Here is a 210,010-nt window from a genome sequence, read left to right on the forward strand (position 1 = left end):
AATCCTTTCTTTGTATTGGTCTTGTATTGATTCCAGGGAACACATGTTAGGAAACTGAATGCAATGTAAGTCGCTTTGGATAAAAGTGTCTGCTAAATGCATAAATGTAAATGTAAATGATCTTAAGTTAAGAATTTGGGATTTTCCTTAGTTAGTTATAATCATCAAAATTAAAAGAAATAAACATTTGAGATATATCAGTCTGTGTGTAATGAATGAATATAATATACAAGTTTCACTTTTTGAATGGAATTAGTGAAATAAATCACATTTTTGATGATATTCTAATTATATGACCAGCACCCGTATAAAAGATTGAAATTGTAAAACTATTTCAAAATATTACTTTACTATATTTTCAACCTAATAAATGCCACTTCGGTGAGCATGAGACTTCAAACACTTTTCATTGTATGTTCTAACTTTTAACACATTTACCTAATTTGACATTCTAAAAAAATATCAACAAAAGAATACATATTGTACAAAAGCATATATCCAAAGATACCAAAACATATGTGCAAACTCCACTATATAATAATATTTGGGTAAAAAGGAAGCATGTATTTCCTTTGATAACTCACTTGTGCAATCCTCGGTTTAGTTGACTCAATATGATCACAGGTGTGTAAAAATATATGTCAGTGATCAACCAATTGTTATTTTAAAGAACATTTACCAATTTCTGATGTCTTAGCCCATGGAAATCAGTTCGTCACACGGATGGAGGAGAGGCCAAAAGCAGCACTCTCAAGTGTTATCTTTGGCTTTTGTGGTTAATGGGGAGAGACGGACCACTGAAAGGAAGTTTCCTTCAGTAAAGGAAGTAAAGGAAGCACATCCAACCACACACAGTATAGTTCTTCTCTCCTCCAGCCTTGTAATTTCCATTCACCTCAATAGACGTTCACCAAACTATGACAACATCTGCTTCTAAGGGCCCCAGACATGTGAAACGGGTTAATGGTTTGAAGACTTTATGGCCCTTTGAGCTTTATAACCACAAATACACAAGAATGCATGCTAAGTACTGTATACATCCATCTATTTGACTAGTGTCTGCCAAGTATCTGTGTCTGCATACTTGTGTCAAGCATGTTTTTATGGCATAAGAGTGTTTGAGGAAAGTGCTACAGGGACTGACAGGATTTATTAGTCTCAAACTGTGACAGAATGCAATATAAAAGATGTCAGTCTCCTGGAATGAATCACTCACTTCCGGGCAACTCAAAGATATTTTCTCCAAATAGCTTCTGTAATGCCCTTAAATTGGTAACAGTAAAGAGTTTAACCCCACCTGTCAGCCATTGACAAAATATTCTGCCATAATCCCTCATTCCTGCTCCCTCTTTCTCTTCAATCTCTTTTTTGGGAAAGTTTGTGTTGGAGAAAAAGACACGTCAATGAATCAAAAAAATAAATAATTAAATAACCACCCTTGACCGCTAATGCACACAGATTCTTTAGACATATGTAAATCTTTAAGTATTATCGCATTCATGAGCACATTAAAAGTTTAGGCTAACAGTACCTTGCTGAACTTTCACTCACCCTTTAACTTTTGTACCTAACATCCGTCAGGCACACTTCTTCAAGCATCCATGACTCATCCATAACACAGAGCTGTTTTCTTTGGCTACGCTGAGGGCCCTCTTCCTCCAGTTTATTGTTCTGAGCTAAGAGTGCTCGGCTCAAATGACCCTGCGATCCTTCTCCCTGAGAGAGAGAATGTATCTACACAAACAAATAAGACGGGTGATATGTCATCAAGGTACTCCTTAAAATGAACCTTACATCTTCTCTTTGAAGATCAGAAATTCTTGAAGCTCCTGATGTTAGGATATTGCCCAAATGTGTGTAGCCTGACTGTTTTAAACACTATACTCTGTGATTAAAAATATAATTATATCTCAATAATAAAGCCAATGGATAAAACCCAATCAGGTGACTGCAAACACTTACATCTGGGATAGTACATCTGTGTTATAAGTGAACTGTAAGTTGCTTTGGATAAATTATTTATTTTATAATCTTTGGTTCAAATAAGCCATACATTAGATGGCATTTTTGATATATCGTCTGTGTCCTGCTGTGACCATCAAGACGTTGTAAGATCCACAGACTGTTGCTTATAGGCTTCTTTCTTAAGAAACAAGAGTATTCTGCATTTACATTTAATCACTTGACAGACTTAATAGAATTATTTATCCAAAGTGACTTACAACTGAGGGAAAACACGAGAAATTGAATGGATGGGAGACAACAAAATACCACCCTGCTGAATTTTGAGAATAAACTATAGTCCAAAAGCTAGAACATATATGTGCAGAAATGTAGAGACAATAGTGTAAAGAGTTACATTTCAGAACTGATGTTGTCCATATTGTCCATTTTTTGGTTTAATTTTGCCAAAGAAGACAAAGCCACAATAGAATGTTGAACTCGCAATTTCAAACGAATTAACTGAATGAATGAATCACTTATTAAAACAGTCATTTGCCACCACCTACTGGCGGTTTAAGTTTCATATTTAAAGAGTACTGTGAATATATATATATATATATATATATATATATATATATATATATATATATATATATATATATATATATATATATATATATATATATATATATATATATATATGTCTGTGTGTGTGTGTGTGCGTGTATATAAATTTTTTAAGAGGGCAAATATCACCCCTTAATGGAAAAGTTTATTTCTGTCACTGCATTCAGTTTTTTTTTTTAAAAAGTAGTTTTGGGTTAAATTATATAACACAATCTCCCATTCACACTCGTGGAACACAAAATGTCTCTCTATCTTTTATTTTTAATTTTGCTTTTGCTTATTTTAAATGTGTCTCTACAGTGTGACCCAGTTGCACTTTTGATTATGACTCATAATAGCTATGAAAGTGCTCCAGATTAAGATATTAAATATTGCTAAATAATTAGCTATGCATTCATACATAACCAGATTTGGAAATGGGAGGGAGGAGGAAAATCTTTTTACAGCCATGTTTTCTACTACTGAAAAGCTACTTTTATTGATTGTACTTCTAATTAATTAACTTAACTGTGCCAAGCACACATTGTAGCCTACGAACAAACTCACACTCTCTCTCTACACACACACATACACACACACACACACACACACACACTAACTCTAACACACATCATCATCATAGCGTGTGAGATTTGGGCCCAAAGACTAATAAGCAGTTCCCGTGATTGTAAATGCAATATGTACTTTTCCCTTTAAGTCTTTAACAAAGGCAGAGTTTAATTTCAAGCGAGCTGAGCTGGTAGACAGCCACATGCCTGCTAATTATACCGACTGTAATTAGTTTGCTTTTAGTTGCTTATGTGCATGATTCCAGATCATGCTCTTTCTCCTCATTCTGCAGAACCTGTCAGTCTGAAGGTTAGTGAATGAAGCACTGGAAAGAGTATAGACAAATACATAGTCTAACACTCAAAGAGAAAGTTTCAATAATTATTTATTTTTCTGGCAAAGTGTGACACAAGCAAGAAGATGAACTGATGTAACCTTATAGATATACACATATACACGTATATAACTTTGTATAGACGTGCTGATGAGAAGATGAATGGACAGACAGGTGTTCTAAAGAACAATTGCTGCCTTTGCTGTAGCAGATACTTTTCAATCCATATTCACTTTAAATTATGGATACACTGTGAGAAATGCATCTTTCCTTTGAACAATCAGCAAGTAATGATTTGCCTGCAGACTTCTATGCTCTCTTCAGCTTTTCAAATTGGCCATGCTGTGATCTCATTGTTAATATTTTTTTTCTTTGAAATCTTGCTCCTTTCCAAAAAAAAAAAAAAAAAAAAAAAAAAAGTTCTCTGGATGACAGTTGGACACAGCCCATTTACATAAATTATATTACATATTTTAGATATAAACTTTGACCATTAGGACACTAATTTGCTTTGCAAGTGATTCAGAAGATGGGTAAAACATCCCCTTTAGTTAAAACTAAAACCATTATTTGAAATAAAATAAACTTAAATTAAAGATAAACTCATAATTTGAAATATTTAAAATAAAATATATTAAAACAACGTAAACTTTGGTTTGAGCTAGCTGTCAAGGAAATAGTTCTTATTTTCAGTAAGTTTGCCTTGATCTATTTTCATTCAAACTAAAACTTAAATAAATGACAAACACAAAATTACTAGATATTTAAGTAAAATTTACATTTACATTTACATTTAATCATTTAGCAGACGCTTTTATCCAAAGCGACTTACAAATGAGAACAATAGAAGCAGTCAGGTCAACTTGTGAACCTTGTGAACCTTTTACTGGACAAAAGTTGTCAGTCATGGTTCATGTTAAATCAAATGCATTTACTGAAGCAATTTTCCATTTTCTGACCATTTTCTTTCTTTAAAAGCAAAAATTTTCTTTTTTAACAGAAATTTACCCATGTATAAAGAAATTCAAAAACAGATCTCACATGCCCTACATATCTTATTCATTCCATTAATTTATTCCAGATTTTTATATTTATGTTCTTAGGCTTTTCCACAGCAGTGCCTATTGAAATCATCTTCAGTTTCCACATGCATTATCAGTCCATAATTATGTAAGTGCAGATTATATCAGGATATATATCATTTTGGATCCACTTGTGGAGTAGCAGCAGGTAAGCCCATGAAGATTGACTTGCACTTTTAAAAACTGATTTTCAGTAAATTAAAGCTAAATAATTGTTATAATGATTTTTTGAATAAAGTTTCCCCATGGTTTCAGATGCATGGACCATGGTCATTTTTGGAAACTTTTAGACAGTGTTTGGAGTTTCCAAAAAAGTTTTGGTCACTTTCACTGTATAGTATGGTGCCCGTAATATGCTATGGTCGGTTCACGGTTTTGTAGTGGCCACGTCATAATAACTTGTGGCAACATTATATTACATCATGGCCATTGGCCACAAGATCCATTTTGTCAAGGTAAAGACATGCTTATGTTATTTTGAGGGAATGACATATATTTATTGTGGCCACAACTTCTTAAATTGAGGGAATAACATATTTTTTTTCTCATGGCCACTAGTTTCATGCGTAAACAAACCCAGGATTAGCAACCCGGGATTATCAGAGATATATTCACTAATATTTTATTTTGAATTAAGGAATTATTATATTATTTATTATAGAAAATATTTCATTATTCAATGATTAGTTATTATTTATTAGAAAACATTTTTATCCATCCTAAAGTCTTGAAAGTCCATTAACTGATTGTCTTTTCCCCGTAATATTTGTATATTATTATTATTATTATTATTATTATTATTAGATTATTATTATTGATTATATTTTATATACGTTTCTATTCATTTTTTGCTTCATATCGATCTCTTAACTTTCTGAATATTTGTTTTATTTTTTATAATAGCCTACTGTAAATGCTCAACATGCAAATCAAGCAATTTAAATGTAACATATTTAATTTTATTTTGGCTAATTAATAGACCATAATTATAAATACTACAGTGTTTCATTGAGGAATTAATCATTCACATACAGTTTCATTTGTAAATGAAAACACAACACACTTCATCTATCATCTATCTGACGATTATGCCAATAATGTTTTGACTCTATGATTGTATGTATGCCCATGTGTGATGATAAATGAGCGTGTTGTGTTTTAATTTACAAATTAAACTATGTGAATTATTAATTCCTCAACAGAACTCTATAGTATTTTTAATTATTGTCTATTAATTAACTGAAATAAAATGAAATATGTTAAATTTAAACTGGATTCGAGCAAAAATGACAGTCAGCATAATGCTGACTATCACACGTAATAAAGTCTGGTAGCCATGGCATATGGTTAATATAATAATTTAATAATTTAATATTTTCTATAATAAATAATATAATAATTTCTTAATTCAAAATAAAATAGTAATGAATAAATCTCTGATAATCATGGGTTGCTATGGTCACACAAGTTTGTTTATGAATTAAACTCGTGGCCACGAAAAAAACATGTTGTTCCCTCAGCATAAGAAGTCGTAGCCACGAGAAATGGATCAACATTGCATCTCGAGGCCACAACATAATATGACATTCCCACAAATTATGTCGTGGCCACAACAAAACTAAGTGAACCGACCATGTCATCTCCCAATAGTATAGTAAAGAATAAAAAGGCCATATTTTTTGTGTTTTCCACAAGAGAAAGAATTCATGTTTGGAAAGACATCAGGGAGAGTAAATGATTTATTTGAGGTGAAGTGAAGGAAAAAAACAAATACTCACAGCCAGTGAAGACCAGGTGCAAAATGATTCAGCATGCACATGCAAGTCCATATCACTAACAAGATCAATATGATCTATCTCCGTTTCTTTCTTTTCTCTAAAGAAAGGGCTCAGAGTCTCAGAGTGCATCTCAACAAAAGTCATGGGTGAAGGACTTTAAAGGTATACCAATCCACTTTAAAGTAATAACTACCATTAATATTCTTCTTGAGATTCTGACCAGGTGAAATGGAGAAGAAGAAAAAAGAGAGCTATTGGCCAGGTAAAATCAGTACAGAGCCAATTACTCCATATCAATCATTCTTCACTTCTCTTTTTTTCTCTATCTCTCCAACTTAATATCCACCTAGGAGAATTCATCACGAAATATATAGATATGCATGTGTGCTTATCAAAAAGCCTATTCTCAGCCTCAGACATGTACACCCACAGTTCATTTGCTGTCTGATGCATCTTGCACAAAAACTCTAAACATTCTTGATTTGGCAAGCTCCAATCTTATTGGCTGACTTTATGCAATTGCACATTTATCAGTCCATCCGGAAGCAAAACAGCAGGCTGACACTACAAATATTTTTGAGGATAGAATATTCACTGGGTTTCCCAATGTTTGCAAGGTTATACAATACAATATGATAATAATTTGATTTCAGACTAAGGGTATGAACTACCAGAAAATCTTTCATTTGAGTTTGACAAAAACTAGCACTTTGAAGCCCATTTTCAAACGCTTGCTTTTTCATGCCCCCAAAATTATGTAGTCGTATAAATGAATGGCCAAAATTCATTTTGCTAAATAAGTTTTCAGTTATACATTACATTTTCATCATATATATATATATATATATATATATATATATATATATATATATATATATATATATATATATATATATATATATATATATATATATATTCAGTTAGAGTTCTTTTGATTGAGTGTCTGATTTAGTGACTAATACTTGAAAGATATAACATTTTGTTTATAGCAAGATATCAACAAGCAAATATTCTGGGCCCGGTTCCCCGATAACGCTCACTCTTAGCGTGCTAAGAAGACCTCGAAAGATATATCTTACCAAAGTTGTTTATGTTCCTAAGTGTGTTCCCCGAAGTGTCCCTTAGGAAGCTTCTTAGCACTCTGCCTCTTACGTCCGAAGTTACAAGAGCGCTGTCCAAAGTGAGGGTGCTGAATTAGTTGGCATCGATTGCTCAGGAATCTATTTTCCACTTCACGCGAAGGTGCAATACAGTGGTAAGAAAGACAACGCATTCTATGCAAATGAAACATTCCTCAAATTATTACAGTAACATTTATTTTAACATACTTTAAGTTATCAGTTGAATATAGACTATACATTAAATTATCAAATGGTCAGTAATAAGTTCACACGTTATGTTGTGACGGTTAGACGAACCAGGTATCCCTCGCTAATCATCCACCCTCTTCTTGACATGGGTTTAACGACTTTAATTATATAATATTATATAATACACTTTTATATTAATGGTAAGGTACTTTACAATCAGAATTGATTGGCAAGCAGCTGCAGTTACTTCTGTTTAATGCGGTATTGATTGCAATTGGTTTATGTTTTCAATAAAAAGCAACCTATCTACAATGAACAGAGAGAGAGAGAGAGTTAGATACAAAATATCCTGGGGAAACAATGTAAAAAAAGGGCACCAAGCTTTTCGTCAGAGGAACTTGAAGTTTTGCTGGACCTTGCCACCAGTTTGGAGATCACACCACTATGTTTTATGTTTATGACCGCGTCTCCCTTTCGCGATAAGTAGCCTACGCCTGATTAATCACTGATGGATTGGCGATAGGGATGAGTGTGCAATCCACCAGGATGTAATCCCCGGCATGGCGCAGAAGGGCGTTGGTGAAAGTGTGGATGCACCTCCACACCGAGGTCTTGATTAAGCCGTAGCCCTCTGCCATGACCTCGATGAATCTCTCTGTAGCAAAAAAAAAAAACGAAAAAAAAAAAAACCTTGCACAGGGCTTAAAGCAAAATTCCGCTGCATTAGCCTGGCAAGTGCAGGTCTGAGAAGGTCCAGCAGCTCCATAATGATCTGTCTTGGGAGGCGATTTTTTTTTATATATAGCCACGTCACGCAAAATGTCAAAAGGGCTTAAGTTTTGCCGAATAAAAAAAATGATATGGACTAAATGGCTCCGCGTCTGGCTCCGGCTTTGATTCAATAGAAGGACACTTTGGATCGCAGCCATAGTTTGTCGCTTACTGGACACCACCATGCTTACCCATTTATAGATCTTAGCCATTTAGAGCCAAATTGTTTGCCAGATATTAATTAGCAAAAGTGATTGCCAATTCGCTTTAATTACATTACGAAAAAGCCTAGGCTAATTACCACCATATTAGTTCTGATACCACATAAAGTCAACTTCATAAATAGGCCTGTATCCATTGTGAACATAATTTATTACGAGTCTTAAAATATCCATAACATAAAATCATTTACAACATTGTCAACATACCATAGTTTGACTTGTACTGCGCTGCGCTGGTTTCTAAAGACTGCTGTACAATAGCGTCTTGAGCTCAAACAATGCTAAGAGAGAACTTACGAATGGTCCAGACCAACCTTACAAAGTATGACTTACAGAAGATATACTTAGTGTACGAACGTGTCGGGAATCATGCCATAAGTTTAAGAGAGAGGTTAAGGAATAGTTTAAGAACTACTTAGCGATATGAACGTTTTGGGGAACTGGGCCCTGGTTACTTAAGTAGCCTCGGTTCCCTGAGATAAGGGAACAAGCATTGAGTTTATCATGCTATGGTGAAACTCCTGTTTACTCTGATACTGAAGCCTGATTTGATCACTATCGTGTAGCTGCATGAACCTATGCGCTTCAACCTGCCAAAAGGGGTGGATCCGGCAGCTAAATAAGTTCTTAGTGACATTTCGTCAGAATCTTTTAACTGAAGCTACAGTCGTCTAATCGCGTGCAGCACAACAGCCTACGCAAAGCTCATTCCCTTTTCTCAGGCAACTGAGGTTACATAAGTAACTGGAGCATTCTGTTTCAAATGATCTCTCCCATTAAATTAATCACGCTCTAGGGAACACTTCCAATTATGCCGTGCTATAAGCAAGTGCAGAACAAAGTCATTCTGCGAACCCAGCCCTAAAGCGCCCATACTGAGGGCTCCTGTTAGCATGAGCTAATAACACCATTTACAAAAGGAGGTTATATAGATTAAGCTGACAAAATTTGTCTCTGCCCTGCAGGCAAGTTATACAACCTGGTGGAGGTAGACAGCGACAACAAGCCAGTGGCCGCACATATATCACCAATAGAAATTCCTCTGGATCAAGCCCAGGAGGAGGCCATCCCTTTGGTGGAGTGGGCCCTCACTCCTATAGGACACTGTAAGCACACTGAAGTCTAAGCCAGGGCTATAGCATCCACTATATAGCCTCTGCTGCCCCTTTAGAGCAGCCTCCGAAGCATACAGCTGCTCTGAATGATGAAACAGACCAGAGTGCTCAACATACACTCTAAGGGCAAAAACTGGGCAGATTGGATTATGACCCTGCTCACCTTCTGAATTGAGGAGCACTAAAATGTTGATGACTTGTGTTCTGAATGGTGTGGAGAGCACTTTTGGCATGTAGCCGTGTCTAGACTTGAGGATGACGCTACAGTCGTTAGGCCCAAACTCAAGACAGGAAGCAGGACAGTGCTTATAGGTCACCCACTCACTTGACTGACAGTTAAGTCAAAAGGTGGGCAGTCTTAAGCGACAGGGGCTGCAAGTTGGCCAACTGGAGTGGCTTGAATGGAGGGCCCAATAGGGCCCTGAGGACTGTAGATAAGTCATGCTGCACATCAGTCAGAAAAGACTGACCATTTAACGGCATAGATACACCTTGTAGACAGAACTCTAGCCTCCAAAATGGTATTAGCTACACTCCTGAGGATCTGCAAAGACTGGCTGTCTGACTGGAGGACTCCAACACATCCAGCACCATCACACTGAACACTGGGGGCCCCCTCTTTACTCTGCTGACCCATGACTGCACACCATCAAACAACTCCAACCTCTTTTTTAAGTTTGTGGATGACATGACTGTGGTGGGTCTCATTAGCAACAGAGATGAGACTAACTACAGTAGTGAGGTGAGCACACTCTGCATGCTCCTCTTGCCATCAGTGGAAGAGCAGCACCAAGATGGGTGTGCACATCACAGAGGACCTCTCCTGGACCGACAACACTTGCAGCACTGGCCAAGAAAGCACATCAGTGTCTCTTCTACCTCCACAAACTGAGAAGAGTCAGAGCCCCAGCCTCCATTATGTGCACCTTCTACAGAGGCACCATCGAGAGCATCCTGACTAACTGCATCACTGTGTGGTATGGCGCCTGCAACGCGTCCTGCCGGATGACTCTTCAACCCATAGTAAGAGCAGCTGAGAAGATCGTTGGTGTTTCTCTCCCTTCCCTGTGAACCTCAGAACCCCCCCCCCCCCCCCCCCAACCCCCTCAGCTCCCACTAACACATTGGGACCTGCACCTGACACTTTGTACAGCATTGGTCTGCTCACTACCTCATTCAGCAGTTAAGTGACCTCATTGAAATATCTCTTCTGTCAGTTTAAATAAAGAACTGCTCTCTGAGATTTTTAACACTTTAATCAGATTGAATAAGCTTTTTTGCACTACAATCATTATATCTGCAACGTTTACTTCACAGTCTCTAGTAAATTTCAGCAGTTCAGTCAAATTATGTTTCATAAAGCAAACTGTTGCATTGCTGTTTAAGTCAAATTAGCATCTATGTTTATGTTGGCTGTGGAGGGCTGACATTCAAAGCACTTTCTGCCTTATTAAGCTTACAGCCACCTCTATATTCGCATTAATACTCATAAGCATGTCTTTCTGTTGAAAGATGCATAGAGATAGACAGAAAGAGTCATGTTTCCGCACAGGACAGATTTCTTCAGTGTTATAATATGTGATGCCAACATGTAACCCAGAATCCAAACACACAGTAATGGTGTAATTTCACCTTCTCCTGTCTCATGGCACAGCAGAGCTTGAAAGGCCATATTCAGAACATATCAATGGGTGGTAATGGAGCATGTGTGTAACACACGGACTCGAAGACAGAAGAGTTGGAAGAGTTCTCAGACTGGTTGCAATCTGGGATGTGTGATATTTAAGTAATTTAACAATGTACAGTTAGGTACAGTCATTATCATAAAATAATAGATCAAATGAAGACATCCACATGGTTACTTCCCAAATAAATAAATAACTACATAAACAAGATTTAAAATTATTGGTAGCATTTTATTTAAAGGACTAGTTGTGTATTAGCTTATTATTAAACTGAACATCCATAGCTTCAGGCAAACAGGGAAGTTCGATTCTTGTCCACAAACTTCTTCTTTTGGAAACTTTGTTTCAATGAACTGGTTCAGATAACCGATAAATGAAAGATAATTAAAACTAATGACAAAAAAATATTGCCATTATGTTATAGTAATATTAACACTAATGTCATCTGAGGTCATTTTCATTATATCTATAACAGTGATGTAAGATGGCACTAGGTTCAGTCACATTTCAACAAGGATTCGTGTGAAGAACAGCAAACATCGGGAACTTTTTCGTTCTCATCGAAAACTTCTGATTGCAGTGAAAGAACATGAAAGTACCATTCATTGTTTGTTGTATTTACTGTTGTGTGAAGGAGAAAAATGTTCCCACTGCAAATTTCACAAAGGGTACATTAAGCATGCAAATCTGCCACGTTAACCAACAGATAACTGACTTGAAAGTGACTTGTGTGTGAGCTGTGCTTCAACATACACTACTGACAAAAGTCAACTCTGAGCTTTCTTTTTGCATATGAAATTTCCCTAATTCACGTTTAACTTTGTATGGTGAAATTCCATGACTGAAATTAAATGCAATTATTTCAACAAGAAATCATATGATTGAATTAGAAACATGTGAAAAGACAAATTTCTCCACAAAAGATTTCACATCATATTAGAGTTTGTTCAATTTTAACACATAAATCACCACATTTATTAATATAAAATTAGGGAATACGAAGTTAAATAAAGAGAAAGCAGTGCTTCATGTATCAGTAGGCCAGTACTGTTGACAGCGGATAATGTATCTGCTTTGCTACAAAATTCTACTTAGAATTTCCGATAATGTAAACATGCTTTTATTATACAGCATTGCTTCAGATTATGGCAGATATAGGGAAATATCAGAGAAATTAATGCCGTGATTGACCCGTAAAAAAACAATTATTCCAGAATGCTGTATAATAAGTGTTTGTACAACTGAGCTCTTACCTCTTTAATATACCTTACCTCGAATTGATGAATGCCACCTACACAGACCTTTCAATAAAGCTGAAAAAGCTCTGTTTAAGCTACTATTTAATTTTAAAGATATAATAAAACAGTGAATTAACTATTTGAAACTCTGACACCAAAAACCAGTAAAGCATATAAAGACATGAACATGACAGAAGAAAATCTGGACGGACAGGATGAAGTGAGTCAAAAAGGTGAAAGGACAAGGACAAGGATGAACAGACGGCCAGTCAGAGAACATGTGCTAGTGTTTGGTTAGCGACAGGCTTGTGATGTGCCCCCATCTGTCACACACACACACACACACACACATGCTCTCCCTCTCTCTCTCTCTCTCTCACACACACAAACACACACTAATTAATGTATTCTGCATCTAGAGATAAAATGCGGTGGGAATAATGCATGTCTCTCAAGAGATAACCAGTCTTTCTCTTGAACAACTAAAACAATAAGTGCTCTTTCCTCCTTTCAACAACACTTTTGAGTTTTAATTACTGACCATTAGGCCCTGTCTGAATGTACCAACATGCCTCTCTGGCTATTTTACATAATCCCTTTATGAATAAACATTTCACTGTGGTCCCCTGGCCACTCAGAACACTACTTGTTCAGGTGGTGATAAATATTCATTTGGCCTCACAGTGTTTGCTTGTTCTTGATGTTCTCTTTGACCTTCTGTGCATGATGAAACTTCAGCAATTAGGAGCTGAACCCACATTTTTTGACAGCAATATATAAGATATACGAACATTACTAGGGTTTAAAAAAAATTATTATTATATTATTATATTTATTATATTTATAACATTTAAATTGTTTATAATTTATATAATATATGTGATAATTACTCATTTATTTTATAACTATATTTATATATTGTAGTGTGTTGGTGTTTTGGTCATTTATATATATATATATATTTATAATTTGTATAATTCTGTATATATATATATATATATATATATATATATATATATATATATATATATATATATATATATATATATATATATATATATGATTTTTATTTAATTTATAAATTATTTATTTTGAGAAATTATTTTTGTATACTGTAGTTTTAGTTTTATTTTAAGCTAAAGGGATAGTTCACCCAAAATGTATATTCTTTTATCATTTTTTTACCCTCATGTTCCAAACCTGTATCAGTTTCTTTCTTACACTGAGCACAAAGGAAAATACGGAAGCCATTGAATCCCATAGTATGAAATGGCTACCGTCAACTGTTTGTTTACCCACATTTTTCATAATATCTTCATTTGTGTTCAACAGAAGAATCCTGAAGGTGAATAAATGATGACAGAGTTTTCATTTTTTGATAATAACACTGGTGTGGATTCTTATAATGCTTCCATGTCAATGCCAGTCCTTATATCACATTTATATCACAGTTTTTAGCTATGTATGTATGAACAGAAAGCATACTTCGTGGGGACACACATAAACAGAGACATCAGGCTTCTGTACAGATGAACTGCGCAGACAGCAGCACACACATACACACACACACACACACACAGTATGAGGAGGATCTCAGCAGGGCAGGTGTACATCCACGCCCCTCGCTGCAAGAGCAGCTGTCTCACATGTCGTACCTCAGACAGCTCAGGAGGAGAACCACAGCGCTGAGACAGGTGTGATGGTTATTATCAGCTTCATGGTGTGTGTGTGTGTGTTGTTTGTGCGATTATAACGTGGCAGCATGGATATCCACTCTTTTCGTTGTTACTGTAATTATACCCACATCAGTCCCAACTCCATCCTCCCTGCGCTCTGATTCTGACAGTTAAACACCCACATTACTGTCTCCACGACTTTCACATGTGAGCAGACACACATTCACTTTCTCCCTTTATTTCTCAACAGTGATCCATCAGCCTAGCACATTAACACTTCTTTGTTCATGCGCTTTTAAATACGTAAACAAACCAGCAGGAGTTCATGCTTGACTAAACTTACTTTGATAATAGTCAAGGTTAATGTATTTTCAAGTTATTTTGTGTGTTTCGGAGCAAGAAGTAAGAGAATTGCAAATATTAAAAAAGTTAAGAGATGTGCATCGTATTTCTTGCTTCATGGAGTAGAAAACAGTTGCAAGTTTTTGCTGTGGGTGATAAATGCTGGGCTGTGTTTTCATAATTAAAAAAAAACAAGCCAAAAAATATTCAATGAATAATGACTAAATTAAATAATACTCTGTCTTAAAACATACAATTCCATATAAATATAATAAGGGAATGATGAAATCTGATTTCTCACTCTTTCTTTTTGTTTATTTGAGTTCCGAACAGTTTTGGAAGATTTGTATTTTATATCATCTTGTTTTCATTAAAATTAGTTTCACTGAGGAAACCTTAACTTGAATTATCTTTGTCAATAGTCTCATTTCATACTATTATGAAACCAGATTAAAATCAATGTTTCAATCTGTAAAAGTCACAGATTTCCATTCTGTGTCAATGTGGATCAATGTACGCTTCCCATCCCATGTGCAATATTTCTACTCTTAAAAACAAACATCAGTCAGGAAAGTCGATTTAAGAGGAAGAATATTGAAGAACATTTCTTCTCTCTTTATTGAGGTTTATAACACTCTATGTGTCCTTGAAGTGCTTGTGATCCAAGAAAACTGTAAAAACTTGTGACGCTTGTATTATAAATGTGATGGTGATGGCTCTAAAGAGCTACAGTTTGACTCAAGCGAATGGTTCTCCTATGGAGATGCAACTGTACTGAAGGAATGATGTATGAAAAGCCATTTCTTCACATCTCTGACAACAGTGACATTAGGACTGAATGAGAAAGGGTAAAACCATTGAAATCCAGATCAGGGTGTTTTAGTATGTAAAATGTGCTATTGTATATTCATTCAGGATCATTTTCATCCATCACATGCGGTAATTTTTCCAGCATGAAATGGCCTGATTGATGTCAGGAAATTAGAGCACAAAGGTCCAACCAAAAGCGAAACTTTTACAACACATTTACGATGTGACACTTGGGAAGAATTTTAGGAAATCTGACACATTGCTCTGAATATATGAGTTTCAGCATTGGGCCATTTTCTGTATGTGCCAAGAAAACAGCAGATGTTTTGAGTATTAGGCTCTCAAAGAGGCTCATTTCTAACAATGGAGTTTATTTGATGACTGCCGTTATAACACAAAGAAAGGTAATTTTCTCTCTTAAGGTCATTGAGACAGATTACAATGAAATCAGGACACCAGAAACACTCTCTTTGATTTGATCATCTGTAATAAGCTTGAATTCAATGATTACAACAAATGTAATGTAGCACAGAGCATTCATTGTTAATGAAATGTCTATGGAATTTCATCGTGGCATCAAAAGCTGTCTGCTTTTATTTCTGCACCAGTGTAACTGGCATTCAAATATGCCAAATTGAGAAAAAAAATTTTAATGAGAAGAGCTTTTGGATCATGTGTCTGGAAGCACTTTTGCTTCCAGCTTTTTCATTTCTTTCTGGGAGCAATTAGATATTTGTACCACAAAGTCTCTCAAAGTGTCACTCTGCATGTGGAGATCATCCGGGTCTTTCAATGCAACAAATGGAGATATTGTTAGAAAGCTGCAAGAATGACACATTTGAGATTCTTTTTGGGAAATATGAACAATATCAGTGACACCTATCCGATACCATCTCGCTGGTGCAGACAGCTTCTTTGTGTGATGGGGATCTGTACATTTCTTCTGCCTTTTTTCTTTTCTTTCTCATCCAGTTACCTTCTGCATCATGTGGATAATTTTTCAAAATTAAGCATGTTTTATTGCACATTTTCTCATTATGAAACATGTATCAGGACATCTGGGCTAAAAGTCTTGATGAAATTTTTCTGCCCACACAATTCATATGAATTCTAAGCCAAATATGAATAAATCAAAAGTGAGTATAGTATATTATAAAGCACCGGGTAATTGCCTTCAAATGACTTTTATTATGTGGCCCATCGAACCCGGAATAGAAATATAATGAAAGTAAGGTACATTTAATCCTGTGCGATATGATGGCCATTCAGCTGCCTGAACTAAATCAGTGGGTCTGTCCTTTAACGCCTGGCCAAAGTACGTGAGAGGAAAAGTTATGAATCTAATGGCCGCTGTGACTTCAACTCTGCTATATGCTGATCTTTGACCAGTCATTTTCCAGCCGTCACAGTTACTTAGAAGCTAAATGATGCAGTGACCCAGTATTGCCTAACTATGCGCAATGTTTGATTTTAAAGCCTTGCACACCTTAAAGAAAACTGAAAACAGATGAAAGAAAAGAAAAGAAAAGAAAAGAAAACCGATGGATGGATGGGAAGGAAAGAAGGAAAGATGGATGGATGGATTGGTGTACATTCACTTCCCCCACCTACAATCCCTGCCGGCCCGAGACTCGAACCTTTGGAAGTTACACAGGAAATAAAGAAAGAAAGAAGAACGGAATAAAGGAAGAGAGAAGGGTGGAAAGAAGGATTAATGGATGAATCACTCCATATATAGTGAAATGACTTTAAGTGAGGTGAAATCAAACACAGTCCTCAGACCCCCTCAGTGGTCATTAGGGATGGTCCGTATCCCTCTTTATCTGCTGCCCTGGGGGATTCACCAACCTAATAAACACTATCTCCACTCACAGTCAGACGAGCAGCTCTGCAGGCCGTGCGATGCAGTCAGGACCCTGAATGTTCTGCTAGCTCATTTGCCGTGGTGAAAGTTGTTATCTCGTCTTTACACTGATTGTGGTGCCCCAAAAGGCATTTTTTTGGACTGGCGATCAATAGTGAGAAAAGTAGAAACGGCTCCTGTGGCCTAGAGAATACGAACACAAACACTTCTAAATTTAACTGCTTGGGACAGAACTGGAAAAGAAGTACCGAGCAATGAATATGTCACCCAAACAGAATGAAGATGATCAATCAGACTGGGATTCTTAGAGAGAGAGTGTTCTTTGCCAAAATCTATTGCTATCTCTTTAAATTAGTGTTAAGGCCTGTTCGCATAAAGAATAAAAAAAATAACTACCACCCACACAACTGAAAATTATGTTTTGTTGCTCCCTTTATATAAAGGAAGTGCATTTAGGCAGAATTAAATCTAAATCAGTCCATATTAAAAAAAAAAAATTATATATATATATATATATATATATATATATATATATATATACTATATATATATATATATATATATATATATATAAAGCAAGATAACCAACCAACCAACTCTTTCACAGAACAGCTTTCAACATTAACACCACTAGAACAATTATTGACAATTTCAATTTGGAGAAGAGATTGTCAAATTTGGGGCAAGTAATCAAGATGCAACACTGGCCATCACATGTAAACCCATGAGAGTAATAAACAAGATTGTTGGATTGACTTCCCCCCACCTAGCAGAACCAGAATTTAATTTCTAAGGGGGGCTTTTTAACCTTTGGTGTCCAAAGAAATCTTTGTCAGATAATGACACAGAAACTGTCTTTTCTAGATATAAATGGACCAAAATGAACTCAAAATGACTTATAAATGAATATCAGTCCATCGCTTCACTCCATATTCGTTTATATGTAACCCACACATTTGACTATCATGTTATAATCACTTATTGTGTATGTCTTTTAATAACTATTGGATAGCTTAAGGATTCATATTCATGTTTAGTATGTGTTTCAATCTGCTTGCTTGAAATGTTTCTGACCATCAGTTATTTGTCAAATGTATTATATCCTTGTTATAGGAATCATGTCCAAAATTAGACCCTGCAAGAGCGGGAAAATTCGGACCACATGCTTGATAAGATAACATATGATTTATGATACTTCCGAGCCAAGACAATATCTGATTGGTCAAGACAACATTTGAGGTGTGGCCAACAGACCAGTTTACATACTCAGGACACCATCAAATTCTGCTTTTAGCTTTGCTTCTGCTATTAGTCATGCGTGCTTTTAGCTTTGCACTTCGCTTTTAGTCATGCTTTTAGTCATCACTGTTAGCGTTCTCTGAGTGCGGTTCCAGCGTGCTTCGGCCTGCACGCCTGCAGCTACTTCGCCACGATGAGAAGAAACACCACCTAGTCTCGTCAAACTTCACTTCTGTTCTTTTACTTTAGTTTATTTTCTTTTCCATTGAAAGTTTCGTGTTCTGAGTTAAGTTTTGTAATGCTGTGTCTCTGAGTCTGACCTCGAGTGCCCGTTCAACTTCAACCAGCCCACAACTCTGCATCATCAGACGACGCCCAACCACGGGCTTCCCAAGACATCACTTCAATGACTACTGAACTTCCAGCCAATCAGCGACATCGGGAAACCCCCTTGTTCTTGCTAATAATCTTGTTACTGTGCTAATTAATAGTGTGCTCACTATACTTTGGATATTAACATCCAGTGGAGATTTGATGTTAAACGGCTCGTTCAGTGAATCGCAGGGCATCTCAGTGATTAGCCATGAAACAGTGATTCTGTTCAAATTCCCTTTAAAATCTTAAATGATTCCCTTTGAGCTAAATTGACCTGTTTCCCTTACATATATATATATATATATATATATATATATATATATATATATATATATATATATATATATATATATATATATGTCAATAATGAGTACAGTGTTGGTATACTGATATTCAGAAAAAATACCTAGATCTATGGAGTTTATGAGTCTCTAATTTGGAGTTCATGTCAAGCTTCAGTTCAATGGCCTAGTTTGCACTGACAAAAGAGAAAGCCAGTGAGAATGACACTTATACCAGTGGATAACTACAGAAAAGAACAGCTCTAAGTGGAAGAAATAAGCAGACAGGTAAGGGCCTCTTCAGGGGCCCTAATTACCAAGATGGATGGAAATGTACGAGAGAAATCATCCAGAAGGGGGTGTTTAACGTTTGAAGCAGTGCTTCTGAAGGAGGCTTTGTCTTACTGCTTCAGTCAATGCTTCACTTTCACTTTTCCACATCAGTGAAGCAATAAGATGAATCAGAAGGGTCTCACTGGGGAGGAAATGTCTCTTTGAATGGCTGTACAGATGACCGTTAAGAAGCAAGACAGGACTCAAAATGAGAAATGAACCTCAAATGGGTGAATGTGGACAAGTTGTGGAATTTGTGACATGCAGAATGTCACCTTCAAGCTTAAAATCAACTTAAACTAAGTTTAATTCGAAATTTTGACCTTCTTCCCCAAGGCTGTGACACTTCTGAACGCCACACACCAATCTAACCTGCACCTGCTCTTTTACTGCACTGGTCACAGTACTTTACGTACATGTATTTGCACTACTCATATTTTGCACAGACTGCACACTATTCTAGCTATTACACTATAAACTGTCTTAAGTTGTTACTGTACAAAGCACAGTAAACTATTTCTATAAAAATATCATTGCACTACTGTTATTTTGCATATAATACATCGTATATCAATACTTTTGCACACATTAATCCAACTGTATTTATTTCCACTGTTCTCACCTTAATGTATATATAATCCTACATTGCTTTGTTCATAATGTACATACAATCCCTACATTTGCATCCCTATTTATATTCTGTATATACTCTGCTCAATACTGTATGAAGCAACTCCACTGTACATTCTGCAAATCATAGCTTCTCTTACTCTGCACTTATATGTTTATAAAACACTATATTTTTGCACTTCTGGTTAGATGCTAACTGCATTTCATTAGCTCTGTACTTGTACTCTGCATAAGGATAAAGTTGATCTTATCTAATCTACATGTGCGTGTGTGTGTGTGTGTGTGCGTGTGTGTGTGTGTGTGTGTGTTTGAACATAAGTTACACTGAGTGAAAGCAGCTTGTCTTTAAAATATTACTAGCTTTATGATATTAAATCAAACTGTTTATTTAATAAAGCTCAAAACTCAAAGTTCAGAACAGATTTAGCAAAAACCAAAACTACATTTGACTGTGGAGTCACATTAAACTTTTTGGTGCATTTATTTCTGATTTGATTAAAGTAATTTTGGTATAATTGAATATTGCATCTCCGTCTGAGTCTTAAAATGCATTCTTACTACCTGAGTCTTAAAATCAGTGATCAAGACAGAGATGTCATGCTGAATTTATTTTCTTAGACTGGGGGGTACAACCATGATTACAGAAGAGGAAAAAAAGAAGCTATGTACCAAATCTAACAGTGTATTTAGTGACACATAAAATGTAAGAAAAATATGTTGAAAAGATATTATGTGACAAAAAAGGCATGTTTTGTATTTGAATTGTAATACTTGTCAGGATCCTGCCCTGACAGTCCTGTCCATCTTGTCTCTGTTCCATGTTTCTTTGTTTGTTTTGTGTCTCTGCCACGTGCTCCTCTTGTCCCACCTCCTTGTTACCCCCGGTCACTCCCACTTGTTTAGACCTTGTCTGCTTGATTGTTTTCACCTGATCCTCATGTGTACTGCTCTATATATTGGGTTCTCTTTCCTTGTGTCTCTGCTGGTTCGTTTTTGGTGTTTACTTTTCTCTTGGACCAGAATTTATCCCTTTGAGTTTGATCATTTTTTTAATCTCTTATCTAGTTATTTATATCCTTTTTTGGTGTCTAGTTTAAAAGAAAGGGGGGGGGGGTATTTTTTGTTTATTCTAATCTAGTTTTGTTTCTCGTTTGATTTAGATTTTCATTTATTCTTAAGTGATTCCAGTTTTGGATTGTCTTTTTGTTCTTACTCTTGGATTATCTTTTTGGATAGCTTTGGTTTTCTTTTGCTTTGTTCTAATTTTTTCAATTGTCTGTCGTTTTGAGTCTTGTTTTTGTGTATTGTCCTGTCTTGGTCCCACTCAGATTTCCTGGCCACTGAACCCCACTGCCTGGAAGCAGCTCATCTCTCACGTGTCTGGTCTCGTGAGTCTCTACCTGGCGACTAGACTGGTGACATTTGAGTTACACTTGAAGCTACGGGTTTCCTGTGTCTACCTGGCCCTTCCTCTGGAGCTGCCTACTCTGTGCTTGGGCCCGTGGTCATCTTGGACTGTCTCAGTGGTCATTCCTCCTGACCGTATTGTTGTCCGCCCTGCCCATCTGTTTGAACTGTTTCACTGCAAATTCCCCCAGCTGTTCCAGTCTACATTTTGTTAATAAAATACCCTTGTCTGCTCATTCTGCATTTAGGCCCCATTTCTTGCAGATCCCTGACAATACTGTTGATGCACTAAAGCAATTTGCCCTTTCCATGTAATTTTGTACCACCTCCCCAAACTTACAGACTCCCAGAACAGGCATTAGGAGACTAAAACTAAAAGTTACATTGTGGTTTTTAATCTGACAGCGTATTTCAAAGTTAAACAGAAACAATTGTATACAGCTAACTTATACTTAACTCCTATGGTTAATTCAATATTGATTTTTAATTAGACAAAACAATCATTCTGTTTCAGACTACTCAAAATCTGCAATAAAAGAATGTAAATGCTTAATTTATTATCATGTTATTTTTTCATTGACAGGGGACCTGCATGGCTTTCAAAGCACAGCGCTGACCTGTAACTCCAGCTCCACTGATCCTCTGTTACTGTTCTTAACCGACTGAGCATTGACCACTATGTTATTCTAACTGGGCTGAAAACTAGGCTAACTCCAAGACGACTTCCTCAACCCCCCTGGAGGCTCACAGCGAGTCCATTTCTGACCTCTTCACAGTGAGTTAAGATAACATGCAGATATGACACATCCTCAAAAAAAAAGAACGAAAATTTTTTTTTTTCATTCTGAGGGTTGACGACTGCTTGCAAAGGGATTCACGTTACTACTACAAGCGTTTACTCTAATTTTAACACATGCAAATGAGATCTGTCCTTTATTGGAGGGCCAAAAGGCGCTGTACTAAAATGATCTGCAGGGACAAACCGGAGTCCTCTTTTTCTCTTACTAAACATTTATCTCTTTTACATCCCCTCGCTAAAACCTTCCCAGCGACCAGACTTCAACATGTGCGCTGAATTATTCAAAGCTCACACTCAATTATTTATCAGTCTGGTATATTTGGATCGTTTGTTAAGAGTCTGCCGGATGGAATAGTGGGACATCCATGAACACTATGCAGAAGATACATGTCCATAGCTCTTCAGACCAGCATTGTCCACGAAACTGTCCATGAAAGCAGGCACAATCTACATATAATCTGCTGACACAGGACTTCCTTGAAAGCTCTGCTATCGTTAACAAAGTAATAGCTTTAGCCCCCAATAAGAGTGTAGTATGCTCCGCTCAATCTATTCTGCAGATTTTTCCCAGATTGCATCTGCTGGCAAACAGAGTGTGTAATACTGTCGATTTTAGCTGCAAGTCAGACAGAACTGTGACAGTGCATATCCATGAGCAATAATGCAAGCTTTTACCTCTTCGTCTTCGATGCAACTGTAATGAATCCATTAATGGAGTCCTCATTAATAAGTAAAGCTTGTTTATAAGACAATGTAAAAGCAGTAAATGCTGGGGTTTCTCTCGTACTGTCCACATATTTACAGAGTTCTCTCTGGCCTCCCAGAAGGACTGAGTATGTCCACAAAAGCGAAGGATTCTTTAGGTCAACAAGGTCTCTCTGCTCTCCACAGCCAATTACCTCCTGTAAATGTCAGTGCAAAGTAGAAGACCACTGAATACTCATAAGGCCACAAGCACTGTTATCAAACTCCATAACACACATATTATTCTTACTCCTTACTTATACTTGTTACAGTATACTCAGTATACTATTAATTAACTATTATTAATAAAATGTAAAGTAAATGAACAAAAACAACTTTTAAAGTTTGGGCTCATAAATATTAGATCACTCGCACCAAAAGCAGTTATTGTAAATGAAATGATCACAGATAATAGTTTTGATGTACTCTGCTTGACTGAAACCTGGCTAAAACCAAATGATTATTTTGGTCTAAATGAGTCTACTCCACCAAACTACTGTTATAAGCATGAGCCCCATCAGACTGGTCGTGGCGGGGGTGTTGCAACAATATAGTGATATTCTCAATGTTACCCAGAAAACAGGATACAGGTTTAACTCTTTTGAAATACTTCTGCTAAATGTTACTCTGTCAGACATGCAAAAGAAATCTAATGTATCTCTTGCTCTGGCTACTGTGTATAGACCACCAGGGCCGTATACAGAATTCCTAAAAGAATTTGCAGATTTCCTCTCAGACCTTCTAGTTACAGTTGATAAGGCGCTAATCATGGGAGATTTTAATATTCACGTTGATAATGCAAATTATGCATTAGGACTTGGGTTTACTGACCTAATAAACTCCTTTGGAGTCAAGCAAAATGTCACCGGGCCCACTCATCGTTTTAATCATACACTAGATTTAATTATATCGCATGGAATCGATCTTACTGCTATTGATATTGTACCTCAAAGTGATGATATTACAGACCATTTCCTTGTATCGTGCATGCTGCGTATAACTGATATTAACTATACGTCTCAGCATTACCGTCTGGGCAGAAGTATTGTTCCAGCCACCAAAGACAGATTCGCAAATAACCTGCCTGATCTATCTCAACTGCTATGTGTACCCAAAAATACACATGAATTAGACGAAATTACTGACAACATGGGCACTATTTTGAGTATTTTCTCTAATACATTAGAAGCTGTTGCCCCGATCAAATTGAAAAAGGTACTGTGCCATTGTATAACAGTAATACTCACTCTCTCGAAATTAACTCGTAGTCTTGAACGCAAATGGAGAAAAACTAACTTGGAAGTTTTTAGAATTGCATGGAAAAACAGTATGTCCAGCTATAGACAGGCTCTAAAAACTGCTAGGGCAGAGCATATACACAAACTCATTGAAAATAACCAAAACAATCCAAGGTTTTTATTTAGCACAGTGGCTAAGTTAAGACTTTATGAATTTCTTCACTGATAAAATGGATAACATTAGAAATACAATAGCGAATGTAGATTCTACAGCGTCTAACACTTCAGTTTCATCCATCGCACCCAAAGATAAACTGCAGTGCTTTACAACCATAGGACAGGAAGAGCTAAATAAACTTATCACTGTAACTAAACCAACAACATGTTTATTAGATCCTGTACCCACTAAATTACTGAAAGAGGTGTTACCTGTAGCCGAAGAACCGCTTCTCAATATCATTAACTCGTCTTTATCTTTAGGTCACGTCCCAAAACCATTCAAGCTGGCAGTTATCAAGCCTCTTATTAAGAAATCAAAACTAGATCGCAAACTAAAAACGCATATCTTTCGCCAAGCATTTGAATAATGTATCTCTTAAATTGTGAGTGTAGTTGCATCTGATCAAATGTGCATTTTTATTCATTAGCTTGGGTTAAACTAATTTTACTTTGTTGGATCAGCAGCTATGCTAATGATGTCTCTATTTTGTTTCTATGTTTTGCCACGGGATGGATTTACACAAGCTCCAGTCTGGATCCAGAACACCTGAGAAGAGATGATGCTGACCCTCAGAGGACCTCAGATGATGCTAACCTTGAATCAACAAACAGAACTAACAATTATTGATACATGTGTGACTGCATCATATAATAACTATTAATTAATAATATTGATAGTTCATCGTCTAGCTGACTACGTCTAGTATTTTTTATTTTTTTTTTCTAAAATCCTGTCAAACGTGCACAAACTACTAGCTACTACTAAATATTGTAGAAACATAATTTTCTGTAAAGTTGCTTTGTAACTATTTGTTTTGTAAAAAGCGCTATACAAATATACTTGAATTAAATTGAAAACTTTATAATGTCCTGACCTTTTCTGCTAAGTTTATGGACCTTTCCTTTAACCCAAAAACACAACGCAATGAAAAGCGTAATTAAATTACATGTAAAACCTATGTGAAAAATCATTACAGAAACATTCCTTCACATTAAAACAGCACATTGTGCTTTATTTTTATAGACATTTCTCAGAGAGTAAAACTTAATTAAGTCAAAAATATTTGGTAAATAAAGCAGAAAAAAATTTTGAGAAAAAAATAGAAAGATTAGTTAAAAAACAATAATAATAATAATGATAATAATAAAACATATTAACTGAAGGTTTGGCCACTAACAGAAATATATATAAATTGAAGGATTAAAATTACTAAAACTGAAAAGAAGAAAAATTAATTTTAATAAATTAATTTAAATTAAGCTAATAAAAATGGGGGGAAAATTACATGACAAAATAATTCATTAGAATTTTAATTAAAACTGAAAAGATAAAAATAAAACCTCCCTCAAAAAAATATAATAGTATATAAATAATACATTCTTAGATTATCTTGTCTGTGAAGGACACGTGATGATGCATTAGTTTCAGTCAAAATCCAGTATGTTAAATTTTAGAAAACCCGTCGCTTCTGGAACTTTGCCCTAAAAATAATGTCTAGACAGCTCAGTAGCTTTTGAAACAGAGCTTATGTACTGTGTTGTAAGCAGTAAGTTAGTATTCCAGTCGATCACTACGACTGTTTTCATGGACTCAACAGGGGTATGATTCATGTCCCTACATTGAAAGGCCGGACAAAAGGCCTGACGATTTAGCTTATTGCACCAAACACAACACCCCAACCCCATGGCCCTTTTGCGAGCATTTCTACTCACTCACCGTAATTATTTCACTTATCATTTCAAAAGACTGCTTCTGGCCTCCATCGCCATTCATACCACAACAGGGAAAGTGCCAACTGCCATTAACTGCTGTGATTCAGCCTCAGATTCATTTAAAACTCCATTTAAAAAGCAGTGAGTGGAATTCTGAAGAACAGATAGTGACCAGAAAAAAGAGAAAGCTTTTCAATGCACAAAACTCTCTCACTAAAACCATTGTGCTGCCCAACCAGCTTGCATTTCTCCAAACATCCTTTGAAGACCACCATTTAAAGACTATTTTTGCGTATTAAAAGCCTTTTAAATGCCTTGCATTGGTAAATAAATGTGAAATGATAAAGAAAAAACATAAGGGTTTAGTGGCTTGTGCAGCTCTGTGAGTAACCTTAGATTTTAATAAACTGCTCTGAGAACTGAAACATTATAAACTGAGAAATTCTGTTTTGTTTTGAAGTTACAGCACCTTGGACTTTGATTTAGGCAAGAAGTCAAAGTCAAGAGATGATCATTAGTATAGACCGTGCTAAAGAGTGCTAAACCAAATTCTCAATAGTCCCAAAATCTCCTTGAGGAAAATACACTAGTGACCTCTGGTGGCTATACTTAGTCAAGCAAAGACCAACACCAGACCCTAAAACCCAGATCAAGAGCAAGGCAGGAGCCCAAAGCTCAGGCCTACTGCTCTCAAAGTCTAAGGACAATTCAAGACCCCAAAATTAAGATCCAAGGACCAGACTGTCAATTTTTAATAAAATCCTTTTAAATATATATATTAAATAAACACCAGAATAAAAACACAAGGAAATGAGCCCTATATCTAGACCAGAATCATACTTAAACAGTCTTGACAGGTTTTAAGACCCATGCTGCCGCATCAGCAAGTGGATCTGCATGAATCTGCCTACAAATATAGTTTAATAGACTATTTTCTTTCTGCATTTGTAATTATTGTGAAGCCATTTAATGAACCTTCTTATAAGTAGTCATTTATTTCAGTGTTTTAAATGGATAGTTCACCAAAAAAAATCTTAATTCTGTCATTAATGACTCACCCTCATGTTGTCCCAAACCCGTAAGACCTTTGTTCATCTTCTGAACACAGTTTAAGATAATTTAGATTTAGTCCGAGAGCTCTCAGTGCCTCCATTGAAGCTGTGTGTACGGTATACTGTCCATGTCCAGAAAGATGAGAAAAACATCATCAAAGTAGTCCATGTGACATCAGAGGGTCAGTTAGAATATTTTGAAGCATCGAAAATATATTGTGCATCTCAAATCTCATCCCCCCCCCCCCCCCCCCCCCCCAATTTGACTGGAAGAGGTGGAGGTACTGGTCTGCTCATCTCTAATGATTGGAAATTGAATCCTTTACCATCTTTACCATCTCAACAGCTCCTTTGAATCTCAACCGAGTGTCAACTACTGCAACTCACAAATCAGGAAACCAACTGGACCTTATGTACACACAACACTGCTTCACTGATCATGTACGGGTTACTCCACTGCACACGTCGGATCACTTCCTCCTCACTCTTAACCTCAACATGGTCCCTGACACATCACTTACCCCTCCACATGTCCTCTTTCGACGTAACCTATTACTCTCACCCTCCCGGCTATCTGCTATGGTTTCATCTTTGCGTTCTTCCCCTAAACTGTTAGCATCTTTTAATGCTAACAGTGCTACTCATACTTTCTGCCTCCACTTTTACATCTTGTTTAGATAAACATACTACTGACCTTAATATGTATCAATCACTCATCTCTTCCTTCTCTGCTCATGTCTCCACTACTAAAATGACATACTACCATAACAAAATTAACAATTCAATTTTCCTCCCTCCTTAGTCCTCCCCCTCCCCCTCCTGCATCAACTCTAATAGCTGATGACTCTAATTGCTGTTTTTCATTGATAAAATTAAACATCAGTGCACATTCTGTCAGTACTTCTTACCAGCAAACATACACTTATTCACATCCTTCTCTTCACTCTCTGAGGCAGAAGTCTCCAAACTCATCATTTCTAATCATCCTACTACTTGTCCTCTTGATCCTATTCCATCTCATCTCCTTCAAGCCATTTCTCCTGCAGTTGTGCCTGCACTCACTCACATCATTAACACATCCCTCCCAGTCCTTGCTATGTGTACTACGTTAAGCTAACTGAGACTTGTTATAGCACTTTATATCATTGGTCTTTTGTTGATTTTGACTGCTTCCATTGTCCTCATTTGTAAGTCGTTCTGGATGAATGCTAAATGACAATGTAAATCTAAATGTAAATGTACTATGTGTGTGGTGTGTGTGTGTGTGTGTGTGTAATCATTTTATTCAGATAGGACATACTGAATTGATAGTAGTGTGACAGTTAAGACTTGTATATAATTACAAAAAAAAAAACATTTAAATAAATGCTGCTCTCAAACTGTTTTCATCATTGATGAGAAATGTTTCTTGAGCAGACAATTATCATATAAATTATTTCTGAAGAATCATGTGGCTGCTTCTAGTTAATATGGCCAATGTTTTTCTTTCTCCCTGCATTACTAGAACCTCAAGTTCATTAAAACACTACACATCGACATAAACCGCCACTTATCTCGGTCCATCCCAGAATTGTGTTTGCATCCTTCATCTGATGATCTGTTTCCACTGTAGTCCACAGTAAATCTCATTCAGAGTCCTTAGCTCATGGCTCTTCAGTGCAGACAGTAACAAGACCTGTCTGTCTCTCCCGTATCTCGCTTATGCATTAAATAAGCATGTGAACTGATAAGAATTTGAAACTAAGGCAAAATTAATGTGTGATTATGTTTTCTTCTCCTCAGAGAAAATAAAAACATTTAATAAAAAAAAAAAAACTTGTGTACTTGGGCAACATTTTATTTATCCATCATAGGTTTCAGCTGCAAGGGTCAGACAAATGCTTTGAATCAATTAGCCTTTCATCAATGCTCAGTTATAAAGTATACAAAACTTTAGCCGTTTATTTCCTCTGGACATCTTAATCATTATTATACTGGTCAAAGTGCAGTTGTCCACTTCAATTTCTTCAACTGCACACACACACATACACACACACACACACACTATTCAGCAATACCAGCTACATTCATTTAATAGATGCCGTGCATATATCAAGACAGACATCCATGCAACATGTGTGCCGATCTTCTATTAAAAGTGAATATACAGCGCAACCAGTCAAAATGTAATAATGTCAGTCTTTCATTATTTCCTTCAGTCCATCAGGCTCCATTCAGTTTGAGCGTATATTTCAAGCACACAGGGGGAACAGCATGCCCAGATGAGGGGCATGTTAGCTGGGACAGGGCCTGAGGTGACAAAGTAACTTGGAAATTCAGATTCATTTGGCAGTTTTTTGAGCTTTCTGGGCAGATTTAGTCACTTTCCCGCTGCCGCCAATCTTCTTCTCCACACTTTTGATGACACCGACTGCAACAGTCTGTCTCATATCTCTGACAGCAAACCGTCCTGGGAAAACACATAAAAACACATTTATTTAAATATGAAAATTGCTCGATGAAAGGACTAGTACCATTTTCTGTTGTGTTTGTGGGAGCTGACTGAAGACTTGAACCCAACCACAGTGATCTATCAGGATTGTGTCTGACAAAAACAAGATTGTCTTGGTAATGTAGTGTTTGGACCAATCAGACACACCATTTTTCATTTGATTTAACTAATCAATTATTCATTAGACCTACAAATAATCACAGACCCCTCAGCCAATAAACATACTAGGTGTCAGGATGTCTGCGAATGACTCCAGACCCCTGGTTATCAGGGCAACCATGACGCCTCAGCAAGACAAGATCCCCACAACCGGCGCAGCGTCATAGAATGTCTATGAACAGAGTCGCGCCCACTTTTAGGGGAAAACAAACCGCCATACAGTATTGGATCGAGGAAGTGGACTAACCTTACTACATGCCAAAGAGTTGTTGTGTGCACCAATAATGTTTGTAAAACCCCAAATTTGAAATTCATGGCTATCAATATCTTGCTGTAATGGAAATATCATGAATGGTATGATGCTAATCGAAAACTAAGACAGGCAAGTTGTATGGCTGGACAGAAAAGTGCACTCAGTACTCTAAATATAAAGATATAATATATACATTTAAAGAGGTTTACTTTCAAATACGAAGTAAAATCATTCACTGGCTTACTTGCTGACTCGATGAGGTACGAGTAAATGTCCCGGTAAGACACTTCTTGTTACACCAGTTTGACACTGGGAGAATGAATGGACTGGACATATGTGTTTTTAAATGTACTTTTCACGCTCTGTGGCAGGCAGGGTGGACGTAATTACTTGACATGTTTAGTCAGGGATTTCTTAAGTTATTCACGCCTGCCAGCTGTTTACGGACGTTGCTTTTTGCCGCTATTTTGTATAGAAGTCTATGGGAAATCTAGTTTCTTTTCCCCTAAAAAGGGGAGGTGACGAAATTGACCGTTACGTTCCCTGATGTGCTGGTTGTGCGTATAACTTTTGCGACATAAAAGTATGTGGAGAGGATCTCTCTGAAACATACCGTTATAATGTGTATGTTGTTACTGTTCTTCTATATTGTCTTTTTGTCTTGTATACTGTTTTATGCATGCTTGTGACAGAACTACTCATTCGTGTAATTTTACCTTTATGTAATCTTACCATGTTTAGTATCTATGAATTCATCTTCTGATGATCTAAACAAGAGTGTATATTATATGTTGATACCTATTCAACATATTAGTGTTCTAAGAATCCTTACTAGTTTGTATATCAACTTCTGATCCAGTCACATATGCAAATTACCAGGCTTTCACACAAAGGGTTGTATAACTCCCCAGTATTTCCAAACTCCCATTTGGAATTTCAGCCTTTCTCATTGGACAAGCCTATCCTAAGAGGCGTGAACCGTTTTAGACTTTAAAAAGGCCCACACACAGTTCTGCCTCCTCTCTTCGAGCTCTTTCCTTTCTTGTGCTAAGAGTTTGTGAGCGAGAACTCTCCTTGTGCCAGGCCTCGTGCCTTGACATTCCTTCACCAAAGATCTAAGGATCTTAGCCTATGTGTCTTTTAGCTCTTGTCACTTTCCACATGGAAGAAACTCCCAAATCACCATTGGGTCAGGGAACCTTTGGAATTCATCACTCTTTAAAACCTGAAGAACGTGATCGTGACTCCTACACCTCCGAACCTCCGAACCATCAAGACTTTGCATCCAGACGCTCATTCCAGGCCAAGGAAATGCAAGTATCGTACATTTAACTAAACAAAACAGAGGTTTAGTATAAGCTGTAGACCCCGTTATAAACGGCACTGATGGTTTTACTCAGGTGGTTAACTGAATCTTTTCATAGCTTCATTCTCTAGTTTTCCTGATGGTATCATGCATCAAATCTCAATTGCCCTTTCCCCTGTATGAGTGTTTGTTTGTTCGTTTGTTAGACTAGTTTGCGTTAGTGTTTAGTTAATAAAACTCTTGTGCACAAACTACATGAGTTACTGATTCTGCCTTACAAATCAATGACCCTTTACAATTCCGATTTTGCTACATGCTCTAATGCATTAATACTGTATGAAAGTATTTTCTGTGGCCACTGAAATATCCTTTCTTAGAGTTTATATGAAATTATGCTAAATGTTCGCTGGAATTTAATTCTGCTACAGTTACTACTGGCAGCTCATATAAATCATTTTAATTAATCATAATTAATTAATCATAATTAATTTATATACATTTCCCCTCGTGAGCTTAATTTATTACAGTGAACACTACTTTTAATGGAGAGTTTAGGGGAAAAAAATAATAAGCACAAGATGCAATAAAAATGACACGTCGCACTGAAAACAGCAGGTCAAAAGTAATGAGAGACTGTTTAAAGAAACAGGCCTAATAATCAGTTTTACTGGAGAAAAACATGAAATCATGAGCTCATGTTTCAAAAGGATGGTGTGGAGGCTCACATTACTGATGAATCAGACCTTTAACCTGACAATGACTGCAGTGAGTCTCATTAATCATGAGACCGAGTGACCAACAGTGAGCCTGAGACGTCAATTCAAATAAGTATGACAAACCTAACCACAGGATGCTGGGTTGCTTGGTTCTTGTAATTTGAGAAGAACATACATGAATAATCATCTTTTTATAAAGCCTCTAAAACCTTTTTCTAAATAGGGATTATTTCACAGGACATGAAGAAGCTATTTAGCAGAGCCTTGCACAAGGTTTTATTATATTTCATCTTGATTATGCATGGATTTGAAATCAACTATGTTCTGTGATAAAAAAAAAAAAATGTAATTATTTATCTTAATCCCTTTTTAATGGCCTTTTTTTTTGGAGCTTTCTTTTATTAGTTTCATTTCTATGAATATTTTCCACCCCATGAATGTTACCATAAATAAACTGCAAAAGGAAAATAAATATTCATATTGATAGAAATGATAAAAGAAAACAATATAATGAACAAATAAATAGATACAGCAGAAAATAAAATTTAAAAAAGCAATGCCAAAGAACAAAAGGAAAACAAATTAAAAGAAAACATTAAATAAAGCACAGGCAAACAAAATAAAAGAAAGCAAAACTTAAAAGAAAAGAAAAACAAAACACAATGCAAAAGAATGCAAAAATAAAAACTAAAATGAAAATGTGTTCCTGTAGCTCAATTGGTAGAGCACTGTGTCATCAAGCGCAAGGTTGGGGGTTTGATTCCCTGGGAACACATGATAGGTAAAAATTGATAGCCTGAATGCACTGTAAGTCGCTTTGGATAAAAGCGGCTGCTAAACCCATAAATGTAATTTTTAATTGAATTTTTAATTTAAAATAAATTGATTCAGAAGCATTTACTGTAAGTGGACACATACAGTACCTAGTGGAGGGTACTGAGAGAAGCTCTCCACACACATTGGTTTTCCTGGGATCATTTCCACAATAGCAGCGTCTCCAGACTTCAGGCTTTTGGGGTTGTCTTCCAGCTTCTTGCCTGAACGGCGATCAATCTTCTCCTTAAGCTCGGCAAACTTACAGGCAATGTGAGCTGTGTGGCAGTCTATGACAGGAGAGTAACCTGCGCAGATCTGTCCTGGGTGATTCAAAATGATGACCTGATGAAAAGAGAGAGAAAGAATAGAAATCCAGAAAAATATCAAGACAAGATATTAAGAAGATTATCCCACCTGTGCTGTAAACCCTGATGCTTCCTGAGGCGGGTCTGACTTACTGTCCCCACAAACGTTACCTCTTCTAATGTCTTTTACAGACACATTCTTCACATTGAAGCCTACGTTATCTCCTGGCAGGGCTTCAGTCAGAGACTCGTGATGCATCTCCACCGACTTCACCTCTGTAGTGATGTTGGCTGGGGCAAAGGTCACCACCATACTGGGCCGCAGGATACCGGTCTCCACCCTGCCCACCGGCACAGTCCCTATACCTGAGAAGAAAGACATGGCATCTCTGAATAACCATGTTCTGTATACATACTGATGTAGTAGCTTTCTGAACTCAAAATATAACTGCAAGCTGATCCTAAAAATACCATCACCCCATAAAATGTTCATGATTTGAGTGGGTTAATCCCACCTCCGATCTTGTAGACGTCTTGTAGGGGCAGACGTAAGGGTTTGTCAGTGGGGCGTGTTGGAGGCATGATGGTATCGAGAGCTTCCAGTAGAGTCACCCCACTGGCATGCTGCTCCTTCCTGTCCAGCTTCCAGCCTTTAAACCAGGGCATCTGCACAGCACAAATGAGATGATTTTATTAATCAAACCACTAGCATTCTGCCAACAGTTTAACAAACGCACACGCCAAGGAAACTCACATTAGAAGAAGGTTCTAGCATGTTGTCACCATGCCAACCTGAAATTGGGACGAAGGGCACCGAGGCGGGGCTATAACCGATCTTTTTGATGTAGGTGCTCACTTCTTTAACGATCTCATCATAGCGTTTCTCGCTGTAGGACGGCTCCGTGGAGTCCATCTTGTTGACAGCTACAATCAGCTGCTTGACGCCCAGCGTGTAGGCCAGCAGGGCGTGTTCCCTTGTTTGCCCATTTTTAGAGATGCCCGCCTCAAATTCACCCACTCCAGCTGCCACAATTAGAACAGCACAATCTGCCTGGGAGAGAAAGAATGAGAGGCGCATTGTTTAAAGATAAAAGTACTAAAATTCATCTATAGGTACTAGGGATCTTCTCACTTATCAAAATCAACTGCGGGCGGCAGATCCTTTTCCTATTTGGCGCCTAAACTCTGGAATAACCTACCTATCATTATTCGGGAGGCAGACAACCTGGCTTACACATAACATACTAATATGCTTATCCAAATCCGTTAAAAGATTTTTAGGCTGCATTAATTATGTAAACCAGAACCGGGAACACTTCCCATACCATCCGATGTACTTGCTACATCATTAGATGAATGGCATCTACGCTAATATTAGTCTGTTTCTCTCATAATCCCGAGGTCACCGTAGCCACCAGATCCAGTCTGTGTCCAGATCAGAGGGTCACTGCAGTCACCCGGATCCAGTACGTATCCAGACCAGATGGTGGATCAGCACCTAGAAAGGACCTCTACGGCCCTGAAAGACAGCGGAGACCAGGACAACTGAAGCCCCAGATACAGATCCCCTGTAAAGACCTTGTCTCAGAGGACCACCAGGACAAGACCACAGGAAACAGATGATTCTTCTGCACAATCTGACTTTGCTGCAGCCTGGAATTGAACTACTGGTTTCGTCTGGTCAGAGGAGAACTGGTCCCCCAACTGAGCCTGGTTTCTCCCAAGGTTTTTTTCTCCATTCTGTCACCGATGGAGTTTCGGTTCCTTGCAGCTGTCGCCTCTGGCTTGCTTAGTTGGGGTCACTTCATCTACAGTGATATCGTTGACTTGATTGTAAATAAATGCACAGACACTATTTAACTGAACAGAGATGACATCACTGAATTCAATGATGAACTGCCTTTAACTGTCAATCTGCATTATTGACACACTGTTTTGCTAATGAATGTTGTTCAGTTGCTTTGACGCAATGTATTTCGTTTAAAGCGCTATATAAATAAAGGTGACTTGACTCAACTTGACCAAGCATTGATATGCCACCAGTTCTCGTAAATAGTTGTAGCTGAGCTAGTACTGTCTTACCTGAGACGTTCCAGTGATCATGTTCTTGATGAAGTCTCTGTGTCCTGGAGCATCTATTATAGTTATGTAGTACTTGGTGGTCTCAAACTTCCAGAGTGAAATGTCTATGGTAATCCCTCTCTCCCTCTCGGCCTTCAGCTTGTCCAGAACCCAGGCATACTTAAAGGAACCTTTTCCCATCTGCCAAAACAAAAGTATTTGAGCATTCAGGAAAAACATGCCTTCACCGAGGAAAAAATTAAGTTGTGTGGACACACAAAAGCAATCATCTTAAAAGATTATGACAGTACATGTGTTATTTTAGGCAGAAACTAACACCTATTTTGCCTGAATTGTATAGTGGATTGTTCCAGAGGTAGAATTCTCTTAATAATTATAAAGCCAGGGTTTACTCTGCATTTGCGTGCCTAATTTTGTATAGTGCCAAATGCAGTGCTTAAAACACTTGTCAAACCCTGACCTCGGAATTTGGGACGTTTTAGGTTCAAATCATCCAAAAGTTCATTACTTATGATCATAGAAGTTTGCCTAGCTGCACATTTGCCCTCAGAGAACTTGGCACTTGCATAACCAAGAAACTTTTCACAGATGAAGGTTTAAATCCTGTAAGGAATACATTATGCCTCAATATTGTGCCATTGAGATTAATAATTTGCCCCAGCTGACTCTCTTTGTTACAGATAATTAGATATCTATGCATTTAGCAGACACTTTTATCCAAAGTGACCTGGTGCATTCAGGCTAACATTTTTTACCTAACGTGTTCCCTGGGAATCAAACCCACAACCTTTTGAGCTGCTAAGGCTGCCTAACGCAATGCTATACCACTGAGCCACAGGAACATCATAATAAAGCTCTTAACAATTTTCACAGATGGAAGGTTGTGAGTTCATATCCGACAAGGTCCATACATTATCCTTCAACATTTTGACATTGAGAAAATCCCTTACCCCCACCGATTGACCATATAAGTCTCATAACAATCACAATTGGTAGGTTGTAGGTACAAATCCAATACCTTGTTGTTTTGTCCTTAACCAAACACACCTGCCATTTTCTAGCAATCCTGAAGACAAAGGTTATATTTTCTGGTTTGTTTAATTAGGATTGGAGTCAAAATCTGCAGGACAGTGGTTGTCCAGGACCAGAGTTGTCCATCCCTGTTGTAGGTAAAAACCCCTAATGTACCTAATCTTTAGTAAACCTGTAACACAAATCCAACAGGCTTATTTGTGCACACACAATGTTTTACCTACATCTTGCTGCTTGAATAACAAGTTACCCTCAAAGACAGAGGTGAGGTGTCAGACCCACTGGGATTGCACCCATTTACTCAAGTCTCATTCTCTCAGTCTAATGTGCATCAAGACTACAGAAGCACAGGGCCTGTATCTTATCTTTTCCTTTAATCTCCAATGACATTTTCCAAAGAGTAAATGTCTCAATGTAATTACACACCAGTTCTCCCTCTGCTCTGCAGTGCATAAGAGGAGAGGAAGGCATGGTGTGATGCATGATGAGATTCTTATATAATTACCCTACAGAGTAAGTGGGTTGGAGTTACCCATCATTCAGCACAGAGACCACAGTTCTCACAGTGCATAAGGGATTTGGCTATTTAAATGGAAGGTGCAACTGTAGTCCTTTATTACAAGTCTGACTTCAAACTCAGCAATCTGATTCCACTTGAACACCAAAGCTAAATTCCTATGATTTTTTTTTTTAAGATCCTGTTCACCTACCTCAGCAGCCTCTTTTTCAAACTTCTCAATGGTTCTTTTATCAATTCCTCCACATTTATAGATGAGATGGCCAGTGGTGGTGGATTTCCCAGAATCAACATGGCCGATGACCACAATGTTGATGTGGATCTTCTCTTTCCCCATGACGGCACAGGACAGGAAGACAGGATGGGAATGGATGGAGCTTTCTTCTGTCTACGGCCATCGCAGACAAAGAACATTTGAACACATAGACACGACATTCATCCTAAATGTTTAATTATGATATTTACTGATCATAGTTCAGTAAACAGTATTCAGAGCACAGCAGAACTAAGCTATTCAAGATCATTTCTGAACAACATAAAATAGGAGATAAATATTTCAGATAAGTTATACTACATAAATAAATAATACAATGATTATATTATATATTATATACAAAATATATGAAATATTATTTGAAATGTCTGAACATTTGTCACGAACAGTACATAAAAAAGATAACCGTTTGAAATCATTAATCATTCATTCAGTTTGGTAAACATTAGCAGCATAACAAAAGGCTTGCACAATTACAATCTCAAAACATTATTATTAATAATATTATTATTATAAATGTAAATCATTTTTTTCAAAACTATGTTTTTACAAGTTTACATTTCGCTTGCAGTATCTGTAAGATACCTATGATTTTCTTTTTTTTAGTACTACCTGACAAAGTTGCGTAACATATTTGAATATATCAGAAAAGACAAAATTATAATTTACACAAGCAATTCTGTAAAAAAAAAAAAAAAAACACCCCTTGACAAAAGCAAAGGCTGACATTGACCTTGGTTTTTAAGATATATATTGCCTCTCTGAGCAGCTCTTATAGTTTTTAACAAGTCAAGTGAGTCCCTCAATTGAGAGTAAAAAAAAAGCTGGATGTTAAAATCATACCTCAACTGTGGGAAAACTCAAATGTGTAGAATATGCAAAGAAGCCTGGAGGCTTTTTGTCAAATACATTGGGTAGCTTTACTGTACGGGACAAACCAGGAACTCATGCACAACTATCACAAGAGCTTACGAACAGTATTTGACGCAGGAGGAAACAAGACATGCTTTTGAACAGGATGTGTAAATTCTGCTATTAATTGATATACTGTATCAAATAACAAGTAATATAGAATAGTTTCATCAGGACAGTACTAAATAAAAACACAATAGGAAAAGAAGCTGTTGACTGGTATGAGTATAGTTAAAGTCTATCAGCATTAGGATGATTGTGGCCTCTTACCTGCAGCGGACAGGCGGACCCTGTTCTCCCCTCAGCAAACACACACTGTGCTCCTGCACGGTCCAAGTCTGTGTGTGTAATATACTCACCCCACTTTGATACAGCAATGCGGCACTCGGAGCGGGGGGAGGCTGGCGGTGAGGGACTGCAGTGAGACAGCTGCAACAGAAACGAGCCGAGAGGAAGAGTACGAGAGATGGAGGAGGAACACACTGCAATAGAGCAGCATCCAGTGACTCAGCATCTTACCCTCCATTAACTCCTGCTGGCTAAGAATCAACCTGGTTTCCTGTCTGGGTCTGAAATATAACACCAGACTCATAATAATAAAAAGAAAAATTATTAAAAAAATATTTTTTTACTAAGTTATTCCAGAGGTAACTATTTCTATGTATTTGGTACATCTAAAATTACATACATATATTATAGTGGTCTGATCAGTTTTCTGGCCTGATCTTTGAAAAAATAATCAATCAATTATATTTTGACCATCATTCTTCTGCTTATTTCATACAGATATTTTTATTTAATGTTTATTTTGTAGAACATACTGCATTTGCTACTTACACAGGCCAAAATACTTCTTTTAGTAATTGTAATATCTACAAAAAAGTGCTAGTAATGCCTTTGTATGAGCAAGAAAACTTATTACCCAACTAAAGAATCTTAAAATGATCTCATTCTGTGTTAACAATACATTACATAAGGACCTCAAATTGACTCTAGACTTCCTTGGGAAAAAACTCTTAATTTGAAGATCTACAGTACACTGTGAGTGTGTGTACAACGTTAGAATTAGCAGAGGGCCTGAAGAAAAAAAATAAAAAATAAAAAAATAAAATTATGCTCACCAAAGCTATTTTCATTATTTAGATTTTTATATATTCCTTTTATTAGTCATTTATTTCTGTTACGGAAAAAATGAATTTTCAGCAGCCATTACTCCAGTCTTCAGTGTCACATGATTTTTCAGAAAAACATTATCAATGTTGAAAACATTTGTGCTGTGTAACACCTTAATCACCAAATTAAAAATTTTAAATCTCTCTCTGGATCATTTATGTTTAGACCAGGGAAAGATCAAAGGGAGGCTAACATATTAAATATTGTTCAATGGCAGATTAGGAATTAAGAAGTCAAATCAGACCAATATAGTTCATTATCATTTTTTTAATCAGGGACATCCTCCTGATGTGTTTAACATGTTCGGTCAGAAATGTAAAACAAGCATGACTCAGAAACCAAATACCATCACTACTCACGATGCATTTGATCAATGACCATCTCATCGGCTAATACAATCAGGTTATTTCAAACAGTTACGTAATAACATGTCTAGCTCAGCTTATTTGCAGTGTAAGCCCTAATAAATCACACAACAAACTAGTTGATACTCTGGTCCGTCTCGAGAACCGACAAAAATAAAATAAAGCTACCACTTAAAATTCCCACAAATCTTAAAAAAAAGAAAAAAGTTTTTCCAAACTCAGCAGAGGAAAGCTTATTAGTTGATCATACTTTCCCCATCAGTCTAGTCATATCCTACACAGCCACCAGACTTTCCTTTCTCTGTATGTCCACCGTCTGTCTGTGAACAGCACAGGAACGCCTCTCGCAGTGAACCTCTGGACTGCAGATCACACACACGAACATCACATCCCCTGCTCTCCATCTAATTTCACTTCCACATTGGCTCTAGCACGACCAATATTAGCTACACCTTTCTCTGTCAGTTCTTTTCAAATGTCTAATGTCCCAAGTCGTCCTGCTGCATGCTGCGTCTACGTCCTGCGGCGCTTGGCTCCTCCGGGGCTGGAGGGGTTGCTGGAGTTCATCACCTTCTCCACGGCTCGACTCCTCTTCCTCTTTTCCCCGGATGATTCTTTCGACCCGCTGCCCGTCTCACCTGAGCCCCCCCTCTCGGCCCGCTCTTTCTCTTTCTCTTTCTCGCGCCCGCTGCCCGACCTCTCCGACATCTTCACCGAGGAATTGCTGCCTGACGAAGGGAAAAGGGAAATGGGGAAATAAGGGTCGGATATGGGAACACAAAGAACAAAACAGATGAAAAACCAATACAAAAGAAATGAAAAAAACATATGCACCAAAATTATTTATTTCTATCATAATTAAAAAGTGGCAGGTAATTTCTGTGCTAAATGAAGCCCGATATTAGCTTGCAAAATGTGCTGCGATTATGACAAAGCTGCTTGTTTTTACACCTTTTTATCAACAGAAATTGGGAGTATATTACATGAATAATATAATAAGCTCCCAAGATACAAATAAATTAAACTATTAATTTTGTGAATGCATAATCCCCACATTTTAGCCAAATATTAAGACAGCATTGTGGAAAAGAAATCCCAGAGTACACTGCAATGAGCAGTGCAAAGTCCTAGATAGGCAAAGCAAGAGAAATGGTTTTAATTTTCCATTCAGTATTTTAACCTATATTTGTGTACTGTTTATTTGTGTGTTCACGTCATGTTGTAATTAGCGTTAATTACTAGATGGCAACCCAATACATTATTTCTAGTTGCGTGTTTTCATTTGATGTTAAGCAGGTTGTACAAATTTGAGCTTTCAGAAAATTACAAGTTTACAAATTGTTGAAGACATGAATGCTTTTTACAAGTCATAATCTCATAATTACGAAAAATTCCAACATGATGCGAACGCACCTTATGCTTATTATCTTATTGTGTTGTTAGCAAAATGCTAATACAACATTCTACATGAAATAAGTGGAGTGTATTTGTGCTAATTGTATGCAGCTGCCTAGGCAGAGGGTTACAAATGAGTCACTTACAAATAGGGCTAATAAAGGGAGAAAAAAAATTCCGTAAAATTCCAGAAACTTTCTGGAACTTTTCTGAAATCTAATTACTTGAAAATATTTTAATTTTCCACTAGTTCCCAAAATTACTGCCCAATTTCCTGAAATTTACCTGCAACTCTACTTACAAAATTGTGTGTTTTAACCAAAGAAATGCAATATTGTTGCTGTTCCACAAGTGCCACCTGCTGTCAGAGAGTGAATTTGCGTCTCATTGAGCCCGTCTGCTGCTGCTCTTTCCTGCTGATGTTTTAAGCGGTATAGTTTCACAAAGCTAAAGTCCGACCGTTCTGTTTTTGCTTCAAATTTCAAAATCATACAATCTAATTTAGATTAAAAACAGTTCAAGCTTCATCAATGAAACATATTTGTTTGTATTCAGATTAAAATGTAGTGGTTTCCTCTCATTTAAAAAGGAAAGAGCACCTGCAAGATCAAAGTTTATTTATATTAAGAGATTTATTTGATCAGGGGTTTGTTTTAAAAAAATTTACATTTGACATTTACATTTCAAAAAGAAATGCGCATCATTTTGTCCAATCAATATAAAAGGACACCTTTGTCAAAAAATGTATAAAGTTGATACGCTATCTATGTAGGAAACAATCATGGGTCAAACACCAGGGATCTCTGATGGTTTTAAAGCCTATAATTATATTTTTTAGATTTTAATTACCAAATTTTCCTGTCTGCTTTAACGACTAACAATTTTCAAAATAGAGGATAAATCAGTGTGTATTATTTCTTCAACCTAGTTACTGTTAATTTGTGAAAAACTGGTGAATGTGCAAGGGATCTTAAAAGCATACAAAGCTGCAGCTGTTCAACAAGCAAACCCCCTTAACATGCCATGCTTCATACACACAGAGAATAATAACATAAGCTAGGGTGCACAGAACACACAAAAAAAGACAAAAGAGAAAGAAGGACAGCGAGAGAAAGACGGAGAGAAAGACGCACATGGTCAGAGGTCTCTGAAGGTTGTCTACAGAGGCCTCTGGTAATGAGCTGGTCTGTACTGAGCTCAAGCTGGAGCTTTGGAACAGAGCGAAACGTTTTCTTCTGTCCATACCTCGCAAAATCCTGGCCAGCCATACTGGGACCCAGACCTTTGAAAATGAGACACAAATGACCAGTGTGAGCCACGCTGAGCTTCACGCCAACGGGAGAACGATCCAGAACAAAAAAAAAGTGATGCAATGACGCAGGATTTAATAGACGGTGTTCGTCAAAAGGAAAGAGAGAGAGAGAGAGAGAGGGAGGGAAAGGAAAAAGAAGGGGTGAGTAGATGAGATAAATAAAGAGTGGAGGAGAAGAGAACCTTCTTCGTGGGTTGCAGGTGGGTCACTCTCTTCTTTGAACTCCTCTTTTACTTCGTCTTCAGATCCTACTTTACCTGTACGAAGACAATAAGAGCTTTTAAGTAAATCAGTCAAATCAAACGGATCAGCAGTAAATCACAAGACTACAAGGTGCTCACCTTCCTTGACTTCCTGTATGATCTCTTCAGGCAGCACAAAGCTCTTCTCCGAGTTTGGAAACGGGAGTATTTCTGATTCATGCTGCAGGAATAAAAAGAAATGTACTGATTAGATTTGAGAGCTATTGTAGAATCAACTTTATTTATCCCTGCTGGAAACTGCAGCAATAAAAGAAAAAAAAATATTCAATGGTGTGATATCTAGGGCTCATGATGGTGTCCTGATCACCCTAACAGTGTTTAATTTGGGATAATAAAAGTGTTAATATAAATTTGTAAATATTCTAAATATATATATAGTTATCAATAAATTGTCCTAACACATATTGGCCCATCCAGTGTTATTTTAGTATAACTGAAATACTATTATGGATTTTTATTCATACGTTTAATTTGTTTATTTTTTATTTGTTTATGTTTTTAGTTTTCATTCAATTTTAGTTCAAGTTTGAATTATTTTCTTGTGTTTTAGTCATACATACATACATACATACATATACATAGATAAATGCATATATATATATATGTGTGTGTGTGTGTGTGTGTGTTTTTTAAGTTAAACTAAATTAAAATGAGAAATGTTACCTTGCAAACTAGCTGGAAATTAAGTGGTTCCATCACAATATTTGGGTCAGAAAGTCTAAGAACATGAGTGAAAATGCTTTTATTTAGCATTTACCTGATTTTAAAAACTTAAATTTGTATTTTAATTATCTCAATAACAATGAGAGGCTGGACTGAAAAAGTAACATACTGTAAATACAGTCTTAGTATTGAACATATTACTGTCATTTGAACATTATCACAAATTAGCTTACTTATTACTGAGTGGAGAATCTTAAATGTATTAATTATACATCATAACGTTCAAATTGTTTGGAAAACACTAAAACTTAAATAATATCCAGGGTTTAAAATGATGCAATATTTTAATTTTAAATACCACATTTTCAATCTGAACCTTTGGATCCCACATATACTAGATAGCATTAAATTGTTGTGATGTCTAATGCATGCGGTGAATGAATCTCAGAAAATAAACCTCCCAATCGCAAGAAAGCACGAGTTGAGTTGTCTCACCAGCGCCTGCATGTCGTACATGGTGCTCAGGTGATCCCAGATGACTTTAGAGGACACCTGCCTGCCGATGTTCTGACTGAACTTATCACGAATACAGATCATGTGGAAATGACGATTCACTCCTGAAAATATGAGACATATACACAGAGACACGCTCCTTACAGCACAGAAAAAAACAGTGTTGCTGTAACTTAGCCTAGCCGTGATGCTATCATGCTAGTTAGCAGCCGCGCTAATGTTTGCTAAAGTCAACACACATTAACTGCTTTAAGTTACTACATCCATAAACACAATATTAGTTATTAAAATAGACAAATTCAACAATAGTCTACAATAGAAAATCACATTTGTATCACTATATTCAAATGTATTTTAACAAATAGCAACTGGACTCGATAACGCTCGCTAAAGTATCACTAAAAACGCTTAAATTAACTTAAAAATCTTTATCAGTATTTAAAAATCTGATTGGTATGATTAAATAACTGTATTATTACTTGATTTCAGATACTTAAAGGGTAAAAAAATGAGCTCATTGTCTTATTCATGATGTTTCATCGTTGCGCATGTAGAGATCAGGGCCTGTTAATCACGATCAAATCCAAATTAATTCATCTTACCGACGGGTTTATGCCCCAGCATTGCGTGAAAAAGACACACTTCTACTTCTTGACTCCATACGATGGACTCCTCGGCGGTGCAGATGCCGGTTTCTGCTTGTTTGTCGTCGGATGGCAGAGTCTCCGCTTCCCCCATGTTCCTCCAGAGACACACTGCTGCAGTCAGAGTCGGATCACCGCAGGACTCAACTACACGACCAGACACTTAACAGATCATTAGAGATTTACCATCTGGTTTCGTCTGTTTTTAGACAGTCTATGGGTTTCATAAAAAAAAAAAAACAACAACAAATATATATACTTTATATTTATCATATTTTCAAAGTTTACTTTTTTATTTATTTATTAGAATGGCACTCTTTTGCTCACATGTGGGTTTGTTATTAATGTAGTTTTCTGTGCAAATTCGTTTAATAGATGGACCATAAGAAATAGATAATAAATCGGACAATTTGCCCATTTTGTTTAGCAAAATTTAGGCTACCAAAACTCTTGTCAATGTATAATGCTTAATTTCACTTTAAAAATAAATAAATAAATTAAAAAAAAAAACAGTATTAATTATTTTTATATGCACAGAGACTTGTAGATATAATTAATAATTAAATAATATGTAGTTTTAAATGCAATAAATTTGTAGCTTTAATATTAAATTAATAAATGAATATTAATAAATTGTTAGTGAAATGTTACGTTATATGTATGGTGGATAAAACTGTTTATTGAGTACTACTTGAGACAATTCACATTTCATGATAAACTACATAATTCACAGTTAGAAGTTAAACAAAACACACACACACACACACAAAAAACACAAAATTATATATAAATTGAATAATGAATAATATTTTAAGATTGCCTCAATTAATTACACTCCATTGCTCTATCTCTTTATTTGCACATGGAAATGATTTAGAAGAGCTGATCATATGTAGTTTAAGGGTCTGTTACTCAGGCCACCGAAAAGCTGAGTTCCTATAAAATATGAAAGCTTTATTGAAAATTCACACGTTTTTGGATGAATTCAGAAGTGGGAAGTTGTTCTGCAATATTTATTATTTAAAAAATACAATTGACATGACCTCAAAAAATAAAAGGTAGAGAAACAAGCAGTTTGTGAATGGTTTCAGACACAGGCATGAATCACGCTGTCAGCAGGACCGTTCCACTGCTCGTCACCCAGCGGCTCATGCATACGTCTGCACTGCACATCTCCAGACGCAGCGTCAGTGAAGGAGCTCTTAGAGAAGTTCACCCAGTCTCCGGTGACGTTTACTCCATGCACCTGACACAGCTCTGCAGCCAGCGTGTCCTTCAGAAAGAGCAGGCGTGCCAGTCTCTGGAGCGGGTAGCGGCAGTTTCGGCTGCTGTGTCCGTGGCTGTAGAGCAGGAGCAGGTCTCTCCTGCAGCTCAGCAGGTGTCTGTGGATGGCACAGACCTGGATGAAGTCCAGTCTCTGGGCTAGACGGAGCAGCCGGACTGGATTGCGCTCCATATGTGCTCTGCTTACGGCCAGAGCCAGCTGAACAGCCGAAGAGCTGCGGATTCTCTCGGGCAGCTCAAGAACATGTTGAATGGCCTCAGCTGAACCTGAAAGCATGAAGAAAATATATCGGTTTATCTCTGATGGTACTTCATTTGTGTTTTTTACACTGAAAACTGTGGAATGTGTGGGGAAGCATTAATGAAACTGAGAGAAAAAAACTGAAAACACAGTGTTATTTTTATGTTATTTAAGCAATATGCCAATAAGTCATGGTTTAGTATTTTTACATCATGCTGTTACAACTAGAAGCTGTTCTAAATTCAATGTTAACCATGCTGCCAATCGTTACAATGCTTAACAAGGAAAATGTATTTGGTAAATACTGATAGCAGAATGTTTGCCAAGTAACAAACAGTCACAGTAGGGGAACAGGTCACAATTTACAGTATTTATTAGATACCATATAAACATTTTATAGAAACAAATGTGCGCCTAAGTATACATGCCACCCCCCACTCTCATACAGGTTCAAATCTGCTAATAAACCTATTAGCTTTTACTGGAAAATCAAACAACATTTTATTAAACTTTGACAACTGCCTTAATCTTTTAAACAACTGAAAAGATAAGATAAAGATAAAAATCCACTGTCAGTTTCAGCGAGTGAAGAACAAATGTATTCTCATGTATGTTCTTCATTAGGTAGTCTCTGACAAACAGCATGTTAATGATATTTAGGAAATGCGTGTAGACCTCTGCAGGCCTCCCAATAATACGGCCCTGTATTGTGCACGTGTTTTAGACAGACAAAGTGTGACATTTTTTGTTGTTTCCATGAAAGGAGTGGTTGTTTTATTGTCTCATAAAACAAAATCTTTTATTTGAATCCAGTAAAATCACTTAAATAAAACCTGTTATTCCATTATAGCAGATTTGGACTAAGCTAATGTATAAGACATTAGTCATATGTTGAAAAATGGAGCAAAAAGTCTAAGTTGAAAGAATCAAGGGGGGGGAAGAACTGTAAAGAATGACAACAGTTGATCAATATCCTGACAGTGAGAGCCCTAGCAGCTGTGGCTCACTCACCCAAGTTATAGAGAAGACTCAGAGCCTGATACTCCTCCTGATGCTGGTGCTTCCCATCTCTGTAGCTCTCCAGCAACCAGCTCAAGCATTCCTGCAGGTGAGTGTCATTGATGCGCGGGTCGAAATACTGAAGCTGCTGCCCGCAGAGTCTGTAGGAGGAGTAGAGAAGGAAACGCACGCTTTTCTCCAGCACGGCCACACAGTCCGGCCCCGACACACGCTGGATAATCATGTCCTGACGGACGCTACGCAGACGGTCAAACACAAAACTATACACCTGAGGATCATTAATAAGACAGGATTGAAATGGCCATCATATTACAGATAAAGGAATAACAAGATGTCATTTCCATACCTCCGTCCATGGCTGAAATGTAGAGGAAGCTGCAATCTCATCGACTAGATAACACACAGTGTTTAAAAGCACAGATGGAGGTCGAAGGTCGCTGGCTCTTGTGGAGTCTTTCCCTGCTGCAGGTCTCGAATACTCTTTGACGGCACGTGAGGCATCAGCACGCGGCAAACGATCCCGCTCTGTGCCGGTCACCATCTCAAACCTGTGCAGTCGATTCTGTGCTTCCCGCTGGCGTAACTCACAGACAGGACACATAGTCATACAGGTGCCACGAGGCACAGAGTCCTCAGCTTTCTGCTCCTCCAGCTGATCTCTGTTCGCTCGACCCGGTTCCTTCTGCCTGTGTCCTCGGCCCCTCCTAGACTGATGCCTCCTGGACATCAAACAAGACCGAAAGCATACTGAGAGCTTAAACTGATCAAAAGTTTGAAATAATTCAATTTTAATGTTTTATGTTTTTGAAATAAGTCACTGATTCTCACAGAGACTCCTGAAGAAACAAAAACGTGTTTTTTACAAAAATATTACGTAGCATAACAGTAGTTTTCAACATTGATAATAAAAAGAACCATATAGGCCTCAATAATTGATCAAATCTGCAGCAAATTATTAAAGTATTAACTGCTGAAAATTCAGTTATGCTACACAGGAATAAATTAGTTTACAATGTACTACGCCTATTTAAAATTGCAATATAGCCTCGGTAAACACAAAAGACTTAAAAAAAAAAAGGTTTTGACAGGTGGTGTGTGTTTAAGTGTGTGTGAAAGAGAGTTAAGTTTTTATTGTTGCAGAGGTCTGTAAGATGCTCACTGCATTCTTCCTCATTGCTGACACTGACTGAAAAATAATTATTTCCAAACTACATTGCCAAAACACATTTTATTCATCAACAATCGGACTTGTGCATGCAGTAACCTGTATGTGCTGCTTCATACTGCAATGACATTTGGCTTTGTCACAACGAACGCAATCTGTTTCTGTCTGCGGAGTGCGCTGACTCCTTGTATCAAATGGCAACAGTTAAGCTTTTTGATCGGTATCTATATATGTGTGTTCATCGAAATAAAAACAAGCTTTAGGGAGGAAGACTCACGCGTTGCTCATGGCTGTTTTGTTCATTGGTCGGGTCGAGAGCGACTGCACAGACGTCACGTGCCATGAAGACAGCTCTGATTGGTCGCCAGTTGTCATACAGTTGTACGTCATATCCGATAAGTGCTACGTAATATTTATTATTCTTTTACTGTCTATGCTTGAAACACACACAAAAAGCACAAAATAAAAGTATTTCAGATTCGCGTTAAAAACGCGTTTTATTTATTTTTATGAGCATGAAATTATGCAATATTACAGATTTTTATTATTATTATTTAAACAAGTTACAAATAGATTTGATTACGGTTTTTGTAGGAAAATTGGACTGTATATCTGACCATTGGAAGCAACCAGAGTACTTATAATTACTTATAATTACTAAGTCAAATCAGATATTATTGTAATCTGTAAAGGACTTTAGGTTATTAATAAAATATAAGTATGGCATCACATATTTCTCTATCTACATACATGAACTGCACTGTTACATACATAAACCTATTGTTTAGGTTGTTGATCTCAGTTTTAAAACCGTTTAAACCATAAAAAGAATTTGAACAGAAAAATATTACTTAAAATTTCTTAACTAAAAAGTGTAATTAAGTTATAATACACATATGCTTAAAAAAAAATCACTCCATCACCAGTCTGATTAAACACATGACAAATTCCCTTAATCATTCTGTAGCAATGTATGAAATGAGCACCTCCAATTAATTATTTTTACATACTTTATTAATTTAATTGTAAACAGATGTGATATTCACACAAGGTATAATGATAACGTGGAGGGACAGAAGAGAGTCTGGGCTGTGCTTGGTCCGATCCGGTCTTCCTCCAGTGATTGCTGGATCACAACTGTCTTTCGGCTTACTAACGAAGACACCTCCAGAAGATCCCAAACAGTCCTAAAATGAAAATAAAACCAAACAAAGACAGAATCAGTAAAAGATTAGATAAAGAATGGCACAGGTGGGAGTCCTTCATATATGGAGACTGACGTGCCTTGTCAACTGCTGGCTGACTTTATCAGCAGTATTTTTCATCTCTCGAAGACACTCCGTCGGTGGGAATGTCCTTAGTATAGTGGAGCAGGACTTGTGCACTCTGATTCAGACATTCAACAGCTTTGTCTGTGTAAGAGAAACATTATTCAATAAATCAGGTCGGAATCATTAGAAAATCTAAAATCCTTATTTTAATTGCAGATAGAAAGTACATCATATTATATAATAGTATCACCACACAATAAAGTTTTTTTTTCTTCAGGTTAAGCAAATCAGAACGAGTCAATGTATTGTTTGTTATCTGGCTCGGCTCTGTGTTTATCTTCAGTTCTCTCTTCACAGCAGATCAGTCAGTGTACTGTTTGAGTAAATGAATTACTCCGGGATATTGGTTTGTTTGAACTCAGAGGGAGTGTCAGACACATTAAACAAGTTAACAGCTTAAGTCATTTTTGGATTAATGCGTATTGGAGATGCGAACCGTTTAAAACGATTCAGTTCGATTTGGTGAACTGTTTCAAAAAGATCCGGTTACATCGAATGATTTGTTTGTGAACCAGATATCACAAACTGCTTTGTTTTGAACTGTCAAACAACAGACACGGAAGAGAAGACATTGCTGAATAAAGCCATAGTTTTTGCTATTTTTGGACCAAAATGTATTTTCGATGCTTCAACAAATTCTAACGGACCCTCTGATGTCACATGGACTACTTTAATGATGTTTTTCTTACCTTTCTGGACATGGACAGTATACCGTTCACACAGCTTCAATGGAGGGACTGAGAGCTCTCGGACTAAATCTGAAATATCTTAAACTGTTTTCCCAAGATAAACTGAGGTCTCACGGGTTTGAAACTACATGAGGGTGAGTCATTAATTACATAATTTTAATATTTGTGAGAACTAACCCTTTAAAGGGTGTGTACATTTTCAGCAAATAGTCATTTTTGGCTGAACTATTCCTTTAAATGGAGAGGTCACCTCAAAATAAACACTACACTTTCTCTAACTCTTTACTGCCATTTTTGGATCTTGACAACCCTGGTCATTTTTTTTTTTTATTGTACAGGCATTTGGCAAAATGTTGTGTTCTGTAGATGAAAGAGTCATATGTGTTTGGAACGACATGCGGGTGAGTAAATGTAACAAAATGTATTTTCGATGCTTCAAAAATATTCTAACTGATCCTCTGATGTCACATGGACTACTTTGATAATGTTTTTCTTACTTTTCTGGACATGGACAATATACTGTACACACATCTTCAATGGAGGGACTGAGAGCTCTCGGACTAAATCTAAAATATCTTAAACTGTGTTTTGAAGATGAACGGAGGTCTTACGGGTTTGAAACAACATGAGGGTGAGTCATTAATGACATCATTTTGATTTTTGGGGTGAACTTTCCCTTTAAGTAACAGATGCAGATATTTCATTACTTTTAGCCGTTAGTAGTCCAAACAATTATTCAGGCGTAATAACGTCAATGTCAAATTCATAAATTACTTTACTTTCCACAGTGTTTCATTTTTAAAGCAAGTTGTGTTGGTTTACTCCGATGTCAATTCCGAACTATGTGTCACGGTGAGGAAATATTTAAACATTTAAATATATATTTTAATTTAAATATTCAGCTTTACAAGACCAGCATTAGCACAAGTGCTTTCACAAGAGGTAATGAATACTTTATAGAAAATTATGTAAAAACAAGTGAGTCATACTGCAGTTTACATTATACAAGCAACAACTTATTTTTATTATGTTATATACAGTGGGGCTCGAAAGTTTGGGCACCCCTTGCAGAATCTGTGAAAATATGAGCAATTTTCAAAAAATAAGAGAGATCATACTAAATGCATGTTATTTTTTATTTAGTACTGTCCCGAGAAAGATATTGTACATAAAAGATATTAACATTTAGTCCACAAGACAAAAAAAATGCTCCAGAAGGAAACAAGATGCATTATGAGCTGCGGGTTGAAAACTTTTGGAATTTGAAGATCAAGGTAAATTGTACTTAATTTGTGTACCGGGAAACATACAAGTATCTTATGATGCTTACGATGGGCAGAACTAAATGGGAGAAAAAAATTATATTTCAACAAAATAAGACAAATTTGGCCATCGTGTTCAAAAGTTTTCACCCCCCTTCTTAAAGCATCTTGTTTCCTTCTGGAGCATCAGTGAATGTTTGAATCTTCTTGAATAGTTGTGTTTGAGTCCCTCAAATGTCCTCAGTGTGATAAGGTGTATCTCAAAATCATACAGTCACTGCTGGAAAGGGTTCAAATATGCAAAGATGCTGGAAAACTGAAGAATCTGCAGCACCTTAAAGATTTTTCTGAAGAACGCTGCTCAGTTTAACTGTTCAGAACAAACAAGGGACTCATGCACAACCATCACAAAACAGAAAGACAGCCGAGGATCATCAGGTAACAGAACACAGTACTAAGAACTAAGGGTTCCCAAACTTTTGAGTGGGGTTATTTTAATTTTTTTTTTTTGTCTTGTGGACTAAATGTCAATATCTTTTATGTACAATATCTTACTCAGGACAGTACTAAATAAAATAAAATATAACATGCATTTAGTATGATCTCTCTCTTTTTTTTTAATTACTCGTATTTTCACAGATTCTGCAAAGGGTGCCCAAACTTTCGAGCCCCACTGTATATATGAGTGTTTATAAACAAATCAACTTAAATTAAGAATTAAACTTTAATTTAAGATGTGAAATCTTACTTTGAGTCACTTGAAAGGGGTTTTCTCTACTTTCCGTGTGTTTAACGGCTTTTTGAATGCCATTACATTGCACAGACCCAAATATGAGGACTGTTACAGTTTTTCTCAATTGCTAAAACACATTTCTTGAAAGCTGCTCTCATTTTCTCTAAACTGTGAACACAAAACCCAATTTTCAAGCTACATTAACAAAACCTCAGACTCTTCTTGCAAAACCAAACTTTCACCTCAAAACAGTTCAATCTGTGCTCAAAACAACTATGTTGTCAAATCGTGCCCAGAGTCAATCAAAAAAAACACTACTGAACAGTCACTAAACACTAAGTAGAAAAATAAAAACAATGCTCAGGACATGAAGCTGGAGAAATAAATGTTTATTGTTAACTGTAGGCTAAATACATGTTGCAATGCAAAAAAAAAAAAAAAAAAAAAAAAACCTGTGCATTTAGCACTTGTACAAAAAGACAAAACAGAAATATTATGTGTTTGCCACTTGTGTACAATAAGCCCAAATAAAGTACAAAAATATACAAATAAGAGCATTACTCAGCCACAGCATCATGTCTCCATACTGGGTCAGGCCACAGGACTTCATCCACATCACAGACCACATTTTGTCTGGCCAGGCAACGGGGGGAAAAACCCCTGGCATGCGTATCCAGGCTTGGTATGCCTCCACACCTATGTCACCACAGGCAAGTCCCATGGCTTGCAGGAGATTTACCCTGGTGTAAGGTTGGCGTACATATACCTTCCACCGCCATGAGGAGAAGAAATCCTCAATGGGGTTTAGGAAAGGGGAGTACGATGGAAGGCAAAGCTTGATAAAAACTTGGTTCATATTGAACCACTCTCTTACCTTGGAGGGCTTTGTGAAAACTCACATTTTCCCAAACAACAACAGATGTGATGCTCATCCTGCTGCCCTAACAGAGCATCTCGCATGTGACGGAGGAAAATGAGGAGCTGGTGAGTGTTGTAGAGCCCCAGGTTGCCATGATGGTGGACAACCCCATGATTAATGATGGCAGCACATAATGTGACATTGACACCATGCTCCCCAGGAACACCAACAATGGCCCAATGGCCAATCACATTACGGCCTCTCCTTCTCCTTTTGGTGAGATTAAACCCAGCTTCATCCATGTAGATGTATTCATGGGGTCTTTCCATTGCATCTAGTTGAAAATAAAAACTCTGTAGAAATAGATATAGTTTTGGAAGTGATACGGAAAAAGTGACTTAGGCCACTAAAGTAAATCACTACTTAGAGTAATCAACATTGAATGTGTCTGGATATATGCCAACCTGTACATACTGGAATCTTTGCTCTTTGAGGGCACTCTGTATAGCTGTTTCATGTACAGTCTGTTGCGCTTGAGGACACGATCAACAGTAGAGATGCTGACACTGTTGATACCCTCAAAATTAACATGGTCCTCAATGATCTTCTAAAGAATTTCACTCAGTTTAATGGCATTGTTCTCACGGACCATATCAACATTTAGGGCCTCTTGGTGTGGGGAGAACATACCTGTCCTCCCAGCCCCATGTGACAGTCTTTCAATTCTACAAAAAGAGAACATGGAGTTACAAAAAATATTCACGGAATACTAGGCCTTCAAACAGTTAGACCGATCCTCCATTACAATACTACAGTATATTGGTACAGTGATGTACTGAAACATATATTTACTTACAGTATACTGTGGTGCAGTATATAGTATGTCATACAGTAATTGCTGTCAACATTTACATACTGTACTATAATGTCAAAAAAAGGTAATTACCTGTTCTCTTCTCTAAATCTTCGGATTATGGTGGACACAGTGAATCTACTGATGTTTGGTTGTGCCCTTTGTCCAGCCTCCCTCATGCTCATACCATGGACAATAACATGGTCAATCACAGTAGCTCTGATTTCATCAGATATTACTGTTTTTTGTCTTCGCTGACCACCTAGACCAACCTCAACCTCCTCTCACACAAACTCTTCCTCTCAGATTTCTATCCATTGTAGGGCCTCAAAACCAGTGATCTCTGAACTGGCTTACTGTAGATGTTCCCGCACATCATTAGCCACAAGTGTGATCAATTTTGAGTTGTTGTGTTCAAGTGGTGACGTCTGTGCTTTAATTGTGTTTGACTTTTGTCTCCTGTGCTCACCATTATGCAGCATGGGTGCATCACAATGAAAATGTGTTGGCAAATTGTGTCATAGACTGAAAAAAAAACAGGTCTAAACAGGTGAAAAGTGCTTATGGTTTTGCCAAAAGAGTGATTGATTCAATCAGTGGGTTCAGACAACTGAGCATTTGGTTCAGACAATAGGGTTTAATGTTTTAGCAAATGAGAAAAAACTTCTGCTGGTGTTCTTCCTCTGTGCTCGTCGCGCTGATACGAGCAGCGTTCTGCGCCATAGTGCGCCACCTGTCGGACCGGCGTCTAACTGAACGAAATAAAGTAATCCAACCTGCGAACAGTTTCACAATTTTCCTCTACATTGCAAAATGTATTTTTTTTATTTTTTCATTGTAATGAATCACTTACGAGTAATTGACTTCCTGTTTTATATGCATTTTAATTAAAAAATGCGTAGTTTTGACCTGCAATGTAGATTATGCACAGAATATGCCATTCTCTTAGTGAAATGTTACGTCATATGTATGACAGATAAATTATTTAAAAGAAAAACAAATACTGGAACAATTTCGTTTTAAAAGATTTCTGTGATAAACTAAATCATTCTTAGTTAAAAGTTAAGAGCGCATTTGAAATGTTTGTCCTGTCGATCAGTTGTCAGGAGTGTCCGCCCACTGATGGTCAGGATTAATCCCTGCGTGTTTACAGCGCGCTGTGTCTTCATTGCTCATGAGGAAGACTCCAGCAGCATGAAGAGCTGATCAAATCTGGTTTAGAGGTCTGTAACTCGGTAAGTGCATCAGATGTCCCGGGGTTCATGTTAGTTCTTCATCCCTTTGGAGTTGAAATGTAAGGATTAGCCATAGTTAGCCAGAAAAGTTGGCCGAGTTAAGATCTAACTCTGCGTTTGCGTCTTTTTAGCGCTTCTTATCAGAGATCTGATGGATTTAAGTGATGGATTTGTTTAATTAATGTCTAATTTCTTCTAATCGTAATCTTTGAAAGCTCTGCTGCTTCAGCTCGACGTTATTATTATTAGCAAGCACATAGCAAAGCTAAAACTCCCAGACGCTCCCATTCTCTCTCAGGGATGTTTTCAAAAGTTTCTAATTTACATGTGGAAATAATGAAAAATGATCAGCATAAATTGGTTATGGGGATTATTAGGAGAACCTAAAATCTGGGCTTGAAATCTGCTGTATGTTAAGTGTCAATGAAACTTTGCTTGACGTGCTCACTAAAAGTCGTTGGTGATAAATATTAGTTACGGCATCTGCTCTTACTCAGACTTCTTCCATGGAAATTGCAGAAATCCTATCCTGTTGCTGGGCTCTTTTCATCAAACCCCATCGATAAATAATAAATATGTCCTTGTCGGATCAGTTTCACAGCTCAGTGAAAGTTCACGAGAGGTCTGAACTCTGAAGCTTCAGTGTTTCCATACTGACTCACTCTATAAGCTCAGGAAGACACATTTGATAGTCAGTAGTTCCCTTTCAATACTTCACTCGTACTGCGTCGAAGACGCATATGGGAAAAACCCCCTTTTTCTCCTGAACTGAAGCCTTATTCAATCACGCAGTGAAACTGCACAGCCATTGGATCGTGCAGTGCTATTAAAACAAACCAATGGCTTGGCAGCGGTGCTGCACGAACCTATGGCAGCGAAGCCCGCCAAAGCCCGCCAATATGGGCGGGGAATCTGGCTATATATTGGCCGCTTCGCCACAGGAATTCAGATTATTTCTCCTTCAGCGACGACGTCACATCGCTTCGCTGATCTCCGCTGAACTGCTCGCCGTTGACACGCCTCGCACTGGAACGCGACTGCCGGTCCCCACCGCAGATTCATCGCTTCCCTGCGGCCATCCGGTGAGATATATTGAAAGAGCAAATTTCTCTAAAAGAGCCTTTTTCTACGGCGTTGTTGCAAATGCCGTCTCGTCATTGCAGCTCGTGCAGAGCCCCTCTGCACGCTGATGACGGGCACAGCGAGTGTGTCGCGTGCTTGGGGAAACCCCACGCTGACACAGCACTCGCGGGGAATTCATGTTCTCATTGCGAGAACATGAATATCGCCTCTCTGCGCTCGCGAATCGCTTTCTTTTCAGAGAGCGATCTCGCTCCTCGCGCCCTCCCTTTTTCTTCCTCCCGCGAGCCGGCAAGGAAGAAAAGGCGGGGCAGAGGATTAAAGCAGCAGGATGAAAGCGAGCTCACGCCGGCTCAGCCCCCGCGTGCCTCGTTTTCTCCGCCCAGAGGGGATTCCCCAGTCCTCTTTGTACAGCCAGACCAGTGTCCCTCTGCTGCCGCGAGTGATCTGGTTTTGTTTGGAGGGACTGAGGAGGAACTGCTAGAGGACAGCATGTCTCTAGCCGCTTCAGATGCTGAGGAGCTGTCGGGCTCGCCGGACCCCGCCCCCTCGATGTCATCTGAACCAAACCGCTCAAAACTCGGGATGGACGCCGAGCTTATCCGCGTTCTCTCCAGGGCAGTGGATGAGCTGGGTCTGGATTGGTCTCCTCCAGAGGAACCAGCCCGTAGCCGTCTGGATGAATGGTTTCTGCCGGGGCGCCAGCAAGCCCCTCGTCAGCGAACTGCTCCGTTCTTCCCGGAGGTCCACGACGAGCTCACTAAATCGTGGCGCGCCCCCTACTCAGCGCGCCTGCGTACTTCATCTTCATCCGCCCTCACCTCAATTGACGGCGCTGATGAAAGAGGATACGAACGGCTGCCGCCGCTGGACGAGTCTGTGGCCGTGCATCTCTGCCCGCCAGCAGCTATTGGATGGAAAGCCAAGGCCAACCATCCGTCCAAACCCTGCCGTACGACGTCGGCGCTCGCCGGGCGTGCCTACTCATCGGCAGGGCAAGCAGCCGCGGCGCTCCACTCTATGGCGGTGCTTCAAGTCTTCCAGGCCAAACTTCTCGCCGCCACCGACGAGTCTGGCCCAGATGTCGCCACACTCAGGGAGCTGAGAAGTGCAACAGACTTGGCGCTGCGTGCTACCAAGAGCACCGCCCAGGCCATTGGGCGCTCGATGGCTAACCTGGTCGTCTTGGAGCGCCACTTATGGCTCAACCTTACGGAGATCAAGGATGCTGACAGAGCCCAGTTCCTAGACGCACCGATCTCCCCCAGCGGCCTCTTTGGCCCGGCAATAGAGGGATTCGCCGAGCGTTTCACAGAGGCGCAGAAGTCGTCCCAGGCAATGCGACACTTCCTGCCAAAGCGCGCTTCATCTGCTGCCAGTCGCCCCAGACAGGTGCCGATTCGTCAGCCTCCTAAGCAAGCGCCAGCTGCTACCACCGCAGCCCAGCCGGTGAAACCCGAGCCTCGACACCGTTCTCGCTCGGCCACCAGACGGTATCAGTATCCCAAGCGCATGGGACCCCGGCCCAAGATAGTGCTGGACCCTGCGCCGCCGCCGTCATCCTGATCGACAGGAAAGAAAGAGGAGGGGGCTAAGTCTCGCCACAGCCGGACCACCCCCCAAACTGCCCCGTGTGTTCTGCCGTCCATCTCCAGATGTCGACGAAGTTGTTCCTGCTGCAAACAATGGGCCCTTGTTAGCGCCCAGACAGCAAAGCGCTGTTATAGTGCAAAAAATAAAAAACACACTCCTTCACAAAAAGAGCAGTTCTCCTCACACAACACTCACGAGTGCTATGTCCCCCCACGGCGGTCAATCACTCGAGTTAATACAACCTCTGTCCATCCGGGCCTCACAATGGCAAGCCATTCCCGGGGTATCAGATTGGGTCATGGGAGTAATAAAACACGGCTATTCCCTTCAGTTCGCACGACGGCCACCACGCTTTCGCGGGGCGGTCACCACTTCAGTGCACAACGAGAACGCTCACGTTCTTCGTGCCGAAGTGAAAAATCTGCTGGTGAAGGGAGCTATAGAAATCGTTCCCCCAGCACACCGCGACTCAGGGTTTTACAGCCGTTACTTCCTGGTTCCCAAGAAGGATGGTGGGCTGCGCCCCATCCTCGATTTAAGACATCTGAACCGTGCCCTCATGAGACGGCGCTTCAGAATGATCACATTGAAACAAATCCTCTCGCAAATACGCTCAGGGGATTGGTTCTTTTCGCTGGATCTGAAAGACGCTTACTTTCACATCCAGATAGCCCCCCGTCACAGGCCGTTCTTGAGATTTGCCTTCGAGGGCGTGGCTTACCAATACAAGGTCCTCCCCTTTGGGCTGTCTCTGGCGCCTCGCACGTTCACAAAGTGCATGGATGCGGCTCTCTCCCCTCTCAGGCAGAAGGGCATCCGCATTCTCAATTACCTCGACGACTGGCTAGTTCTAGCTCAGTCAGAGGGGGAGGCATTGGGTTACAGAACTGTGCTCCTCAGCCATCTGGAATGCCTGGGGCTCAGGGTGAACTTTGTCAAGAGCTCACTGTCCCCCAGCCGGCGGATATCGTTTCTGGGAACAGTGTTAGACTCAGTGACAATGAGGGCAACAATGGTGAAGGAGCGCGCTGCGGCTCTACAGCGACTTGCGGCCTCTTTCAAAATAGGTGCTTCTCGACCCCTAAAGACATTCCAGAAGCTGCTGGGTCTTATGGCGGCGGCATCGCCGGTGCTGGAGCTCGGGCTGCTTCGTATGCCCCCCTCCAATATTGGCTGAAACCACGTGTTCCACCTCATGCATGGCGTCACGGACGCTTGAATATCAAGGTGAGTCAGGACTGTATTTCGGCCCTGACCCCTTGGAGGGACATGCAATGGATGGAACGGGGTGCTCCACTTGGTATGGTTTGCAGAAGGAAAGTGATCTCCACAGACGCGTCCAACAAGGGTTGGGGCGCGCTGTGCGAAGGGAAACCCGCTTTCGGCCAATGGTCGAAAGAGGAGAGCAGGCTTCACATCAACTGCCTCGAGATGATTGCAGTTCAACGAGCCTGCCAGAGCTTCCTGTCAGACCTAAAGAGCCACCACGTGCTGGTCAGATCGGACAGCATGACGGTGGTCTCTTATATAAATCACCAAGGTGGGCTGTCGTCGACGCGTCTCTTCAGACTGACGTCGCGACTGCTGGAATGGACCCAAAGCAATTTGGGGTCCCTGAGAGCAGTGCATCTTCCGGGCAAGCTGAACAAGGGCGCGGATATGCTGTCAAGAAGCGGAGTCTCCTCAGAAGAGTGGAGACTCCACCCGCAGACGGTTCAGAAGATATGGGAGGTCTTTGGCAGAGCGGAAATAGACCTCTTTGCCTCAAAAGACAACTCTCATTGCCCAATATATTTTTCCAAGATCAAGGACGCGTTGTCCCAGGACTGGCCCAACCGTCTTCTTTATGCTTTTCCTCCGGTCCCTCTGATTCCCCAAGTAATCAGGCGGGTCAGGGACCAGAGATGCAGGGTTCTGCTTGTAGCCCCATTCTGGGAAAATCAGCACTGGATAGCCGACCTGTCGCAGATGCTGACTGCAGCCCCATGGCCCGTTCCCCTGAGACGGGACCTCCTTTCTCAGGCGGACGGGACGATTTGGCATCCACACCCAGAGAAGTGGTCTCTGCACATTTGGTCGCTCGACGGGAGCCCGCGGGACTCCCTGAGCGTGTGCTAGACACAATTTCACAGGCTAGAGCTCCGTCTACACGACGCCTCTATGCCTCCAAATGGTCTGTGTTCTCCACATGGTGTTCAGACCATGGTGAGAGCCCGACCTCTTGTGACGTATCAGTGATACTGTCATTTTTGCAAGAGCTCTTGGAGAAGGGACGATCCCCCTCCACGCTCAAGGTCTATGTAGCAACTATAGCGGCATCACACGCCCTTATAGCAGGCCAGTCGGTGGGCAGAAACGACTTAGTCGTCCGATTTATGAGAGGTGCCAGACGGCTTCATCCGCCTTGCCCTCCCACCGTCCCTTCTTGGGACCTGCCCACGGTGCTGAGAGCCCTGAAGGGGGCCCCCTTTGAACCGCTACAGTCCATAGGCCTTAAAGCCCTGTCGCTAAAGACCGCTCTGCTATTGGCACTAGCGTCTGTTAAGCGTGTGGGTGATTTGCAAGCACTTTCGATGAGCCCTAATTGCCTAGAATTCGGGCCTAACGACTCGAGGGTCGTCCTGAAACCGAGGCATGGCTATGTGCCAAAGGTGCTCTCCACACCTTTTAGAGCACAAGTGGTCACCCTCTCTGCGTTACAAAACACAGAGGAGGATCCAGGGCTGAATCTACTTTGCCCAGTGAGGGCTCTAAAAGTCTACATAGAGCGTTCTGCACCAATAAGACGATCAGAACAGCTCTTCATATGCTTTGGAAACCGCACCAGAGGGTTACCGGTCTCTAAGCAAAGACTTTCAAGGTGGATTGTGGATGCAATCCAGCTAGCCTACTCTTCTTTGGGCCTGCAAAGCCCAATTGGAGTAAGAGCCCATTCGACGAGAGCAGTGTCTTCGTCTTGGGCATGGTCTAATGGTGTGACTATCGCAGAAATTTGTGAGGCGGCTGGCTGGAGCTCGCCGTCCACATTTGCTAGATTTTACAATCTAGACGTCCCAGCGCTTCATGCTAGGGTACTTTCTGTGTGAAGGTCACCTTCTTGTTCCTCATTTGCATGCTCTTGGCCATTCTTGCCCAAGGCTCAAACTCTACTCGTATGCACTCGGTCCCTTGGCTACTGAGGCGATACGAACACGGGATGATCAGGCTAGGCCAGACGTAACCTCATTGAGCTTATTCTGCCCCTAGTTGCTATTATCATATCTTGGTTTAACAAATCAAGTTTGATTGCGTTGGTCGTCCTCCCTTCTTAGCATGGCGTGATTGAACTGGGTTCCCATATGCGTCTTCGACGCAGTACGAGTGAAGTATTGAAAGGGAACGTACTCGGTTACTAACGTAACCTCGGTTCCCTGAAATACGGGAACGAGTACTGCGTTCCTTGCCATGCTAAAAAGGCTGCACAACTCAGTCGTCGCTTCAGTCGAAGTAACCTGAATTCCTGTGGCGAAGCGGCCAATATATAGCCAGATTCCCCGCCCATATTGGCGGGCTTTGGCGGGCTTCGCTGCCATAGGTTCGTGCAGCACCGCTGCCAAGCCATTGGTTTGTTTTAATAGCACTGCACGATCCAATGGCTGTGCAGTTTCACTGCGTGATTGAATAAGGCTTCAGTTCAGGAGAAAAAGGGGGTTTTTCCCATATGCGTCTTCGACGCAGTACTCGTTCCCGTATTTCAGGGAACCGAGGTTACGTTAGTAACCGAGTACGTTTTTGCGGATCTGCTATAAGTGATATATCATGATTTTAACACATATTGTTGCATTCAGGAATGTTTCTCAGGGTGGTGTGTTGGGATCATGTGTGGTTTGTGCTCTTCAGGGTTGGAGGAGAGCTGGGATGGCCTCTAAACTGTTCGACAGACTTCGCCGTACGCTGTTTAAAGAAGGGGAGCTTCCTCCGGAGACGGACGGACACGGAGCAGATGACTTCCCAGAGAGCTCTGAGCTGGAGGACGATACAGACTGTGTGTCTGCACGACTCGGAGGAACCCTGTGCTTCGAGGGTGAAGGGGTCCTGGACTCTGAGGACGCAGGAGACGCGTCGGGGCCAGACAGTGACTCTGACTTCTTTGGGGAGTCCATAGATAATGCATGTAGCAGCACAGGTAGTCATCAATAACATGAGTGTTTTATGAAGCTGGAAGACTATATTATATATAGATGAGTAGAAGAAATGAATTTGTATAGGTGAATTGAAGACCGGGATTCACGTTCAGAAGCTGTTACAGGGATAGTTCACCCAAAAATGAAAATGAATTAACTTGCTCCAAAAGTTATATTATTCGTCAAACGTTTAGGGTTTAGTTTAGATTTTGTAATGTTTTTTAAAGAAGATTTCTATGCGTACCAAGACTGCATTTATTTGATTCAAATACAGTAAAAACATAAATATTGTGCAATATTGGTGCAATTTAAAATAGCATTTTTGTGTGCGTTAATATATTTTAAAAAGTAGTTTAAATCCTGTAAATCAAAGCTGAATTTTCAGCATCATTATACTCCAGTCTTCAGTGTCACATGATCCTTCAGATATCATTCTACAATAACATTTACATAATGTTTTATGCAGCTGGGAAGCACTAAACTAAGCACAATGTTTATACAGTCTTACTCCAAACTTTCAGCTTTACAGTATGCAATTATTATTGATCAGAGCTCAGCCCTTAAAGTTCTTGAATCACATTCTCCATTCTGTGTATTCAAATTGATGTGTGGCCAAACAGACTGAAAAGCAGTGGTTTTTGGTTATTGTGAACTTTCCATATTAACTATTTTCCAAACAAATGGCAAAGACTTCTTTTAAAAGCAGCATGTGCTTTGGAGCAAGCTCTTCCTTTAAGCACACGAACATATTTGATATGGTTCTTGTGAATTTACAATCATGTATTTTTAGGCAGATTTCACTTCTTCTTTTTCGTTCTCTTGATTCTTCAGAGTTGCAGTTAATCTTGTCTTTGGTTTATAGAGACCAGCCCAATAGGGCCTTCCCCAAAAACCTCAAACATGATCACCAGACAACTACAAGAAAACTGGAGGAGCTCAAGAACTCGTTGCATTCCTGAAAAACTCATTTTTGAGGTGACTGATGCCAGTGTTGTGCATGAAACTAATTCCAAGTATGTGGTAAGTACACTAACCCCAACTGTGAACCATTTCGGTCAAGTTTCAGTTTTTATACCAACAGTCAAAGAAGCATTTCATATTTGGGAAAAGGACAAATTCAAGTGTTCACACTAAAGAATAGGAAAAGTCTTGTAAAAATCTAAGTTGTAATCTGTAAGAAAATTAAGAATTTGTACTCTTTGTATAAATACTCTAAAACTTTCTCTATATTTAATCTGTAAATATATATGTATATATATATATATATATATATATATATATATATATATATATATATATTTATTTATATATATATATATATATATATATATATATATATATATATATATATATATATATATATATATATTATTTATTTATTTATTTATTTATTTTTTGAATTTAGTACAGTTATCTTACCAGAAAATGACTTTGGTAGAAGTTGAAGTCACCGTTTGGAATATTAGTATGTGATATTTATTGTACTTAAGTACAATTTTTTTTTTTTATCTTAAACGTACTTAAGTATTGAAAGTAAAAGTACAAGTAAATGGAAAAGAAACAAAAATAAAGCTCAGAGGGGATATTGATGCATTTAAACTGCAGATACAGTTGTATAAATAGGCCTAATGTTTTGTTTTTAACATAAAACGTTGAATACTGATATTTGAAATAATTTAAAACATGAAAAACAAAAAATAGTCGAAATGTGAAATTAAAACCACCTGTAGGTGACAGCAAGTGAATGTTACTGAGTGAATCACTGAATCATTTATTCAACCGATTCGTTCAAAAAGCTGATTCGTTCAGTAAATAAACACCGTCCATTGCTCAGAGATGCAAAACAGTCCTGTGATTTTTGTTTGGAACTATTTCCATTGGCAAAATTGAGCCAAAACAAGCAATATTATGCCTATAATAGAAGTCACTTATTGCTTTAATTGATTGCACGTCATTACAACAACACTTACCATATCATTGCAGAGGATGCTGCATATCGACCTTGACTTGAGTGGAAAAGTTAAATAATCTGCGGCTTGTTTTGCACCTGATCAAAGGTGTTTTAGGAGTCTAACTTGCAAACGCCAGACCACTGATTCAAACCTGCTTTCCTGCAGTCTGTGTTCTTCTGACTATTTTGTAGTAAGTAACAAATATACTTAGGGAAATGTATCTGAGTAAAAGTATACATTTTAATTAGGAAATGTAGTAGAGTAATAGTTAGCTGAAATATAAGAACTCAAGTAAAGAGCCACAGATATTACCCAAAAATACTTGAGGACTGTATCGGAAGTATTTTTACTTTACGTTACAATACTGTAAGTACAAGAGTGAGTGATGGTACGTCTCAGATCAGGCTTACACTCCGGTAAACAAACGTCAAATGTGAATGTGAGGCATTTTTTTTAATTATTATTACGATATCAGGACAGTTGTATCACCCTGACAATCTAGGCTTCATGCCCCCCAAAAATATAAAAATTCAATTTAATTCAGAAAATTAAAAACCTGCTCATCGTTTAAAAAAAAAAAAAAAAGTATATTTAGGTCAATAAATGTGTGAAATGTATGTATTTTTGAATAAACTGTTACATCTGGACAAAAAAATCTAATATAAATGTCAGCGTCATATCAAGCACCCATCTAACAGTTGCAGGTTATTTTTTTTTTCTGATTTCACTCCTGTGTTCTTTCTCATCAGCTCTACACGATTCACGTCATCCATTCTGGGACGTTTGACAGAACTCCCGCTGTCATCACGCGGCGCTACACTGACTTCGAACGGCTGCACAGGCGCTTGCGTCGCCGTCACGGAGATGAAATGGATGGCGTGTTCTTCCCTCGCAAGAAGCTGCGCAAAAACTTCGCCGCCGAGACCATTGCCAAGCGCAGCCGGGCGTTCGAGCAGTACCTGACCCACCTCCGCTCCCTTCCTGAACTACGGAGCACACCTACGTTCCTAGAGTTCTTCTACCTGGGGGATCTGCGCGCGGGGCAGATGCTGATGCGAGTGGGCCGCTACCAGGACGCCCTGGGCTCTCTCCTCAATGCTCTGCGACTCCAGGAGAAGTTAGGATGCCATCAGCTCCTGCAGCTCAACCAGCTCCAGCGGGTTCATTGGTTCTTCACGCTCTCCGCCTTGGTCACCTGCTTTCAGGAGCTAGACCAGCTCAGTGAGGCTCAGGAACACTGCGACCGAGCCCTGCAGGACCTAGCGCCTTCCCAGGAGGCTTTGCAGCAGCACCAGTTGCACCCTCTGCTCATCCCGCTCCTCCAATCCAACGTCAGGCTGTCCTGGAAGGTCTCGAAGGACAAGAGGCGCTGGGAGGCTCTTCTGCGGGAGATCCAGGAGCAGGGGATTGATGTCGGGAATCAGCTAAACCTGAAGGAGTTTCTGATCAAAGAGAGCATCGAGGACAGCGAGGGGCTGGTCAGGGCCAAGAGCAAAAGTGAAGATGTCCCGTAAGCATTCAGGAGTAATTTTTTTTGCAGTTTTGAGGGATGTTTCTGAAATATGTGTGATATTACTAAGGAAACCTGTGGAATTAATTCAAACTATTATAATGCACAACACACTTATCACTTTGAAACACGCATGCATTTCATTGGCACATTTCAGTAGCGTATATTATAGCCTTATTTTTATTTTTTTGGTAACACTTTACTATATAATTCAATTTGTTTACATTACTTAAAGGAATAAATACTCAAAAATACTCTACTCGCCCTCAGGCCATCAGAGATGTAGATGAGTTTGTTTCTTCATCAGAACTGATCTGTAGCATCACTTGTTCACCGGTGGATGCTCTGTAGTGAATGGGTGCCGTCAGAATGAGAGTCTAAACAGAAGTTAGGATGCCATCAGCTCCTGCAGCTCAACCAGCTCCAGCGGGTTCATTGGTTCTTCACGCTCTCCGCCTTGGTCACCTGCTTTCAGGAGCTAGACCAGCTCAGTGAGGCTCAGGAACACTGCGACCGAGCCCTCCAGGACCTAGCGCCTTCCCAGGAGGCTTTGCAGCAGCACCAGTTGCACCCTCTGCTCATCCTGCTCCTCCAATCCAACGTCAGGCTGTCCTGGAAGATCTCGAAGGACAAGAGGCGCTGGGAGGCTCTTCTGCGGGAGATCCAGGAGCAGGGGATTGATGTCGGGAATCCGCTAAACCTGAAGGAGTTTCTGATCAAAGAGAGCATCGAGGACAGCGAGGGGCTGGTCAGGGCCAAGAGCAAAAGTGAAGATGTCCCGTAAGCATTCAGTAGTAATTTTTTTTGCAGTTTTGAGGGATGTTTCTGAAATATGTGTGATATTACTAAGGAAACCTGTGGAATTAATTCAAACTATTATAATGCACAACACACCTATCACTTTGAAACACGCATGCATTTCATTGGCACATTTCAGTAGCGTATATTATAGTCTTATTTTTTTTTTTTTTGGTAACACTTTATTATATAATTCAATTTGTTTACATTACTTAAAGGAATAAATACTCAAAAATACTCTACTCGCCCTCAGGCCATCAGAGATGTAGATGAGTTTGTTTCTTCATCAGAACTGATCTGGAGAAATGTAGCATCACTTGCTCGCCAGAGGATCCTCTGCAGTGAATGGGTGCCGTCAGAATGAGAGTCTAAACAGCTGATACAAACATCACAATAATCCACACAATTCCAGTATATCGATTAATGTCTTGTGAAGGTATTTTAACATTACAAACATGCAGCTTTTTGCTTCATAAGACGTTTATTGAAGTCATGTGGATTTGGACTCTCATAGTGACGGACGCATTCACTGCTAAATAATGTTACATTTCTCTCATCTTGAATGGCCCAACAGTAATTCAGTTTTGATATTTGGGTGAACTATTCCTTTAATGCATTACAAATTAATACTTTCAGCCAGCAATAATAGTGTAATATATGAAAATAACATTCAACTAGATTAGTAAATGCTATAAAAAGAATTATGGTTTATTATAAGTTCATGATAGCTCTAGTGAATTAATTAATGTTTAAAGATTGAACTTTATTTTTGTATTCTATAAAATAGTGAACTGGGTTTTGGTGTGACACAGAACTATTTGAACCACTTCATTCCTCATTGTCAGCTGTCCTGAGTTGCAGCCCATGTTTAGATTGAGTAACCTTGAGCTACAGACACCTCTCCACCTTCATTCCCTCTAGTGGACATTGGAAAGAATTAAGCGAGGCAGTCTAAACTCTTAACTGTGCTGTTTACACTCCGCTTTCTTGGATTGATTTTCCATTTCAGTGAAGAATGCAATTTGAATTTTTAAAGTAAAGGGAATTTCCTCTTTTGGTGTAAATTATGAATGAAATTGTCAAAGCCTTCAGATATTAATCTGTTTTTGTGAAGGTGTAAACCACAGTTTTAATTTTTATTTTGTTACAGTGCTTTTTTGGAGTACTTTTAAAACTTATGGTCACAGCAGTTTATTTAGCCAGTTAAAAAAAAACTCTAACCGGCTTTTTAGGCCTTTTTTTTTTTTTTTTGTCTAGCATTTTTATTGAATGATTTTGAATACAGAGATACAGAAAACACTATCATTCCACCAATACTCTATAGTTGTTCATTTTAAAAATTTTAATGTTAAAATCTGAGCCTATATTTTTATACAATCTTCATATATATATATATAATATATTTATATTTACATACACACAGAGAGAGAGATGGACATAGATTTTTTTTTTTAACAAATTGTTGTCCCTTGCATGCAAATTCAGATAATTTTGTATACTGGTTAAACGGATAACTGTTTTCCCCTCTCTGTTACCTACTAAAGTTGAACTTCAATATATTTATTTATGTGTTTATTTATTATGGCTGGGCATAGTTGAATCATCAAAGTAATATACACTTCACAAAGCCAATTTCACAAATATTGTCATTTTATACTGTAGGTGCATTTTGGCAAACTAAAAGGCCTTTTACATTAAATGGTTTTAATTCAGGTTTTGTATTTCAAATGATGTTATGCACTGAAAGTGTTTTCAATAGGTCAATAAACTATTTTACATAACTCTAAGATGGACTGAATTTGTACTGCACTTTGCTAATGCAAGAGGTATTGTGTAATGTTCTCTCTTTTCCAGTTCCTCAGTAAGTTTGGGTCAAAGACAAGAGCCACCTGGCTATGAATTGTATTATTTATTTATTTTAGTAAATTATTATTTAGTCGTTTAGTTTAATGTATATATTTAAAGAACCAGTCTCCGCTTCCAGGGGCTGACTGCATACACTGCTTAGACTAGTTTTATTAGTTACTTATTACTTTTTGTCTGGTCCTAACTTGTATTAGTTTGAATACTAACTTGAATAAACTTGTAAGCTTGTACTAATTTGAATCCCTAAAGTAAGACACATTAATATCTCTTGCCATCTAGTGGTCACATGAAACTACAGGATTTCCTCGAGAAGCACATCTAGATAAAGCATGCATACAGTCCATTTGTATATTCTATACAGAGGGTCCAGTTCTCTGGACTGCAAACATGCATGACTTCTGACAAATATTTCTATGTGCCTCATCCACAGAGGAAATGCCACTTCTTTTTTTCCTGTGCAACTGCTTCCATGGAGAAACGGAGGGGTTTCCATTGAGGTTTCTTCGGGTAAAATGAGTCAGATCAGCCCACACTCTGCCATAAAAGACTTGAAAGTTTAAACCATGTCTGGCATGATCGTACTGTAACTGTACATAATTAAAATCAAACTATCATGTGGCAAATAAAGTATCTTAGTTCATCCAAACTTAAGCAGCATACATTTCAAATGTATTTGGATGGCTTTACCACAGTCACGTGGCTTTTACAGATCAAGAGTTTTAAAAATGCATACACTTCTGGAACTGAGTGGCCATTAAGTAAAAATAGCATGCTCCTGAATGGGGTAACGCATGTGCCAGCTGAGCAACTACCTTTATGATGCTAAAATGTACAGAGCTCTCTGCGGGATTCATACCTGTCAAGTATCCCGTTTTGGCCGGGAAAGTCACGCATTTTACCCTTTGTTCCCGCCATCCTCCCGTATTAGTATTTTCCCGTAAATCTCCCGTATTTTTTTTTTTTTTTTTAACCTGCGTTATTAATAATAATAAAAAAAAAAACATTCCCAATCTGAGTTCTGTCACTAGTCTCGCGATAACTGCCACCTGTAGTAACCTGTCTCGAGGGGTGTGTGAGGTCAGATGACACGAGTTATAACGCGGGAAAAACAACAACAACAAAAGAAAAAACAGAGACGGATGATGGATGCTACGATAGAGAGTGAAGGCACACCTGCCAAAAAAACTAAACCCATGTGTAAATACCGTGATAAATGGGACAGCGAATTTACTTTTTTAAAGAATGCAAAGTCTGCAACAAATTTGTACAACAACTCACTAAAAGAGTAAAAGAAAAGTTATGTTAAATGAAAAGAAAAACTGTAAAAGAAAAGCAATATGAAATGAAAAGAATGTGTGGAATGAAAATAAATGTAAATGTAAAGACAAGCAATGTTAAATTAACAGAAAATATGCAAATAAGCCCTTTAAATAAATGCTCTTCATATACCCTTTTGTGTTTTCATTTGGGCTATACACCTTAACGTCTTAAAATGTAAGGGATACTGGAGCTTTGTTGGGGTGGTGGGACTGCTTGCGGTGGTCGCCGGAAAATGTCCCTTATTTTCAAATCCAAAACTTGACAGGTATGGCGGGATTACATTCACCTCCTTGGATAAAAACTGTTCATTACCCGATGGGACACACAGGCATCGTCAGATTGACAGTACTCTAGCCCAGTTTTGCAGGGAAATCTAATGGGGGCAGACAGTCGTATTTTAGGGTGGCCGTGCCACTCTTTATAACAACTCCTCCTGCTGGTGGCGACCGCTTTGCCTGTGTATATAACGGTCTGTGATGATGATGATGATGATGATGATGAAGTATTCTAAAGGATTAAGCAGAACTGAAGACTATTTTCTGTTGGGGAGTTCAGCAGACGTTTTGATCCAGCAACACTTTTTTTTTGTTTCGTTTGAAGTTTTGTGCCTCGCGCCTCTCTCCGCCCCTTCGGACCGGACTCGACTCGCTCGTTCACGCGCCTCCAGCAGCAGATTCGAGTCTCGAGCTCATCGTCGTGTGGTCGCAGGTCGAGAGGATGTCGGCTCGGTGCTGCTCGGTCAGTGTGCTGTTTCTGTGTCTGTCTGGATGTTTGACCACCACAGACGCGGCTCCAGGACGGGACTGCACAGGTGAGAAGATCCGTGTTCCTGTAGCTTCATTACGCCGCCCAAAGGACAGGCATAAACTTACCTGACAAAACATCTCGGCATATTACAGTTTACAAACCTACAGTATAAAAGACGTCCAGTGTAAGGTGAACCGTGTACATTAGTTCAGATTAAATAGATACATGCTCAGAAAAAAATATATTTATGACTATTGTGTATATATATATATATATATATATATATATATATATATATATATATATATATATATATATATATATATATATATATATATATAAAATACTGTAGAACAAGAATATTAATATTAACATGATAACGATTTTTTTTTTTACTAGGCATGTATGTCATAATTCCTGGAAACAAATCCTTCGAAATGTTTTGTATTTTAACTCCCTTATAATTAACTATAAGGGAGTTAATTGTAACTTGTAACTTTTTCAATAACTACTACAGACCATTTGTTCTTTAATAAAAGTCTGAAGATATATATATATATATATATATATATATATATATATATATATACTGTATATATATATATATATATATATATTATATATATATATATATATATATATATATATATATATATAGGCTATATATACAGTCTTGTTCAAAATAATAGCAGTACAATGTGACTAACCAGAATAATCAAGGTTTTTAGTATATTTTTTATTGCTACGTGGCAAACAAGTTACCAGTAGGTTCAGTAGATTGTCAGAAAACAAACAAGACCCAGCATTCATGATATGCACGCTCTTAAGGCTGTGCAATTGGGCAATTAGTTGAATTAGTTGAAAGGGGTGTGTTCAAAAAAATAGCAGTGTGGCATTCAATCACTGAGGTCATAAATTTTGTGAAGAAGCAGGTGTGAATCAGGTGGCCCCTATTTAAGGATGAAGCCAACACTTGTTGAACATGCATTTGAAAGCTGAGGAAAATGGGTCGTTCAAGACATTGTTCAAAAGAACAGCGTACTTTGATTAAAAAGTTGATTAGAGAGGGGAAAACCTATAAAGAGGTGCAAAAAATGATAGGCTGTTCAGCTAAAATGATCTCCAATGCCTTAAAATGGAGAGCAAAACCAGAGAGACGTGGAAGAAAACGGAAGACAACCATCAAAATGGATAGAAGAATAACCAGAATGGCAAAGGCTCAGCCAATGATCACCTCCAGGATGATCAAAGACAGTCTGGAGTTACCTGTAAGTACTGTGACAGTTAGAAGACGTCTGTGTGAAGCTAATCTATTTTCAAGAATCCCCCGCAAAGTCCCTCTGTTAAAAAAAGGCATGTGCAGAAGAGGTTACAATTTGCCAAAGAACACATCAACTGGCCTAAAGAGAAATGGAGGAACATTTTGTGGACTGATGAGAGTAAAATTGTTCTTTTTGGGTCCAAGGGCCACAGGCAGTTTGTGAGACGACCCCCAAACTCTGAATTCAAGCCACAGTACACAGTGAAGACAGTGAAGCATGGAGGTGCAAGCATCATGATATGGGCATGTTTCTCCTACTATGGTGTTGGGCCTATTTATCGCATACCAGGGATCATGGATCAGTTTGCATATGTTAAAATACTTGAAGAGGTCATGTTGCCCTATGCTGAAGAGGACATGCCCTTGAAATGGTTGTTTCAACAAGACAATGACCCAAAACACACTAGTAAACGGGCAAAGTCTTGGTTCCAAACCAACAAAATTAATGTTATGGAGTGGCCAGCCCAATCTCCAGACCGTAATCCAATTGAGAACTTGTGGGGTGATATCAAAAATGCTGTTTCTGAAGCAAAACCAAGAAATGTGAATGAATTGTGGAATGTTGTTAAAGAATCATGGAGTGGAATAACAGCTGAGAGGTGCCACAAGTTGGTTGACTCCATGCCACACAGATGTCAAGCAGTTTTAAAAAAACTGTGGTCATACAACTAAATATTAGTTTAGTGATTCACAGGATTGCTAAATCCCAGAAAAAAAAAATGTTTGTACAAAATAGTTTTGAGTTTGTACAGTCAAAGGTAGACACTGCTATTTTTTTGAACACACCCCTTTCAACTAATTGTCCAATTGCACAGCCTTAAGAGCGTGCATATCATGAATGCTGGGTCTTGTTTGTTTTCTGACAATCTACTGAACCTACTGGTAACTTGTTTGCCACGTAGCAATAAAAAATATACTAAAAACCTTGATTATTCTGGTTAGTCACATTGTACTGCTATTATTTTGAACAAGACTGTATATATATTAGTTTGTTGATTTGAATCAAAATGCTTAAATAGTTTATAAATCTACTATTTATACCTAAACTGTGTCAGCTAGCTTCAAATACAAGGTGCTTTTACAACATACATGTTTAAAAAAAGTTGTAAATTGAAGAATGATTATTAAAAAAATATTATTTCAGTCTATCTACTTGAAAATTGCATATTTAATCCAACATTACTTGTGTTTTTGTGTCTGTGTGTGTGTTGTAATCGTGAATATTAATAGAAAATGTATGAATTAATATTAATTACTAATAGAAAACCATGGATATCAATTTATATTTTGTTCTTCAATTTACTGTTGTAACCAAATGTATGTGTTCAAAATAACTGTTATGTCATCCTTTCATTCTTAAAACTGAAGCAGATAAATATGTGAAAATGTTAGTAAAGTTTGAGACACGTAATGGAGAACCACTGACTTACAGATGCTGAGTCAAACTCTTGCATCACTCCCTGATCTCTCCTGTAATGCTGCTCTTCTGTAGAGGAGGGTCACTGTCCGGCGAAGCTGACGGTCGTGCCGTCCAGTCGGGGATGTGTTTCTGATAAAGACTGCTCTGGAGGACACAAATGCTGTGTCTTTGACTGCGGGGCTGTGTGTGTGCCGCCTGCTTTCAGTAAGAAACAGCAAATAACACATTGGTTTAAACTTACATTTCACTGAAAGGCTGAAATAGTTTATATTCAAGGCACTCAGCATGCAGTGCTATGGTCTCTCTGTCATGTGTCTGTATTACAGCAAAGCCGGGAGTGTGTCCACGCAGGAAATTTGGAGCAGGAATGTGTGCAGAGTTCTGTGTCAATGACAGTGACTGTCCAAACAGTGAGAAATGCTGCAGCAATGGATGTGGACATGAATGTATGGCTCCATATACAGGTACGAATATTATATTATATTATATTATATTATTTTATATTATATTATTGAGCTTTCTCATGGTTTTTTATAACAATAATTATATAATTATATATATATATATATATATATATATATATGTGTGTGTGTGTGTGTGTGTGTGTGTGTGTGCCCCTGTATTAAATCACTGGGGAATATTTTCAGCAATAGCCTAAAAAACAAATTATAGATTTTTCTTTTATGCCAAAAATCATTAGGATATTGAGAAAAGATCATGTTGCATGAACATATTTTGTAAATTTCCTAGCGTATATATATCAAAACTTAATTTTTGATTAGTAATATGCATTGTTAAGAATTCATTTGGGCAACTTTAAAGGTGTTTTTCTCAGTATTTTGATTTTTTTGCACCCTAAGATTCCAGATTGGAAAATATTGTCTGATCCTAATAAACCATACATCAATGAAAATATTATTTATTCAGCTTTCAGATGATACATAAATCTCAATTTTTAAAAAAAGTACACTTAAGACTGGTTTTGTGGTTCAGGGTAGCACACATATATATATTCTTTCTGCCTCTTTTTGTTTTATATTATAATAATACATATTATTTAATGTTATTACGTTGTTATACAGGTAGGACATTTTATTATTATTATTTTTGTTTTTTTGAGGGTAGCTTTTGCATTGCCTTTCAGTTTGTGTTTTATTTTATTTAATAATTTTTACATATTATATATACTCCAGTACTATTCCAGACAAAGAGTGGCTTTACAAAACGAATAAACACTAAATAAAACTTATAGTAAAATTCCCCCTGTAAGTAAAATGATGTTGCTTTGAGTGTTTGGTGCAGTGTATCTGAGACTGAGCACTGTTTGTGTCCATGCAGTGAAGCCGGGTCGATGTGCTCTCCCGAAGGGGACTCCAATGTGTGCAGAATACTGTTACCATGATGGCCAGTGTCCTGCTGAACAGAAGTGTTGCCCAACCACCTGCGGTCATGCATGCAGTGAACCGTGCTGAATTAACCTAATGAAGGAGTCTTTGGTGGATTGATTTTGCATAATCATGCATACTTGATTTATTTTGCCATTTAGTGCTTTATTCATAGAGGTTGTTTTCCTCATTTATAACCATCAACTAAACCTCATAGTTTCAGTAAACCTTCCAGTGGTTGTGTATTCTTGGCCACAAAATAACAAAGAAAATTGCTTCATTGAAGAGTTGGTATTTTTGGTATGTCAGTGTTCGTTTGGCTGTTCTCTTCTCACATAACAGCTCATTGGCATCAGTGCTTAGGAATGTACAAGTTCCCCTCCCCGAGACCCAAACACAGGCACGTCTTGTAATGAAAGAGACCTCCGTTTCCATCCTCTCCAGGAGCCTGGCAGTAAAAAGGTCAAAGTATTTGTCAGCAAAAACATGACAGTGATGGAAAAGCTTTGAACTTAAGTACTAACCAACCAGAAATTAAATAGTCAGAGGATGCTGGGTAAAGCACTTTTAGCAATTTAGTCATGTAAAGAGAGAAGAAGAAAGTGCAAATATGAAGAGAATTAGTGCTAAACCGAGGTTCATCGTGCATCAGCTTCCAAGAATGTTAAAACTCAAAAGACTTTTATAATAAATGTTGTTCATTTGAACTTTCAGAAATATTTAAGAAATGTTTCTTGAGCATCACATATTAGAAGTATTTTAAAATCTCTTTAAAAAGAGATTTAAGGCTCCAAATTTTGAATGATAAATAAATATATTTTGTCAGTTGCTTGGCTTCCTTTCCTATGGCATGATGTTGTGTAGCACCATCAGCTACAAATCCCATCTACTGCAAAATCCCTTGAGGCACGAACCAAAAAAATGTTGCACTAAAGAGTCAAACTGTTCTTAAAACGTTTCCAGTCGGTTTATTATAGGAAAGTTAACCAGTGTTAAAGGTAACACCCAATCTGGAGGCCATTATGAGGTGAGGCAAATGCAAAAAACAATTAAAGCAGTCCAATCTTTCAAAACAACACATTTAAATATCAGTGCATTACAGAATATGGAAAATATCTGCCACATTCTTAAGACATCCATTTTGAGTATTTGGATTGTAGTGTCTGTGTTTCTGAGGCTTGGTCACGCTCTCAAAAGGGTGGAGTAGACTGAAACAACTTAACATCATGCATGTATATTTCTCCCAGATGCCCGAACCATGTAGATCCTTTGAAAAATGTTCATGTGACAGCGAGCTATCGTTTTTTTTAAACAATACTGCAAAAATGTCTTTGCTTATGTGACAAAAAATAAAACAAAAAAACAAGATAAAAAACAAAACTGACTCAGAAAGCACTCAAAACAAAAATAAAATGGAGGCTAATCTTTTGCTTAAGTGACTAACAAAAAAACAACAACAAGATAAAACAAAACAGTGACTCAGAAAGCACTCAAAACAAAAACAAAAATAAAAACAAAACAGGTGGTTAATCTTTTGCTTATGTGACTCAGAAAACAAAACAAAAAACAAGATAAAAAACAAATCAGTGACTCAGAAAGCACTCAAAAAATAAATAAAAACAAAACGGTGGTTAATCTTTCGCATATGTTACTCACAAAACAAAAAACAAAGTAAAACAACAACAAAAAAAGTGGCTAATCTTTGCATGTGTGACAAAAACAACACCAATGTGACAAATCTTTGCTTGTGTGACTCACAAAAGAAAACCTTAAAAGGAGGATAATCCATTTTGGCAGGTCATTTGTTCAACAGAAGTTCAGAGCATTTACTTGGCATCGAGTCGATCCAGGGCTGACAAGCATCTTAAAACTTCAGCAGCTGCCGTTTAAGCATCACGTCCTAATATGGACATTTATGCTCTCAGTAGTTTAGGCCAGCAGTGGCACTCCCCTCATGCGACGGATGAGGTTGGCCAATCGTTTCGACAGCGGTGGACTCGGTTCATCCACCTGGAAGGTGCGGGTCAGCAAGTTGTAGAAGGAGCCGTAGCCCACCGCGACCACCGTGCAGGTGAGGCAGATGACATTGTAGGGCATGCTGAAGTCAGGCGTGGGTAGATTTACCAGCAGTGGTTCGGTGTACACTCGCACAAAGTAGCTTGATTCTTCTTTGACTGGGACACTGGAAGTCAGAGGTGAAAGGTTATATACAAAGAAAACAAATAAGGTACACTTATTTACTATTTAAGAAATAGTTCACCCAAAAATGCCAAGATGTAGATGAGTTTGTTTCCTCATGTGAACATATTTGGAGAAATGTATGACTACATCACTTGCTCACCAATTGATCCTCTGCAGTGAATGGGTGCCGTCAGAATTTGAGTCCAAACAAATATTAAAAACATCACAATAATCCACACGTAATCCACACTGGGTGAAAGAAACAAATCCATCAAGATGTTTTTAAACTTCATAATCCATAATAAAGCTTCCTCCAGTGATAAAGTCCATCCTGTTCTCCTCTCATTATCAAAATCCACACACATATTTGCTTAGAAATGTTTTGGACTGTTTTCACTTATAAACAGAGCTTGAACGGTGTATATTTCGCTACTTATTCAGACTAAATTATTTTTTTTAACTGGAGAAATACTATGGATTAAAGACTCATATTTTAGCTGGAAGAAATGGTTCAAAGATAAAACACCTGAAAAATGGATTTGTTTCTTACAAAAGCGCAGCTTTCCACTTCACAAGATGTTAACTGGTGGACTGGAGTGATGTGGATTACGTGTGGATTATTGTGATGTTTTTATCAACTGTTTGGACTCTCATTCTGACGGCACCCATTCACTGCAGAGCATCCATTGGTGAGCAAATAACAGTCATATATCTCCAAATCTGTTCTGATGAAGAAACAAACTCATCTACATCTTGGTTTGCCTGAGGGTGAGTACATTTCCAGAAAAAGTTAATTTTTGGATGAACTACTCTTTTAACACCAAGGCCGCTTCATACTTACAAACTGCTGAACAATGGTTGATCTTGTGTGAAGTTGGTGCTCATTGCAACCATACTTGGCACAAGGGCACTGACGACAGAGGACCTGCAAGAACGTATTGATGGTACATCAGTCAGACATAGGGAGTGGCACACGGGATGTGCAACAAATCCTTCAACAACAATTATTTTTCAGTCAAGAATTGCAAGAGAACACAAAATCCTAACATGCAAAAGAACCTGGAGGTGAGCGCTTTCAAAACCCTCAAGTGTCTTACCCAACGTAGAAGCCGTGGTTGGGATCAGGTGTGTACTCAGTCCATTTGAGCAGGGCCCTTTCAAACTGTACAGTGACCTCGGTCATGGAGTGAGGGGGTAACTGGATCAGCATCTCCAGCAGATGAGGACGGTGGCGGTCTTTAGCAGGCTGGTACTGAATGTAACCTACAGGAGAAAGCACAAACTTTATTAAGTCTGTATTCTCTCTGCTCCTAAGCACAGGACTGGTTCTGCCCACTAAGGATGATTTATAAAAAATAAAAAAATTATTGTGCGCATTTTAAAGAGTGTTGAAACATAACTTTTGCCAGCAATTTTCTGTTTTGGGCTTGTTCCTTCCCCAGATGTTTTAACTTCCCCTCTACAACTGATTAATAAAACTGTAAAATCAAGAAAGTCCTGATCGGTATTTCACATTTTGGATTTGTTTAATACATCTGGCATTTCAGTGCATAAAAATGTGTAATTATGTATACATCTAATCCTGAGAGTAACTATATATTATAGCAAATATAGTACTTTTAAAGATGATTCAAGTACTGGTAGTCAAAAATGACTTAAATTGAAGAATTGCCCTAAAACAAGTGATAAATGTATAGAAAGCATACATAAAGTTTGAAGTACACAATATATTTTGCACCAGTGCTAGTGTGAGTCTGTGTCTACTCACTAGGCTTGTTATCACGAGATTTGCTGGTGACTGTCAGGGTGTGAATGTACAGCTGCAGGTACCAGGGCACTGAATCCATCAGCAGCACAGGAAAAGCTCGATATGGGTGATTATTATAGATGACAGTGTGGATTTCCCCTGTCTGCAGCCCAAAACCAGCCACGTAGCGCTCTGCATGCAGCAGAGGACGCAGCATATCGCCTAAAGCACAAAGTGAAAGAACCATAGAAGAAGTTGGTGTGACTGGTCTATTAACACAGAAGGAAGCTCATTAAGATTGTCACTTTGTAACAATAACATATATAGTTGATCAGAATAATGACCATGCATAAAACATAGCAAGCATCAGATAGTCTCCAGCTATGAAATGCATTCATACCACTGTCTCCTTTCCAGCGCAGAAGGAGATTGAGTGAACGTAACTGGCCAAACGTCTCCGCTCGGCTCAGGTCAAACACGGAGTATGTCCTGCGATCCCCCAGCACCACAGCTTGGCTGAGCAGAGGAGTCGCAGGACTCAACTCGAACAGCTCCCCCTGGTGGACAAACAGCACAACACTCACACTGACTGAAGACAACAGCTCACTCGTGTGGAAAATTATTCATGAGGACTTGAGGATTTAAAAAGCTTCTTTTTCCCCAGCAGAAAGTGTTTTATTGTTTCTGTTTCTGTTTCACCTCAGGGTTGTCTGTGATGTCCACATAGACTTTACTAGACGAAGCAAGAGGACAAGCCTCTGTCAGAGTTCGAGAAAACATCTTAAACAGGGACCATTCTGTGAAAAGAGGAATATAATGATTAATATACAGATGGACTGAGCATAGCATCAACTTTCTATATTACTAGAAACACCACACTGCACCAAATCTTTTGCAAAGTCAATGCCATTTTTATGCTTTTTCACTTTTTTATTAATTATCTTTAAAATGGTTTCATCGTCTTTTTCAAAACAGGTGAGCAGTGTTTCGAAAGCAGCACAGTTTTTCCACATCAATGATGTGAACAAAAGGAGGAAGTCTCAAGTCTCATCAAACGTTCATTATTACTCACCCTTTTTGCCTTGGCCTGAAGTGTAGAGATCAAACACAACATTGAGAGTTTGTCTCAGCTCCCACGCTTTACTTGTGCATCGCTCATCCTAAGAGAGAAAATCTGAGGAGTCATCAGGAATGCGAAGACATTTCCAGACAGAGGACAACCTGTGCCAGAATCTCTCTCTGTTATTTTGTTAAAGAAACGTTTGAAGAGAAGCTCACCTGACAGACGGGTCTGATGTGAACAGCCTGGGAGTGGAAACTGCTGTGAAACAGCTTCTCTGACTTCAGGAGAACCGCCAGACCTGCCTGGAGGAAAAAAAAATTGTAAAAAGCAAAACCATAAATTAATTAGTTACTGCCTTTTTTTAAATTTCCTGTTATTAAATTGCAGCTAATGACGTGAACCTTAGAACCACAAGGGAGAAGCTTCTTCCAGGGTGTGAGATTCTCAGTGCAGACGATTTCACGTGGCAATGTGGCGTAGCGTAAAAAACGGTGATCTGTAGCTGTGTGGAGAGAAAGATATCAGTCACATGTCAAAAAGAGATTACATTTTACTTTGTTGCTTTAAAAGTATAGCGTGAACTAATTGGGTGAATTTAAATAAAGAACAGCACTACAACTAATCATCTGCTGATGTGACATTAACTGAACCCTAAAGGTAAGTTCACACTGCCAACGATTAAAGCTGCGATTCAGTTCCTCAGCGTGAATGCATGATATAATTAATGGTTGTGGGTAACGCATTACAAGTAACGGGAGTTATGTTATCAGATTGCTTTTTTAAGTAACTTGGAAAGTAACACATTACTTTTTAATTAACAAGAGAATATCAGAGTTTCTTTTGTAACACCAGTTACTTTGTTTTCCCATTTATTGACTGACAGGTCTCCGGTTCCCATATTGGGAGAAATCAGAGTTCAGATGAGTCGTGTGTGCTGTGTGAACATGACGTAGTGCTAGACTAAATGTGAATGTGCATTAATTCATCCCACTCACAAAAAAGCAACAGATTTTTAATTCATCAAAATGAATTAAAACAGTGAAATGTAAACTCAGAATATGACACAAACCTGCAATAATTAAATATATTAAATAACACGAAATGCATCTAATCCCATTTTATCAACCATTGTCTTTACTGCTGACCTTTGATGATACGTTGAAATAATAAGCAAATAAGCAAAATGCTAATAAGCAAAAATGACTTTAGATAAACTAACAATTGAGCTTCATTGTTTTTTTGTTTGTTTTTTTATTGCTGAAGAGTGTCGAACCTTCGTCTCCTGCGTTCTACTCTACAGACATGGATTTACTTTTCCTTCAGGTTTATTCATTCTACTTTTTGGTGTGAAAGGGCTTTTACATTTGCAATAAATAGAACTTGATATATTAAAAACAATCAAGCCCTGCTCATATTTAAAAAGTAATGCAAAAGTAACGTAATGCATTACTAAAAAAAAAAAAAGTAACTAAGTAACGTAATTAGTTCGCTTTTTAAGGAGTAACGCAATACTGAAATGGATTACTTTTAAAAGTAACTTTCCCCAAAACTGGATACAATGAGCGGAAAGAGCCGTACCATTCCCCAGACCCAGCGGTTTAAAAGAAGCACTGGGCTGCACAGTGTTGGTCAGGTCAATGAAGTTCAGAGATGCACAGAAGATCCCAGAGAGGACGTTGGTAAGTTCCTTCCAGTTTCCATCCACACTGAGAATTGAACAAAATTCAGTGGACAGTTAGTTCATTACGGAGTTGCAATTTATTCAGTCCAAATTTCAGAATCATACAAACGTGCTTATAAATCAAGGTCTCTTGAGTTTTTTCAGTTAATTTAAGGACATGTAGGTGCTCACTCGCTCACGGTGTCGTGGAACCACACCCACAGCTCTGCTCCAGGGGGAGAGGGGATGAAGGGCTGCCCCCACTGCATGGTCCTCCAGAAGCCCTGCGTGAACGAGATGTGCAGCTCTCGCACCGAGAACTTGGACAGCACTTGACCGAGGGATTTAGGGAACAGCCGGTAATGAGAAACTGTGGGCAAAAAGACGAATCATGCAAACAAATGTTAAGACTTGAGGTGATATTTGCAAGGATCAGCTCTTCATGCAAACTTTTACTTCTGTGGCAAGCATAATCACAACAGTGTACAGACTAAAACCTGTTCATTTCATTCATATTTTAAACAGTACCCCAGACTTAATTTTATTAACCAAGTCTATTAATTTCATTCATATTTGAAATCCTGTTCCACATTTAATTATATTCATTAGGCCTATTTGTTTTGTTATTTTAAATACTACACCATATTTAGTTTAATTCACTTATCTATTAATTTGATCCATTATATAAAACACTACATTGAATTTGATTAGTTTCGACTACAAGGAATAACAGTTGATGAGTAAAATGTATACTTTGTTCATAAAATTAAGTTTAAAATTTTGAAAAAAAAAGAGAACTGACTCAGGAAGTAAAAGTCTATTAATAGAATTCATAAACACCACATTCTACTGCTTATTACCATAAACTTTTTGATCTCAAGGCTTATGTTTAAATGCTTGAAACTAGTTTTTGTGAACGAATATAAACAGTCTACGCATGATTTATTTTTCAGTTTCTATTCATTCAGACAGACAGAGAAATAAATGCAGCTAATAGTTGTCCAGTAAACATGTGAACTCCTTCATGCCGTGTAAAAGGCATGCCATGATGCATCTTATGAAGGAGCCCCAGTGCTACACTGACATTTAACAATGAAACTTATTTCCTATTTCTCCATCTCTGTTATTTGATCATTTTGACGTCGTTACAATTGTTATTATTTAATGTGGGAGACAGAGAAGGGAGTAAAGGTGTTAATTTGGATGTTGTTGTACAGAGACTATTTCTGAGTGTGATGATTGACAGCTCACCCTTCTGTCCCTCGCGCAGGAAGTCAGTGTCCCACAGTGTGCGGAACTGAAAGCTGGCATAAATGTCTCCGGAGTGCAGGGGCCGGATGACCAGCTCCTCCTGAAACTGATCTTTCGCTGGTGCTGGTGTTAAAGTCTCGCTGTTTTTGGAGCCGTCGCTTTTATCCACCTCAACATCCGTCGACAGCCATTGCCTTTCATTCAGATCCTCTCCAGCGACACCGCCATTAGTATTAACCTCTGAAATGCTCAGTTTTTCTGCTTTATTATCGTTTGCTTTTTCAAGCGTGTCACAATTACTGGGGTGAGCTAAACTAGAAAAAAATAAAATGCATACTAAAGACAAACCGCTCCTGTGCGCTGCCATTTTTGCCGCAGCTTCCTGTACTGCACACACTTCCTGAATGTCGTTGACAGCTTTGACCAATCAGAGAAGGGCATGTAGAAATATGACCAATGGGAGACGGGAATCTACAATTTTTTGTCAACAAGAGATTTAAATTTTATTGTAAATTCTGCGCTGCAGAACAAATAATAAAGAGTAAATAATAATAATAACAATAATATGAAATTATCAGCATTTATGTTAAACAGCAAATGATTCAGTTTATTGTTCATGTAAACTCATTACATTTGGACTGCAGTATCCAAAGATTCATATTCATTCAGTGTTCCTGTGGCAGCTATTAATAATAATTAATAAGTAATTATGAATTAATTTGAATAAGAAAGCGGCTTGGTTAATTTTACAGTAACTAAACAACTCTGTCTGACTCTTGGCAGCCTATCAGTGTTTCAAATCCTTTTATTTGGCTTTGTTCAGCTTTGTTTGTGGCCCTTTCTGCAGAGTTAATGTTTGTTTATACAAAGTTTTCATAATTTTTTTCCCCCAGCTAATAAACAATAAAAACACTGAGGCTGATCAAAATCCACCCAAATTCAAAGAGGTCAAGCATTCATATAATTTCTGGTGTGAAGAGGTCTTTATACCATTCGCTTGTGTGAGTGCCTTGTGGTGAGTCTCTAGTATCATTCACTTCACAGAGCCCTCTGAAATCAGTTATTTTCATTTATTGTGTATGTTCATCAGTCATTTCATTAGAATTATACGGCACTCTCTTTCTTCAATGAACCAATTACTAAGTTCAATCGGTTTGTATATGATTAAGATGTCCAAATTCATTCAGTTCCCAGAGAGCACACATATGTGCTAGATGTCTGTTAAAGATTGTTTCATCTGGAAAGCATCTGCTGTGTACAAACATCTGATAGACATCTTTAAGATGTCAGTTTTACATACATTCTATTTGACATCTGACAGGAAACGTCCTATAGACGTATTGGAGATGAGCAAACACTCTGTGCCTTCACCCCTCATATCACATGTTCATCACAGAGATGTCTGCACAATCTGACGTGTGTTGCAGCCTGGAATGAAACCATGCCATGCTGGTTTCGTCTCACTTTTGGCTTGCTCAGTTGTGGATGCTGGACTGACTGCACAGACACTATTCGAAGAGTGCTGAACTGGATGATGACTTCACTGAATCATCAATGAACTGACTTTAGCTGGGAAAATTATTTTGTTGTTGTCTTGCATTATTGACAAATAATTTCCCTGTTTGACACTGTAAAGCTAATTTAACACAATCAGCATTGTATAAAGCGTGCACTATACAAATAAAGGTGACTTGACTTGACGTCTGCACTTCAAATGCAAGACCTGCCCAGTAGGCACACAACGTCATTAGACGTTGACAGTTGTCATGAAGGGCAAAATTACCTATATAGAAATACTTTTTTGAACCAGGCGGTAAACATGTTTTATTCTGCTGTAACGTTGGTAATTTTAACATGGGGAGTCTATGCGACTGACTACCTTTTGCAGCCAGTTGATGAATTACAGTCACAGTCACTTCCGTATGGGCTTCACGAGGGAGAGCAGGAGGTTGCCTAAAAATCACATTCTTACTGTAAATAGGCCTACACATTTTCTGGTGGGGTTCCTCGGATAAAAGTTGTATTCCAGTATCTAAATATAATGTTATTTTGGTCGCTTCAAATGAAAACATTCCACTGCAACAGTGTAAAAGTAGCCCAATTATGCGGGAAACCCACAGACTTGGCAACACTGGACTTACATTTACAGGTGCATCTTAATAAATTAGAATGTAGTGGAAAAGTTAATTTATTTCAGTAATTCAACTTAAACTGTGAAACTCATGTATTAAATAAATTCATTGCACAACGACTGAAGTTTAAGTATTTGATTATTTTAATTGTGATGATTTTGGCTCACATTTAACAAAATCTAAACAAATTAGAATATGATGACATGTCAATCAGCTAATCAAATCAAAACACCGGCAAAGGTTTCCTGAGCCTTCAAAATGGTCTCTCAGTTTGGTTCACTAGGCTACACAACCATGAGGAAGACTGCTGATCTGACAGTTGTCCAGAATACAATCATTGACACACTTCACAAGGAGGGGAAGCCACAAACATTCATTACCAAAGAAGACGACTGTGCACAGAGTGCTGTATCCAAGCATGTTAACAGAAAGTTGAGTGGAAGGAAAAAGTGTGGAAGAAAAAGATACACAACCAACCGAGAGAACCGTAGCCTTATGAGGATTGTCAAATGAAATCAATTCAAGAATTTGAGTGAACTTCACAAGGAATGGACTGAGGCTGAGGTCAAGGCATCATGGGCCACCACACACAGACGTGTCGAGGAATTTGCTGAACCACAGACAGCATCAGAGGCGTCTTACCTGGGCTAAGGAGAAGAAGAACTGGACTGTTGCCCAGTGGTCCAAAGTCCTCTTTTCAGATGAGAGCAAGTTTTGTATTTCATTTGGAAACCAAGCTCCTAGAGTCTGGAGGAAGGCTGGAGAAGCTCATAGCCCAAGTTGCTTTAAGTCCAGTGTTAAGTTTCGGCAGTCTGTGATGATTTGGGGTGCAATGTTATCTGCTGGTGTTGGTCCATTGTGTTTTGTGTTTTGTCCATTCTAATTTATTGAGATGCACCTGTATACCTCAGACACTTTTATCCAAAGCGATTTACAAATGAGTACAATGCAAGCAGTCAAAATCAACAAAATAGCAATGATATAAAAGTGCTATAACAAGTCTCAGTTAGCTTAATAGGAAGTTTTTTAAATAATATAATAATTAAAAAGAAAACAGATAGAAAAGAAAAAGATTAGACTGTTTTTTTTATTATTATTAATTAAGACTTATGCTAAATAAGCGAGCGAAATAATTCGTTCACCTCAAATCTCAAATACACTGATTCACCGCAACAAGGTCTGTAAAAAATGTAAAAAATAATTGTATTGTCAGTGGGTCATAGTGAAGCGCGTACACACACAAATACCCCAACCCTCATGACAGACACACTCGGTCTCCTACCCCTTGCACACACACACACACACACACACACACACACACACACACACACACACACAGTCACTGTAGAGGGCTCTAATTCAGCATGCCTGCTGCTGGATGCTCTTAGACCGAGACGCATCCTCCTCACCGTCGGGTTTGACTGCCTCTGAAAGGGATTTCAATATTTTATTCACAGCTCTCCTCATGGCTTCATCGGACGGAATAGACAAATGTCTCCTGCACAGAGGCAGATCTCAAAGTGACCCGAACATCCTCAGCGAGTCTTGCATTGATCTCTCGCACAGCGCAGGTAAGACGATGCATTTATTGTCTGGAGATATCATTAGAGTACGCGCTTTTCATTTCCACACGCGATGGAGGTGAAAGTGGCTCCATAATCTGCATTAACAACCCCCACTTTCATTTCAGTGTTGTGCGCTTCACGAATGAGATCAGTCAAATTACGCCGCATTTGATGCTCCGTCTGTGTCCCGATGAAATGCATCTGGCTACCATAGTAATATTTCCCTATGGATCTGCGTTATGGTAGCTATAACATAAAACCGTATAGCAGACAGTCTAGAGATTATGTGCCAACTGTGGCTTATGCTACCGTTCAAAATTAACAGACAAAAAGATTTAGATCCCAATTTTCACTGAGGGAGGGTCCTCGGTGTCTTTTGTCTCTTGTGCACATCCTTCCTTGTGCACCTCTGTGATCATTTAATGCATGTTTGCTTTTGAGGACCTGATGAAATGAGATGCATTTTTTGCTGCTTTGGCAACATTGGCTGGTGTGTCAGAAACCTTCGTTCCGCACTGAGACTGCGCATTCACTGCTCCTGCCTATATTCAACAGAGCAGGTCAATGGTGTCTCCTGGAGAAACTGATGTAGTGAGGTTTCTCGAAGGCAGCTTTTTTTGATGGTGGACAAAAAGCACATCTCTTTGGAGTCGGATTTGGAGTATTCAGTGTGGTCTGAAATGTATGCTTTGTGTTCAGTCTCATTATAGAACAGGTGAATCTCATCAAACCTGTCAAGAATGTCCGGGTCATATGTGACCCTACCCTACCCTACCCCTACCCCCCTTTTTTAAATTTTTTTTATTTACTGTTTTATACATTAAATCATCCTTCATAAAGATGTAGAACATTCTGTTAAAATATAACCTTTATATTTTTAATGTTGGCCATGTCAAAGATTGAAATCATATAGTGAAATTAATGGTTGAAATCAAACTTTGGTGTTTGTTATCTCATAATTAGATTTTAAGACTTTAACATGGATTTCACAAACAGGGTCACATATTACACCCTAAATTCAGAGGAAAGAAATACAAGACTGTGCTATAATAAGAAACCAGGAAGAGATAATCCCAGTTTTAGAAATCTTATTTTTTTCCATTGTTTATTTTTTCATAGCAATTAAGCACTTTCTGCTCTCAGTTTGTGTGTGTGTGTGTGTGTGTGTGTGTGTGTATATATATAATATTATATATAAGATATAAGAATATATTATAAGAACACACACACACACACACACACGCATAAATACACTATTTATAATATATACAAACACAATGAAATTATTGCAGCATATTTGGACATTTCACTTTATAATTGAGTTGCAATGTTTTTTGGGGGGCAAATTAAGTGCTTAATTGCTGTTAAAATAATGTAAATAATAATTCTAATAGTCCTGAAACTGTATATTCTGAATGTATTGTGAAATATGTTTAACGGGATTTACCTTTGAACATGAGGTCCAGCGTATAAATGGAGTGGAAATAATGCACAATGACCAAGCAATCCTCTTCTGAATTGGGAAAGAATAAGAACAAATACCAGTTGATCTTTTTCCATCTGAACGTGAAATCTATTGCGATAAAGATAACTTCTTTGAATCCCCCGCAGTGTCACCTTTAGCTTTATTGGTTTATTCTGCAGGGACCACTATTTCATCATGGCTGCGCTACCAATCAATGAGGCCAAGAGTCATGTTAACCTTTTCTCTTTTTAGTGATGGAAAAAATCTGATGTAACATGACATCTGCAGGTAGGCTACTTCCATTCCACTCTGACAGTGTGGGAGCAGCACCATGTTACAAAAGACTGTTCACTGTCAAGTGCAGCTATCTTTAGGCCTTTAAATACAGAGGAAATAGATTTCTAGATTAATCCAGATGCTCAACAGTAAGAGCTGCTTTGACGTTTATCTTAAAAAAATAATGCATTAAAAGAATGACTTTTGCATTGAAATGTCGGTATTGAGGAGCAAAGGGAAGACCGATGGAGCTCAGAAAGATATGTGAGCTGTAAGAGAGCGTGTGATTGAGACAGGAGTAGTCGAGAGAGTCTGTGTGCTTTAGTGCTATCTGTTACTCATCGACAGTGCCGGTGGTAGATGTCTTCTCGAGCTCAGTGTTCATTAATTAAATGGCTGAACGATATGTGGCCATTCTCTGTAATGCAGGCCTGGAGAAGACTGCTGCATCACGATTTAACAATGAGGAAGTTCACACTGCTCACAGATGCCTGTTAACACTTCAGTTTGTCATGGTGCCATTTTAGCACTTTCTTCCTTCATAAGAATATCTGTCATTGCATCAGCATCCTACTCCAAACCTTCATGGAAATATCAAATTTAGCCCTCCGATGCATCCGGTGCATGCGTTTGTGTGTGTGTGTTGTGTTGAAAAGTTTGGGGTCGGTAAGATTAAAAACTAAAATCTAAAATATTGCAGAAACAAATACTGTATAATTACAGTATTCAAAGTACAGTATGATTTTAATAAAAATAGCTGTTATGTTAATATCTTTTAAAATGTAAATTATTTCTGTATTTTCAGGAGTCATTAGTTTTCAGTATCGCATGATCCTTCAAAAATCATTCAGATATGCTGATTTTCTGCTTAAGAAATATTTCTCATTATGATCAATGTGGAAAATAGTTAATATTTTTGTAGAAACTGTGATACGTTTTTTCTTTTTCTTTGATGTATAAGAAATTCAAAAGATCAACATTTATTTGACATCATTAAATATGTTATAAATGTCTTTACCGTCACTATTGATCAATTTAAAGCATATTTTTAAGTATTATTATATTATATTACATCAGTCTTTTTTGTGGTATTTTCCATTATCACTTCAATTAAACAAATATTTTCATTTTATGTAGACGAGCAAACACTGATATGCAGTGACACAAAAAAAGTCCTAAATGATGGATAATCTGAATGTTTATGAATGCAGCACTATGATTGGTTAAAGACTGACTGCTTTAGAGGATGTCGTGCATAAAAAGGGCTAAACTGTCTATACTTCTAGCACAGCATTCTCTTGCTCATAGCTCTCAGAGGTGTGTTAACCTTTTAAACTCTGCCCAGTAGTCAAAGAACGAGGTTGAACAGGAAGACAGAGAGACATCATGATTGAGATCTGATTCGTTTCAGTAGATTTGAGGCATCGTCCCATAAGATGATCATCAGGTTGATTAAAAGAGTCTTACTGTACATTTCGATTCTGTGATGGACCACATGCCCTGCTCACTTCACACCTCTTTACACATTAATAGTGTTTTCACAGTTTGGTGAACTTCTTGCCCCTGAACAATGAGATGAAAATTTGTATTTTGTAACTAAGACAAAGTGAACATTTTGGGCTGTTCAAGACACAGATAAATAATTTCTAAAGAAACTAAAAACTGATTTAAAGTATTTTTTGAGTCTCAGTGATCTTTTTCAGTTTTTCTTTATGTCCTGTGGACAAGGCAATATGTACTGAATATTTCAATAGGAAAAATGAGAAATCATCGTTAATATATTAATATTTATGCTCACTTTTAAAAACTCAGTCTCTTCCTCTTACTTGGCTTTGTAACAGTATTTTAAAGTTCCTTGTGAATAACAAATAGCATTACATTGGGGTTTGTGCAAAGGCCAGTGTTCTGAGATGGGCTGTGACTCATCAGCTTCCCTTGTGCTGGCCGGTGCGAGCGCTTGTTCACCAGGGTGTGTGTAGCGTCTGATGAAAACGTCTGGCCCAGAAAGTCCTTGATATTTCTTTCCTTGCATCTTTCACTTCTTCGGTTCTAAAACAATGCATAAAACAGCATTGTTATAGATTGACTGTGATTGCGTCCTTAAAGGGACACTCCACCCCAAAATGAAAGTTTTGTCACCAATCACTTACCCCCATGTCATTCCAAACCCGTAAAAGCTTTGTTCTTCTTCAGAACACAATGTAAGATATTTTGGATGAAAACAGGGAGTCGCATTGACTGCCAAGTAAGTTGCACTGTCAATGTCTAGGAAAGTATGAAAGACACCATCAGAATAGTCCATCTGCCATCAGTGTTTCAACCGTAACATTATGAGGTGACGAGAATACTTTTTGTATGCAAATAAACCGTAGCACCATTTTTGAGAATATCTGTGGGTGCAAGCATCGTATGATTTCTGTGTCAGCCGCACCACAAGGATGTGCTGTTTTCTTTCAAATCAAAGTGTAAATACACGTAGAAAACATATCCTTGTGGCGCGTAACAGAAGAGCGTGAACTGCTTGCATTCAGCTTATAATCTTCAAAATGGCGTTATGCTGATGTGTAGAGACATTGAGATGAATTGTTGAATAAAGTCATTATTTTAGTTTTCTTCGTATACAAACAGTATTTTCATCGCTTCATAGCGTTACGGTTGAATCACTGATGGCAGAATGACTATTCTGACGATGTCTTTCATACTTTTCTGGACCTTGACAGTGTAACTTACTTTGCAGTCTATGGGGCAGTCTCAATCCTCCCGGTTTTCATCCAAAATATCTTAAATTGTGTTCCGAAGATAAAACAAAGCTTTTATGGGTTTGGAACGACATGGGGGTAAGTGATTAATGACAAAATTTTCATTTTTGGGTGGAGTATCCCTTTAAGAAGATGAATTCTCCTATGTTTGATTTTGCAGTGGCTTAAAGGCCGGATCAGTATTTCACTAAAGCTACTTTCATCTGTGCTGCTGTCATTGTTGATTTGAGCAGTTGTATTTTAAGGGTAAGAGCCTTCAGTAGAAGGTACAAGGCAAACACAAGCTCAGAGTTTAGCCTAGCTGACAGATCTTGATCATGACTGCTTGTATGTATCTGTATGATGTATTTTTTGTTGCTCATCCACACAAGACATTGATATCAGTTGTGTGTTATTCTATCTTGAGAGTGCACTAATTCTTCATAGACAGCATCATGCTGTAGATCAGCACAGCAATCATGTGATTATGAATTTTGACAGGACAAGGTTTGTTTTCCTTTCCTCAAGTACTTCTGTACAAATATGCGGACAAACAATCCAACCTGGATTTTATGGGGCAATTTATTTTTTATTTATTTTATTTTTTTGCCTTAAATGAATTAACTCACTGCAGCTTGCAACAATATTTATGGCAATTTTGTGTTGTTGTGCAGTGAAAACCCAGCAATAATCATTATGTTCTTATGCAGTTAATGTTAGTGATGGTACCTGTAAGAGTACAATTACCTGTAGATACTGAGAGTACAGTATTGTGTTAGACACAGTACCCTGGTTCCACAGACAAGACTTAAGACTAAAATGTAGATCTGAGCAGTTTCAACTGAAAGAAAATTGCACTGATTGATCTTAAAATATGTCAGTGCCTTTGTTTTGTCTCAAGATGCACACCACTGATGTTTTTTTTCTAAGGCACGTTCATGAAAATGTCCTAATTGAACTATTGCCTAATCCTGGTTTAACCTAAGCCCTTTCTGTGAAACCAGGCCAGTGTCTAAAACAACTTTATCATTGTCTCATCTTGTGATACGGTTTTTTGTTTTACAGTTTATAGTAGTATTATCAATGATTGCATTCCTTTGAAATATTGAAAAGGTTTTTGGAAGTGAAAAGGAATGTAATATACAGTGAAAAATCTTTAAGGGGGGGTGAAATGCTCGTTTTCACTCAATATCCTGTTAATCTTGAGTACCTATAGTACTGCATCCTTCATAACTCCAAAAAGTCTTTAGTTTTATTATATTCACAAGAGAAAGATAGTCTGTGCCGATTTTTTCCGGAAAAACACGACCGTCTGGAGGCGTGATGTGTGGGCGGAGCTAAAGAATCACAAGTGCGAGTAGGCTTTTGCGTTGAGAGCGTCCAAAACAAACCATGGCTAACAGTCAGATTCAGCGTATATTTATGATCCAGAATCAGATCCAGAGGCTGAAATTTAACAAGAGCAGCATCAGCAATCAGTCTCTATGTGGTATGTACTGAGACTGTATATATTTGCTTAGTGGTTTTGGAAAATGACTAAGTTCCACTTTGTCGTCTTTTTTTTTTTTTTTTAAGCTGTAAATGTGGAAAGTGCAGTTTGATGACAACATCGCATGTTGTTTACTTGATGTGTTTACACGCCGATAGCTAAGTTAACAACACAGAGATATTTGAAGCAGTTTTACTCACCACCTGTGGTTCCAACACACGATCGTGACCCTTTTCCGTTGGGATTGCATCATCCTTAAGAAATAAACGATGTGCAAATCCGACGTCAAACTGGGCCTTGTTTGTAAAACAAGCATCTTCGAAATACAGGGAACAAACACAAACACTTGCACAACTCCGTTGATGCTCTGTAAAAATAAACTCCATCCACTGGTCCCTTAATGCTGTTTATCTTTTGGTAATCTATGCAGGGTTGTCTTGCCCTGGCAACCAAAAACACACTCCTTTTGTGACATTTTGCGACGCTCTTGCTCTGATCAGTGAAGTATGTTGTGCTCTCAGTGCTCTGCTATACGGGAGCGCGCGCTCTTCCGGCAGAAGTGTCCTTAGGACCCATATAAGGAAATTCCGCTCCATCTAACGTCACACAGAGCCATACTCGAAAAAAACTTTCCGAAACTTGTGACAAACCGGAAGGAGTATTTTTGGAACAGAAATACTCCTTCAAACGTACAACTTAATTTTTGAAACTTTGTCCATGTTTAGCATGGGAATCCAACTCTTTAACAGTGTAAAAAACTCAGTATGCATGAAATAGCATTTCACCCCCCCCCCCCCTTAACTGACATTCCCAGAATTCTCTGCTTTACATTTCACATTTGATGTTTTTCACTGAACTTACTATTTTTTAAGTAGCTAAGTTTTCTTATCAGTTATGCTCATTAGGCTTGTGTGTTACATCTGATGTTGTTAAATGAATGTTTATTTGCATTACATTAGTGTCGTGTGTTACCATGATGGAGTTGAGTATTTGTGTGAATGACATTGTGCACCTTCACCTGCTCAGCTTAAATATGAAAAAGCTGCTTATGGTGAGCTTTGGTTCATCATGTGACGTTCTCATCACCGCCTGCTTTTATGGTTATTAGTGTATTGCAAGGGTACTAAATGGATTTCAGAATTTCAGTAGTTTGTTATATTTAAATTATAATCAGTTAATAAAATGTGGTATTTAAATGTAAATTTAAATTAAATCTGTAAAACCAAAAATGTCATTACTGTATTTTTCTTTTTTTAATGGTAAAATTCTGGCAACCGCACCTTCCAGTGTTTGTTTTTAAATTAACTTAACAGATTTTTTTTTTTTTTACAGATAGTATCATTAAACCTCTTGAAACTTTCATATTATGCTACATATAGGCACTGGATAATACACTGTTGGAAAGACAATAAACAACTGTAGATTGTGAATGAATGATTTAGTGAGATCACGTGAAAATAATCAGTGGTGTATAAAGTACCTGAAAGTCAAGTAAAAGCACAGATATCTTACCAGAAAATGACTTTGGTAGAAGTTGAAGGCACCGTCTAGAATATCACTTGAATAATATATATATATAAATTATCATACACAGCTTGAGTAGCAAGTTTCTGTTCAGTTTTAACTATTCCTTCCATTTAGTATTTTAGGGTAAGAATAAGAAGCACTACTTCTGGTATAAAAAAACATTTCTGGATTCTGCATCTGAAATAGCATGTATTTACACAGTTTATGTATCTCAGAGGGGATTTAAAAAGCAGATACAGTTGTATAAATAGGCCTAATGTTTTTTTTTTTTTTTTTTACATAAAACATTGAATACTGATATTTGAAATAATTTAAATGTTCATGTCCATGATTGAGTCATTGAGTCATTTATTCAACCGATTCGTTCAAAAAGCTGATTCATTCAGTAAATAAACACCGTCCATTGCTCAGAGACGCAAAACAGTGCTGTGATTTTGTTTCGAACTATTTTCGTCTGCAAAATTGAGCAGAAACAAGCAATATTATGTCTATAATAGAAGTCACTTATTGCTTTAATGAACTTGTATAAATGTATTATTTAATGTGTTCATGCGTCTGTAGAAAAAACGGTACTCTTTGTGTGATATTGCTTAAGTTAACTAGGCCTACATTCAATTATATCAATATAAAAAGCATACAGAAGCATTTTTTGCAATCTACAATTTAGAATGCCTGGACTTTTGAGTTTTAATAGACTTTAATACACTCTGTGTGTGATTTGGTGTTATAGACTACTTCATAACATCAGATTGCACATCATTACAGCAACACTTAACATATTATCGCAGACGATGCTGAATATCGCACACCCCAGCCTCGACGCAAATCACCCACGGCTGTGCACACATCAGGTTTTGCAGGTTTTGGTTTTGTGTTTTAGGAGTCTAACTTGCAAACGCCAGACCACTGATTCAAACCTGCTTTCCTGCAGTCTGTGTTCTTCTGACTTTTTTTGCAGTAAGTAACGCATATACTTAGGGGAAATGTATCTGATTAAAAGTATACATTTTAATTAGGAAATGTAGTAGATTAAAGGTAAAAGTTTTTTTTTATTTTGTTACATTACACCACTGAAAACAAATATTCCTCTCTTTGTCACCTGAATGGGCCTCATTTCTGAACTTTCCTTTCCTTTAAAGACCCTTGCATATAAACCTGAATGAGCCAAAGTCCCATTGCTTTGAAAGCAAGTCTGGGCTCCCAAATATGGATTCTGATTAGCTAATATGGCCCCCCAGTTTAATTATTATTAAAGAAAATTTAATGTGGAAATAAAATGCAAGCTGTGTAGTTGATTAGAGTTAAATTCTGTGGTTGCAAAATCAGAAATTCCTGTATGAACTGTACAAAGAAAGAGAAATAATTAATATCACACCTTTCCACAACAAACCACATAATGAGGTGTCCGTTGCTGAAATGTGCTGAAGTTCAGGCATTAGAGGGCAATCCATAACCCTAAGTATAAATGTTTGTGTTTAAAAGAAAAAGTAAAAAGATGCTAATAAGCAAAAACAAGACCGTTGCCATATCTCTGTCATGTGTACGTCAGTGGCTTTTGCCTTTAAAAATCCTAAGGTGTTGTTCCAGCTTGGGATTGTCTTTCCTCGATGCAGACTAAGTTATATGCACTGCAAAGTGTACAAGAGGAGACAAGACTTGACCTTGTCAAGCACAGTTCAGCGGCTCACAGCTCTCCTCAGGCGTGAAAACTGAACACAACAACAAGCTCAGCGACCTCCCCAGAGATACAACACAGAGCAGATAAGGCATATGACAGGCTCGTCTTTTCAGCTGTATATATATCTGGAAGCAAAAAGTTGTATATTTTTGAGGTTATGTGTGTAAAAAAAAGTTTTATGGTTTCCACAAAAAAAACTGTACACTGTAAAAAAAAAAAAAATTGATTGTAATCACTGTTCTTCACAGTCAACAGATCTGAGTATTTTGGCTCTCTCGTTTGCTCTTGTCTAGTTAATACTGAATGCAAAGCTGTTGGAAAGAGCAGGTCTCACTCTCAGCACCTGAACCACCTAAAATATTTCATAAGCTCATTTCTCATTCATAAGCTCGAGCGGAGCTGCCTTGGATGGATGGCGCAGTTTATTGTGCTGTTCGTGATTCAATGAATTCCAGAGCTGCCCGGTGAGACAAAGTTCCCAAAGTGTCTGTTTGTGTTGAACGGTAAGTGAAGCCATGACTGTAATGCAGTTTAAAGGCAATTGGATGGAGTCAGGGAAAAGATAGAGAAAGAGAGAGACTGAGTGGGTGTGAGCGAAGGGGAAACGGGCAAAAAAACAATGAAGAGACGCAGAAGGATGAAAATGACTTCAAGTGACTCACCAGAGAGTCAATTAGGACCTTTAATAAGCAAATATGTACATCTGGCAATACACACAGAGAACATTAGGGCATATTTCTATTCTGAACCATCACACGCCCACGTCAGAGTCAGAAGTGCTTTTCGAGATGCGCTTGTCAGTGTGACATTCTGTGATTATCTTGACGTATGCAATCATTTTTAGCATAATATTAGATGACTGTCTTACACCTTTTACATCAGTGCTTCTCTATATTTTCTGTGCCAGCGCCCCCCTACCCATTATTCAGGTCCCTCACCACCCCCATCAAATGAAATGTAGTCAACTTCACTTAATATTTAAGTTGATTATTATCTTCTCAAGTCAAGTCACCTTTATTTATATAGCGCTTTATACAATACAGATTGTGTCAAAGCAGATTTACTAGACAATTATTAGACATAATTTAACAATTTTGTCTTAAGAAGTCAAAAAAAAAAAAAAAAAAAAAAAACACACACAAAAGAAACGATATAAACTAAAATACCAACAATAAAAGCTATAGCAATTATATAGTCTTTCAAACTACTATATGAGAAAAACTCTCAAATTATTTCAGGAGAAACCTTTTTTAAAATGTCCATTATTGTGTGTTCGGAATAAAAACGTCTGTCATTTAAAAATGGACATTTTATTAAAATATGTTTTATACTTTTTTAAATTAGTAAATAAATCACAAATTGGTTTATCTTCCCCTTTCAATAAAAATGAATGAATGAGTCTTGTGTGATCTATTCGACATAACTTCAGCTCTGGTTTCACATATTATTTGTTAAGTATATATATATATATATATGCAATCATTCCATTCTATTTGCAATTTATCATAAATGTATAGATCCAACATAGGTTTGATGCTTTTAATTAGCTTTTAGTGAAAAAATTATACAAAATTTTCCTTACAAATTTAGAGGACAAGGGAATATTGTTGCGCTCAGATGAAGGCTAGTTGTAAGTCCAGGTGCGTGAAAACCAGTAAAATGTAGAAGAGACTGTTGATGGCTCGCACTCTGAAAAACTAGAAAAACCTTACAAATTTAGAAAATACCTTGTTTTAAGAATATATCTTATTATATATTGTTTTCTGAATGAACATGGTTATTTTGGTGGGTTGGGTAAATATTACATTTACACATGTGAATGGAAGAAATGTAAACCCTCCTTTAGTACATTTCTTAGAATTTATGAAAATTATTGAAAGTTTGGTTTCAAACATTTAAAAGAAAAGTAGAAAGATGGGAAACACATGCTCCTCTTTGTAAAAATACTATATGAATGCTGTCCTGATGTGTATCTTTGTTATAGACATGAGTCCATTACATGTTTTGTATGTCAATGTGGCCTGCCTTACAATTACGATGTTGATATGTCCTCCGTCTTGCATTGTACATGGCTACATTTAAAAAGATAAATGTGCAATATGCAATTTTAAATGACAGTATAAAATTAGTTATTTAAATAGTTAAAAGATTTCTATTTAAAATTGTATATATATATATTTATATTTCAATCTTTCTGTTCAACAAATAATGAAAACACCTCCACACAATTTCTGAACAGCATAACCACTTTCAGCTATATAACCGCTATAATAATAGAAATGTTTTTCGAGCAGCGATCAGCATAATTTCTGAAGAATCCTGTGACACTGAGAAATGGAGTAATGGAGCTTTTGCATGACAGGAAAAAAAAAACATTAAAAAATATATTCAAATAGAAAGCAGTTCTTCCAAATGGTAGATTTAATATATAACAGCCCTTATATATATATATATATATATATATATATATATATATATATATATATATATATATATATATATATATATATATATATATATATATATATATATATATATATATATATATATATATATATATATATAAACATGTTATTGAATGCTACATGACATTCATGATATTTCATTTGACTGGATGTCAAAATTCATTATCTTTAGTTTCCCAAAGAACAAAAAAGTGAAAGTAAATTATATGAGTGTTCAGAAATTTTCCATTTAAACCAAGTGCAGCCAGTCAGCGCACAAGAAGCATTTATATTCATTTTTCCAAACAAGAACAAGAGAAAAGTATATGTGTCTGAATGCTGGCTGTTGTTTTGACTTGATATTCGGCAGCTGTGCTACAGAAAGCTGAGTGAACACTAAAGACAAGAGTCATTGCTATGGAAATGATGCACCATCTACAGTAGTTTAGTAGCATTGGTGTATACTGACAGGTAACACTACTACACTGGACATGAAGGGCATCAAAGTCCATTATAATCAGTGTTTCTGTCACTAAATGCACGCTAATTTGCCCACAGTAAACTGATTCTCTGTTATCTTTCTGACGCAGTCCACACGCTAACTGGACAAATAGATATAGGGCAAGCTTGCTTTGATGCATCCAGTGTAGACACAGAGTTAAGACATTGCATACAATTTTCTTTTGCAAGTTTCAGCTCATACATAAACTCACTTAACATTCCCCAAGAACAGAAATATTACATCCAGCGCCCCCCGATGCTCTCCAAATGCCCCTGTTGAGAAACACCATTTTACATTGAAAGCTGTACATGCAGCAGGACTGGATGTCCATTATGGGTAATGTGGGTCGACGAGAAGCTCGTTCTAAATGGCAGGGTAAGCAGCCAGGGCTTCAGCACCATAGAGAGCGACCCGGGCCAGAGGACTGCCACAAATACTGTGCTCACAGAGGCTCAGCAGCTGGGAAAGATAATACACTCTCAACAATGACCATCTAGCACAGAGAGCCTTTGCTTCTCTCTTGTGACTTCTGTGCCCTTAATGCCGTCAGTTGCCATTCTTTTCTGTGTCTGAATCTATTATGTGCTAATAATAAGAGTGAGTGAGTCACCATTTAAGAGTTTTAGTTGTGATACAGGCAAAACATGAATTAAGTAAATCTGATTTTTTTATTTATTTTTATTTCCAGTGCAGTGTCTGGCAGTGCAGTGTCTTCATTCACTATGTTTATATATAGAATTATGTTTGGTATGAGACATAAACTACATTGGCTTCCATAATACTTTATTCCATACTATGGAAGTCAATGGCTACCAGCCACTGTTTGGCTACCAGCATTTTTCTTTTTTATGTTCAACAGAAGACAGAAACTGATACAACATGAGGCTGATTAAATTATGACAGAAGTTTCAGTTTTGGCTGGACTATCTCTTAAATATGCCTTAAAATAGCTTGAATATAGATTTACACCAATACCTCATTGAAAATGTACATGGACCCAGGAATATGCAAATTAGTCCCCGCCTCCACTCAATCACACCAGCTCGGACCTGCTCCACTTGGTTAACTGAAGTGGTACATTTTTAGTGCAGTTTTCAGGAGAATGCTCAACATATATAAACTATGTAGAGCCCCTTTATAAATAATTTCACACAATATATTATCCAGATGTGTAGCCTACCTGTTCATAGCTGAAAATTATTTGAAAAGACAGATTTTTACAGATTAAAGATTTTCTTGATAAATTGGTCATGAGGGTGAGCAGCGACGGTCATTATATGAATATAAATGGATTATGAATATAAATGGAAAATCTCAAAACATTAACCTGTCTGATTTGTCAGGGTTTGCTGCCTAAGGTGCATGAAGCTTATGGTGTTCTGTCTTAAAAAATTAAATGCTATAAGGCATGGTTAGCTGGGTGACCTGAACCTGACCTGTTACTGTCACACATAAATCATGACCAAGAAATTGTTATCAAAATCGATTTCTTTAGAAATTTTGGGAAAAAAATAAAATAAAAGAACATTGATTGGGGACATATTCATTCTCTTGCTTTACTACAAGTGTTAGATACGAACAGATATCCAGAGTTAAAAGCTGGATAGAATAAGTAATGTAATGGAGAATGTAAGTCAGATAAGGAAGTAAATTAAGCTGCATAAATCAATCTTGAGAAACAGTTATAGTTCTTCTGCATAGCAAGAATAGGACTCAGTACAGGGGCAAGATTTGGCTGGTTAGGATAGGCCAGTTAAAGGCATCGTTCGCCAACAAAGATGATTCTGTCATTATTTACATGCTCTTATTTTTTCTCAAACCTACTGGACTTATTATTTCTTCCGTGGATACTTTTTTTTTTTAAATGTCTACAGTGATGTCCAGTGTTGTTTTAGACCCAGATTCACTGAATGGACAAAAACAGTTGAAATGTTCTGGAACGACGTGAGTGAGTGTAAATAATGACCGAATTTTCATTTTTGGGTGAACCTTCCCTTTAACGTTGGAGGCTCTTAAAAGCGTGAAATTGACTTTATGCTCATCTGCTGTCTGAGCATTTGACCATGAGGCCTTGAAATTTTTATATTTCTTAGGATAGTTCTTTGAGTAAATTTAACACCTTCAGCTCTATATTACAGAGAAAAAAGAAAAGTGAAAGTCTACACAACTGACTTATATTCAGAGGACAATGTCCATGGTCTCATACCCAGCATGCATTTTTTTCTTTTTTCTTTCTTTTTTTTCAATTTTGAGTTTTCTTTTCCACTCAGCATTTTTTTTTTACAGAGACTGCATCATCAGCTTGGTCCTGGAAGTCAGTGGAGCTGTCTCGAGTCGAGTCCCTGTAAGCCGCGTCAGAGACTCGTTATTTAGTCCCTTCCACTTTTAGCATCTTGAGGAGGCTACACTGCAGGCCGTTGTCTTCTGACAGATGGCTGCACAGTTGTTGAGCCAGTGGGTAAACTAACATTGTTTATCGTCGTTTCTAACATTGGAGGACCAGAACTGCTCATTTCTCACACTACCTACTCCTATGATTTCTGAAAATTGACTGCTTGTATTTTCATACTGATAAGACTAATATGTACCTGGTTATGTGTCTGGTTTAATAAAAATGTACTGTGACTCTCTGTCCAAATGACTGAACCATTATATAAATCATATTTTTTCTTTCTCTATTATCTGTTTTTCCTCAATAAATCATTTCAAAGTAGTTGAAAAACTTTGATTGTCTGCACCACTCTGATTGTGCTTAAACATTTAGACACTTAAGAATAATAATGAAGCTATTTTTATTTTTATTGCAAATAATTAATAAACGATTAAAAGTACTGTTCAAAAGTTGCTTTTATTCTGCAAGGATGCATTAAATTAACCAAAAGTGAAAGTCAAGTCTTTTACATTGTTACAAAGACCTATATTTTTAAATGCTGTCTTATAATTCATCAATCCTGAAAAAAAAAAATAAATCTTGATTTTCACAAAAATATATTAAGCAACACAACAGTTTTCAACATTGAAAATAATAATAAATGTTTCTTGAGCAGTAAATAAGCATATTAAAATGATTTCTGAACGATCATGTGACACTAAAGAATAAGACTAAAATTTGTCTTTCATTCTGTCAAAAAAAAAAAAAAAATGTGGGTAATGATTCACATCTATATATATATATATATATATATATATATATATATATGATTTTGTAGTGCTGGAGTAATGATAAAAAATTAATAATCAACTTTGAATCACAGGAATAAATTAAAATGTATTGACATAGAAAACAGTTATTTTAAATTCAAATAATATTCTACAACATTACTGTTTTTACTGATCAAATAAATGCAGCCTTAGTGAGCAAAAGAGACTCCTTTCAAAAACATTTCAATAAAATTATAACATTATATAAAAAGCATAAGCCAAAGGTCTCCCTGGACAGATCAAAGACCAAATTCCCTTAATTAAAGAACCATAAAATTCAGATCTGATTCCATATCTTTGTATAGGACATCTTTATTCAACAGAATATTGTGTCTGTTTGTAAAAAACTGGCCTCAGATCAGCAAAACTATCCCCTATGTGGAGGTCCCTCTGCCCCAACCACTTACAATGAGGCCCACGTTCATGTGTCTGCTATGATTACATCTTTAGTCATTGATGAATCGAATAATATTCTTAATCTATCACTTTCATCTCTGGGGTGACATTACAATAACTGCTCGCAGTATCTATCTACTGCAGACAAATGGGTTTATACGGTCAGCATCTCCAAAACCAGCCTCAGAGGACAGACCATAAGCAACTCCATTACATTTACATACATTTACTTAAAGCCTCTCCCAATGCCAAAGAGCTTTATTAAATAAGGCATCCATCACATCTGAGTGGAGAGGTTCAAACTGAATTTCAACTCCAATTTTCAATTGTTTGTTTGGTATAAAAGTTTTATAGTATTTTGCCTGAGCTGGAAATATATGAGTTGAGATGTACAGTATGTATTCAAAACAGTCATATTTGAAGTATTAATGATAATTTAAGGATGTTCTTGGGATAGAGGTACACATGTTTTCTTTGATGCATAATTCCTCTCATATATTTAATACAGAATGGCATTTATATACAGTATGCTGCTCAGAATCTGCAAAGGGATAATTAAATGTACCGAATCATGTAAAAATATACAATCTTTTATTGGAAAATTAAACAGCATTTTTTCAAACTTTGCCTAATTTTTTATAGAAGTTTTATAGAATTATTTGTCAATTTCAGTGAGTGAGGAACAAATTTACACTGATGTGCGTTATGTGTTATGTACGTTACGCTATATCTGCATGTTGAAGCTGCTCAGGCTGCCAGTTTCTCTTTCTTCATGACATAGTCAAAGTCAAAACATCTGCTAGTGTGGATTTTCCAAGTAATAGTTGTGCTAACATGTATTGTGCACATTATTTTTCCACAGACATTGGTGCTGTGATATTCAAATGATGCGGATTTCAAAACAGATGGATCATAATCTAATGTGAAGTACATATTTATATCCGGTGTAAATGTGGCTGAAGACTAAAGGAGTGTAAATTTGCTGACAAAGCCATAAGCAGTATTTGCCAGTTTGTTAATAAAACAGGTATCCACCTCTTTAAAATCATGTTTGAAGTGTTTTGTAATGAGCTGTGACAGAGATAAAAAGGATATGAACTTCTAAAGCAGCCTAAATCAAAGCAGACATGATCTACCTTTTATTTATTTATTTAATTTTATTATCATCATTTATGTATCGGGATGTGTTCTGCAATAGGAATACCTGGAACTACTTTAAGACAACTTGAGTCTCAGTGTTATTTTAGTATTGCTGATGTACTACTTATAATTAATTATATTACATTTTTATATTTTCCCTCTCATTTTAGTTAAAGGTTTAATTTTTTTTTTTCAATTACATTTTTTTTCTTCATATTAATATGTCTATATAGTTTTTGTTTTAATATAATTTTTTATTTATTAGCTTATTTAGTTTTAGTTATTTTGTCCAAACTAAACAAAAATGAGAAATGCTGCCTTGGCCAACAGCTGAAATAAAATACGTTTTGTTTTATTTCAGAAAATAGTATTTTATTTCAATAAATATTCATTTTGATTCAAGTAACAATTTTGTTGTTATGTTTTTTTTTTGTGTTTTAGTTTTTACTCTACGATAATAACCCTGGAATACAGTACTATTTCAGGTTTGCTATTACAATAAAAGAGATAATTTTGTCATGCATTGTATTATAATGATTACAGGATTAATACACCCTGTATGCGTAACATATATGTTTACTGGAGTCTTATATCAGTGGTTTTGGCAGGTGTTTTTGAGATATTTGTAACGTGGGCATCAGTGGCACACAGCCAGCATGCAGGTCTTTGTGCTGACTGGCTCTCTGTTCATAAAACGCTGTGCTTTGCTCTCCTGTCACTTACTTAATGAATAACTGTGCAGATGTTCATTCAGATATTGTCAGATGTACTGGATAATATTTACTACTCCTTTTAAAAATTCATAACCGTGCTTCTTAGTAGCACACATTGTCTAACAGATCAACATCCACTCTTACTGTAGCTACCGATAGGTTAATATTAGCTAATTAGTTAATATTTCCATTCCAACAGATTGTCCAGCGTGCCAACAGCCCCTTGTACCACACCTCCCTGCTTTGAAGAAAGGACTACTGTGCTTGATATTATATGTTATGAAAGGCTGGGCCCTGATTGGCTGCTTGAGGTCTTCTGCAAGTGCTTCCGTATAGCAACAGACCCCAGTTCCCCCCTCCCCTGCCCGTTTCCCCATCTTCCTTTCCGTAAGACAGTGGCAGCCCCTCATACGGTGGCTCGGATTCTGCATCCGAGGGGGCTTTGCTCTGCTGCCGCTGCATCTGGAGGAGCAGTAACCATAGTAACAGCTAGGCTTTGCTGACCCTGGCTTTGTTGACTCGCTGCGCCGCACAGTTTTCAGGCTTGACCTGGATTGCTTATACTACTGGTTACTTGGGCAGAGATGCTCAGTCGATTGACCTGCTTCTTTTCTTGAATGGTCAATGATCAGAGGACTTCTTTGCAGCGCCTCTGGGTTTGTGATGGCACTCTCTCGATGCCCCTGCCCACACTATTTCAGTAACAAAGTGTTTCGCAGAGCACTGACTCATTTGCTCTATGAATGGAGCTTTTCCTGCCGGTGAATATTTAAAAGGATTACCTCTAGTTTGCTGAAGGATTTGATGCTGCTGTTGGTCTTGTAGAGGCTTTTATGTTAAAATATGCGATTGTTCTTTGACGATAAACCATTGCTGACTTATTCACAGCCGCATCGCATGTGTGTGTGTGTGTGTGTGTTTATGTAGGCAGATGTATTTGTGCTAAAGCTCAAAACTGAAAGACTATAATCAGAAATTTCGTATAGACATATAATAGAAAAGTTTTAAGTGGTACATGCTATGTAATTGCCTTCATTTGAGCAGGAAATGGCATAATTTCTGGTTTGTTTTCCATGACAAGAACCACTTCATATTTTAAATCTGTACACAAGCATATAAATAGCCTCATAACTAAAATATATGACTAAAAGACAAAAAAAAAAAACTACTAACATTTGTTTATCCCATCCTTATTCAAATATGAAAGTTTATGAATATATATATATATATATATATATATATATATATATATATATATATATATATATATATATATATATATATAAAACACCAACCTTGCTATGTGTTCTGTACTAGACTAACTGAGACTTGTCATGGCACTTGTATACTGTTGTTGTTGTCTTGCTGATCTGATTGTTTCTATTGTTCTCATTTGTAAGTCGCTTTGAATAAAAGCGTCTGCTAAATGATTAAATGTAAATGTAATGGTATCATGACAATTGTATGTCACTATTTGCAATGATGTTAATAATGATGTCAAGCTTTAGAATTGCATATATAATACATTTTCCCAACGTTGTTAAATGATTTTTTTCCCTGTGATGGACTGACCATCATTCAGGGTGTTTCCCTGTCGTTGACCTGAGAAATTGGGAAAGGCCTTACATCCCCACAATTTAATATAGGACAAGCGGTGACAACACACAACAGTAATGTCTACATTTAATGAATAGCCCATAATTTACCTTGAAATTATAATAAAATAAAAAATATATAAAATGATTCTAAAGTATTAATATGTATTTAATGCTTATAAACATTCTAAAAAACAAAACATTCTCTCCATAGGTTGATTAGTGTGTGACAGTCTGTTTTTAATCTGCTCTGTAGTTTTAAATGAGAAGAATGGACTTTAGACAAATAAATCCACTGAAACATGGCTCCAATCAGATTAGGTGCTTTTTTAAATGAAGCAGCCAGTTTCAGTCTCATGGATCTTCCCTTAACCTCTGTATACATGTTCATGTCACCGATAGATGCTGATGGTTGCTGTCTGTCTTGTGTGTTACAGATGTGATGGAGCAGGAGAAGGTGCTGCGCTCCAGCTGTTTGGTGAGTGGAGTCCACACCCCTCCCATCCGGCGCCACAGCAAGCTGGCAACACTGGGGCGTATTTTCAGGCCGTGGAAATGGAGGAAAAAGAAAAACGAGAAGCTGAAGCAGAGCTCTACAGGTAAGACAAGCTGGGCTTTGTTTCCCCTTTTATTTGAATTTAGTCTATTACTGAAAACATGGCTGAGTTGATAATACAAATGAACTTGCAAAGATGTGTTTGAGGAAATATTTTGAGTGTTGAGTAATGTAAAAGTACCTTTTATAAAATGTTAATAAAAAATATTGTGTTATTGCCAATTCATAACAAAGACACTTAACAGAGATTTATGAATAGGGAAATATTCACTGATGTGGGATATTGTTTTCACAATATCAAAATTATTGTTTCGATACCGATACCTAGTAAAGAATTGCGATATTTTGTAACTTATTCTGTCAGTTGTGCAACCTTTTCTTTCAGAGGAGAAAACTCGGCCAGTGAGCTTTGTTGAGCATCATATTTTTCTACCAGTCGTGGACCGGCGGCCACAATATCACTTGTGCTCGGACATGCAGCCTAGTGATGCGCGGGTCTGGGTTTTGTCCAACCCACGGGTCCCGCTTTTATGAATAAAGTTACATTTCTTTGAAAATGAAATATGAAAATATATATTCCAAATATTTAATATAAGCTATATGAAATTGCACTAATGATGTTTCGTCTGTGAATGATTCTTTTAGGTGAACGAATCATTCTCGTTCTAGTAAACCACTGACTCATATTTCTCATTCCTCCCTCCACAGCAGCGCGCCAGCACGGCACTATTAGCAGCGCATGCGCAGCTCTTAAACAGCTCTGTGAACTGTTTCATCCTGTCAACTGTTTTATGAGTTTCATGAGTTATTTGTTGAATGTAGAGTAGTGGTGGAAATTATGATTCTTTCAAGAGATTCAATCATTTTCAGTTCATTCACCAAAATTATTCGTTCAGAATTGTTCACTGATTCGTTCAGTGATCATTTCTTCGTATTACACAAAATATGCCAGCAGGTGGCAAAAAAGTGTATTATGTGTTACGACTTAAATCAACGAACGCATTTACTTGTTACAAAAACTGATCTGGTTTTATTAAAATGTGTGCATAATCACATTCAATATATAAAGTCTAATTAAGTTGTTCAGATGAACAAAGCACAAGGTTTTCTTGCCTAATTAGCATTTTAATTGTTTGGTCAGACAGTTTGTATTATATTCACATTCATAAATCGGGGATTAAACGTGGAGTTCTGTATGCTAAATATCAAAAGCGTATGTGCACAGTACCTGTACCTGTGCTTTGCATTTTGCGAAATTGACATGCTAAATGGCAGACTAACCCAGTTTACTTTCATTAATTTCGTTCATGAACGAGATAAGCTATGTACCAGTTCAGTCATTTCATCCACGAACAAGATGTACTAAATAATTCAACTCATTCACGAACGACATGTGTACCAGTTCAGTCATTTCGTTCACGAACGATAAGATCCCTAGATGTATTCAGACTCATGAAACTCGTTCACTGAAGGGCGTATTTGTTCACTACATTCAACAAATCACATGCTCTCATACTCAAAGGCTATTGGCTCGAGGTTGAGTAATTCTTTGACAGGATGAAATGGTTCAGTTACCCAGTTCATTGAGCTGTGCATGTGCTGCTAATAGCGCCACGCTGCTGTAGAGGGAGGAACTTCAGTGAACGAGAAATATAAATCAGTGGATTGCGTGAACGAGAACGATTCATTCACCTAAAAGATTCGTTCAAAAAGAACGATACGTTCACGAACAACACATCACTAATGTAGAGAACCCATACGCCCTTCACTGAATGAGACCGAGAGATCTTCTCATTCGTGAACGAGTTGAATTAAAGGTCCCGTTTTACGCACTTTTTTGAAGCTTTGAATGTATTCACAGTGTGCAATATAACATGTGTTCTTGTTTCGCGTGTAAAAAAACACAGTATTTTTTACACAATTCACCTATCTGTATACCGCTGTTTTCACTGTCATAAAAACGGGCTGATGACTTCCTTGTTCTATAAAGTCCCTCCTTCAGAAATACGTAATGAGTTCTGATTGGGCCAGCGGTTCCTGTGTTTTGATTCGACAGCAGTTGAGCGAGTAGTTTTGAGAAGCAAGTGGGCAGGAGCGTGTGCAGGAGATGTATTTATAGTCGCAGGAGATGTATTTATAGTCACAGGAGCGTTTTTACTGACGAGATGCGCATTAAAATCGCATTCGTTTTTTTGCACAGCCCTACTGTAATGGTTTAGTTTAATAATAAGGAAAGTTTGGTTTGTTTATATGTTGACCTTTAAGCGCCCTCTTGTGGCGAGGACTGTGTATGGTAACCTTCATATGACTTGTTGCATTGAGTTCATTGTGAAGTGTCATGGCTGAAGTGCGGCTCGTACGGTGAGGTCGTGGCCCACATAAGGCTGTAAGTCGCTATTATTTATTATATAAATATGATGTTTAGTAGGTTTAAGATGTTTAAAAGTTAATTCATTAATCTAGAGATGCAAATGTTGCTAAAAACGAAATGTGAAGTGACGTGCAAAGCGAGAGTATTAACAGTTAGTCAGTCCTGTATGCTAGCGATCTTTTGTTATGGTTAATAGGCTTATGTGAATTCCGTGATTACAAGAAATTACCTAAAACAAGGAATATAATTAACAAATGCACGAAAATGTAACGTTTAATGTTTTGATTTAATGTTTCATTTGAATGCTTTAGTTAGTCAGTAAATACTGTTCAGTCAACTGCATTTTGAATATGTACAATTCTCCTATGTCTGTTTACAGTTTTACAATATTAAAGTTAAACGAGAAAACATTCATGAAACCTAATGGAGGATTAAAAGCCATAAATCAACATCTCGCCTGTTCGCTGTCTGTCTAGCTGGATGGAGAAGTGACACGTCTAGTGAGGACAGAACAGTAAAAAGCCTTATAAACAGCAGACAACGCCTTTCAAAAGCCCTTAACTTCAGTCATCAAGTCATCATGTGGCAGCCATTGGACCCGCAACCCCAACAACAGCCAGGTGGTCACATGCTGAAAGTACAAGAAGAGGTGCTGGAAACGAGATCCCGGTGCTCTGCTTCTTCAACTCGGTCAACCAGGTCATCTGCAAGCGTAGCAGCTCTCAAAGCGCGAGCTAAAGCTGAGGCTGTTCAAGCGCAGTTGGTCTATGCAGAAGAGGAAGCTGAAGTAATGAAACAACAAGCTCAAATGCAGGCTCAGCTACATATCTTAAAGATAAAGAAAGAAGCAGCAGCTGCTGCAGCAGAAGCAGAGATACTAGAAGCAGCCGCACAGTTTGAAGAACAACAGTCTTACAGTAAAGAACATCTGTGTGACAACCCTGTGGACTCCAAGGAAAAGGTTCAAAATTTCATTGACAGTCAAGCATTCTTGGAAAACAACCAAGTGTTGTCACAGCCTCAAATCTCAATCTCAAACCCCTTCTACCAACATAACACAGGTGCAGAACCATCACCAACCCTCTACAATACTCCTGTAACCAAGCAAGAAACCCCGCAGCACCGACAACAACGGCTTTCCATATACACGTCAACACCACATCCTAACATATTGCATCCAGTTCTCAACCATCAACACCAGTCATTTAGCTCAATGCCCCCAAATCTTCAACAGACATCTACGGTAAATGATATGGCTAAATATCTAATGAGACGTGAACTGGTGTCAGCCACTTTGCAAACTTTTGATGATGATCCACAAAATTATCGTAGCTGAAAATCGTCATTTCTGAATGTCACTAAAGACTTGTCTCTGTCCCCTAAGGAAGAATTAGATCTACTTGTAAAATGGCATGGACCAAAGTCAAACAATCAAGCTAAAAGAATCAGTGCGGCTCAAATCAATGATGCCTCTGAAGCTTTAAAAATGATCTGGCAGCGCTTGGAAGAAACCTACAGAGCACCTAAGGTAATTGAACATGCACTCTTTCTAAAGGTTGAAAACTTTCCTAAGATTACAGCTAGAGACTCAAGTAAACTAAGGGAGCTAGGAGACCTCTTACTTGAACTACAACTAGCTAAAGCAGAGGGTTATTCACCTGGGCTAGCCTTTCTGGATACAGCCCGTGGTGTTAATCCCATAGTGGAAAAACTCCCTTACTCCCTACAAGAAAGATGGATCTCACATGCATCCAAATACAAGGTAGATTTCGATGTCACTTTTCCACCATTTTCTACCTTTTCTAACTTTGTACGGGAGCAAGCATGTATAAGAAATGATCCTAGCTTCGCCTTTATTTCAGCATCTCAGTCCAAGTTTGACAGACCCGTTAAAAACAGTACTCGCACTATGATTTCAGTGAAAAAGACAGAAATAGCACAGAGTAATGAAACAATAGATGTTAGTAAGGATCCAGACAAACAATGTCCTTTGCATAAAAAGCCACATCCTCTCAGAAAATGTCGCAGTTTCCGCAGTAAGTCCCTAGAAGAGAGAAAAACATATCTGAAGGATAAAAACATATGCTTCAAGTGTTGTGCATCAACCAAACACCAAGCCAAAAACTGTCAGATCAAACTCACCTGCAAAGAATGTGGGAGTGAAAGACACAATACAGTGCTACATCCAGGTCCACCCCCCCCTAACAGCATCACACCGCCGACAGAGGTGAAACAGCATGGCGGGGAGCCTGAGACCAGCACACCATCAGTCTCAGCTACTGCAATGTGCACAGAGGTATGTGGCGAACAGCACGGCTCAAGGCCTTGTGCTAAAATATGCCTGGCCAAAGTAATCAGTCTCTTGCCCGCTCAGATTTTTTTGACCTCTTTAGTGTTAAAGGGGGCACAGAGGTGTATACCTTAAAGACATGTTCAGGAATCATACAAGTAAGAGGGAGAAAGGCTAAAGACTTTATTGTTGAGTCTATAGATGGTAACATAAAGGTGCAACTGCCTGCAATGCTTGAATGTGACATGATCCCAGAGGATCGTTCAGAGATTCCCTCGCCTGAAGTCGCCAATTACCACTCACACTTAAAGGAGCTCTCGCACAAGATACATCCCATAGACTCAAATGCAAAAATCCTGTTGCTCTTGGGTAGAGACATCCTGTGTTTGCACAAAGTGAGAGAGCAGCGCAATGGTCCCCATAATGCACCATTCGCCCAGCGCCTTGACCTCGGCTGGGTTATTGTGGGAGATGTCTGTTTGAATGGTGCACACAAATCAAGATCTGTCGCAGCATACAAAACTAACACACTGCTCAACGGACGTCCATCGTACCTCACACCATGTACCAGTGTCCTGCAAATAAAAGACAAATCTGTAAGTCAATTAAAAGAAACTCAAATCTGCACAGATACTTACCAGGCAATACAAACAGACAATCTCGGGGACACTATCTTCATCAGGAGGGTGGATGATGAAGAGTTAGCACCTTCACAACATGATGCACAATTTCTCACAATAATGCAGAACGAAATGTATCAGGATGAGAAAAACAATTGGGTTGCACCCCTTCCTTTTGTTACACCCAGACAACGTCTACCAAATAACCGAGACCAGGCTTTAAAAAGACTCATCACTCTAAAACGAAGTCTCGACAAAAAACCCGAAATGAGAGAGCACTTTGTACAGTTTATGCAAAAAGTCATAGACAACAAGCAAGCAGAAGTCGCACCCCCCTTACAGCTGAATGAAGAGTGTTGGTATCTCCCCATCTTTGGGGTGTACCACCCGAAGAAGCCCCAGCAAATCCGTGTGGTTTTTGATTCAAGTGCCAAACATGAGGGTGTAGCACTCAACGACATTCTTTTAAGTGGCCCAGATCTCAACAACACCTTGCTTGGTGTTCTTATCAGATTTTTGCACAAAATTGCCTCAAACAGCAGCAAGGTCATGGAGGCGTTCCCAGCAAATGTCTTAGCAAAAGACATCAAAAGCCTTGACTTAGGCACTGACCCATTACCTGTGCAAAGAAGTTTAGGCATCAGCTGGAGTCTTGAATCGGATACGTTCACATTTCAAGTCTCTAAAGAAAAAAAAACATTCACCAAAAGAGGTGTGCTATCCACTGTTAATAGTTTGTATGATCCCTTAGGTTTTGTTGCACCTATAACTGTACAGGGAAAAGCACTCATAAGAGAACTAACCTCCGAACCATGCGACTGGGACGACCCCCTATCGCTAGCCAAAGAAAGACTATGGTCTGTATGGAGAGACTCTCTTCTCGAGTTAGAGCACCTACACATTCCCAGACCGTACGTACCTTTGTCTCTTTCCTCAACAAAGCACAGAGAGCTTTGTGTCTTCAGTGACGCCTCATCCATAGCAATAGCAGCTGTCGCCTACTTGTGAGTTGTCAATGAGCAGGGACAGCACCTCACAGGATTTATCATGGGCAAAGCTAAATTAGCACCAAAAACAGCTCACACAATTCCACGGCTGGAGCTATGTGCCGCTGTCCTTGCTACAGAAATGGCAGAGCTTATATGCCAAGAAATTGACCTGGAGCTTCATGCTGTAAAGTACTACACGGATAGTAAGATTGTACTTGGTTACATCTACAACATGTCAAGAAGATTTTACGTCTATGTATCAAACAGAGTCTCTAGAATCAGAAAATCTTCAGTACCAAACCAGTGGCATCATGTCTCATCAGAAAACAACTCAGCAGACATTGCTACTCGCCCAATAGCAGCACTTCTACTGCCACAAACATATGGGTTCACCGTACCCCCATTCTTGTTGAAGGAACTGCCCCCGTGTTCATCTACAGCAGATACAAACGAGTTTGAGCTAATAGAACCAGAGCATGATTCAGAGATTCGACCAGATGTGAATGCCTATGCAACTAAAGCCAACATCGAATCCCTCAGACCTCACCGGTTCGAACGTTTCTCAACATGGAAACATCTCATACGAGGTGTAGCAAAACTCATTACTCTAGCTAGAAACAAGTCCAAAACTTCAGGCGAAAACAGTACAAATCCTCAAACTCAAGCTAAACTTACAGTCATCTCAAGTGTCCAAAATTATGCTTTCAAAGAGGACATTAAGAAACTGCATAAAGGGGAACGAATCCCAAAAACAAGCCCCTTGTGGACTCTAAACCCTTTCATAGACTCAGATGGACTATTAAGGGTGGCAGGTCGGACGTCTCTAGCTGACTTTACGTATGACGAAAAGCACCCACTGATACTTCCTAAAAAACATCATGTGTCAACTCTGCTTGTGAGACATTACCATCAAGGTAATGTCTCACAATGTCTCCTGCAGAGAGGAAATGGCAGAAATCAAAAAACTCTACGGACCTCAGTGTGTATCAATCTCTCCTCTCTTCCTTCTCTGCAAATGTCTTCACAGCTAAAACATCCTACTACCACAACAAAATTAACAGCTGCTGTGACGCTCGGACACTATTCAAGACTTTCTCTTCTCTTCTTAATCCGCCGCCTCCACCTCCTCCATCGACTCTTACAGCGGACGACTTTTCAGCTTTCTTCACAAATAAGACGAAATCCATCAGTGAACAATTCTCCACACCACAGACTGAGGAAAACTTCACAATGACTGATGCACACTCTTTATCCTCCTTCTCCCCACTCTCAGAGATGGACGTCTCCAAAATTCTCCTGTCCAATCATCCTACTACTTGTCCACTTGATCCTATCCCCACTCACCTCCTTCAAGCGATCTCTTCTTCAGTCATACCTTCACTTACTCACATTATCAACTCCTCTCTTCAATCTGGAACATTTCCCTTAGCATTCAAGCAGGCTCGGGTAAGCCCACTGCTCAAGAAACCATCTCTAAATCCAGCGCTTCTTGAAAACTACAGACCGGTATCCCTTCTTCCATTCATTGCAAAGACACTTGAGCGGGCTGTGTTCAACGAGCTTTCTATGTTCCTTGGACAGAACAACCTCCTGGACAGCAACCAATCTGGCTTCAAAAGTGGCCACTCAGCTGAGACTGCTCTGCTCTCGGTTACTTTTGACACTGTTAATCACCAGATTCTCCTGTCCACCCTCAGAAAGATGGGAATCTCTGGAACTGCTCTCCTGTGGGTTAAGTCCTACCTCTCTGACAGATCCTTCAGTGTGTCTTGGAGGGGTGATGTTTCTAAGTCACACCACCTTGCTACTGGGGTTCCTCAAGGCTCAGTACTTGGACCACTTCTCTTCTCCATCTACATGACATCTTTAGGATCTGTCATTCAGAAGCATGGCTTTTCTTATCACTGCTATGCTGATGACACCCAACTCTACTTCTCATTCCAGCCTGATGACCCAACGGTAGCTGCTCGCATTTCAGCCTGTCTGAGTGACATTTCTAGCTGGATGAATGACCATCACCTTCAGCTTAACCTTACAAAGACTGAACTACTGGTGATTCCAGCTAACCCATTGATTAATCACAACTTCTCTATACAGCTGGGCTCGTCAACCATAACTCATTCGAGGACAGCCAGAAACCTAGGAGTTGTGATGGATCATCAATTAAGCTTCACTGACCACATTGCTACAACGACCCGGTCCTGCAGGTTTGCCTTATACAACATTAGGAAGATTAGACCCTTCCTGTCAGAGCAAGCAACCCAACTTCTTGTCCAAGCTCTTGTTCTCTCCAGACTGGACTATTGTAATGCTCTCCTGGCGGGCCTTCCTGCATGTACTGTCAAGCCTCTGCAAATGATCCAGAATGCAGCAGCGAGGGTTGTCTTCAATGAGCCAAAAAAAGCTCATGTTACTCCTCTCCTCATCAGGTTACACTGGCTACCAGTAGCTGCTCGCATCAAATTCAAGGTACTGATGCTTGCCTACAAGACGACCACTGGCACGGCACCAACTTACCTAAACTCACTGGTTAAATCCTATGTGCCCTCTAGAAGTTTGCGCTCTGCAAGTGAACAACGCCTTGTGGTGCCATCCCAAAGAAATTCAAAATCACTCTCAAGGACCTTTTCCTGGACTGTGCCCAGCTGGTGGAATGACCTCCCAATCTCAATTCGTACAGCTGAGTCTTTACTCATTTTCAAGAAACATCTAAAGACTCATCTTTTTCGCCTGCACTTAACCTACTAACACCAGTACTTTTCCTTTTCTTGTCTTTTTCATAAACAAACAAAAAAACTAGACTAACTGAGACTTGTCATGGCACTTGTATTTTGTTGTTGTTCTCTTGTTGACCTGACTGCTTCTATTGTTCTCATTTGTAAGTCGCTTTGGATAAAAGCGTCTGCTAAATGATTAAATGTAAATGTAAATGTAAGGTGTCGCACATCAAGGTCCTCACCTCACTGAGGGAGCGTTGCGATCTGCTGGTGTTTGGATAATTGGAGGCAGGAAACTAGTCTCAAGTGTAGTCTACCAGTGTGTCACTTGTCGTAGGCTTAGAGGGAAACCTGTTGAACAGAAAATGGCCAACCTCCCAGAAGATCGACTCACCATGGAGCCCCCGTTCACTAGGGTCGGCTTAGATGTTTTTGGACCCTGGAGTGTAGTCACTCGCAAGACTAGGGGTGGGGTCACAGAAAGTAAACGCTGGGCAGTTTTATTTAGTTGCTTAGGGACTCGTGCAGTGCACATAGAAGTAATTGAATCTATGTCTACCTCATGCTTTATTAATGCACTGAGAAGTTTTTTCGCAGTTAGAGGTCCTTCCAAAGTTCTCAGATCAGACCGCGGAACCAACTTTATTGGAGCCTGTAAGGAGCTAAAAATCAGTACAGATCACCCTGAGATCCAAGACTACCTCAGCAACGAAGGTTGCACATGGACATTCAACACGCCTCACTCATCACATATGGTTGGCTCATGGGAGAGAATGATTGGCATCGCTCGCCGCATTCTAGACGCCAGGTTTCTGCAGTCAGGTCCAACTCGTCTTACCCATGAGGTCCTCACAACACTAATGGCAGAAGTTATGGCAATCATTAATGCTCGCCCATTGGTTCCCATAAGTACTGATTCAGACTCACCAATTATTTTGACACCGTCTATGCTTCTAACTCCTAAGGCAGGAGTTGCTCCCACTCCTGAAGGGACATTTGACATGAAAGACATGTATAAAAAGCAATGGCAACATGTTCAAGTTCTTGCAGATACCTTTTGGAAGCGCTGGAGACAAGAATATCTGTCAGTGCTTCAGCCAAGAAGGAAATGGACTCATGACAAAGATGACATTCAAGAAGGGGATGTAGTCTTGTTGAAAGATGAACAAGTTAAACGTAATGAATGGCCCATTGGATTCATTACTAAAATCTTCCCAAGCGAAGACAAGAAGGTCAGAAAAGTGGAAGTCAAAGTTGTGAAGCAAGGGACTTCTCGTGTCTACTTTCGACAAGTGACTCAACTTATTCTCCTGCTTTCCCAAAGTAGTGATACAAAGACTGATAAGTGTTAAATCGTGGTATAAAAGTTTTTATACCAGGCGGGGAGTGTAATGGTTTAGTTTAATAATAAGGAAAGTTTGGTTTGTTTATATGTTGACCTTTAAGCGCCCTCTTGTGGCGAGGACTGTGTATGGTAACCTTCATATGACTTGTTGCATTGAGTTCATTGTGAAGTGTCATGGCTGAAGTGCGGCTTGTACGGTGAGGTCGTGGCCCACATAAGGCTGTAAGTCGCTATTATTTATTATATAAATATGATGTTTAGTAGGTTTAAGATGTTTAAAAGTTAATTCATTAATCTAGAGATGCAAATGTTGCTAAAAACGAAATGTGAAGTGACGTGCAAAGCGAGAGTATTAACAGTTAGTCAGTCCTGTATGCTAGCGATCTTTTGTTATGGTTAATAGGCTTATGTGAATTCCGTGATTACAAGAAATTACCTAAAACAAGGAATATAATTAACAAATGCACGAAAATGTAACGTTTAATGTTTTGATTTAATGTTTCATTTGAATGCTTTAATTAGTCAGTAAATACTGTTCAGTCAACTGCATTTTGAATATGTACAATTCTGATTGCTGTATTTCCTATGTCTGTTTACAGTTTTACAATATTAAAGTTAAACGAGAAAACATTCATGAAACCTAATGGAGGATTAAAAGCCATGAATCAACATCTTGCCTGTTCACTGTCTGTCTAGCTGGATAGAGAAGTGACACGTCTAGTGAGGACAGAACACCTACCATCTAGTTAACAAAGCTAAACAGCGTCGCCCTTTGTGTAATAAGTTACAGAAACTGTTTAACGCACCACACCTGCTGCACATAGTTTTACATGTGGATTATAATTTTCCGGAACTGAGTTAAACATAAATTGTAACCATTAATCTCCAAGTACAGCGTCCCTGGGAAGCCCAAACAAAGATGATTGGACTCAGAGATGAAAATAACAGCGTTTCAACGACATGGCGAACACAAACACAGCTCTTCCTTCTTCTCCGTCGGAGCACAACAAGGCCACGCCCCCTGTTTGTGAATTCATGTGGGCAGAGGTTAGTCAAAAAACTGTTTTAGTGACGTCATTACTGCAGGAACTAGAGGGCTGTAGTCCAAACGGGTCGTTCGTTGTAGGCGAATTCTGTTAAATCAAATATCTCGCTTGGCATTGAACTTTGAGCTTTAGAATTTTACAGATATTATTTATACTCTAACAACAACATTACACACTAACTAAAGTTTAAAACATGGAATCACGAAGAAGTGGACCTTTAACTGATACATCTCATTCATGAACGAAATGAATGAGTATACAGGGTCAGTGAGCCAAGAATGTAAATCTCGATCAGCAATCAGCAGATACAAAGCGCAGTTATAGGTACTGTGCAGATACGCTCGTTTTCATATTTAGCAAACAGAACATATTTCCATGTTTAATCCCTGATTAATATGAATATTATATATGAACTGTCTGACCAAACAATTAAAATGTTAATTATGCAAGAAAACCTCGTGCTTTGTTCATCTGAACAACTTATTTAAACTATTTAATGCGATTATGCACACATTTTAGTAAAGTCAAATCTGTTTAGTAAAGCCACTAATGCAGCCATCTCGATGTAGTGCTTTGTTGCTGCTTGCGTGAGGAGAAAAAACACAGATGTCCATAGGGAGACACTGGAAGCGTGCGTTGCACTCACCAACATGAAATACGTCTCTCACAAATCTGGAACGCAGTCATTCTTTGAAGTATCGATACTAATAATTTTAGGAATTGTGAGGTTTTTAATTTTCGAGAATCATGATACTTTTGAAGTATCTGTGCACTGTGCAACACTAGTTTCTGGTGATTTAATTTTAATTTATTTAGACAATAAAGTATTGAATTTTAATATTGACGATTTATTGGTTATTGGCCATAACATTAAAATAACTATAGGCTTATCAGTATTGGCCAGAACTGTAATATTGGTGCACCTTTACCTTGCACTTTACTAATATATATAGACATTAACTTGGGCTAAAAGAAAGAGGACCTAAAACAGAACCCTGTGGGACACTGCAGATAACAGGAGTGATGGAGGATGGAGAAACTGCTGTTTGTCAAGTCAAGTCACCTTTATTTATATAGCGCTTTAAACTAAATACATTGCGTCAAAGCAACTGAACAATATTCATTAGGAAAACAGTGTGTCAATAATGCAAAGTGACAGTAAAAGGCAGTTCATCATTGAATGGGCTAGTTGCATATCTCCGCCATCTTGGATTTCCAGTCTTACGAGTGTGTGCGTAGATATTTCCGGTTGTGCTAAACGTCAGTGCAGAGAACCGGAGAAGTCCAAATATTACCTTCTATATGTTTACAGGATTTATAATATCACTTCAAATCCAAATAAGATATACACTGGTATTATTACTATACTATAAATGTTACCTGAGCCAGTGGATTTGAAACGTGCTTATGTTTGGGTCCGGTGAATGAATTAAATACACTAATGTTCCCTACTGTTCACAAAATGAAAGTTGAACTCATGGTGTGTATACACAGCTACATAATGTATTTTTATCTTACCAAATATGTGAATGTACAAATTACTTATTTCTCGATTTCTCTATTTCTCATTATTTATTTTATTTTTTTCTATTATTTTATAATATTTACCTCGTGAGACGTGGGCTGTGATTTATCTTCAGAAGTATCCATTTCTCAATAGTACACGTACATCAGTCATCTGTCACGCTGTCAGTCTCTGTTTTCCTGGGTGTTCCCTAGTGAGCTCACTTCTCCTTAGGCACTTCACCATAGTCACTTTAATTCCTCTAGTCTGGTCCTGTCTTCACAGTAATTGCACTCCAATTAAATCGCACAGGTGCTGACAATCCTTTGTCATTAGTCTCCCTATATATTGCTGTCCTTCTCTGTTGTCTCTATGGAGTCCTTACCCTATGTGTACCTATGTTCTCATCTCCCGAGACTTCCTCTTACCTTCTCGTTCCTCCGAGTTCCCGTTTCAACTGGTTCCTTCTCTTGTTTTGTTTGGTTTGTCATCCTGGACTGTTTATTTTGTATTTACCCTTTTTGTTTATTAAACATACCTTTGCAATCGGATCCTACCCTCTCCTTGTGTTTTCTAAAACCCAACCGTCACAGAAGGACTCCATCCACAAGGATCCAGCGGTATGCCTGCTGTCATTTCCTCCCCAGCCAGCAAGCGGGAGAAGGGTGGCTTTGAGGACTCTCGCCTAGTGGTGTTCCGGGGGACCAGGGGAGGTCGCTCCGGAGCAAACAGTCGGGAGGAGATCCGGCAGCGATCTCCACTGTGGGCTCCCATCGACCCGGGATTCGGTTGGGGGCCGCCATTTCCCCAGTATGTTCCGAGAGGAGAAGGGAGACGCAGATCGGCCGAGCCAGCGCCGTGGTACCAGATGGCCGCCAGTCCTGTGCTGCTGCACAAAATGGCCGCCAACCCAACACCGCTGCGCTGCATTGCCGTCAACCCAGCACCACAGCACAAGATGGCCGCCAGCCCAGCACCACAGCACAAGATGGCCACCAGCCCAGCGCCACAGCACAAGATGGCCGCCAACCCAGCACCACGAGGCAAGATGGCAGCCAGCACAGCGCCAAAGTACAGAGTGCCAACCATTCCAGCGCAACAGCACAAGATGGCCGCCAGCCAAGCGCCACAGCACAAGATGGCCGACTCAACGCCTGAGTCTCCAGACAAGGTGCTACCAACTCGCCATCATGGAGGGCGGAAGAGGAGGAGACAAGCGTCTACTGTTCCTCAAAGCCCGGAGAACATTCCAGAGTGGGCCGCTGCTGTCCAGGAGGACGTTCCCGAGCGGGCCGCTGCCGGCCATGAGGCCGTTCCAGAGGCCGAGGCGGTGCCCGAGGCTGTTCCCGATGCAGTGCCCGATGGTGTTCTGGAGGCCGAGGCGGTGCCCGATGCTGTTCCGGAGGCCAAGGCAGTGCCCGAAGGTTCCCGTGAACTCTCCAGAGTCGAGTCAGGTTCCCGTGAACTCACCAGAGTCGAGTCAGGTTCCAGTGAACCCTCCAGAGTCAGGGCTAGTCACTGATGACCTTCCAGAGTCAGGACTAGGTACCATGGACTTTCCAGTGACAAGGCTAGTCACCGGTGATCTTCGAGGACTGAGTCAAGTCACCGGTGATCTTCGTCCTCCCATTGGGCCGACCACAAAGACGTGGTGGTCTTCCGCTCCGCCCTGGGGGACTTCGGCCTCGACCGCGAGGACGTGGTGGTCTTCCACTCCGCCCTGGGGGGGCTTCTGCCTTGACCACATGGGTTTGATGGCCCTCTGTTCCGCCGGGTGGGCATCACTTAATGTCCTCTATGGACCCATGTTTTTGTGTTTTTGTTTTCATTTGTTTTTCTATTTTTCTCCTACTTTGGACCTGGCCCTCCGTCCCTCCCCTTTATCCTCCGCCGGTCCACCACCCTCCTGGACTCCTTGTTTTGTGTTACACCTCTCCTGCCTCTGCCTTTCCATTCCATCTGGTTGTTCCGTCTCTGTTTTTTCCATTTTACCTGGTTGTCCTGTCTTTGTCTCTCCATTCCACCTGGTTGTCTCTGTCTGTCCATTCTATCTGGTTCTCCTGTCTCTGTTTTCTGACCCTCCATCCCTCCCCTTAGTCCGCCGCCGCTCCACCTCCCTCCTACCTCCTTTTCCGTTGGGTTTTCCTGGGTTTCAGGTGGAGCATCTGGCAGCTGCTCCATAGGGGAGGGGGTAATGTCACGCTGTCAGTCTCTGTTTTCCTGGGTGTTCCCTAGTGAGCTCACTTCTCCTTAGGCACTTCACCATAGGCACTTTAATTCCTCTAGTATGGTCCTGTCTTCACAGTAATTGCACTCCAATTAAATCGCACAGGTGCTGACAATCCTTTGTCATTAGTCTCCCTATATATTGCTGTCCTCCTCTGTTGTCTGTATGGAGTCCTTACCCTATGTGTACCTATGTTCTCGTCTCCCGAGACTTCCTCTTACCTTCTCGTTCCTCCAAGTTCCCGTTTCATCCGGTTCCCTCTCTTGTTTTGTTTGGTTTGTCATCCTGGACTGTTTATTTTGTATTTACCCTTTTTGTTTTATTAAACATACCTTTGCAATTGGATCCTACCCTCTCCTTTCTAAAACCCAACCGTAACATCTTCTTTCACAACATATTTTATTATTATATACAGTAAAAAATATGTGACTAATTTTAATATCTGTTTAACCTGATAATTAATGCAAACGAATAACAATATACATGGCTGCTCATATAGACAGATAATGATTTATGCTGCAGATCTTTCACAAAACAAATAAACACAAACACACATGAATGCAAAAAGCAATCTTTTATTTAAGGCAAACCTACCATAATTATATTACGTTTAATTGTACAGTTAGTTATAAATTATGTAATCAAATAAAGTTAATAAAACATGCTTTATCAGAAATCTCTGTGCGTCTTGTTTGACAGTAAGAAACATTGATCTTACATAACAGTCAGAACAAAACCAGCTCTTCGAAAATGAAAAGTATTGCATATTTGAGTGGTTTGTGTTTGAAAAAAGAAATCCCTGTGGACCTGACCTGACGCTGATCCGCATAATCAACAGAAGAATAAAGCAATCTCGGCAATGTATCTTGATGAATTTCCACAAAGAGGTACGCAAAATGTAGGGATGTTTCCCCATGTTTTTGATATACCACTATCGGCTGTTAAATTTGAAAATCATTAATTATATACATCTAGTCAAGTTTCGTATGTAATTTTCCCTTACTGTCAATGCGATCATTGCAAGACCGGAAATAAGTATGCACACACTTGCGCCGCTGAAGCTCACCGGCGCCATCTTGTGCACCTAGCCCATTTAGTGATGTCATCTCTGTTCAGTTTAAATAGTGTCTGTGCATTTATTTGCAATCAAGTCAACCGCTGATACCGCTGTAGATGAAGTGTCCCCAACTAAGCAAGTCAGAGGCGACAGCGGCAAGGAACCGAAACTCTATTAATTGACAGAATGGAAAAAAAAATTGGGAGAAACCAGGCTCAGTTGGGGGGGGCAGTTCTCCTCTGACCAGACGAAACCAGTAGTTCAATTCCAGGCTGCAGCAAAGTCAGATTGTGCAGAGGAATCATCTGTTTCCTGTGGTCTTGTCCTGGTGGTCATCTGAGACAGGGGATCTGTATCTGGGGCTCTAGTTGTCCTGGTCTCCGCTGTCTTTCAGGGATGTAGAGGTCCTTTCTAGGTGCTAATCCACCATCTGGTCTGGATACGTACTGGATCCGGGTGACTGCAGTGACCCTCTGATCTGGATACAGACTGGATCTGGTGGCTACGGTGACCTCAGAATAAGAGAGAAACAGACTAATATTAGCCTAGATGCCATTCTTCTAATGATGTAGCAAGTACATCGGGTGGTATGGGAAGTGTTCCCGGTTCCGGTTTACATAATAAATGCAGCCTAAAAAATCATTTAACGGATTTGGATATTAAAAGCATATGGACCCACTTTATATTAAGTGGCCTTAACTACTATGTACTTACATTTTAATTAATAATTTAGTACAGTGTACTTATTGTGTTCATACATGTTTGTACATTGTACTTGTATTAAAAAAAACTACATGTAATTACATCTGTATTTAATTTCTGTAATTACATTTATAATTACACTGTTGACTCATACTTTACACCTTAACCCACCCTTAAACTTACCCATACCTCCAACCCTCTCCCTAACCTTACACCTATCCCACCTCAATAGCAGCAAAAGTGTTTTACAATACAATATGAACACAATAAGTACATTGTACTTATTTTTTATGTAAGTACATAGTAGTTAAGGCCACCTAATATAAAGTGGGACCAAGCATGTTAGTATGTTATGTGTAAGCCAGGTTAAAGAGATGGGTCTTTAATCTAGATTTAAACTGCAAGAGTGTGTTTGCCTCCCGAACAATGTTAGGTAGGTTATTCCAGAGTTTATGCACCAAATAGGGAAAGGATCTGCTGCCCGCAGTTGATTTTGATATTCTAGGTATTATCAAATTGAGTTTTGAGAACGTATTGGATGTAGAGGATTATAATGTAAAAGGAGCTCATTCAAATACTGTGGTGCTAATCCATTCAGGGCTTTATAAGTAATAAGCAATATTTTAAAATCTATACGATGTTTGATAGGGAGCCAGTACAGTGTGGACAGGACCGGGCTAAAATGGTCATACTTCCTGGTTCTAGTAAGAACTCTTGCTGCTGCATTTTGGACTAGCTGTAGTTTGTTTACTAAGCGTGCAGAACAACCACCCAATAAAGCACTACAATAATCTGACCTTGATGTCATAAATGCATGGATTAACATTCCTGCATTTGACATTGAGAGCATAGGGCGTAATTTAGATATATTTTTTAAGATGGAAAAATGCAGTTTTACAAATGCTAGAAACATGGCTTTCTAAGGAAAGATTGCAATCAAATAGCACACCTAGGATTTCTAACTGATGACGAAGAATTGACAGAGCAGCCATCAAGTCTTAGAGAGTGTTCTAGGTTATTACATGCAGAGTTTTTAGGTCCTATAATTAACACCTCTGTTTTTTTTCAGAATTTAGCAGTAAGAAATTACTCGTCATGCAGTTTTTTTTATATCGACTATGCATTCTATTCGTTTTTCAAATTGGTGGGTTTCAACAGGCCGCGGAAAAATATAGAGCTGGGTATCATCAGCATAACAGAGAAAGCTAACACCATGTTTCCTGATGATATCTCCCAAGGGTAACATATAAAGCGTGAAGAGTAGCGGCCCCAGTACTGAGCCTTGAGGTACTCCATACTGCACGTGTGATCTATATGATACATCTTAATTAACTGCTACAAACTGATGGTGGTCATATAAGTAGGATTTAAACTATGATAATGCACTTCCTTTAATGCCAACAAAGTGTTCAAGTCTATGCAAAAGAATGTTGTGGTCAATTGTGTCAAATGCAGCACTAAGATCCAATAAAACGAATAGAGACGTACAACCACGATCAGATGATAAGAGCAGATCATTTGTAACTCTAAGGAGAGCAGTCTCAGTACTATGATACGGTCTAAATCCTGACTGGAAATCCTCACATATACCATTTTTCTCTAAGAAGGAATGTAATTGTGAGGATACCACCTTTTCTAGTATCTTGGACAGAAAAGGGAGATTCGAGATTGGTCTATATTGGTTTGTCATTGAAGGACAGAACCAGGGGAGAGTTTCCAGAGAGTCAGTGATGCCTACATCTAAATGACAGAATACAATAAAGACTTGAGGTGCAGAAGGAGTTGAATATTAAACCCCCCTGATTCAGCAAAAAGGAGGAGGTCAGTTATGGCCCCGCAGAGATCTGTCCCTGCTACTGTATGTAAAGGAAAGTTGTGGCCTAATTGTTAGAGAGTTGGACTTGCAATCGAAGGGTTGTGAGTTTGAGTCTCGGCCGGCAGGAATTGTAGGTGGGGGGAGTGCATGTACGTGACTGAGGTGCCCTTGAGAAAGGCACTGAACCCCCAACTGCTTCCCTGGGCGTCGCAGCATAAATGAATGCCCACTGCTCCGGGTGTGTGTTCACTGCTGTGTGAGTGCACTTTGGGTGGGTTAAAAAGCAGAGTATGAATTCCAAATATGGGTCACCATACTTGGCTGTATGTCATTTCACTTTTTTTTTTTTAAAGGACAATTTACTGCCCGGTAAGGCTTGTACAGAGATTAAGAAACTTGGTGCAGCTGTAGTTGAGAGGGAACAGCTTTTTTCAGCTGAGGTTTATGATGGGTCTATAATTATTTAATACAGAAGGACCTAGACAATGTTTGCTGAGAATTAGGGTGTCAGCAGCAGTTTTTAGTTCTAATGGAACAGTGCCAGAAGCAAGAGATCTGTTAATCAAGTGTGAAATGAGTGTACTGATAGCAGGCAGCATTAGAAAGTTTAGTTACATAATGAGACAATATTATCATCATCCAGTCAAAGTTAGAGGAGGAAGTGATACACTAATGATAGTAGATGCATGCAGAGAATGAGGGAGGATGTCTGATAATTTTGAGATTGGGAAAGAGCAGGCAAATTCATTCCTTTGAAAACAAACCGCAGAGGTGTCATCATTTTTTGAGAGGGAAACCAGTTACTTTTCACTTCATAGTAATTCTTCTTTCAAAATGATAGTTCCCCCCAAAATGAAAATGCCATCATTTACTCATCTTCATGTCATTCAAAACACATACTGTATGACTTTCTTTATTTTGTAGGACATAAAACAATATATTTTGAAAAATGTTTTAAACTGTTTTTGTCCATACAATGAAAGTTAGTGGCTACTAATGAGGTATTAGACCCCACTGACCCGCACTCTTCTTTTGTGTTCCACAGAAGAAGAAAAAAATCATACAGGTCTGGATGAGCATGAGTAAAACATCTTTAAGTGTATAATGATATATATCTAGTGTTTATGGGACCCCAGGTTCAAATTTACCAATCCAAATAGCAAATGAAGTGATCAGCATGCATTTTTATTGTATAAGTATCTTTTCCATTGTGTTCTTTTTTGGGAAAACATGGCAGCTGTTCATGATCTGTCATTGAACTCGAAGTAAAGTTGGAACTACACATTAAAAATATTGACATATGATAGATAAATATGCATCACTTTTTAGTTTGCTTATGTTAAAACGAATCCAAATAGATGTCAATTTTATATGCAATTCCAATACAAAAATTTTCAATTTAGGTCTGCATCTGTTTTGAACAGAACACTTGACTGGAGAGATAATTTGGAGAAGTCAAGAGCCATAGGTTTACAATCAGCAAAATGTATAGCTGTTAATTTTCTAGCACCCCATGGAGATCTCAAATATCATCCCCAAATGACCAAGTCTCAAAGTCAAAATCAGAAACAACTACCCACATCATGTCATCTGGAAGATGGCACAGATGGAGCTTGTGTGAAGGTAGTCTCAGCTTCAGACATCACGCCCACTGTTGGCTAAACATCTGATGCATATGGCACACAGAAGTGGAAACATTTTCAGTCGTCATCGTATTGGTTGAAAGATACAAGATTTACGTGAGATGTGTGTCGCATTCTTTAATGTTCTGCCTGGAAACAAAGACAAAGACAACTGTGATGACGACCGCTTATTAAGATCAACTAAACGCTGGATTTTCAAAAGCATGTGAAGTATTTAAAATTCGTGGCATAGAATCTTTAAAATATGTCCAAGAGTTTTACACAGTTTTGTTGTGGTGAAATCTCCACGAGAAGTAGTAAATCCAAGAGACTAGTGTGAATGAAACTGGTCATGCTTATGTATATGTTGCATAACGTGTTTGTTAACACTGTTCCTCTGTGTGCAGATGTGGCCTTGGCCTGCGGACTTCACTCTCCAGACCTCAGCTCTCACATCCAGGGCATCTCCGATGCTGAGATCCGGCTACCTGGCTCCCAGGGGCCCATTCTTAGCATCAGTAGCATGGAGTACCTCAGCTCAGAGCAAGACATATTCCCTACTGGTGAGGGCTCTTTAGCATTTTATATATATAATTTTATATATATATATATATATATATATATATATATATATATATATATATATATACATACACTACCATTCGAAAATTAGGAACAATAGAGAATTTTTTATGTTTTGTATTAAGTTTCTTATTCTCAGCGAGGCTGTATTCATTTAATATGTATTCATTTGAATATATTTAAAAAAAGCTTTTTTTTTATGCCGGAGATGAATTTTCAGCAACAATGTAGAAAACAATTGTCTTAAAGTGTAATAATATTTCACAATAATAATAAAAAACAACTATTCAAAACTTTTGAGTCCTGCTATTTGCTCAGCCAATAGCAGAAGTTTGAGGCGGGCCTAACTGTTTGACCCACCAATAGAGTAGAGGGGGAGTTTTCGGGAAACCTGTCTGGAAACGGTCAATATTTTTTTTGCAAATATAATCCTTGACTAAAAAACATTACCAATTAACCACATCTTTGAATTCTGTTCCTAATAGTTTAAACCAGGGGTGCCCAACCCTCCTCCTGCCGATCAACTGTCCTGCAAAGTTTGGCTCCTACCCTAATCAATCACACCTGGATTGGAGCTAAACTCTGCAGGACAGTCGATCGCCAGGAGCAGGGTTGGGCACCCCTGGTTTAAACTATGATTTTTTTGCTTTCTATCAGTGGTAGATTTTGTAGAGGACAATGAGACGATGGAAGAGCCAAATTCAAATGAGGAAGAGGAGGAAGATGAAGAGGCGGGTCCCTCTGTAAATGAGAATAAAGACGTTGAGGAAGATGAAGATGAAGACGACAGAGAGGAAGATGAGGAAGATGAACTGCAGGAACAGTCTCCTACGAGAGGTCATGGCAATCTCATTTCTCAGTTAAGCACGGAGGAAGGTGTGTTTATTTTCACATAATGAATTATAAGATAGTATTTCAGTATACGAATGCATTTTTTTTTATTTCCACAGACCCAAGTAAAGTCATCATCGCATCAGTGCCTCAGTCAAACTCTTTTCTTCAAAAAGAACTTCCTAGAGTCCCTGACGGCCCTAGTCCTGTGGTTTTAAGAGGGCCCTTTACTAATACTGTGGGCTCGCCACATATAGGTAGCATACACCCTCCACTGACCCCTAGCTGTATTATAGAAGAACTGCACCGAGCACTGGCAACAAAGCTCAGACAGGACAGGTGAGGATGTTACCCTCTTATTATTATTGCTCGATTACAAAAATACTTTTTATAAAAGGTTTGAGAATCATTTTCTATCGTTATTACTAATGTATCACATTAAGATGTGTCTCTTTTATTTTTCTTTCTTTAGCATTGAGCGAGAGCCAAGTGGAGATTGTGAGAGCAGAAAGGAAGCAGAGGAAAACAAGGAAAATGTTCGACAGGACAACTGCTTTACTGACGCTTCAGGAATTATCTACGATGTTGACAGCTGGAACGACTCTGTCATTTCTGGTGGGTTTACCACATAACTTTTATTACTTGTAACATTTTTACACCTAATATGTCATTGTGATTTAGGCGATCAGGTAGAATTTGAATCTTTGCCATGATTGTATCATTGTGTTTTCTCATGTTGCATAATAAAAGTAGCAAAAGAGATCAATCATTTGGTCATTTTTGTCTGGAAATCTGAATTTCTTTGGGTTGTTCTGTCAGTAAGTTATGAATTATATGGCAAACGTGTGCAGGCACATTGCCAAGGAGGATGAGGAAGGAGCTGCTGGCTGTGAAGCTTCGGAATCGTCCCAGCAAACAGGAGCTGGAGGACAAGAACATTTTTCCTACACGGAGCGACCAGGAGAGACAGGAGATCCGTCAACAGATTGAAATGAAGCTTGCCAAGTGAGTCATAAATATATGTTCACTGTACTGTACATGCAATTATATAAAATATTACACTGCCCTCTTCAGGACGTTTTCAGAAATGCATAAAGATGTCATCTTTAGGGTGTTGAAGACTGCTTAATACTTTTTTTGACGAACAAACCTGTTATAACCAGCATGCACTGTCAACCTTAATTTTATTATTCATTTAGCTACTAATTTTCATCTGTTAATTACACAGGGAATCTTAATGCTTAATGCTCAATCTCCTTTGTTACGGACATTATCTGTTTACCTATATAATATATCACTTAAGGATTATATGAACAAGTGAACTTGTGAAACAGATTATGAAAACAGGTTTTGTGCAGTGGTAGTGTTAGTATGTGATGTAAGGTACATAGCAGAAACTGGGATTACAGTTGATTGATGAGTGGAGTTAATCTGAGTGAATCAATCCACTACAGCTTCAATTTGATTATATTTGATTATATCACCTGCCTTTGACTTTAGAAGTTCAGTTCAGTACATGATGCTCATGTTTGGTGCAGTGATTCAAGCGATGGAGAAGCTTCCACAGACTGCAACACTAATGCTTTGCTTTTGCTGTTTTCTGCTTTGCTATTGTTGGTCTTGCTTGAGTTTTGTTTTGTTTGTTTTGCCTAGCTGTATTGTTTTTGTGTTATGTTTTTTATTTCAATTCGTTTTGTCATAGTTTTTTTGGTTTTGCTTTGCATTGTTTTGTTTTGCTTTTTGTGTTGTGGATTGTTTTGCTTTGGTGTGCTGTTTGGTTCGGTTTTGTTTGTGTTATGTTTAGATTTGTGTTTTGTGGTTTGTTAAACTTTGTGTTTTGATTCATTTTGTATTTTGTTTTGCTTTCTTTTCTGTTTTGTGTTTTGCTTTTTTCTTTTATTAGCTTTGTTGTATTTTGTTTTGCTTGGTCATGTTTTTTTTTCTTTGTGTTATATGTTTTGCTATTTGTTTTACTTTTCTTTGCTGTTTTGTGGTTTGTTTTGCTTGCTTTGGATTCTCAGCAAACATTAACTGTGACATCTACTACTTCATCCTTCTGATAGAAGCAATGTAGTGTCTGATCCTTTCAACTAGGTGTAAGGGGAAGAACAGCTGAGGAAGGCCTGCCGTGCCTCACTCAATTATAGGTCTTGTCAGGATAAGTCTTATGTAATCAGCTGTGGTATTTATCACCTTTGTGGATGTTCAGAAGAAACAGTGATTATTTCCAGGGTAATTCAGGCTATAATAGAGCTTTGTTAAGACTGCAGTGACACACACAGTGCTAAAATGTCATGAAAAATTATGGTAAGTGACCATCCTAAGTAATGTAATGTAAGAGCCATGACTGGTTTTGTAGCAAAGATGTGATTCAGATATGAGGAGAAAGCAGACACTGTGCTGATGCAGGTGTTTACATTAGATTAACTTTAGGCACAGCAACACATTCAACAGATTCATACATATGATGCACATTTACACTAAATTACTTTTAAATCTGTAATAGTTCTGGATGCTTAACAATGATTATTTGCACTTAATAAACCAAAATAACTGTTGTACTTCTAAGGATTTTGCAAACACATGTTCATAGCTGGATGTGTTTGATGCTTAGCAGATATTTCCCAAGAGAGTAAGGTCCTGTTAGAACTTCTAATTGGAATCATAGGGTTCACATATGTTTGTGTGTCATACTCTTTATAAGTTACTACATTTTACAGTGGGAAGTCTGGTTAAATTTAGCAAAGCTGAAAATCCAGCCAGGTGCCGCCTTGGTTTTCCCTAGAAACAAGGTTGATGATTTTACATAACACAAAATTCATAAAGTATATCGATGTTAAATCTGTATTGATCTGTCATATTCCAGGGAAATTGATTTTAACAGTAACTGATAAACCTTCAAAGTCAGACCTGTTGATAATCAATTGTCGAAACCATCTCAATTGATTGACAGATACAAGTGACTGAACTTTAAAAAAAATATATATTAATGTTAAATAGTGGAATTTGTGGTGAAAAACTACATTACTCGTGATGCTGATGCATGAAAATTACACCAATTACAGTCACAGAGAGACATAATCGAGTCTTCCTTCACTCTCAAAATTATTTTTTGTGTGTGTGTGTGTGTACATATATATATATATATATATATATATATATATATATATATATATATATACACACACACACACACACACACACACACACACACACACACACATATATATATATATATATATATAGATACAAATGCTACTGTTAAATTAATAGTTTTATATTTCACCATTGTTTTTAAATTGGATTAATGTCATTTGCAATGCTTCATGGGACGTGTTGTATTAGAACTGACATAAATGATTTACAGTAAATACATACACAATTAATATTTTAAAGACAATAGGCATAATTATGAAATCGTATTTAAAGATGTACTTAAATCCTACATAAATCATTCAAAAAGCACTTCAATTTAATATACATAAATGTATAAACTATAATACCTTTAATTACATGTAACATGCAATTAATTGTACGAAAACATGACATTCAGCTGCACTTTTAGAGTTTCCACAAGTACTCCTTGTAAAGCCTTCAGTGCAAGACTTCATTTTTGCCATTTTGGTATTGACAGTATCAAGTAGAACGGATGCAATAAAAATGAGAAGGATCAGGACAGTTCAGGCCAGAAAACGTGCAGTATTAAGACAATAGGGTCAGTTATGAATTCAAGTTCAGGTCTGACAGTGATAGTCAGTGTGAATGTGTACCATACACTTGAAGTAGGCCAGCGGTGAAGTGTGACGGTCGATGCACCTGCAGGACAGGCTGAAGTCTGAGCTTAACACACAATGACACTTTTCCAGCGCCATCTCATGACCTTCCTATCTTTGGCTTGCCATGCACCACTGAAGAAAGACACGGCTGGAGCCATTTTTAGAGCTCAGACTGGTGAATAATAGACGCTAGTGCATGTTCCCCTCCTCCATCTCTACCTGCACGCCATAGTGAATACCAAATACAGTGGTAGTTTACAATAGTACTCATTGCAGCTTCTTCTTATTGATGGAAAGAGATTGGGATAAAGTGCACTGCCATCTGTCTGTTAATTAAATGAGTCTGATTAATGATTGGTGCATAATGCAGACCAATGGCATGAGCTTCCAGCATTGCTCGGGTAGATCTCTGTTTCTGTATTCACGTGCAAGCTACAGTTGCTAGCCAACCCCTGATACAGGACAATAATATCCACCAGCTTCCAAAGGGGTTTTGGGAGTAGTTCTCCATTTCAGTTCATGAAATATTAACACTGCCACATCTGCTGGAATCCCGCCGTCTTACTCAGCTTATACGAGTGACAGCAGCGATGCAACGGCTGGAATGCAAAATAATGCCGTAAAATGCCTTATAATTAATCAGATCTCTACATATAGCTTTGGATAGCAAAGTATGTTGAATAAATGTTTGAAAGCAGCCGCACAGTAATTTCTATGAGACAATATGCCATTAAAACACATGTATATAACTTATATATATATATATATTTAATGTTTATATAAAATCTAAATAAATATTTCCTAGAATGACACCACAAACAATAAATATATATATATATGGTATTTATTTAAAAGAGTATAGCAAACCTGTTGATATTGTTGAAATTATTACTAACATTAATACTAATATTATATCAAACTGAATAGTGTTCTAGTGAGACAAAGCAATAATTATAACTGATAATAATTTAGCAATTAATTAAGAAATGGCTCAAAAACATCACCGAATTTATACAATTCAATTCTTTAACAAAAAAAAAAAAAATATGTCACTTCCAGGAAGATTGGCTTATAATTTGAAATATTAAATAGACAAAGAGGATAAAATGTAAGATTAGGGAAAGGAACGTTACACCCCTAAGTTTACGTAGTTATGAAATGTGATCGAATATAGCTCACTTTATGATTTCTGCCTTTAAAAAGTGAGTTAAATATTTAGGAGTATATTAAGACGATGACGGCATTTGACCCAGTTGCTTTGATCTATACTTTCTACTTTTCATTTTCTAGAAAATTATATTAATTTCTCAAACAACAACAAAAAAATTAATTAGTGCGCTACTACAAAGGCTAGTGGAGATGGAGCGCGCGCTCGCCCGCCCACATACAAACCACAACAAGGAGCACGAGGTCTCTCGCGCGCGCGCGGTTAAATGCATCGACTGCACTTTCTCACTCAGTTGAGTCTCATCAGAACAGCATCTTAATAGTTGGTGCCTATTTAGGAAATGTGCTCAAAAACCCAGTGTTTTGCATCCAGATGAGGAGTAATAGCTGCCAGGCTTGAGCACAAAGGACGGAGAGACTTTGAGCGTCCTCTCAGGATCTGCCTCCTCAGCTCTGGATCTCAGTGAGCCGCTTCAGCGCGGGACAGTATGGTTCAGAACCTGATTCTCATCTTTCTCCACAGGAGACTCAGTCAACGGCCGGCCGTTGAAGAGCTGGAGAGCAGAAATATTTTAAAACGTGAGTAATAGGCGAAAAAAAAAAATTATCAACATAAATCTAAATAATAAATGTACTGTATGTTTCAGAAATTGTTGATTCTTAGTAATAATTATCATAATGTTATTAATGAATATTGTTTATAGTATTGCAGAGTAATAATAAAACCTTTGCAACTTCATTGTAATAATTGTATTTGTTAAATAAATCATATTTTATTATTATTGTTGTATTGTATGTATATCAGTAATAATAATAGCAATACAATATATATATATATATATATATATATATATATATATATATATATATATATATATATATATATATATATATATAGGCCTAGTACAAATATATATTTTTTATATTTCATAAATATTTGTAAAAATAATATATTTTATTTATAATTAAAAATGAAAATATTACAATACTAAAAAGTCTTTTTTATATTAAAAAAAGTTATCATATTGCTAATCATCTTTAATCAGCACTTAATAATTAAACCAGTACTAACTGCTACTTCAATGTATTGATTATGGAAGGCATTTTCTGCCAAATTTAAATAAATAAATTAAATGATTAAAATGAAAATTAAAACCAGATTAACGATTTCATTACAGAAAACTGTACGCAAAATATGTGACAAAATTGAGAATTAAATTAAATGATTTCATTTTCACAGTTACATCCCTGTCAAATTGAAATATAAAATGCAATTGGTGATTTCACATTTGATTTTCAATACAGTCTCGAGGCAAGACTGCCAATATTAAAATGAAAAGCCAAACGTGAAAAATAAACTACAAATGCAGTTTTTACAAAACTCTTTATTAACGCTCACGCAATAATGGTGACACAATTCAAATTTAAATGTAAATTTTACTTTTCATTTTAACTCCTCTTTTATTTAAGTTTTCGTTTTCATTTTCAAAGACAACCTGCATGCAAATTATATGTTAATGAGTGGGTGTGGCTCAATTACGCTGTTTCGTGGAGGAGCTCAAATGGCGGTTATTGCCACTAGTGATGGGAAGTTCGGATCATTTTACCGACTCGGACTTTTGAGTCTCGTTCAGCAAAATGAACGAATCTTTTTTCGAGTCATTTCGTTCATTTCGTTCATTTTAGCAAAATGTTATTAAAATATTAAGTGCTACCTCCCCAACACATCTAGTACTTACGCAAACGTTGATCACACTACAAACAATACAAAAATAAAATGCTATGAGATAAAGAAAAAAATACTCATTCTTTACCTGGGTCTTCAGTCTGTGATTAGCTCATCTCACCTCTTATCTGACAAGAAGTCTTCGGGTTTAAGTCATTCCTTAATCACGTGACAGCCCCATACGCAAAACTAACGCGGTCTTGAGCCGGAAAGAGAATTGATTAGTTCATCTCATGAGTCTTTCGGGTCGAGTTTGACTCGTTCCTTAATCACGTGACAGCCCCATACGCGAAACCAATGCGGTCTCGAGCCGGAAAGAGAATTGATTAGTTCATCTCATGAGTCTTTCGGGTCTCGGGTCGAGTTTGACTCGTTCCTTAATCACGTGACAGCCCCATACGCAAAACTAACGCAGTCTTGAGCCGGAAAGAGAATTGATTAGTTCATCTCATGAGTCTTTCGGGTCGAGTTTGACTCGTTCCTTAATAACGTGACAGCCCCATGCGCTATTTCTGACATTTCTGTCACTGTGTTTTTGTTACTGTTTGTTGAGGATCTGTGGTTTGTTATTATTTTATAAATAAATAAAACCCTGTTATAAATAAAATTTTGATTAATTTGTCTTCTTGACTGTCTATCGGTAAATAAACACTAGGCTATATAATAATATAATAATCCAAGCTTACAATAAAAAGTATTTATAGACTAGTTCGTTCATTTTTAGTCCAATTTTGAGTTTGCTGGTATAATAATTGCTTTTCCTAGGCAGACTTGACATATTGGTGTAATATATGTATAAGAAGATTGCTAAAAAAAGGACATAATGACATACATTAAAAGCAAATAACATTTTGAATTTGAATTATTAATGTTAAAGACAAATGTTAAAGACATTAAGGTTATGATAACTTCAGCTTTAACAGTTTTAACCCAGCTCAGAGTGAGGAGTTTCAGATCCTGGTTCACTGCCAGTGCAGGGGCCATGTTTTGGGAAGACTTTGACGAGAGGGTAGCAAGCTTGAGGCCTTCTGCTACCTCTTCTAAGACCTCAGATGCTATGATGGCCAACCTTGCAGAGCCACTCTTACCCCGCACATCAGACCCTCTGGCCTGGTGGAGGAGATGTTCACCAGTATACACAAGCCTTTCTGAAGTCACAAAGACAAGACTTTGCATTGTGGCCACATCCGTGCCATCTGAATTTTTTTTTTCTAAAACTGGGCAGATTATCTCAGACAGAAGAACTCACAGACTCAGCCCATCCAAGGTCAGGGAGCTTGCTTTTTTTTATTTTTATAATGCAAACATGCCTTAAAGCAAGTCCTAAAAATATAGCCACAGTGTGTTATTTATTTTAAAGCTTATTTATTTTTATTTATTTAGAAAAAGACTAGCTTGTTGTGCAATATTTTTGTTGTTGTGATTTTAAAAGGTAATTTGTTATTGTTATAAGGCTCCATAGCTTTAGTATCTCTTAATTTTCATTTATTTTTTATTCAAATGGTTTAAAATTATTTTGGGAATAGCTTGTTGTGCAATATTTAGTTTTTCTTTTTTTGTATTGTACTTTCAAAGTTCATTTGTTAAGGTTATTAGACCCTGTGGCTTTATTATCTTTTAATTTTAATTTCATTTTTAATTATTTACATTTTTATTATTTTAATTTATTTTGGAATAGTTGTCCTCTTTGTTACAAAGCTTTTCTGTAATAAACAATAAACAACTATTCAAAAGTATGTACAGTGTTTTTAATGTTTATAAAGTGTCATATGTTACAAAAGTATGGTTTACACAGACAATCTGATTTAATAACTGCACAACTAAACAAAAACAAACAAACAGACAGAAAAAAGATCAACATTTTAAGCATAACCAACTCTTTATTTCCACATTCAGTGTTATGGAAAAGTACCACCATGACAGAAATTAAAAACAACAATTTGAAACCAGAAATGCATCACGTTACTGTAAGAGTAAATAATACTAATAATAAATAAGTACTATGCACCCATTTTGTAAAGAAAGTTGTAAATGAACTAATTACTCTAGCCAATGTTGTCACACAGTACAAAATAACGAAAAACCCGAAGAACCGAAAGATGAACTATTCAATTATCTGCATTCTTTTACTGTCAGTGTCTATGGTTTTAGCGTATGGGTCTGTCACGTGATTAAGGAATGACTCGACCCGAAGACTCGTGAGATGAACTAATCAATTCTCTTTCCGGCTCATATTGCATTGGGTTTAACGTATTGGGCTGTCACGTGATTGAGGAACGAGTCAAAAACCCGATAGACTCGAACTATGAACTAATCAATTCTCTTTCCGGCTCATGCTGCATTGGGTTTAACGTATTGGGCTGTCACGTGATTGAGGAACGAGTCAAAAACCCGATAGACTCGAACTATGAACTAATCAATTCTCTTTCCGGCTCAAGACTGCATTGACTGACAGGTGAATTACTACTACTAGAACAGAACCCATAGAATAATGCGCATGCGCGACTGAACGAATCACTCCCCGAGACGACTCGTTCTTCCCGAGTCACATTAAAGATTCGTTCAAAATGAACGAATCGTTCAAGAACGACACATCACTAATTGCCACTAGCAGGAGAATTAAACCAGCTAGCAAACATTTCGGATGATGATGACTTCATTTTGCTACGAGTTGAATCTATATTGGATACACTTGGACATTTTGCAGCCGTCACAAACTCCGATGTCGATCCTCGAGTTATAATAGTCTTAGTGAGGTTGTGCATTTTCCGGGGAGTCTCGTCGGCCAGTTTGGTAAAACTGGCAAAGATATTCACAGATTCGACTTTTCCGGATCAATAACTCGCGAGCAAAACGTTTTTGGTACACGAATTATGCCTATTTTTTCTCGTAGTGATGTAGTAAACGAGCTACAAGCGAGTTTGCCTGAAAACAAGCTTTCCTCCGCTCTGTACAAAATACGTTGATCTCAATGCGCTGGCGTATGAGAGACAAGTCCTAAGGGACCGTCTGCAAAGTGCGAAACGCGAAAAAGGTTACTAATAAAATACTCAACAACTTCACAGTAACACACTGTAGTGTCACCAAATTCAGTTCACACATCACTGCTCTCCTGCTGCTTATACTACAATGTTGGTTTTAAAAAGAGTTGCTTTTGCACAATTTTACGATTTTTTTAATTATGAAAACGTCAACAACGTTACTGTAACACACTGTACTTTCACCAAATTCAGTTCACACATCAATGCTCTCCTACTGGTTATACTACAACACTCATTTCGAAAGTATTTGCTTTTGCAAATTTTTTATGATTTTTTATTATTTAAAATAATTAATTACTTCACCTGTTATTGAACATAATAGTTAATAACTTTACTGTAACACACCGTACTTCCACCAAATTCAGTTCACACATCACTGCTCTACTGCTGTTTATACCACAACTTTGATTTTAAAAGGAATTACTTTCAGTGTTAATTTCGTTGACTAAATATTTTCGTCATTATTTTCGTCACGAATATATTTTTGCCGACGAAAACGAAACGAAAACTAAAATAGAAGGCACTGATGGAGACTAAAACTATGACTAAATTGATTGACATTATCGTCAACGAATAAAGGACGAGACGAAAATAGACTGTGACGAAAATCAAATCAGCAGACGGGAGAGATGCGAGGAATGAGCAAAAGAACCGGCAAAACAGAACAGACTGCATGAGAGAAGAGAACCAATCAGAGCCTGACTTATTGAGACGTGAAGCGAAGGTTTTCAGTTTTTATGAGCTCCCGGGAAGTCGGCATTCGAAGAGGTGATAGGGACTTTAACCATTCTGGCGTTGTATTGCGCCTGCGCGAATTTAACTGCTACTTTGTGACGTTCTAATTTAACGGTCTACTACGGGAGAACAGCTGATTTGCCGGAGTCGCTACAACGTGAGAGGTTAGGTAAATAAATGTTATGTTTTTAGACTTATTTACATCATACAATATTAAAAACTCCTCTTCTGACAAAAGATTGTCATTTAACGCCAAAAGCAATCCTTCTCTTGCTTTTTTAAATTATATATTTTTTGGGATCTCAATAAATGAATTAATGCTGCGTTGCGCTGTTCTGTTTTACCGTTGCTTAGTGACTTTTACGTTCTTGGCTACAGCGGTGTGACGGCAAACTTCCGGTCGCTGTAGCCGTTCCATTCGCAGCTGTTGCTTAAAGTCCCTACTGTCTAAAAGAGCGACAAAATGTCCACAGCTCACTTCACGTTTGACGACGAACAAAACAAAACAAAGTGTAAAGCACGCAGAGCGCTCATTCGTGGCAAGAACATAACCAATTTGAAAAGACATTTACAGACGAGCCACCCGGACATTTTCTCAAATGTAATTTCACAACGATGTTCTTTTGTTTATTGAGCTAAGCAAAATTGGAATAGTGCAGTGCGTAGATGTTGTAGCATTAAATATTACGAACTGAAAAGTACTGTAAAATAGCCCCTTCTTCAAGTTAGATGAGAGCACAATACTAATACGTAATATCATGATAAATACATTTGATTAATACTAATGTTTAGTATATTTTATAATGTTCTACTTGTTGACAATATCACAAATATTTCTATATTAGTCATGTGAAACATGAATGTTCACATCCTATCATTATACATACAAATCTAGCAATATTGTAGTATTTAAAACATACAATATTGCTAGACAAATGAATACCTTATAAAATCTTGTTACTTTTTTTATCCACCCAACTTATTAAATATTTACTTTAAATGTATGCACTTATTGTTCAGCTCAGCTGTAAGCTTTAAGGTCCTGGACCTAACATTATTTTTCTTTTATTGATGGTCAATTGGCAGCTAGTTATTGTTTACATTATCATGACAGTGTTTGTTGCTGCATAAAAGCTTTTGAATCAAAATAAAGACACAGTTGTGTTGAAATAAAGTTGAATTTGTGTTTTATATATTTTGGTTAAGTTTTTTCCTATACCAGCTGTAAAAAATTGTCTAGTAAATCTGTTATTGATTTTAGTCTTATTTTAGTCGACTAAAATACCAAGCAATTTTAGTCGACTAAAATAAGACTAAAATTAAAACAAATCAGATGACTAAAACTTGACTAAAACTAAAAAGAATTATAGTCAAAAGACTAAGACTAAAACTAAATTAAAATTTCGTGTCAAAATTAACACTGATTACTTTGGCAGACTTTTGATGAATTTTTTTTAATTATGAACAATAGTTAATAAATGTACTGTAACACACTGTACTTCCACCAAATTCAGTTCACACATAATGGTTCTCCTACTGGTTATGCTACAACTTTAATTTTGAAAGTAATTGCGTTGGCACATTTTTATGATTTTTATTATGGAAAATAGTTAATAAAGTCACCATTATTGAACATAATAGTTAATAACTTTACTGTAACCCACTGAATTTCAACCAAATTCAGTTCACACATCACTGCTCTCCTGCTGGTTATACTACAACTTTCATTTTGAATGTAATTGCTTTGGCACATTTTTTATGATTTTTTATGCAAAACAGTTAATAAATTTACTGTAACACACTGTACTTTCACCAAATTCAGTTCACACATTACGGCTCTCCTGCTGGTTATACTACAGCACTTGTTTTGAATATAAAAAACACTAATTAAAGTTTGATGAATATACAGTGCAGGAAAGTTATTAATTATTTTTAATAATTAAAAAAATCATAAAAAAATTTGTCAAAGCAATAATTTTCAATTTGAGTGTTGTAGTATAACCAGCAGGAGAGCAGTGATGTGTGATCTGATTTTAAAGAATGTACAGTGTGTTACAGTAAAGTTATTTACCTTTTTCTTAATAAAAAGTAATAACAAATGTGCCAAAGCAATTACTTTCAAAATGAAAGTTGTAGTATAAACAGCCGGAGAGCAGTGATGTGTGAACTGAATTTGATGAATGTACAGTGTGTTACATTAAAGTTATTAACTATTATGTCCAATAATGGTGAATTTATTAACTATTTTTTATAATAAAAAAGCATGAAAATTGTGCCAAAGCAATTACTTTCAAAATGAAAGTTGTAGTATAACCAGCAGGAGAGCAGTGATGTGTGAACTGAATCAGATGAATGTACAGTGTGTTACATTAAAGTTATTAACTATTATGTTCCATAACGGTGAAGTTATTATTTTTCATAATACAAAATGTGCAACATCATTTAATTTCAAAATGATTGTTGAAGAATAACCAGCAGGAGACCAGTGATGTATGAACTGAATTTGGTGAAAGTAGTGTGTTATAGTAAAGTTATTAACTGTTTTTCATAATAAAAAAAAATCATATAAATGGTGCAAAAGCAACTATTTTCAATATAAGTGTTGTAGTATAACCAGTAGGAGAGCAGTGATGTGTGAACTGAATTTGGTGAAAGTACAGTGTGTTACAGTAACTTTATTGACGTTTTCATAATAAAAAAAAATCGTAAAATTGTGCAAAAGCAACTATTTTTAAAACCAACATTGTAGTATAAGCAGCAGGAGAGCAGTGATGTGTGAACTGAATTTGGTGACACTACAGTGTGTTACTGTGAAGTTATTGAGTATTTTATTAGTAACCTTTTTCGCGTTTCGCACTTTGCAGACGGTCCCTTAGGACTTGTCTCTCATACGCCAGCGCATTGAGATCAACGTATTTTGTACAGAGCGGAAGAAAGCTTGTTTCAGGCAAACTCGCTTGTAGTTCGTTTACTACATCACTACGAGTAAAAAGAGGCATAATTCGTGTACCAAAAACGTTTTGCTCGCGAGTTATTGATCCGGAAAAGTCGAATCTGTGAATATCTTGCCAATTTTACCAAACTGGCCGACGAGACTCCCCGGAAAATGCACAACCTCACTAAAGGCGGTCGCACACCGGACGAGACGCGCCGCGTCGCGTCGCGCCACATGTAGGACAACTCGAGGTATCGCACACTGGACGCGCACATTCTAAAAATGCGTGAGCTCAATTTCGCAGCAAGATGGGAGAGTTTTAACTTCATCTATTATTTTAATTTTAAATATATGATTTTAATTGATAAAAGCTGAGTTTTTAACGTTAATTAATGAAAATAATCTGTGTTATTATAATAAGTCTGTTATTGTTTTGTTGTATCTGTTGTCTAGGCAACTGTGCTGCTGAAAACGTAACCAAACACTTTGTAATGTTTTATTTGAATGAAACAAGTGTGCTGTACTTTAATTTCAGTTTCAGTTTATAACATTTGGGTTTTTTAATATAAAACTATGCGGATGGCGCTCTGTGGCGCGGCAGAAATTTGAACAGCGTTCTGATGAGTCGTAGCTGGGCGCCGCGGACAGACGCCGAATGGCGCCGCCGGTGTGTGTACTCACATAGAGAATAATGTGTTCGAATTTTAAAGACGTGGCGCGACGCGACGCGGCGCTGCGCTTCTCGTCCGGTGTGCGACCCCCTGAAGACTATTATAAAGGGGGTCGCACACCGGACGAGAAGCGCAGCGCCGCGTCGCGTCGCGCCACGTCTTTAAAATTCGAACACATTATTCTCTATGTGAGTACACACACCGGCGGCGCCATTCGGCGTCTGTCCGCGGCGCCCAGCTACAACTCAGAACGCTGTTCAAATTTCTGCCGCGCCACAGAGCGCCATCCGCATAGTTTTATATTAAAAAACCCAGATGTTATAAACTGAAACTGAAATTAAAGTACAGCACACTTGTTTCATTCAAATAAAACATTACAAAGTGTTTGGTTAAGTTTTCAGCAGCACAGTTGCCTAGACAACAGATACAACAAAACAATAACAGACTTATTATATTAACACAGATTCTTTTCATTAATTAACGTTAAAAACTCAGCTTTTATCAATTAAAATCATATATTTAAAATTAAAATAATAGATGAAGTTAAAACTCTCCCATCTTGCTGCGAAATTGAGCTCACGCATATAGAATGTACGCGTCCAGTGTGCGATACCTCGAGTTGTCCTACATGTGGCGCGACGCGACGCGGCGCGTCTCGTCCGGTGTGCGACCGCCTTAACTCGAGGATCGACATCGGAGTTTGTGACGGCTGCAAAATGTCCAAGTGTATCCAATATAGATTCAACTCGTAGCAAAATGAAGTCATCATCATCCGAAATGTTTGCTAGCTGGTTTAATTCTCCTGCTAGTGGCAATAACCGCCATTTGAGCTCCTCCACGAAACAGCGTAATTGAGCCACACCCACTCATTAACATATAATTTGCATGCAGGTTGTCTTTGAAAATGAAAACGAAAACTTAAATAAAAGAGGAGTTAAAATGAAAAGTAAAATTTACATTTAAATTTGAATTGTGTCACCATTATTGCGTGAGCGTTAATAAAGAGTTTTGTAAAAACTGCATTTGTAGTTTATTTTTCACGTTTGGCTTTTCATTTTAATATTGGCAGTCTTGCCTCGAGACTGTATTAAAAATCAAATGTGAAATCACCAATTGCATTTTATATTTCAATTTGACAGGGATGTAACTGTGAAAATGAAATCATTTAATTTAATTCTCAATTTTGTCACATATTTTGCGTACAGTTTTCTGTAATGAAATCGTTAATCTGGTTTTAATTTTCATTTTAATCATTTAATTAATTTATTTAAATTTGGCAGAAAATGCCTTCCATAATTGATGTATATTTTTGGTAAATATAAGTAATGTTTTTAGATTTTATATGGCTATCAATAATAACTAATAACATGGATAAACATTAAATTATTAAGTAAATATGAATATAGTTTTTGATATTGCACAGTAATAATATCACTGTTGCAACTTCTTTGTAATAACATCTACATCTGTTAAATATATATATATATATATATATATATATATATATATATATATATATATATATATATATATATATATATATATAAACTATATAATTTAAATACCAACTACAACGTTTTTTTATCATATATTTAATCAGCACTTTAATTAAATCAGATATTTAATCTTCAAATTTTTGGATGCATATCAATAATAATAAAAATAACAATAATAATAATAATTAAAATAGTAAATAAGGTTTTTGGTGCTTGTTAAGGTGAAAATTTAATCTTTACGTCAGACAAAATACTTAAATGTGCCAACATGCTTTTTGAGGTCTTCCATTGCTTTGTAGTCCACAGAATCTCTACAGACTACTATCAAAGTAGATTAAAGTAATCTTTCTGTAAGATATGATGCATTGCTCAAGCAGGTATGTTGAATGACCCTGCGACCGCGCTCTTGATTAGATCACCCTCTCTGAGTGTCTCTTTCAGAGAGGAATGATCAGACGGAGCAGGAGGAAAGAAGAGAGATCAAACAGAGATTGAACAGAAAGGTAAACAGCCTCTCTCACATGAACCTCATGTTCAAATCCCTTGCAGCATGCTTTATTTTTCCGGCTTATTTATTGCTACTTGCCGTAAACCATTGTAAAACATTGTGGCGCTAAATAAAGATGCATCAGTCAAGGACATGCATTGGTTTTCAGAGGGGTAAAGCAATTTTGTGGACCAATAATGTTCAGAATTAGTTGCATCAGATTGAGAGAACCTCCATTAAAGTGTTCGGACCATAGAGTTTGATGAGAAGAAAAGAGGTGATTTTACTGACATGCCAGAAATGACTTGAGATCTGTAAGCAAATTTATTTATTTTTTAATGTGAACATGTGAACTTATACATTTATTTAAACATCCCCATGTGTGCACACTACTACACCTCTGTGTGATGGTAAATGACTCAAGAGTTTTGTTTCCGTTCTGTGCTCATCATCCGCTATTTCCACCACTTAACCAAGCCACTCTTCTTTAAAACATGATGACATTTTATTTCCCATGTCATTACATTTGGGTTGGCTCTCGTGTTGAGTTGTTTCGTCCGCAACCATTAAAGGTACAGGTTGTAGGACCTGCCAGGAGAGGGCACACTATCAAAACAATAATAATTGCGTGGTTTGATGACACTAAGAAGGAGCGTGGAATGATGGGATGTGTTGTCTTCTATCCAACCGCTGACGGCCATCAATCAGACAGAAAGATAAATCATGGATTTAATGCGAATTCAACGATTTGCGCGAGTAGATTAAATACAAAGTCTATGCAAAGACGCGATCAGACGTTGGATCAGACGCGTCCTCACACAGGCATAGAGATGTGATGCCCCGCGTTTGGCGTGTATGCCCCATAATACGTAATAATAGCATACGTTTTCTATATAGATAAGAATCAAAACAACTCACCTGTCGAGTAAAACACAAGCGAGATCGGCATCTCTTTCTAGTTGAAGTTTGTTGCGAAGCTACTTCCGCATTTGTCCACGACACTGTTGTCATGTGGTTTCTACGTCAGTAAAGGCGGTAACAAAGGGTCACTAACGTCATTGACAGGCGACTGCACTGCCCCTTGCCACTGTTTATAATGGAAATTCTCTCATGATTTACAAGTAGTTGAAAACATTAGAGATATTGTTAATAATCAGCTGGAAAAAATATATAACACTAGCCTAGTGTTTTTGGGATATTTTACTGCAAATATCTTACAAATTGTACTTTTAAAGTATTCAGTTTTTAGTGTGACTCATTTTGCACACATAATTTTCTGTCCATGAAACCTGTAAACCACATTCACCGGTTCTAACTCTATAATGGTTTGCCTGAGGATTGCAAGTATTACCCATTTACTTGAATCAAATTAAATGGGTTTCACAACTTAAAACAAAGTTTTGTGTGTGTGTGTGCTTGCACAGGGTGTGTGTGATGCGTCAAGTGCAGTAGTCTGAAATAAATTCGGGACTGTGAGGAGTTGCGCCCCACAGTCCACTATCAGCATAGTAAAGCCAACCATGGAGCACATAGACTTCCCAAATCCTATACTATACGGGACCTTAAACCCTGGGATTGTCCCGGGGAGGGTCCTGTCGGACTACATCACCCCATCCAATGCAATCATGCGCTGTCGGAAACCAGTTGTTATGGGAACCTTCAACGCATGCACAGCGAGAGAAGAAGCGAGGTTGATAGAACTTGCACATTGTGCAGAGGAACGGGGAGTGGAGATCCTGTGGGACCAAGAACATAGGAGAGTGCACACTGATGACCTAATACTGTACCGCAGAGTGGAGAGATGCACGTTTATTTCCACATCAGCATGGAGGAACGATGCTCAAGCCGCAACAGGCGGTGTAGGGTTAATGCTGGGCCCACGGGCACATAAGGCTCTACGTCGGGTTTACCACCACACCGACAGGATCATGTGTGCAGAGTTCTCGGGTAACCCAGTAACAACAGTCATAGTCGTGTACTCACCCACCAACGTGGCGCCATCTGACGAGGTGAAGTTCTTTGAGGACCTTGTAAGAGCGGTCCTGGCAATTCTTGGGGACTTCAATGTGAGGCTTGGACCAGAGGACGTACCCTTCCCCTACCACGACTCTACCAACCGCAATGGCACCTACCTCACTGCCTTCCTCACAGAGCACGAGTTACTGGCGGCAAATACCATCTTCCGGAAGAGAACAGGAAAGAGGTGGACCTTCCGGGACCGAGCCTCAGGAACGCTACGGCAGCTAGATTACATCCTAGTGAGGAAGAAGTGGAGGAACTCCATTATGAATGCTGAGCCATACAGCACTTTTAGTTCTGTGGGCTCAGACCACCACGTGGTCTCAATGAGAGTCCGCCTGAGCCTCAGGGTTCCCAAACCAAGTCCCAAAATACGGTATAACTGGAAAGCTTTCTCAAGTGACCCTGGCCTTCTAACCAGATACACAGAGGAGGTGAGGAGACGATTCCAGCAGCTGGACAGGGGAGCGGAGGCAAGCGACGAATACAGGAGATTCGTCACAGTAAACAAGGAGGCGACTAGACTGTGCGTGCCTAAGATGGAGAAAGTCAGAACCTCCCTGCGATCAAAACATCCAGAGGTCATAGCAGCACGTGGGATGGTGGAGGAAGCCCGCCTCAACTTTGAGCGGGAACCAACTGTGGAGAGGCACAGCAAGCTGAACGAAGCCAAACAGTTTCTTTTCAGAACCTATGATGCCATCAAAGGGGAAGAACTGATGGAAAGAGTGCGGAGGGTGCAGGCGGCGCAAGGGGAACAGCAGTATGGGGAGGCCTGAAGGGTCATCAATGAAATGACGGGGCGGCAGAGGACTAAGGAGGGACAGGTGAAGGGACACAGCCCGGAGGAGAGGGTGATGACCTGGTCAAGCCACTTCAAAAGGCTGCTGGGGTAAACAACAGACGCAGCTGAGGAAGAGGAAATACCATCAGACCTCCCAAACCTGAACATCAACGATGGTCCCTTCACACTCTGTGAGCTCGTCAGGGCAAAAGCCACAGTAAGAGTGGGAAAAAGTGCTGGTCCGGATGGCATACCCCCAGAGGTGCTGAAGAACTGTGACTTTGATGACATCATTCTAGAGTTCTGCAACCTTGCTCTGCTGCACAATCGGCTGCCTGATATGTGGTCTCTATCAAACATCGTGCCTGTGCCCAAATCCGGAGACCTCTCGAAGCCGGACAACTACCGAGGCATCAGCCTGACCTGTAGTATTGCGAAAATCTACAACCGCATGATTCTTAACAGGGTCCGGCAAGCAATCGACTCTCACCTGAGAGTAAATCAGAACGGCTTTCGAGAAGGGCGAACTGCTACAGCCCAGATCTTGGCACTCAGAAGATTGATAGAGGAGGTGAGGAAGGACAACCTGACTGCAGTCCTATGTTTCATAGACTTCAAAAAGGCATTTGATTCGATTCACCGAGGTACGATGGTGAAGATCCTGAAGGCATACAGAATTCCTCCGAACCTACTCCGGGCAATAGAGTCCATGTACTCAGGAACAAGGGCCAGGGTGGTGACCCCAGATGGCAACAGCAAGGAGTTTGACATCCTGGCTGGAGTTATGCAAGGGGACACACTAGCCCCCTTCCTCTTTATCATAGTCCTTGATTATGCGCTCAAGAAGGCAATCAGTGGGCGAGAGCAGGAACTTGGCTTCACGCTGACACCAAGGAAGTCAAGCCGACACCCGGCAGTAGTCTTGACAGACCCTGACTATGCAGATGACATCAGTCTGCTCTCCGACAACATGGAACAAGCACAGGAACTACTACACAGGGTAGAGCTAGAGTGCAACAAGGTTGGCCTTAGGATAAATGCAAATAAAACTGAGGTCATGACCTACAACGTTCCACCAGAATATCAACCTCTGATAACAGCAGGAGACACTGTGCTGAAAGAAGTTGAGGACTTCAAATACCTGGGCGCATGGGTCAACTCAACTGAGCAAGATCTAAAAGTGAGGAAGGCACTTGCATGGAGGGCCCTGAACGGCATGAATAGTGTATGGAACTCCAACCTTTCCCGCCAAATCAAGCTCAGCTTCTTCTACGCGACTGTACGGACTGAGTCCGTTCTCCTCTATGGCAGTGAATGCTGGACCCTGAATACAACCTTAGAGAAGTCCCTGGACCGATGCTACACCAGGATGCTGCGTGCAGTGCTTAACATCAGCAAGAGTGAGCATGTAACCAACAAAATCCTGTATGAGGGAGTACCAAGAGTGAGCAATAAGATTAGTGTGAGGAGAATGAGACTTGCAGGACATTGCCGAAGGCATCGAGAGCTGCCAGCCAGCAAGCTGGTGCTATGGGAACCAATACATGGCCATCGGTCAAGAGGACGTCCCACGCTAACTTACGTGGACATACTCAAGAGGGATGCAGGAGCCCAGAGCACCAATGAACTGGCCAGATGCATGGAGAATCGGGATGACTGGAGGCAACGATGGAAGGCTCGTCTGAGGACGACCTAGATGATGTATCCATCCTGTGCGCCGCTTATTGTTTCTTCTGCACGGTCACGATATAAGACACTTACCATTACCATTTATCTAGCATGACTTTATTATTTGACCAGTTTATTTTATCTTAAAATTGCAAAATAATATGTTGTATAAAGTAAAACATGGATCTTGAGTGAATCTGAATGCATTCAATTATTATTATCATTACAGGTGCTGGTCATATAATTAGAATGTCATCAAGAAGTTGATTTATTTCACTAATTCCATTCAAAAAGTGAAACAGACTGATATATTTCAAATGTTTATTTCTTTTAATTTTAATGATTAGAACTGACAACTAATGAAAATCCAAAATTCAGTTCTCAGAAATTTGAATATTAATAAGGATCTTGACCAACTGAAAAGTATGAACATAAAAAGTATGAGCATGTACAGCACTCAATACTTAGTTGAGGGTCCTTTTGCCTGAATTACTGCAGCAATGCGGCGTGGCATGGAGTCGATCAGTCTGTGGCAATGTTCAGGTGTTATGAGAGCCCAGGTTGCTCTGATAGTAGCCTTCAGCTCTTCTTCATTGTTGGGTCTGGCATATCGCATCTTCTTCCTCACAATACCCCATAGATTTTCTATGAGGTTAAGGTCAGGCAAGTTTGCTGGCCAATTAAGAACAGGGATACCATGGTCCTTAAACCAGGCACTGGTAGCTTTAGCACTGTGTGCAGGTGCCAAGTCCTGTTGGGAAACGAAATCTGCATCTCCATAAAGATGGTCAGCAGCAGGCAGCATGAAGTGCTCTTAAACTTCATGGTATACGTCTGCGTTGACCTTGGACCTCAGAAAACACAGTGGACCAACACCAGCAGATGACATGGCAATGCAAACCATCACTGACTGTGGAAACTTTACACTGGACCTCAAGCAACGTGGATTGTTTGCCTCTCCTCTCTTCCTCCAGACTCTGGGACCCTGATTTCCAAAGGAAATGTAAAATTTACTTTCATCAGAGAACATAACTTTGGACCACTCAGCAGCAGTCCAGTCTTTTTTGAAGCGAGACACTTCTGACGCTGTCTGTTGTTCAAGAGTGGCTTGACACAAGGAATGCGAGAGCTGAAACCCATGTCTGGCATACGTCTGTGTGTAGTGGTTCTTGAAGCACTGAATCCAGCTGCAGTCCACTCTTTGTGAATCTCCCCCACATTTTTGAATGGGTTTTGTTTCACAATCCTCTCCAGGGTGCGGTTATCCCTATTGCTTGTACACTTTTTTTCTACCACATCTTTTCCTTCCCTTCGCCTCTCTATTAATGTGCTTGGACACAGAGCTCTGTGAACAGCCAGCCTCTTTTGCAATGACCTTTTTGTGTCTTGTCCTCCTTATGCAAGGTGTCAATGGTCGTCTTTTGGACAATTGTCAAGTCAGAAGTCTTCCCCATGATTGTGTAGCCTGCAGAACTAGACCGAGAGACCATTTAAAGGCCATTTAAAGGTGTTTTGAGTTAATTAACTGATTAGAGTGTGGCACCAGGTGTCTTCAATATTGAACCTTTTCACAATATAAACATTTTCTGAGATACTGAATTTGGGATTTTCCACAGTTGTCAGTTATAATCATCAAAATTAAAATAAACATTTGAAATATATCAGTCTGTTTGTAATGAATGAATATAATATACAAGTTTCACCTTTTGAATGGAATTAGTGAAATTAATCAACTTTTTGATGATATTCTAATTATATGACCAGCACCTGTATTATATTTTCAAGCCATATTGATTTTTTTTTTCCTGTGTCCAATTAACTACAGACAAAATGACACATAATTGTTGATATTATTATTAGTTGATGATGATTGAACCTTGGGACATGGTTGTCATAAAAACCACCAAGTTTGTACAAAATTGTGGGATATACTAGATGTAAAACATGATAGTTCAAATTTCTTACAAACCTCTAGGGCCATGTGTCAAACGGGAAAACAGAGTTTCGTTCTGATCGGCCTCTGTTATCTTGTGTAATAGGTGCTCATTTTAAAGTTTTTTTCTTCTCCAATTTTTGTCATTTGTCCAAAGATTGAGTTCATTCATATTTGTTCTGAGCTTGGTGAAATAGCTTCAATTCAAGTGTAATAGCCGTTTTAATAAAAGTGGCTCCACTCACTTTGAACTTTTTGTGTGCTGTTCCGACCAACAATGGAACTTCAGCTTGGCTTCTGAGACTTGAGGTTTGGTTCTGATTGGGCAAAAAACCTAGGACTTTTTTGCTAAATTATTTTTGCTAAATTCTCATGATGGAAATGAAATCAAAGACTTACTTTTTGTTTGGTTTGAGCCAAGGATTCGAATGATATAAAACACTTGAGTCTACGACAGGTGTAGGAATAATTGTTTTTATTTTTTTTCCAAAATCATCAATTTACCTCAAATTAGAGGCGTGACATATAGAGTAAAATGAATATAATTTTTTTTATTATTATTGCTATATTTTTTACCACATTTTTCAGTTTGCTATAATTACACGGTGTTGTTATTTTTTTGTTAATAATGATGCTAAAAACAAAAATAATAATAAAACAATAGAACAACAACAACAATAACAATTATTGTAGTCATATCCTTTTTTGGCATACTTTTCCAGTGTATATTAATTTCATTGGTCAATAGTGATTTCAGTCCCTGGAGAAAATGCAACATGGACAATTTTTTTTATATTCATTTTTTTATGCTGGCCTATTAACAACATTTTTTTTTTTTTTATTTCACAGCTCAACCAGAGGCCAACAGTAGATGAACTAAGAGAAAGAAAGATTCTGATCCGCTTCAGTGACTACGTGGAGGTGGCCAAAGCCCAGGACTATGACAGGAGAGCTGACAAACCCTGGACAAGACTGTCTGCAGCTGACAAGGTATGAGACAAAGACAGGGCTCTTACACCTTTACCCTCTGCCAGTAGGGGGCGCTTTTGGAGCAGCAGATATATATCGGTTTCCCTGGTAACAACTGTACACAAAGCTGCCATAAATGCTGCTGATTAGTAGAATACATTAAGGAATGTTTAAAAACTAAAGTGTATGTGGGGAAATTACACGAATGGTACATTCTTCAGATTGTTTATTTTAGTATCATGAAAAACTACTTCATTCATTGGGCACATGCAATGAACAATGAAGTGTACGAATGCGTTTTCAGCATTAGTACTTGATCATCTGCTTGCCCCTCTGTTCCATCATAGGGTGCACATCAAAAAAGACTGGTAGATCACACTACAGCCACACATGCAGACTCCAGTGCATTTTTTATTTAAATGTTTTATGAAAAAGTAAAAAATTATTTCTCATTTTATCATATCTAAAAAGTTAACTATTTAGTAAAATAGCAAATTATTATGAAACCAATGCAACTTTATAAAAAAAACCAAGCACTTTTCAGACCTTGAAAACACTACATTAAAATTCAAGCATTTTCTAGGATTTCAAGCACCCATTCGAACCCTGAAAAGAGCTGATGTCAGCAAATCTTTGCTATCCAATTTGTGTCAGTAGTCTTCCTGCTCTCGGACTCGGTTGACTAATTATGGGGCGCGCACATTTACAGGAGGATGCGCTTAAGTGGCTTTTATTTGCGATTCCACAGGCAGCCATCCGTAAAGAGCTAAACGAGTTCAAAAGTACTGAGATGGAGGTCCATGCTTCAAGCAAACACTTAACAAGGTCAGTATCCATGTACAGGACTCACAGATGTGCCTGCACTATTTTTAGATCCAAAAAATCCAAACAGCCTGGTCAAAAAAGACAGGGACACAAATGTGTTTGCATTTAAAAAGCATATGTGTCACCTTGACATGAGTGGTTTTGGATAACAGGTCCCTCTCGATATAATCATGACATTAGAGGCCATTAGAGCTCTTATGCAAGATCTTACTAAAAATAACTGATTGATGCAACAGCCTTGTCCTATTCATAACGTGGTTGTGATTGCGAAAGTCACCTTTGTTGATTTCTTTCCTCTCCATCAGGTTTCACAGGCCCTAAGAGGTGGTTTTCTTCTGTGAAGAAAATGCTGAAAGCGGCGTTCATGATAAAATCCTGGAGGTGCCTCTTCCAGAGCCGTGGCTTCATTCATGGGATTCACTTATTCTTCCAGCGCCCTGGGGACGAGTGGTGGCCGAGAGGCTGCGTCTCCACCGCAGACGGCCACTGGAGAAACCTGAAGAACAGCTGCAGATATATTTAACCTGAGGCTGACAGAGTGTAGCAGCAGCGGACTTTTTGATATTTTTAGAACTGGGCTGCATTTCAATGACCCCTAAGAAAAGATGAATCAGGTCTGGGTAAATGTTTGGGTACATGTAACCAGCTCTACTCTGAAAAGAAAGTAAAAAAAAAAAGACTTGAGTGTTAATAAGCCTGCTATAAATGAATTTCATATTTACTGTACAAAAGTCAGTTTGAACAGGGTTGTTCATTTCATCACTTGAAAAAAAAAACAAAAAAACCTTTATAAGCACTACTTGTCTTCAAAATACAATTTTGGAAATACTTCTGAGTTGTTTTTTATATACACACTACAGTTCAAAAGTTTCTCTCCAAGGCTGCATTTATCGAAATTAAAAATCAGTCATATATAAAAGCTGAATTTTCAGCCTGTTTTTGTGAAAAATCAATCATAAAAAAATAGCATTTATTTGAAATAAAAATATGTATTATAAATTACATTATAAATGTCTTTACTGTTACATTTGATCAATTCTATGCGTTCTTCTTTTCTAAAATAAATAAATAAATGAAAAAACCTGACCCCAAACTTATGAACAATAGATAACTGCAGAGAATCTGTCTCAACTATGAAACAATAAGTAAATGGTGTAAGCAAAGACAAAAAACCTGAATTCAGTCCTGCAGAATTTTGTGACTTTATGTACAAAATATCTGTTCCATTCGGCCTCTCACCATTTCTTTGAAGAAACGCTCCTGAACTGACTTCATGTTCTTCTTCATTAAAGACGTCTGCAACAGAGCAAAAAGGTCTCTATTCTAGACAATCAAAGGTTAAAATGGCTTGAAGTGTAAACATAACCAAATACAACTATTGAACCATGCTGGAGCACACTCAAAAAAGGTTCAATTCCTCACCTCCACAAAGAAGATTTGTTTCTCATATTATAGACTTTCACACATGTCAGTCTGAATGGTGCTTTTTAACTGCTGTAATCTGAGACAAAACAACAAGACTGAGAAAGACAAGCGCTTACATTACAAATCCTTTGTAAACAGAACTATTCAAAGCAAACAATCAGTTACTTTGTTTGAATCTAGAGAGATAGATACATTCTCTGAAACATGACTTACAATGCCCTTTTTTTTAAAGCTCCGAAGAAATCAAAAGATTCTTTGCATAATATCATTACAGGGTGAAGAAATAACCAGGATTGCATAAACCTTTCTGTTTTTCCCCTTGTTAGATCTTGTTAGGTTGGCAGGAAAATCCTGTTTGTTACTACAACCCAGCGCAACCCATGGATTGTTTTATAGTCATAAACAGGTCGTGATTACATATTATGCGAACAGAGCAGTTATCAAGGGAAGATAAGTTTACAATTACATTTGAGCTGGGAAATCTATGGCATTCATCTCATGTTTGTGCAGCAGCTTATATATTTTCACCTCTTGTTTCCTTTCTCCTGATAAGCGTCTACTTTTTGCTATTTCATGCACTAGGACTTGTTTAACTTTCTCCAGCCTCTAAATACTCGACAAAATACTCGACAAAAGGGCTAAGTATCAGACCTGTTATAGGGTGGAAACATGACCTCTTCTGAGTCAAGGGTCATGCCTGACCTGTGCTGGTGTACTTGGACACTGACAGAGTATGTAGAGTAGAGTATTTAGAGCATCCTGGGTCAGGTCAGGTCCTTGTCTGCCTCCACACTGGTATGCCTGTAACTGGACCTTGTACAAGATGACAGTGTCTCCACTTCCTCAGCTAGAGGGAACACACACACACACGCATGAGTCACTCGTCAGGACATTCAAGCTCAATAGTTTGAGTGAACTTAGAGGTAAAGGACAGCTAAGCATCCGAATCATTAAATGTTTTATATTTACATTAAAGTAAAAAAAAAAAAAAATTGGTCAGTGGATTTTGGTTTAAGACACACTTTCTATTCAGCTAGAATGCATGAAACTTTTCAAAAGTGACATAATTGTTAAATGCAAAAAAGCTCTATTAATCAAAGTAGGCTATCCTGAAAAAAAAGATGTATCATGGTTTTCACAAAAATATTAAAAAGCACAACTGTTTTCAACATTGATAAGAATAAGATTTTTTTTAAGTTTTTTTCCTTCTGTTTTTCATGCAGACCCTGAAACTTTTGAACATTAAACATTACTTGTGTACATTAATCAACAGTGTGTTCTTAGCTTTATTTTTGTGCACAGAAACACTTTCTCTCTCATCATTACTTGATATTATTGTTTCCTTGGCCCTTTTATTCAGGCCTTTTGGTAACTTCTCTTTGTTCTCCTGTTCTCTGTGACTATGTCCTTCTCTTCTTCCTCTGAGCTGCTCTGATCCTTCATCAGCAGTTTAATACTGGAGCCTGAGGCACAGCAACACCATATCAATCACAGAATCACATGCAATCTAGTTTCTTAATCAGGAAATGGAGAAAAAAAGATTTTCCCATCAGAATCAACAATATCGAGTCAGGATTAGGATTCATTTGTGTCTGAGAAAGTTAATGAGATGCACATTCAGTTAAACTAAACTTAAAATCTAAATATTCAGTAATGTGCTATATGTTATATAGAGACTTGCCTTATATACGATAAAAAAGCATCAAATGATAAATCACATTTCTCTAAATTGTGCTGCATCATGCTTAGTTGCTCCGCCCAGAGTGAAATCTCATTGGTCTACAATCTAGCTTTACATGGATGTATATCAAATATGTTCTGAATGGCTGGTATTACCACAAGGGATTTTTTTTGTAAGCTGGTACCCTCGCACCATGCCTAGCTGATGCATAAATGTGAACTTTAGCCTAAGAGTGAACTGGACTCAGCTCAACCTGCAGGCGTGGGACAGAGGACAAGGGCGGACTTATAAACTTGCTGATCTTTAGATCAGAGAGGTAATGACAAAGACAAAGATGTATCTACAAGAAAGTAGAATGTACAAGCAGTTGCTTTTGCTAAATGAACACATCAGTAATTCTCTCAAGGCACAATATTATTAGTACATTCAGTGGCCCCTAAAAGTATCTGGACACTTAAGCCACACTTAAAATGACAGAATGTATTGTATTTCAACATAAAATATAAAACCATGTCGGTTGTCAAAGACGGAACGATAAAACAAATAAATTAAGTGTGATTCAGTGCCAGTAATTAACACAATTATTAATGCCCCCTGACATATACATATACATTTTGCAAATAAACATTTTAATTGACAGCCATACATTTATAAAAAAAAATACAAATAACTAATTTAATGCTGTTTAATTCTTACATCTCATCTTCTCAACAGAGGGATCTCGCAGTCCAAGATTCCTGGTCTGCTGGGCGACTCCTGAGCAGATGACGACTTCTTCACTGGAAGATGATCTGGACTAGACTTCTTCTTGCCTTTATCATTCCTCTGATCTCGCAGAATCTTCGCCTTTTTCTGTACATTCTTCTCACTTTGTTGTTTCGCTGTGTCTACAGGGGTTTTCTCTCTCTTTTCTCCTTGTTCTGTGGCTTGAGCTGGGACATTCTGCTGAAGTGTGGCCCAATTGCTTTTTTCTATTAGGAAAAGACGGAGACATAATGATCATCAGGATTTTTATCATTAGTCTGTCTAGACCCTGAAAGTCTTAAAGGATTAGTTCTCTTCCAGAATAAAAACTTCCTGAAAATTTACTCACACCGATGGCATCCAAAATGTTCATGACTTTCTTTCTTCAGTTGCAAAGAAATTAAGTTTTTGAGGATTTTTGATTTTAATAGAAAAGGAAAGATTGTTTTGGAAGACAAGACCCTTATTCCTCGGTTGGGATTGTTTGACGCTGCACTAAAACTGCAATTTGGACCTTAAGTACATTGGGTCCCATTGAAGTCCATTATGTGAAGAAAAACCATGGAATGTTTTTCTCAAAAACCTTAATTTCTTTGTGATTGAAGATGAAGACATAAACATCTCGAATGCCATCATGGAGATTAAATGATCACAACATTTTTATTCTGGAAGTGAATTTATGTGAAACTTTAAATAAAGGCATTTAGAATTAATGATGATCCCAGTGATCTGACTGTGCTGAAAACCACATTCCTTAGGGGGTGGTGCTCTTTCACTTTCTGAAAGGCTGGACTGGTTGTCCGAGTCAGACGACTCTCTGTAGGTTCTGGTCAAGGCTGTAGCTCTTTGAGGTCGTCCTGTGGCTTTCTTATTATTGATGCTTGGCTGCCATTTATTCTCCTGTTCTGAGGTTTTCTTCTGCTTTGTCTATTATTGAACCAATCCAAGAGAAAAGTGAATCATTACTATCAATATTAGTGCAGAAAATAAAATACTGCTAATTCAAAAAAAGTGTAATAAACCTAAGTACAAAGGCATATATAAATTAAAATTTGGTTGCTCTTTAAAAAAAAAAAAAAGAGTTAATTTACTATGTACACACACTCTGATATTATATTATAAAAGTGACAAAAAAAAGCTAAAAAGTGTAGAATATAATCCCTTTAATTCATCCTCTGGGAAATTATGGAGCATTTGTCCTTACCTGCTTTGGCTTGATTTCTTTCACTGGTTGTGGTGAAGGCAAAGGTGTATGGCGACTTAACTGAGAAAAAAAAGGATAAGAGACTTACTGGTACAAGAGGATATGAAAGGGAGAGAAAATAGTTAGCACCCATCATCACTGTTGAGTTAACCTCTGCAGATGACAAATAAGAGACATCTCTAAAATACAGAGACTGATGTAGCATACATGCAGAGTCAGCTGGTGGAAAGATGGGCTTAACCGGCTGCCTGCTGTAGTCGGCCACTTTGGGCTTGGGTTTCCTCATGGCTGGGTTTAACCAGCTAATCTCCATCATGTTGTCTGTGTCCGTATCACTGAACAGGTTTTTGTTCACATTTGCTTTGACAGCCTAGGTTGTAACACAAACAAGCATAAAAATTGAGGCTTCTGAACTGATCTTTAGTCCGGATGACATGGCGTCCCAGTTTTCCAAAAAGAACTTCACATTTTGATTCGTCTGACCACAGAACAGTTTTCAACTTTGCCACAGTCCATTTTAAATGAGCCTTGTCCCAGAGAAAACGCCTGTGCTTCTGGATCATGTTTAGATATGGCTTCTTTTTTGACCTATAGAGTTTTAGCCGGCAACGGCGAATGGCACGGTGGATTGTGTTCACCGACAATGTTCTCTGGTAGTATTCCTGAGCCCATGTTGTGATTTCCATTACAGTAGCATTTCTGTAAGTGATGCAGTGCCGTCTAAGGGCCTGAAGATCACAGGCATCCAGTATGGTTTTCCGGCCTTGACCCTTACGCACAGAGATTGTTCCAGATTTTCTGAATCTTTGGATGATATTATGCACTGTAGACGGTGATAACTTCAAACTCTTTACAATTTTTCTCTGAGAAACTCCTTTCTGATATTGCTTCACAATTTTTCACTGCAGCATTGGGGGAATTGGTGATTTGTGAATAAAATATAAGTTTATGAGATTTGTAAATAATTCCATTTCTTTTTTACTCACAATTTGTACAGTGTCCCAACTTTTTGGGAATCGGGTGTGTATAGTGCATTCACATGTTCACAAATATGCAGGATTTCTTTGGAGAGATTTTAACTGTCAGAATGATTGAACTGAACTCTGCTTTTAGGTTCACTTGTTAAACACATATATTTTTAATATGATAGTGTTTATTTAGTTTGCATTCAGAGCTATTAATGTCCATACCACACTAATGTTATGCCTGCCTTCCGTAAATACAGAAATATCCCTGAGGAGACAGTAAATTCAGTGAAATATAAAAGCAATTTTAAACAAAATATCCCTAGTTATTCAGTGAGTGAAGGGAAAAAAATGCAATACTCAAGCTGCTGGAACTCCTTCTTGGATATGTCATGTGCTTTGTGAAAGCTTGAACTCTTGACTTTTCTTCTGTAACACAATGTGCAGAAAAAAACCCCCATCACATTTTAAACTACAGTAGATGTATTGTTTTGACATTGCAAATGCTTCTTTCTTTCTAAATAACTTACAGTGGAGGATGGACAGCAGCTCTTATTGAGCAGGTTTCTGAAAGTGAAGGTAACACTGTGATTGCATGGGAGGACAGAGGAAAATGTGGGCAATGAATGAAAGGTAAGTCTGTGTCGACTGTTTATACAGTAGATGCAATATTAAACTAGGCAACGGGTTCATGGTATGATGCTTTGCAGGACTCTTATAATGACTTGATGTCATATTCACCATAACATCTGCAGCACGTGCCATCTTCAGAACATCAACAAAAAACACAGTTCTATATAATAAACCGTGCTTTGTTTTCTTTTATTTACAGGCCAGTAAATAACTGTATTTTAATAACAGCATAGTAGAGATAGAACAGATAATCATGGGGAGAAAGGAATGAAATTGGGACATCCCCTGTGAAAAAGAAGTACTCTTTAGCATACTTAAAAAGAAAGGAGTGATTATTAGTGAAATAATGCATTAAAAAAAATACTAAGAATATATATATATATATATATATATATATATATATATATATATATATATATATATATATATATATATATATAAACTAAAAAAGTGAATTGAATGTAATGTTTTCTAACACTTAATTGTGTTATTTCTAATAAAATAAATATTTGTTGAGCTTTGGAGTGCTTTTTTTTTACCCAATTAAGTAGGCCTTAAGTACTTCTTGATATGTAATTCCATAATTACTTTAAAATATGGTTCAAAATATAACATTGAATGAACTGACAAGCATTTTAACTAATTTCTATTGAAACTGGCACGTCATATATTTAAAAATATTTGTAATTATACATTTGTAACAATGAAGCAATTTAGTTATATATTAACTATCAAATAGTTAAAAAAGTAAAATTATAATCAAGTCTTTACAAGTAATTAAGCATGTTCGTTAACATGTCAAAAGAAGTGCACTTTACAGCAGATAACTTTCGATTTTACATTTTTACAAATGGTCACTTATTTAAAAAGTGTAATGTTTATTAAGAGACCTAGTCATGAGTGCACTCTATTTAAATACTCTCAACACGCTATTTATTATAAGTTCTGAAGTACACTACAAGTGCAATTAAGCACACTTCTTTTTCACAAAGCAAAGTCTGATTCAAAACTGCATCAGCCACATACTCTCCTAGTGCTACATCTCAATATGCCTAGAACAAATTGACTCCAAGTTCAAGTAATAGTAATGCCTGCCTTTGCAAACACTAATATTTGCTCTTCTTTATAACATTAAGACATCTATTCCTACTTAGAGTCTCACATTTTCATGGTCAGATGCGTCACCCTGAACTTCACTACTCTTCCTTCTCTGTTGTGCAGGTCTAGCATCAATGGACTTCACTGATTTCTCTACAATTCATTTCTGTTGACCTGCAGTCCTGGGCTCCAGTGAGGAGCCTCTCTGGTCTGTATGGCCATCTGTACCTTGCTGTGTGTGCAGCTGCTTCTGGGTCAGGGCACTGTGCCGGGGAAAGACTCTGAGGAGGGGGATGAGAACTACCATCTGGAGATAATTACACAGAAAGCCAGGTTACACAAAGCCACCTGATTCATATAGTGACATCATATCAGGAACAGTGTTTCCTATAAAATACTGGTTTTGAAGTAGGAACATTCAGGGTAAATTCAGTAAACAATCACATAGATTTGCTGAGTAATTAATTAGACTGATTCAGCTTTAAAAGATTCAGGATCTAATGAACTGACTCATTCTTGCCTCCCTGTATAGTAGTGCAAAAAAGGGATGGAGGAGTAATAATGAGGCTTAATTATTATATTTTATTATGTGAGAATGAGACTGCACAGTCAAAAGTGACATGAGACTAGCACAGATATGTAGGAAATAGGTTCAAACAGTCAATTATAGTATAGGGGTCATAATACAACAACAACAACAACAACAACAAAAACCACAGAATGTAGTGATTGACCAATCACAGTTAAGTTTTCAGGAGTCATGTATTGTAGTTTAATATCTCTGCCGATAACTCACCTGATATAGTGTTGTTTTAAGAGTAGTCTTTTTGCCAAGTCAGCAGTGATCCAGATACCCAGATTTTCCTTTTACTAGACTTCAAGCTCCAGGGAGCTGCTGAACTGATCAGTTACTCATAAAACATAGACAAACAAGCAAACATTATGTTGTGAGCACTGAGCAGACAGAATCATCTCTACAATGGACACAATGTAAAACAGGTGAGAAACTGTACATGAAATGTCAGTAAAAAAACACTCACTATGAGCTTCTCTTTCTCACTGGTTGGGAGTCTGGGACAATCCTGTCATCTTGTACACAAATAAATAAAATAAAGTTAAAATCATTCAAATATGTTCACATCAGCAATGGCATTTCCTTAGTATGCTTCATAACATACAAGGGCTCGACATTAAGCTTCGACATGAGCTTTTCCTTGTCAATTGTCCAAGTAAAAAAGTTACTTGTCAGGGGGAAAAAGTGTTTTTTGGTCATTTTTTTGGCACAAATGTCATTTATTCTGAAGCAGTCGCATCGGTGCTCTATCAGGTATAACTTTAATCAGCATATTTTTGACCTTTGTCTTAAATTGATTGCTTTTTAACTATTTAACTTTATGAAGGACAATATTTAAACTGATTAAATGTACATGCATCCATTTACCTCTTACATTTACATTCAATTCTTACATTTGATCAACAAATTAAGTTAGAATTATAAGACACTATATGGTTATTACTATTCAAATTAAGTCGGTATCAACAAACTCCATCTGTCCAGAGGAAACACAGAAGCTGCATCTAAGGTGCAATTTAGATGTATTCACTCAGACTTTTTAATGAAGATAGGTACCATAAATTCATTTACTCAAAATTGCAAATGCATAAATAATATTATTAGATTAAAGTTTTACTTTTTTTTTACATACAAATTTGAAAAGTTGGTAAAATGCAATGACACTTTCAAACATGAAATTAAACCCCCAGTAGGTGGTGGCAAGTCACTGTCTTAATGAATGAATCATTGATTTAAACAATTCGTAGAAAAGGCTGATTCATTAAATAAATGAAGCAAGTAACTGTTTTTATAAATGGCTCACTGAAACAATGACTCATTCAAAAACACTGAATCATTTAGTAACTAAAGACTATTGTGTGTTGCTCGGAGATGAAATGGATCAAAACCTTTCTTCAATGCTGTCCTAAAACCAAAATAGACAGCATTAGTCCTATTTTGCAAACCTTCTTTGCAAGTTTGAAACCCTCACAAGACACTTTCCATACGAAATAGCAAGAGATTAACACCTTTATTTTTCAACCCCCACAAGCTAAACAGAACTACCACCCATGTCATGCTACTAGTTGAAATGCTGTCTGCACTCACAGCAGCCCTACACTTTCTATTCATTATTTTCTTGCAGCCCATATTATTATTTTCACAAGACCATAATAAAAAAAAAATTGATAATTCATCTTTTTTTTTTTTTTAAGAAAATCATTGTTATTTGTGTACATAGACTTTCGAGGAAGGCTTTAAGACCAAGTGGAATCCTCAGCAGCATCATTCCACCGTTCCCATGGCTCTCGGCCCCGCTCGTCATATACCCCCATCGCCCCTCGCAGGCCGGGGGTACCCTCGAGACTGCGCTCATACTATCAGTCACAGGTTTTTGGTTTTTTTCAGTATATTAAAATAAAGAAAATAGGGGGTTTAATCTGATTAATCGAAAATCGGCCAACTAATCGATTATCAGAATAATCATTAGCTTTAGCCCTAGTCTTCATATCGCCTTTGTGGCTGATAAGAGAAAATCAGTAAAATAATAACATGCACTACAAAACATCTCCATGATTAACCTGTTTTCAAGCTTCCTGATTTTTAATTTCTGGTTGACTTGCAAAAAGGGCAGTGTGAAAACGAACCACACTAAACAAAATAAATTTAAAAAATGTTTGGTCCGGACCAAATCAAGTGAACTAGGGGAATTTCCTGGTGTGAATAGACCCTAAGTATACTCATGACAATGTATTTTAACACTAACCTTCACCTCTGAGGATTTGCCTGGCCACTGCATTCCTTATAAAAACCCAAAACACTGAATATTTAAAATACAAGCATATTCACACCCCTACATGTACTTTCCAGATTAAATGTATCTATAGGTGCAAGAAGGGGACTTTTAAATGTATGGTTAAATTCTTAAGGCAAAGGAGAGTGATAATGCACCATCATTCAACATACATCATAGGTGACGCCTCCAGAGTTGACAAGAGCTTCTTTTTCTTTTTCAGCTTCATTGGAATCTTTTCCAGAATAGCATTTGAAGTTCCTTGCTGCCTGTCAATAAGAGTAAATAATAATCCTTCATACATCCCAGGGCTCAACATTAACGCTTGTCCGCTTGCGCGGGACAAGTGGATTTTGTGAAGGGGCAAGTGAAAGAAAATTTTACTTGACTGACCGGACAAGTAACCAAATTTGTTATAATAAACAGACAATAACTTGGGCAGCACCGAAACTTTGGCGAGAATGATTCTGATTTTATTACTTTCCGTGTAAACGGTGACTAATAACGGACAATGTATTATTGACAGTATCAGAGTCTTCGCCATTTGAATGAATTGGTTGAATTAAATTACCACCTACTGGTAATTTAATATCATATTTAAAAGTATCAGTGTATTTTTCCAACACTTCATATATGTCAAAAAAAGTTAAACATTAATTTAATAACATTATTTATGCATTTGGACAGATGGAGTTTGTTGATACTGATTTCATTTGAATAGTAACAATCATAAAGTGTCTTATTTTTTACTTATACTTAATGTATTGATCACATGTAAGAATCTGACGTACATTTAATCAGTTTAGGAAAATATTGTCCTTCATAAAGTAAAAAAATGTAACAGCAATCAATTTAAGCCAGATATATATAAAAAATGTGCTGATTAAAGTAATACCTGATTAAGCACTGATAAGATTGCTTCAGAATAATTTACATTTGTGCCAAAAAACAAACAAAAAACACTTTTTCCCCCTGGACAAGTAACTTTTCCACTCGGACAAGTGAATGATTGATTTACTTGTCCGAAAGGACAAGCTCACGTCAAAGCTTAATGTCGAGCCCTGAGTCCTGTAATTCAGTGTTCTATTTCTGGAAAAGTCTGGGTAAGCACAGATCAAGTGACATGTAATTACTAATTTTTGGATTACTTCCATGCATACTGATGGTGTAACTTCGTACCTGAGGGAATACACAGGTTTTTTGCACTTTTTTGATTGTGTACTCTTTGCCTTGCATTTACATCTGCCAATTCAGATAGCACCAATAGGTGGTGACATTTGAGTGCTGCCAATAGGTATGTTTACATCCAATCCAGTCTGATTTCAGATTCTGAAATCTGTTTATATGAACCAGTGTTTACATCAAACATAGCAAATGGTTGTTGCATTTCAATTTACCCCAAAAATGTGCCATTACAAACCATCAGTATATTAAAGAAGCCTTCAGCCAGCTTTATCGTAGCCTCATTTCTTGATGACCATTCCTTCGCCCACATCTTTCTGGCCTTCTCGAACCACTGCACCATGTAAACATACATTTGAAGCAAAAAAAAATTATTCTCCTTCACCAAAACAGACATAGAGAGAACAGAAACATTGAATATACACTTATCTTTTTGACAAATCCCTGGGCAATCATTACAGATATTCCTCCACCACCTGGAAACACAAGCATCTCACCATATTTTTGTTAAACAGTAAGCACCAGACAAGCATTGTCCACATTTCCGAGATCAATTTCCTGCAAGAACATATAATCAAAGACACTACATATAAATCCAGTGAAGAGGTTTATTCAGTTAAGTCATGCATGCAATGTCAAATACATAACTAACCCTGATGAAAAGCTTATCCAGCTTGTTCATGAATTGTCTGGGACATTTTATTGTGGTTTCCTCCTCGCTTTAATTTTGTACGACTTTTTCTAGATCTTGAAAAATGTTGTGTTTGAAAGCCACATCCACGACTTGTTTTAGATGCTGAAGGCATTAAATATGAGCTCATAAACATGAATCTTATAAGATGCAGATAATTCAAGGAAAACAGGAAAGAGAGGACTCATATGCATTTAAATGTTAGTCCCCATATTTCTCTGAATTTAATTAAAATAAATTAAAGTAACAAAACGATGTTTATGCAATGTATTAAGTTCATCAAATTCAATATATTAACTTGCTCAAATTATGCTGTTAGTGGATTAGTAAATTTAGTTAATAAGGCTCTAAACTAACGTTACAGCATAGAAAGCAAAATTACTGTTGCACAAAATAACAGACATAACCATACAAATGAATGTTGAAGGCGATCATATTTCATTTAATTATTATATTAAATCGTATCTATGGCTAAGTGCTAAGTGTTCAGATCTTACCTCAGATTATGACAGACGCAAAATTATATTATTAACAAATAATGAGAAATTAACGACGCTAAGATACAAGCACGAGACGGAAATGGTCAACTTTCTCTCAAAATAATTTGTCAAAGAGAGATTAGCTTCGTTTTTGACGGTTTAAATGGGGTGTGGTTTGATAATGCGGGAAAAAAGATGACGTGTGCGTGCTTGAGCAAAAATCGATGCTGGCTACGTCTGACTGGAGAAAAATTTTCTTTTAATGTTTTAATTTTATTTGTAATATATTTTCTCTCTATCTCTCCTGAATTGTAATTGCTGTGTATAGTTTGCCCATCCTTGAACCTTGAACTTGCACTTTTCCTTGGCATATTTTTTTTTTCCACTTTTGTATTCCGTATCAGCAAGTGTATATTTTTATTAATAATAATAATAAAAGTCAGATCTGTTCAGTGAATCGATTGAACCGCTTCTCAATTAACAATACACAGTGTAAAAAAGCATTTCTTCAATACCAAAAAGTCACAGATCTTACAAAATAAAACGCACTGGAAATATTTTAATGATTTGTGCATTATGAAAATTAACCATGGCTTTATTACAAATAAAAACAAAAGACGATTATTGTAGTTAATCATGGCCATGACTACACTTTTATTCCATATGGGTACACATTTGAGACAGCAGTCGGTATAATAAACAGAATTTTATTAAAACATGCAAGACATGACTTTTACAAAAAACTGTCACCTCTGCAACACTTTATACAGAGCAATTTCTGTGTTAACAGTAATATGGCTTTATTGGAAGGCTTTATGTGAATGACAATGCGATGCAAAAAAGAATGGCTGAATATTTTTTATCAGTTCTTTAATGCAAGTGGGATTACCCATCCTTAGTTACTTGTATCAACATCTGTGTCTACAATATCCACAAGTATTATGAAAATTACCATACTGACAATAGGTAAGTGCAAGTAAGTGCAAACTTGAAATGTTACAAATATATAGTAAAGGCACTTTTTAAAACTACAATACGTTTTCAAATCAACCCAGAGTAATACTGTCAGTCCAGTTAAACAGTCAGCACTTAAAGTAAAAAATCCCATATTTCATATTGCTTCAAGTTATTATTTACAAATTAATTATCAAGACATTCAGAAGGTTAGCACTGTATATCATATAGTGAAAATGCTGGTGGTTGCAAGCAAAATATAAAAGTGAAACTTAGTGAAAAATAGTTTGATCTAACTCTCTGTGTCTTCAGATAAAGTGTATCACGCTGTCTTCACATTCCTTTGGCACAGGCAGGTTATAACTGTTACAGGTTAACTTGTAATTATGCCCACCATTGTTATCCCAAAACTGCATGCCCATTACTTTATAACAAACGGCAAACTCCAGCACTGCTCCAGGGTGAAGGATATATGGAGGAGCGGGTAGATTAAATTGAAAAGTGTCACAGCAGGGCCCATTTGAAATGGATGTGCTTGCAACCCAGTAAGCTTTGGTTTCTGAGAAACTCTTCCAGCTTGTAAAAGAGTAGCGCACACTCACTTCCTTCTCAAATGCCAAGTTTACAACTTGAACTATGCCTATTATGCCAGGCTCATAGCACAATACCCGCTCCAGACACACTTGTTGGCAATGCAGACGCTCGGTGTAGTATGTACAGTCACCTGGCTGGACTGAGAACATGGGTTTCAGGTAAGAAAGGGAAATCTCCATCCCCTTACTTTTTTTGGCTAACTCTGCGCTCACTAACAGTCGAAAGAGAACATGCTCTGGAACAAACGGGTCCTCTTTTAAAAACCTTGACAGTTTCTAGTTCCAACCCCAAAGAGTCCACAAACCGGACTCTGGGTCGGCACCTGAACACCCTTTTCTCTGATGGAGATGGAAAGGAGTGTGTGCGCCTCTGGATGATGGATTTGATGATTGGTTCACATGACAGACTGCGACCTGCTGTTGCCCATGGGGTAGTCTTCGGGCTTGGTAGACAAATTTGATCTGCCCTCTTTCCAGTGTCTGTTTTTGATTGGGACATGTCTTGCAAAATCCTGCAATGTCTTCTGATACTGTTGAAAAAAATATGTCAGCGTTCGTCTCTTCAAAGGGGTGTTTCTTTTTTGCAACATCCTAAAGACCAGGCCATGTTTACTGGAAAGTGGTACCACACAAGAACTGAAAAAGAGAAAACATTATTGGTTATGCATTTTTGTAAATATTTTAGAGTTTTAACGTTCTAGTAAGCAATATCAGGTAATATTGTGCAGATGTGCAAATAGGTTCACTGGCTATTCCAATCTCAGCTGGTCAGCTGAACACTTCCAGGCAAAGTAATGGCAACTTAGCCTACATTTAATGTCTTTCAAAATGCACACCGTGAGTACAAACATTTATTAGTCAATGACCTCGCCTCTATACCAAACTAAAAGGAAGAAGTTCAAGTTCGCGTTTTATTGCCTCACCAGGAAAATCCAACGTGTATCAGTTTACTACGCATCTGAAGATCATCCGTTGCTATTGTTATAAACTAGTCATTTAATGACCAACACGACCAACACTGTTTAAAAGAGAATTATACTACTTGACACAACACACATACGACGCATTTCAAGCAAACTGCGCAGTAAAGCCAGGGGCGTGATATTAAACAAAGGGGGCGTGGCTCGGGAAGTGTTGTTGGTCGCACGGTTGCCATATCTTCCTATTATAACTGCTTTATTGTTGAATCACTTACAGACAGTCGCAGGCTGTTGTTTTTGGACGTACGTCCACAATCCATGCACTATTTATAAGGTGCTTGCGGTCTTTTCTCTTGACTTCTTGTCTATTTATTATGTATTTCTTGTATTTTTAAGTGTTCAAGTTTGCATCAAGACTGCATGTGTGTAGAAGTTTTGTTTACCTGAAGGGACACTCTTACAACAAATGAACTTGTCTGTTCAGTAGTGCCTATATAACACACAATATAACAGGTGCTTCTACGTCTGTGCTAAAAAGCAGTAATTTTTTTTTATAAAACATAAACATGCGAATATCCCTCTCTCTCTCTCTCTCTCTCTCTCTCACTCTCCTTGTGTGTGTGTGTTTATTTATTTATTTTTTGAACTTTCAAAATTACAGAATTAATCCTTTTGAGGCCAGCCTAAAAGGACGCTCATGTATGTGTATATGTGTGTGTGTGTGTGTGTGTGTGTATGTATATATATATATAATCATAAGGATCCTGATTAAAAATCTTTATCCCGAAAAACGAAATCCTACGATCTGGCAACCTTGCTGAACAGTTTTAATAAAACAGTGATCTTGCGAACTTACTCAAACTCAGTATCCACCCCCACACATTCATTTCCTATTTAGGAAACACAATAAATGGAAAATGGCTCGTTTATTCGTTTTTCCGTTTAGTTTAACAAACGGGGAATGTGACTTTGGCTCGGTTTTTAGTTTGAGGTTTACGAATCTGTTTACGGTTTCAGTATTTCATTCGCACTTGTGGGCGGCCCTGAAACGCTCGTTTTATCTGATTGGTCGGATCGCACCGGCCCTCATTCTTTCAGGCAGAATAAGAGTCAGTAGGAGTGCGGCACTATAATGTCTGAAAACAACACTTACTGTTAATTAGAATAATATTTGAATCAGAGGTTGCTGGGCACAGAATTCGTGCTGCTGCGACTTGCAAGTGACCTCTTTAAACTATTTCTGGGTTATAGGATTGTATGAATATTGTCCCATTGAAAAATAGGCTACAGTGCAAAACGTTCTGTCTCCTTGGATAAAAGTGAAGTGGAAATAAAAATGAATAATAGACTGAACAGTTCCACGATGTCTGTAAAATTTACCAATCTCGTCTTTTAAGTCTAAAGGCACTAGGTATGTGTGTGACATTAATAAATAATTGTGAAAATTAATAAAGTTAAATTTATGAAATAAAATAGAAATCATTTTTAAATTTATGAATGCAAGCATGTGTAGCCAACTCAGTTCACATGAAATGAATGAGATTAAAAAGAGAGAAGGTAGAATCAGTGAACGCACCATACTGACAAATATTAACTGGGTTTAGGTCAAATAAAATCCCTATTTTTCATGCCTTACAGTTTTGTTACATACTAAAATGGTTGATGTTTCTCTTCTCAGTCTTATTTGTTGGGCTTGAGAAAGCCGATATATTTTTAAACATTATATTTATTTATTAAGAGAGTAATTGACACCGACTAGAACTTTAATGTTTCACCAAATTCAGCTCAGACCTTCAGACTCGTCTGACTCGTGTTGGCTGAGTTGGCTACACATGCTTACATTCATAAATTTAAACGTTATTTTCTAATATATTTCATAAATATAACTTTATTAATCTTCACAAATATTTATTAATGTCACACACACATACCTAGTGTCTTTAGACTTAAAAGACGAGATTGGTAAATGTTACAGACATCATGGAACTGTTCAGACTGTTATTAATTTTTATTTCCACTTTACTTTTATCCGAGGAGACTTTTTCCACTGTATTCATCAATGGGACAATATTCATATATTACTATAACCTAGAAATAATTTATAGGGTTCACTTGCAAGTCGCAGCACCGCAAATTATGTGCCCAGCAACATCTGATTCAAATATTATGCTAATTAACAGTGAGTGGTGTTTACAGACATTATAGTGCCGCACTCCTACACTGACTCTTATTCTGCCTAAAAGAGTGAAAGGGCCGGAGCGAGTCGACCAATCAGATGAAAGGAGCGTTTCAGCGCCGCCCACATGCATTAGGTAAACAAGTCTGCGAGCTGCTGCAAGTAGGGTGTGCCAAAAGGTAACGCAAAAGCTGGCTGTTAAAAAAAAGATAGCGAGCCAAAAGGAAGCCATAACTTCAACACAATCCTATAAAACCAAATGTAACTCTTCCAAGGTAAAAACAGCGTTAATGATATTAAGAAATTAATTTTAAATTACTTTGAAAACTTCATGGCGCGGGTTACTGACGTCATCAACGCCGCTAGTTTCGGTATTGATTTATCAGTAATCAAAAACAAATTACAATTATTTTTCGAGAATACAAACTTCTCTTAACACGGTTAGTCGCACTAGCTGTTCTTAAGTTAAAGTTAAAAGTTGTATTTGTTAACATTAGTTAATGCACTAGCTGTGAAGTGAACTAACAACAACAAACAACGAACGGTTGTATTTTTATTAAATAAAAAACTTTAATAAAAACTGTATCAAATGTATTGCTCATAGTTAATGATAGTTAATACATCAGTCAGCAAATGAAACCTTATTGTAAGTGTTACCCTTTGCCTGATAGAGAAAAATAAATATTTGACAATACCACTAAATTATCAAATTTAAAAATTAGTCAGACGAGTTTAGTAACATTATTTTAAGTGACATTAACCAATTAAGCAAACAGACACAGCTTTATCCACTAAACATTTATTTACCTTTCAGTTTCAGTCGCCAATTCAAGTAAAAAAAAAAAAAGATAGATAGATAAACCACTCATTTATTCATTCTGTAGAAGCAGTCCATAGAAAAGAATCCATTAAACTCTTTGTCTGAATAGAAAGCTGTGACGACCCCCTTCTTTCCAAGACCACAGTATTTACAGCCATCACACCTGCTGATCTCCAGCTCCACTCTGTATGTCCTCCTCACATCTGGACTGACAGACTTCCAGTCAACGATACCTACACAAGAGAAAAACAAATGTTGAGGGATTCAAACAAAAAGAAACCAATAAGTAGAATAAAATATAAAAAAAAAAAGACTGCAAGTGTTGTCACTAGTGGAAGCGCAAGTGTCCGAGAGTGCAAGTCTGCAGCCAGACGCTTCTCCATTATATTATAATAAGACTCTGCACTGAGTACCAAAAGTACATATGCTTCCTGTACACGTTTATTAACAGTATCAAATCACAAAAAAAGTTGACTGTCTGGCACTCATCTAGACCACAGGTTATACTAATATTTAGTTCTTGGAAAATTTACAACTCCAACATGTTGGATTAACTTCAAAAGAGTGAATGTCCTTATATTCCCCATCTTCACACAGATCTTCAACAGATCGCTGGAGCTGTGCGAAGTCCCTTCATGCCTCAAACGTTCCACCATCATACCCATCCCTAAGAAACCCAAAATTACAGGACTAAATGACTACAGGCCTGTGGCTCTAACGTCTGTAGTCATGAAGTCATTTGAAAAACTGGTGCTGGCCCACCTGAAGGACATCACTGGGCCCTTGCTAGATCCTCTTCAGTTTGCCTACAGAGCAAACAGGTCTGTGGACGATGCAGTAAACATTGGACTGCATTATGTTCTGCAACACCTAGACAGACCGGGGACTTATGTGAGGATCCTGTTTGTGGACTTCAGCTCGGCCTTCAACACGATCATCCCAAACCTCCTCCTGCCCAAACTAAATCAGCTCTCCGTGCCCACCTCCGTCTGTCAGTGGATCAACAGCTTCCTGACAGACAGGCAGCAGCTAGTGAGGCTGGGAAAATACACATCCAGCACCCGTACAATCAGCACCGGAGCTCCCCAGGGCTGTGTTCTCTCCCCACTGCTCTTCTCCCTGTACACCAACGATTGCACATCTAAGGACCTCTCTGTCAAGCTCCTGAAGTTTGCAGACGACACCACACTCATCGGCCTCATTCAGGACGGTGACGAGTCTGCTTACAGACAGGAGGTAAAAGAGCTGGCTGTCTGGTGCACTCTCAACAACCTGGAGCTTAACACCCTCAAAACAGTGGAGATGATCGTGGACTTCAGGAGAAACCCCCCTGCACTCCCCCCACTCACCATCATGAACAGCACTGTGACTGCAGTGGAGTCATTCAGGTTCCTGGGAACCACCATCTCTCAGGACCTGAAGTGGGACATTCACATTGACTCCATCGTAAAAAAGGCCCAGCAGAGGTTGTACTTTCTCCGCCAGCTGAGGAAGTTTAACCTGCCACAGGAGCTGCTGAAACAGTTCTACTCCACCATCATTGAATCCATCCTCTGCACTTCAGTAACTGTCTGGTTCAGCTCAGCTTCTAAATCTGACCTCAGAAGACTACAAAGGGGAGTCCGGACTGCTGAGCGAATCATCGGTTCAACTCTCCCATCTATTCAAGAACTGTACTTATCCAGAGTGAGAAAAAGGGCTGTCAAAATCACTCTGGACCCCTCACATCCAGCACACTCCCTCTTTGAACTGTTGCCATCTGGTCGACGCTACAGAGCACTGAGCACTAGAACTACCAGACACAGGACCAGTTTCTTCCCTCAGGCAATCCATCTTATGAACAGCTGACAATAATGGCGAACACACTACACTTTATATTTATATACACACACACTTTATTTATCTAACACACGTACTTAGTATACACTTAAATTTTGCACACAATATATATGTACATACATAACTTCACTTTGTAATATACCTGCCTACAATTGTCATTTGTATATTGTTATTCACTGTCTACATATTTGTATTTTTTATTCTTTTATTATGTGTTTTATGTTCTGTCGCTGTCATTCTGTTGTACTGCGGAGCTTCTGTCACGAAAACAAATTCCTCGTATGTGTAAACATACCTGGCAATAAAGCTCATTCTGATTCTGATTCTGATATGCAATTTGGGCAAAGGTACAGTTAAGGCATGAGGATCTAATACAAAAGACTAAGCATTCAGAGTAATGTAACTGGCAGTGCTTGTCTCTATCTTCTGACAATGTGCCTCTGAAGGAAAGTCAGTGTCTTTCTCAGGTGTGTTGGATATGCAATGTTGAAAGCAGTATACATCCAGAAGGCTGTTATGAAGGCTTCATGGTGCACTGGCATGTCTATTCCATCTTCTGTCAACACACTGAGCCCTCCTACTATGAATGCCATTTTACAGTCCGTATTCATCAGCTGTATGGTAGGAAAGGGTGTACCAGGGTCTCCCTACATAAAAAAAGAAAAATAATAATAATAAAAAAAGAGATGAAAAAAATGAAAACACTTTTCAAATTCCGTTCCATTCTCTTTGGCTCAGACAGTGTAGCTACATACAGTGCCGAACTGCAAAAACAATTAGAAGTTAATGTATAAGGTTCACAATATACGATGCATTTCACGTTCTTTTATACACTGATAAATCTTACATTGTTTTCTAAAACTTTTGTTTTACATTTTTAACAGATGCGCTTAAAGGGTACATAAGAATAAAATATTACTTGAAAAGATTTGAAACAAGATATTTTACAGTTGATGATTTTTTTTAACTACTCAGGTGTCCTTAAGTATGGGTATTTTTTGAGTACATCCTCCACAGACATTCCTTCCATGCTTTCTCAACGTCTCCGGGAAAATGTTCCTGCTGTGTGGTCTTTGACAGTCCAGGTGTCTGGTTGTGTTTTCCGATACTCTCTTTGTACATTCACATGTATGGAGCTTTTATTTTGACAAAATGATTTGAATTTGAATTGTGTAAATTTGAATTATTTGCAAGTGTAATCTAATAAAATTGAATTTCAGGTGGTAGTTTAAATAGTTCTGAATTTGATTTTTTTAAACTAATATTGAACATTTGAAATTTAACAAACTGAAATGTTTTTATGGCTGAATTTTATAGACATGTATTTTCAAACAGTTAGTTTTTTTTGTTCTGAATTCTTATACTGCAAATATTCAGTTTAAAAAAATTCAGATTTAAGTTTTCAAGATGAAGAAATTCGGAACATCAAATTCAGTTTTCTAAATCATTCAAATTCAAAACTCAAAAAATCAGATCTTACAGAAAGTAGGTCACAGGTCATCCACAGGGAAGAGTAGATGATCTCAGAAAAGTTTTCCAGCGCGAACGTGGTGGTGGTTCAAGAGGTTGCCACTCTCTGACTCTGATCATGAATCGCCCGGGGGTAAGTGTTAGATTAGCTTTCTCAGCACGAGAAACATTTTGTCTAAGCGATCTCTGGTGTTTGTTAGTAATATTTTGTATAAAATTGATTAGAACAGACAGGACGCAAGCGGCGCGACGCAACTCTGTGCTTGAAGCGACTGTTGCAAAGAGCTGGGACTAGGTCAGAAATAGGAGGGGAATCCGTGTGCAGTTGGGGATTTCACGGGTCGCGTCGCACCGTTCGCGTCCGGTGTTGTGTAATATTCGGTTCCCGTGAAAAACTGTTCCCGTGGGTGGAGTTTACATGAACATGCATTAGTTCCCTGATTAGTGCACGCTTCTCAAAACGCTATTTGGATTATTTTGAAAAGGTAACGAAGTGTCTATCTTAAGCACTTAAGCATTGTAACCGTGTCAAAACAATGCAGTTTGTGTAATATTAATCGTCTGTAAGCTGATTTGCTTGCTTGATTGAAGGAACACAGAAAAACAATAAGCGAATAACCTATGCTAACCTTGGGATATATAGTTTCTTAATCATTTTTTTTTTGTTTTGTTTTTTTTGTTTAGCTTTTTATACATTTCATTTGTGGGGCATTAATTGCTGTTTGAATAGTATGATTAGCTAAGTTAGGCTACTGGTGACTATTACTACTATTAATGTATTCATGACGATGCTTGAAACAAATATATATGCCGTCTACTAAATATATTTATAGGCTAGCTATCCTGTGTCATTTATAAAAACTTTAGTTTGTATGTAGCCAGTGTTTCTGTTACCTAAATAAATCACATACATAGGCTACTGAAAACACTTTTCTTGCAGTGAAAATGTCAATATTGTAATCAATCTAACTTATATTATATATTATGTTATATAAAACGGTGCATAAACCTTAAAGTAGTGTTCTGATGCAGTCTTCTTGGACATAGGTCAGCAGGTACTCCAAGAATATTATTTTTACATTTGGATAAGAAATCATGCGTCTCATCATCACCAATGTTATAATATGGCTTTGATTTGCTTTTGTGATGTTTCCACATATATTGATCATCATGTAAAGTTCCTGTCTGTTTCAGACTTGATGAGAGAGCTGAAGTCACTGGTACAGTAGCTGATCATTGTATGAACTGGATATACATGGAGGCTGTTCTCATCCAGAGACAATACATATTTCAGACACTCACCTCATTTTGCATTGCTTCATTCCATGCTTACTTTGACACAACTTTCCTTGTCTTTTCTATTTGTGTTAAATTCATAAAGCAATTACTTCTGTACTTGTCATAGTAACATTTAATGAATGTAATATTTGTTTTCTACAATATTGTTTTTTTGAGTATAATTTTAAGCAGTAAACATACTTAAAGATAACATGTTATTTGTTAACCTGCATGCCATGTTACTATTAATACACATCAGAGAACTGTCAACATTAAAGAGTGTTGTTAAATTATTGAAATATTAACTTTAATGAATCTCAGAGAATATTAATTTCGGTAAGTGACAGGAGAACAGAGTTTGGCTGACAAAGAAACATTTGGGTTTCATTGTATGTAATAGTTGTAAAATGTGAAAAAAAAAAATTTTGAATAAGATTTTCAAATGTTAAACATTATTTACACAATGAATCACTATTCATTATTCTTAGACATGACATGATGAGGTTGTTGTTCAGTGCCTATGGTCAAAGAACAGAGATAATGTATGCTTATGATATTCATAATTATTATATTTATTATTAGTAGTTCTTTCTCAGATTGTCTAAACCGTTTAGCTCTGTATTTGACTGTTAACTCAATGCAATAAAGAAAAAGGTGTCCATTTTAAAAACTGTTAATTTAAATATAAAAATTAACTCACGTTTCAATGTTGCATGACTTTAAAATCTTAGTAATAGGATAAAATATGTGACAGAATAAATTTGCATTTATAATAATAAATACACTGATGGGTCTGTGAAGGCTGGTAAAAACTGGTTATAAAAGAAAGCATGACACAGGATGCTCACACCGATTTTATTAAGACACAGATATTGTAGTGGTTTGTTTCAGGTTTTGTATACAAATTGTACTAGTCTCTCTCCAATGACAACTAGGTAGTCTAATCAAAGCAAACTATTATAAAAAAAAGCCCCACAAATGAAATATATAAAAAGCGAAATACACCAACAAGTAAAAATTAGGTAAGATAGGTTAAATTATCTTATTGGTTGTTTTTCTGTGTGCCCGTAATCAATCAAGCAAAACATGAAAGACAGTTTATCATATTACACAAACTATCCTTTGTTTTGGTACTGTTGCTCTTAATGCTAATTAACACTTAACATTGACACTTCGTTACCTGTTCAAAACAATCCATTAAATCAAATAGAGATTTGACGAGCGTGCACATTTTCAGTTCCATTCGTTTGCACGTTGTTTCAAGGATACGCCCGCAATAAGGGAACTAATGAATATTCATGTTACCCACGGGAACAGTTTTTCACGGAACCGAAATGTAACACACAACACCGGGCGATTCGTGATCAGAGTCAGAGGCTGTGTCCAAATTCAGGGTCTACATCCTTCGGAGGACGCATTTGAAGGATGTTACGTCACAGCGCCGCGACGAAGGCTGTCCAAATTCGTAGGGTCCTTCAAATGCGGCCCACAAATGCGTCCTCCTTTTCCCCGAATTCGAAGGATGGGTGTGATGGATCCTTTCGCGTCCTACCTATCCCATAATTCTTTTCGGCAGGACGAAGCGAGCGGTAGCGGAGTGGGGGAGGAGTATTATTTTCGATGTTTTTTAAAAACTGGCTTTTCAAAAAGATATATTTTCAGTGGTTTTCTAGTTAGGCATTTTGTTTTAGCATTAAGCATTTTTTTTTTTTTTTACATGTGTACGTGTATATGTAAAAAAAAAACGTTTACTTTCGTAAACTAGCTTCTTCCTTACTGCCTGTGTGAATATCCCCTTACACACAGCTTATTTGTTAGTGATTGAAGCTGTTTTAACGCTTCTAAGGACGAAAGAGCAGACAGAAGTGTTTATAAAGCTCCGGGGAGAGAACGATGAGCTCTTCACCCGCTTCTTGCTTGGCGCTGTCACGGTTGCTAGGCGACAGGATATGAGCAACGGTTAAGGGAGGGAACTGAAAGAAGGGTAGGCTGTCCAAATTCACAAACACCGACTTCCGGTTTTTGCGGTCGTCGGAGGACCCATCCTCCTTCAACCGGGTAGGAAGGATCCTTAGGAGGATGCAGACCCTGAATTTGGACACAGCAAGAGAGTGGCAACCTCTTGAACCACCACCACGTTCGCGCGCGCAGGAAAACTTCCGCAGTCCCCAATTGGCCAAAATGCTCTGTTCGACTTTTCTGAGATCATCTACTCTTCCCTGTGGATGACCTGTGACCTACTTTCTGTAAGATCTGAATTTTTGAGTTTGAATTTTTGACATTGAATTTTAGAAAACTGAATTTTAAGTTCCGAATTTCTTCATCTTGAAAACTTGAATCTGATTTTTTTTTAAATGAATATTTGCAGTATAAGAATTCAGAACAAAAAAAACTAACGGTTTGAAAATACATGTCTATAAAATTCAGCCATAAAAACATTTCAGTTTGTTAAATTTCAAATGTTCAATATTCGTTTAAAAAAATCTAATTCAGAACTATTTAAACTACCACCTGAAATTCAATTTTATTAGATTACACTTGCAAATAATTCAAATTTACACAATTCAAATTCAAATCATTTTGTCAAAATAAAAGCTCCATACACATGCTTCTCAACAGACATTGAATCCGCCCCAACACAAGTTTCCTTCATCAGAACAACAGAAACAGATCATGCTTAGACAGTGACAGATATGAGAAACATCTAAATACTTATTGAACAAGGTGCTTTAGATATAAAAAATAATAAAAACACTGAACTGCATAAACATTAAGATGGTCAGGCAATGAAAAAAGTGGAGTACATACAAAAATGATTTAAATATCTGTAGTATCTTCCTTACATTGACCTGCAGTAAGTGAAAATGTAAAGTTGATTAACGGTGCAAAATTAAATTATGCATATGGCAGTGTGCTTACATATGCTACAATAACCTGCAAGTGGTGCACGTTCTGCTCTTAATTTCCGGTTTAGTGATGTGTCAGTTGTGCTTTAAACACAAATTTGACTGATTGTCATTTTCCAGCACATAGATTACAATATATTGTTACTACAATATTGTGTGTGATTATGTTGATAGAGATAAATCAATGGATTAAAAACAATGTAATTTACAGTCATTTATAACGCAAAGGGAAAGTATGATCGTTTGCAACTAACTTATCTTAATATACATATTTTTCTTGTCTAAGGAAACTACGTAAATGTATATTTACCGCTGATTGGCCAACATAGTAAAACTCCTTTCACCAATGAGAACCTTTGCCCCCCACCTTTTGTCACGCCCATTGCTCCAGGCTGCATCTAACGGAGCTAACCCTGTCTCCGTCTTATTTTATTTTTATTTTATATATATATTTTTTATTAAACATTCATTCAAAAATACAAGTATGTTAGAACATATGCCAAGTAAAAGAGCCAGGGGTTCAAGGATGACCGAACAATTACAAATCAAAAAAGAAAGAGTAGAAAAAAAAATAAGAAAAAAAAATACAATAAGCTAAAATAAAAAACAAGAAAACAGATTACACAACCAAAATCTTCCTTTTCCTTCAAAATATAAGATGATAGTCAAATAGAAATTATACAAAAACACCAAAAAGTGAGCAATACATTCAAAGTTTTAGTTGCCTTTTTGTTACAGGAGGTAGACAAAGATTTTATATAACTTTTAATATCTTCTAGAAAGTAAGAGAAGTGGGGCGTGACTTTCATAATGTCTCCGTCACTGCCACCTTGTCTAAGGAAATTACGTAAATGTATATTTACTGCTGATTGGCCAGCACAGTAAAACTCCTATCGGCACGCCCATTGCTCCAGGCTGCAGCTACCCCTGTCTTACAATTTTAACGAAACGGAGATTCTTGCGAACTAACTCAAGCCCAGTATCAGCCCCCTGATACATATTCATACGCGTGTTTTCTTTCTGTTTTATCGATACGAGCAGCGGTGAAATAAACGCGTTTCTCGTATTCGTATGAGTTAAACTTCCCATCATGACAATCGCCGGATCACGACGACAACGATGCTTGAACATACGAAGCAGCAGGTAAACAAGTCTGTCGAGCTGCTGTAGTGATGCTCGGTAACCGTGATTTCAAAGCGTTTCGCTCATTGCAGGATGATGGAGGTTTCATAATCAAGACGCAAAGGTGATTATTGCCCTCTTTATGTTTTAACGTTAAAGATAGTTTGTTCGACGCTGTTCAATGGTTTGCTCCAATTCTTGGCAAACTAGAAAATATATTGACTGTGACGCTGATAATATGCTGCATTTCTGCAATAGTGCTCTTCAGTCGCAAGCTGCGTGTACGCCCTCACAAATGGGACAATTTGGGCACAGCTGAGAGCTTCAAAACTGCGTCTGTACACTTCATAGTGTTTAATGCGATGGGACCCATCCTGCAAGAACAAACTGCGTCTGCGACACTGAGGAAGGTGCCAGACAAGGAGAAGGTTAGAACGAAAAGTGCCGAAAACACTGGGATTGTTGCCAGGTATGCTTGAATGGAGCAAATTATTAAAATCGCAGAAATAACAAAAACGGTGTCACTAACAACATGTGCTTTATTTGCAGCAATAATAAGAGAGGTGGAAATGTGTATCAGAATAAGAAACATCTTGAAAAAACAGTGCCCTTGCGTCCTGAGCAAGAGAAGGATCCACCGCCCAAAGCGAAAATTGTAAGTTACATATGCAACTAATGCAATATAAATACATCAAACATCCTGTTTGGGCAGCTATTTGAATATGTTTTTATGATCTTTCCAAGGTCCAAACTGCCATTAAACCAAAGAAAGCTAAGAGTCCGACTGGGGGCACTTGCAAGTTGCGTGGGTGAGTGTTGCTTAACATATGCAATTTGATATACTGTATAAGTAACAACAAATAGTAATAATAAAAGAACAAAATTAAATAAAACAAATGGATATAAATATCTAGTTTCAGGAAGCAATGATTCACCAATCAGAAAAAAAGTATTCCAGAGTGCCATGTGATAAATATCAGGGCTGGGTATTGACAGATTTTATAATTCTGATTCACAACTCCTGATTATTGATCCATTTTTTTATATTAGGTGTTTTTATGTGAACTTCTTGGTGATAAAATTGTTTCTACTCCAATTCGTTGCTTAAATTTTAAGGGTGACTGTCATGGCACAGATTTATTCAAACATGCATTCAATAAGACATCACTAATAGGTAAACATGAAATGTATATATGCTCCTCTCTAGAGTTACCTACAACATACCTTATGATGGTCATTCCTCTAGCTTGTCTTCCACCTTTACCATAAAAAAACCTGTTAAATGACTACACGTAAAAAAAAAAAAAAAAATTCTCTTCTGTCTTGTAAAGTATTCTGTTACTGTTCTGATGTGGAAACAATTCAGTGCACGAGTGAACTGTCCAAATATCAAACTGAATCACAAACATTTCCAGACCTTTCTGTAAACTGGTTTGACTAATTAGTTCAGAAACTAGTGATTAATTTGCGAATGTGGCATCATTAAAAAGAGTCTAGGGACACCCCTGTCTAAAATTTGTAGGAAAGAGGAAAATTGGTTCACAAGCTGCTTGAAGTGAGTCAGATAAGATACAGTGATCTTTTACACCACATTAAAAGAAGATTAAAATTGCATTTTACTTTTCAAATTCTGATACAATTGTAGTATCAACAATCATTGAATGTGATAAATGAACTTTAGGGATGGTTTTGTTCGTGCATCAGCAGAATTAATCTTGGAATTTAAGCACGATATCATCAAAATTAAAGTCAAGTAATCAATATTGTTGTCAACCAAGCCCTAATAAATATATTGATAAAACATCTCACTTGAACTACTGCTGCAGCACACAGGGTGAATCAGATCTGAGGCCTCCACGTCCCAAACTCTCTTGTCAAGAAGGGGGACAGGAGAGGCAGAAAATCCAGCTGGAGCCTCAGTGCTGTAAAGAGATGCTACAGAGGCGCGTGGCCTTGGAGAAGAGTCGTCGTGCTCTATCATTGCCCTTGGCTCCTCAGCCAGTGCTGCAGCAGTTCCCCTCGCAGAAACAACTCTCAGACCTGGACTCACTCCACCTCCTGGAGCACAAGGAGGACGACACGGACAGTGCCAGTGACCTGTCCGACTCTGAGCGGCTCCCTGTGCTGCCTTCCCCCTGCACTCCTCCTCAGCTCAACCTCCGAGCCGAGGTCTTCAACTCCATGGAGCTGCATCCTCACATACCTGGACCCAGGACGGTGGAGAACAATGAAGTCAGCTATATCTACCCAGACTTCCTGCCGCCTCCATTCAATGCTTGGAGCTTGAGGCAGCTCGCCATCTTCCTCAACACGGAGGGTAAGCGGGCTCCCCGGCCAAAACCCGTAGGGCAGCTAGAGAATTATTTAGAGCGCCTCCTCCAGCTGGAGTGGCACCAGATCCAAACCATTCAGGCAGAGAACGGACGGCACATCGTGCCCATCATCCGAACAAGAGCTCAGGCCGCCAGTGTCGTAGTGAACGGCAACCGGCCTAGGCCTCATACTGCTCCTCCAACACGCCTCAGCTCCCCGAAAAGCTTTCATCAGGGTCAGAAGGCCTTCTTCTCTTCAGTGGTCAGCCCATCGCACACCCAGCTTTCTCGTCCTGTCTGCCCCTACTGCCACATCCGCTATCCGCTCTGCAACGGCACCTGCTCTCCGTATGCCTACCAGCGGCATTCCCGCCTCAGCCCCCTGCTAGAGCGCAAAGCTCCCCCTGCCAACTCCCAAAAGAGGAGCAGCAGCGAAAGCCGGGCTTCCATCTCCGAAAACCGTGCTACATTGAAAAACCAGCATCCAGTCAGTCCTCAGGCAGCAAAGGCTCATCAGAAACACATACAAGCCGCAGGAAATATGCGCAGGGCATCTCATGAACTTAACACAAATGGAAAATCCCATTCTTCTGTCAGGAAAGGAAAGACTGGAAGGTCAAACGAAGTTGAAAAACAGAAAGATCCACTTGGAGCAAAATGTGGATGGGTTGATAGGCATGATCCTGTTGGAATGAAACGTGAAGGTGGTGGTCTTAGGAAGAAAATGGTAAAGGATGGTCCGAGAGTCGAAACGGGTGAAGTACGACTAAGATCTGGCATTAGAAGAACGGTCACTGATGGCTGCGATGCAAAGGTAGCGACGGCTACCAAGACTGCTGGCAAAATAAAACATTCTCAATACGCCAAGTAGTTAGTGCACCTTGCACGCAATTTTCAGTTGCCTCCAAAACAATTACATTTTGCATACTGTAAAGAATAGCTAATTAAAACATTATCCCTGCAGTTAACTGTAGTAGTTTGTTAAAAAGGATACAAGTGCGGTCACATTTTTGCAAAATTAGTAGCAAAATTTAGCAGGAAATAATGTTTTTGTCTTTTGTCAATAACTCACGCAGAATTCACTTTGAGCTTTCTGACGGTCGACAGGGACCAACTCGAGCCCGTTCTGAAATGTGCATGGGATTGCATGGATTCCTGTTGAAATGCTTGGATTTTACCCATCTAAATTTGCCGGATAACTACAAATGTGACCGCACCTTAAAAAAAAAGGTGTTTTACTCACCCTATCTTGCCTTTTCATCATCATTGTTACAGTAGAATCAAAGTGCATTTTTTGAATAAGATATTTATTTTATCTGCATTGATTATATTGCATTGTATCTACACAAAAGCAGGCTATCTTTACTTACTGTACGCGAAAATCCTCTATAAAATGAAATGTACTTAAATCTAGTGTGCATGTACAGTACATCTCTGGCTGAGAATGTCAGATTGTCAGGCTCTTTGTCAAGTAAGCACTATGGGTCAAAGAATGTATATTTTTGAGATGAATAATGAATGTTTTATAACGACTGTATTTTTGTAAATGGCTCTTTACAAGGACTTATTTTCTTATTATTTATTAAATCATTCATCTGTTTTATTACAATGAGTTGACACTTAAGTTAAATAAGAATGTGTTTATCTTTGAATGTTTAGGAGCTCATTACTTTGGTTTCCAGTAAGTTAGATGTCATTGAATTGTGAATTGTAAGGATTGCTTATGGTGGTTCTGTGGTGAGGTCTGTATTGATGGAGATGGACCTACTGTAAGCTATAAAATGTCAAGATATTATGGTCAAGGTTATCTCTGTTTGTTAACTTTTGGAGAACTTTTCAGGTGATTACATTGACCTTCATGTCTCTAAATATAGCATGTTTAGTTTATTTTTACAGAAACAATGATGGTAGTGGTTTTGTAGTTTTATATGTACTGTAATGCATTGTCAAAATACTTGAATATGACTTGAAAGTTGGTACAGGTTGAAGCTATACAGTACATGGTACAACATTTCCATAATTGATGTACTGTATCTACTGTAGCATCATTTCATTTCGGATGTTATGTACTGTGTGAAGTCCCTTATCAGGCAAAAAACACACACATAAATCTACTTTTGTCTTATCATTGTCAGATGTGCTTTTATTTTGAAGAGTTGAATGCAGCTATTTTTATGAGATCCAGAATAAAGAGTTTTCATTACCTCATCAAAGCCTCTGTCTACAGTCTTTAATGCAGGAATTGATACGGCCATTGTATTCTCATTAAAACAGTAAACGAGGACAGACAATGTAATTTTCAGGATGTGAATGAATTTTTTTTACACCTATCTGAATCCTTAGGTGCATATTGTAACAATTGTGGGTATTTGTGGGTTTGTCATATGTAGTTTGTCACACTAATTTGATGTCATTTGCATGTTTTCATGTCTTCTTCTGTCCTGGAAAAAGATTTAAAAGCTGTTGAAGCCATTTTTGGCGGTCATTCACACAGCCTGTGTAAATACAAAGCAAACAAAAAGCTTCTGTACTTATTGCAGGAGACGTTAGAAAATGCTTAGGTGTTCCATTATTATTAGAAAATAAATTGTATTCCTGTAGCTCAATTGGTAGAGCATTGCCCTATCAAGCGCCCAAGCTTGGGGGTTCGATTCCCTGGGAACACAGGATAGGTAAAAATTGTTAGCCTGAATGCACTGTAAGTCACTTTGGATAAAAGCGTCTGCTAAATGCATTTTTTTTTTTCTATACATTTTAATTAGTATATTTACTTCAAAAAATAAAATTAGTTTTACTCACCCTCAGGCCATCCATAATTTAGTTTGTTTATCGGAACAGCATTACATTGCTTACTCACCAATGGATCTTCTTCAGTGAATGGGTGCCGTCAGAATGAGAGTCTATGCAAATGAGAATCTCATCTGAATCAAAAGAGAAATATGCACAGACCAAGCACCGTTAACCAACCAAAGCAGTTCTAAACAAAAAGTATATTTTAATATGAAAGGACAACAGGGGATGGACTTTTTTTACTGGAGGAAGAGTTATTTATTATTATTATTATTATTATTTTTATCAGAAGCGATGGATTAAATTCTTGAAACCATGCTTAGCGGTCAGATACTGCCATAGCCGCTGCATCTGCCACTTACAACCCTGAGAGAGAGGAAGACAGATTACTGCTCTTTAATAAAACATATTTTCATGGACATAATAGTACTGTATGTCCAGTTACTTCCAACATACCTTTTCAGGATCTTAATTAGGAGCTGTTTTTTGCACTGCAACATTGGTGAGATGAACGTCTGTGTACATCAAGGTTAAAGGGGATAAACAAGTTAATTACTCTACTATGGGGCGTAATATAAATATAATGCATTTCAGAAACGTATGAAAAGGATAAACTGATCGTCTATGCTGCTGAGAGAGAACCATAATTACAAAACAACAAACTGGATGTTCTCCAGTTTACAGAATGAGTTTCAACAAGGACATGAAAACTTTTTACAAATCAAAATCGCATAATTGAACTAATTACGACATGGCGTAAATGTACCTTAATTTCTGAAAAAGTTGCAAAAGTAATGACTTTTTCAAACAAGTTTCCTACTGCAGCATTAGAAAGTACTTTAACGATGAAAAATAGCAATGCATGTTTATGAAAAACATTTTCATAAAAAATAAATAAATAGCTTACTTACTGATGTTACAAGAACATAGACTCTCAAGTAAAGTTTTCTCCCTGGTGAGATAAATAATAAACATACATGACATAACAAACATCAAGTGATATATTTAGCAATAGTAATAAAGGTTGAGTAAAATCAAATAAAGAAAATATACTCAAGCTAAAAGTAGTAGATGTACCAGCTGTGAGGTAGGGATTCTCAATGTAACGCTGAGCGACATAGATCTCAACTTGAGCCTCGTCTTTCTGTTCTTCAGAGCGGGACCCATCCTAAAACCAACAACAGCATACAGGTTTAGACAAGATAGGGTGAGTAAAAAAAAAACCTTCCTCCAGTCTATGATATCTCTGAGTTTTCGAAACAGAAAAATTGTGCCACCTGTGTTGGGAAAGTATTGTAATCCAGGTGCTCCCTGGGCTTCTCTTAAACTCTGGTCTCTGGTTTAGGACGTCCTGTATGGTGTTGGTCAGGCCACATCTGTACCGTATCCAACTCCTTCCCTCCCTAAGAAGGAAGCCATTTTATCCTTTTATACAGTCATGCATTCATATGTAAATACAGACAACAGTTTAACGTTTAAACTTCAGAGAAAGTATAAAATGATTTAAAAAATGCAGTTTCAAAAGTTTGGGGTCTGTAGGACTTTTTTATGCATTTGAAATAAATCTCTAATGGTTACAAAGGCAGCACTTATTTAATCGAAATACTGTAAAACATATTTTAAATTTTTTTTTTTAAATGTAATTTATTCCTGAAAGCTGAATTTTCAGCATGGTTACTCCAGTCTTCAGTGTCTCTTGATCCTTCAGAAATCATTCTAACATTTTTGCTGTTCAAGAATTTGCTGCTCAAGAAACATTTTTTTTCCATTTCTGGAAACCTTGAGACTCTTCCCAGGATTACTTGAGGACCACAGTTCAAAAGAACATTTTTTTTTTTTTTTAGAAACATCTTTACTGTCATTTTTGCCATCAATTTAATGCATTTTACAACCCCAGTTACAGATAAGTTGGGATGTTTTGTGAAATGCATAAAATCAAGAATGTTATTTGTTCATAACCTTTATTTAACTGACTAAAGCACAAAAAAAAATCCATTGTTTTCACTGACAAACTTTCTATAAACAAATTCAAATTGTGATTTTGATGGCTGCAACACACTTCAAAAACGTTGGGACAAGGGCATGTTTAACTCTGTCACATCAACTTTCCTTTTATTTACAATGTTTAATTGTTTGGGAATTGAGTATATGTTTTTTGTCCAATCTCGCTTGATACAAGACTTCAGCTGCTCAGTCTGTGATCATCTTTGTCCGATTCTCCTTTTCATGACCGGTCATTCATTTTCAATAGGAGACCGATCTGGACTGATCTAGTACATTCGCTCCGTGTCTAAGAAACCATGCTGTTGTAGCACATGCAGATCTAATATCCAAGCATTTATCATTAAAGACATCATCTTCATACATGTCTCTGTACAATCCCAATATATGCATCCATATTAACGGTGCCTTCGCACATATGCTAGTGACCCATGCTGTCTGCTCTGCTGCAGCTTCATACCACGACAGATGTTTGCTCTTGCCTCTGTCCCTGATGAAAGTCTGGATGGTCCCTTTGGTCTTTGGGACTGTGAACTTGTAATCCATTTTCCCCAGAAACCAATTGAAATGTGGACTCATCTGACCACAGCACACATTTCCACTGTCTTTTTGTCTGTCTGAGATGAGATCGGTCACAGAGAATCCCGCGGTATCACTGCAGAGAACTGATGTTTAGCTTCTTTCCAGAGTTACAGAGATTCAAGTTGAATTTATTGATGCAGCAGCAGACTGTGTTAAGTGACAGTGGTTTACTGAAGTACTCCTGAGCCCATGTGACTATATTTAACACTACAGCATGAAGGTTTCTTATGCAATGCCATAAATAATGGGGTTCAAAGGTCACCATGCACATTCAACTGCTGTTTCCTGCCTTGCCCTACACAGACTGATTTCTCTCTGGATTCCCTAAATCTTTTCACAATATTATGTATGGTAGCTGGTGAAAGACCTACTTTCTTTGCGATTTTGCATTGAGAAATGTGATTTTGATCGATTTGTTTGATACTTTTCTCATGAAATTTGGCACAAAGTGTTGAAGCCATGATCAAGCTTTGCTTGTAAAGACTGAGATGCTCCTTACATACCATAACATGATACCCTCGGCTGTTACCAATTCACCCGCTTTCAAAAGAGTTTCATTTGGATATTCTTTTCACTTCTATTTTGCCCCGTCCCAACTTTTTTGGAGTGTGCTGCAGCAATCAAAATCAAAGTCGGTTTATATTTACAAAATACATTTACGAAGACTTTGGAAATGTTTTCTTTGCACTTTTGTCAATGAAATATAAGTTAAAGAGAATTAACAAATAACAGGATCTTGATTTTATTGCATTTTACAAAACGACCCAACTTTTCTGGAATTGGGGTGGTAACATTATAGCTGAATAATAACAATCAACTTAATCTCTTTAAAAGATATAATAACATTTTACAGACCCCAGATTGTACAACCACAGTGTTCAGCTCTTGATTGAATGAATGTCATGGTATTAAAAATTGTTAGCCTGAATGCACTGTAAGTTGCTTTGGATAAAAGCGTCTGCTAAATGCATTAATTTAATTTTAATTTATTAAACAGCAGCAGCTAATAGACTTACCCTTCTTTTTTTCTCCGTGAACTGTAGGCCCCTTTATGTCCAGCTGTCTGCTGATTTAGGTAAGTTTGTTACAGCAAACCTGATTAAAGCTGAAGCCTCACACATAACTCTGTGCTAAAGCTAATTTTAGGTAATTATATCAGCAGTCAAGCGCAGGTCTCAGATAAAGCACATAATATAATCTTTGTTTCAGAAGCCACCCTCTTATTTTTATGTCGCGTGACACTACAACTGTGGGCTATATGTTGCCACAGCAACCACCGAGCCATTCAGTAGTGACGCGTTGACCAGCGCTCTGCTCTGTCTCCACTACATTCACACATATTATCTTCAGTTTGCTTTTAGTGGAGAAACAAGATAATCATTATTTTCCCCAGTATATATTATTTAGTATATATTATTTAGGATGCTCCAAGGTGGAAACAGCATGAATATGTACACTAGATGGCAGCATTATTTAAATAATATGATCCCCAAGGAAACAAAAGATCCATCTTCACGTACACAGAAGCATGGAACTTATTACTAGGCCTTCATAAATGTGTCCAAACCACTGATCTGTATATTACTATATATGTTCTCTAATATAGATCAGTTGTCCAAACCAACGGAATCTGAAAACACTCCTTTTCAAGAGTGATTTTTTGATGATACACATTAAGCACACAGACATCAAGCAGAATAAAGGCAGCAGATCATCTGTCAGTGGTCCCTCATTATTCCATATATTCCAACAGTAATCTCGATTTAATTAAGATCATTATATATATATAATTATTTTATATTATTTTAAGCCTTCTTTCAAGCAACTTGAAAAAAAGTCCCTTAGTGGGCCCTGATCCCTACACATTTTTATTATTAAAAATAATAATCTAACAAAGATTCATACCACAGCTACTGTTCATGCCAGTAACCCATAAACCCATTTCATACCAAAAAGAAAAAAAAGAAAGATTTGTTTTATATATATATATATATATATATATATATATATATATATATATATATATATATATATATATATATATATATATATATATATATTATTGAAATACTATCATAGTCTTTATTAATGTGTATAATTTAAATTTTTAATTGTATAGTTTGCATTTTCCATTTTTTTATTTAATTTTTTGTCATTTCTATAAGCACATATATATATTTTTTATTTTTATTTTTTTTCGATAAAGTTTTTATTTTAGTGCATCAAACTAAATGAAAATGAGATATGTTGGGAAAAAAATAGCTGAAATTTTTTTAAAAAGATAGCTGAAAGTTTTAATATATTATTTTATTATTACTTTGTTTCATTTCAAATTCTTTAATTTCAGTTAACTATAATATCCATGCATTTTTTCCTCAAGATATGTTTTTGTAAAAAAACAACAAAAAAAGCTCCCCGTTTTCACCCAAAACCCTTTAATTATTCTCAGTCCAAATTAATCTTTAATTACATATTAGTAATAATAATAAAAATATATATAGCCTGAATGCACTGTAAGTCACTTTGGATAAAAGCGTCTGCTAAATGCAAAATCGTAATTGTATCATAACTCCCATATATCTTCCAATAATGCAAGAACTGGATTATTTGATCTCACATGAAACACATTTTATTAAAGAAATATATGAAACATGTGATATCATTTGCAAATGTTTAATAATTAAGAATTTCACCCCAAGTCCCCAAGTCACAATATTTGTTTTGGGTTTTGCAGTTTGACCATGATGAGCGTGGACTGTGTGAGTGAGTGATTGACTGTGTAGCCGTATCTCCAGGGCAGGACATGTCGACCACAGCAGGCTGATAATGTACTGCAGCTGTTCAACAGATTCAACCTCTCAGCTCATAAAATCCTACATCAAAACACTCTTTCTCCAGATGGACAATTATCTATAAAAACCAATCTGCCATCTCTTCAAAGCAAAGTAAAGCTCAGGGGTCATGTACTTCACCGTGGATCAGCAGAATCCTTAACCACATAGAGAAAGGATTACCTGTACGAGTCCAACCATGGCCACTGGTACGCTTTTCCTCCTCCATCTCTCCTCGGGAGTTATGTGAAGCAAACACACAAAGCATCTTGTGAAAAACCTCCTTGTTCTGTGGCGGTGGTCCAGAGTCCTCAAGCACAGAGCTTCGCTAAGCATTGTTGGATTTAAAGAGGAATGTTGGCGTGGAGGGTAATTGTCTCCGAGTGGGACAGCAGTGTTATGGCCAGGATATGGCGTGCTGTCTTTATCCTGACAGCTCAGCCCCAAACAGGGCAAGATCCCAGCAGGGATGAACTTCTCATGCTGTCCCGTCCAGGTTTGAGGTTGTGGTTTTGGTGCTCTGGTCAGGGAAAATGTGAGAAAAACAACCTGCGTGTTTTCTGGAACTCCGAAAGAAACAATTTTCAGCTTTGGGATATTGAGTCAACCTCCGAATGCTCCTACGAAATGCTGTGACTGATTTTTTCCCCCAATTACTACTGCAGTGTTATCAGACGCTGAGACATGGCTCCAGACACTGGTATGTGTGGCCAAAACCCTCTAACCAACCTTAATGTAATTTGACTCTCTCCTTAGTGGTTTGAAGGGACATCTTTATACTTTTGGAGCCAGACTCTCTCCTTGAGGCAGCTGTCGAACAGTTGCCAATTAATAACCAAAATGAACTGAAAAGCAGAACTTTCAACAGGCCTTATGAGCATGAAAGTGGAACATTAATTTTATACCAGTATACAAACTATTATTTCAGTTTTAGAATAAAGCATAGTTGACTTATAAAAGATCAATTACAAAACGGGGACCAATCTGACCAAAAAATGAAGACAGATATTTATGTTGGGTTGTTGGCATTCTTAATATCATGAACAACGACTCCCTTTCAATTCAAGAGAGTGAATTTAAATTGAATTTCCACGTCTCACAACTGTTTAAAAGTTTGGGGTCAGTAAGATTTATTTTTATTCATTTTTTTTTTGTGGCCATGAATTAAGAACACGTTCATAGACTTTTATTTTAATTATGGCCACAGTTCACTTATTTGTTCCCTTGTTTTAGTTCAGTCAAAATGAGGGAACAAATTAGTACAACGTGGACACAATTTACTACAACAAGGGAGCAAATTAACAAATTGTGACCACGGAAATACATGTTGTGGAAATGAAAAGTTAATTCATGGCCACAATAGATATATTTAAATAAAATGAGGGGACAAATTAGTAAATCGTGGCCACAAATAAACATGTTGTGGGAATGAGTCCTAAACCATGTGACACTGAAGATTGGGGTTATGATGCTGAAAATTCTTAATTTTGTAATATTAGTATTTTATACCTTTTTATAACACTACTGTGTGTGTGTGTGTGTGTGCATATAAATATATATCAACCTCCATATATATATATATATATATATATATATATATATGTGTGTATAAAATATGCATAAAAGACTATTTACATTTTACCAACCCCAAACCACAACCTATCATTTTCTATGTCTGTAATGCCTATCACTAAATGCCTATATATTATTTTGTTCATGCCAGTATTTAAAGTTTGCCTTATGAGCTGTATTTCCCGTTCTGTCAGTCATGTCAACGGGGATCTTGCTAGAGAGATGAATCACCTACGAGTGTTAACAAAACGAGCAAATGTACATTGGCGTGCGAGTTTTGCATCGCGCATCCTGTTCTTGGCGGTACCGAACGCCGATTGTCGGCAGCCACCTCCGGTTCCATTCTTCCCGGAAGTGCATGAAGAGATCACTAGGTCCTGTTTTCTGCCCGAAACAGATCTAGTGCCTCCTCACTACCCTCGACGGCGGGGCGTCTAATGGGTATGTGGAGATCCCCCCAGTTGAGCGTGCTATTACGATGCAGCTTTGCTCGCCAAGCACTGCCGCCTGTTTGGGTAATCCATGCCTCCCATCCAGGACCGGTAAGTTCTTGTCCGCACTGACAGCCAAGGCTTACAGAGCTGCTGGACAGGCCGCCTCTGCGCTGCACACCATGGCCCTCCTGCAGGTCTACCAGGGCAAGGCGTTAAAGCAGCTGCACGAGGGTAGTTCTGACGATGTCCACCTTGGTGGTCCAGGAACACCACCTTTGGCTAACCCTGGCGGAAGCACCGCTTCTTGGACTCTCCAATCGCCCAGGCTGGCCTCTTCGGCGACGCGGTGGAGAGCTTTGCCCAACAGTTCTCCGCTGCACAGAAGCAGACGGAGGTAATCAGACACATCCTGCCCCGGCGGCCCACTGCTGCCATCACCCAGCTGCCGGTTGCAGCTCCTTCACCTGCTCGTCGCCGAGGGTGCCCTCCTGCTGCCTCCGGGTGACCTGGAGTATCAGGATCCTGCTCTTCAGGAGATGGTCAAGGCACCACTCCTTCCCCTGGAGGAGGGCCGGGCGGAGAAAATCCTTTTGTTTCCCCAGCCAGTGGTACCCAAACATTCAACAAAACAGCAGTTTCCGGTTTCTCTGGGTCTCAAGAGGGCCAGGATGAAGGTGCATGAGGCGCAGCATCTCGCAGGCTTACGAAAGTCATCAGACTCGGCTATGCGATTCAGTTCGCCCGGCATCCCCCCAAGTTCAGGGGCATACGGTTCACCTCTTTGCTGGACAAAGATGCTCCCATCTTGCGAGCGGAAATTGCTGTCCTGCTGGCAAAGGATGCAATAGAGCCGGTCCCTCCAGCCGATATGAAGTCAGGGTTTTACAGCCCGTACTTCATTGTACCCAAGAAAGGTGGTGGGTTATGGCCAATCCTGGACCTGCATGTCCTGAACCAGGCCCTTCACAAGCTCCCATTCAGGATGTTTACACAGAGATGTATCCTTCAATGTGTTCGTCCATGAGATTGATTCGCAATTATCGACCAGAAGGAAGTGTAATTTCATGTCTCATTCTCCCCCGACACACGCCGTTTCTCTGCTTTGCGTTCGAGGGGCGGGCATATCAGTACAAGGTCCTCCCCTTTGGGCTTTCCCTGTTGCCTCATGTCTTCACCAAGGTCGTGAAGGCAGCATGACGGCGCGTCTCTCGACAGAGTATGCTCAGTCAATGCTGAACTGCCTGGAGTCATTTCGAGACAGGAAGATGGTTCCACTGAAACAGTTTCAGAAGCTGCTGGGGCAAATGGCTCCCGCTGCCGCGGTCAAGCCGCTCGGGTTGCTTCATATGAGAGCGCAGTCAGACCTTGCTTTTCTATGGGCAGGGGTTCCCCTACTGCAAGTGTCCAGGCATGTTGTTGTTTCAACAGATGCCTATGCCATCGGCTCGGGTACCATGTGCAACGGGCATGCAGCGTCAGGCACCTGGACAGGGCCTCGCCTGCAGTGGCATATCAATTGCCTCGAGTTGCTGGCGGTGTTGCTTGCTCTGTGCCACTTCAGATCGTGGCTACGCAACAAGCACATACTGGTCCATACGGACAACACTGCGACCATTGCATACATCAACCACCAAGGTGGTCTGCACTCCCGTTGCGTGTCGCAACTCACCCACCATCTCCTCCTTTGGAGTCAGAAGCATCTGAGGTCGGTACCTGCAATGTCAGGGAGGACGAGGAGCAGATACTCTTAGTGGCGCCATACTGGCCCAATCGGACTTGGTTTCCAGAACTAATGCTCTACGTGACAGCACGTGACAGCCCCTCGTTGACGTATTCCCCTGAGGAAGGATCTCCTTTCTCAGAGAGGGGGCACCCTCTGGCACCTGCGCGCAGACCTGTTTAATCTCCATGTGTGGTCTCTGGCCGGACGCGGAGGTTCTAAGGGGTTTACCTCAAGCGGTAGTAAACACCATCACTTCAGCTAGAGCGCCCTCTACTAGGCATGCCTACTCGCTGAAGTGGAACCTGTTCGTCGATTGGTGTACTTCCTGCCAGGAAGACCCTCGTAGATGCCCGATCGCGGTTGTGCTCTCCTTTCTGCAAGATGGGCTGGAGCGAACGCTGTCTCCCTCCACTATCAAAGTGTATGTTGCCTCTATTGCTGCACATCACGATGCAGTAGATGGCAAGTCCTTTGGGAAGCATGACCTGGTCATCAGTTTCCTTAGGGGGCAAGGAGGCTGAACCCTACGCGCCCTCATCTGGTACCCTCTAGGGATCTCCCCATGGTCCTGACGGACTTGAAGCAGGAGCCCTTCAAGCCTCTGCAGTCAGTAGAGTTTAAGTTTCTGTCGCTGAAGACAGCACTCCTCACTGCATTGGCTTCGGTCAAGAGGGTTGGGGACCTGCAGGTGTTTTCGGTCAACGATACGTGTCTCAAATTCATGCATCTGAGGACCGATGACTTGTTATAAAATTACTCCAGTCAGCTGCTTCTGGAATGAATTTGATAGCTCCAGCCGCAGAGACTGTCAATCATCAAGACAACATGCTTAATTGTCTGTGAAAGATTGCCACAAGGAGATCAAAAAATTCCCTTTATGCCAAAAAGCAATTACTTTGCTCTTGTTTTAAAACGATCCATTTGTGCACCGGTGCATGCATGAAAACAAGAGGCATGCTGGAACAGCAACTGCAAAAGGACTGTGATTAAGCTCTGTTGAATTAATCCATATATTAGTCAAGTCCCTATATGTGAAATTTTACCATAGACATTAATAGTTGATGAGTATGCAAAAAAGACTACAGGTGTTAAATGTATTCTCTGTAATGCTATTACTGCATCCTCTTTGAACTTATTGATCTAAGAAACAGTTCTTTAAAAATTCAAATACAGAACAGGTGTGCTATTGTGATATAAACCGTCTTTACTGATTAATCCATTTAAAAACATCGAAAGTTGCAAGACATGTTACAAAATTATAGGACTGCCTTTCTTCTAGAGGCTTCTAGGTATAGGAAATATTTAAACACAACTGTTCAAAAGTTTGGGGTCAGTAATTGTTTTGAAGAAACTAATAAATATGCTACTTTAATACATGAGTGCATTAAATCAAAAGTGAAAGTAAAGAAATTTATAATTTTACTAAATCATTTTATTTCAAATAAATGATGATCTTTAAAATTTTTGATTCATCAAAGAATCCAATTTATACATAAAATAATTTAGTTAATTATATTTTACTTGGAATTGTTTATGTTTATAAGGATTCTTTAAGTACATATCAAAGTTATGATCCCTTATTTCCCATCACGCACTGGGGCATGAATAATTAAATTAAATATTCATTCATATTCAATATAAAATCTTTCACTGTTTTTGAGTTGTATTTACACTGTTTTATGGTTGTTTTTGTTGTTAGGTTTAGCAGCGTACTGTTTTGTGACATCTGGAGTTTATTTTCTACTCTAAATGATCCATTTATATATAAACACTACCCACTGATTGTTACCGTCATTGTGTTTGGTGGACCACGTATTGAGGCCTCTGCATTCAGATGGGTAATAATTTCAACAAGTGGTAATATTATCTCTGAAGGATAACAAGCTGTCTGCTTGCTTACGTGCATGTTTGCAAGTGAATCATATGCTTATATAGCATGGGTGATTTCCAGTGTTACATTGTTAAAGTAAATTTTAGAAACTAAGAAGAGTGTACTGGAGTACTGCATTTAAGTAAATAACTACGTAGATATTACTCATCAACAGTGTTGGGTGTAACGCGTTACAAAGTAACGCGTTACTGTAATAATATTACTTTTTTCAGTAACTAGTAGTGTAAGGCATTACTCGTCTGAAAATGGTAATATTATTACAGTTTTCCCAAGCTAGTTACTTGCGTTACATTTGCCAGTAGCACCTTCATCACACACAAGGCACACAACACAGAGAACAGAAGGGAAGGGAAGGAGGGCGTGAATGGAACAGTGATTGGTCTGGGTTTGGCACGAGGTATCATTTACCATCACTGATTGGTCGACAGCCGGCAGCAGAGCGGCACGCTCAGACAGATGGGGAAAAATGGAAGCGTCAACAACGGCAAGCTCTTTTTCAGAGGAAGGTTCCCAGCAACAGAAAGCTAGTTTCGACGGGTGGAGATTCAGTAATTATTTTGTAGGAGTGCTCCGATCACGATCGGCCGCTCGTTAATGCGCATCTCAGTAAAGCCGGTTCTCTAAAGCGGTTTATTCCATCAGGTGCGTGAACCATATGTTCATACAACCGTGCCAATAAACGCTGAAAATGAACGTGGATTTGCGCATCTTCTCAGTTAATAACGGCTCTGTGTAGTAACAGCTGCTCTATGTGAAATCACGCACCTGATGGAATTAACCGCTGATTAGAGAACAGGTGTACTGACGAGCAGTAATATAAGTGAGTTGTGTAAACAGTGATTTATGTGACTTCAATTATTTCTTATTAAACTGAAATCGAAAAGTAAAAAGTATTTTTTGGAAAAACCACATCCTGGTGTTAGTCTTCATATGCTGCTGAATAGTGTTAACACGGATATAGAAAAATAAGGAGTGCAAGAGATTGATTCCTAATGTCAGTTTATTTTAATTAATACTACAGTAGTTCGGTTCCCTTTACATCTTTAACTACCCGTTAATTTATCAATTGAATGGGTGACCTATCCTCATTAATAGAGCAAACATTTGTCCCCCCTGAGAGAATTGGCAGGAGCCGCCACTGATAAAGACCCTAAAGAACACTCCTCCTTTGTATGTTCTCCCCCCATCTGATGCATCTCAGGCAATCATAGAGTAATTAAGAAAAAAAGATGTAACTAGTAATATAACTAGTAATATAACTAGTTACTTTCTCCAGGGAGTAATAAAGTAAAGTAAGGCATTACTATTTTTGAGAGTAATATGTAATATGTAATATATTACTTTTTTGAGTAACTAGCCCCAACACTGCTCATCAAACTTTAACTGGCTATGTTAATTCCTTTGCTAAATTTACCTAACGTAGTTAAGTAGATTTTACTTGGTTCAATACTTTTAAAAAATCTTCGTAACAATTTGCACTAACACTCTTAAGTAAATTTAAAGTAAAATCTACAAGTTATTTTTTTCAGTCTGTTTTCAATATTGATAATAATAATAAATGTTTCCTGCAGTGAATCAGCATATTAGAATGATTTCGGAAGAATCATGTGAGTGAAGACTGGAGTAATGATACTGAAAATACAGCTTTGACATCACAATAAAACACATTTTAACATAAACTACTATAGAAAACAGACTTTATGACAGCATATTTCAATAAAACCCACATTTGAATTAATAAAATGTAAAGTTATTTAAAGCATTGTTTAGCTTTACATTTTTATTGTAAGTGCATTATTGAACAATTGTTTTGTCTTTATTTTTACAAACTGAAGGACATGCATGCTGTCAATATTTTAATTTAACCCCCTTTAAGCCACAGCAGCAGCACATAGCGACTGCACTGATTTTACAATATTCAGTGCATTTACAATATTCAAAAACAAAGATGAAATGTTCTTATGCACAATCCTACTATATGCCACTTCTCACAAAATCAGATGTTTTTGTTCACGAATGGAATGTCATAAAAAACAGAATACCATCAGCACATTCTTTGCTATAATTGCAATTTCTCAGGCAAAACAATTTTTCATCCAACATCTCAAACAGTTATAGTTGTTGAAACATCCTGGTTTTTGTAGGATGTTGTAAAAACTTCTTTGGGCCTTCCATATCTGACACACATGAGGGGTTCTGATATGATGTTTGTGCTAAGAATTTTATGCATAATGCAAAACACACAATTTCTACTGCCTAAGCTAAACGCTCAAGTTTCAAGAAAAGCAAGGGGACATACTGAGAATGTTTTAGATCAGAAAGTCCTATGTAAACTATGTACAAAAGTCATTAAAAACTGGCATATGAAAAACATTAAAGAGTGGCAGATGAAATTTCCAGTTGATGTCAACAAGAAATCTGAACAAGCACAGCGCTGAAACAGCATTAAATAAAAATAAATATATATTTAAATAAAAAAGTGTACTGTATGTGTTTGTGTGTATATATATATATATATATATATATATATATAATTGTAATCTTCTGAAAATAAATCAAACATACAGGCTGGGTCATATGCTATGTTATCATGTCATGTCATATATACCTTAAAAACTAGGCTGGCATTAAACGATGACACAAAGACTATTGTGTCAATAAACAGAAATAAACTCTATCTTCTTTGTACTTTACAACATTTACGTCTGCCGAATATTTTCATTAGCATTCATGTTTCTGCAAACACTATTCATTTGAGGATGGCTCACAGTAATTTATGAACATAATGAACATACTATAAAATGTATGTACTGTGAAATAATATTAGGTTTTGTAATAAAGCAGAAAAAAACCCTATATTTAAAATATGTATAGGGGTGTAGACTTTTGATCTACAGATCGTACTTCCTCATTTTTGTATCCCTCGATTATCACGAATAGTCAAATTGAGCCCAGTGCATTATGGGTGTAATAGTTTTCCTAACATTTTCTTCACAGCCCGTTTTCTAGCCTTATAGAACTGGTTTTAAAAGACTGTCTTTGTGCTTCATAGGCAGCCAGCTTTTATCAAAACACTTTCTTGTCAGCAATGATTTACATCTTTAAAGGAAAACTGACCAAGGCAACTTGCAGTTAGTTTGAAAGCTAAACATGGTTAAGGAAACACCTTAGATGATACAGAACTGGTAAAATGCAAGATTAAAAGCTAAGATAAATCAAGCTTGTCATTAATAACATTGTAAAATGACCAAAAGCATTTATAAATATGAAAATATTTGTTTACAAAGTGAAACTACAACAAATTATTATTACTGATAAGCTATCCAAAGGTGCTTAATGTAGTTTTTTTTTATGTTTTGGTACCTGGCATATTTGGTATATAGCATATTTGTGACCGTAGACCACAAAACCAGTTGATGGGGTATATTTGTAGCAATAGGCAAAAAAATATTGTACGGGTCAAAATTATCGATTTTTATTTTATGCCAAAAATCATTAGGATATTAAGTAAAAATCATGTTCAATTAAGATATTTTGTAAATTTCTTATTGTAAATATATCAAAACTTAATTTTTGATTAATAATATGAATTGCTAAGAATAAATGTGGAAAACATTAAAGGTGTTTTTCGCAATATTTAGAATTTTTTTTTTTTTTTTTTTTTTGTCCAAAGAAAAACCATACATCAATGAGAAAGCTTATATATTCAGTTTTCATATGATGTTTAAATCTCAATTTTGAAAAATGTAAACTTAAGACTGGTTTTGTGGTTCAGGGTCACAAACACACACACACACACACACACAAACAAACACACATACATATATACATATATACATAACTTCATGCGTGAATAATAACATTTGAGCTCAAAACTATCTTAGGTATATAAAATGTCATGTCTAGTTGTGGAGAGGGGATACATTTTGTTGGAGTGAGCAAAAATGTAGAGGATGATTTCAGGAGGTTGAAAATTGCTGCGGTTAATCTAGGAATCTTTTTCTCTGGAGACTTAGAGCTCCTATCAGTTCATCCACAACAACGGAGTTACAATGTTTCATTTTCTGCTATCAACCAAAGTGTAGGAGCCTCAGTGCATGTTCTCTGAAAATCAGCCCACAAGGTGGAGATAATACAGAGTGTAGTTTACAGGTCAATTTACAAGCCTCCTAATTTCAAGGACACCCACTGAATATTAGACATAAAGTCAAGCTGAAACAAGTGGACATAACCCTTGAAGCAAAGACGCAGGTCCAGATACGCTTCCGAAATCTGCAAAGAGTTTTCTAAAGAATTCACTTGTTACCGTGGACCAGATGAATCAAGGGCGTTCCAGGAAACATAACACGGTGAGGAATGTGGGGGCGATTTTGAGCCAAGTCAGTAAAAATCCAAAACCACCTAGTTAGGTGCCCAGTTTGATGCTGATCATCAGTCCTGATCTCAGAGGCTCACGCGGTGACCTGTTTTTACCCAGGTGAACGTCCTATCAATCTTCTGTCTGGTACATTCTCTGTTCTTTCAAATAAAAATAAAAAATAACCATTAAACATGATCACACATAATGATGGAATCAGAAATATAGAAAAAGGTACGGCTGTCTTTAGAATCTGAGAATTTATCAACACGGAAAAAAATTCACTATTATATCTTCCCCTGTGATATAAATGAGTTATTATTGACTACATTCAGCTTCGTTTTTGCTGCTTAATTATGTAGATGATGAAACAAATAAATAAATAAAATAAATAATTTTGCTTATGAACTAGTTCTGTGTACCTTGCATCACAGAAGTTGAAGCACTGGGCATCACTGTGTTCTGCACATGTGCAGCGATGAAGCACCCTCGCTCCTGTCCCACTGGAGCGTCTCAGTCGCTGAGGGCTGCGGTAGCTGGACATGCCATACGGGACTGTGCGCCTGCAGACAGACAAAACATGCTCTTATTTTGGGCATTTCACGATTTTTTATAATAATAGTAATAAAAAAAAGTAAATTCTGTCATAATGCACTAACCCTTGTGTTGTTTGAAACCTATATGACTTGGTTAAAATGAACTAATACCAAATAAGTTTAAAAGTTGTCCATAATCAATATAAACAGTTTCATCCAGCTTTATATGATGAACAGATTTATTTAAGCTTTAATTCACATATACTGTAAACACACAGCATAAATTGAATCACATATGTGATTAGTCTTACTATCGCTGTAATAAGTCGCTGGGGTATATTTGTAACAATAGCCAAAAAATGATTTGTATGGGTCAAAATTATAGATTTTTTCTTTAAAGGCAAAAATCATTAGGATATTAAGTAAACATCATGTTCCATGGATATATTTTGTAATTTTCCTACCATAAATACATAAAAACTGAATTTTTGATTAGTAATTTGCATTGGTCAAGGGTCACATATGTTAAATACAAAAGCTCATGCTTGTGTCACATGCTAGAACAAACCTCATTGGTTCTTGTACATCACATGTTTGGGTTTCTGTGTTTATCATATTTGATGAGCTCTATGCATGTGTCAATCATTGTATATATAAAGGTAAATAATGCTATTACTACCTTTTTGGGACTTCTGAGTTTTGGTTACCTAGACTTTCAGTGAAGGGACAGAAACTACTCTGTTTTTTTTGTTTTTTTTTTAAATCTTAATTTGTGTTTTGACGATTAACCAAAGTCTTATAGGGTTGGAATGACATCAAACTAACCCTTTGAGAACCATTTCCCCCAAAAGAGAAAATTAATTCAAGTGTTTCTTTGCACAGTTAGTTCTGAAAAGACAAAATGAAAGAATAATAATAAACAATCGGTCAAACATATCTGATACTAAATGCATAAAACTGCTGCCATCCACATGTCACTAGAGCTCAAAATTGCTTTGGAAACACAACGGCAATCATAACAAATTCAAGACTGACTCTGGAATGATTTAAGGGATTCATTAATTGCATTTAAATGTGGTTGTCGTTCCTGATACTTTCCAGCACTCATCTGGCCTTTTTGTTCAGTATTTTTCACAAGAAATGTGCCGTAGTTGTCTTTCATGCCAACTTAAGTTTGCATATGACTAACATATTAAGTCGCTGTTCCCTTTTCTCCCGTGCACAAATATTCAGTAGTGAAACTGAAGAGGTATGGCATTGCTTTTGTGACAACAGGTGGGCTGGTAAATCATGCTAAAACATAGCTTTGATTGTGTATAAGCATCACAGACAACAAAGCCATAAAAGACGAGCCAGATCTTCACAATCATGCCAAACAGCTCATTAAAATTTAAATCACTCCACATATGGCACACGTTTGGGCTGAACTCACTCTGGCATAAGAAACAGATGAACACTGTCCAGTCAGATATAACAATTCTGTTATGAATCTGTTGATGGATTTCAGACATAAACTAGCAAAAACACAAACGACCAAACCAGATTCAGGAGATCATACACTACTGTTCAAAGGTTTGGAGCGGTGAGGTTGTTTATGCGCACCATTTATTTGATAATAAATACAGTAAAAAGTGTAATATTGTGAAATTAAATTAGAATTGAAAATAACTGCTTTGTATTTGAATATATTTTAAAATGTAATTTATTCCTGTGATGCAATTTTCAGCAACATCACTCAAGTCTTCAGAAATAATTTTAATGTGCTGATTAGCTGCTCAAGAAACATTTTGTATATTATTTAATAAGATTTATTATTATTATTTTTATGCTGAAAACAGTTGTGTTGCTTAATATTACTGTATATATATATATATATATATATATATATATATATATATATATATATATATATATATATATATATATATATTATAAACTTACTCTACTGTCACTTTTCATACATTTAATGCATCCATGCTGAATAAAAGTATTAATTTATTCATCTCAAAAAATGTTGAAGCCAAAACCTTTAAAGCCAGTGTACTTTAAATAGCTTAAAAATAGTTTCAAATTCTGTCGTCATCTATGTTCATGTTATTCCAAACTTGTATGACTTTCTTTCTACTGCTGAACACAAAAGAAGATATTTGGAAGAATGTTGGTAACCAAACAGATTTAGTTACTATTGACTTACATTGCATGGTCAAAAAAACTAAAGACGAAAAAACAACAACATTGAAACAACTTCTCAAAATTTCTTCCTTTATGTTCCACAGAAGAAAGAAAGTCACACAGGTGGGAAATCCCTTTAAAACCTGAAACTTTGTAAAGTATGGTGTGTTTTTATTATTGTAGAAGCTCTAAAAGAGGAAAGAAATCTGTTACATTTAAAACACAGCTGGAATTGCATTAACACTTGGAGATAAACCACAAGAGGCTGTCTCTAGTGATGGGTTGGAACAAGGGCCAAAAATCTTTCTGCAGACTCATCTGGGAAGGCTTCCACGCACTTTATATGAGCTTCTCTCTGATCTCCAGCCACTTTCTTCAGAACGCATGCCTCTCATCTCACATCACAACTGTTTGCTCTCATGTTGACCATTTAAGTCAGGGGTCTGAGCTGAATTCCTGAAGGATCGCCTGTCAATATCAATGGTGAGTGATGTGCCACAACACATTGTAAGTCATAGTTTAAATAGCTCAGCGTCAGTCTGAATCACTCTACTAAAAGTCCTGTGGCGATCTCTCATGTTTTTAACTAAATAGTGATAACTCATTCATGGCTGCATGTTTATAAATATATTTTAATCATATGTTTGCTGGCTGTGGAATCATATTGAATAGAGAGTGTTAAGGAGCGTTAGGTATGGCCTCATTTTAGTATTTTTTTTCTGGCGAGCCATTTTTTATTATTTTTTATTGTACATATACTGTTTGTGCTGGCTGTGAGAAAAAGTGTTCTCATTCGAACTCTAATTTTTGCGAATCCTCTGCTTCTATTGCATCAGCACCATGGACAGTAACTGTTACCATGGAAACACAGTCGTGTCAAACTATGCCTGTGGTAAGTATTGCAGAAACTCAAGTTGGACAGTCGTTGTATAATTTAAAGAGCAGACACCATTAAATCAATGACAATCCTTCAGTCAAAATACTAACATTTATTTAAGTCACGGTTGAATTATAAAATTCCATATATATACTAAATATAATATTTTACAATTCAACCATTAGTTAAATAGGTAGAATTATGATGTGCATATTATTATAGTATACTGCAATTCAACATTTTTAGAAGATCAGAACGATTTTTTACATTTTATACAGCAAAAATAGTAATATTAAGAAATATATATATATATTTTTTTACAATTTAAACTATATATATATATATATATATATATATATATATATATATATATATATATATATATATATATATATATATATATATATTTGAAATGTAATTTACTCCAGTCTTCAGTGTCACGTGATCCTTCAGAAATCCTTCTTATATGCTGATTTGGTACTCAAGAAACATTTCTGATGATTATTAATGTTGTCAACAGCTGTGTAAAATTTTTTAATAAATTAAAACTTTTATTAAGCAAAGATGCATTAAATTGTTCAAAAGTGACAGTAAAGACATTTATAATTTTACAAAAGATTTGAAGATAAAAATAAATAAATAAATATTTAAATATATTATTTAAAAATATATTTATGAATTGAATTTAATATAATTTACTCAAATGCAAATATAAAAAAGTGTAATGTAAATATTAGTGTTTTATATTTTTTATTAAATTATATGTTTTAGCATACCTAATAATAAAATGCATAATTTTACAGGCTGTACTGTATTATTTGTTTTTCCTTATTCCACTTTTTAATCCAAGCTAAATTATAACTACTTAGCGTTCTATGAGTCTTAATGGAAAACAATATTGGTCCAATAGAATGAAAAAGAAAAAACGGACAGAACAACCATATCCAATAACTCTCAATGCTTCTGTCCTGAATATAAGGGTCACAGGGTTGATCATTCATCCAGCCACAGGCCTGAACATGAAACTATGAAAACAGATTGTTCAGGATGACTGAGAGACCTTGCCCTGATCTCATGCATGGAATGTGCGTTCCCAGGGGATCATTTTGTTCACCTCTCTCGAGACCAAACCAACAATACCACATTCAGAGGAGGGAATGTCTGTTTCTGCGGAATGTTTTACCTTTAAAGTACACACTTTATGTATATTGTGACCAAATATGTTTGCCAAATTGACTATTAAAAAAAAAATTTTATGCACTCACTGTGGGGTGTTGATCCAGATGATGCCCAGATGACAGTAATACACACATTCCCTGTCCTTAAAGGAGTAGCAGGTACAGCGCTTGGCTCTTGTGTGGGTGCGTGATGCTGAAATGAGCTCTGCTTCTGTCTGCTGATGTACAACACTGCTCAGATCATCAGAGGAGACTGGAGATGAGTGCAGGTCTCCTGTCCGGGATAATGATGCACCTTTAATTCGAATGATAACCAATCATCAGAGGAGGACATAGCTAATGTCCAAGCACACTTAAATGTGTCTGTGTGCAAATTATGTCTATTTAAGACAATAATTATATTTGTGACTTTTGGTTTTGTGTAAATACTGTTATTCTGATTAGATTATAATTAATGACAACGTAATGCAATACACGTTTATTGTTTCAATGCACAATAATAATAATAATAATAATAATAATAATAATAATAATACATGTAGATTAATTAAATATATATATATATATACTTTCCTCATATTATAATTGCATTACACTATTGCATTACACTATTGAGCAAAGGCAAAGGCATTACACTATTGAGCAAAGAAAATTAATATGTGCTTAATATTCATGACAATGCATATTAAGCGTATTTAAATTAAATTCAAATTAAAGCCAGCATGTTACAATGTCTTGTGATCTGGTCATGTTGAGATGCACCCGCCAATTAGCCATATAACAGTCGATAATGAGGAAAGTCATAAGGACTTAATGACACACAGTACAGGATTGACAGAACTTAAAACTAGTCAAATAACAAACTGGTAATTGCTCATATAAATTTTAAACCCACTTTACTCATGTAAAACTCACAAGAAAACAGAGGTCCAGTATAGTTGGACCACTTACCCACGGTGAAAATGTTTAACAAGCTCACAATTAACAAAAGAGCAACAGGAAACCTTTTTGCCATTTTGCCAGAGTCCTCACTGAGCGCGCGACCGAGATGTGAACAAGTTGTCAGACGCGGTATCCGAGTTTCTAAATTAAAAATATCTTCCAAAACATTTTCACTTCAGTCCACAAACCACTTCTGAGCATCCCCTTCTTCATCTCTGAAAAAGCCTCAAGTGAAAAGAAAAAAAAAAGCTTTTTTTAACGGTCAGGCAAAATGTATAGCCTATTTATAGCGCGTGTTGACACCACCCACTAGTGACCGCGCGCACACAGTTCAGAGGAGCGACTGATGCTCTGAAAGATGACAGATCATGTCAGCATGATATTACAAAAATAACACGCTTAAGAATTTGGATACATCTCTTCGCTGTCCATCTTTTGTGTATAGATATCCTAAAACAGTCGGTTATTTACACTCCATTATCTCCGTGCACTTCAGGAACTTCAGCACTAATCGCTCTCAGCTTTGAGGAATTAGCTCGCGCTTATAAAGCTAGCTACCTAGTCCATTGTTTATTATTTTACCTTCATAGCTGGAGGACATTAAGGTTGGCCTCTTGAAAACCAATCATATTGTTTCTGGTCTAACTCAGGTTACAACACTGCAAAATAAAAAACTGGGCATCTAGCAACCCTCACTTTTATTGCAACGATCTTGTGTGCTCAGTGACTTTTTCCTTTTGGGAATGTTAATTATAATGTGGCACTATAAGGCATTTTATAAGGGTTTAGGAGGTAGTAAAAGGGGAGCTCCCAGAATCCAGTTTTCTTCATATACTTAGTCAAAAGGAATAGTTTACCCAAAAATGAAAATTAGTTGACCTCAGCCCAGATGAGTTTGTTTCTTCATCAGAACAGATTTGTAGAAATGTAGCACTGCATCACTTGTTCACCAATGGAACCTCTGCAGTGAATGGGTGCCGTCAGAATTAGAGTGAGCAAGCTTTCATTCTGGGGTGAACTACTCTTTTCAGTGGGTTCACACACCATAATCTGTAAGTGTTTTCTTAAAGGAAATGTTTCAATATTTTATTCTATTTTACTTTTTTACATAAACAAATTTGTACATGTCTTACATCAGTGGTTTCTATGCAGGATGCTAATGAGCGACCATTAAGTCATTTCAGAGCAAATAAACATTTTTGCCCGCTGACCTGGTGACCTCAGTTTCCTCGTCAGTGTTAAGTTTGACAGCCAGTCTCCCTCAGAGGATTTCAAGCCCTTTATAAATCTCTTCAGGGGTCTGCCAGTGTTGTTTATCACCTAAACGTTTCTATTTTAGGTCACATTATTAAAATGTAAGACACTTCTGTGATATTTAGTTCACAGTGTACCCAGAGTTGAAAAAAAAAAAAGTATTTTTTTTTTATTCTGTGTTGTATCTAATGTTCTATTCCTGACAGATAAAATAGCCTATTAGACAGACATGCTATTATTTGAATGCAAAAGGACGTATTTACTTATCTGAATTTCATGAGGGTCTTGGCAGAAGCTGTATTTGGGCATGGGACATGCTTATCCCTATCCCTAAATCAAACCCACAAACATCAGGAAGTTTTCCCATCCAGCGCCCTGGTTAACTGCAGCGGTGAAAGAGGAATTCCACACCAATTACATGTGAAAAAAAAAAAAAAACAAGAACAGAAACAATTCACTCACAAGAATCTCTCATTTTTGTGGAAAGTGGGAAATAAGGATTTTTCATATCAGCTACTGTAATTTAGCAATTATTTCAAATTGATTGTAATTCAGAAATACCCATAGTCTGACTACGCATTCATTCAGATAAAATGTATATACAGTTTTATATAACCACTTCACACTGTACCCATTAAAAGATGGATATTTGATAAATTGCTATATCCTTTGCAGATATAATTTCCGAAGGTGTTTATCTAACAACAAATAATGTTTTTATAAGCACTGAGAGTTATTATGATGAAAAACATTTTTGGAGCCAGACTCATGGGGACATTTATGTATGTGCGGCCTGGACGTTTGAATATTTAAGTAGCTCTACCTCAAAAGCCACTAAGTACATACAAGGGAATATATGTTACACCAGTATTCAAACATACTGTGCACAAAGCAAACACAGTTTGATTGCAGCCAAGTAAAACACCATGCACTTGAAGCTTTGCCCAGTCCCAGCTGTGAAACTATACTGAAAGTCGACTTTAATCACTTCCCTGACCCTACCGTGACTTGAAATTAATATAGGCCAGTAAAAGTGCCCTTTCCACTTGAAGAAAAAAAAAAGTGTGTAGAAAACCTGACACCTCATTGAGAAATGTCATATTTTACAGAGGTTTGTTGCTGTAGTGTAGGGAGATTATAAAATATAATTCATTTTGGAGAGAAACTCGAGAAAAACTAAAATCTCCAATAAATATACTGGATATAATTCCCCAGATTCATCTATTTTTCAAATAAATTTCACAAAAAAAAAGGAATGAATATGTTTATTACAAAAACTATACTAACAGTAACTGAACAAAATGTAGAATACAAAAAACACAGAATCTGTGTTTTTACAAAAGAGGTTCCCACGGAGTGGACCGTTGCGTTGAAGAAAGCTTGTGTGCTTCTAATGTGGTCATTTTCTGTGAGAGGTCTGAATGTCATTGAGTTGTTGGTGGCAATTTAAACAACTAGATGCCTTTTGTTTGCATAATGCATTGTACTACAGCCCCCATGATATGAGCTTTCAGGGTGAGTGTTTGGAAAATGGCAGCGCTGTTTTGCTATATTAAGTTTGAATGAAGCAGGCATCTGGGGGACCCTCACTAAGTTCTGCTTCAATTCATTAAAAAGAAATACATCAATGTTGACTTGAGATTGCATCCAGGACACTGGAGAGCACTCGGGATGGAGATTCAAGGCATTGGCAGACAATAGTGAGACCTGATTACTTCATTATGTTGGGCGCCTTCATTCCCAGATGGTTCACAGACCAGGGCCTTTTGGACATACTCATTTTATTTTAAGGTTTACAATTTTTTCAGGAGGAAGTGTCATTGAATTTTGCCACTCAGTTTGAATTTAATTTCAAACATCCATTAAACAGAGTAATACAATCCATTACTCTTAAACACACTATGCACTGATCTAATATTGGAATACTCCTGTCTGATCATAACACCTTTAAATAAAATTTGAAATTGAATTGCTCTGAAGCATTACACAAGCTCAGCTACAAGAACGCCCGCTCCTCTGCCAGTACACACATACCGAGATGATACAGCTTTAATACATCAAACTTATCTACTGCAGGTCTTGCTTGATGACCCTGACCTTCATATCCTACATTCCTCCTAAACTGATCTGTGTAATACTTGCCAAGCCTAGGTTAATGAAACACAAACCTGAGGGATTTTTTCCTCCCAAAAAAAAAAAACACATTCAATGTGTGCATGATAAACACATGTATGCATGAAAACATTTGCACATTCACACCTTTCAATTAACGGAGGCTATCCACTGAGCCATAATAGAGATGTGGCAATATCAAGTTTCACCGTGTGCTTGCAAAAGAAAATGTGCAGCTAATTTTCTTAACGTGAAAATGTTTTTGCTTTTTTTCCCTGAAATGTCACCTCAGGGGCTCTGTAGTATTAAAACACGCTACACTCTCAGAAAAAAAGGTACAAAAGCTGTCACTGGGGCAGTAGCTTTTCAAAAGGCACACCTTTTTACCTAAACAGTCCATACTGGTAACTTAAAGGTACATATTGTTACCTAAAGTGTACATATTAGTACCTAAAAGGTTCAAAAGCATACCTTTTGAAAACGTACTTCCCATACTGACTTTTTGTACCTTTTTTTCTGAGAGTGTACAATGAGTAGTGTGATGAATATTCATGTAATAAACTCTTACTAAAGCTATTCGTTTAATAATTATTTTTTACAGTTTTGTCAGATAAAGTCAAGCGATATGTTTTCTTGCAGTATTAATTCAGTGAATTTAAAAAAAAAAAAACATAAACTTTTTTCATTTTTGCAAAATTCTGTGAAAATCCCCATTTTTTAAAAAAATCATACTGATCAAGCATGATATTCTCAAGAGGAAAAATTGCAATATCATTTGAACACAGCAATAATAATGCATCCTCTCCCTCAGATAAATGTGTAGGGGGAGAAAATGAAACAGAATCTCATTCCTGAAACAACTCAATGACACAATCCTGTCCACATCTGATTGGTTGTTACATTCGTCCTCCCTTTAAAGTTAGCTCTGACAAATTCTCCCGTTTTCCTACGATATGTACAATGAGTAAGATGAACTGAGGAAGTATTTTATGTTTGCATGTGACACACCTTCCTCCTTCAATCTATTCCTCAAACCACTTCATCAGTTATTGTGACCCTCCACAATCCAGATCACAAGATTTGTTGTAGGTGTTGAATCAGATGATCTGGTTTTCCATCAAGCCACAGATTTTACACTGGACATTTTAATGTATTAATATTACCACCATTCAGCTCCCAACAATATGCACAATTATTAACCTGACACTGGCTGAAAGGAGCAAAGACAATATTTTTATTTTAATGTCTTGAACTGTTTTTCATACAGTAGTTTCAAGCTCTCATTATTTAAAGCAAACCACATTTATCTTGTAAGTGAATCCATATTAAATGAAGTCTTGGTTGTATTTTTTTATTTAACTTTGCATGTTTTTGTTCATAGCATGAGAGGATGAGGTCATCTCACGCAACTTGTCCATGTTGGCATCTCCCTCATTTAGCAATAACTTCTATAAAATGTCAAATTAATTTGTGTCAAAATACCATTGGACTCTTTTTGACGTCTACAGCAAAAGATATGGTGAGTGCTTTCTCCTTTAATTTGAACTATTTAACATGGTTAGCTGAATGTTATTATTTGCATTTAGCATAATTTTCCCCCTGCTGTGCACAAAACAGTGGCTTATATTTATTTTGAGATTTACCATTTTAGGTGGCCTACCATCTGTGTTTCATAATCCCCATCTCTAGTCCCCAAGTATCTGATTTGATCTTTTACATGACATTTGAACTTTTCTTGACATTCCCTCCAAACCCA

General features: G+C 37.8%; 10 protein-coding genes, 4 long non-coding RNA genes and 1 pseudogene across 28 annotated transcripts; 6 read left to right on the forward strand and 9 right to left on the reverse strand.

Annotated features, from left to right (window-relative positions):
• Positions 1-29,205: 29,205 nt before the first annotated feature.
• On the reverse strand, positions 29,206-37,419 carry LOC113098299 (elongation factor 1-alpha 2). The gene is made up of 7 exons (XM_026263321.1): positions 37,247-37,419; positions 35,505-35,684; positions 34,177-34,473; positions 33,938-34,088; positions 33,532-33,788; positions 33,225-33,459; positions 29,206-29,825 (listed from the first exon to the last, which is right to left on the reverse strand). Exons 1-7 carry the CDS (start codon positions 37,388-37,390, stop codon positions 29,698-29,700), a joined length of 1,392 nt encoding a protein of 463 aa, XP_026119106.1. The 5' UTR covers positions 37,391-37,419; the 3' UTR covers positions 29,206-29,697.
• A 2,242-nt stretch (positions 37,420-39,661) lies between these two features.
• Positions 39,662-44,730, reverse strand: LOC113098294 (MRG/MORF4L-binding protein-like). Of its 3 annotated transcripts, none has more exons than XM_026263312.1 (6): positions 44,526-44,727; positions 43,906-44,027; positions 42,826-42,907; positions 42,667-42,741; positions 42,418-42,454; positions 39,662-40,505 (listed from the first exon to the last, which is right to left on the reverse strand). In XM_026263312.1, the coding sequence occupies exons 1-6, from the start codon at positions 44,659-44,661 to the stop codon at positions 40,412-40,414; spliced, it is 546 nt and encodes a 181-aa protein (XP_026119097.1). In that variant the 5' UTR covers positions 44,662-44,727; the 3' UTR covers positions 39,662-40,411. The 3 variants fall into 3 exon arrangements, with proteins under 3 accessions (XP_026119097.1, XP_026119095.1, XP_026119096.1); XM_026263311.1 differs by having other exon boundaries at positions 40,315-40,505; positions 42,306-42,454; positions 44,526-44,730; XM_026263310.1 differs by lacking the exon at positions 42,418-42,454 and having other exon boundaries at positions 44,526-44,722.
• A 612-nt stretch (positions 44,731-45,342) lies between these two features.
• LOC113098300 (SAC3 domain-containing protein 1-like) lies at positions 45,343-48,682 on the reverse strand. The gene is made up of 4 exons (XM_026263322.1): positions 48,555-48,682; positions 47,459-47,831; positions 47,104-47,380; positions 45,343-46,118 (listed from the first exon to the last, which is right to left on the reverse strand). The coding sequence occupies exons 1-4, from the start codon at positions 48,665-48,667 to the stop codon at positions 45,655-45,657; spliced, it is 1,227 nt and encodes a 408-aa protein (XP_026119107.1). The 5' UTR covers positions 48,668-48,682; the 3' UTR covers positions 45,343-45,654.
• Positions 48,683-50,868: 2,186 nt separating this feature from the next.
• Positions 50,869-67,930, forward strand: LOC113098298 (sorting nexin-21-like). Of its 5 annotated transcripts, none has more exons than XM_026263318.1 (5): positions 50,869-50,928; positions 55,104-55,239; positions 61,792-62,077; positions 62,938-63,095; positions 64,777-66,115. In XM_026263318.1, the coding sequence occupies exons 3-5, from the start codon at positions 61,810-61,812 to the stop codon at positions 65,539-65,541; spliced, it is 1,191 nt and encodes a 396-aa protein (XP_026119103.1). In that variant the 5' UTR covers positions 50,869-50,928; positions 55,104-55,239; positions 61,792-61,809; the 3' UTR covers positions 65,542-66,115. The 5 variants fall into 5 exon arrangements, with proteins under 5 accessions (XP_026119103.1, XP_026119105.1, XP_026119102.1 ...); XM_026263317.1 differs by lacking the exon at positions 55,104-55,239 and having other exon boundaries at positions 50,881-50,928; positions 64,777-65,195; positions 65,976-67,930; XM_026263319.1 differs by having other exon boundaries at positions 50,910-50,928; positions 55,158-55,239.
• Positions 67,931-70,138: 2,208 nt separating this feature from the next.
• LOC113098290 (perlwapin-like) lies at positions 70,139-75,001 on the forward strand. The gene is made up of 4 exons (XM_026263306.1): positions 70,139-70,332; positions 73,082-73,213; positions 73,336-73,473; positions 74,348-75,001. The coding sequence occupies exons 1-4, from the start codon at positions 70,239-70,241 to the stop codon at positions 74,479-74,481; spliced, it is 498 nt and encodes a 165-aa protein (XP_026119091.1). The 5' UTR covers positions 70,139-70,238; the 3' UTR covers positions 74,482-75,001.
• Positions 75,002-75,337: 336 nt separating this feature from the next.
• LOC113098289 (GPI transamidase component PIG-T-like) lies at positions 75,338-82,704 on the reverse strand. The gene is made up of 12 exons (XM_026263305.1): positions 82,297-82,704; positions 81,238-81,415; positions 80,964-81,091; positions 79,787-79,887; positions 79,601-79,687; positions 79,395-79,482; positions 79,022-79,119; positions 78,723-78,879; positions 78,344-78,544; positions 77,673-77,838; positions 77,417-77,500; positions 75,338-76,576 (listed from the first exon to the last, which is right to left on the reverse strand). The coding sequence occupies exons 1-12, from the start codon at positions 82,661-82,663 to the stop codon at positions 76,324-76,326; spliced, it is 1,908 nt and encodes a 635-aa protein (XP_026119090.1). The 5' UTR covers positions 82,664-82,704; the 3' UTR covers positions 75,338-76,323.
• Positions 82,705-85,740: 3,036 nt separating this feature from the next.
• Positions 85,741-152,492, forward strand: LOC113098291 (phosphatase and actin regulator 3-like). Its single transcript, XM_026263308.1, has 12 exons — positions 85,741-85,999; positions 105,595-105,756; positions 126,427-126,582; positions 127,259-127,477; positions 127,552-127,771; positions 127,905-128,047; positions 128,284-128,437; positions 132,899-132,954; positions 143,421-143,482; positions 150,720-150,860; positions 151,588-151,664; positions 151,970-152,492. Exons 1-12 carry the CDS (start codon positions 85,807-85,809, stop codon positions 151,983-151,985), a joined length of 1,599 nt encoding a protein of 532 aa, XP_026119093.1. The 5' UTR covers positions 85,741-85,806; the 3' UTR covers positions 151,986-152,492.
• LOC113098293 (uncharacterized) lies at positions 105,533-163,785 on the reverse strand. 6 transcript variants are annotated; one of them, XR_003288981.1, is made up of 13 exons: positions 163,681-163,785; positions 160,455-160,503; positions 160,211-160,325; positions 159,643-159,721; positions 158,214-158,250; positions 158,044-158,112; positions 156,719-156,778; positions 155,467-156,441; positions 154,416-154,552; positions 153,087-153,936; positions 152,904-152,960; positions 151,942-152,160; positions 105,533-105,686 (listed from the first exon to the last, which is right to left on the reverse strand). It is a non-coding gene; the product is annotated as an uncharacterized LOC113098293 (long non-coding RNA). The 6 variants fall into 6 exon arrangements; XR_003288979.1 differs by lacking the exon at positions 105,533-105,686 and adding an exon at positions 122,303-122,391; XR_003288980.1 differs by lacking the exon at positions 105,533-105,686 and adding an exon at positions 122,308-122,381.
• LOC113098292 (uncharacterized) lies at positions 114,866-116,209 on the forward strand. Its single transcript, XM_026263309.1, has one exon. It carries the CDS (start codon positions 115,066-115,068, stop codon positions 116,050-116,052), a length of 987 nt encoding a protein of 328 aa, XP_026119094.1. The 5' UTR covers positions 114,866-115,065; the 3' UTR covers positions 116,053-116,209.
• Positions 163,786-165,243: 1,458 nt separating the features above from the next.
• Positions 165,244-166,790, reverse strand: LOC113098303 (protein phosphatase 1 regulatory subunit 3D-like; annotated as a pseudogene).
• A 3,070-nt stretch (positions 166,791-169,860) lies between these two features.
• Positions 169,861-174,572, reverse strand: LOC113098304 (uncharacterized). 2 transcript variants are annotated; one of them, XR_003288986.1, is made up of 3 exons: positions 173,395-174,572; positions 172,416-172,561; positions 169,861-170,308 (listed from the first exon to the last, which is right to left on the reverse strand). It is a non-coding gene; the product is annotated as an uncharacterized LOC113098304 (long non-coding RNA). The 2 variants fall into 2 exon arrangements; XR_003288985.1 differs by having other exon boundaries at positions 172,210-172,561.
• Positions 173,431-175,365, forward strand: LOC113098305 (uncharacterized). Its single transcript, XR_003288987.1, has 2 exons — positions 173,431-173,517; positions 174,579-175,365. It is a non-coding gene; the product is annotated as an uncharacterized LOC113098305 (long non-coding RNA).
• Positions 175,366-178,003: 2,638 nt separating this feature from the next.
• Positions 178,004-183,210, forward strand: LOC113098296 (protein FAM217B-like). Of its 2 annotated transcripts, none has more exons than XM_026263314.1 (5): positions 178,004-178,814; positions 179,042-179,159; positions 179,240-179,345; positions 179,435-179,499; positions 180,517-183,210. In XM_026263314.1, the coding sequence occupies exons 2-5, from the start codon at positions 179,053-179,055 to the stop codon at positions 181,871-181,873; spliced, it is 1,635 nt and encodes a 544-aa protein (XP_026119099.1). In that variant the 5' UTR covers positions 178,004-178,814; positions 179,042-179,052; the 3' UTR covers positions 181,874-183,210. The 2 variants fall into 2 exon arrangements, with proteins under 2 accessions (XP_026119099.1, XP_026119098.1); XM_026263313.1 differs by having other exon boundaries at positions 178,007-178,814; positions 178,949-179,159.
• Positions 183,211-183,742: 532 nt separating this feature from the next.
• Positions 183,743-188,100, reverse strand: LOC113098297 (uncharacterized). The gene is made up of 6 exons (XR_003288982.1): positions 187,392-188,100; positions 185,070-185,195; positions 184,870-184,960; positions 184,704-184,744; positions 184,249-184,307; positions 183,743-184,158 (listed from the first exon to the last, which is right to left on the reverse strand). It is a non-coding gene; the product is annotated as an uncharacterized LOC113098297 (long non-coding RNA).
• Positions 188,101-198,600: 10,500 nt separating this feature from the next.
• Positions 198,601-205,605, reverse strand: LOC113098309 (endothelin-3-like). Of its 2 annotated transcripts, none has more exons than XM_026263338.1 (4): positions 204,898-205,605; positions 204,034-204,220; positions 199,606-199,746; positions 198,601-199,344 (listed from the first exon to the last, which is right to left on the reverse strand). In XM_026263338.1, exons 1-4 carry the CDS (start codon positions 204,959-204,961, stop codon positions 199,296-199,298), a joined length of 441 nt encoding a protein of 146 aa, XP_026119123.1. In that variant the 5' UTR covers positions 204,962-205,605; the 3' UTR covers positions 198,601-199,295. The 2 variants fall into 2 exon arrangements, with proteins under 2 accessions (XP_026119123.1, XP_026119122.1); XM_026263337.1 differs by having other exon boundaries at positions 204,034-204,241.
• Positions 205,606-210,010: the final 4,405 nt, after the last annotated feature.

The sequence above is a fragment of the Carassius auratus genome, unplaced genomic scaffold, assembly GCF_003368295.1.
Source record: "Carassius auratus strain Wakin unplaced genomic scaffold, ASM336829v1 scaf_tig00216504, whole genome shotgun sequence".
NCBI classification, from domain to species: domain Eukaryota; kingdom Metazoa; phylum Chordata; class Actinopteri; order Cypriniformes; family Cyprinidae; genus Carassius; species Carassius auratus.

Excerpts from the sequence above, each read along its gene's own strand:
- LOC113098289 (XM_026263305.1), bottom strand. The coding sequence starts at position 82,663 with ATGGCAGCGCACAGGAGCGGTTTGTCTTTAGTATGCATTTTATTTTTT. Across the intron at positions 81,092-81,237 it reads TTCCACGACACCGTGAGCGA|TGTGGATGGAAACTGGAAGG; the intron begins GTGAGCACCTAC and ends TTCAATTCTCAG. Across the intron at positions 79,888-80,963 it reads ACCGCTGGGTCTGGGGAATG|CTACAGATCACCGTTTTTTA; the intron begins GTACGGCTCTTT and ends CTCTCCACACAG.
- LOC113098298 (XM_026263317.1), top strand. Across the intron at positions 63,096-64,776 it reads AAACTAATTCCAAGTATGTG|CTCTACACGATTCACGTCAT; the intron begins GTAAGTACACTA and ends CTTTCTCATCAG. Across the intron at positions 65,196-65,975 it reads CAGCTCCAGCGGGTTCATTG|GTTCTTCACGCTCTCCGCCT; the intron begins GTTCTTCACGCT and ends GCGGGTTCATTG.
- LOC113098296 (XM_026263314.1), top strand. The coding sequence starts at position 179,053 with ATGGGACCCATCCTGCAAGAACAAACTGCGTCTGCGACACTGAGGAAG. Across the intron at positions 179,160-179,239 it reads AACACTGGGATTGTTGCCAG|CAATAATAAGAGAGGTGGAA; the intron begins GTATGCTTGAAT and ends CTTTATTTGCAG. Across the intron at positions 179,346-179,434 it reads CACCGCCCAAAGCGAAAATT|GTCCAAACTGCCATTAAACC; the intron begins GTAAGTTACATA and ends GATCTTTCCAAG.
- LOC113098292 (XM_026263309.1), top strand. The coding sequence starts at position 115,066 with ATGGCCAACCTCCCAGAAGATCGACTCACCATGGAGCCCCCGTTCACT.
- LOC113098300 (XM_026263322.1), bottom strand. The coding sequence starts at position 48,667 with ATGACGTACAACTGTATGACAACTGGCGACCAATCAGAGCTGTCTTCA. Across the intron at positions 47,832-48,554 it reads AAAACAGCCATGAGCAACGC|GAGGCATCAGTCTAGGAGGG; the intron begins GTGAGTCTTCCT and ends TTTGATGTCCAG. Across the intron at positions 46,119-47,103 it reads GAGTCTTCTCTATAACTTGG|GTTCAGCTGAGGCCATTCAA; the intron begins GTGAGTGAGCCA and ends TCATGCTTTCAG.
- LOC113098299 (XM_026263321.1), bottom strand. The coding sequence starts at position 37,390 with ATGGGGAAAGAGAAGATCCACATCAACATTGTGGTCATCGGCCATGTT. Across the intron at positions 34,474-35,504 it reads TGATCACTGGAACGTCTCAG|GCAGATTGTGCTGTTCTAAT; the intron begins GTAAGACAGTAC and ends TTTCTCTCCCAG. Across the intron at positions 34,089-34,176 it reads TGCTAGAACCTTCTTCTAAT|ATGCCCTGGTTTAAAGGCTG; the intron begins GTGAGTTTCCTT and ends TGTGCTGTGCAG.
- LOC113098309 (XM_026263337.1), bottom strand. The coding sequence starts at position 204,961 with ATGGCAAAAAGGTTTCCTGTTGCTCTTTTGTTAATTGTGAGCTTGTTA. Across the intron at positions 204,242-204,897 it reads GTTAAACATTTTCACCGTGG|GTGCATCATTATCCCGGACA; the intron begins GTAAGTGGTCCA and ends TTCGAATTAAAG. Across the intron at positions 199,747-204,033 it reads ATCTGGATCAACACCCCACA|GCGCACAGTCCCGTATGGCA; the intron begins GTGAGTGCATAA and ends GTCTGTCTGCAG.
- LOC113098291 (XM_026263308.1), top strand. The coding sequence starts at position 85,807 with ATGCTCTTAGACCGAGACGCATCCTCCTCACCGTCGGGTTTGACTGCC. Across the intron at positions 126,583-127,258 it reads GCAAGACATATTCCCTACTG|TGGTAGATTTTGTAGAGGAC; the intron begins GTGAGGGCTCTT and ends GCTTTCTATCAG. Across the intron at positions 132,955-143,420 it reads GAGCAGAAATATTTTAAAAC|AGAGGAATGATCAGACGGAG; the intron begins GTGAGTAATAGG and ends TGTCTCTTTCAG.
- LOC113098290 (XM_026263306.1), top strand. The coding sequence starts at position 70,239 with ATGTCGGCTCGGTGCTGCTCGGTCAGTGTGCTGTTTCTGTGTCTGTCT. Across the intron at positions 70,333-73,081 it reads TCCAGGACGGGACTGCACAG|AGGAGGGTCACTGTCCGGCG; the intron begins GTGAGAAGATCC and ends GCTCTTCTGTAG. Across the intron at positions 73,474-74,347 it reads ATGTATGGCTCCATATACAG|TGAAGCCGGGTCGATGTGCT; the intron begins GTACGAATATTA and ends GTGTCCATGCAG.
- LOC113098294 (XM_026263310.1), bottom strand. The coding sequence starts at position 44,661 with ATGGGGGAAGCGGAGACTCTGCCATCCGACGACAAACAAGCAGAAACC. Across the intron at positions 44,028-44,525 it reads GCTGGGGCATAAACCCGTCG|GAGTGAATCGTCATTTCCAC; the intron begins GTAAGATGAATT and ends TCATATTTTCAG. Across the intron at positions 42,742-42,825 it reads CATACAGGAAGTCAAGGAAG|GTAAAGTAGGATCTGAAGAC; the intron begins GTGAGCACCTTG and ends GTCTTCGTACAG.